Source organism: Gossypium hirsutum, chromosome D04, assembly GCF_007990345.1.
Source record: "Gossypium hirsutum isolate 1008001.06 chromosome D04, Gossypium_hirsutum_v2.1, whole genome shotgun sequence".
Taxonomy (NCBI): Eukaryota; Viridiplantae; Streptophyta; class Magnoliopsida; order Malvales; family Malvaceae; genus Gossypium; species Gossypium hirsutum.
The window spans coordinates 56,885,358-57,153,912 of record NC_053440.1 but is presented as its reverse complement, the minus strand read 5'-3'; the positions used below and the strand labels follow the sequence as shown (position 1 = coordinate 57,153,912).

Below are 268,555 nucleotides of genomic sequence, written 5' to 3'. Positions count from 1 at the left end.
GAGCACAATATCGACCATCGTTGAGGGGTTTGTCAACTCTTAACAGATGACACTTCAAAAATTTCTCTCAGAGTTAGCTCCATCTCCCCTCTTTCCCTCACCACAACAGATCAAATTTCACTCAAATTCAAACTTGAAACTTTTTACAACTCACCCAGTTACATCTTAAAATAATTAGAATAACAAAAATAAAGAGAAAAATACAGTCTCCAGTCTCTCTCAATTTCAAAATTGAGCAAATTTATCCCTCGCAAAAAAGTTAGAATAATTTAATCTCTGTCAATTTCGAAAGCGAGCAACTAAGAACAATTAACTTCGTAGTTAACGTCTTTTGTCAATTGTACATAATTTTAATTGGTATAATAACAATTTTAGCCTTTGATGTTTACATATTTTGTCATTTTAGCTTTAATTCTAAAAAGTTCAATAAATTCAACCTCAACATTTACACATTTACACAAACATTGCGGGATTAAATTATTAAATTAGGACCAAATCGATAAAATATGTAAACTTTAAAAACTAAATTTATCATTATACCGATAAAAATCATGTAATAGAAAAAATTCAACTCGTGACTAATAATTATGTTTGTTGACTTTTTAAATTGATAATAATTAAATTATTTTTATTTTTATTTTGTTGAGATTTAACAATTTAGGTACCGAAAATATCCTTTAACCTCGAAAAAGGGAAATTATTATTTATTATTTATCCTCAAAAAAGTTTATTTTCCCTTTTTCACCCTCACTTTCGTTCACTTTCCCTCGTTTTCTGACTTCAGCCTCTAATAAAAGGAGTGAGTCAGAACTCAGCTCTGCCTTTTGATTTCCTTTCCCTTTCAAGCTCTTAACTTTCCACTCATTTCCCATTTTCTTCTGATTGGTAAGTAACTGAGTTCACCTTTTTAAGTTCCTTTATTTTATTTTTCATATAATATATATAATATTAAACGCCATAAGGAACAAATAGAGTAATAATAACGGAGGTTCTGCAAATTTCTGAAAATGGTTAAACATCTCTTTGTATTAGCAGGTCAGATTAAAACCCATCTCCTTCAACACCTCCTTTCTTCTATTAATTAGTTCTTTTTGTAATTCTTCAATAGATTCCTTTTTTTTCTTTCTTGTTTTCTCGGGAAAGTGAAAGAAAATAGTTCACTTCCTTTTTATTTTCTAAGGTAGAATTTATTCAAATCTTTAAAAAGAATAACGATATGATATGATTGATAGCTAGTAAATAGCCAGGGGCCATATAATATATAGTTCATATTTATGAGTAAAATTAATAATTGCAATGATTCTTTTATGAAATTTGTCTTTGTGGGTCTCAAATTGGGACCAATTATTTTGTTTGATTGCTCTAGATGATTGAATGTGTATTATTGAAATGTTCCTTTTTTATGGTTTCTCCTTTACTTTAAATACTGTGTATTACTATTATTTGGTTCCTAGAATTATTGGTGGTTAGGGTTTTGTTACTCAGACTCGGCTATAAGACTCGAATATGGGGTATATTCAAGGATTTTCGGGAGTCCGAATATGTTTTGAACATGGGTTTTTCGAGTTAAACAAAGGGTCTGAGCAACTTTGGATAAGGATTAAATTCTTTAGGATTTTGGTGGTGGAATTTATTTAGAAAGTTTTAATATAAATTTTACTTGGGATTTAATTGGTACTCTTTATGCAGGCTTTTGATTGTATGAGCTCGAACGGATAGATCACTTTTGAACTTCAGCTAGTTCGTATTAGTCATAATGAAAGGAAGGAGGAAAGCCAGTATAGCTAATCTTATCCAGAATTTGCAAGGTCTAATCTATGATCTATTTTGATGTTGTTGTTGCTTAAGTTTTTTGTTTTAGATGGATGGAGATTGATATTTGCTTAAAACTTGTTTGGTTTAAGAAGTGATTGCTTGTTTAGTCGAACCTAATTGGTACTAGTGTAGTGGATTGGGGTGGTATCTGTTAACCTTTTTAGTGTATATTTCGGGAATGAGTGGAGAAATTATTGTTTCGTTGAAGTGGATTAACAATTTTTCTAGTTTGTTCCATGTAGATCCGAGAATGATGGTTGAAGTCCAATGCTGTGAGATTTAGAGGTCAGTTTATTTTCTTGATATGCCGGGATTCAGTTTAGTTATCTGTTCTTTCATGTGTTATGCTTTATGTTATGTGATTGAAACTTTTTTTTCCAAGCAAGCCTTGTTATATTTTCAGGATCTGGGGACTGAATTTTCCAGTTTATAAAATGATGATTGTGTGAAGTGTTCTATGAGTTTTATCTCTCTGATGGAGTGGAACGAACAGACCCCGTTGCAATGGGACTGGGAAAACCTAATGTTAAACGCAACACCAACTGAAATCCCGAGAAGGCTAAGACCCGTAGAGTGGGGTATTGATGAAGGGGAAGGAGGATTGGACTCTGTGTCTCTCAATTCTTCCAGTGTTGCTGGTGGTAGTGGTGGTTCTGGCTCGGATTTAGGCCTTGCGTCTTTGTCTAAAAATTTGAAATCGGCATCCATTGATTCTTTATCTATGGGGGAGGCAAAATTGACCAAATTTACTTTGGATGCCTATGAAGCTATCCCAGATGATATTAGCAATAAGAAAGAAGTTTCCGGGATTGAGACAACCAGTACTTCCTTGACACTCGTGGCTTCTGTTGGCTCTGGTGAGCCATTACTCAGTTTAAAGCTTGGCAAACAAACATTCTCTGAAGATTTTAGTACGGGAACCAATGCTACGGATTCATCTTATTCTGCCACTCTGAGCACATCATCTCCTTTATCTGCAAAGAGATCCAAACTGAATTGTCGAAGCACACATGTTGTGCGTTGCCAAGTCGAAGGTTGTAACCTTGACCTTTCTTCTGCTCGAGATTATCATCGGAAACACAAAGTTTGTGAAAGCCATTCAAAGAGTCCGAAGGTCATTGTAAGCGGTCTGGAACGCCGGTTCTGCCAGCAATGTAGCAGGTGAAATTTTTATTTATTTGGTTTGGGTCTATTTCGTAATGAATGTTGAAATCATAATCATGTTGTATTGTTGTTGCTGATGCTAAAGGTTCCATGCGCTGTCGGAATTTGATGTAAACAAACGAAGCTGTCGTCGGCGACTTTCCGACCACAATGCAAGACGCCGCAAACCACAAACTGAAGCTACCCACTTCAATGCTGCAAGGATTTCATCATCATATGGTACCATTTTAAACTTGACTTTTATTGTTTTTTGTTGTATGATCCTGTTACGTGAATAGATAGATCATCATGACACTCTGTTCGGTTTCTTTCCTTTTAGCTCTCAAATTATCTGCTTGAGTTGCTCGTTAACTAAATCATCATCTTCATCTTGTGGTCATGTAAATATGATAGATATCGGGATGTGAATACGTAAGGCTTTGATAAGTTATGCTTTTTGCAGATGGGAAGCAACATACGAGTTTTGTCTGGAATGAAGTCCCAATTCTTCATAATGTTAGACCCAAGAAGAAATTTGCGATGGAAGGCACGTTCTACTCCAAGTCCTCTCGAATGACAAGTTATATGCCTATGAAACTTGGAAACATCAATGAACAGGTGCAACTTCCAATCAATCAGCTGTCAAATCCCGTCATGATGCGATGTAATGATTTCAACAAATTCCTACCCTCTAAGGGTAAGCAAAACACGGCTGAGGTTCTCGATGGAGGTATGTTTTCGCTTTTCTACTAGGAAACAAGGTATATGATATGCATTTGCTTGAATGTCAATAAATGTTGCCATCTTTTACCGCTACTTTTAACACGAAATTGCATTCATTCTTGAATACCGATGCTGTTGAGACCGTTGAGGTGAAGTCTCAACGTGCTACCCTGTTATGTACTAGATTTCATTCTTGGATAAGTATTTACGGGCCAATAAACTTTCCGAAATATGATAAATGAGCGATGGAACTGATGTTACGAGCTTACAGGTTTTTTGTCAAATTTTGCAGGTGTAGAACAATCTATGGTTGCTTCAAGCACCGGCACAGCTCAAGAACTTCACCGTGCTCTCTCTCTTCTGTCAAATGATCCCCAGGTTTCAAGTGAACCAAAACACGGTTCACTTACCTACCCCATTATGCATGTCGACCCTACCAGTACATCTCAGCCAGCAATGAATGCAATCCCACAAGGTTTTCAACATGCCTTGCCAGAAAACTGGCAGATCGGACAACAAGAAGAAACAAGCACCGAGTCCCGCATGCATACTAGCGACGTCGACAACCGTTTTCGGGAGTTCCTACTGCTTAAGGCTCCATATGATGGTGGCTTTTAGTCCTGAATTGATTGCACAACCATTCAAACAACTTTCTTAGTTAATATCGCTTTGGCCGCCGATCTGAAAGAAGTATCTGGCCATTCGATGAGTTCGGTTTTTATTAGTATGATTTATGTATGACTGACTACGGGTTATATGGACTAAATAGACCCAAAAGACGAGCAAATGAGACTTTTCTCTTGGCCCAATTACTCTTGGATGGACCTAGGCTATTTTTATAATGTTTAATACTTACGGTTATAAATTTATAAATATATATAATATAGTTTCATCAGTTCTAGTGTCACACTATTGAAAGCTTATTTTACTATATTTTAATTTAAGACTCACAACTAACCTTAAGTAAGTATTATAAATTTAATTTCATATTTGACATAAAATATATAATAAATATAATACCAGTCATTATCCATGACAATGCATATCAAGATAAATAATAAGGATTAAAATTTACTTTAAGGGTATAATAATAAGATGCATTGTATTTTTATGAAGAGGAAGAGCCACAAATCCGTAAAACAAACATGAATCAGACAATGTCTCTAACACCATGTATCCATCTATGGGTATATGCAAAGATTTAATTAACTGATTAAACTTGAAGTAAACTGAATTAATTTAACCAAAATAGATTAGACCCAAATCTGACTAGGAATAGAACATCAATCTAACCAAAAAGTACATACCAACTATAGCCCCCATGCTGCTCAGTGTTCTTTGCAAGTCATCCAATTGAACATCACTAATGCTTCAGCTCTGAGAAGTTTTGGATTAAAAAACATTCATTAGAAATTTTGAACAAGCAGGCTAATATATTGAACAAAAGAGACATAAAAATGATAAGAAATTGTAATTTCTTCAAAAAAAGGTAGTGAATAGAGAACAGATTTTAATGAAATATGGATATGATCTTGTTCTTTCATCGGATCAATCAGTTTTCACCGGTCGCCCTGCAGCTTGGCCCAGTCCCTTTGGTATTTTCTTCGATCAGGCATCTTCGACGTCTTTCATTTGGTAGTAATGTGGGGCTATTTCGACCAGCCATTCCGGTTTCAGCTCAGTTACATTTCTCATGTATTCCTTGGTGGTAAGAACTACTTCATGGTATACAACCCATCTCGGGAAGTTGTCTGCTAAGCCCGACCTTGGATGTATATGGACGATCCGCGGATGCTTCACAGTTCGGTAAGAACCGTAGTTCTGCAACCTGGCCGAATGAGAGAAAAATCCAGATATAATGGCCTTCTTTATAGCCTGTAAATCATTAGGACAGCCTGTTAGTTCGATTTCGACTCTCTCTAAAAGACCCTCTAGTTGATCCCGGATGTCTCTTGCACGCCTCATGCTCCTAACCTGAACATAATTTTCGTAACACCATTGTGTCGAGTAGTTCGTTTCCCTCCAGGAATTGTAAACATTCATTAAAGCAATATGGTCACCGACGTTACTGGTATGAAAACTCATCCTCGCGTGATCAGCACGAACTTGTTCGTCTTTTGGACGGTAAAAGATCGAATTCCCAACAGAAAGCATAGCAGCAATGGAAATAACTTCATCCGAACATTTATACTTATCAGAAGCAACTATCATTTTCGATAGCATTGGATCGAGAGGGAACTCTGCCATTTGACGACCAACTTTAGTCACCTCTCCAAGTTTGTTCAATGCACCTAATGCAAACAAAAGTTCCAATGCTTTCAATAGAGCCTCATTCGATGGCGGATCCATAAAATCGAAATTCAGCAAATTCTGAATTCCGAGACTCTTCAAAGAAAGAACAACACTAGTAAGGTTGGTCCGTTGTATCTCCGATGGCGTATTATCATCCAATTTAGTTTTATAACTATCAGCAGTGTACAATCGGAAACACTTACCAGGACCTGTTCGTCCAGACCGACCAGCACGTTGATCAGCAGAAGCTTTAGAGATTGATGTTACCTGCAAAGACTCCATCCCAGTCCTCGGATTATAAGATTCCATCTTGCAAAAGCCTGGATCAATAACATAATTAATACCATCAACAGTTAATGATGCTTCTGCAATATTTGTTGCCAAGACTACCTTCCGTGAACCGATAGGAATCGGTTGAAATATTTTCGCTTGAAGCTCGGTCGGAAGGTTTGAGAATATTTTGGAGATAACAAGTTCTGGAATTTCCGACCCAAACCCACTTATCTTATGCTTCAAAATTTCTTCTGCAGACTCGATTTCTTCTTGACCCGTAAGAAACACCAAAATATCTCCGGGTGATTGTGTCACATGGATTTGAAGTACTGTAACAATTGCAGCATCCAAGTAATCCGCTACTGGTGCTTTTGTATATTGTATCTCAACAGGATACCGTCTCCCGGGAATTCGATAAATCGGAGCACAATCGAAAAAATCACTGAACTTGCTTGCATAAGGTGTAGCACTTGAAATAAGTATTTTGATATCTTTTCTAAATCGTGCTATATCCTTCAACAATCCGAAAAGAACATCGGTAGAGACAGTTCTTTCATGAGCCTCATCCACCATTATCACACCATAGCTCGCGAGATCAGGTTCGCCAAGCAATTCTCGCAACAGCTTACCATCTGTCATATATTTCAAAACAGTCTTTTCCGAGGTACAATCTTCGAAACGAATAGAATAACCAACTTCATGACCGAGCTTGACATCCATTTCTTGAGAAACACGAGCAGCAACACTTATAGCAGCAACTCTTCGAGGCTGTGTACAAGCAACCTTCCCACGTTTCGTGTAACCAGCTTCATGAAGATATTGTGGTATCTGTGTAGTCTTCCCTGAACCAGTTTCACCTACGATAACAAGAACCTGATGTTCTTCAATTGCTTTAAGCAGACTATCTCGATGTGCATAAATTGGCAACGTTCTCCGGTCTTCATGTAGCGTCTCCAATTCGGATTTTGCCTTGGAAATCTCGGGTGACTCGATTGACATCTCATCATCAACCTTCAACATGGATTCCTTGATAAACTCAATCTGGTCCTCAAACACAGCTTTTCCCAAACCGGTACCAATGCCATCTTCATTGTCGTAAGTCTTTCGCTTCCTAGGCGATACTTTCCAAGGAACATTGGAGAAGATTTCTTCAGCAAACAAATGAAGATCATCGGAAAATGCCAAGCCGTATTCTTCAAGCTTCCCTACTACATCAGCAGCCGATGTCGCTTGCTTAGCTAGTCCAATGGCATACTCAACGAACTCGGGAGTGGAAAACCCCTGCAATGCCAATAACCTATCAGAGACCCAAGTCTTCAATGCATCTTTACCTTCCCATTCTCCGGATTTTGAATCACCAGACATAGCTCCTTAACGATCAAGTTTGCAAAGCAGTAAACAAGCAACAGGATCCAAAGGAACCAATGAATCAGAAATAGCAATGTGATGCAGAGGCAGAGAGCAAATAACTCGAAAATCGAATGATTCCAATAGAAACAATCTTCGAATTCGAGTTTAGGGTTTCAAGAATTGCCTTATCTCTACTGGAACAGAGAGATGAGAGCGGCTCAGGAAATTTTTAGAGAAAAACTGTATATATATAATTTTGGGTAAACTTGGGGAGCAAGTTTCAAATATTATCGTATTTTCTTTTGTTGGACTGATTCATCCTTGTAGCATATCATGTTAGACCAGTCTCCCCTCATTCATGCCTTCCTTCTTTCCTGGAACCATCTTTGATTCTGATTGATGGGACTTCTGTCAGAAATCCATTGACCCAACCTCTCCTTGACTTGCCGCTGCCAAGTCTTCCCCAACCTCTCCTGATGTTCATGGTGAGCTAGCCTGTTATCCACCGCCCAACTGTGATGGTCCCCTTCGGCTAGTTCTTTCACAAGTGACCCCATCTTCCATCTGCTTCTTCCTCCTAATGGTTTGGTCCCCAGACTGCTTTTTCATACATATATACAACGCGTTAAATGTGACGTATTTAAAAACTTTATATATTTTTATAGGAATAAATCATTTTAAATATTGTCTACATTTTATATTTTTTATATTTACCCATTTTTTATTATGTTTGTTTTCTTTTTCAAAAAAGCTTTTTTTTATTTGCCACGTTTTCTTTTTAAAAAACATTTTCCATTATATGTTAACTTGCCCAACAATATTAAAAAATTAATAATTATAGTTAATATTTAATTATGTTTAATAAACTTATTAATATTTATCTATAAATCTTTCACTAAATTTTATTTCATTAACTAACAAGTCTAAAAATGTAAAAATTATAACTAATTATGTTGAATAAATTTATTAGTGTTTATTTACCACTATTTTTTTTATTTCATTAATGATGAGATCTGTTTACTAACTATGCTTAGGCCAAAAAATTTATTTTTATATAGATTATAAAAATTTTATTATAAGCATAAACATGTATAAGTGTTTGAGATGATTAAGTAATAAATTTATATATTATAAAAGTCATTTGTGTATTTTATAAAGTTATAACAAAAAATTATATTATTTAAATTCTAAAAATATTCTAAAGCTGGGTCAAAAACTTTATTATTTATTATAAAAATATTATAATACAGATATAACTTATTTACTATATACTATAAAAATAATTTTTTTATTCATAAAAAAATATTTTTATTAAGTTATGACAAAAAATTTATATTTTTATAAAGAATGGTATGAAATTCCTAAACAATTTAGAAAATCCTTTTTATAAATATTATTTATTATAAATTTTATAATATTTTTTTCTTAATTTAAGTATTACAAAAAAGAATAAGTCTTTCTTCAAATTAAATCTATATAATTTTTTATAATGAGATATTTGAATTGTGAACACAAATATTATAAAATCAATACTAATCATGTAAATAAAAAAAATTACACAATATCGTGAAATATGATACCGTATAGGATAATGGCGCTAAACACAAGCATCATAAACAACTTACAATTTTTTTAGTATGAGACTTTCAAGGCTTCAAAATGTAATTAAAAAAACATTTGTTATTTTATTAAGATATTTCTCATGTTAACATTATCACCTTAGTATAGCATAAAAAAAATCAAATTAAGTTGTAATTTCTATGATCCCTACTTTGAAAATTATATTTTTTTTAAATTAAAATAATTATTCAGATTCAAATTCAAATAACAATAAAAAACATACATTAAATATTATAAAAGAATTGACCCAACAAACGTACACTAGAACAATTAAATACAATGACTTATGATGTTTATTTTCTTACTATTTTATTAGTAATGCAATTATCAACCATGTTTTTAGACTAACATAATACATATGATGATTTAATTATTATTTTTATTACTTATTTACAAATTATTTTTATCATGCTGATAATTTTTTATAGTAATTAATATTTTTAAAAAATATAAATTATTTAACTGTATAATTACATTTCTTTATAATTACAAGAGTATAATTACTCTCATTAATAATCCTGTGTTGTCCAAACAAACCCTAATAATAATTAAAAACCTCATCCCATACATATGCTTATAAAAACCAAAAATATAAAACACAAAAATTAAGATACTAATTAAAACAAATGGATTTAAATGTTCATTGTTTTATTACCAATCTCGAGTCGATGTCGATTTAACTTACGACACCAACTTCATCAAACACATTATTGATATATACAACTGATAAAAACAGTAAAATGTGCATAATTAAGATTAAAATGTATAAATATATCAATATTTAACTTCAATTTAGTAGTAAAAGAGTTCAAATCCCACAATAGTGTACATAATTTTCATACTTTAACAGCTAAACTGGTGATCTAGAGGTAACATCAACTCATTTAAACATTAAAATAATAGTATATAGATACAAATATTATAATATTGATATTTCCGTTCTAATGTTTAAATTTTTTTTATTTAAATCAAAGCTCAAGACATCAACTTAATTTACTTGTAACATCGAATTAACATTATATCATTTCGATGTTAATAAATAGCCATAACAAATTTTAATTTTCATAAAAATACAATGAATATTATATTATAATATAATTTTACTTATAAATATAATAAATTAATAATTTCTATTAGAAAATATATAATTACAACGAACCCAAACCAAATCTGAACCTGAAACAAATTCAATTCATAAAAACTTTAAATCAATTCATTTCACAAGTTGATAAACCAAAATTATCCAAACAAAATTGGGTTTTTTTAATTTCTAAATATAAAAACTAAAAACGTTTACAGTACGAAAATAAAAACTTCATATTTAAATGAGTGAAAGTAACTTTAATATAAAAAAAAACAGTTCTAAAAAAATTAAAAAAATGATGAACCAAACCGATTCAAACCACTGAAAGGTTCGGTTCAATTTGATTTCAATTTGGATCTTTAAAAGCCAAAATACTGTATAATAATTGCAAATATATTCCATAATCGATCTTAACAGACAACACTCAGTAGAAAATGGAGCAAAAAAGAACTTGCAAGTATTACCACAAGAGCTGACAAGGCTTACAAACAAAAACGAAACAATCCGATTATTAACATCGATACAGGCATTCTATAGCAGCTTCCTCAGCTTTAAAATCAGACCTGCATTTTTCTAGATGCTTGTATGAGCATCGAGGGATTTATGCAACATGTAATACTGATAAGAGAACGGTTGTATTCTCGATTCAAGACAAAGACCAACATCATTCAATGACAGAATGAATAAATACTACATGCAGATTAACCCGAGTACTTTAACATCAATGCATGTGACCAACATACTCCAGTAATTTTCAAATCGGGCAATCAATTTCCAAAATATTCCAATGCAAATCTTTCAAGCATGCAATACTGATAAGAAAACAGTAGCAACCATTGAAAGACGAGAAAGGATACATACAACATGCAGCAACATTAACCAGAGTATTTTAACATCAACGCAATCATAATGTGTGCCATAGGTGGACTAAGCTTAACCTATGAGGTGACAAAATATGAGACATTGTGATTTTGTAACCAATCACACTCCGGTTATTTTCATATTGTGCCAAGTGTGATTTTTCCAAAAGGTTTTAAAGCAAATCTTTCAAAAGCACAACAATAGATCTCTCACCAGACCATGTCAAGTATGAAAACAACTGAAGAAACTAGTTAATATTTGAGGCTAAGTACTTGTTATTTCTAACAGAAGTTTCCCGTTAAAACAACGACAACTCAAAATGGACAAGTAGAAAAATTGAATGAAAAAAACAGAAATGTGCAGCCAACAGTAGTATTTTTTCCCCACTTGGCAAGTGTAGCAACATATCTAAGTCCATAGTAACATTGTCACTAGAATAAATGAGTTGATTCCAAAGTACAAAACCTAACTAACAGATAAAACCAGAATCAACATTAAAATATTTTCCAGATTAGATGGCTGACACAATGATGCATCTATGATCCATAAAGACCGGAAATACCATAGCATTAATACAACTGGACACTGATCATGAGAAGGTGAGTAACTCGACAACCGCAGCAACATGAGGACGACAAGACTGACTTTCAGACACCCATACTGAGCAACGCTGGACGACGACTCTGGACCTTCTCAACCCTCAAACATGTCCTAGTACTCACTGGAACAGTAGATAATAGAAAATCAATGGAAAGAAAGACAAAAGAGAAAGAGTAACTAAGGTAACATTCATGAGTGTGTGTAGTGTGTACTACAATTCACTGAACATAGGAATAGTTGAAAATACTTAAGTAAAATTGAGAGAAGGGATAGCTCGAACAATTCTTTAACCAAGAAGAATTTGAAGTATTGAAAACTAACTGCGTTCTTAATTTCTACAAATCTACAAATCCGGTCAACATAAACAACTTCAAGTAACAAACCAGCCAATAGAGAAAATGCATCAGACCACGAACCTGATCGCTTTCATTTGCTGTTGGTGAGGGGGACTTCTTTGACTCAGCCGGTTTTTCAGCCCCACAATTTTGTCTGTTGCACTTTGTCCTAAAAGGATAGTTAATATTGCTACATTTCTCACACTTCCAGCTTCCCTCAGGCAGTTTTTGTTCTAAAAAGCACAAAATACATATGCATTAAATTACAGAACATAAGACAATGATTTTTACAAATTTAAAAGAACTCACTTGAATTTTTATCTTGTTTTGCAGCCTGCAATTACAAGACAAAATCGTTATAAATAAAAAATTGAATCATAACACAAAAAATGGAGTGCAGTATTTTATATGTTTTTCGGTTTTCAAAATACCAAAGGCAACTTAAACAACAAAGAGTAGTTATGCTGTGTTAACATGTATATATAAAAATAAATCAACAAAAACCTGAGGTCCAGGCTTAGGTGTGTTGCATTTCCGCATGTTACAGACAGTTCTAAAAGAGAAGTTAATATTGCCACATTTAGGGCATGTCCAATCATTATCACGTGTAGCATCTACAAAAGATTAGAAGAAAAGTCAATAAAATTGTTGCACAAAATTGTTGTATTGCCCAGAAAATAACCTCTTTTACCGTAAAAAGTAGAGAAATGACATACCAGCACCCTTTTTCTGTGATTTATCATCTGGAAAAAACCCTGGCCTTGGTCCCTGTAGATGAAAATATATATTATATCATAAACTTCAATTTGCATATAAAAGACTGTTGCTCCACCAAAAGTTTAAAAATTATGGTCCAAAAAAATTAGGAAAAATCTAGAACTAATCCGCAGTATGCCTGTTGGTAATAAGACATGCTTTTACTGAAGTCTTAAATGCAGATAAATCCATCCATACTTAACACAGAATTGCCAACCATCAATACATCAAGTAAATAAAGTTTCTGATTCCAAACCCAGAAAATGTGCAATTACAGACATAGATAAGTGCTACTAAACACTAAACTAAAAATTCTTAATTTGACAGTCTTAACGAAGAGTCATTTGAAACTAGCAATAAACTTCTGAACATACCATTGGAGGGGGACCCATGGGCAAGCCCAAGCCATACCGGTCCATCAAAGGAGGCATGCCATACATCCCACCTGGAAAAGAGTAATTAACAACTTACCGATGTGATACTTTAATACATTACTTAAAGTGACCAATATATGCATGGAAATGGCTGAGCACACTTTGCAGTTAAGAATGAATCATATTCAAGTGTTCCTATGTCAAGAATTTACTAGCACGCAAGTACAAACAGGAGAGTAGAATGAGTAAAACGAAAGGAATAGCAACTACAAACTGACAAAAACAAATTACCGATACCATTTCCAATCATAGAGCCACTAGAATAAGGGGGTGGTCCAGACATATGCAACGGCTGAAAGGGACTGCCACCGGGAAGACGATTGCCATAATTGTAATGATAAGCTGATCCTCCAGAAAAAGGAGCTTCATATGGAGGAATAGAAGGACCATTGAAAAGGGAAGACCCATAAGGTGGTACACCCATATACATTGAAGATGGTGCACCAGGACCTACGTAAGGAGCAGAAGATGAGTAATTCTGTGGGGCTTGTAGAGGCTTGGCGGCAGATTTCTGCAAGGAAAAAAATACCATCTTAACCTTAGAACAATAGGAGAATAAGAAACAAAGGGGGGGGGATAACTTCAGGCGAGATAACAAACAAATTGAAAAGGGGGATTATCAACAGATTTTTTAAAGAAAATAGATTACATGGACCGACTGAAGCAAAGCATACAACTCGGTACTACACAACACACACTCTAATCTTTTTCCACTATGTCAGCACAGAACCAATTATTAAATTCATTAATACAACATGCTAGGCCACATATTCCCAAGAATACACCATGTAAAAAAATTTCAATTAACAATAATTCAATATGAGCCAAAACTACAACAATAAAAATCCACCCAATTCAAAACTTCAAACAGCTACACGATGAGGCCGAATAGCCCAATAACATCAATACTTACAGAATTATGATCAGCTGGCCTAGGTTGAGTGCAATTGCGCATATTACAAGTAGTCCTAAATGAAAAGTTGACATTCCCACAACTAGGGCATGTCCAATCATCTTCCCTACGACTACCTACAAATTTCAACAAAAAAAATCACAACAATTCCCAAAATCAAACACAAACAAAAAGCACACTAAACACAATGCATTAACATACCATCCGTTCTAGCACGCTTGGCAGCAGAAGAATTTCTATTATCAACCTGAACCCACAAAAAATCAAAACAAAGAAAAATCAAATCACCTTACACAATATCCCAAAAATCATAAAATAAGCAATAAAATCCAAAACAACCCTAGTTTTTCGCTTAACGAATTGAAAATTCAATGTAAAATTTACGTTAGATCTATTGGGATTGATGAATGGATCACAAAAAAGGGGGAAATTTAAGAGAATTGGAATGAAAAAAATACCTGAGACATTTGAGACAGCGATAAAGGGAGATATGAATTATGATTTTGAAGATTCGTGAAGGGAGAGCGAAAGAGAGAGAGAGGGAAATAGTGAAGGAAATAGGGGGAATTATTTGCCCTAAAAATAATTAAATGCGGTGACGAATAGGTAACAAAGAATAGACGGTAATAGGCAGGCCGGATCGAGGCTCGATTTAAAAAAAATTTTAAAAAAATAATCCGGAGTTCAAACCCAGCCCACCTAAAAAGCATATGCTATTATTTAAAACTAATTAAATATATTTTCATATTGATATTTATATATTTTAATGATTAAATTTAAATAAAAATATTTAAAAATTATTTTATTTAAATTCAAGTCTGACTATTGACAAAACTTTTTATCCAAGCCCGGACCAAGGCGAGTCACCCACCAATTAGAGGTGCTCATGGGTCGGGCCGGGCCTGGGGTCAAAAAAGTGGTGCTCGAGGCCCGGCCGTTTTCTAAACGAGCCTCATTTTTTTGTCCAATTCCATATTTCGGGCCTATATTTTTACCCGAACCCTCACATATTTTGGGCAGGCCGTTAGCACCTGTACCACCAATCTATGAACTACTCTTGTATAAAAGGGAGATTTTATCATTTTATTAGGGTTAATATTTATTTGGTATTTGAGTATGATTTCAATGTCCAATTTAATTTAAATAAAAAATTTTCTATTTAAACCCTTTATAATTTATAAAATTTTAAATCAGTATTGGTAAAATTATAATTTTCTCCTTAAAAAATAAAAATTTAATTTAATTTTTTAAAAATTATAAATATATAGACTATTAAAATAATGAAATTACATTTTCACTATCGTAAAAATATACAAGAACACACATATGTTTTTTTTACTAGAACACACGTATCAAACATTAAATTAACAAATTATGAATTTAGTTGATGTCCTTCAATTTGAATTTATTAATAAAAATAATATGATTTTTCTATGAATATTATGTAAAAATAACAAGTTAATTCCATGTTATACATTTAATATTATATTTATTATATATTTTTAAATATATAAATTAACATTAAATTTAACAATTTTGAAAATTTTGAAAATAAAACACAAAAACTAAAACTGATGAAATTATTTCACGATATACTAAAATTTTAATTTTAATAATATTAAAAAAATGTTTTCATAAAATCAAGTACTATTTTTAACGTAAAACGTAAAGAAATCACCATATCTATATAACTCTATATAAAAGGGCCTTCCTCGTGATACGTGTCCTTTTCTATTTTTTAAGTATAATTATAATGGTAAAATTTTAGTTTTTGATGATTTTATTATAATAACATTTGAGTTTTATTTTTTAAAAAATTTTAAATTTTAATTTATATAAATTGAATATCAAATTTTACAATAATTCAAATAATTAATATTTTATTTTGATTTAAAAAAATTACTATTCTAAACAAAATAAATTGAAATATATATTGTTTTTATTTCAGGTATATCAATATTATTATTAATGTAAAAGAATGTAGAGATATTAATATTATTATCAATACAGAAAAACGTAAATTAAATTCCAGTGTGCTGAAATAAATTTTTTTATAATTATAATTATTATTTATAAAATTTTAAAAATATATATAAAAGGATTTCCCAGGTGAAGCTGGGAAAATATACTAGTTTTAATTTAAAGGGCAAAAAGGAAAAATAAACGAAAATAATCATAATTGTCAACTCAGTCCATCTTTTTTCTGAGACTGTTTAAAAACAAAAGGACTTCAACAATAAATAAACCCCCAAATCTCGAAATCCCATGCAAAAACCCTAAACTATTGAAGCAAATCCAGCTGGGAATACAAGGAAAAACACGGCCGCTGTAGCAACCAGTAGCGCCGCCGTGGAACCGACGAAGTGGGGACCAAGCTTGGTTCCACTGGATTTGCTATCGGTTTTATCCGCCGCGGAAGACGGCGTTGCGGTGGTTGCTGAAGTACTGGGTGTCGTTGCTTTAGAGGAGGAGTTGGTGAAGATGGCGGCGTCTGGTGAGCTCGGAGATAACCCAAGAAGCTCTGAATTTTTTCATTTAATTGAAGACAAAAAGGAAAATAAGAACTTATGATTATTTTTATATTTAAATTAGTAAAAAAAAGTACAAAAGATAACAGGAAAATATTCTGAAAAAACCGGACTGATAATCAAATTAACTATAATTAATTTATCGGTTTTATCGGTTCAATTAATTCAACGGGTCAATTCGATTAAATAGATGATATGATAGGTCTAACTCTAAAATTAATCTAAGTAGGGCCAACTTTAGAAAAATCTACCCAATCATGCCATATAATTACGAAAATACCCTAAAATAATTACATTTAAAAACAATTTAATATAATAAAAATTAAAATTTTATTTTATTTTATTTTATTTTAGTGAAAAAGGTGATTTTATTTTTTAAAATTTATCGATATAAGTCTTTTTGAAAAGAAAGTGAAAACACGTCTTTTTGAAAAGAAGTACAGGCTTTTAGATCAACGATCATTTTTCATTGATTCACACTGAAAATGTGCTTTTAGGTCAACAATAACTTTTCACTGATTTGCAATGAAAACGCTTATAGGGGCAAATTTAGGGGCAGACAAGAGCCCAATCCCCTCTAAAATTTAAATTTTATTATTTTAATCTTTTAAATTTTTAAAAATTTTAAATTAATAAAAATAAAATTACACTTTAAATCCTTTAAAATAATAAAATTTTAATTTAATTTTTTTAAAATTATAAAGATATAAACCATTTTTACCTGAGACTATTTTTATTCTCTCGCATATTTCGGTAAATTTCAAAAGAAAAAAAAAGCATAAATTCTCAAAATATTTAAAAAATCGGCATATTTTGATAAATCGGCCTAGTAAAAATGTATGCATGTTATCCAAATTTAAGATCATGCAAGTGCAAAAAAAATGTTTAATTTCTCTTTTTTTTTAAGCTGGATCGGACACGAATATCGAAGAGGGATTTAAGAAAAAAAATTAAAAAATCTAACTTACTTGGGCAATCACTGACGCTAGCGTTCTTCAATTGACAAGCCGATGGTAACTGAAACAGCTTATCTTCTTGAACACCTAAGCTTTTGAGATTTTGAGCACCAGAGGTTTGTGTTTGTTGCAAAATATAACACAAACATTTGGGTTTATTCTCTTTAATCCCCGCCACTGAATTACAGCACTCCTTCGACGGCGACGCTGCTTTTCCTTGAGCAAAGCTTAAGCAAGTCATCACGCTCTGGAAATCTTTGCTGCACTCATTCGCTAACCCACTCTCGTCAGCCGCCGTAACCACCGTCGCGGCGGAAACCACCATCAAGGCCAAAACAATAAAACCCATTTTGATCATCTTTCTTCACTGCTCTTTTTTTTTCTTTTTTTTTGAGATCGAAATGCATGGCCATTGGAATTTATAGAAGAAAGATGTAAGGAAAAATAGGGTAAATTGCATCAAGGTCATTAAATTATTAGTAAATTTATATTTTTATTATTTAACTTTAAAAAATTATAAAATGGTCAAAGTATTAGAAAGTTTTCAATTAAGTCACTTGACTATCAAATTTGTTATACAGCTTTCTTTTTTACACCGCTTGAATTAATTGAAATTTCTCATTTCTCTCTTTTTTTATTGTTTAGTTTTTTTTTTATAAAACAACTTCAAACATCAGAAATCTGTAAATCAAAACTTAAATAGCTTTTTTTTGCGATCTTCGACACTGATTGTCAAATAAGTATGTTACTTGTAGCTCAATTGGTACTAATTCACTATTTCAATCGCTGAATCATCATTTGTATTTAAGTTACTAGACTATTAAGGTTTTCTAAAAAAAAATTGATCAGCGATCTCCAAGTGATGATTTAATAATTGGTATGGTGGATCAGTAACCATAAAAAAAATAAAACATATTTTAGACCCAATTCAATTTGATGGTCAGTATTAAAAATTGTAGAATAAAGTTGTTTAGATTTTAGTTAGAAAATTTATAACGTTTAAAGTTATTTGATGAAAAAAATTGAACTGTAGAAAAGAAAGAGAAAGAAAATTTTTGATCAGTCTAAATTATGCGAACATAAAAAATTATATAATAGCAATTTTAGCAACCTGATGACTTAAAATTATATCTTTTAAACAATTTTGATAATTATTTTATAACTTTTTAAAATTTAGTGATTAAAATGTAAATTTTTTAATAGAATAATGGCTTCGGATGAAATATACCCTGGCGAAATATTAAATGATTTAGAGTATCCAAAATATTAAATGATAATCAGATTGTAGTTGATGATTTTATGTGAGCCGTTGATGGGAATGTGTGTGGTCCATGATGTGGGATAGACGGTTGTGATGTTTTGATTTTAATGGAGATGGGTTCGGGCAGTTGGGCGGCTCTGAAGTAATAAGACTTGAAAAAGATTAGTTGTCGGTTTCAGAAAAAAAAATGGGGGGTTTTAAATCATGCTGAGCTGGCATGTCTACCACGTGCCTGAAGACATTCCACGTGACGGGACTTGATGGATATGTGATTGTGTGATATCTCGCTTAATTAATTACAAAATTAAATTTTACTTAAAAGTAAAAAAGAAAAATTGAAGTAAAATATAGATAATTAAATGCAAGGTAGAATCTAATCAATAAAACGCACCACAGATGAAAAATCGGATTAACCTGAAAAGAATCAGACAAAATTCACGCATATAAATATAAGACATATGACAACATGTTCATGGTAAAACTCGAAGATTTATATACTTTAATCGTGCATGATAAGTCTCAAATACTTAAGGTCTAAAACTTTTGTTTTTATTAACTGAGTTAATATCAGATTTTAATGTATTTAAGTGATTTTTTTTAAATTTAATTAGTTAGACCTAAAATTTTATTACGAATAGAATTAAATTATAATTATAATTTTATAAATATATAAATATTAATTTATAAAATAAATTTTAATATTTTATCTATTAATTTGGACTATTTGAGTTCTTAATCTATTTGTATTTAGCCTTTGACCTTTCTAAATTGAAACAAAAATTACCTTCTAAATAATAATTTTGCATTGCTAAAATTGAGCATACTGATAAATTAATTAACACTAAATAAATAATAATAAAACTAGTTAAATTTATAATAATTATATAAAAATTGATAAATTAATTTATATCAAATTAAATTATAATGAAAACACACATTTAAATAACTTTCAATTTATACATAAAATAAAAGCTCTTAACATGAATTAAAATGTTATATTAATACTATAACTTAGTTCCAATTATTGTTATACGAACCAAATCGGGTCAGTCGGTTGATCTAGAAATTATTTAGGGTATTGATTTAAAAAAAAAACTTTAAATCAGTTGAGTTGTGAATCGATATAAACCAATTTAATTGAGTTAAAAACCTGTTTTTTATTAGCATTAATAACCGTTTAGACCAATTAAATCGTTAAACCGAAAACCTAACTTCAAATTTGGTTTGATTTAACAAATGAACACAATAAATGGATTGAGACGTCCCTCAAAATGGAGACCGCACAGCTGATACATAGTTGGCCTGAATTAAATTCAACTTTCTAATACCCTATCTTTTGTTTCCATATTTATTTTATATTAAATTGGAATATTTATGTTTTCCCCCTTTAACAAATAATAATTTTATCTAACCAAATTAAATTATTAGTGAGTGTAAAATCGAGTTGATGATTTGATTCTTAGTTAGGTTTATTTTTAACCAGGTCCGTTCTTTTAATATTTTTGGAACCCTGGATAAAATAATAAAATGAGATTTTAAATTCCTTAAAAGTTTGAGAAAAAAAATTTTAGGCCATTTAAAAGTTGGTAAAAAAAATTTGGGCCCTTAAAAGCTAAAAAAAAATATTGACCCTTAAAAACTGAAAAATAATATTTTAGACCCCTTTTAGCCTTACGCCCTGAGCGGCCACACCTCCAAACAACTAAAGGTGTTCATTCGGTTAACCGACCCGAAATAACATTAACCGACATTTCAAAAATTTTAACCGTTAATCGAACCAAAATTTTTTCAAAAAATTAACCGAATCGAAATTTTTCGGTTAATTCGGTCGGTTAACCGAATTAACCGAATTAACCTAATTAACCGAAGTACCCGAATTAACCGAATTATCCGAATTAACCGAATTACCCAAATTACCCGAATTAACCGAATTGAATCATTACATAATTAAATTATTTTTAGACTTTTAGACTTTAGTTTTAGTTTTAGTTTTGGAATTTTATTTTTATTTATTAAATTATTTGTAATTTTTATTATTGGGTTGGGTTGGGTAATTGGGTTGGGTTGAATACTTGGGTTTGGATTGGGTTTAGGTGAATAGTGGGCCTATTTATATATTATAATTTTATTTATTAATTTTTTCGGTTAAACTGAAAAAATTCGGTTCTGATCGGTTTCGAACCAAATTAACCGTTAACCGAAAAATCAAAAAATAATTAACCAACCCCCGACCGAAAAAATTCGATTAACCGACCGATTAACCGAATTTTTTCGATTTTATCCTAATTTTGCACACCCTACAAACAACTCCCAAGGCCGAGCCTGTTTTTAACTAGAAGTGTAGCCAAAGGGGTAGATAGGAGTTTTGACCCATTTGTTAAATGAAAAAAAAAATAGTTTATAATCCCTCCCATCAATTAAATAAGAAAATTAAAATGGGATAATTGTGCTTTAGACCTCTCAAAGTCCATACTTTTATAAGTTAATACATTGTAAAATTATAATTTGTTTTTAAAAATAATAAATTTTTTATTTAATCTTTTTAAAAACTATAAAAATGTAAACCAGCACAATGGTGAAATTACAATCTAACTTATAAAAATATATAACTCAATCTCGACCCCTCAAAAAAAATTATAGTTTCACCTCGATTCGATTTTATGTTTGTAAACCCTTTCTCCCATTATAACGTAGTTATTTACTTGTAAAAAAAAACTTGTATAAAAACAATACAGATTGCAAACGATGTATGTCTAATGTAGTGTGAAACATCATAGGAGCTAGAAGGGCCTTGGCACCTTAGTTTTTTGGAAAATTTTAATTATGCCCTTCAAATTTATTAAATCATTTAAATTTTCACAAACTTTGTATTTTAAAAATAATTCAACCTCTTAAAATTTTTGAAATTTTTAGTTGATCTCTACATACCTTAATGGTACGTTCTAATGTTGGATTGATCGAATAGAACCACTAGAATTAACTCAATGCAAAAATACAATGAACTGAAAACTATAATATATATTTAAATTTGCACCGTAATAAATTTATATTTCAAGGAAGAACCCACACATTGATATTTGCACATAAAACTCAAATTAAAATACTTGAAATCTCGAAACCTCAACTTTTGTCTATACTACCAAAATCTCATTAATGATTTATAATTTTTTGGGGGGTTTTAAATCGTTATTTGAGTTTAATTTTTTTTAAGTTAAGCCTTAAGCTTGACAATTGTTCTTATATTGAGATATAAAATTTAGGGGTTTTAAGGAAATATTATGGACTAACTTGTATAACAAAAAGTTTACGCCCAAATGTAGGAATAATTGCGAAGTTCATGACTTAATTTGAACAAAATAATAGATTAGGCTCCAGTATGAGGACAATTGTCAAATCTAGAGTCTAATTTTAAAAAAATTTAAACACCAAATTAAAAATAATTATCAAATTTAGGGTCGAAAAATGATTTAACCCTTTAATTTTTATGTGCACAATTTCCCACGATTTGTTTCTTCCAACATCACCATATTCTAATAAAATATATGAAAGATCTCCTAACTATATGATTTTTTCCTCTAAATAAAGCATGAAATTAACATCCTATTTTGGAAGTCACACGCTGCTTTCCCATTCTCGAACTCACCTTATCTCGGCTGCCACCGCCATATCTGCCACCTTATCCGCCAATGAAAACGATAGAAATCCGGTTCACACTTTTAAAACCCTCCATATGTCTAACCTACATCTTTGTTTATTCACATTCATTCCCAATGCTTTTGTAATCTATTTAGATTGAGTCTCAATTTGATTGGTATAAATATTATTATCAATATAGGAGAAAGCGAGTTCGAGTGCATTAAAGCTCATTCCTCCTATCTGTGGGTTGAGAAGAACTATCGGCCAGAACCTATAATGAGATTATTAAAAAAAAATATTCGAACGATAAAAAGAACCATTGAATGATATTTTGCAACTTTTAATTTTTTTATGTGGGTTTTCTTTTGGACCATAATTATGTTTTGGCATAATGACTTATTTGGGGTTAAACTTTATAAAAAATATATAACATTTCATTTAATTTTTTCGTCTCTTGTACTATTTGTATATGCCACGTTAGTAAAATTAACGTTTGTTAATTTTTCTATTCATTTTGGGGTGGTTTGACAAATAACACAAATTTAAAGTCTAAAGAAGGCGAAAAATTAAATTATCAGTCAATTACACCCTACGATTTTTTTTAATAAACTACATTACAAGTCATTAAATTATGAGTGAATTTATTTTGGTCACTTAATTAATACTAAAGTATTCAAAAAAATCCATTTAAATCACTATATTGTTAAAATAGATACTAAAATGACTTTCTTTGTTCGCATTGCATGCATCAATCAAAAACTATTTTCCACATTCTCTTCTACAATTTAGTTTTTTTTTCATGAAACAACTTTGGATGTTATGAATTTACAAATCAAAATTCAGACAACTTTTTTCTTTGATATTTGACACTAACCATCAAATCGACTTGGGTATAAGGTATATTCGGTACTGATCTACTGTACCAATCATCGAATTGTCGCTTGGAACTCGTTGGCAGAACTTTTTCTAAATAAAAACATTTGAATAGTTTAGTGACTTAAATGAAAACTTTCGAATAATTCAATGACTAAATTGTAACTTATTTAGTTAAGTGATCAAAACGAAAACTTACTCATATTTTAGTAACTAACGATATAGTTTATCATTCTTTTTCATGGAAACTATCCAAATTTTTTTATTATAAACCACCTGTTGAGTTGATATAACAAGTTATTTAGGCATCAAATTATTATTTTTTAAATACTCAATAGAATATTCATTATACTAAAAAAATAAGGCAAACTATATAAACAATCACCTAATTATAAAAAAAATATTTATTTTAGACCTCAAAAAAAAATTTACAATTTAAGTATTCACGTTATATAATTCAGTTATTTTGGTTACTTTCATTAAAATCACAAACGACAAACTGATGTAATGGTTAAAAATCAATATAATAACAATTTTAGCTTTCAACTTTTACATATTATATCAATTCAGTCATAATTTTAAAAAATTAATCCTCAAATTTTACAAATGACCTCAATTTATCCTAGTTTTAAAAAATAAAAAGAAATATATAAAATAAATAATATTTTAAAAATATATAATAATAAATTTAAATTTTATATTAACAGTCATATTAATATATTAAATAAAATAAAAATCCTTTCCTTCTCTCCCACCCGTACCTCTCCTCGCCCCCACCGCCCCCCACTGTCTCCCCCGTCCCTCCCACCCCCGTCTCCATCTCCCACTCTCCCCCGCACCACACGACGGACATGGTCAAAACCATTGAGGAAGACCTTGTAGATATTCATACGGATGACACTGTATACTACACCTTGTTATCAAATATATAGGTGAGATCATCTATGAAAGGCATAGGTCTTAGGAAGGTGAGATAATTTTATTTAATATTAATATGAAATTTGTTATTATATATTTTTAAAAATATGTATTTACTTTTATATATTTTTAAATTTATTATTACGTTTTTTAAAAAAATATATATTTTATATATATTTCTTTAAATTTCTCATTGTAAATTTTAAGGATTAATTTTTTATATGATTAAATTAATATAATACGTAAAAGTTGAGATCTAAATTTATTATCATATCAATATTTTTAATTGTCACGTCAGTTTATTGTTTGTGATTTTAATGAAAATAACTAAAATAATCGAACTATATAACATAATACGTAAATACTTAAATTATAAATATTTTATTTTATGTGCCTAAAATGAAAATTTTTTATAGCGGGGTGATTATTAGTGGACTTTACCCACCACCAATTGTGCTAACTTCTCTTCAATATTCCACTCTTCTTTTCATATTCATTAATTTTTGATGTACAAAATTGATGTATAATGGTAGACTAGTCTAAGGTTATCATCAAGGCCGCCATCTAAGGACTAAATTGGACCCAAAGACAAAAAAAAAGAGAAAAAGTTACAGGTTTAATCACATTAATTTTCAGTTCAATTTATGTGTTTTCAATATTTTCGGTTTAATTTATGATTCAAAGGTATATCGTATTTCTATATTTAAATATGTTATTTATTATTATTCTCACGATGTTGCGTTTTAGTCATTTATGTTAATGCGTTGTAATATTAAAAATAATGATTAGTTTGATTCTTTTTGAAAGGTTGTTAGTCAAATTCAGATCTTTTTAGAAGGTTAAGGGCCAAATTTAGCTAAAAAGAATAATGATCAAATTGACAAAAAATTATAAATATTAAGGACTTAATTTATCATTATGCCTAAATTAATTATTCATATATATTAATATATTACAATCATAAAAATTGAACCAAATATTTTCTTGAAATCCCAACAAATGTGGAGAATAATTATAGTTAAAATGTTAAAAACTAACTCTTGATTCGAGTTTAAAGTGTTATTTGATAAACTGAAAAATTAAGTATTGAATTTAATTTATAAAATATATTTTATATATTTCGGGATTGATGAACATACTTTTTAAAATTGTAAAAGTAAAATAATTAAAAGATAATATTAAAAAAATAAAATAAAAAGAATTGAAAAAAATTCACATTAAGTGATAAGTAATTTTCCACACTTTTTTGAAAAAATCTATAAATTATTTTTTTATTTTAGATTACCAAACATACTTAAAAAATTAAATCATTAAAAATATTAACATAGTCAACAATTTCGTTTCGAATAATCTCATTATAGATTATTATCATATATGCTCTTTTTGACATAATACTTAGAACTAGACATAGTCCTTCCCCAACCTATAAATAGAAAGATAATGCGCTTTAGTGCACCGGAACCCATATCCTCCTGCATTGATAATAATAACCTTGCCAATTGAGCTAAAACCCAATCGACAACATAGTCAACAATTATATTAAAAATTTTAATGAATTATATGTTTTTTAAAATTTTCTAAATATAAAAGAAATGAACATCCAAATTTTATCAAGTGGCAAATTTTACTATTAAATAAATAAATTTAATTTATATGTTATTAAAAAAAGTCAAATAATAAGGTTAAATTGGAATAAATGTAGCATTTCCTTATTTGATTTTTAGTATAAAGTTAAATTTAACTTTAACCGTTTACATCATTTATCGGTTTGATCATTATTTTTTTGAGCTAAACTTAGTCATTAGCCTTTTAAATAGAGTCGAGTTATTGTTCTTTTAGTGAAAATACTGACTAAAATGCTAAATTTTTAAATATGGCAGCCCCACGTACTTCATTTTTTTTTTCAAATTTGATTATTTTTATAGAATTTAAATTATTTGTTGTCGTGACATATAATATTAATAATACCATGTCAACATGCAATACATGTATGTTACATGGGTTGTCACACCAATATTATTAAAAAAAATTAAAGTTTTAATCAATATTTTCGTTAGAAAAATCGATTTGACTTTTTTTAAAAATTTAATTATCAAATTTAGCACAAAATTAAAAAAATATATAAATGTTTAAAATTTTATATCCTTGATGTTTTTAATTATACAATTATTAAATTAATCTGTCTCAATCTTAGAGATTTGTCTCAATCTTGTAGAGAAAGACCCACCAATTACATTCACATAAATAATATAAAGGGCTAATATAATATTTGGTATTTAAACTGAACATTTTTTCTTAAATTGGTACCTAAGCTTTTTTTAGGTTAAATTGGTACCTAAATTTATTAAATGTTATACAAATTACGCAAAACACTAACGGTGTTAAAATTTTTTATTATGCTACAAAAATATTGTCAGCATTAGAGGAAATTCATGTTAAAAAAATATATATTGAGCTATGATTAACGAATTAATAATAAATAAGAAAATTTTTAAAACCTCATATCAAAAGAAATTCATTATTTTCAATTAATAAAATAAATAAATAAATAAAACTAAAAGTAGTGAACATATAATAAACATCATATCACCCGTCACATGTGGGTCATACATTAATTATTTTTGTTACTTCATAAAAAAATAACATTGTTAGCATATTTGAGTAGTTTTTAAAACGTTTGACAAGTTTCAAATCGAACAAAAAAAAGATTATGTACCAAATTAAGAAAAAGAGTCAAGTTCAGGTACCAAATTGGATCCTCAAAAAGTAAGTTTAAGTACCAATTTAAGAAAAAGTGTCAAATTTAAGTACCAATTTAAGAAAAAATATCAAGTTCAAGTACCTAATGTTATATTAAGCAAAAAAATAAAATTTTATTTTTAAATATAAATAATAATTTCCAAATATATTTTCAAATTCTGCCCCGTATTTCACTTCAAGCTTCTTTCTTATATATGACTAAACTGAGCTTGCTTAAACCTTAAAAACCAACAAATTCTTTTATTTAATTTCAAAAAAATGAAAAGAGAAGGGATTATTAAGAATAGGCAATTCATCGCCGATAAGAAATGGTTTCTTCCGATTACAGTCGCCGGTCTTATCGCCGGAGCTATACTTATTTCAAGCTCCATGAAAACCACCGATTACTCTCTTCTTTGCTCTCTCTCAAAATCCCGATCGGGAACTATCAACGAATTCTCCACCACGGTGGATCAACTCAAAGCTATCATCCATTACGCGACGTCACGTATCGTCCCTCAACAAAACTTCCGTGAGATCTCCGTTACATTCGACGTTCTCCAGAAACGATCTCCTTGCAATTTCCTCGTGTTCGGACTCGGTTACGACTCGCTGATGTGGACTTCACTTAACCCGGGAGGTAACACTTTGTTCCTCGAAGAAGATCCGAAATGGATCCTAACCGTTCTCAAAGACGCGCCGAGCCTCCGTGCACACGCCGTGAAGTACCGTACTCAGCTCAAACAAGCCAACTCTCTGCTCGCGCATTACAAATCGGAGCCGAACTGTCACCCTTCGAAAGCTTACTTGCGTGGCAGCCATAAGTGTAAGCTCGCCTTGACGGGGTTTCCCGATGAGTTTTACGATACGGAGTGGGATCTGATCATGATCGACGCACCGCGCGGGTATTTCCCGGAAGCGCCGGGGAGGATGGCCGCTATATACTCGGCGGCCGTTATGGCGAGGAACCGGAAAGGTTCCGGCGCGACGCACGTGTTCTTGCACGACGTTGATCGGAAAGTGGAGAAGGGTTTCGCCAGAGAATTTTTGTGCAAGAAGTACTTAGTGAAAAGCGTGGGAAGATTATGGCATTTCGAGATCCCGCCTGCTGCTAACTTGAGCAGCCATGCAGGTCATCGATTTTGCTAAAATGCACCCTCTTGTTTTAAAAATATTAAACTTATTACTATTATTATTAATTATTATTTTTATTTTCCCTTTTTTGTAAATAAAATATTTTAATATTTGATAATTTGACACGTATTATAAATAATGATACACCATATACTTTTTTAAAATAGCTTTTTTTTTATAATCATTATATATTTTAATAATAGGTGTAGGTGAAATATGATTGTGTTGTCGTGTCTGTTGGTTCCACTTAATTGTTTCAGACAATAAAAGCCTACCAGTTTTTACTTCGGTTAAATTTTGCTATTGAGTCCTTATATTATGCATAAATTATAAATTTAGTCTTTATTCTCGGGATAAAGCAACCTTTAATTTAGAGAATATAGATTAAATACACAACTTACACATAGTGCAAGACTAATAATATAATTCAACCACATAAACTTAATTACTATGTTTTGTTGAGGATTAAAATTTTAAAATTTAAAAAGTACATTAACTAAAATCGACCAATTTAAAAAATATATGGATTAAAATTAACTAAATTTGAGCACAAGGATTAAATTTATAATTTACATATAGTACAAGGAGTAGATTCAAAACCTATATATAGTATAAGGCCTAATAGTAAATTTTACCATTAACGCACATACGTAGAAGTCTCAACTTGGTTACTGACAAGTCAACGATTGTGGTCGAAAAGGAAATCTTTAATAGTAAAAAAAATTGACAATAGATTTGAGATTTATATATATAATTTTTAAAATGTGAATTAAAAATATTATTAATCTAATATTAAATATTCAAATTCAAAAAATTAAATAATATATGTGAATATTTGAATCTATTATCTGTGAATTTAAATAATAAATATATTCCATTTTCATTAATTATATTCGAAAATTTAGGATATTTGAATCCAGAAAAATCTTATAGAATATTTACCTTATATTTGATTTTGCATGGTTGACTGCCATCCCTATCAAATAGGGATTGAATGGGCCATTTGTAATTTTATTTCAATAAAAGTAATTTATTAAATACCGAAAATCTATAATATTTAATTAGTGTTTATAGATATTAATTAAACCAACTAATCTAAAACCTGCTATTAAAAGATCATTAAAACATTAAAAACTATTTTGCTTAAATAATAGTGTATCAATGGCAGGGACGGTAACGAATGAACAAACAAGAGTCTTCGCCCTATTTAATTTGGCCATATTGTTTTGTAGGTTCTTTTTGTAATTTTATAATCAATAAAATGATAAATGTTTTGTCTTAGCCTTTCAAAAATTTAAATTTAAATTTGTACAATGTCAATATTTTTAAATATTTCAGGGCCCAAAAAATAAATAACAGCAATAGAAAATAGCGAAAACTTTTTTTATAGTAATAGAGAATAGCAGCACCACATTCAAAGTTCTTATTTTTAGTCTAAAACTAAAATTATTATTTTAAAAGTTTGACGTATTAAAGGTAGTAGCTTCATCAAATAAAATAATAATTTTAATTTTAAATTAAAAAAAATCTGGCATGTTAAAGTGGTGACGCTAATCCTTATAACTACACTACTATTATTTATTTTTTGACCTCCGAAATATTTAAAAATATTTATATTAGTCACATATTTATACATGTGGCGCCAAATAAATTGACTCCATCCAAATTAATTTTTTAATCCTAGCAACTAATGATTGGCTAATGTGACAAGCAGGTGGCGCCAATCTCTTCGACTCTACCAACTTTCACTATTCATTTTTAAGTCATTTACATATATAATTAAAAAAATAGATCATTTTTGTAATTAATCAAAAATTTCGGATTATTTTGATAAAAAAGCCCCAAATTATTATTTAATTATAAAGTAGATAAATATCAATATAAAAATAAATTTTAAACTATAAATGAGCTGCCATGCAAAGCTTGTGAAAGAGGTCTACTAATTCATGCATCGAAATTACAAATATATATTTCTATTTCAAAGAAAGAATGATAAAATAATATATGCTATTAGCATACTAAAATTTAATTGATAAAATAAATAAACAAATACACTATCAAAATACAAGTTGACATGTTTTAAGCAAAGTGTTAAAATACAAATTTCATCAATGATTCTATATGCCTATATGATAGTGCCTTTTGGTTAATCAAAGAACATTAATTGACTACTTCAAAGAAACTGTAAAAAAAAAAAAAATCCAATGATGAAGAGTAAGGGCAATAACATTGGCTACTTACTTAATCAGATTACAAGAAGTATTTCATCCGATTATCTCTCCTCATAGCATTGTATACGGCTTGAACCTATATGGTGCAGCGAGTTTGATTAGAGTACGTACAATCCAACGAGTCTCGTATCTGGCTAAATGTGTGCATGTATATGAATGCCATTGTGTATGTGTATGTGTATTGCGAGAGATTGAGAGAGAAAGAGAGGGACCTGTTCGCTAGAAACGACCTGAACGGGACCGATGTTGACAGATACGTATTTCCCCCTAGATGATACCCTCCGCCTCACTCGACCCTGTTAGGAAATCTTGTCAATGTAGTATATGTATATATATAAATTTTGCGTTCTAGCTTTTGCATGGATGAATAAATGCAACTTCTTGATAAAACAAAGGAGAAAGCAGAAGACAAAATGGAAATAACAGTTCGCATATAGATGCCGATGTTATTGACCAGGAAACATTGTAGTTCAAGCATGTTCTTCCCTTGAACTCAGGCTTACAGCAAACGAATTATGTTCCTCGAAATGTAAGGTTTTTGGTTGAACTAGTGTCATCAAGCAATAAGTTAAACCGGTTTCAGCTTCAAGACAAGTCAGATAACTCTTTGTGCAAAGCAATTCCAATATATCATATCTCTATTCATGATCTAAATACTTGCCATTCCTTGAAATACCTCGTTGAACAACCCGCAACAAAGTCTTTCAGACTTATGTTGGCAGTTATTCTGTAGGACTGAGATTTTTCAAATGTCTGAGTTTGTACTTACTTTCAATGGTTGTAGCAGTTCTCATCAAAACTCCCATTTAACCCTTCAATGTTCTACTTCTATCAAAATTTCCAAATTCTTTCCTCGGTCAAAATCAGCCTGTTAGGTAATACTTGGATGATATAATGCAGATTCCCAAAGTACCAATTTATCAGGTTTAGTTCTATAGAATCCAGGACTGTGCAATACAAGAGGGCAATGCATGTACGTTTAACCGAAGCTGTGCTAGTTGAGATATTGCCTCTACATCAGCTCTGGCATACACACCTAACAAAATGGCTTCTACATAAACTAACAGTAAATGAAGTCCAGAAGAGCTCTACACTGATATTATGAGATATCGTGAATGTTTTCAACATCACAAACACCAAGGTTCATCTTACTTACATAAACTAATAACCCCAAAATCTGTTTTGTTGTCTATATTCAAATGCATAAATAACCAGATATATCAAACAATAATTGATTTTCACTATAAAAAATGAGTAAAAGTACCTCAGGAATTGGCTGTTGTAACACGGATTCCACAGCAACAACCATAGCTCGCACAAAATCATCACCTCCAGTTCCTATCGCTATAAATCCTCTAACACAAGGATATGAGTTGACCTGACAAGGTAAAAAGAAACAACATAGCAGGCAAAAGAATATCAAAGCTTTTTTCTTTCATCATCTAGAATATAATAACTTCCAAGTACCACAGACATAGTTTAAAGGCGAATGAACAGCTGTTGTCTCAAACCACTTGAGAAAACTTCGAATTAGGAGGTGATATGACATACCGTCTGATCCAAAGCAAGCCATTCATTAGTTGAATCATCGGCTACTGTACCACCAATAACCACATTTGTTGTTTGTCCAACTCTCCCTTCTGTCTTTGATAGCTCTGAAATCCAAAACCAAAAGTCTATATCAATAAATCTAATACAAATTCCTCTACAAGTAAAACACAATGACAACTAGAACCAAAGCAAAACTTTAAGCAGGCATCAAAGTCCATTTGTAAACTGATATAACTAAAGAACCATCTTATTTGCTTTTCAAGGGAGACTGGGAGAGTAGTTCCTTCCTATTTCACTCGAACTCGGGTGTATCTGGATCCAACATTGATAAGTTCAACTATTTTAAGTAATTTTATGGGTGGATGTGACTAAGAGGTCCCTCTCTTATAGAGAATTGATCAAATTAGTCTCTCTACTATTAAATGGATCAATTTAATCCTTGTACTATTAAAAAGAACCAAATAAGTCCAAATTGGAATAAAATTAATATTTACTATTTAAAAAATATCATCTACTATTTAGCAAAATTAATATTAAGTCTATTTATGGTTCTATAAATAATTTTTTTTCTTTTTATGGTCCATTTAATAATAGAGGGACTAATTTGATCCAGCCACTATTTTACCTCCCTAGTATTTGGAAAATACTTGAAAAGTCATATCCGTATCTATATACGAATGCATTAGACATTGAAGCAGCATACTAAACTTCAATATTCTTACTTAAAGTTTCTAACTTTAAAGCTGCTAAGCAGAATTGTGATTAATTAAATCACACTTCTCTTGGCTCTTTCCTGCTTAAACAATTGAAAAATGTAATCTTCATTGGCATTGCTTCAATTTATTTACTAAAAAAAGCTACATCAACCTCTTTATTAAAAAAACCAACTAAATATCTTTAATTTATCCAAATTTCTCACCAAGTAATAAAAAAAATTCATCCCAGAAAGAAAATTCAAAAAGTGAACCTGAAATTGCTTTGAGAACAGCTTCCTGAGGAGGTCCTTGATCAATCTCATCCTCCGATTTCGACGGAACTTCATTTCCAGAGCAACTCAGTTTCTGAATCCCATTCCAAAAGTGAACCTCTCGAGCCCTAACAACCATCGTACCGTAACATCCGCCGCTCCCTCTCTTCGCGGCGGCGGCGGTTGTTGTTGTTGTTGTTGTTGTTCCGAAGCTCCTCAAAGATAGTAAATCCCAGCTCCGCCGTAGAGGCCTTGACGTATCCGTCATGAAAATGGAACGTAATACCGCTCTGCACGCCATCTCCGATCCTCTTGTTTTGCTCTTTTTTCTTCTTTGAATTTATTCCAATCTTTTGGCGTTTCCTTCATATATATATATAAAGGCTTTGTTCGTTAAATTAACGCAATGCCGCTCTGCACGCCATCTCCGATCCTCTTGTTTTGCTCTTTTTTCTTCTTTGAATTTATTCCAATCTTCTGGCGTTTCCTTCATATATATATATATATATGAAGGCTTTGTTCGTTAATATTAACGATACTTTTTCTCTTTCACTGGTTTTGCTATATGGGCGCCCCAATTTTTCGCTTAGCTAGGCTTTTTAACCTGATGAAGTTACGTAATTGCCCTTTCTCTTTAACTACAACACTAACTCGGTCCTCTCAATTGGAGGGTTCGAGTTAATTTTGATTCGAATTTAATTTTGTGGGGTCAATTCAAGGTTTAAGTTCAAATTATCTTAGTGTTATTTGAACCGAATTAGATCAATCGGTTGGATTAGGAATTTGTTGGTATATCGGTGTAAATCAAAGTTGTTTGAAACGGGCTAGGAACGAATTGGGGCACGGTTTAGAGGAGAAAATTGAACTACTTGATCTGATAATTAGTATAAACTGATTAAATTGAATTTTTAATGATTTATCTAATCAAATTGGACGGATCGATTGGATCAACAAACTATTCGTTTGATTGATTTGATCCTTGATCCGATTCTGAATACCTTATTGTAAACATAAAAATAAATTGGCCTGATTTCTAACTGAATATCTCGGATTTGATAAAAAATAAATATCGGGACAAAAATTGATAATTGAACTGATTCTAAAAATTTTTTAATCTTTTTTATTTTTATGAATTTTTAATTTAATTTAATTATTATTCGACCAAGAATCAATTAAACTGAATCAGATAATTTTGTTTTTTTAGTAATTTACAATAGTAGCGAACGCACCTGATAATTTCTTTTATGTGAAAAATAAAACCGTTTGCTAAAACTTTTAATAAACCCTAATTTTGAAATCACCAGCGTACTTTTACTCTGAGTGATTCCGAGTTAACTCGCCGGCTCAGGGGAAGATGTACGGATCCGACAGAGCCGGTGACGATGCAGAGCGAACAGCTTTTAGGAAAACAGAGAAGAAGTACAAGCTTTATTACGAAAATTCGAAATCCACCAAGAAGTACGTCAAGTTTCAGCTTATATTTTGAAAAGAAACAAGTTTTCTCTTGTTTATTGATTATTTTGGTTTGAACTTCTTCAGGAAGAAGCAACCTAAACAAGTCGATTTATCAGAGGTTTTGGATTTCAAATCCATTTCAGAGTCATTCAATCAAAATGGTGAACTTCCTCCAGGAGTTGTACATGTTAATTTTGGACTTGATCGTCCGATTTTTGGCTTGGAAAATCGCCCTGGTATCTATTTTTTTTCCATTTGATTTCAATTAGTATCGAATAGAGAACAAATTGTTTTGTTTTGTTGCGAATTTGAATTTGAAATTGAAAAGATTGGATTTGGATTTTAAAAGTAGTTGAATCCATCATTATTTTCTAAATTAATGAATTTGTTCGATGTCTATCTAATAGTGAATTTGAAATTCGTTGTGATGCTTGTGAATTTAAAATTCATGGTTTTATATGCTTCAAATATATAATCATATTAAATTCCAACTAATTCATAAACTAATTCATACTTAACGTATGTATACCTTTTCAGACAATTTATATAACAAATGAAATCTGAATCCAAATTTTCAATTTCATGTTCGCAAACATAGTATTGGTTCTATTTTCGATGAATTGTTTTGAAAATGCAGGGTTCTATTTTATTCCCGGCGCATTAACCTTGGATGAACAATGTACATGGATAAGGGAAAGTTTAACTAACTTTCCGCAACCTCCAAACAGAACAAATCATAATGTTATTTATGGACCTATAAGTAACCTGTTTGTTGCGGCAAAGGAAGGTAAAGTTTTCGTTGAGGAGGAAAGGTCTGACAACGGTTTGGATTCTGAACCAAGTGCTTCTGTAAGCAATGGAGATTCTCATAGATGGAAGTTTTACGAGGAAGACATCGCACGATCAAGGGGAAAGACTTGCAAAACGGTGCCTGCTTCTGTTTTGCTGCGAAAGCTACGGTGGAGTACCCTTGGCCTTCAATTTGACTGGTCCAATGTAGGTATTCATTCATTTAGTCCTTGATCTTCTTATATCTTTTGTTGATGAGATGTTTATTGTCTAATTAGAGCCCCCATACTGATTGAATAGGATTAAAGTACTTGGGAGGTCCCTGTATTATAGGATCAAATTAGTCATTCTATTATTAAATGGATCAATTTAGTATATAGAATCAAATAAGTCCAAATTATAACAGAGTTAACATTTACGGTATAAAAAATGTTTTGAAAATTATTATTTAATTACAGTTCAATTCCAAACAAAATATTTCATTTACAAAACCATAAAAACTTTAAAAATATTAACTTTGTTAAACTATAAATGATATTTTTTTAAACATTGAATGTCAACTCTATTTCAATTTGGCCTTACTTGAATCTTTTTAATAGTACAGGGAGTAAATTGATCCATTTAATAGTTGAGGGACTAATTTTATCGAGTCCCTATAATAGAAGGATCTCTCAGGTACATTCACTGATCGAATAGCCACCTGATATAATTTGAGGGTTCTTCAATTTGATCTTGTTGATTAATTTAGATTTAGTTCTAGGATTCCAATTCCGAAACATAAGTATCACTTTCAATGTTTGTGATAGAAACTTATATCATGTAACTTCGTGAAAATGTTATAAGGCATCATTCAGGTATGACGATGTGCTAATCATACTTGTTGTCTTAGCCGATGCATGATGATATTTGTTTCCGGAACTTATATCTTGTAACTTCCTGAAAGTGTTATTAGGCATTATTCAAGTACAGTGATGTCATACTCCTGACTTAACCTGATGCATGATGATAAGTCTGTAATTACACCTTTTCTTTGAAAATTAAATTAAAGGAGATTGTTTTATGTTGAGATGACTTCTAAATTGAATTTATTTATGGTTCAGAGGAACTATGCTGTGTCTTTACCTCATAACAAAATACCAAATGCACTCTGTCGGCTGGCTAAAAGAATGGCTGAGCCTGCAATGCCTATTGGAGAAGAGTTCCGGCCAGAGGCTGCAATTGTCAACTATTTTGGGTCAGGTATTCTTTGAATACAATGATTTCATGCTTAGAAATTCTCAAGCTTCAGTAATGTACTCTTTGTTACATACCCTCACTATCATATATATATACATGTGTGTGTATATGTGATTGAGATAACTTTTGTGCTGTCCTCTACATCCCCATGTCACCTTTTTCAGCTTTGAAAACTTTTTTTATCTTTCCAGGTGATACACTCGGTGGTCACCTTGATGATATGGAAGCAGATTGGAGTAAACCTATTGTAAGCATGAGGTAACTTACTATTTCCTTATTATTTAATCCTTTGAAATTAGAAAGACAAAAGAAAGCATCCTCTTTAGTTTTGACTTTCGCGTTTCAATTTATTTTCTTTCTCAGTTTTGGTTGTAAAGCTATTTTCCTTCTCGGAGGAAAGTCTAGACAGGATGAACCATTAGCGATGTTTCTCCGAAGTGGCGATGTTGTACTTATGGCAGGAGAAGCAAGGGAATGCTTTCATGGTTAGATTTCACTTCCTAATAGCTTTCTTTTCCATGTTATGGTTTTGGAATTTTCCAAACTTGAACTCGATTGTAAATCATTCTATCCATCGGTATTGATCCAAATGCTGCAATCGAATTTGTTTGAGAAATATTTGGCATTTGCCCTCTTTGCTTCCTTAAATAACAAACAAGCTACAGATACATAATGTAAAAAAGAAACGGTAAATTATACCTAAGGTCACTAAACTATTAGTAAGTTTACGTTTTGGTCACTCAACTTCAAAAAGTTACAAAATGATCATTGAACTATTTGAAATTCTTTTATTTTTGTCCCTGGGCTATTAAACTTCTTGTTGTATGACCTTTGTTTGCACCACTTGTACCAATTGAAAGTTGTCATTCCCATTTTATTCTACAGTTCAATGTTTTTCATAAAACTTCTTTTCCGATTTTCGACATTGACTGTCAGATCGACTTGGATCTAAGGTATGTTTTTCAACTTGCCGATAGATACAGTTCAGTGATCAATTAGTAACATTTTGAAGTTGAGTGACCAAAACTTAAATTTACTAATAGTTTAGTAATCTTAAGTGTAGTTTACCCAAAAAGAAATATCCGCTGAACCTAGGCTTAGACTAGTTAGATTAGTTACCCTTAAGAGTGACATCTAGCAGGTTCAGGTTTCGAATCCCAGTATTTACAATCCCTTTTTTGTACCAAGAAGGAAAGAAACATCCGGTATAAACTTGTACGTAGAAATACTTTTAGCTTGAACATTGGCCTATCGATTGTTTTTTTCTCTAGCATCTTATATAGCCAATTAACCATCCCTAGCAACATGAAATTCTTGCAGGTGTGCCTCGCATATTCACAGACGAAGAAAATGCAGAAATCACTCCTCTTGAATTACGGTTTTCGGACGAGGATGATCGTTGTTTCTTGGACTATATAAGAACTTCAAGGATCAACATCAATATCAGGCAAGTCCTTTAATTTTATTTTGAGCAAAAAAAGGAAAGGCCATTTGATTATGCATCTCTTTTCAATTACTTTAGTGTTTCAAATTACTAGTCTATCATGTCTTATGGCTTTTTCAATCCATGCTTTAAGCTGCTTGGTTATTGATTATGTAAGTGTACGCAACAATTTTGTAGGGAAAAGAACAAGGAATTATTTAGTAAAATTTTTTGTTTCAACAATTTGTGTTTTATGATAGTTTGGTCCTTTTATTTTCACAAATTTGAAATTTCGTCATGTAGTTTTATTTTTAGGAATTTAATATTTTTACTTTCCATATTTCAAAATTTAAGTTTTTTTTTTTTGGTTAAATTGGTTGGTATGACATTTTAAAATATTAAAAATTTCAAAATACTATCATAAAGAATACTCACTTTCAGTGGGAGCCAAGGGGGGATTCGCAAAGGCCTGACTGACCTCCCTAAAATGAAAAATTTTTCATTTAGGTACTTTATAATTTATAAAATTTTAAAATAGTAATGACAAAATTGCACTTTGGCCTCTTCAAGAATAATAAAAATTCGATTTAATCATTTAAAAATTATAAAGATATAGACTATTAAAATAGTGAAATTGTATTTTTACTATCGTAAAAATAACAATTTAATTCCTCCCTTCCAAATTTTTTTTCTTTTTGGCTCCGCCACTACTCATTTTATAGCAATGTAACTCAAAAATTGATGTAATGAATTTAAATTTAGTTAAAAGTTGAATTTGAAAAATAGAAAATAGAAAATTTAAAATTTTAAAAATAAAAATATAAGATTAAATTCTAAATTTATGAATAATTTTGATCTTATCATAACTCTTCTTGCTAATTCTTATACGCAAAGCCTTCAACTTGGCAATGAATTGCTTGTACTCAAAGTGATGCTTCAAACCATTAACTTCCATTTTAAGGTTCAAAAATGATGAAATTTGAAATCTTTAAGCGATTAAAATTTGAAATTATTCAAATTCAAAATAACGTCAAATTGATTTAATATTAAATTGAATAATTTTAAACTTAATTTAATCGGACTCGAAATCAATCCGGCCTCATTAATAAGTCTATTTTGGACCAATCTGACTCAATTAAAATTATTTTTTATATTAAAATATTTTTACATATTTTAGTATTATCTATTTATATGATACATTTATTGTAAACGTGTAATATTAAGAACTATTATCATTTACATTGATGTTATATATATTAATCGTCGTTCAGCCTCGTTGATAATATTTTCAATAAATTGTACATAATTTTGATTGGTACAATAATAAATTTGGCCCTTAAAATTTACATTTTGTCAATTTAATCTTTGAATTTAACGAATTTAGCCAGTGACATTAACATTGATAAAAAAATGTATAGTTGACAAAAAAAGAAATGCTGTGATTGATTGTCCTTAACTGCTCATTTTATAAACTGATCAGGATTAAATTGCTCTATTTTTTTAGAAAAGCCAATTTACTTAATATCAAAATTAGGAGAAACCAATTTAGAGTAAACAATTACTATAACTATTTCATATCCAGGTTGAAAAAAAAAGGAATCCCCACATCTTACTCACTCGTATCCATAGGCGAATATGAGTGAGCAAGTAGTTGTCTCTTGGTCTTTATTTTCTATTTATTTTTTTATTTTATAAATTATTCATTAATTTTTTAATAAAATCATATTATAATATATCATCAACTTTTTAAATAAAATATCTTATCAAAATAAAAGTAATATCTAACAGAAATAAATGTAATATTATGGATAATTTTTTATAAATAAATTATTTTTATAATAATATTGATGATTTAATCTCATGGTGATTTATTACAAAATTAAAATATTTTAATTGATGACATATTATAAAAATATATTAAAATAATATATATTTTTATTATAGCATATTAATTCATGTTCGGGTTTATTTACTATTTTAATATATTTCTATATCAATATTATAATAAAGATAATTAATAATATTTTAATTAATAACATTATGTAATATTTAAAGATCCCTTCCGTATCTCTATTATTTATTTAAGGGCTTCCGTATGTAATAATTATTTTATTGGTCCCTAATATTCTTACATTTCTGTAAATTAAGCCTTAATTTCAAATTCCAAAATTGCACAACCTTCTCCGGACATTTTTATTTTTTCCAAATGTCAACTAATAATCCATATTTACATTTTTATAAATCACATCGTACGGGTATTCAAACTAATTTTATAAATCTGTAGTAAAATTACACTTTGACCTCATAAAAAACAATGAAATTATAAATTAAAGCATAATAAATTTATATTTTGATCTTTTGAAAATTTATAATTAAATTCCGGCTTTACCAGTGCTTACATCGACTTTTCAAACAAAAAAAATAAATTCAAAATCCATATGAATATTTAAAAAATAAAAAATCTATAATCTTTCTTAAGGGATAAATATATTAGGATAAAGATTGAAAGTATTTCGTGGACCAAATAAGATTAATTCATAGCCGTTGATAAAAGGACCGATTTGTAAATAAAAAATAAAGTTATCTCCACAAGAATCTGGAGATTTCCATCACACCAGTTTCAGACCATAAATAAGCAAGCAACGTGGTCCACACCTTGAACCGGTTAAATTCAAGTAAATAATTTTGGTTAAATTATACCATTAGACTTTGTACTATGTGTAAGTTCATTTTTAGTCCTTATATTTTTCAATTTTTTTTGAAATTTCAGTCCCGAGTGAAATGGTTGTTTCTAAATTCGTTAAGTTATTCATAGAAATTGTATGTGACAAATATGGTATCATGTGTGTAGTAGCGTGCCAATTTACGATTTTCACATAATATCATAAAATTTTAATGTTATATTAATGGATTTAACGGCAACAATTTGAGTTAAGATTGAAATTTCAAAGATTAGAAAATATAAGGACTAAAAATGATTGAATTCGAGAACATTAAATCCACAACTTATGGAATTAGTAGCAGAATTTGACCTAATGGATTTAATTGCTACCGTTTGGGTAATGACTGAAGTTTTAAAAATTGAAAAGTATCGAGACTATCATTGACTGAATAATACAATGACTAAATCCATAATTTATATATAATACAAAGATTAATAAAAAAATTTGATTAAAAATTACGTTAGTGTAATTTTTATATTCAATTTTAATTATTTTATTTAATTTTATGTTGAAAATATTTTTTTCAATAATAATGAAAAGACAATTAGGTACATAAATTACTTGAATAAGTATTAATACATTCTGTCAATTTGGTCTCGATCTTAAATATTAAGGGTTAAATTCGACGAATTTCTAATAATCAAGATCAAATGGACCGAATGTGTAAATATTGAGAGTTAAATTTGTTAGATTTTTAAAATTAAGACTAAAGTGACAGAAAATGTAAATATTGAGGAATAAATTTATTATTATATCAATTAAAAAAAAACACTCCGTGAGTATTCAATTAGGGATTTAAATTAAACCGGGAGTAACTAAAATTCGTAATTTCTCTATTGATAGGGATTAAATTGAAATTTTCTTTACAAAATGAGTGACTAAAACAATTTAACCATTTATATAATATTCTCAAAACTCTTTTTCTTTTTTTAATTAATTTATTTTTTTCCATAAAATTCACAGCCAATTATTTTAATTTTTCTCAATTAAAAAAAATCTCAAATATAGAATTTTTAATTTCTCAAATTCTATTTATTTATTCTTTGGCTGCTATTTGGTTCTTTCTTCTTCCTCTTCACTGCTCCATAACCCTCATTAAATTCCAACAAGGAAAACTTCCGATCCCATCTCCGGCGACATGTTTCCGGCCGTTTTGACTCAGGTGGCCACCGGCTTAAGCGTTTTAGCTGGTGCCGTCTTAGTCAAATCCGTCATGGATCAAAAACCCATGGCCGGTCCGTTTCAAAGATGCCCGACTTGTAACGGCACGGGTCGCATCACGTGCATTTGCACTCGTTGGTCCGATGGAGATATCGGTTGTCGGACTTGCGCCGGGTCCGGTCGAATGGCGTGTAGCAGTTGTGGTGGGTCTGGTACCGGTAGACCGATTCCGGTTCAGATTTCTGTACGTCAACCAACGAATCGGAACTCTTAATTTACCGGGTTTGGACTCTTTAAACTCTTATATATTTTTATAAATATATTTTTTGAAATTTAATTAATGTAATATAATAGTGAGAGTAAAATTAATAGTTGCTGAATTGTAATCTTTACAACGAAACTGTTTTAGATTCTTATAGCTTAATTGTTGTTTAGTTTTTGTTAAGAATTTGAAGAAATTGTTGTAAAAGATTAACAATTCATGGGTAAAAATTTGTATATTAAATTCCAAGTCAACTCTTTCTCTTCAATGATTTTTCTCTACAATTTTCTTTTTCCAAATTCCATGAAATTTGTGGACTTGGACTGTGGTGGATCTTGTGACTAAATTTTCAAAATTTTAAGAGTTTAATGAGATTTCTTAAAATTAGGGGTCTAGTTAAAATTTTTAAAATTTTTATGAAATTAATAAGAATTTTCTAAAATTTTAAAGGACATAATTAAAGTTTTCAAAGAAATTAGAAGACATAATGAAAATTTCAAAAAATTCTCCATGAACTTGGACATTCAGTATGGTTTTCGAAGTTCTGCTTCCTCAACTTTGCCAAGAACTTCAATCTCTACCTGAAGATTTATCTGATGTAGTGTGATATCATCTTATAATGATTAAAGTTAATCTCTCTTTTTATTAAAAAAAAAAGTTGATAAATGAGAGCTATGAGCACCTTGAGAGTACCTAAACATGTGAGGCTATAGCTAGCTTAAGTGATACCATTCTTTCCCATTGATGACCTATAAGCTATAGGTAAGGTGTTTGAGGGTGCAAACTCAAGACTCGCTACGTTTTCACTCCATCAAACACTTGGGTTTTCGATAAAGTTAGAGAAATAAAATCTTATTAGAGATAATACCAAACATATTGAGAGTTGTTCGATTTTGATTAGATGATGCTTTATAAACTTCTTCCTAAGTCAATGAATAGAAAAAGATGTGAATATATTTGATATGAATGAATTTTGATGCCCAATGATTAGAATAAATGAAGAACATTAGAAAATGGTTGGAAAAGATTGAAACCTTATTTTGCCCTTTGATTATGGGTTAATTATATTAGTGATCCCTTAATTATAATTCGGATTTTAAATTGACTTTAATTGATTAAATCTTTAAAAGTATTAATGAGATTCTTACGTAAAATTGAGTATTGAATATTAACTCAAATTCATTGTGATGCATATTTAAAATAGACCGTGTGAATTTATTGCATGAATAACTTAGATCTGTTAGGTTAAAAAAAACTTCAATGACTCCATTTGTTTATATAATTGGTACACGTGTTTTAAGTATGATTTATATTAAATTTGAGTTGGCATTTAACAATTAAGCTTATGGCTAGATTGGCGAAAGACCTAAATGATAGTGTACTAATGCTTAGAAGATTCGATTAAAATGTTTTGAAACTCCGGGGTTACTTTAAAATCTTCACCATACTTTAAAATCTATATATGACATTTATTTTTAAGAAATAAGATATTTCCTCGTGTGTCTAGAGTAGACATAGTCTATGTTACTCAAACTCTTGAATTCTTCCTAGTTCTATTATTCGTGTTTGACACTTATGTTTGACTTACCTTAAACATGTATCCGTACCCAACATTTAATGGATGTGAATTCGTTGTTTTTTAAAGATTAAATACTCAAATTAGAACTCAACCTTTCGGTAAATCTTTCAAAATGGTCATATAAGGATTTAACATTTATAAAAGTGCTCAAATAAAGACCAAACCATTTTGAAAATGGTCAAATAAGGGCTTCTCAAATGTCATATATCATATTTCAAATTATGTTTTGATTGCTTACTTGTCTTTTTAAGTAATATTTGATTCAGTTACCATGTGTTTTATTCTAAACACGTCGAAATTCATCTAATTTTTACTACAAACTAAACTAAAGTGCATAAAATTAATAAAGCTTAAACCTTTATACGACGATTCTAAAAAAATTGACCCCAAAATGAGCCCTAAAAAATCTAACGAGCATTTAACTTTTTTTTGTTTTTAGAAAGAAATTCTTTAACCATTTGGAACAAGGAAGAGGGTGTGATGTAAACGAGGAAATGTTTTAGCCATTAACTAATTCAAAAGTAAAACTCTCTCTTTTTATAAAAAGTAGCTTTATTATATATATATATATATATAGATAGATAGATAGATAGTCAAGTTGATACATGATCTTCTGGAAAATGGATAAAATAACAATATATTTTGTCCCAAAATCCTTAATCTGCAATCCAGCCAGGTCCCCATATTAGGTTATTAATTAAATTTTAGTAAAAATTAATGCAGATTAGCTGTTCTCAAACAGCTGATCATTAAGTCACTTTCCCATGCTTTAACCATTTCACATTTGGATTCTTAAAGACACATAAAGAAGAAAACAAATATTTAACCATGAATTTTCTTTCTCTTTTTGTTTTTTTGTTCTTAAAACAAAACTTCACAATTTAAGTTATGGTATATGTTTTGAAATTGTATATTTGTAAAAGTGTTGTGATGGAGAATTTATTTTATGTGTTCTTCCCACTATATTTTTTATGGATTATTTTTAATTATTTAATAATATTTTAATAAAAATTTTCATGTTATTGATACATAATTTTAATTTTTTTATCTCGAATCTTGATCTTAAATTTTTGAATCTTGAATCTTGAACCCCGAATCCCCTGAACACTTCATGGTTTAGGGTTCGAGGTTCAATGTTTAGAAAAAAATAACAACCAAAATTATGTATCAATGACATGGAAAAAATTTCTAAATTATCATTAAATAATTGGAAAGGGACCATGAATGATGCGGTGAGAATGGTCCATAAAATGATTTCTCGTTGTAATGTGATATTTTGAGATTGTGTCATTATCTAAAAATTTAAAAATATATATTTTAAATTTCACGTAATGATATAGCGAAATTTCAAAGTGATACATTATCACACTTATATAGAATTTAAATTCAAAGACTAAAATGAGAAAGCGAATGAAAAATATATATAGATACTTAAAGTAGACACAATTGACAAGCTTTGAAGCTAAGATTTATATTAATTTGTTTTAAAAGACATTAATAGAACAAAATATTTTGCAAAAACTTCTTCATATCACTTCGATTGCTTTTTTTTATATACGAATCTCTCTTTTTAGAGTAGATTGAAGGTCTTGCCATATTCAGTGTGAAGTCAAATCAAATTTCATAACGAGAGATCTATGGATGGCGTTTTCTCTTCAACTCTATTTTTCATACTAGCTTATGATACATCTATATTATGGGTGAAAAATATATGTAATAAATCTAAAAAATTAATATGATAATTAAATTTGACATTGAAATAGTAAAATTGATATTAAAAAAACATATTGCTTTGGATTTGATTCCCATTTATTATATGAAAAAGGTAACATAATCGTTAAAATAATATTTATTGATTTTTAAAAATAAGGGTTTTCAATAACTTTATACTAATTTAAAATTCACTTTATAAATCTTAAATATAATAAATATAGATTTAATGGATTTATAACCCAATTTCTTGAACCCAATGAGCCCATACTTTTCACAAAAATGACCCACTAGAGGTTTTAGTACTATTGAGGTTGGTCTTTCTATATTTTCTCAATCAATGGAACAATAATGGCCCAAATGGTGGGGGGTGGGGACATCTCAATATATAATTTTTTTATTAAATTATGTTATTAGTCAATGTATTATGTGAAAATTGTGAATTTAATCTCTATATTTTAATGGATCAAATTTAATATTTGTACTTTTTGATTAATTTTAGTCCCTATACTTTTTAAATTTTAAAATTTTAATATTGACTCGGATGAAAACAATTAAATCTGATTGGTTAAAATTTAGTATTAATCTTACACTATGTGTAAGGTTATAGATTTAGTTTACACAAATGAATGTAGTCAAATCAATTAATTTTTATTTTTAATAATATCTGAAAATAACAATTGACACGATATTATACATATGATAATATGTTTATTACGTCAAATTTTGAAAATAACAAAAGTTAACTTTATGAATTTAACGACTATCATTTGGTAAGAACTATAATTTTAATATTTGAAAAGTGCAATGACTAAAAAGACCAAATTATAGGAACTAAATACACAACTTATATATTATATATATTATACAAGGACAAATTACATAATTCAACCTTTTATTTAATATTGGTTTACGAAACTTTCAATAGAGATATACCATTGTGGTATGTAGTCGATACCCAAGCCTTGCTTTTGAGTTGATCTTAGACAAAGTTACATTACTCAAGGTTTTTAAAATCAGATTGATGGTCGAATCAATCAAGCCATTAGCTTATTAATCCGATTGGTTCGTTTGATTTGATTAAATAAATTATTACAAATTCATAAAAAATATTAAAAATCTAATTTAACTAGTTTTTTATTCAGTTCAATTGGTTCTTACTCGGACCAATATCCTGACTAATTCCCTATTCAATCGATTTGATCAACCCATCTGATCCGATTCAAAAAACTTGACACTACCCCAAATCTATATTACCCAAAATTAAACAAACATCAAATATGAATATGTAAGGACATGAACAATTTTTTTTTCTCTGACTCCTTGCATATATATAATTTTTTTTAACATTAATCTAGAATTTACGTATTCCTGCGTTAGCAACAATACTGAAACCAATCGAATTAAAGTTCAATCAACAATTCCTTGCATATATTTAAAACATCATATTGCAATAAACATGCCGTCTTTACGCATTCATATTGTATTTACAATATTAATTTTATATTTATTAAACAGATCGTCCTCGTACCGTGTTGAACATTATCATATAATGTTAATTTTATATACAAGCAAACACACCCAATTTACAGTGGCAAACTAGACAGTTTTCCACAATATGCCTCTCACCAACACAAATTACTAGATTTTCTATTTACAAAAACAAAAAAAATGAAATCCCTACTCTGAATCAGAACTAGAATCTGATTTATGATCATTTAAATGTTCTTTTTCCTTCGCTTTAGCTACCTTAATTGCCTCACCAAATTCATCTACAGGTATCAGTGGCAGATAACCAAAAACAATATAACCTTTGCCACTCATATCGTTAATTAAATTGTTGTACTTACCTGACCAATTAGCTGCTGTTGGAGTAACCCACTCAGCAACCGAGTGGAAAGCCGAGTTGTGATTCAGCTTGACCCATAACTTGGTTGAGTTTATGACCATGAGGTGCTTGTACTCGGCTGTGGCGTAATGCAACGCTCCTCGTGGTCCGTTAGTTCGTGCCTCGTCGACTAGTTTCCAAGCATGTTGGGCTGTCTTGTGAACCAAGTATTGGGCTTGGTTAATTGCTTGCTTAGCTTTGGCTGGAAGGTGATCATCAATTTTGTGTAAAGCCTCATCTACCTGCAGTTATTTTTAATTGATCTAAGATTTACAACTAAAAGTGTAACTGAGCCAAGTTGAACCCAGAATTTGAAGCTCGAAACTCGACTCAAGTTTCATTTCTTAAAGCTTGAATACGATTTGGAATAAATGTGAAACTATTTGAGCTCATTCGTGTAGACTCGATCAGGAGCGAATTTAGAGGGGTCCCTAAATGGAAAATTTGTTTTTTAGGTCCCTAAAAATAATAGAATTAAAAGTTACTATGTGATAAAATTGCACTTTGGCCCCCTAAAATGAAATTTTTTTTATATAGTCCTTTCAATAGTGATGAAATCATATGTCAATACAAGATAAAATTATACTTTAGCCTCACAAAAATTTATAATTCAATTTTGACCCCTTAAAAATATTTCTAGATTCGCCCCTAGGCTCGATTAAGCTTGCTTACCTTATTAAAGATAAGCTCAATTTTCTCGCCTTAACCTCGAACTCAAAATTAAAGTTAAAGTTTGAGTTTAAATTGAAAATTTTAAATACTATCTAAAAATCAAATATATATATATACTATTCAAATTCAGCTCCCTTGAACTCGAAGTTAACAATGACTAAGTCAAATTTGATCTTTTTGAACTAAACTCGAATAACTTACGAACACATATGATCATCAAATTTGTGTGAAAGGCTCATCTAACTGCAGTTTTTTTTACTTAATCTCGTTTTGAAGTTAGAAACAAATTGGTTCACATCCCTTTTATTATAGGCTAAGATTTACTACAGCATAACTAAACCAAGCCGGAGTTTCAAGAAGTTCAAGTTTAACTCAAAATTCAAAGCTCGAAGCTTAAATTGATTCGGACATAAAGGTCAAACTGCTTTTTACAACTTCTGAAGTTCTAGCTAAGATTTACTAGTAAGATTGTAATCGACCCTAGTTGAACTTAAGTTCTAAAAAGTTTTGGTTTCACTCAAAATTCGAAGCTTGAAACTCAACTCGAGCTCAATTCAAAATAAAGATCAAACTACTCAAGCTCATTTGATTAGACTTGTTTATCCGATTAAAGTAAGCTCGATTCTCAAACTCAACCTCAAACTCAATTGTTTGAGCTCAATTTTAATCTGAAAATTATGTTGATTTTAAGTTCAAGCTTGATTTGACGTACTAAAACTATAATCGAGCTAAGTTGAATTTAAGTTCTAATAAGTTTGAATTCAACTCGAGCTCAATTCAAAATAAAGATCAAACTACTCAAGCTCATTTGATTAGACTTGTTTATCCGATTAAAGTAAGCTCGATTCTCAAACTCAACCTCAAACTCAATTGTTTGAGCTCAATTTTAATCTGAAAATTATGTTGATTTTAAGTTCAAGCTTGATTTGACGTACTAAAACTATAATCGAGCTAAGTTGAATTTAAATTCTAATAAGTTTGAATTCAACTCAAAATTCAAAGCTCGAAACTTAATTTAAGCTCGATTCAACCTAAAGATCAAACTGCCCTTTACAACTTCCAAATTCAGTTTTAGCTAACAATTTACTACTAGCCATAATTGAGCCAAGTTGAACTGAAGTTCTAATAAATTTGAATTCAACTCAAAATTTGGAGCTTGAATTTTAACTAATAAAGATCAAACTGCTTTTTACAAATTCCAAATTCAGTTTTAGCTAACATTTACTACTCTAACCGTAATTGAGCCAAGTTGAACTGAAATTCTAATGAATTTGAATTTAACTCGAAATTCAACTCGAAATAAAGATCAACTGCTCTAATTCACTTGATTAAACTTATTTATCAGATTAAAGTAAAGCCATACTATTTGAATAGAACATTAAGATATTCAAATTCAGCTCATTCAAGCTCGAACTTGACTATGACCAAGCCAAATTCCAATAACTTAAAAACACATATATCTCATACTTCACTAATAAATCTAGCACTAAATTCAATCATTGATGAATTAAACAAAAAAAGTGAATTCCAGAAACTTTTTTGATCCAAACAAGGAATTATAAAAAAAAAAACGAATATACCTTCTTATCAAGAAATTGAAGAAGATGATCAGGAACATCCTTGAATTTCTCGTAGACGGGACCAACGACGGTCGTAACGGCGCCTTCGACGGTGGATCTCAACGGACCGGAGTTCTGTTTAGCGTACTCGTAGAGATTCGACACGCAAACCAAGGCGTGGATCGCAACCACCCTTACGAAGCCTAGGTGCTTCAGATCCTTGTTCTCGAACTTTACCTCCTAAAATTTAAATAACTTCAAACAAAAACTAAAGAAAATCAAAAACAGAGAAAATTAAAAGATTAAAACAAGGAAAAGAAAATGAAAATGCCTTCATCTCCATGCTTTCCATCTTCTTTATCTGTGATTCTTGCTCGAGGTTTTTCAAAAAAAAATTGAAATGTGGGCTAGTTTGGAAGTAAAAATAAAGTAAATGGAGTTCTACATTAATTTATAGAGCTAAGAACACAAATATTAATTTAAGATTTAATTCCAAATTTCATCCCTCAACTTTTTAAAACCGAGAAGTTAGTCCATCTATTTTAATTTGTCAAGTTAATAAAACCGAGGTGAAAGTATCATAGAGGTCTTCTACTAAAAAAATGGGCACGTTAGTCCCTGTACGTTAGATCAAAGGGCAAATTAGTCATTTCAGTTAAAAATTTCATCCACTTTATTGTTAAAAAATGAGTGTGGTTGATGGAATAATCAAACAGTGAAATGCAACATACCATATGCATAGAGGTGATCATGGGTTGGGCTACCCAGCCCGGCCCGACGGCCAGCCCGAAAAATGGGAGGGTTCGAATAAAAATATAGGGTCGAAATATGGGTTTGGGCAAAAAAATGAGGCCCGTTTAGAAAACAGGCTAGGCCACAGGTAAAACTTTTTTGGCCCGAGCCCGGCTTGACCCGAATTATATATTATATATATGTTTTTTTATTTTTAATCAAATATGCTTTTGGTTTATTATTAATTTGGTTATTATTTTAGTTATAATTTGTTTCAATTTTAATATAACCACTTTTTATTATATTTTCAATTTATGTATTGTTTTAAGAATTGTTTTAGTCTCATTTTTTTATTCGTTTGTTGTTTTAATATTTGTTTTAATATTTTTTTATTTAATGAAATAAGCTAAAAAAAATTAATATGAGTCGGGCCGGGCTCGGGCCTAGCAATTTTCTTTCAGGCCGGGCTTGGACAAATTTGTAAGTCTATATTTTGGGCTGGGCCATGCTTGGGCCTAAAAAATAAGCCTAAATATTATCAGAGCCCGACCCGAACCCGACCCGGGCCATGATCATCTCTACATATGTACCTCATGCTGACATAAATAGACTAATTTTTAATAGTGGAAGTGAATGAAATTTTTAATAAAAGGATCATTTCGCTCTTTAATCTAACATACAATGACTAATTTACTTATTTTTTGAGCGGACGAAACAAAAAGCAATTTGAATCCAAATATAGGAGCCTCTATAATAAACATGTAAATTTAAACAATTTTTTTTTTTACTAATTTGGTACATATAAATTGTTATACTACTGATTTTTGATAATTTTTTTTACACCGAGCTGCTAGTTTTTAAGCTAATGATTTAATGGTAAGACTTAACATTATTACCCAATTAAATTAACTTCTTAGTTGGAGCTAATTTTAATTTTCGGTAAAGTAGAGGGAAAGCATTACAAATTAAACCATTAAATAATGTGTGGTAGTTGATAGGATCCAACGGCTGCTAATGGATTTAAGGATGGGGAAAACGATGGGTCTTTGTAACAGGATTTTATTTTTTAATATTTCCTCCGAGAAAGTAGAGGTTTAGAGATCGAAACGTGGATAGAGATGACACGCTAGATAATATAAAAAGAAAAAGAAAATCATTTAAAATATTATCTTTTATTTTTTAACTTATATTATTTTAAAATATAGGGATAATATAATTGGTGGTCAATTTTGTGGTATTAGACCTGTACTTTAATTTGATCAATTTTAGTTTCTATATTTTTTGAAATTTAAAATTTTAGTCTTGACTCAATGGTAACAGCTAGATCTATTTGGTTAAATTATGTCAGTCCTGTATTATGCGTAAAGTTATAGATTTAGTCAATGTTCACAAATTGGATCATTCTTAATGACTATATATATATTTATATATATATTTAAATTTCAAAATTTTAGTCTTAATGCAAATTGCAGATGTAAAAATAATAAAATAGACATAGCATTACACATGCGATAATATGTTTGACACATTATATTTTAAAAATAGTATAACTTAAATTTAAAATCGAGGAAACATTAGTGACTAAAATAGAACATTTTAAACTTGGGTGACCCAAATAGAAACAAGTTGAAAGATGGTTGATGAATAGTATAGTTACCCAAAATATAATATGGTCAAATGTTTGTTTTAGTCCCAAAATTATATTATCCCTACTTTTATAATGTCATTATTTAGTTTAATTGTTAATTATTCTGACTAAAATAAGGACATATTTTGTTAACTAATTTGAACTAGCTAATAACATTATAAAATTAGCAATCAAATTATGTTGAATTAAAGTGCAATAACTAAAATTTAAAAATGAACATAGTAGAAGGACCAGGACCGTAATTCGATCCTTTCAAAAGTATAATTATTTTGGGGTTAATTCAACATATGTGCTCAAACTAAGACTCTTATTCTAAAGTGGTTCTCTAACTGACGTAAATCATATTTGAAATATGTGGAACAAATTGCAATCGCGTATACATACAACACAGACAACGTAGAGCTTACGTGTTAAATAAAAAAAAGAAAACAATAGTCCTATTTTTGTTTTAACTAGACAAATTCAGGTTGTCAATGTGATATGTGCACACTACACACGTATGTACGCTTTGATCCATTTATTTTAAAATTATTCCGCATCAAATTTAAAATATCATTTAACACCTAAATTAACTATCAAATTTACGAAAAAAACTTGATTAATACGATACTGATGCAATAACCCCATATACCTTTCCACTAAAAAATGATTGTGATAAACTTTAGGTTAATATATTATATCAAAGTGGGATTAATCAAACAATGGGCCTAATTTCTTTAATAACATCATCATATACCCCACACTCATCATTTTTACCCCAAGTGAATTCAATAGGTATATTTATTTACATTTTATTTATAATTCTAACTTGACTCTACTTTGTTGGCTTCAAAAAATTGTTTCAATTATTATATTTTGGTTGAGGAGAGTGGGCCATGGGTGGCAATGAGATATGTTAAAATAATCTAGTTTTCATCTTTTATTTTCTTCAATTTAATCCTTTACAATTCATTAGGAGGGAGACTTTTAAAATTTTGGATAAATTTGAAATTAGAGAGAAATTTAGGAACCTTCATTTTTAGAATTTTTTTAAAAAAATAATTTTATTTGTTTGGGTAAAAATAAAATAGATTTTAATTTTTTTATGAATTTTGAAAAGGAATTTTGAGTAACTCAAATACATTGTTAAAATTTCACTTAAAAAGTAATTTTTAAAAAATCCATATCATTTAATACATGCGGTCCATTTAATTCCAGTATATATTTTATATATTGTATTATTTAAAATATTTAAATATTTTAACAAATTAATTGAGTCTTAGTTCGATTGGCATCGATATTGGTGTCGGTGCAGAGGGACATGGGTTCGAGTGCACTGAAACGCGTTGTCCTATTTAAGTGTTGAGGAGTGACTATGAGTAATTCTAGGTATTGTATAAAGAGCAAATATGATAAAAACCTATAATGTTATAATGTGATTAATGTAACACAAAAATTCCTTATTTTAAAATGCTTGTATTTGTAATTATTTTATTTAGATATATATATAAATTTAAGCTATTGAAACTTCATAAGATAAAAAATAATTATAAGAGAAAATAATGGAATAAAAAAGGAAAAAAAACATATATGTAAGGAAAAATGCAATCCGAGTATTATTACATTTATAAAAACGTATCAATATTATTAATAATATAAATATAAAATTATTATAAAATATATTTTAACCCGACTCAAAAAAAATCCCTTTACTTACTTCTAAAGACTCTTAGAAGGGTGGGCTCTCTGAAAAACTCCATTTTTTTTTTCGATCTTCTTTCACAAAAGAACTTCTTTCTTCTACACACTCTTCAACTGGAGTTACGAACCAAATTATGTATCAAAAATCGTGCGGTGAGCATAGATCGAGCATAAATATATATTTAAAAAATTATATTTTTGTGGTTCAAGTTTTTTATTTTATAGTGATACCTTATGAATTAAATAAAGAAATATGAAGGAATTTTGAAAATCTACCTCTATAAAAATTTGAGTTGTTAAAATTTTCATATTATAAACATCAATTTTTTTCTGGTCCAAAAATCAATGTTTTGTTATAAATTCAATTTGGCCCAATTTGAATTATCAAATTTAAGAGCCCACAAAAACAATTCATTTCCAAGTAAAAACAGAAAAATGAATATACATGAAAAAAATGACATCCAAGAAAGCAACTTGGGAAAAAGGCATCCAGATGAAGACAAAAAAAAGGAAGCTACATGGAAGCAATCACGTCAAATCAATGATGAGACATTATTCTTATCAAAAAACTGTGCGAGATTCAAAGAAAATTAAATAGAGTCCATAAACTTTTACATATGTTCAGAAGAAAAAATATGTTCAAAATGAACATTTACATATGTTCAGAAGAGGAAAAGATTTTAGGTTCATTTACATATATGCGATGAAGAATGGCATATAGTACTAAACCTAAAAAGTGCAATAAAATGATTAAAACTCTTGAAGAACAAAAGTTAAAAATATGTTTAGAAGAGGAAATAAATCCCGAAGAAATATTATATAAATTAATATCAGAAACAGATTCTGATACAGATGAAGAAGAATATATATTTATGTTTAATATGAGAAGCAGTTCTAATAATCAATTAGAAGAAATTCCTAAAAAGGAACAAGATATAAAATTAGGAAATATAATAGGAGAAGAAAAAGAGTTTTCCGATGAAATGATAGAAAAAATTAATAAAAAACATATTTCTAAAGAAGAAAATTATAAAATATATAAATATAAGATATTGAGTCAATGACATATAGAAAAAATAAGCAGTAATACAGTTGCTAAAGATACTAGAGGTGAATTAACAGAAATCCCATTATTTACTAAAGATAAAATTAAGAGGATTAAAAAGAAACATCCTCAAGTTAGATATATACATTTAGGAATAATAATGATAACTATTAGAACTTTATTTAGAAAAGATCATGGTACATCAATAATAGCAGTTTTATTAGACAAAAGATTTGAAAATCCAATAAAAGCACTTATTGTAAGAATTCAATCAAATTTACATACAAGAGTAATATGATTTAAAGTTAAACCAAATTACTTTATATCTATTACTGATCCTCTGATAGAATGTTTATGTCTCAGAATTCAGACAAAAACTTCTGAAATTAATGATTTAGCACAAGATCTAGCAATAAGTTGGACTTCTATTAATCAATATACTAATACAACAGAAGTAGAAATCAAATAGATTAATAATAAAATTGTTGAGCTCTTTGAACCTAATAAATTCACTACTGAGTTACAACCAAAATTATTACATTTAAGAGATCTATCAATACCAAAAGATTGGATGATAGAAAAGATAAGTAGTACAAGTATTTCTAAACCTGTAAGTACTATAGAATATATGTCGTCTAGAGATAAATTATGTTTTAAAAATAACGCTATAACAAAAATAAATGATAATTTAGTTTTACCCTCAAATACTTAAATAGAGGAAGACGAGGAAAATCCAAGTAGAAATTCTATATCTTCAACACCAATAAGAATGAAAATAGTTAATATTCCTATCTTTCCTACAGAACCAAGTAGAAATTTTGTATCTTCTAGAAACACTAGAATGGAAGAAATACAAACTTCGATAATAATTCAACAAATGAAACTTGGAACAAGTGATGTAATTACATTTTTAAATTTCCAATCTAGGAAATATTACACATATATTGAAATTACATTTCAATTTAGAGAATATAAAACGTATACTTTACATACTTTATTAGATACTAGAGCTACAACTAGTAGTTGTAGAAAGAATGCCGTTCCATTAGAAAAATAGGAACCTATGAAACATCCAATAAAAGCCATAGGAATAGATGGTAATGAAACCATAATTCAATATAAAGCTAGAAATATACCAATCTACATAAATAATGTAAGATTTGTAATACCTAAAATATTATACTTTCCTGCATGGAGATATATTATTAGGAAATAATTTTATATACCAACATTTACCATTTTCTATTGCTAAAAATTTTATTATGTTATTTTCAGAAAAAACTTTTGTAGAAATACCATTAGTAGAAAATCATAAATTTCTTTGTGATAAAAATTTTACACCACCAAGAAAAGAATAAATTGAAATTTTGATTTAATTTTAGATTAATTAGACTAGCTTTACAAAATTGGATTTTACGCCAATTTTTTATACAATACTTAGAATAATATGTTTAAATAGGAGAATATTACGCTTCAGCTCACTTGAACCCATTAGTTTTAATTTTTTTTATAATCCCTTAGGTTTATATATTTAAATAAGTATATTTTATTTTATTTTTAAATAAGGTTAATATACTATTTGATACTCGAGTTTGATTTTAATATTCAATTTGGCATTTGAATTTTTGGCTATCCCAATTTAGTACTTAAGTATGATTTCAATGGTACCTGAGTTTTATTTTGTCCCGATTAAGCACATGAATTTGGCTTTAATGTTTAATTTGGTGTCCTGAGTTTTTTTTAATCCCGATTAAGTACCTATATTTTCTCACTAGTGCACAAGTGTCAAACATTCATTGGATCACATGATGTCGTTTGGTATGGGTACCAAAATGAACATTGAAGCCAAATTCAAACCAAATCGGGATAAGAAAACTCATATATCAAATTGAACATTGACACCATAATTAGATATTAAATAATATATTAACCTATAAAATTATTATTTATTTATAACTTGGTGATAAACCGATAGTGCATGAAACTTATACACTAACTATGCATCAAACATAAACACCTCTTTTAAATCACTATAGAAAAAAGCAAAAAACAAAAAAAAACCCTAAATGATTAATTGATAGAATCAAATAGAAGATCAACACGTCTTAAGGATTTACAATTATGTGGGAGGGCCCCTTTTCAATCAAAAATTAGATTTGTGGAGCATTAACATATTATATATATAATATTACTATATATTTAATGTCATAGAAAAGAAAAAGCTAAAGGGCTTTTTTGCCTTTGACATTATATTTTATAATTAGATTACAAAGCAAAAGAAAAAGAAAAAAAAAGTAGACATGGATATTTAAAAAGCCTATACTTTAGGGTATCTACCATGCTTAAAGTTCTTTATAATTAATTAATTAATTATTTTTAATCCATGTATCATTCATATTTTATTATTTATAAAGTTTAATGTAGGAAATTAATCTATTTAATGCAACAAACAAGTAAACAAAGTAAAATTGTAAAGATCGAATACGTAAATTTTATGTGGAAAAAAACTACTCAAAAGATGATAAAAAATCACAAGTAAAATGAGATTTCACTATAATAAAAAGAGAGTACAAAAATGGAAAACCTAAAACCCCAAAAGAAAAACCCTTCAAAATAAAGAACAGAATCATCTCAATCTAAATATTTTTGTTATCATAGTAACTAAGGCCTATTTATAGGCTGAAATTCGTAGCATATATGACTGCAACCACCCTAGGTTAACCAGAGTTTAATTGGGAAAAGAAAACCAAAAAACTTGAGGTGCATATCTTGGTGCGGAATCCAATCGTCGGGATGAGAGCTTTCTTCTTGTCGAGAGAAAAAATACTTCCTTGTTGTGACGTCACACTTTGTTTGGTCCGAAAATGTGAGGCATAACTCCACAATTAATCTTTTCTGGGGTTCGTAGTTTATCATCTTAATACTTAAATTTGAATCTAAATCATATAACCATAGACGAATAAAAGCGGCAGGCAAGGGCTTTAACCCAATAGAGATGAAAAAAATTGTAATTTAATTATTCTATAAATGATGAAATTAGAAGTTAATATATATAGTATTTTGCTCCCCAAATGAAAAAAATTGTTTAATCCCTTTAAAAATAATGAAATCATAAACTAATATATGATAAAATTATATTTTGACCTCTTAAATTTTTATAATTTAATTTTGATCCCTAAAAAATTTCGGAATTCCCCCAACGTATAAGGCTAGACTTAAAAGGAAGATGATTAGTTCAAAACTATATATATATATAAAAGGGAGGGATTCACTTTACGTTATTTTATAACTTTTTATATGATTAATATTTTAATAATTTAACCATCATATTACATGCTCAATTTTTGTAGATCATGCATATCAAATTTCGGATGAATTAAAAATTTCTAATTACTCATTTCACGTAAATAAAATTCAACCATTAAATATACATATTAATATAGATAATATTTTAGGTGGACGTGATACAAATATCAACATCGTTAAGTGGATCTCTTTATATTTTCTTTTCGAAGTACAATACCTACATTTGAAATATCTCTAATGGCTTTGCATTATTTAAAGCCATCGTGGCCTATTTTTTATTTTATTTTTGGTGGAGGTGGGGGTTACTTTCCAATATTAAAAAATATTAAATTTTTTTGTCGATAATATTAAAAAATATTATTTTATATATCAAAATTCATGCATGCAATAATAATTCTGTTTTCGAAAAGGTCTCATTGTCCGTACAAGTCAGTGGCAAAAAAATTGAGTCCTTTGCTTAGCTAAAGTAGAAAGTAGGGTTAGGATGCTTTTACTTTGACAATTACATAATTTATGTTAATATAAATTAGTGTCTTTGTATCGTATTTTTTTTATATTTTTTAGTAACTTAATATTTAATTAAAATAAAATAAGATATGTCAATTTTTTCTATCAATCTCATTATAGGTTTTGATCAAATCTGTTCTTTTTAACACAATGTATAAAACTACCCATAGCTCCTCCTCAACTCATAAATAAGAGAATAATACGCTTCAACGCACTTACATTCATGATACCTATGTCAATCAACTTAAGACTCAATCGACATATCGTAAATTTTTATACAACGAGTGTAATTGTTTTGCTAAATTCAATAATTAAATTATTGCCAACTATTAAAACGAAAGTGACTGAATTATAAAATTATTAAAATATTAATTAATATAAAAAGCTTTGATTATAATGATTTCATAAATAACTTTTCATAAATTCTTACTTGTGAAGGTTATGCTTAGTATCCTAAGCTTTAAGCTTGGTGATAATTACTGATTTACCATGGTTTTTGGTGGTAAAATGTTATTTTTTACATTTATATTATATTTGAATTTAGGGTGTAAAATAAACGAGTATAAATATATATACATCAATCTATAAATAAGAAGATAACGTGCTTCAACACATTCATACTCACGTCTTCCTGCACTAGCAACAATGCTTACGCCAATCGAATTAAGACTCAACCCGTTATTTTTTTAATTTTTATATATTTAAAAGATATATCATACTTATTTTGGAATATGCTTTAAACATAAATATTTTAAAAATACAAGTTCCTTAACTACTAACCTAAAAAGGAAGTACCCATTAAACTCAAATTAATAAACATGACTAGTTTATAAACTCTAGGGGCCTTAATTTTATATAGATAATTCATGGTTTCTTAGATTTTTCCCATGATACCACGCCCTTTCGTTTCATAATTTATTAATACTATATATTTTTTCTATTTAATTGAGTGATTGTTGTGTTACTCGGGGGATCGCTCGACATGTTAATGGCTTCTTCATTTCAAGGGAAAGCCTCAACATTTCTGATAAGTCAACTCGTTGATGCGCTACAGTTGTCGGGAGCCATTTGAAAGATTGGAGCAACCGTGCAAGCCACAGTTGCACGGTTGCTAAACCTAGTGCCTTACCAGGGCAAACCCTTCGACCTGATCCGAAAGGCGCCAGCCTAAGATCTGAGCCCATGATGGGAACGTCCTCTTTGATGAATCTTTCAGGCCTAAAGGTCCACGGATCTTTCCATATCGATGGGTCATGAGTTATTGCCCACATGTTAACCATTGCGGTCGTACCAGCTGGGATGAAGGACTTCCCGATGTGTACGTCATGGATGGCTAGACGAGCCCATGAGAGAAGTGGACCTGGTGGGTGTAGTCGAAGAACCTCTTTCACAACAGCTTGAAGGTAAGGCAAATTGGGGAGATCAGAATCTTGAACACAACGATCGTCACGATGGCTGATGCAAGCATCAATCTCTTATTGGACTTTGGCTTGAATGTCTTGATGTAATACCATCCTCGCCATGATCCATTCCAATAATATAGCCACCGTATCGGTTCCCCGAAATATCATTTCCTATATAAAAATACAATAAATTAAATGTATTTTTAATAATAATAACTCACTATAAATTAATTTAAAATAACAATAAAATAAAACCTAAATTTAATTTAACAATCATAAAATCATGCTTTGGCACTTTTTAAATATTTATTATATTTGAAAATCTATTTTAACCTAGTAATATAACAAATATATCAAATAACCTTTTGGTTTAGTGGTAAAGTGTTATGTTGTAAGCATAAGAGTTTGGGTTTGATCCCAATGAACATTATTCTCCGGGGTGAAGCAAATTTTTTTTTTTAGGGAAACGAATTAAATTGTAATTTTTACAATAGTAAAAATGTAATTTTAAAATAATTAAATTAAAACTTCATCATTTAGGGTGGCTAAAGTGTAATTTTACCTTTACTATTTAGAACTTTAAAAATTTTAAAGGGTCTAAATGAAAAGTTTTCCATTTTAGGGGAGGTCGGTGCCCCTGCCTATTTTCTTCCTCCAATTATAGAAAAAAAAAGTTTATTACTATTTACTTTTAAGATCCTTATTTTTTTAATATATATATATATAAACCCAAAATTTTAAAAATTTTCTCTCTAATACTAAATAAAATTATTACTACTTATTTTTAAGATCATTGTTATTTATCATATCTTTCTTATTAAATGAGGCATCACATTTTGGTTAAATAACCATATATAATTTTTATTCATTATGTATTAAATTTTAATTGATATAAAAATAATTATAAATTAAGTCTACCTAGCAGACGAGCAATGCATAAAATTATACACTATCTATCTATTGACCGTGACATCAAAATAAAAAATTTTAAATAAATTTTATAATGAAATGGGTAAAAGTATTATGGAGGTCATTATATTAAGAGTTGGATTGCATTTTGTCTTCTCTACACATAAAATGGGCAAATTAGTTCATATATATTAGATCAAAGAGAAAATTGGTCATTTTGTTAAAAATTTCATCTACTTCTACTGTTAAAAATTGGTCATTGTACGTCAGTATGAGGTATACATGACACCCCACGTGCCATTGTTTTGTTATTCTGTCAGTCATGCCAATTTTTAACCGTAGAAATGTATGAATTTTCACTGAAATTATTAGTTTGCTCTTTGGCCTAATGTATAGGGATTAATTTACCCATTTTTTTGAATAAGGGAGGCAAAATGCAATATGACATCTAATACGAGCACCTCATTGTATTTTTACCTAATGAAATGCTATAATTTAGAGGATCAAAATACAATTTTATCATTTCATTAACTAATAATAACTAACATTAGAAGGAATCAAGGGAACCAAAACCCTTACCTATCTCGATTAGAGGTGTTTATGTATTGGATCAGGTCGATGCCTGATTTCAAAAAAAATCAATTCTAGGCTCATTTTTGGACCAACTTAACCCGTCCAAAAAGTCCATTTCACTATTCAAAATATAATAAAATTTTAAATTTTAAATTTTAAAAAATATTTTTTTATTATTTAAATTAAAGTAAAAATCCTTATCCAACAGTAATAACTAACTACCCAACCCTTCAACAAATCTAACCCAATATCGTACCTCGATTTTTTATATTAGTTTTATGCTATTACCAATGAATTAAATCCAACTTATACACTATCAATGCAAAATAGAATATGTTTTTTTGATGATAGGAAAAGAGTTCTTACCCACAATACAGCAATCATGTCGGAATCAGACAACTGATCTTCTTTAGACAAAGTCAACAAAGCTGTAAGAAAATCATGATTTCCGCCATTGATGCTCTGTTCCAAAGCTTCTTTTCTTCTTTCTTCTACAATTCGACCCACAACAATCTTCACCTTGCTCGACAATTTATGACACCTTCTTTTAACACCATTAAAGTCTAGAAACCTTAAAGGGAAATGATCTTCCCAATTAAACATAGCGATTAATTCATACCCTTCTTTCACCATTGGCCCTAGTTCATCCGCCATTGCTGAACTTAAAAAGCTTCCAAATACAGTCTTTAAGATATTAGTTAATGACCCTTTTTGTAATATCATTCTTAGCTCAACAAACCCTTTGGCTTCCATGGCTCGTTGGGTTTGAACCACCATGTGGTTAACCACTTGTTGGCGGAGTGGCTCGAGGTTTAAGATTCTCTTAGGGGAGAACATATGGTTAGCCGCGATTCGACGTAGGTGGCGCCAGTACGCACCCGAGGGTGCGAACCCGATGGCGCGTTCAAACATCAAGGACCGAGCTGAGTCTTTGATGGGTCGGTCTGAAAACGCGGACCCGCCAAGGATGTCTTTGGCGGTATCCGGGTGACTACTGATTATCACTCTCGTTGCACCAAGGCTGAATTTCATCAGCCTCGTTGCACTAAGTGACGCGGCCGCAGCAGCTAAGTTACGATGTGCGACCGCATTCATTAGTGGTAACGTCCCGAGTAACGGCCAACCGACTGGACCGGGAACGTCCAGGGATGAATTCCGCCATGCGAAGCCGCCCGGGACGAGCCAAAAAGGTGAAAGGGACAATAACAAGAGGAAAAACAAGGCGAAAAGCCATGGAATTTGGTGCGTTGTGAGAATATAGCAAGACAGGAGCAAAGAGAGATTAATTCCCAGAATCAAAAGCTTCATTTTTATTTTTTCCTGAGAAAATTTTAGAAGGAAAATTAATGGGAATTGTGTAGAAAATCTGGGTATGTTCATGAGAGGGATTTGCAATAGGGGGTGAAGTGTATATATAGGCACGTGGAAGAGTGTAATTGTGGTTAAGGGTTTGGTTAAGTTTGCTAACCATGATTAAATGATGAAAACAATATGATAATACGACCCTATGATGATTTTTTTTTATATTTACTTCGATAAAAAGCAATAAATTTAGTTAATTCGTTCAATAAAATTAGAAATTTTTTTCGAGTCCGACAAAATTAAATTGTATATTTTTATGAAAGTTAAAATAAAAGTTTACCAGTTTATATTTTTTAAAATTTTTGAAAGACTAAATAAACTTTTTATTATTTTTAGAGTAAAAGTACAATTTCACGGGCAATTTATCAATAAAAGTCTTTTTTTTTAAAAATTACCGAAATGGACCTATTATTTTATTATTTATCGAAATAGTCTTTTTCTGGGAAATCGCGTCCACGTCAGCTCGATGTCAGTGTACGCGCCAGGACATCGCGTCCACGTCAGTGCGAGTTGCTGACGTGGACGCGATGTCGACCGCGCGTGAACACTAAATTCTAAATATGAATTTCATCTTTTTATTTAATTTTTGAATAATAAGGAATAAATTGTAAAATTTTGAAATGTTGGAAAAGGGATTTCCTTGTAAAACTATGAGAAATGGGATTTAGGACTGAACTGCAAAATAAGAACTGTAAATTCTAAATATGAATTTCATCTTTTTATTTAATTTATGAATTTCATATATTTATTTTACGAAAATTAAGAAGTGAATCTTTATGCTCTGTTAGAATATGATTATCATATTTTAAGAAAGATGAAAAGTTCATAAATGTGTTTAACATGGTTAAACCTTTTCATTAACTTGATATGAAAATCATCAGTTTAATAATTTATATGCTAAGAAATTAGTAAAAATCAAAATTCCAGTAATTTATACATAATCAATTAGCAGAAATGAGTAGTTTAAGTTCGTGTATTTGGGGCAATTTACCAATAAAAGTCCTTTTTTTTAAAAATTATCGAAATGGGCCTATTATTTTATTATTTACCAGAATGGTCATTTTTCCGCGAAATCGCGTCCACGTCAGCGCGATGTCAGAGTACGCGCCAGGACATGGACGCGATTTCACGGAAAAATGACCATTCTGGTAAATAATAAAATAATGGGCCCATTTCGATAATTTTTGAAAAAAAGGGCTTTTATTGGTAAATTGCCCCAATTTCACCCTAGTTTATATGGAAGTTGAATTATAGTTTAAAAGAAAGGGTCAAGTAAAGGGTTATTTTGCCATTTCAATATATTTCCATTATCAATATTCTTTATGATTGAACTGTAATATTGAATATAAACCCACAATTCGATCACAATCAAAAAGTGAAGGTGTCGATTCAATTGTAGTTTAAGAGGAGGGATCAAGCAACCGGTTATTTCGTCTTTCCATTATCAATATTCTTTACAATTGAACTGTGATATTGAATACGCATCCACAACCTTGAATAAACACGATCCGACCATAATCAAGAACATTCAATTGTAGATTACAAGAAGTGATATTGTCCAACGATATAATCAAGGAAAGTAAGTGGTGATCCAATTGTAGTTTGGAAGGAGGGATTAAGAAACTGGTTATTTTGTCATTTCAAAAATTTTCTTCATTATCAATACGTGATAATGAATATTACATTTGCAATCCTGACCACAATCAAGAAATTAACATGGCAATTCAATTGTGGTTTAAAAGGAAGGATCAAGCAACCCGTTATTATTGTCATTCCAGTTTCTTTCCATTATCGGCATTTTTTATGATTATTACATCTGCAATCCTAAATAAACACGACCTAACCGCAACGAAGGACAGAAAGTGATGATCTAATTGTAATTTAGAAGGGGGGTCAAGCACCAGGCTATTTTGTCATTTCAAATATTTTCATTACCAATACATGATATTGTATATGCACCCATAACCCTGGATAAACACAATCAAATCATAATTAAGGCCAGAAAGACAACACTATTCGATTTTAGTTTAAGAGGAGAGATCAAACAATCAATTATTTTTATCATTCTAGTTTATTTCCATTACAGTGTTCTTTATGATTAAACCGCGCGTGATACCATATATTCCATCTGCAATCTAGAATAAATGCCACCCAGCGCCACAAGAACAGTAAATGGTGGTCCAATTGTAATTTAAAAGGAGGCATTGAGCGGCTGGTGTGAAGCCAGGGTGGGTGGTATAGGGCCAAGCATCCCACATGGAAAAAACCAGTAAGTTGGACTAAAGCTATTTTGTGTAAGGGAGCCAAAGTACAAATAATTGCATGAAGCAACAATCAATGAGGGAATATGTGTGTATATATATATTATAGTCAAACACAAATGAATTGATATATAGATTCTGATCACTTACAATTATCATACCCCATTTCTCTTGTTTTTTTCAAAATAGAGATAAATAGGTAAAATTATCATGGACGCATCTGTATTAGAAGCCAGATTGTATTTTACTTTATCTACTAAAAAATAGACAAATTAGTCCTTGTACATTAAATCAAAGAGTAAATTAGTTCTTTCCGTTAAAATTTCATCCATTTGCAGTGTTAAAAATTAGCACGGCTAATGGAATAACCAAACAATGATACGTGACGTGCCATGTGTACCTCATACTGATGTAAAAGGACCAATTTTTAATAGTAAAAATGGATTGATTTTTTAACAAAATGACCAATTTTCTCTTTGATCTAATATACGAGGACTAGTTTGCCCATTTATGAGTAGTGGGGGCAAAATGCAATCTGACTTCTAGTACACGGGCATCCATGGTACTTTTACTAGATAAATTTCAAAACTATGCATGAACTTTAGTCTAAAGTGTAATTTTATACACGAAATTTTGATTGGGTCCAATTCTCACAAATTACTAACACAATTATTGATATAACATCATTTTTTGTTTATATATTGCATAAAAAAATTAAATTCATCCAATATAAAAATAATTTGATGTATTTATTTCTTTAAATGTGTATAATTAAATGAAAATAAAAGTTTCATTTATATATTTGAGCCACAATCAAAGTTTTATTGTATAATTTCCCTAAATCAAAGTTCATATACCAAATTACATATTAAATCAAATTTTATGTATAGTTTTGAGATTTTCCCCTTCAAAATAAATAAATAACTTATACAGATTTCAAAATTTTGAGATTTCATGTTCAAATTTTATCATACGGGAGTTATAAGAAAATTTGAATTTCTCAAATTATTTATGATAATTTGGTTTGATCCGATTCTTAATTTTTTTGTATTAATTATCTTTGTATAGAATTAAGTTCTAACTTTCAGTTTATAAATATAAACGAATTATTAATATAAGTTTTCATTTGAAATAAAAAAAGATAAAATATCAATGAGAAAAAAATTAATCAATAATCGATTCAATCGAAAACCAATCACATGTTTAATCTAACTAATATACTAAAATCAGTCATTAATTGAATTAGTGCAATTTTTTAAACATTGTTAAGCACTTTCTTTCAGAGTTTACCAATATAAATGCAATCACAAGTACAAAATAATAAAGAATCGTAATATAACTGGACAAAACCTACACATGACAATAGTCAGTAACGAAGCAAGAAAATTACTTTAGGATTAAAATGAATAATAATTTAAGGAGCAATTTGTAATTTTACCATTATTATAATATAACAAAAATGTAACATTAAAATGATATTTTAAGGTAGATTTTATTTTCCCAATATTCAAATGACATCGAAAAGAGTTGAAGCTAGCCTATGAGCCATCAAAGGAGTAGACTAAGATCAATAATTGAAGAAATCCCAATTTAATGGACCAAAACATGCTTAACCATTAGGTTAAAACTTTTTAGAATTTTAAATTTGAAAATTTGACAAAAAAATCTTACTATGTAGAATCAAATTTCACTAAATTTGAGAATCATCAATTCCTAGTTGACCACTTTAGTAGTTTTACCTTGAAATTCAAAATTAAAAAGAAAATTACCAGTTTGCAATTATATTAATTAGAGTAAATTTAAAAAAAAAATTAAAATAAAAGATTTCGATTTTTGATACATAAATTTTGGACTAAAATGTAATTTGATATATAAACTTTGATTTGGTACAACTATACACATGAAACTTAGATTGTAGTTCAAATGTATACATGAGACTTCAATTTTGATTTAAAAGTACACATTTAATGAAATAAATAAATATATTTTTATACTGAACCAATGTAGTTGTTCGTTTAAGCAATATATAAACATAAAATTATGATACGTGAATAACGTTGTTAGTAACTTATGAACTTAATCAATAAACCCAATACATTTTATTATTATATTTTTTTTGGTACAGTATACTTAAAGGGTTAGAACTCACTCATGAGGTAGAGACATACCCACACCACACACACAATATGTCCAAAGAGAGCTACCTGAATAAAGGTCAATCACTTACTCTTTCGAAGACTCAAACCCAAGTAGAATTTATGGATAAACAACCTTTATCCAAAGAGAGTTGATTTCATTATTATTCAAACCAAACCAAATTCAATAAAAACCACAAAACTAAACTAAACCTAATATTATAATATGAATTAACTTATTATTTTATCCATTTTTTTCTCAAACCCTATCACCAGGAGGATGTAGAAGCTCCTAGAGTCCTTTCATGTATCTAGGCTCAACTCTTGGGTAGTTTGGGAATACGGCCGCCCAGTCTCTAAGGCTGGAAGGGGTTTAAATTTTTTTTTCAGCTTTTAACATGGAAAAAAAACTCCTTAATTTTTAAATTTTTTGATTCACGCTTCATTACAGCAGAAAAAAGAAAAGAAAAGAAAAGGGGCCCCAATTTCTTTTAATATTTTATAATTTTTTAAAAAGGATCCTAATTTATCATTTCGCTTAGGATCTCAAAAACGTCAAAAACAAGTCTGCATGTATTATGGTTTTATAGGCAATTTTTAAAAAAAAATTGGAATATATTGAGGAGAAAATAATAAATCAAGTACTAAAATATAACAAAAGAAATTAGATTTGAAACGAGAAAACAATATACATCAAGGACTAAATCGAAAAAAATATGTCATGGCATCACATTTTTGTCAGCAAATTTTTTATTTTAAGATAGATTAAGACAAACATAATAATTCAAGTATTAAATAATATATATTAAAAATGAGAAAACAGTATAATTTAAGGACTAAATTGAAAGAAAAAAAAAGAGCATGTGAGTGGGGGTAGATAATGAAGCTTGGCAATAATGGTGGTAGCGCACCAGTCCGTACTACATGACTCATACCCCTTGCGCGGGACAATAATATTTGGTGTATAGGCACGTTGCCACTTTGTTTCCTTTATCAATGTAAAATAAAGAAAATGATGGATATGTAACTATTTGTTTAAGTTAAAAAAAGGTTAATTTAAAATTTAAAAAGATTCGATTCAAATATTAGGTTTGAAAAATGGGTTTGGAAAAAAAATAATTAAACACGCTCAAAATATAGATCAGGGCTTGAATTTAGCTTGGCTTGTTTTCTAGGTATGTTAATTTTAGGCTCATGTTTTGAGTTGTTCCAAGCTTGTATAAGCATAAAGTGTGTTAATATTATACTTAAACTTGACGCAAACTTGACCTGACACATGAAAACCTCTAATTTAATTTAATTTGTTTAACTTTTTTAATATTAAATGAATATGTATTTGGGTCGGGTAAATAACGAGCTTGGACAAAGAAATTTAAGCAATTTTGAGAGTTGTTGCAATGGTAAAATGTCGTTAGAACTAGAGGGAGCTTTGGCCTCAAAATTTTGGAAAAATTTTATTATGTTACGCATTATTATACAAAAACCGAACATGAATATCTAAATCCGAATCTATAATGTCAGACTTGTTGAATTTGTACATCTAAGGGGCAAATAATGACCAAAGGTAAGTCTAGTGCATAATGATAGCCAAAGGGGTCATAATGGGTTCCCTCACCTTGGATTTTAGAGTCATGTTTCAGATAACGATGACCAGTTTGGTGTTGAGTAAAGGTGTTTGTGAGTCGGATCTGGGTTGACCTATTTTACTGCTTAAATATAATAAAATATTAATATAAAATAATTTATGATATTTTATAATTAACTTTAAATTAAAAAAATATTATTTTTAAGCCATTTGGGTGGGTCAAGTTAGCTCTTTCTCGAGCTTGGAAATTTTATAGAATCGAGCCTAATCCAAGCTCGACTCGGCACAAGAACATTGCTACATGCACATATTTTTCAAGCTCTTCCAGCATTATTTTTTTCTTTCACAAGATTCAAATATTATATTTTACTTAAAAGAATATCTAGCTTATCACCATTCAATCCAACAGACATAAGTATTCAAAAGATTTTATGATACCTTAAAAACTTTATTCTCACTACACCAAAACAAGTCTTTAGCGGCGTTTTTTTAGGCCTTTAGCGGCACTTTTTACCGCCACTAAAGGTGTTTGTGGCGCTTCCACAAGCGCCGCAAAAAAGGCCGCTAACGAAAACGTCGCTAACGTTTGCAGCGTTTACAAACAAAAACGCCACTAAAGATCATGATCTTTGGTTTGAGAGATCAGAGATAGTTATTTATGTTTGAGTTTGAAATGCTCAATTAGGTTTGAGTGCTACTCGATCAAGCATTAGCAAACGAATTCAATTCACTAAATAATTCGAGCTTAAGTTTAACTCGATAATAATTGAGTCAAAATTTAATTATATTTAATCGAACTCAAGCGATTTGTGAGTATAGTTGTCTTGTTTGCACTTCTACTTTACACAATCTATAGGATATAGCTACCATATTATAATATTAGATTATGAAATATTTAATTCAAGGACACTAGTAAATGGACTTCACACTTGAAGAATCTATTATTATTTTTCTAAATTAAGAATATCAAAATATGTTGCTTTTATTGGTTACCCAATTTAGAACAACCACTATCTCCTACATTACTTGAATGACCTTGTATCTATTGGTGAGAAAAGGAAGTGCATAAATGTGATATGTGGACCAAAGATATTTTATTTAAATTTGAGTGTCAGAGTTTGTATTCTGAGACGTTCTTCGATACTTAAGTCAAATGAAAGATTATCATAAGCTTAGGAGAATATTCGGGCAAACTATGATTATTGTACGAGTTCACACCTTGTATTTATTGGAGGAAAAGGAAGCGCATAGACTAGATATGTGTAAGGGTGAAGCTAGAAAAAAAATTTGGGTAGGATTGAGATTAAATTATATATTTTATGAGAGCTGAAATGCAATTTCACCATTGTATTAGCTTATAACTTTATGGTTTTCAAAGAACTAAATTGAAATTCTAATATTTTTTAGGAGGTTGAACTTTAACTTTACCATATATTAACTTAAGATTTTATAAATTTTTGAGTCTAAAAAATTTTCCATTTTAGGAGAGACCATGGCTCCTACCCCTTCCCTTCACCTCTAGATATGCGGACCAAGGATGTGTGATCTGAATTCGGCTTGAAGTGATTTTGGATGGTAAATGATCAAGAACCTATAATACAAAAGGTAAGCTAAGGGGGGCATCGGGGTTTGTGTTTCGAGATGCTCTCTAATGCTTAAGATATAGTGCAATGGTGAGCTTAAGAAAATATTTGGGGTTGTTAGTTACCACCGAGGTTGTTGCTCTTAGAGTTTTGTGGTGATCAATATGTGATTAGTCGAATCTGATGTCCTTGGCCTAATACAATTGTGCCTTCAGTCATTTTATTAACCTTGCCATCTGGTCTCTATCTAAAATTGTCATTTGGACTTGATAACCATGTGTCACCCAATAATCACGTGTCATCTGTCAGTTTACTAAAGTTCGAGACTTGCAACTTTTTTATTATTGGATTTGATTTTTAGTGGTTCATGTCGAATATGGGTAAATCTTCAATACAAGTATATTCAATTTTCTCTAGTCGTATCTTTATATTCACACTCGAATATATAAAAATACAAAAATGTAAACAACAAATAATTTAATTCGAATAATTATATATATTTATATAGAGAGAGAGAGAGAGTAAACGCAAAAGTAAACCTTTGACAAAAGATAATAATATAATCTTGAATAGCAATTAGCAAAAGAACCAATTAAAGATTATATATTTGGAAGAAACAATACACAAACAAGATGTCTTAGCCGCATATTTATGTATATATATATTCAGAGGACCACACCATCATATTCATATTTTGAATATATGTCAAGAATAAAGTTTATAAAAATAAATAATAATAAAAAAATTTAGTTCCTAATGTTTACTCTGTTTTGTTATTTTGACCCTACTTTTTCGGGATTATTTTGCCCTTAATCTTTAAAGTTTAGTAAAATTATTTTTTTGATAAAAAAAACTAATTGAAATGTTAAAATCTTAACGACGCTCGCGTGATATGCAACCCACATGTACTTCATAAAAAATATTTTAAAAAATTATCTGTATCAACAATGAAGCACATATAGACTATCATACAGGTTACCACATCAATGCCATTAAAACTTAACAGTTCAATCAGCTTTTTAGTCCAAAAATCATAATTTAACCAAAATTTAAAAATTAAATGTCAAAGCGATCCCCTCAAAAAAAAAACTACGGTCAAATTGACAAAAAGAGTAAAGATTAGTGACTAAAATTATCATTATGCCAAATAATAAAAGTAAAGGCAAAACGAATCTTTCACAAAAGCCATTAATAAAATCTCTAATAGCAATTAGCAAAGAACCAATTAAAGATGATATATTTTGGACTAATAGCAAACAAACAACATATCTTTGCCACTATACATACATACATATAATGAGATTCCTTATAAGGGAATCCTCTGAGATTTAGTGAAAGTGGAAACCCAAAATTAACAAAGTGGGATGCATGCTTTATTAGCTTTGTTATTAGTTTAATATTTGATGGTTTATGATTGATAAAATCCCAACTTTCACAACCCATGAAGGAGAAACCATTGATTTGCCACAAAATTTGGGTGCAAATTAATGGCTGTAGATTTGTTTCCACTAATAGCAAGGTGTACACTACAATTTGGCCAACTTACCACCAATGGTGTTCATTCAAGAAGAAGTGGTGGGGGCTAAATTTAGCAAAGATTGATAACATTTTTAATTAGACCCCCAAATTTCATATCCTAAGACTAATATAATATGCAATCAAGTCCCCAATTTGTAAGGTTTCATTGGTTAAAACTTTAAAAACCCTATAGTGGCAAAAAAAAAAACATAGTAAAAAATTGTTAAAGTCAAATCTTTCAAATTTTGAATTTTTTTTAGATTGTTTGAATTGTTCATCATAATTCGGTTTAGCTTAGTTCGATTTTCAATTCTTTCGTATTAATTATTTCAGCTCGGTCAAAGTATTATTCATAAATATTTCTTTAAAAAAATAAATTTTCAAGAAATTTTAAATTATTTTCATTAATTTAAATATAAAATATTTATTTTTATATCATAAAAATTAAAATTAATTAGATATTAAATAAAAACAGAATTCGATTTGGTTTCGAGTAACCGCGATTTTTGAACTTACATTTCATAAATCATCCAAATACCTCGGGTCGGGTCGATTTTTTGTTTTTTTTCTCAACCCTACCCCTAGTTGCACATTTTAAGACGACAATAGTACACAACCAAATTTCTACATAAATCCCTAACCTCAAATTTATAACTTAGTTGATTCGTGCAGTAGTTTAAAAAATTATATTAAGCTTTATATTTGAATCTTTACATCTATACAAACTTTTTATATTGGAAAAAGAATATTTAGGTAAACCCCAAGTTGCACATAGTAAGACAACAATGATACCCCTAACTTGAAAGGGTTCATTGGATGAAACCTTAGAACCCATTAGTGGACAAGCCAACAACAACAAAAATTAAATCCTTTTTTTATAAACTCAATTTTATTCAATTAATTTATGTATTCATCTTAAAAAGTGACATCTAACAAGTCTAACTGTAATAAATCGTTTTTCTTATTTTTAAAACTACGAGTCTGACCCAATCAAACTTAGGTTTCATCTGATTAGTTCATACACTTCTCTCTTATTTTTCTAAACTATAATCCTCTTTTTTATATAAACGAACTCCTTTGGGGTTTAGGGTAGGGCGAATCCAAGGGTGAGTAGGCACGGGTTAATCTCGCTTTTAGCCCTTCTAAATATTTTATCATTCAAATTAAAGTTTTTAATGGAATATTCATGTCTTGGGTCTAAAAACTTTGAATTTTACAAAAATTTTCGACTTCGCTCCTGGTTTAAGGTTTGCATCATTACAACCCTATAGTCTACAAGAATAATTATCAAAGTTTTGGAGGTAGTATTCGCTTTCTCTTAAGACTTACGAGGGATACAATACTTGATAACCCTTTGAATGCTTTTAAGGTCACACAAACTGGCACACAGTGTAAAGAAGGATTAAAAGATATGGACCTTTTAAGGTAAGGACAATGAAATGCACACAAGCTAAGAAAAGTGGTCCAATGTGGGGGTCCAGAGAATGTCTCGTGGCACTTGTGGTTTGTATAAAAAATATAATATCATCAAATGCATGAGGGTGAAATTTCATGTCATTCCCCAGAAGGGAAAGAGCCTGTAATGGCCTGGATCCCACACCGAAAGAGAAGAATTTAAATATTCATATTTCCACTAATTTTTTATGCAACTTATATTGGTTATATGTTAGGTAAACTCGAAGGTTTGTTTGAAATTTGAGAAGGTTTAAATAAAATATTATATTCGAAAAATAGATTATGATAAAAAAAATTAAAACAATTTAAAATCTAGGTTAAGCTTGAATTCTAATATTCAAAGCTCGAGTTTAGCTTGACTTGGCTTAGCCTGTTTTCAAGTTTATATTATTTTATTATTATATATATTATATAGTTTGTATCATTCAGAAATTTTAATATACTATACCATATTTAAAATATATATTAAATTGTTTTTTTGCTTAGAAATTTAAAAAAAATAATGATAGTAAAAGATATATATAATTCCTAAATATTAAATAAAAGTAATTTTATTTTTTAAAATAAAAATTAATATGGACAGCTTTAAACAAGTTTTGTTTAGCCTTTGTTACGAATATATATGGTATTAATACCAAATATAAGCATAACTCGACCCATAAACAACTCTAAGTGGAATAAAATACTAGATTAGGTCATGCAAAGTTCAGAAAATTGAGCTGAGAATGACAATTTATAATTTATGAACAGTGAAAACAGGTCATCAAGTCGAGTCAAATCGAGCTGAATTTGAGTTTGGCCGTGAAATGTTTTAGCATTAGGCCTTGATTTGGCCCATAAATTGGTCTAGTGGAGTTAAAAAAAAACTCCATAAGGAGTAAAACACTGTCACGTGTCTTTAGATGATAAAAAAAGAATAATAATAAATTTAACTTTTAACGTTTTTTTTAGTAACTTTAGCCTTAATTTTTTTTAAGATTATTTTGGCCATAAACCTTCAAAATAAAGTCAATTTTCCTTTCTTTGGGTAGAAAAACTTTTTGGACAGTTAAAATTTTAATAGCAATGACAAGGTAGCCCACACGTACTTCATAAAAATTTTAAAAAATTAATAAAAAGTTCATAATATTTTTTAAAAAATTATCTATGGCAGCATTGAAGTGCATGTGGACTGTCACATGAACTAACAATTCAATGTCGTTATTAACAGTTTGATCAGTTTTTCATTTAGAAAACACAATTTAACTAATTTTTGAAGAGGGTTAAAGTGACCTAAAAAATTTATGACCAAAGTGACAAAAAATAAATGTTAAAGGGTAAATTTATTATTATACCGATTAAAAATTAAAAATTGAATCAAAACATACCGATATTATTCATTAACCTTACTTATATAGTTAAAAAAAACTCTACTTACAATAAACAAAATCATAGTAACTTTGTTATAAGACAAAGTTCAATGACTAATATAGGCGCCTACAAAGGGTTAGGCCATCACCAATTGAAAGAAGAGAGGACTCAATTTGAGGATTAGATGCTAAGAAGCTATTAAATTGAATCACATAATCCCTATTTCTCCACACAGATTCAGGCATTTTACTGTGTTTCTCGTATTCGTCTTGTTTGTAAGCGACTGACCCAAGCCATAAAGTGTTATCATAAGCTATAATTCCTCCAATTTTCACCAATTCCATCACTTTCTCGTGAAATTTCATGTAATCCTCCTTTTGGGCATCCACAAATATGAAATCGAAGCTCGATTTTTCTTCCTGCAATTGAATCAATTGATATATATATCGATGTAAAGATTCTCAGATTTGATCTGCTATGAGGTATTATCAATTTTGAAAGTGAATACCATCTTTACAATTTTATATCTTTTTAAGAAAAGATATGTTGATAAAGGAAGGATCACCATTGCTTATAATCTCACATCGACTAGCAAAACATTGGGATGTGGTTTCATAAACAAGAATCACCCTTCTTTATAGGGTCTTGTTTTCTCAAAATGACATAAAAGGTTTAATTTTGATTTTAATTCCTCTACTATGTTGAATTTTGGGATTTAATCCCTTTAATTTAATTTGACATAATTTGGTCGTCTATTATCAAAATGTTATTATTATCTCCAAATTGATAACAATATTAGTTGTCGTCATTAAACTGATAATTTCCTCAGTTGATGTTTGACAAATAATAAATTTACATACCAGTAGAACACTCATGACATTTTTATAAAAAAAATTCCACATCATCATTTTTAAAGACAACAACTATCAATGTTGTTAATTTATACCTACTAATGATATTATAAAAGTAAATAGACTAAATTTCAAATTTCAGCATAGTCAATAGACTAAACTCATAAGTAGACCAAAACGATGAATTTCACCACATGCATGTTAGAACTTAAAGTGCCCAAACTTTTATAATCATTCGATCATAACTTGAAATAACTTGACTCGAAAATTTGTTTTTCCATATAAAGTCAAAGGTTTGGATTAAGAAAATTCTATTCTAGACCCTACTCGAGTCGAGCCGACCAAACCGATTATGATCCATACCCGATTTTCTCAAATTCATGACCATTATATCGAGCTAATGTTATATACTTACACCATTGATAAGGTCATTCAAAACCAGAAAGGCATCTGATTGAATGAAGTTAATCTTATGCTCAACTCCAGCTTTTTGTATGAATGGCAATCCAGTTTCATATGCTTCAATGTCCAAATCAATTGCTGTTATCTACAAAGAACAATAATTTTTTGATGCGACAATCAGAAGTAGATCTGTTAAAGGATCGGACTCGTTGAATTTGAGGGATAAATCTTACTCTTGAAAAAAATATTGAAACTTGTAATTACCTGACCATCATCGGGCAATGCGAGGGCGGTCCCAAGAAGAGAATAACCGGTAAAAACTCCAATTTCCATTGTCTTCTTCGCATTCATGATCTTTAAAAGCATGGATAAGAACTGTGCTTCGTCAACAGGCACGTTCATGACACTCCTGCAGTTAAATCAAGTAAAATTGTTCTGAAACAACCTTTAACTATGTTGCTTCATCGACACTTGTATTTGATGCATGTCAATAGGGGTGAATGTAAAGGGGAGGAGGAAGTGGGGACAATTGCAACTTTACCCTTTATAAATTATTAAATTATAAATTTATGTGGTAAAATTGCATTCCCCCCCCAAATGAAAAAAAAAGTTGTTTAGCCCTTTTCACAAAGGATAAAATCATAAACTAATTATATACAATAAAATTATATTTTGATCTCTCAAAAATTTATAATTCAATTCTGATCCCTCCTAAAAAAGTTTCTACGTTTGCCCTTGCATGACAGGCCAACCTATTAATTGGGCAGATCAAGTTGGTTTTGGTTTAGGTCAATTTTGATTTTAATTTTTTTGTATCACTTCGGGTTTAGTTGTTGAAATTTACAAGTCGGGTTTTTTAAGTCGAGTCATCTTAGGTGTAGGTCATTTAGGTTTGTATCATTTTTAGATTTTGAATTGTTGGCTTTTTATTGTTAAATTAATTTGGGTAAAGTTCATATTTGAGCTAATCGAATCATATTTTCGGGTTTGAATCAGTATCGAGATACGGGCATATAGATATTACCTTTCAAGAACCCTCAAATTATATGAAAAAAAAAAGATTTAGAAAAATAAAACTAAACAAACCCGTGCCTACTACATAACTTTATCCTCACTCATATCTCGAATCCAAGTAACATAAATGTGAGAGATTAACATACTTTTTTTCGTACTTCTTGACAGTAATTTCTCTTAATTCCTTGAGTTGCTCATGCTCTTTTGGGTATGCATTTTCCTCTAAGATGTACTGCAACAAAAATACTCATTAGTTACACTATTTCTCTATAGGTTAAAATATGTTCTAAATCCCTATATTCTTTGTATATTTACAATTTAATCCTCTTACTTTTATTTTAAGGATTTTAATTCTATGCTTTTTAGATTTAAAAATACAAGTCTAATTATTAACACCATTAAAATTCTTCTATTAAATTCAGATTTATTATGTTTTTAACATAGCTACCAAGTGAGTTTTTTTATTTAATTTTAAAATCACATCAACAAATTTAACCGTAGAATTTTAACAATGTTAACAATTGAACTTGAATTTTGATATTTAAAAAGTAAAAAGACTAAATTCCTAAATATAAAAATAAAGGGGCTAAATTCTAAATGTATAAAGAATTCATGGATTTTGAACATTATTTATCTTCTCTATATTATTGGGTTTCGAATGCATATCGAAAGGAATAATATCAAACATAAATATTTGGGTTAATATACCATTTGGTACCTCAGTTTAACTTTAATATTCAATTTGGTACTTGAGTTTTTTACCCCAATTTAGTACCTAATTTTGAAATAACCCCAAAAAGACAATGAGTATTGTTTGAAATAACCTCTAAAATAGGGTCGTGAACGATGAGGGACTTGTGATTCAAGCTCGAGACTGCCATAGTTGAAAACAAGCATTCAAGCTCTTTTGCACGTAAGCTGTTCGATAAAATTCCAAAGCGAGACCTTTTTTTATAGCAAGCGTGGGCAACTTCTGGATCTAAATTGCCGTTATTGTCGATAAAGTAAATAGCATTTAATCAAACAAGTAATTTAATGGGGTAACTTAAAGAAATTAAACATGAATTAATTTACCTTTAAAGATAATATTGGAATTTAATTAATAATGAACCTGCTATTAATAATATTACGTGGTACAATTGAAGAAAAAAAGTGCATTTAACTTGGATTGTCGATTGAGTCTGAGCTCGATTAGCATGGACATTATTGTCAATGCAAGAAGACGTGAATTTGAGTGCGCTGAAGCGCATTATCCTCTTATGTATGGGTTAGGGAGGGGTTATAGGTAGCTCTCGGCATTGTATCGAAAATAATAGATATAATCAGAACTTATAATGAAATTGTTAAAAAGAATACATTTCTTTAATTTTCTTCTATCCTTTTTCATTCATTTTGCAATAATTTCCATTATGCTCAAATTATTTCATTGTTTTTATATAAATATACGGGTAAATTACAAGTTTAATCACTTATGTTTGCTTAAAATTATGTTTTGATCATCAAACTTTTAAAAATTACTATATTGTCGCTAACGTTACTGATTTGTTCCATTATAATCACGGTGACATTAGTTGCTGTTAATGGTATGACTGTAAGTTACTGTAGCACATTAATATATATCATCATTTTAGACAAGATTTAGGTCAGATTACACAATTAATCCACGCACTTTTTCTTTGGGAACAATTTAAAATTTTGATGATCAAAATGTAATTTTAAGCAAAAGTGATTAAACTTGTAATTACTCTAAATACATAAATTTATATAATATCATTGAGTTTTAAGACAGTACCTCGTTAATAAACATTACAAATAAGATTATTTGTGATTTTGATCCTTCTATTACGCTTAAATTTGTGATTTAACTCTTATATTTTAATTTGGCATAATTTGATCTATTTATTTTTATAAAGCCTTTAGTTAAATCAAATAATTAAACTATTAATTATTTTAGTTAAAATTTTCTAGAACAGGTTTTTATTTTAAAAAAAATTTGGAGTTGATACTTTTAACCAGAATAGTTAGTGGTGCCAAGGGGCAAAGCAAAGGCCTTGGCCCTCCTTGGTTAAATGAAATAGTTTCAATTTTAGCCTCTCTTAATAATTAATTGTTCAATTTAAGCTTTTTTAACCACTCAATTAACAATAAATTTACATTTTTAGTCCCTCCAAAAAATTAATAATTTTTAGCTTCAACCCTTCCTAAAATTTTAAAATTCTATCTCGGCCCCTTCAAAAAGTTTCTGTCTTCGCCTTTGAACAATGTTTAATTATTAGAACCAATGATAGTAATAATGGACCAAGTTATGTCAAAAAAGTAAAAGAATAACCCTCAATTTTAAGTATAATAGAGGGATCAAAATTATAATTTGACCTAAAAGTAAATCTATTTTAACCTATGGTTGTTTGGCATCATATAATTTTTTTTCCGTGTTTATATTTAAAAACGAAAAGCACGCTAAATATAAAATACTTAAATGGGAAAATATTTAGTATACTTTCAATGGAATTTTTTAAACTTCATAAGAAGGGTCAGAAGGTTGACAAGTATCTTATAGAATATAATGAATTATTAAAATAAATAAATATTTAAAAGAAAGAGACACGTGGCATTTTTTTAAGGCTGCTTGTGGAATAAAAAAAGTATATTATCAATGTAACAAATACTAACTCCACCAAGTTTGTATCTATTAAACAGTTGGTACATAAATCTAAATATTATCAGTGAATCTCATGATAGCATCTCGTTATTAAACATTAAGAATCAAGAAGAACTAGGTCTTTTTTTCCTTTTATATTCTAATAGAGACGCCTGCAGAGGGTGAGTCCATCGCCAATGGAAAGTAGTGATGACTCGACTCGAGGATCGGCTGCGATAAAGCTATTGAATTCGACCACAAAATTTCGGTACCTCTTAATGAGATCCTCCACCACTTCTATCTCTGATTGTGCAACTGATCCGTACCATAGCGTGTTGTCGTAAGCTACAATTCCTCCGACTTTTACTAATTTCAACGTCAGCTCATGGAATTTTAGGTAATCGCTTTTGTATGCATCTACAAATACGAAATCGAAGCTCCCTTCTTCACCCTACAAAGTTTGAAAAGAGTTATGCTATCTCAATTTGAGGAGAGTGGTGGATACAATATATATTTAATAGGGATATATGTAGACATTTTTCACTCAAACTCGAGAATCTAATCTAAATTACAACTCAACTCAAGCTGATTTTATTATAAAAAACCAACAATTTTGACACATCCAACTTGAAAGTTTTGATCATATCTGCTCTTTTTGACACAATGACTATAACTACCCATAATCTATTCCCAACTCATAAATAGAAGAACAACGTACTTCAGCGTGGTCAAATCCACATCTTCTTGTATTAGCAATAATGCTCGTGCCAATCAAATTAAGACTCAATCAGCAAATAATATTTTATTTTAATATATGTAAAATACGAATTATTTAAAATGTAATAAAAAAAAGTACTTACATTTTTTATAAGATCATCTAAAACTAAAAATGCATATGAGGGGATGAACTCAATCTTATGCTGCATTCCAGCTTTCTTAATAAATGGTGCCCCTACTATCAGGGTCAATTGCTATAACCTGCCAAAAAATTTTTGTTGATTTCTTATTTTTATTTTTGGTTAAATTTGTGCTTAAAAATTAATCAAATTAATTAGCTACAACATCTTTTTCACTAATAAATTAATTAAAATTGTGTTTAAAAAAACAGCATTGAGGGCATGACTCTTTTGAAAAAAGTCTTTAAAGTATCATCCGTCAGAAGTAGACATAGACCTGTTTATGGCCGGATTATAATTTAAAATTCGAACAAGTTTGGGTAAAAAAATAGATTCGTTTAAATTATGGGCCAAATTTGGGCTTGAACATTTAAGTCCCAAGCTTTGTTCGTTTTTAAGTTTATAATGTTTTATATTATGTTATTTTTATATGTTAATTTATAACATATAAAAATTAAATTTATAGTAATATATAATACTATTATAATATAAACATTAAAAAAAGTGTTAAGATGGTTATATATAAAATTTTAATAAATAAGAAATATAGAAAATTATTAAAAAATCAATGAAATATATATATAACTTTTTTTTTAAATGGACGGGTCTAAAATGAGTTTATGTTAGTCATTTATAAAGATAGGCTGGCTTGAGTAAAATTTTAAGTTCATATTTTGGGCCGGATCAGACTTGAATAAGTATGAAATGTACTAATATCATACTTAAACTTGGCCTAGCCCATGAATACTTCTAAGCATACGGACCCCTCAAGTGGTAGCAATCTTACCAAACGCATTGAGCAGTTCGTTAGTTTTAAACAGATGATACTTCGAATACTTCTCTCGAAAGAGTTGAAAATCCTTCAACAAACTGATATATATACATCATTGGAATAAGAGAAATTAAAATAAAAGCATACCTTGCCATCCTCAGGCAATGTAAGGGCAGTAGTAAGAAGGGAATAGCCTGTGAAAACCCCAATTTCCAGTGTTTTTTTTGTCATTCATCAGCTTTAAAAATGACTGCAGAAAATGCACTTTATTAAAATAACAATTTTTTTAGACATGAGCCTATTTCACAAAGGAATCCTTATCACTTCTAGGCTAAAAGCAATAAGGGTGTTCTGGACATTACTCTGAGGAAATCCTAAAAACTACAGGTATTTCTTCTGCAGTCCAGTTGTTTAGCGCCCTTCCCGGTTCGTAAGGTTGAATATCCTGCAATGTTCCTCCTCTCGTCGCTTCTTCATACACAGCATGAATACTTTCTAACTCTGTGTTAATACTTCCAACTCCTAGCATTCCCTGATAGATGAATCCTCCCGATACAAAAGTCTTGGATAGGTGAGGAAAGGTCATGGGCTCCCATTTGATGTCATCACCTGTCAAACGAGCCCTTCTTCTCTCTCGCTTCTTTTCTTGCTCTATCCTCTTCTGCCTAGCATCTGACTTGTATCCTAAGCCAAAACGGTCATGTTTTTCTTTCAACACTGGAGTCTCAACTCGGCCCTGAAGATATTTCCACAATCTTTTTCTCGGCAAAGCTCCCTTTCTAACTGTCAATTGCAAACCCACCTTTGTGGTCTTTGATATTCTCGGCATCGGGATCTTGTTTCCCTCACAGATGAATGTTGCATTTACGAACTCCAAGGAACGGAAAGAGCACTCGATTGCATCATCACTTGTTTCCAAATAAGGCGCATCGTTGGTCACAGATGCAATGATATCTTCTTCAGTATTTATCGTCATTACCCGGCCTTATGACACCAGCTTCAGTTTTTGATGTAACGATAACGGTACCGCACCTGCTGAATGAATCTATGGACTTCCTAATAAGCAACTGTAAGAAGGCTTGATGTCCATAACCAAGAAGTCTACCTCATAGATAGTTGGGCCAATTAACAAGGGTATGTCAATTCTTCCCATGACCTTCCTCTCGGTTCCATCAAACGCTCTCACCACATTCTGGCACGACTTCATATGTGAACTATCCATAGGTAACCTGTTGAACGTGGATAGAGGCAATACATTCAATGCCGACCCGTTGTCTACCAGAACTCCCGGTAATATGCACCCTTTACACCTTGTAGTGATGTGTAAAGCTCTAGTAGATCCCATACCCCCAGGTGGTATTTCATCATCGCTAAAGGAGATAAAATTATCAGCGCTTATATTCCCGACCAGTCGATCCAACTTGTTAACAGAGATATCGTCGGCCACATAAGTTTCATTTAGCACCTTCAGTAGTGCATTTCGATGCCCCTCCGAGTTCAGGAGTAAAGCTAGCACAGATATGCGAGCTGGCTGTTTGTGCAGCTGTTCCACAACGCTGTACTCACTATGCTTTATGAACTTTAAGAACTCTCTAGCTTCCTTCTCTTTGATTGGTTCATTGACCAATAATTCAGGTTCAACCGCATTCTTCTTCTTTCCAACCGAAGTTTCTTTTCTTATTGGCTCTACTCGATCTTTCATATGTTCGCAGTGCCTTCTTTCATCCTGATCCTCTTTACTGATTATATCCTCCTTCCCCGGGATTGTCACATTACAATCGTAATTCCAAGGAACCCTCCTGTTATCCTTATATGCAAACACAACCGGTTTTTGAATGATTACTTTTGGTGTTATACGTGCCCCAACCTCACTGTTCTGAGGTCGCGAAATGATGGCCACAGGATGGTTAGCCTTCATCCTGATCCGACAATGCGCTGAACCTGAACAACAGCTCAATAGCAGAAGTCTGCAGTCAATTCAAGATCAAACATCACAATTCATCACCGTATCGCTCAAAAATGAATGGTGCAGTGGAAGCGGCTAATAAAAATATAAAAAAGATTGTGGGGAAGATGACTGAGACCTACAGGGACTGGCACGAGAAACTATCGTTTGCCCTTCTTGCTTATCGAACGTCAATCAGGACCTCTACTGGGGCAACGCCTTTCTCCTTAGTTTATGGCATGGAGGCAGTCTTGCCCATCGAAGTTGAAATCCCTTCTCTCCGGGTTTTGACTGAGCTACAATTGGATTAAGCAGAATGGGTTCAATCTCGATACGATCAGTTGAACTTGATAGAGGGAAAAAGGCTAAAGGCTATTCAACATGGTCAGATGTACCAGAAAAGAATGATGCGAGCCTACAACAAAAAGGTCTGACCCAGAGAATTTCACGAGGGGGACCTGGTGTTGAGAAAAATTTTTCCTCTACAAAAAGATTTTAGGGGGAAATGGATGCCGAATTGGGAAGGTCCTTATGTCGTAAAAAAGGCCTTTTCTAGAGGAGCCCTGATCCTGCCTGAAATGGATGGAAGAAACTTGCCTAATCCAGTAAATTCAGATTCGGTCAAGAGATACTTTACTTGAAGAAAGGAAGGAACCAAGGTGAAAACCCGCAAATGGCGCTTTGATTCCAAAAAAAAAATGGAGAGGCTAGGGTGAAAACCCGTAAAGGGCACCTTAAGACCAAAGGGGTTTGAGTTGAAAACCTGAAAAGGGCGGCTCAAATTTTGATTGTCACGTGGTAGTCTTGTTGTACCTAAATTGGCAGAAAGGAAAAGACGACATCTTGGGGCATCAACAAAATACTGTGAATCTCCTAAACACGTGTTGAATTCAGAAGGGTCTTCGAAAAGTTGTATAGAGAAATTCAAGCAGAGATATCTGGGGCACCTGTTCATAGTATTTGTATTGAATTTGTTGTTTTAGAATGTTTCATTCTTTTTCAATATAAATGTCCCCAGACAATTCCTCTATCATTGACAATCCATTGTGAGCTATGCTCCCAAATTAATTTTGTTTATTTCATCGTTATGATCTTTTCGCAAGCATGTTGCATTAGAATGACGATTAATGGACTAGTAAAACTTTCACAAGGGAAGTTTTTCATATTACTCTAGAAATTTCTAAATAATACAGGAACCTGAAACAAGACAATTGTTTAGACCTCACCGTGTTAAAAGGGTGGAGATATCTAAGAAGAAAGAGGCCGGATTAAGAGTCTTTCGAGTTTTGTCGAAGCGTTGTCGTCACAAAAGAGGCCTTAAAGAATAATGGGCAATAACAATTTCGACATTAATGAATCATTTCCATGACATAGCATTCAAATGTCATTCATACATGTCTAGTTAGGAGCATTTGATTCATTCTGATCATGACATCCTAATCATTAGGCATAATTAGGCTCATAAAGTGAATCATACAGGTCATGTTCCACAGAGAATAGGTCGGTGGAATCATAAAGCCTTATCTCCCTAAACAGCAGTGGAGTAGGTTGAAAGATAACAGATCTTGCCTGCCCATACTGATGGTGAAGTAGATCGAAGAAAGCAGATCTTGTCTTCATGTACTGGCGTGAAGTAGATCAGAGATACCAGATCTTGCCTTCCTATACTGGTGGCAAAGCAGATCAAAGAAAGTAGATCTTGTCTTCATGTACTGGCGTGAAGTAGATCAAAGATAACAGATATTGCCTTCCCATACTGGTGGTGAAGCAGATCGAAGAAAGTAGATCTTGTCTTCATGTACTGGCATGAAGTAGATCAAAGATAACAGATCTTGCCTTCCCATACTGGCGGCGAAGCAGATCAAAGAAAGCAGATCTTGTCTTCACGTACTGGCGTGAAGTAGATCAAAGATACCAAATCTTGTCTCCCCATACTGGTGGTGGAGTAGATCGAAGAAAACAGATCTTGTCTTCATGTACTGGCGTGAAGTAGATCAAAGATACCAGATCTTGTCTCCCCATACTGGTGGTGGAGTAGATCGAAGAAAACAGATCTTGTCTTCATGTACTGGCGTGAAGTAGATCAAAGATACCAGATCTTGTCTCCCCATACATACACATTTTAAAATCCACACATGTTTCTAATATTTTACAATTCAAAATACATTTTTTTATATTGTACATATATATACGTTTTTTTGAGTTATTATAAATATTTTTCTTATTCTATATGTACACCGTTATTTGTGCTCATATTATATATAGGTGTTTTAATATACATATACGTTTTCATAATTTACCAATACATATACATATACATTTTTATTTTGTAAATATATACACATGTACATGCTTTTATGTTTATTTTATTTTCACGATTTTCAACTACATACATGCATTCTTATACTTTGATTGATATATTCCATTTCATCTTTTATGTGTACACTTATATGTATGCATTAAATATATGCGAACGCATGCTTGTAAATTTATTTGTATATTATACCTACTTGTATATATATTTGTAAATATTTATTCATATATGTTTGAAATTAGAGTATCCGTTTCATGTTATACCTTAACCCTTTTTAGCATCCCTTTTAAAAATATAGATTTTGATTTTCTCAAAGTATTTAAATCATCCTATTTTATAAATTCCAAAATATTTGGCATTCATGATTCTCGTGAAAGATCGTGTCCTAAATTACTGGATCGCGATTATTTTTCGATGAGTTTAGAAAGCCAAGTATTTGTTTTGCAATAAATTCACAAATTTCAAATGAAGCTTATTCTCGGGGATTCAAAATGTTGGGTCCTAACTTACTGGTCCTGATATTTTGACTTCTCGAAATAAGAATTTTCAAAAGCAAAAGGCAATATTCGGGTATTTTGGAGATTTAAAAACATTGTGCCCTAACTCACTGGGTGTGGTGTTTTATTTCTTTGAAATATGAATGTCTTACTATTTTGATTTATTCATGAAATAAAGAGTTTCCTTTTAAAATCTTTTCAAATTTTCGACACTAAGGCATTAACAAAAATTAATTTGGTACCAATTTTGGGCATTACGAGGGTGCTAATCCTTCCTCGTGCGTAACTGACTCCCGAACCTATTTTCTCAAATTTCGCAAACCAAAATTATTTTTTTACGGTGGGCCGATCACACCTTTATAAAGGATCGGTGGCGACTCCTGTTTTGTTTTTAAAGTCGACAACCAAAATTTTTGTTTTCAAAAAAGCGGTTTCGACAGCCATGATTTGGCCCATAAATAGGCCTAGTGGAGTTTTTTTTAAAAACTCCATAAGGAGAAAAACACTGTCACGTGTCTTTAGATGATCAAAAAAGAATAATAATAAATTTAACCTTTAACGTTTCTTTTTTTTTTAAACTTTAGCCTTAATTTTTTTTTAGATTATTTTGGCCATAAACCTTCAAAATAAAGTCAATTTTCCTTTCTTTGGGTAGAAAAACTATTTGGACCGCTAAAATTTTAATAGCAATGACAAGGTAGCCCACACGTACTTCATAAAAATTTTAAGAAATTAATAAAAAGTTCATAATGTTTTTAAAAAATTATCTATGGCAGCATTGAAGTGCATGTGGACTGTCACATGAACTAACAATTCAATGTCGTTATTAACAGTTTGATCAGTTTTTTCGTTTAAAAAACACAATTTAACTAATTTTTGAAGAGGGTTAAAGTGACCTAAAAAATTTATGACCAAAGTGACAAAAAATAAATGTTAAAGGGTAAATTTATTATTATATCGATTAAAAAATTAAAATTGAATCAAAACATACCGATATTATTCATTAACCTTACTTATATAGTTAAAAAAACTCCACTTACAATAAACAAAATCATAGTACCTTTGTTATAAGACAAAGTTCAATGACTAATATAGGCGCCTACAAAGGGTTAGGCCATCACCAATTGAAAGAAGAGAGGACTCAATTTGAGGATTAGATGCTAAGAAGCTATTAAATTGAATCACATAATCCCTATTTCTCCACACAGATTCAGGCATTTCACTGTGCTTCTCGTATTCGTCTTGTTTGTAAGCGACTGGCCCAAGCCATAAAGTGTTATCATAAGCTATAATTCCTCCAATTTTCACCAATTCCATCACTTTCTCGTGAAATTTCATGTAATCCTCCTTTTGGGCATCCACGAATACGAAATCAAAGCTCGATTTTTCTTCCTGCAATTGAATCAATTCATATATATATATATATCGATGCAAAGATTCTCAGATTTAATCTGCTATGAGGTATTATGAATTTTGAAAGTGAATACCATCTTTACAATTTTATATCGTTTAAGAAAAGATATGTTGATAAAGGAAGGATCACTGCTTATAATCTCACATCGACTAGCAAAACATTGGGATGTGGTTTCATAAGCAAGAATCACCCTTCTTTATAGGATCTTGTTTTCTCAAAATGACATAAAAGGTTTAATTTTGATTTTAATCCCTCTACTATGTTGAATTTTGAGATTTAATCCCTTTAATTTAATTTGACATAATTTGGTCATCTATTTTCAAAATGTTATTATTATCTCCAAACTGATAACAATATTAGTTGTCGTCATTAAACTGATAATTTTCTCAGTTGATGTTTGACAAATAATAAATTTACATACCAGTAGAACACTCATGACATTTTTATAAAAAAAATTCCACATCATCATTTTTAAAGACAACAACTATCAGTGTTGTTAATTTATACCTACTAATGACATTATAAAAGTAAATAGACTAAATTTCAAATTTCAACATAGTCAATAGACTAAACTCTTAAGTAGACCAAAACGATGAATTTCACCACATGCATGTTAGAACTTAAAGTGCCCAAACTTTTATAATCATTCGATCATAACTTGAAATAACTTGACTCGAAAATTTGTTTTTCCATATAAAGTCAAAGGTTTGGATTAAGAAAATTCTATTCTAGACCCTACTCGAGTCGGGCCGACCAAACCGATTATGATCCATACCCGATTTTCTCAAATTCATGACCATTTTATCGAGCTAATGTTATATACTTACACCATTGATAAGGTCATTCAAAACCACAAAGGCATCTGATTGAATGAAATTAATCTTATGCTCAACTCCAGCTTTTTGTATGAATGGCAATCCAGTTTCATATGCTTCAATGTCCAAATCAATTGCTGTTATCTACACAGACCAATAATTTTTTGATGCGACAATCAGAAGTAGATCTGTTAAAGGATCGGACTCGTTGAATTTGAGGGATAAATCTTACTCTTGAAAAAAAGATTGAAACTTGTAATTACCTGACCATCATCGGGCAATGCGAGGGCGGTCCCAAGAAGAGAATAACCGGTAAAAACTCCAATTTCCATTGTCTTCTTCGCATTCATGATCTTTAAAAGCATGGATAAGAACTGCGCTTCGTCAACAGGCACGTTCATGACACTTCTGCAGTTAAATCAAGTAAAATTGTTCTGAAACAACCTTTAACTATGTTGCTTCATCGACACTTGTATCTGATGCATGTCAATAGGGGTGAATGTAAAGGGGAGGAGGAAGCGGGGACAATTGCAACTTTCCCAAATGAAAAAAAAAGTTGTTTAGCCCTTTTCACAAAGGATAAAATCATAAACTAATTATATACAATAAAATTATATTTTGACCTCTCAAAAATTTATAATTCAATTCTGATCCCTCCTAAAAAAGTTTCTACGTTTGCCCTTGCATGACAGGCCAACCTATTAATTGGGCAGATCAAGTTGTTTGGTTTAGGTCAATTTTGATTTTAATTTTTTTGTATCACTTCGGGTTTAGTTGTTGAAATTTACAAGTCGGGTTTTTTAAGTCGAGTCATCTTAGGTGTAGGTCATTTAGGTTTGTATCATTTTTAGATTTTGAATTGTTGGCTTTTTATTGTTAAATTAATTTGGGTAAAGTTCATATTTGAGCTAATCGAATCATATTTTCGGGTTTGAATCAGTATCGAGATACAGACATATAGATATTACCTTTCAACCCTCAAATTATATGAAAAAAAAGATTTAGAAAAATAAAACTAAACAAACCCGTGCCTACTACATAACTTTATCCTCACTCATATCTCGAATCCAAGTAACATAAATGTGAGAGATTAACATACTTTTTTTCATACTTCTTGACAGTAATTTCTCTTAATTCCTTGAGTTGCTCATGCTCTTTTGGGTATGCATTTTCCTCTAAGATGTACTGCAACAAAAATACTCATTAGTTACACTATTTCTCTATAGGTTAAAATATGTTCTAAATCCCTATATTCTTTGTATATTTACAATTTAATCCTCTTACTTTTATTTTAAGGAATTTAATTCTATGCTTTTTAGATTTAAAAATACAAGTCTAATTATTAACACCATTAAAATTCTTCTATTAAATTCAGATTATTACGTTTTTAACATAGCTACCAAGTGAGTTTTTTTATTTAATTTTAAAATCACATCAACAAATTTAACCGTAGAATTTTAACAATGTTAACAATTGAACTTGAATTTTGATATTTAAAAAGTAAAAAGACTAAATTCCTAAATATAAAAATAAAGGGGCTAAATTCTAAATGTATAAAGAGTTCATGGATTTTGAACATTATTTATCTTCTCTATATTATTGTGTTTCGAATGCATATCGAAAGGAATAATAAACTCATTTTTTTTCCTATATCAAACATAAATATTTGGGTTAATATACCATTTGGTACCTCAGTTTAACTTTAATATTTAATTCGGTACTTGAGTTTTTTAACCCAATTTAGTACCTAATTTTGGCTTCAATGTTCAATTTGGTACCCATACCAAATGGCATTATGTGGCCCAATGAATGTTTAACATGTGTACTCTACTAAAAAAAACGTAGGTACTTAATTGGGACAAAAAAAAATTCAAGTACCAAAGTGGACGTTGAAACCAAACTAAGTATCAAATTAGGACAAAAAAAACTTGAGTACCTAATTAAACATTGAAACAAAACTCATGCACCAAATGATATATTAGTCCTAAATATTTTACAATCTTTGTAAAAAAAAGGGTTAATATGTAGTTTGCCTCTTGAATTTGTCTAAAAGTACCTAGTTGGTACCTTAACTTTTTTTCGAACCTAGTTGGTACCTGAACTTGTATTTCGTCACTTAGGTTGGTACCTCTGTGCTAACACCGTTAGTTTAGACTGACATGACACTGATAATCAATCTGTTGGTAACATGTGGCAGTATCTCAATATGCCACATGGCAAATATAATTTTTAAAAATTAAAAGTATATAAATTAATTAAAAAAAGTATAGTTTTTTTTCACATTAAGAATTAACCTCAACAAAAATTTATTCTTTTTTATTAATTTATTTATGTTTAAAAAAATTCTAAAATAATTTAAATTTATGGTCGTCACATGGCATACTGAGAAACTGCCACATGTCATCATCAGATTGACTATCAATGTCATGTCAGCACAAACTAACAGTGTTAGAGCAAAGGTACCAACCTGGGTGACAGAATACAAGTTCAGATAGCAACTAAGTACAAAAAAAAGGTTTAAATACCAACTAGTTACTTTTAGACAAGTCAGGAACAAATTACATATTAACCCTAAAAAAACAATGAGTATTGTTTGAAATAACCTCTAAAATAGGGTCGTGAACGATGAGGGACTTGTGATTCAAGCTCGAGACTGCCATAGTTGAAAACAAGCATTCAAGCTCTTTTGCACATAAGCTGTTCGATAAAATTCCAAAGCGAGACCTTTTTTTTATAGCAAGCGTGGGCAACCTCTGGATTTAAATTGCCGTTATTGTCGATAAAGTAAATAGCATTTAATCAAACAAGTAATTTAATGGGGTAACTTGAAGAAATTAAACATGAATTAATTTACCTTTAAAGATAATATTGGAATTTAATTAATAATGAACCTGCTATTAATAATATTACGTGGTACAATTGAAGAAAAAAAGTGCATTTAACTTGGATTGTCGATTGAGTCTGAGCTCGATTAGCATGGACATTATTGTCAATGCAAGAAGACGTGAATTTGAGTGCGCTGAAGCGCATTATCCTCTTATTTATGGGTTAGGGAGGAGTTATAGGTAGCTCTCGGCATTGTATCGAAAATAATAGATATAATCAGAACTTATAATGAAATTGTTAAAAAGAATACATTTCTTTAATTTTCTTCTATCCTTTTTCATTCATTTTGCAATAATTTCCATTATGCTCAAATTATTTCATTGTTTTTATATAAATATATGGGTAAATTACAAGTTTAATCACTTATGTTTGCTTAAAATTATGTTTGATCATCAAACTTTTAAAAATTACTATATTGTCGCTAACGTTACTGATTTGTTCCATTATAATCACGGTGACATTAGTTGCTGTTAATGGTATGACTGTAAGTTACTGTAGCACATTAATATATATCATCATTTTAGACAAGATTTAGGTCAGATTACACAATTAATCCACGTACTTTTTCTTTGGGAACAATTTAAAATTTTGATGATCAAAATGTAATTTTAAGCAAAAGTGATTAAACTTGTAATTACTCTAAATACATAAATTTATATAATATCATTGAGTTTTAAGACAGTACCTCGTTAATAAGCATTACAAATAAGATTATTTGTGATTTTGATCCTTCTATTACGCTTAAATTTGTGATTTAACTCTTATATTTTAATTTGGCATAATTTGATCTATTTATTTTTATAAAGCCTTTAGTTAAATCAAATAATTAAACTATTAATTATTTTAGTTAAAATTTTCTAGAACAGGTTTTTCTTTTAAAAAAAATTTGGAGTTGATACTTTTAACCAGAATAGTTAGTGGTGCCAAGGGGCAAAGCAAAGGCCTTGGCCCTCCTTGGTTAAATGAAATAGTTTCAATTTTAGCCTCTCTTAATAATTAATTGTTCAATTTAAGCTTTTTTAACCATTCAATTAACAATAAATTTACATTTTTAGTCCCTCCAAAAAATTAATAATTTTCAGCTTCAACCCTTCCTAAAATTTTAAAATTCTATCTCGGCCCCTTTAAAAAGTTTCTGTCTTCGCCTTTGAACAATGTTTAATTATTAGAACCAATGATAGTAATAATGGACCATGTCAAAAAAGTAAAAGAATAACCCTCAATTTTAAGTATAATAGAGGGATCAAAATTATAATTTGACCTAAAAGTAAATCTATTTTAACCTATGGTTGTTTGGCATCACATAATTTTTTTTCCATGTCTATATTTAAAAACGAAAAGCACGTTAAATATAAAATACTTAAATGGGAAAATATTTAGTATACTTTCAATGGAATTTTTTAAACTTCATAAGAAGGGTCAGGAGGTTGACAAGTATCTTATAGAATATAATGAATTATTAAAATAAATAAATATTTAAAAGAAAGAGACACGTGGCATTTTTTTAAGGCTGCTTGTGGAATAAAAAAAGTATATTATCAGTGTAACAAATACTAACTCCACCAAGTTTGTATCTATTAAACAGTTGGTAAATAAATCTAAATATTATCAGTGAATCTCATGATAGCATCTCGTTATTAAACATTAAGAATCAAGAAGAACTAGGTCTTTTTTTCCTTTTATATTCTAATAGAGACGCCTGCAGAGGGTGAGTCCATCGCCAATGGAAAGTAGTGATGACTCGACTCGAGGATCGGCTGCGATAAAGCTATTGAATTCGACCACAAAATTTCGGTACCTCTTAATGAGATCCTCCACCACTTCTTTCTCTGATTGCGCAACTGATCCGTACCATAGCGTGTTGTCATAAGCTACAATTCCTCCGACTTTTACTAATTTCAACGTCAGCTCATGGAATTTTAGGTAATCGGTTTTGTATGCATCTACAAATACGAAATCGAAGCTCCCTTCTTCACCCTACAAAGTTTGAAAAGAGTTATGCTATCTCAATTTGAGGAGAGTGGTGGATACAATATATATTTAATAGGGATATATATGTAGACATTTTTCACTCAAACTCGAGAATCTAATCTAAATTACAACTCAACTCAAGCTGATTTTATTATAAAAAACCAACAATTTTGACACATCCAACTTGAAAGTTTTGATCATATTTGCTCTTTTTGACACAATGACTATAACTACCCATAACCTATTCCCAACTCATAAATAGAAGAACAACGTACTTCAGCGCGCTCAAACCCACATCTTCTTGTATTAGCAATAATGCTCGTGCCAATCAAATTAAGACTCAATCAGTAAATAATATTTTATTTTAATATATGTAAAATACGAATTATTTAAAATGTAATAAAAAAAAGTACTTACATTTTTTATAAGATCATCTAAAACTAAAAAGGCATATGAGGGGATGAACTCAATCTTATGCTGCATTCCAGCTTTCTTAATAAATGGTGCCCCTACTATCAGGGTCAATTGCTATAACCTGCCAAAAAATTTTGTTGATTTCTTATTTTTATTTTTGGTTAAATTTGTGCTTAAAAATTAATCAAATTAATTAGCTACAACATCTTTTTCACTAATAAATTAATTAAAATTGTGTTTAAAAAAAAACAGCATTGAGGGCATGACTCTTTTGAAAAAGTCTTTAAAGTATCATCCGTCAGAAGTAGACATAGACCTGTTTATGGCCGGATTATAATTTAAAATTCGAACAAGTTTGGGTAAAAAAATAGATTCGTTTAAATTATGGGCCAAATTTGGGCTTGAACATTTAAGTCCCAAGCTTTGTTCGTTTTTAAGTTTATAATGTTTTATATTATGTTATTTTTATATGTTAATTTATAACATATAAAAATTAAATTTATAGTAATATATAATACTATTATAATATAAACATTAAAAAAAGTGTTAAGATGGTTATATATAAAATTTTAATAAATAAGAAATATAGAAAATTATTAAAAAATCAATGAAATATATATATAACTTTTTTTTAAATGGACGGGTCTAAAATGAGTTTATGTTAGTCATTTATAAAGATAGGCTGGCTTGAGTAAAATTTTAAGTTCATATTTTGGGCCGGATCAGACTTGAATAAGTATGAAATGTACTAATATCATACTTACACTTGGCCTAGCCCATGAATACTTCTAAGCATACGGACCCCTCAAGTGGTAGCAATCTTACCAAACGCATTGAGCAGTTCGTTAGTTTTAAACAGATGATACTTCGAATACTTCTCTCGAAAGAGTTGAAAATCCTTCAACAAACTGATATATATACATCATTGGAATAAGAGAAATTAAAATAAAAGCATACCTTGCCATCCTCAGGCAATGTAAGGGCAGTAGTAAGAAGGGAATAGCCTGTGAAAACCCCAATTTCCAGTGTTTTTTTGTCATTCATCAGCTTTAAAAGCATGGCTAAGAACTGGGCTTCGTCCACAGGAACGTTCACGACGCTCCTAAAATAAATAAATAAGAATATATAGTATTTTTTTAATGTAAAAATTTGAGGTCAAATTATTGTTTTGGTCCCTTAAATATATTCAAATTCAGGATCTAATTCATACATTTTAATTTGGCGTCCAAATAATTAGTTAATTATTTCAACCAAATGTTGACAAATTTTTCTTAAAAGACGTCATTTCCAACTCATCATATTGCATGTGAATTTTTTTTTGTTGTTGGAAATATGGACGTGCAGGGGCGACAATAGGGGGCTGATAGGGCCCGAGCCACCTAAAATGTGAAACTTTAATTTGGACCTATTTATAAAGTTTTAAATTAGTATATGGTAAAATTTCATTTTAATCTTTTAAAATGACAATTTTTAAATTTAGTCCTTTAAAAAATATAAATATATGAGGTATTCAAATGACGAAATTACATTTTAACTCTTATAAAATTAAACAACTTAATTCCGACTCTTCCAAAAAATATTTTGGCTTCACTTCTACAGACGTGTTTAAGAAAAAAATGCTAACAGTTTAATCGAAATAGTTAACACTGCTAACTATTTGGACTAACTAATGATATTATAAAAGTAGAAGGGAAAAGTACGTTAAATTAAAGTACAAGGACTAAATTTCAAATTTCAGTATAATAGAGGGACCAAAATCCAAATTTGACATTTTTTTATAATTTCTATATTAAATGTGCTAATAATTAATAGAATTTAAAATTACACAAAGGGAAAAATGAAATAATTAAGGTAAAATGCTTACAAATCATTGTACTTTTGAACAGTTGCTTCTCTTAATTCCTTCAATTGCTCGTGCTCTTTGGGATAAGCACTTGTTTCATAGATATACTGCAATTAAATTAAATAAAAATATTTTATTTTTTGGTCCTTATAAAAATTAAAATATGTTATTCAAACAGCTTGAAATCTAATCGAACTTTTTTTTAAATATATTTTAATTGGTTTTTTGAAATATCCTAATTTAAATTTGAACTCGAATTCACATAATTAAGCTTGAATTAAGATATTGAAATCGAGCTTATTTTTTATTATGTAAGCCTAATCGAGCAGCTCGATTTTTTTATCTCAAATTGGGCTCGAGCATTTATTTTTAAATTCAATCAAGTCTAAGCAAAGCTTCAAGCTTTGAACTATGAGTTGAGCTTAAAGCCTTGAATTTCAAGTTATAACACAAGCTTAGCCTTCTTACAACTTGAGCTCGGTTTGGTTTGATTACACCCCAAATCTCGAACGCATGCTAATACCTAATACTTACTCTAATCCAAAATCTAAACAATATAGGTTCATTATTATTTCATCGATGAAAACCGAGAAGTTAATAACTATTTTAATTTGTCAAATTTTGAACCTCATATTTTACAAAAATTGACAAATTAGTCCAATTATGTAATACTATTAAACATTGCTTTTAAAACATAGGTCTATAAATCAACAGTTCAATAACTTATACACTACGGGTTTGCGAAAAACTAGAAAGTCAATTTCGTGTATTACCCACAATTGGACTAACTTATCAAGTTCTTGATATAACTTTTAGTCCCTAAACTTGGCAATTAGATTCACTTTGGTACCTATACTTTTTTTGTTCATTTTAGTACCTAAACTTGGATCCCATCATGATCTGATGAGATGATGTGGTACTCTAAAATTGCCTTATCATCAAGCTTTTACATTTTGCCGAGTTCATGGGCCAAAATGAACATAATTGTTAAGTTCAAGTACCAAATAGACAAAAAAAAGAATGTACATGTACCCAAATGAACCTAAATGTCAAGTTCAGGGACTTAAAGTTATATTAACCCTTTAATAAAAATATAACTAGCAAATTCTGATAAAATCGAAGGGACAAACTTTTAAGTAACCTAGATTTTTTTTTTTAAATGGAAAAAGAAAGCAAAGAAGATAAAAATGGAAGACAAAATATCATCCGAAATGGCACAAAAAAACAGATAATTCTCTCTCTTTTTTATGAAAAAAATGCGGAAAGTTTAATGTAAAATGAAGAAAAAATACCTTTTGAAGAGCTTCGTTTCTAAGGATGGTCTTCTTAGTCCAATCCGCCATTGTTACAAAGCTCTCTGCAGATTTTGATGGAGGATTTAGGGTTTCAGCTATTTTATCTTCTTCCCTTTATATAACACCGAAAATTGCAGGCGAAGGGCAAAATAAAGTGTAAAAAATAGTGTTTTATTATTATTATATTTTATAATAAAATTTAGTTGAAAATTAGCTGCAAAGTTAGTGATATTCATGTTTTTATGTTAGTATTTCGCTTTCGATAAATCATTAGTTTTTTTTTTTGTCGTCGTCGTCGTAATTGGGTAAAATAATAGTGTATTAGTTTGGTAAGCCTACCAGATATAATATATATTAACTTTAAACAATTACAAAATAGCCATTAAACTATTTAAAAGTTTTCATTTTAGTTCGGCTGGTATCGTTGTTGTTGCAACAATCCGGTTTATAGTTTAGTGACTTAAAAAAATCATTTTTAAGTTGAATGACTAAAACGTAAACTCACCAATAGTTTAGTTACTTTAAATGTAATTTACCCTATATATATATCAATATAAGACCTTATGATTATGACAATAAATTTAATAATTTAAATTACATGATAAATCCCTTTATTATAAAAATAAACAATTTAATAACTAAAGCAAATAGGTGAAATTGTCGGTAAATGTAAAGTTGAACATTAAAATACATTTTGTGCAAGTTCGAACCCTAAAGATTATATTGTTGGGAGAGACAATCACAAACCCCAAATATTATCCACAAAACGGAAATAAAAAATAAAAAAGTGTTGAACGTTTGATTTATCGTATTTTAAAGTGATAGTAATGGTAAAAAAGTCTAACATTAAAATTATACGTAACAACAAAGTTTAAGAATTTGAATATATCGAAAGCGCATAATTTTTTCCAGTTTAAGAATTTGTGAGTAGGCAAAAATAGCTATTGTTTTAAAAAGTTGAATTTTTGAATTTCTTGTTCTTACTAAAAAGAAACACGTCGGCGACTAAACATGGGAGTAGGTTTCTTTTGTTTGTTAGTTCTTTTTTCTTTATTGAAAGAGATTGTAATTTGAATATAAAGTAACCTATAGATTAAGGGTGGGTTTGGATGGGCGATTAGGTGCGGTACGGTGCGTTTAGTTTACTTTTTGTCTCACGCTACAGTATCGCTATAGTATCTAATCTCACCGCCACCGCTATTTTTACACTAACCGTAGGTAAACGCACCGTCCATCCAAACTCACCCTAAGACTGGTTAAGTTTAAGATGGATTGAGATTAACTCAGTCGGTATTGTTATTATTGTAATAATCGAATTCTCAAGTTTAAAAAGTTGTGGATTTTGACTAAGTCTTGAGGATCTAATTAAAATTTTTAAAAAATTAAAAAGACTTAGTAGGAACTTCAAAAAAAGCTCAAGACTTAATTTGAATTTTCATAAAACTTGAGGGACTAATTAAAGTTTTTTTTAAAAACTTTCTGCGTCTAACAAAAATTTCAAAAAATTTGTGGTGGGGCAATGCCTCCCCGTTCCCAATACCATCCGTCTTCGTGGTCAACTTTTGTGTACAGGTAATAGCTTACCTCTAATTTAAGGATTCAACCTAATTTGATTCAAGATAATTATACATAAAAAAAGGTTAAATTATATGGGAGGTCTTTTTATTATAGGGATTTGATTAAATTAGTCCCTCTATTATTAAATAGATCAATTTAATCCTTACACTATTAAAAAGAATCAAATAAGCCTAAATTATATCAGAGTTAACATTTATTGTACGCAATTCAATCCTAAATAAAAGATTCCATTTATAAAACCATAAAAACTTCAAAAATACTAACTTTGTCGAACAATAAATGATATTTTTTAAACAGTAGATGTTAATTATATTTCAATTTAACTTTATTTAATTCTTTTTAATAGTAAAGGGACTAATTTGATAAACATTTATAATAGAGAAACCTCTCAAATACATTGACTAAAAAATCATAAAAATTCAAACATTCTCAAATGCAAGCAACCTGCTCCATAAAACTATTCAAAAACATTAGTTACGTAAATTCTTAAAAGCATAGTTGCTTAAAAGTATTTGTAGGCTACTATTTGGTTAGAACCTTTTGGACTTTGCTCCAATTTTTTGCAAAATTCAAAAGTTTCATACACATTTTTATAAACAAATAAATGTTATTGAATTTGGAGACCGTAATTATTTTTTATATAATTTTTTAAATTATTCATAACTTTTCGATCTTTAAAGTAAAAGATACTACACATTTAAATGTGTTGGATTTCACGACTATCTGATTATTGTAATAATAATCAATACTAATCAAACTAAAATTTATCTATTTTTTACACAATGTTTAAAATTATTAATAGCCCTTCCCCAACCCATAAATAAGAGGATAATGTGTTTTAACATGCTCGAACCCTCATCCGCCTACATTGACAACAATATTTATACCAATCAAACTAAGACTCAATTCAGTGAAAAAAAGAAAATACGTAAAATAAAATGATAGTTTGTAAAAGAGAGTGGTAATGTTTTTTTAATAAATTTAGTTATTTATTTTCAAAATAAATATTAAAATTTGATTAAAAGTATTTTTATTTAAGAAGTTATTTTTACAATATATATATAACTTACAAGTAAAAAATGCTTTTATAATATAATTTCTCCATTTATAAAGAAAATTGTTTTTTTAGTATTTTTATTTTTTGAGTTTATATCACTTGACTCGATACATTAAATAAAATAAAATATTTTATTATAGCATGGACTTTTAGCATGTTTGGTTGGGTGTATTGGCATAGCCATTACACCCCTAATCGGTGGGCCCCACTTAATCCCCTTTAATCCTTTATTTGGTTCAATGTATTGTCATTACGAGTCTAATACATTACAGACCTAATCCTCAAAATTCACAGATTTCTATATTTCTATTCCGGAAGGAAAGCTCAGTTTTGCTGCGTATTAAGTTCTCCCGATTTCTTCTACCCAGTTTTACCCTCCTACTGCTTCTTCTGATTTCTTCTGATTCCATAACTTTTTCCTTCCTCTCGGCCGCCACAACTGCTTCTTCTTCATCACTCATTAGCAGACTACTTCTTCTTCTTCATCCGCTCAGCCCTGTTGCTGTTTCATGGTGGTCTTTTGTTTCTTTCAAGATTGCTTGACTTTTTTTGATTCATTTGGATAGAGATCTCTGTTTTCATTTGTTCTTATATGTATATCTTTTGTTGGATTTGATATCAGGGGATATGCACGGTTTGTGAATATAAGAGATGGTAGGGGAGCCACTCCCTTGCACTTAACAGCACGCCGGAAGCAGCCTGAATGCGTACATATCCTGTTATACAATGGTGCTCTTGTTTGTGCATCAAGTGGTCGATATGGGTAATAATAATTCATGTTAAGTTGATAATTCATGAGTATCTGTATTTATTTTGTTTTTTTTTGTCAGATGGATAGAATGATTGCTTGGAAAAATGACTGAAAATTTGTTGCTTTTTTCAGTTTCCCAGGAAGCACTCCTCTTCATTTGGTTGCTAGAGGGGGCTCTCTTGACTGCATTTGTATGTTGTTGGCTTGGGGTGCAGATCGTCTTCAAAGAGATGCATCTGGGTATAGTTTAATTTTATTATTTAAATATATGGATATCTACATGCTTTTATATTCCCAGGCCTTGATCCTTTGTTTCATTCATTTTCTCTTACCAAGATAATTTATTATTTACATATCTGGGTATAGACTAGCCCTTCAAGCTAGGTTTTCAATGGTGCTCCTCTTGGCATCATATTAGTTGAGTCCATTACGAAATTGAGATGTAATACAAAGTCTTGAGGCTATACCAATTTACAGCATAAACTTCATACTTTATCATATCCGTTTTTGCATTGACCCTACTCTTTAGCAATCGACTGCTAGGTTTCTGTTATGCTAGTAAAATTTGAACATAGTTTCCATTTGGCAATAATGGAGTTGATATATTCACTGTGGAATTAAGCTTTGGAGGTTCCTGACTGCAAGGTTAGCTATTATAATATATTGTATACACACACACTCACACACTCAGATTTATACATACTTTGGTTCATATGATTTGCATCCCCATGCTTGTGGCGAATTTATGTCGAAACAATTCTGCCTTTTCTCTTTTAAGTTTTTCGTTGAAGTAGTAAAAGGATTTTATTAGAATTACGACTCATGCTTTCTTTTGGAAGTTGAGTAGTAGATATTGTAACCACGATTGTGTCCATTAACCTCCCTGATAATAAAAGTAATTGCTGATATTACTAAGGAAAATAGTAATACATGCATAGTTGCTTGAGCACATTAAAACTGGAGTGGTGCTATACATGTGATCTTATGTTTAACTATGTTGCTCGAAAGAGTTAAAGACATATGTTAAAGTACTTGCATTGTTATGTAATTTGATAGTTTGCTCTTTTGAATTCATCACTGAGATGAGTTGTGACTGTAGGTCTTCAAAATGGCCAAAGCACTACAACAGTTTGGCATGAAAAGAGCATTAGTTGTGCACTCAGAGGGTTTAGATGAAATGAGTCCCCTTGGTAAGCTTCATTTTATTACTCATTTCCCTCGGCTCAATCATCGGCTCATGTCGTCTTTGTTTGCTGTTCCTTATATCTAAATCATTACAATCTCACAACATATACCCATCCATACAGGGCCAGGGCGAGTCCTTGATGTCACTCTAGAAAAAATTGATAAGTTCTCATTTGATCCATGTAAGATCTTGTTTGTATTTCATGATGTTTTCTTCCTTCCTTTATTGATACCATAGATGTATTTTATTGAATGATACACAAGATTTTGAAACTGCTGTATTTATATACTGATCAAGTTGTGCTAAGAAAATACAATGTTTGGACAGTGGAATTTGGCATTCCTCGTTGTGCTCTAGATGGACAGTGGAATTTGGCAAAGTTTTAGGTTTAATTTAGAAGAAATAGAGACTGCAACTCAGTACTTTTCGGAGTCGAATTTGTTGGGAAAAAGTAACTTTGCTGCTACATATAAAGGGTTCCTTAGAGATGGATCAGCTGTTGTGATTAAAAGCATTAGCAAAACTAGTTGTAAATCAAATGATTCCGAGTTCTTGAAAGGATTGAATGTTTTAGCATCGTTGAAACACGAGAATGTAGTCTGGTTAAGAGGATTTTGTTGCTCAAAAGCACGCGGTGGGTGCTTCCTCGTTTATGATTTCATCCCTAACGGAAATTTACTACAGTATCTCAACGTAAAGGATGGTGACGGCACAGTCCTAGATTGGTCTACTAGAGTTTCCATTGTTAAAGGCATAGCCAAAGGTTGGTCTCTAGTTATGTTTTTTTGCCTTGTTTTAAGTGGTTCCTATTAGCTAACTAGACATGTTTGTTGCAACAGGGATAGCATACTTGCATGAATACAAAGTAAACAAACCGGCTCTCGTTCACCAAAACATATCAGCCGAGAAAGTGCTCATCGACCACCGGTTTAATCCCCTACTTTCAGATTTCGGCTTACACAACATCCTCACCATTGACATTGTCTTTGGTTCACTCAAAGCCAGTGCTGCCATGGGTTATCTCGCACCCGAATATGCCAACACGGGTCGTTTCACCGAGAAGAGCGACGTTAACGCGTTCGGGACACTTGTTCTCCAACTCCTTTCGGGTAAACAAAAGGTGACCAGCTCGGTACGTTTAGGAGCTGAAACTCGTAAGTACCAAGATTTCATAGACTCGAACCTTCACGGTCGGTTTTTTGAACACGAAGTGGCTAAACTAGCAAGAATAGCATGGCTTTGCACTCATGAATGTCCTATAGAAAGACCATCAATGGAGGAAGTGGTCCAAGAATTGGGTAACTGCAATGGCCGTCCTTAAATGGTGATGATGATGTTGTCACTTAACTACTCACTAATGCATGAATGGGGCATGCTTTCCTTTTGTTAAGGACTATGCTTTTGTGAATTTTGTTCATGCGAATTCAACCTCGTAAACGCTATTTTTATTTTGTTATCCAAGAATTTATTTCTAGGCTTTTTTAATTCACTCTTTTAATTTTGTGCTTGAAAGTAAGCTTTATATGTTATACTGATATTTTTTAGGGTGTAACCGAGCAGGCCTGAGTTAAACTTTAAATTTGTAGCTTGATTCTCAGTTCAAGCTCAATTAAATATCTATTGTATAAATTCATATAAGAAAATTTATTATCAAGAATTTTATGAAATTATATATCATTATTAAATTATATTTAATATTAATTATTTTAAATTGTATAAATTCATATAAGAAAATTTATTATCAAGAATTTTATGAAATTATATATTATTATTAAATTATATGTAATAATAATTATTTTAAATTATACAAATTCATATAAGATAATTTATTAGTTATAATTATTTTAAATTTTATTAAATCATATATTTTAATTAAAATATATTTAACATTAATTAGTTCAAATTATCTTTTATAGTATCATATATTATGATTTGAGTAAATTCATATAAGAATATTAATTATTAAGAATTTTATTAAATTATATATTTTAATTATAATATATTTAATAATAATTATGTTAATTTATATTTTATAGTATCATATAGTATGATTTGAGTAAATTCATATAAGAATATTGATTATTAATATTTTATTAAATTATATATTTTATTTATAATATATTTAATAATAATTATGTTAATTTATATTTTATAGTATCATATATTATGATTTGAGTAAATTCATATAAGAATATTGATTATTAAAAATTTTATTAAATTATATATTTTAATTATAATATATTTAATAATTATTATGTTTAAATATGATTAAATTATTTATTATTGATATTAATAATCTTATTAAAATTTAAATAACAATAACAATAATCATTTACCAAAACAAATTTATGGTAAGGGTATTCTAGTCATTTTAATTTTTTCCATTATGCTATTACACCTCTATTCCATTCAACCAAACACAAGATTACTATTACGCCTCTATTCCATTACATTCAACCAAACAATTGATTTGCTATTACGCCTCTAATCCATTACGCCTCTATTCCAATACAGCGAACCAAACGTGCTCTTTTAAGTAATTTCCAATGTATTAAGTAGACTGTCTTTAAAAAAGGGGGTAAGTTATGATTTTGGTTTTTCCATCGTGCTAAAACTTGAGATTTAATCTATGTAACATGATGAGTTGGACGACGCGTTTTTAAGAAAAAAAAGATGCCAACTTTCATATTCTTCCTCAACCTTTAAATCGAAGAAAAACGTGTTTAAATCCACAACCCAAATTATTAACGGTAATAACTATTTTGATTAACTAGTGAGTAAAATAACCAAATTATATCAAATAAATTATAAGCGGTAAAACTAAAATTAAAACATAATAAAGAGGCCAAAACCAGAATTTAATAAAAAATATATTCTTAAATTTATATTTTTTAACATGTAATTTCAATTCTGAAGTCAATAGATGCTTAGGGTAGATTTGGATGGGCAATTAGGTGCGGTGGGATGCATTTAGTTATTTTTTATCTCACGCTACAGTATCTAATCTCACCGCCACCGCTATTTTTACACTAACCGCAGATAAAAGCACCGCACATCCAAACTCACCCTTAGTTAACTTGCAAAATCAATTTAACCCTCCTTTAAATATAATATAAATATTATTTTTACTATACTATTTCATGTTTATTAAATATATATTTCTTTATATTATATAAAAGAATATTTGAAAGGATGAGATATGACTATCCTTTTATCTACCTAACCCCATTGCTACCTACTTCATACCCTTAGAAGTCCAAGTTTACAAGCAATCAATTATATATTACTATTAAATTTATTTTGCCTTTTTGGTCCCCGGTTAAAGGTGACAACTTTTAAAATTGGATAATAACAACTTTAACCCTCAATAATTATAAATTATGTCAATTTAGTATCGATTTTTAAAAAATTAACACTCAACATTTGCACTGTGTATTTTTTTGTGCTTTTGCTTTCTTTATGATGTAGAGGGTTAATTTGAAAAGAAAGAAAAATATGAAAATTATTATCTTGGATTTTTAGGTATTTTCATTTTTTCTATATTTTCAATCAAATTCAACTGATATATTTTTTTAGCTTTTTAGGTGAAAATATCACAAAGAAAAGTAAAACTATAAAAAAAAATCAAATGACACAATATATTAATGTTGAAAGGTTAGATTTTTTAGAATCAAGACTAAATAAACATAATGTATAAATGTTGAGGGTTAAAGTTGCTATAGTGTCAATTTTAAAAGTCGTCACCATTAGTCAACTGGTGACCAAAAAAGACAAATTTGAATAGTTGAGTGACCATTTTGTAACATTTATAGTTGGGTGATCAAAAAAGAAAATTACTAACAATTAGATAATCATTTTGTAACTTTTCATAGTTTAGTGATAATAAAGAAATTTATTACTAGTTAGATGACTATTAACGCAATTTACCCTAATAAAATAAATTCAATATTGATTGCTTGTAGCTATTAACTATTATAGATTGTTATCATATCTGCTCTTTTTGATACAATGTTTAAAACTACTTATAGTTCCTCAATCCTCCATGTAATCACTGAATTTTGCCCGGGTAGGATGTCTGGCCGGGCTGGTCTCATATGGGCCCGATGATTGGGCCCATTAGGATTAAATTTTGGGTTTGTTTTAGCTCATTTTTTATTTTTGTTTTAAATATTAATAAAATAGTAATAATAAAATTTTGAAAAAGGCAAAAAAATAAAAATTACATTTTAACCCCTATACTTTTTAAAATTTACATTTTGACCTTAAACTTTTCCAAAATTTACATTTTGACCCCAAACTTTGCTAAAATTACATTTCAACCCTTAACCTTTCTCAAAATTACACTTTAACACCTAAACTTTCAAGAAATTACATTTTGGCCCATATTTTTGCTAAAATTACACTTTTGCCCCAAAAGCTTTGCATCCTATGCAATTTAGTCCTTCTAGACTTGTCAAATCGCTGCAATCAGCAGCCGAGCGTACCCCTCCCAGCCGAGCTACTCCAGCAGCCTCCCTAGGCCATGATGGCTCCACTGCCACCTGAAAACAAAGAGAAAATGAGGAGATTAAAAGGAAGAAAGAAGGGATTTTTGAGGGGGGCAACCAAGAAAAAAAAAGCAAAGAAATTTCAAAAAAAGAGCTCTCAAATCTAGCCGATTGCCTCCACCGCCACTACGACCGTCGCGCCACCACCATTGTCATCCCACCGTCGAGTCCTAAACGCAAAAAAACAAAAACTTTGAGCAAAAAAATCAAAAAAACAGCAGCCCACCGCCGGCCGTCGCACCAACACCGCCGTACCCACCGCTGCAGCACTCCCATCGTCGACACCTAGCAAGGCAAACAAGAGCCAAAGCAAAAAAGAAAAAGTAAGCAAAGGAAAATTTTCAAAGAGAAAAAGAGAAAAAAAAGTGTCGAAAAAGAAAAAGAAAAAGAAAAGAAGAGAGGGAAGGAAGAGAGGCCGACCATCGGCGAGCCACCGGAGGAGGTGACGGCAGCAGCACGAGCAGCGGCATTGACGGCGACGAAGGAGGCCGAACAGAGAAGAAGAAGAAGAAGAAAAAAGAGTAGAAAAGAAGGAAGAAAAAGAAGAAGAAGAAAGAAAAATAAAAAAATATTTTTTTTGAATTGTCGGGTCAACCCGACCCGACTCGGTTCTGACACGACCCGATCCGGTGACCTAACCCGACCCAGCAGCAGCCCAACAGCAGCCCAGTGCGCAGGCAGCCCAACAGCAGCCAGCAGTGTGCAGGCCCAGCAGGCCCAAAAGAAGCAGGCCAGAAAAAAAAACAGAAGAAAAAAGAGATAAAAAAAGAAAAGAGAGAAAAAGAGAAAAAAAAGGGTTCAATTTGCGTAACCCCGTTTGACGAAGCTCGTGTTTCGAGATCTTTTCGGTAATTTCGTTTATTTCACTTCTAATTTAATGCTCGTATTTTTATGCCATTTCGTTTTAATATTATTATTATTTTATGCATTTTTATATTTTTATATTTTTGTAATTATATTTTTAATTTAATTCAATTTTAATTTAATGTTATTTTAAATAATTTTAATAAATAAGGCAACGAATCGATTTAACATTAAATCGTTGATTTCATCGCTATGTTGGGTGAATATCACCGGTTTATGTTAAACACGATGCGTCCTTTTAAAAATTGTAAATATTCAAAAAAAATTCAAAAAAAATTTTCGTGTTTTGAAATTTTCGTGTCTTCAGAAAAAAATTTCGTATTTCAAAAAAATATTCGTGTTTTCAAAAATAATGCAACGAATTGATTTGACACTAATTCGTTGATTTCATTGCTATGTTGAGTGAATATCACCAGTTCGTGTTAAATACGATACGTGCTTAATAAAAAAATCAAAAAAATTGTGTAAAAATAAATCTTCATGGTTTCAAAAATATTCGTGTTTTTCAAAAAAAAGCATCCGTTATTCAAAATTTTTCATGTTTTCAAAAAATTTCTGTGTTTTAAAAATTTCCGTGTTTTAAAAATTTTTCGTGTTTTCAAAAAAATAATTGTTTCAAAAATCTTTGTGTTTTAAAAAAAATCGTATTTTGATCGGATCACGATTAACTATTAGATTGAACTTGTATTTTTGAAAATTAAGACAACGCGTGTTTAACAAGATACCAATTTTGGGCGTCGCGAGGGTGCTAATACCTTCCTCGCGCGTAACCGACTCCCGAACTCTAATTTTCTCTGGATTTTCACGTAGACCTAAAATTACCTCTTTTTTAGAAAAAATTTAAAAATAAATTTTTCTTCTAAAAAGAGAATTAATTAGGTGTCCGATCACACCTAGAAAAAAGATCGGTGGCGACTCCCTTTTTAAATAAATTGAAACTCCGCTTTCAAATTTTCGATAATCACTTCAATTAGCGCCCGTGCCAAAATCTTTAGGTCGCTACAGCTGGCGACTCCGCTAGGGAGTTTTTTTTTCGAGAGTCGAGTCTAATGTTAAACGCGTGTTGTCAAAATTTTCAAAATTTCTTGTTCAAATTAAATTTTAATCATGATCCTTGATTTTTTTTAAAAAAAAAGTCATGCATTTGCATTCGGTTTTTAAATTAATAATTTTCTAACATGTTTTATTTTTCTATTTTTTTTCGCTCTAAGTTTTACGTTTTTTTAGTTTGTTTTTTTAGTAAAAAATAAAAAGGTTTGTGAGTTTCTCCTCACACACTGTGCACTTGCATTCTTGCATAACATGAGCTCACTACCCGGGCTCCGTCCGTTTAAGTGGAAGTAAATGCTACGACTTCGTGAGTTAACTCGTCCCTCCGCACAGGCTAGTGAATTACTTCCGGATTACATATGACGTATGCTTTCGTGAGTTAACTTGTCCCTCTACATAGGCATAAGTAAATGTAATCCCTCGAATTGAGCTTGCAAGCCCATGACGGGTGATAACCGAGGCTCCATACTAACCTTAGTAGGTGACAGTATGGACAATTCAAGTACCTTTCTAGAACCAAAACCACATATAGTGAACCGTACGAGCCACCCAATTAGAGTCATGCCGAACCTCTGTCCGTTTGATAGTTACCAAAATAAGTACACGGGAGAAACGCCTCTTACCTTTCATTTCTTTTACATTTACACTTATTTGCAAATGAATTGAGTCTGTTTAATAAATTGGGCCGGATAGATTGTCTGATGGTATGTGGGGTAGGTTCTTGTAAAGCATGTTGGGGCAAAAAAAATGCAGGTCCGTTCCACCAAATTGCATGATTGAATAGCTTAATTTGTTAAATTTTCCATAGTCTTTATTTTTCTTCTTTCTTCTGTTTATATATGTTGTGATCTCTAACCAAGATTATTTGTTCTTCATTTTATTTTTCATCATGCATCGTAGACATCTCATTAAGAAGGTGTTGATTAGAGATTGGTTGCCAAAAACGGGTTTCTAATGGGGGAATCAATTACACAAGTAATCGAGAAAAATGCCGTAGTCCGAGACTGGTCTTCGAGGACCCAAAAAGAAAAAGGGGATAGTTTAAAAGAAAGATATATCTCCGATCTTCCTGAGCATATGACTTCGAATGCTTTACAGAATAACCTCGAAGACTTGACTAGGATCTGGAAACAATGAGACTCAAACAGTAGGGGCATCTTCATCGATAAAACTTTTTGTAACGGACTCTTTTGATAAATGAAACGCCCAAGTATGGGGCCATTTTGGAATCAACACCTATTTTTGTATATTTACGCATGACTAGCATCCATTGGTCATTCATTCATTCATTCATTCATTGCATGTACATATCACATTAATCATTCACTGAGACTAAAACAATATAATCCATAGTTGCAACACTCCAAGTCTGGAATCACTCTCCATTCTTATAGAACGCGTTTAAGAGCTAGAGCTATGGATGTTGAATTCAATGAGAGTGATACAATTGAGGATGTTTCAATGATACGCCCTTGTCTCCAGGATATGTTTTGAACAATTGGACTGCTATGGACCTCCTTGTAGTTTCTAAGTCCTCTTCAGAGTAATGTCCAATGTTAATTCTCCATTATTTTGTATGTTCCTAAGTAATGAGATTCCTTTTGTAAGAGCTTATGTTTGGTCTTTATCATTTCAATGAACATTAATGAAGATGCATTTTGTTTGATATTGTCATGTTCTTTTCATTTCTATTAACTTCGCGACTACTCCTTCTGTTCATATCATTTTCTGGTATATGTCTCATATCATCTCATATCATTGTGTGTTGATTACAATACCTCAATGCTCTTCTATAGCCTTTTTCCATTCACCTTTCAGGTGCTCAGATATCAATGGCATGAATAATCCCGTTATGAATCTTGAAATCGATTTTGAGAACGCTTTTTGTTTAGGAGAATTCGAAGCCGAAGAAGATGCTGAAAATTGCGTCCCGCCTTCTAACTTATTGAGAATGGTTGAACAAGAGGAGAAACAGATTTTACCCCATCAAGAATCTGTTGAGACGGTGAATTTGGAGAATGAAGAAAAGAAATAAGAAGTGAAGATTAGGACTTTCAATTCAGAAAACACCAGGCGGGATTTGATCGCCTTGCTCCATGAGTATAAAGATGTATTTGTCTGGTCTTATCAGGACATGCCAGGGTTGAACGAAGATGTGGTGGTCCACAGGCTCTCATTAAAACCAGAATGTAAGCCCATTCAGCAGAAATTAAGAAGGATGAGACCGAAAATGCTATTAAAGATAAAAGAAAAAGTCAAGAAACAAATTGATGCTGGCTTCCTACAAGTCCCCAAATATCCAGAGTGGGTAGCTAACACAGTCCCGGTGTCGAAGAAAGATGGCAAGGTGCGAATGTGCGTGGATTATCGTGATTTGAATCAAGCAAGCCCCAAGGATAATTTTCCTTTGCCAGACATTGATACATTGGTAGATAACACGGTAAAACATTCATTATTTTCTTTCATGGATGGGTTCTCAGGTTATAATCAGATTAAAGATGGCTCCCGAAGATATGGAGAAAACTACATTCGTGACAATGTAGGGAACGTTCTGCTATAAAGTAATGCCATTTGGATTGAAGAATGCTGGGGAAACATATCAAAGAGCCATTGTGATGCTGTTCCATAACATGATGTACAAAGAAATAGAAGTTTATGTCGATGATATGATCGCCAAGTCCCGATGAGAAGAAGAGCATGTTGGGAACCTCAGAAAGCTGTTCGGAAGATTAAGAAAGTTCCAGTTGAAGCTTAACCCAGCCAAGTGTACATTTGGGGTTACCTCAGGAAAATTGCTATGTTTCATTGTCAGTGAGAGAGGTATTGAGGTTAATCCAGATAAGATAAAGGCCATACAAGAACTGCCACCTCCACGTACACAAAAAGAAGTCAGAGGATTATTAGGAAGATTGAATTACATTGCTCGATTTATTTCTCAACTTACCAACCAGTGTGATCCAATTTTTCGACTCCTTCGAAAATATAATCCAGGAGAATGGAATGAGGAGTGCCAAGTGGCTTTCGACAAGATAAAATAATATCTGTCTAATCCTCCGGTACTAGTACCGCCGACTTCTGGAAAACCCTTAATATTGTACCTGACTGTGTTCGAAAACTCAATGGGTTGCATACTGGGGCAACATGATGAGTCAGGGAAAAGAGAAAAAGTGATTTACTACCTCAGCAAAAAGTTCACAGAATATGAAGCAAAGTACCTGTCAATTGAAAAATTCTGTTGTGCATTAGTCTGGGTAGTTCGGAGGCTCAAACAATACATGTTGTATCATACGACATGGTTAATTTCAAAACTGGATCCAATAAAGTACATGATGGAGTCACCTGCACTCTCAGGAAGAATGGCACGATGGCAGATCTTACTGACTAAGTATGACATCGTGTATGTAAGCCAAAAATCGATAAAAGGAAGAGCGACAGCTGACTTCTTGGTAAGTCGAATAGAGAAAAAATACGAGCCTTTGATATTTGATTTCCCAGATGAAGACTTGATGTGCATTTTCGAAGGTGAATCATCAAAATATCAATAATAGAAGATGAGTTTTGATAGTGCATCGAATGCATTGGGGGCATGGGATCGGAGCAGTCTTAGTGTCACCGGAAGGAGATCATTACCCGCTCACTGCCAGATTGAACTTCTTCTGTAGTAATAATATGGCAGAGTATGAAGCTTGCATCATGGGACTTTGTGCAGCTATCGAGAAGAAAATTAAAATCTTAGAAGTACACGGGGACTCAGCATTAGTGATTTATCAAATTCGCGGAGAATGGGAAGTAAGATATTCGAAATTAGTCAAGTATCGCGATTTCGTGGCGGAATTGGTCAAAGAATTCAAAGAAGTGACTTTTCAATACTTCCCACGAGAGGAAAACCAATTGGCTGACCCCTTAGCCACCTTGGCTTCAATGTTCAAAGCAAATAGAGAAACAGAAATAATACCTCTCGAAATGAGCATATATGAGGCCTCCGCACACTGTTTTAGCATTGAAAAAGAGTCAGAGGGACGACCGTGGTTTCATGACATCTTGGAGTACATTAAAAATCAAAGGTATCCCGAGCAAGCAAACAAGAATGAAAAAAGAACAATCACAAGAATGGCGACTGGTTTTGTTCTTGACAGGGATGTCCTATACAAAAGAGGAAAGGATCAAATGCTCCTGAGATGCGTGGACAATGTTGAAGCCAGAAGAATACTTGAAGATGTCCACGAAGGAATTTGTGGAACGCATGCCAATGGGTTTACTATGGCTAGGCAGATTATGAGGCTTGGTTATTTTTGGCTGACGATGGAAAGGGATTGCATTAGCTACGCACGAAAATGCCACAAGTGTCAAATATACGGCGATAAAATTCATGCAGGTCCATCGCCCCTTCATGTCATGACTTCTCCGTGGCCTTTTTCTATGTGGGGTATGGATGTAATAGGGCCAATTTCTCCGAAAGCTTCCAATAGACATCGATTCTTCTTTGAGGTTATAGACTACTTCACAAAATGGGTAGAAGCCACTTCGTTTGCTAATGTGACGAAAACTATAGTCTGTAGGTTCTTAAAAAAAGGAGATCATATGTCGATACGGTCTACCTGAAAGAATCATTTTAGATAATGCTTTAAATTTGAACAACAAGATGATGAAAGAAGTATGTGAGCAATTTCAGACTACTTCACCCTATCGCCCGAAGATGAACGGAGCAGTAGAAGCGGCTAATAAGAACATTAAGAGGATTATCGGGAAAACAACTGAGACATATAAAGACTGGCATAAGAAGCTACCATTTGCTTTGTACGCATACCGCACCTTTGTGCGAACATCTACGGGGACAACTCATTTTTCCCTAGTCTACGGAATGGAAGCTGTTATGCCCATCTAAGTGGAGATCACATCCCTACATGTCTTGATGGAGTCAAAACTAGAAGAATCAGAGGGGTTCGAGCTCGATACGACCAGCAAAATCTTATTGAAGGGAAACGTTGAAGGCAATTTGTCACGGACAGTTGTACCAGAAAAGAATTATCGTGGCCTATGATAAAAAGGTGCGGCCAAGAGAATTCCGCGAAGGAGAACTGGTACTAAGAAAAATCCTCCCAATACAAAAAGACTTTCGAGGAAAATAGGCGCCAAATTGGGAAGGGTCATACGTTGTAAAAAAGGCATTCTCAAGAGGGGCTCTGATTCTCACTGAAATAGAGGGGAAAGAATTACCTAATCCAGTGAACTCAGATGCTGTGAAGAAATGTTATGCCTAAAAAAACAATAAAAAAAACAAAAAAACAAAAAAACAAAAAAACAAAAAAAACAAAAAAAGAAAGAAAAGAAAAAGAAAAATCAAGATGAAAACCCGAAAAGGGCGTCTTGATAAACAAAAGATTAGGATGAAAACCCGAAAAGGCGTCCTAATGAAACAAGCTCGAGCTTAAAGGAGCAAGGTGACTTGAATGGGGAGTTGAATGACGAAGTCGTAATATTTGAAGCATTCTCAGAAGTTCGAAATCTTCTACACAAGAAGCCGTGCTCGAAAAGATCCAGGATGAAGAAATGCAGAGAAGTTCATGCATTGGATATCTAGAGCATTTCTAGCCATTGAATTCGCTTTCTTTTCTTTATGACGATTCATTTGTTAAACTTTCCTTGTCAATTTTTTGCTTGTTGCTTTTGAAAAAAATGAATGTGAGGTCTTTCTTTCATGCCTACTTTGCCATTTTTCATGCATCTCGTGTTTGATTCATTTAAATGATAAATAGTAAGATGACATACTCTAAACAAAAGGAATGTTGAGCATTACCTAGATGAGAATTTGATAAATACAAGGACCCTGAAGCAAGAGCAAAGTTCAACAATGGGGCAGGAAGGTGGTATACGAAGATGTGGATTACTCACAGAACTTGAGGATGAGTACAAAACTGGAGAGAAAAGTCAAGAATTGAGGAGATGAATGCGGACCCTCACGAAAATCAAAAGTGGGGCATGTGACAAACAACCCAAGGCGCATGGCATGATCATGTAGGCATAAAGGCATTTAGGATAAACACGTGCATATCATGATAACACCATACATGACATATACAGGTATCCTAGCAGAGCCAAGAATTTTGGGAGAAAGCTGCACAGAATCAGTAAAAAAACGAGGCTTTTAGTTTTACCTGATGTTTTTTTGAAACCCTGTTTCTTTCGAGAATTATTTTTCAAATTTTTTATTTGCTGTTTTTTAAAAAATCAACTCATATTGCGAGAGGTGAGTTGAGCCTCGGGTCACACGTCGAGGTATTTTTCAATTTCTGTTTTTTTCAAAAATCAACTCATATTGCGAGAAGTGAGTTGAGCCTCGGGTGATCCTAAGGTATTTTTCATTTTCTGTTTTTCAAAAAATCAACTCATAATGCGAGAGGTGAGTTGAACCTCAGGTCATCCTGAGGTATTTTCAATTTCTGTTTTTCAAAAAAATCAACTCATAATACGAGAAGTGAGTTGAGCCTCGGGTCATCCTGAGGTATTTTCAATTTATATTTTTCAAAAAAAATCAACTCATAATGCGAGAAGTGAGTTGAGCCTCGAGTCATCCTGAGGTATTTTCAATTTATGTTTTTCAAAAAAAATCAATTCATATTGCGAGAAGTGAGTTGAGCCTCGGGTCATCCTGAGGTATTTTCAATTTATATTTTTCAAAAAAATCAACTCATAATGCGAGAGGTGAGTTGAGCCTCGGGTCACGCTGAGGTATTTTTAATTTCTGTTTTTTCAAAAAATCAACTCATAATGCGAGAGGTGAGTTGAGCCTCGGGTCACGCTGAGGTATTTTTAATTTCTGTTTTTTCAAAAAATCAACTCATAATGCGAGAGGTGAGTTGAGCCTCGGGTCACGCTGAGGTATTTTTAATTTCTGTTTTTTTCAAAAAATCAACTCATAATGCGAGAGGTGAGTTGAGCCTCGGGTCACGCTGAGGTATTTTTAATTTCTGTTTTTTCAAAAAATCAACTCATAATGCGAGAGGTGAGTTGAGCCTCGGGTCACGCTGAGGTATTTTTAATTTCTGTTTTTTTCAAAAAATCAACTCATAATGCGAGAGGTGAGTTGAGCCTCGGGTCACACATCGAGGTATTTTCAATATCTATTTTTCAAAGGTCAACTCATAATCTGAGAAGTGAGTTGAACTTTGGATCGCACACCAAGCTATTTTCAATTTCAGGCTTTCAAAAAAATATAGACAAAAATTGGACAATCGAGCAAAATTCAGTGCTTTTAAATCTTTGCTCTATCCCTGTCTCACAGAGATGAGCAAAGAGGGGCAGCTGTAATCATTGAATTTTGCCCGGGTAGGATGTCGGGCCAGGCTGGTCTCATATGGGCCTGATGATTGGGCCCATTAGGATTAAATTTTGGGTTTGTTTTAGCTCATTTTTTATTTTTGTTTTAAATATTAATAAAATAGTAATAATAAAATTTTGAAAAAGGCAAAAAAATAAAAATTACATTTTAACCCCTGTACTTTTTGAAATTTACATTTTAACCTTAAACTTTTCTAAAATTTACATTTTGACCCCAAACTTTTCTAAAATTACATTTCAACCCTTAACCTTTCTCAAAATTACACTTTAACCCCTAAACTTTCAATAAATTACATTTTGGCCCATATTTTTGCTAAAATTACACTTTTGCCCCAAAAGCTTTGCATCCTATGCAATTTAGTCCTTCTGGACTTGTCAAATTGCTGCAATCAGCAGCCGAGCGTACCCCTCCCAGCCGAGCTACTCCAGCAGCCTCCCTAGGCCATGATGGCTCCACTGCCACCTGAAAACAAAGAGAAAATGAGGAGATTAAAAGGAAGAAAGAAGGGATTTTTTAGGGGGGCAACCAAGAAAAAAAAAGCAAAGAAATTTCAAAAAAAGAGCTCTCAAATCCGGTCGATTGCCTCCACCGCCACTACGACCGTCGCGCCACCACCATTGTCATCCCACCGTCGAGTCCTAAACGCAAAAAAAAACAAAAACTTTGAGCAAAAAAATAAAAAAAAAAACAGCAGCCCACCGCCGGCCGTCGCACCAACACCGCCGTACCCACCGCTGCAGCACTCCCATCATCGACACCTAGCAAGGCAAACAAGAGCCAAAGCAAAAAAAGAAAAAGTAAGCAAAGGAAAATTTTCAAAGAGAAAAAGAGAAAAAAAAAGTGTCGAAAAAGAAAAAGAAAAAGAAAAGAAGAGAGGGGAGGGGAGGGGAGGAAGAGAGGCTGACCATTGGCGAGCCACCGGAGGAGGTGACGGCAGCAGCACCATATTAGTGAATGGCTAAGCCCACCATATTAGTGAATGGGCCTAAAGTTTTGCCTAAGCCCACCATATTAGTGAATGGCTCACCTAAGGCCATTTTAGGATCACCCATATTATTTTTAAAAAAGTAATTATATATATTTATTAAAATTTTATATATAGTGATTTTAACATTTTTTAATATTCACATTATAATAGTTTACGTGTTATAAATTACGTAATATATAAAAATAACATAATATAAAACATTACAAATTAAAAAAAGGTCGGGCCTTGAATGTTCAAACCTGAGCTCGACTCATATTTTAAGCATGCCTAATTTTTTTTGCTCAAGTTTATTGTTTAGGCCTAATGATTTTGTTTCCGACCCATTAACAAATATAGTCACAAGTCAATCTGACACTAACTCAATATTGATGGCAATACCATAATTAACAATTGCAGTGCATTTAGTATTCTCAATATGATGTATTTATGTGTTTAAATTCCATTTTACTCACAATTTTTTTATTTTAATATCATACATATTTCATATGTCATTATTAATTAGTTTTAAACCATACATTTTATTATTTATTATATGTGATAACTAAATACATAGTTTCTACATACATGCGTATGTGATAAAAATTCTAATATTGATAATATATTTTATAATTATTTTTAATACAATAAAATTTTTATTACTATATATATAATATTTATTCAAAACACCAAATCTTTAACATGTTTAGTCCCTAAAAATTAGAGGTGATCATGGGCCGGGTCGGGCCGGGCGCAGACAAAATTTTAGGACTATGTTCTAGGCCCGGGCCTGACTTGAAATATGAGCCTAAAAATTTGTCCAAACCCGGCCCGAAAAAATTTGCTAAGCCCGAGCCCGACCCGGCTCATATTAAAATTTACAACACCAAAATAGCATAAAAAAAGTTAAAACATGAAAGTTAAAAACTATATTTGATTAAAAATAAAAATATATATATTTAATATATAATTCGGGTCGGGCTGGGCCTGGCCAAAAAATGTTTTACTCGAGGCCTGACCCGTTTTCTAAACAGGCCTCATTTTTTTGTCCAAACCCATTTTCGGGCCTATATTTTTACCCAAACCCTCTCATTTTTTGGGCAGGCCATCGGGCTGAGCCGAATAGCCCAACCCATGATCACCTCTACTAAAAATACACAATTCATCCTATTTGTGACAACAAAAACATTTTAAATAATTTTAACAAAAATATTTATTCCGAAAATTAAAAAAATATGATATGTAATTACATTATTAGAAAATTTTATTCGATTTTTTAAAATTATTTTGTCATTGGAAAAATTGCGATTAATAAAAAATATTTATTCAAAACAAAGAATAATATTTTATTTTTTTATTATGAGTATTCTGAACAACGTAGTTAGTATCATACTAGTAGCAGTTCATATTGGTTGTATTGACTTGTATCAATGAGTATCGATTATTAACCAGATTTAGATATTTTAAATTATATTTAATTTTTTCGGTTATTAATTTTTTAGTAATTACATTTAAAAATAAGTTATTGAACTCAATGAATAATTTTATTTATATTTTCCATACAAACATATATAATTAAGCTATATTTACATTTTATATAATTTTTTTATTAAAAATCTTGAAACTAAATTATAATTATATATATTTAATGCAGAAAATGGTACGTAAGAAATACCGAAACATGCCTATATCAATACATATCAATATCTAATAAAAACAATATATCCATCGATACGATATTGACGGTTTCGATTAAAAATAAATTAAAATGTAAAATTTTCAAATAATTTTTCTTACTTTTTAGGTTGAAATTGGGGCCCTTTCCTTTATCACTTCCCTTAGTTATCAGTTGGGTTAACTTTGCCACTATATCCTCTTGGGATTCTCGCATCTTCTCAGACATCTCTTGTTTCATTTTGTCTAACCGCTCCTACACCTGTAGCTGAAGTCAGTCTTGCATCTCCTTCTGACACTGTTCGAGCTTTTCCAATCTCTGATCCATATCTTTCGTCTTTGCCCGAGTGTCGTATCGGTGTTGGGTTGGTTGGTTGGTTTCCAGGTTAACTGAGCAATGATTTTGACTTATTAGGATTTAATAAAGGTCTCTAATGCATATAATGCGATGCTAATGCATATGATGCGATGCATGAGATGAATTTACAAGTTGATGCATAGTGAAATTGTAATTTGATTCCTAAAAATAATAAAATTTCGATTTAATCTTTTAAAAAATTATAAAAATATAAGCTAAAATTTCATTTTAACTCCCATAAAAATATATAACATAATCCCACCCCCAGAAAAAACTTATGGCTTGGCTCTACTATCAATTTTGAACCTACTAAAAGATTATAAAACAATAGAGGATCAAATTAAAATAGAAAGATTAAATCAAGATTTCAGCATAGCAGAGGGAGTAAAGCGCAATTATTCCAAAAAGAAACCATTTAAAAACCCTAGCATCTATATATTTGCGCCATCACCCTCAATTCGCCGCTTTGATATTGCTAGGCAGACCCCCAATTGAAGCACTCTTGAGCAGCAACAGAGGCTTCATTCAGATCACATATCAGCAGCCATGGTGATCGTTTTTCCTTCAATCGCTTCCTTAATTTCAATTCTAAATCTTTTTTTTTCCCTTTTTATATTATCATTAAAAACAATATTGTTTTGAATCGTTTTGCAGGTGAAGTATTCGAAGGAACCCGATAATCCCACCAAATGTAAATGCCCATTTAATATTTTTTTTGTGCATTTCCCCCTTTTTCTAAAGAATCCCTAGTTTTTTTTTTCTTGGAAACTAATGGTGCTTGGTGTTGGTTCTATGCAGCCTGCAAGGCAAGGGGCTCTGATCTTAGGGTTCATTTCAAGGTAATATCATCAAACCCGATATAATTTTTATTTAGTTATTGATATTAAGTTATGGGTATTTGTTGGCTTGTTGTTTAGAAACCTATATCTATCATGTATTGTTGAAGATCCAGTAAATCATGTTGTGCTAATGAATGAAGAGTGAATCAGCATATATACACACACAGTATGTTTAAATCTGTTGTGTTAATCGTGTTTATTTTTTCTTTGGGTGGAACCAAATAATCTTCCATGTCCATTTTACGGTCCATGTAGATTGATATTTTCGGGTTTCGCCTTGTCCCTTCAACAATGTTATCTCTAGAATTTGAACCTGAGTTCTTTTCTTAGGAGTGCAATGTGTTGTGAATCGTGTTTATTAAACATGTCATATATGTATAATTGAATTGATCGTAGTTAATAATTGGATTAAATTATTGAATATGGTTGGGAAGGATTTTTAAATGATTTTGGATAGTCTTTTTTTAGAACTTGTTGCTTATGATTCTAGATTTTTTTTTGGGTCTAGTATTTAAGTTCTTAAACCTGATGACAAAAGCAGGGTCTTGTTGCCATTTTCGAACAAGGCTCTCGTAAACTTCAGGGAGATTACTCGCATTATTATTGGGTGAACCTCTGGATTTTCTCGGTAACTTAAGGTTCAGTAAATGATGCAACATTTTGTAATTCTTTGGGAAAGAATTTAGTTTTCGAGTTAGCTGTGATTTGAGAATGAGTTTGCTCAATTGTTTTTGCTGGCGTGTCTCGGTGTTTGGTTGGTCCACTTTGTGAACTATCAAAGTATCAGTTTTATGATATATTCCCCGTCCTTTTTTTTGGTTTATCATTCTCATTATGTGCTGTTTTAGTTTGCCGGTCATTGTCAATGAGTCTTATATCTAGTTATTGTTCTATAGAACACAAGGGAGACAGCTTTCGCCATTAGAAAGTTGCCATTGGTTAAGGCTAAAAGGTATTTGGAGGATGTTATGGCCCACAAGCAAGCCATACCGTTCCGACGCTTTTGTGGTGGTGTTGGACGTACGGCACAAGCAAAGAACAGGCATTCTAACGGACAAGGTCGCTGGCCTGTAAAATCGGCAAAGTTCATTCTAGATTTGCTGAAGAATGCTGAGAGTAATGCCGAGGTATTTCTACTCTATGGTTTCTAGTTTCATGATCAACTCCATTGCTTTCCTTTCCTAACAATTTGATATTAATTTCCCAGGTTAAGGGTTTAGACGTCGATGCACTCCATATTTCTCACATCCAGGTTAACCAGGCCCAAAAACAAAGGCGTCGTACTTACCGAGCTCATGGAAGAATCAACCGTATGTATTAGAACCATCAATATGCATATATATATTTTTAGGGTTTATTTGTTTTCATGTGTTAATAGAACTCTGAATCTTTTCATTCAGCTTACATGTCCTCTCCTTGCCACATTGAGTTGATTTTGTCCGAGAAGGAAGAACCTGTCAAAAAAGAGGTGAGTTGATTTAAACTTAAGTTTCCTAAGAGTAAACTATGTTTACTTGGACTTGGGTGTGAGTGTTAAGATACATTCTTGTATATGACACAAGTATGCTCAGACCTGTCAATTGAGCGGATCGGGTTAGTTTTGGGTCATATCATTTCTGTTCCAAAATTTGGAGTCCTTTTGGGTTTTGGATTATTTTGGATTCAAGTTACTTCAGATCTGGGTCATTTTGTGTTCAGGTCATTCCTGTCAATTGAGCTGGTCGGGTTAGTTTTGGGTCATATCACTTCTGTTTCAAAAAGATTTCGAGTCCTTTTGGGTTGTGGATTATTTTGGATTCAAGTTACTTCAGGTCTGGGTAATTTCGGATTCAAGTTATTCTAGGTTCAGATCATTTCAAGCTCAAGCCATTTTAGGTTGGGGTTGTTTTGGGTTTGTCATTCAAGATTGAAGTTTGGGTTTGGGTCGTTTGCTTTTATGGTCAAAATAGGTTATATTGGTTTTGGATTTGAGTCGATCTGGTTGGTTTTTCAGATTCAGGTCAGAATTTACAGGTCTAAGTGTACTTGAAAGTTTCTCATATTTGGAGAGTCACATCTTCATATCTATATTCGAATATGAATTATCCTCATATGCATTCGAACATTGAGTATTTGACATGGAGACTTTGAGAAAAAGTTACGAGTTAGTCGGAGCAACATAGAACAAAAATATCTCTATGGTTTTCGTATATTGTTGATAAATCATCCTCCTTTTTTGCTTTCAGCCTGAGACTCAATTGGCAGCAAGCAAGTCCAAGAAGTCCCAAGCTTCTTCTTGAGTGAACAAAGTTTGAAACTTTATCAAGTCAGTTAATGTAGTGATGTCTGGTCTTTGGATTTCATACACTATTTTTGAAGTTTTTGACATTAAGATGTGTTGGATGGTTTTTTATTTCAAAGCATGTTTTAGTCAAATGTTGTCTTGAGTTATGTTTTTCTTGGAGATTTTGTCTCAATTACAGTGTTCTATGTTATGTTTCATTTATATGACTTTTAATATAAAACAAGGTTCGTTAATTGGTAGGTTGGTTTGGTTGTAAGTTAATTTGGGTTTTAAAGTTTTTGAATTATTTTGATTTAAGCAAATTTTGAGTTTAAGGTTGTTATTAAGTTGAAATCTTTTGGACTTGAATCATTCGAGTTTTGTAGATTTGAGTAAGTTTAGATTTGTGTAGAATTAAGATCCAGTCTTCAATTGCTAATTTTATCGAGCTAATGTTATATACTTACACCATTGATATAATTTGGTCATCTATTTTCAAAATGTTATTATTATCTCCAAACTGATAACAATATTAGTTGTCGTCATTAAACTGATAATTTTCTCAGTTGATGTTTGACAAATAATAAATTTACATACCAGTAGAACACTCATGACATTTTTATAAAAAAAATTCCACATCATCATTTTTAAAGACAACAACTATCAGTGTTGTTAATTTACTACTAATGACATTATAAAAGTAAATAGACTAAATTTCAAATTTCAACATAGTCAATAGACTAAACTCTTAAGTAGACCAAAACGATGAATTTCACCACAAGCATGTTAGAACTTAAAAGTGCCCAAACTTTTATAATCATTCGATCATAACTTGAAATAACTTGACTCGAAAATTTGTTTTTCAATATAAAGTCAAAGGTTTGGATTAAGAAAATTCTATTCTAGACCCTACTCGAGTCGGGCCGACCAAACCGATTATGATCCATACCCGATTTTCTCAAATTCATGACCATTTTATCGAGCTAATGTTATATACTTACACCATTGATAAGGTCATTCAAAACCACAAAGGCATCTGATTGAATGAAATTAATCTTATGCTCAACTCCAGCTTTTTGTATGAATGGCAATCCAGTTTCATATGCTTCAATGTCTAAACCTAGTTGGTACCTGAACTTGTATTTCGTCACTTAGGTCGGTACCTCTGTGCTAACACCGTTAGTTTAGACTGACATGACACTGATAATCAATCTGTTGGTAACGTGTGGCAGTCTCTCAATATGCCACATGGCAAATATAATTTTTAAAAATTAAAAGTATATAAATTAATTAAAAAAAGTATAGTTTTTTTCACATTAAGAATCAACCTCAACAAAAATTTATTCTTTTTTATTAATTTATTTATTTTTAAAAAATTTCTAAAATAATTTAAATTTATGGTCGTCACATGGCATACTGAGAAACTGCCACATGTCATCATCAGATTGACTATTAATGTCATGTCAGCACAAACTAACAGTGTTAGAGCAAAGGTACCAACCTGGGTGACAGAATACAAGTTCAGATAGCAACTAAGTATAAAAAAAAGGTTTAAATACCAACTAGTTACTTTTAGACAAGTCAGGAACAAACTACATATTAACCCCAAAAAAACAATGAGTATGGTTTGAAATAACCTCTAAAATAGGGTCGTGAACGATGAGGGACTTGTGATTCAAGCTCGAGACTGCCATAGTTGAAAACAAGTTTTCAAGCTCTGTTGCACATAAGCTGTTCGATAAAATTCCAAAGCGAGACCTTTTTTTATAGCAAGCGTGGGCAACCTCTGGATTTAAATTGCCGTTATTGTCGATAAAGTAAATAGCATTTAATCAAACAAGTAATTTAATGGGGTAACTTGAAGAAATTAAACATGAATTAATTTACCTTTAAAGATAATATTGGAATTTAATTAATAATGAACCTGCTATTAATAATATTACGTGGTACAATTGAAGAAAAAAAGTGTATTTAACTTGGATTGTCGATTGAGTCTGAGCTCGATTAGCATGGACATTATTGTCAATGCAAGAAGACGTGAATTTGAGTGCGCTGAAGCGCATTATCCTCTTATTTATGGGTTAGGGAGGGGTTATAGGTAGCTCTCGGCATTGTATCGAAAATAATAGATATAATCAGAACTTATAATGAAATTGTTAAAAAGAATACATTTCTTTAATTTTCTTCTATCCTTTTTCATTCATTTTGCAATAATTTCCATTATGCTCAAATTATTTCTTTGTTTTTATATAAATATACGGGTAAATTACAAGTTTAATCACTTATGTTTGCTTAAAATTATGTTTTGATCTTCAAACTTTTAAAAATTACTATATTGTCGCTAACGTTATTGATTTGTTCCATTATAATCATGGTGACATTAGTTGCTGTTAATGGTGTGACTATAAGTTACTGTAGCACATTAATATATATCATCATTTTAGACAAGATTTAGGTCAGATTACACAATTAATCCATGTACTTTTTCTTTGGGAACAATTTAAAATTTTGATGATCAAAATGTAATTTTAAGCAAATATAAGTGATTAAACTTGTAATTACTCTAAATACATAAATTTATATAATATCATTGAGTTTTAAGACAGTACCTCGTTAATAAGCATTACAAATAAGATTATTGGTGATTTTGATCCTTCTATTACGCTTAAATTTGTGATTTAACTCTTATATTTTAATTTGGCATAATTTGATCTATTTATTTATATAAAGCCTTTAGTTAAATCAAATAATTAAACTATTAATTATTTTAGTTAAAATTTTCTAGAACAGGTTTTTCTTTTAAAAAAATTCGGAGTTGATACTTTTAACCAGAATAGTTAGTGGTGCCAAGGGGCAAAGCAAAGGCCTTGGCCCTCCTTGGTTAAATGAAATAGTTTCAATTTTAGCCTCTCTTAATAATTAATTGTTCAATTTAAGCTTTTTTAACCACTCAATTAACAATAAATTTACATTTTTAGTCCCCCCAAAAAATTAATAATTTTTAGCTTCAGCCCTTCCTAAAATTTTAAAATTCTATCTCGGCCCCTTCAAAAAGTTTCTGTCTTCGCCTTTGAACAATGTTTAATTATTAGAACCAATGATAGTAATAATGGATACCAAGTTATGTCAAAAAAGTAAACGAATAACCCTCAATTTTAAGTATAATAGAGGGATCAAAATTATAATTTGACCTAAAAGTAAATCTATTTTAACCTATGGTTGTATGGCATCACATAATTTTTTTTCCGTGTCTATATTTAAAAACGAAAAGCACGTTAAATATAAAATACTTAAATGGGAAAATATTTAGTATACTTTCAATGGAATTTTTTAGACTCCATAAGAAGGGTCAGGAGGTTGACAAGTATCTTATAGAATATAATGAATTATTAAAATAAATAAATATTTAAAAGAAAGAGACACGTGGCATTTTTTTAAGGCTGCTTGTGGAATAAAAAAAGTATATTATCAGTGTAACAAATACTAACTCCACAAAGTTTGTATCTATTAAACAGTTGGTACATAAATCTAAATATTATCAGTGAATCTCATGATAGCATCTCGTTATTAAACATTAAGAATCAAGAAGAACTAGGTCTTTTTTTCCTTTTATATTCTAATGGAGACGCTTGCAGAGGGTGAGTCCATCGCCAATGGAAAGTAGTGATGACTCGACTCGAGGATCGGCTGCGATAAAGCTATTGAATTCGACCACAAAATTCCGGTACCTCTTAATGAGATCATCCGCCACTTCTTTCTCTAGTTGCGCAACTGATCCGTACCATAGCGTGTTGTCGTAAGCTACAATTCCTCCGACTTTTACTAATTTCAGCGCCAGCTCATGGAATTTTAGGTAATCGCTTTTGTATGCATCTACAAATACGAAATCGAAGCTCCCTTCTTCACCCTACAAAGTTTGAAAAAGAGTTATGCCATCTCAATTTGAGGAGAGTGGTGGATACAATATATATTTAATAGGGATATATATGTAGACATTTTTCACTCAAACTCGAGAAGCTAATCTAAATTAAAACTCAGCTCAGGCTGATTTTATTATAAAAAACCAATAATTTTGACACATCCAACTTGAAAGTTCTGATCATATCTGCTCTTTTTGACACAATGCCTATAACTACCCATAACTCCTTCCCAACCTATAAATAGGAGAACAACGTACTTCAGCGCGCTCAAACCCACATCTTCTTGTATTAGCAATAATGTCCGTGTCAATCGAGTTAAGACTCAATCAGCGAATAATATTTTATTTTGATATATGTAAAATACGAATTATTTAAAATGTAATAAAAAAAAGTACTTACATTTTTTATAAGATCATCTAAAACTAAAAAGGCATCTGAGGGGATGAACTCAATCTTATGCTGCATTCCAGCTTTCTTAATAAATGGTGCCCCTACTATCAGGGTCAATTGCTATAACCTGCCAAAAAAATTTTGTTGATTTCTTATTTTTATTTTTGGTTAAATTTGTGCTTAAAAATTAATCAAATTAATTAGCTACAACATCTTTTTCACTAATAAATTAATTAAAATTGTGTTTAAAACAATAACAGCATTGAGGGCATGACTCTTTTGAAAAAAGTCTTTAAAGTATCATCCGTCAGAAGTAGACATAGACCTATTTATGGTTGGATTATCAATTTAAAATTCGAACAAGTTTGGGTAAAAAAATAGATTCGTTTAAATTATGGGCCAAATTTGGGCTTAAACATTTAAGGCCCAAGCTTTGTTCGTTTTTAAGTTCATAATGTTTTATATTATGTTATTTTTATATGTTAATTTATAACATATAAAAATTAAATTTATAGTAATATATAATACTATTATAATATAAACATTAAGAAAATTGTTAAGATGGCTATATAAAAAATTTTAATAATTAAGAAATATAGAAAATTATTAAAAAATCAATGAAATATATATAACTTTTTTTTAAATGGATGGGTCTAAAATGAGTTTATGTTAGTCATTTATAAAGATGGGCTGGCTTGAGTAAAATTTTAAGTTCATATTTTGGGCCGGATCAGATTTGAATAAGTATAAAATGTACTAATATCATGCTTAAACTCGGCCTAGCCCATGAACACTTCTAAGCATACAGACCCCTCAAGTGGTAGCAATCTTACCAAACGCATTGAGCAGTCCGTCAGTTTCGAACGGATGATATTTCAAATACTTCTCTCGAAAGAGTCGAAAATCCTTCAACAAACTGAGATATATACATCATTGGAATAAGAGAAATTAAAATAAAAGCATACCTTGCCATCCTCAGGAATGTAAGGGCAGTAGTAAGAAGGGAATAGCCTGTGAAAACCCCAATTTCCAGTGTTTTTTTGGCATTCATCAGCTTTAAAAGCATGATTAAGAACTGGGCTTCGTCCACAGAAACATTCATAACGCTCCTAAAATAAACAAATAAGAATATATAGAGTATTTTTTAATGTAAAAATTTGAGGTCAAATTATTGTTTTGGTCCCTTAAATATATTCAAATTCAGGATCTAATTCATACATTTTAATTTGGCGTCCAAATAATTAGTTAATTATTTCAACCAAATGTTGACAAATTTTTCTTAAAAGACGTCATTTCCAACTCATCATATTGCATGTGAATTTTTGTTGTTGTTGGAAATATGGACGTGCAGGGGCGACAATAGGGGGCTGATAGGGCCCGAGCCACCTAAAATGTGAAACTTTAATTTGGACCTATTTATAAAGTTTTAAATTAGTATATGGTAAAATTTCATTTTAATCTTTTAAAATGACAATTTTTAAATTTAGTCCTTTAAAAAATATAAATATATGAGGTATTCAAATGACGAAATTACATTTTAACTCTTATAAAATTAAACAACTTAATTCCGACTCTTCCAAAAAATATTTTGGCTTCACTTCTACGGACGTGTTTAAGAAAAAAAATGCTAACAGTTTAATCGAAATAGTTAACACTGCTAACTATTTGGACTAACTAATGATATTATAAAAGTAGAAGGGAAAAGTATGTTAAATTAAAGTACAAGGACTAAATTTCAAATTTCAGTATAATAGAGGGACCAAAATCCAAATTTGACATTTTTTATAATTTCTATATTAAATGTGCTAATAATTAATAGAATTTAAAATTACACAAAGGGAAAAATGAAATAATTAAGGTAAAATGCTTACAAATCATTGTACTTTTGAACAGTTGCTTCTCTTAATTCCTTCAATTGCTCGTGCTCTTTGGGATAAGCACTTGTTTCATAGATATACTGCAATTAAATTAAATAAAAATATTTTATTTTTTGGTCCTTATAAAAATTAAAATATGTTATTCAAGCAGCTTGAAAGTCTAATCGAACTTTTTTTTAAATATATTTTAATTGGTTTTTTGAAATATCCTAATTTAAATTTGAACTCGAATTCACATAATTAAGCTTGAATTAAGATATTGAAATCGAGCTTATTTTTTATTATGTAAGCCTAATCGAGCAGCTCGATTCTTTTATCTCAAATTGGGCTCGAGCATTTATTTTTAAATTCAATCAAGTCTAAGCAAAGCTTCAAGCTTTGAACTATGAGTTGAGCTTAAAGCCTTGAATTTCAAGTTATAACACAAGCTTAGCCTTCTTACAACTTGAGCTCGGTTTGGTTTGATTACACCCCAAATCTCGAACGCATGCTAATACCTAATACTGACTCTAATCCAAAATCTAAACAATATAGGTTCATTATTATTTCATCGATGAAAACCGAGAAGTTAATAACTATTTTAATTTGTCAAATTTTGAACCTCATATTTTACAAAAATTGACAAATTAGTCCAATTATGTAATACTATTAAACATTGCTTTTAAAACATAGGCCTATAAATCAACAGTTCAATAACTTATACACTACAGGTTTGCGAAAAACTAGCAAGTCAATTTCGTGTATTACCCACAATTGGACTAACTTATCAAGTTCTTGATATAACTTTTAGTCCCTAAACTTGGCAATTAGATTCACTTTGGTACCTATACTTTTTTTGTCCATTTTAGTACCTAAACTTGGATCCCATCATGATCTGATGAGATGATGTGGTACTCTAAAATTGCCTTATCATCAAGCTTTTACATTTTGCCGAGTTCATGGGCCAAAATGAACATAATTGTCAAGTTCAAGTACCAAATAGACAAAAAAAAAGAATGTACATGTACCCAAATGAACCTAAATGTCAAGTTCAGGGACTTAAAGTTATATTAACCCTTTAATAAAAATATAACTAGCAAATTCTGATAAAATCGAAGGGACAAACTTTTAAGTAACCCAGATTTTTTTTTTAAATAGAAAAAGAAAGCAAAGAAGATAAAAATGGAAGACAATATATCATCCGAAATGGCACAAAAAAGAAGAAGATAATTCTCTCTTTTTTATGAAAAAAATGCGGAAAAATTAATGTAAAATGAAGAAAAAATACCTTTTGAAGAGCTTCGTTTCTAAGGATGGTCTTCTTAGTCCAATCCGCCATTGTTACAAAGCTCTCTGCAGATTTTGATGGAGGATTTAGGGTTTCAGCTATTTTATCTTCTTCCCTTTATATAACACCGAAAATTGCAGGCGAAGGGCAAAATAAAGTGTAAAAAATAGTGTTTTATTATTATTATTATATTTTTATAATAAAATTTAGTTGAAAATTAGCTGCAAAGTTAGTGATATTCATGTTTTTATGTTAGTATTTCGCTTTCGATAAATCATTAGTTTTTTTTTTTGTCGTCGTCGTCGTAATTGGGTAAAATAATAGTGTATTAGTTTGGTAAGCCTACCAGATATAATATATATTAACTTTAAACAATTACAAAATAGCCATTAAACTATTTAAAAGTTTTCATTTTAGTTCGGCTGGTATCATTGTTGTTGCAACAATCCGGTTTATAGTTTAGTGACTTAAAAAAATCATTTTTAAGTTGAATGACTAAAACGTAAACTCACAAATAGTTTAGTTACTTTAAATGTAATTTACCCTATATATATATATCAATATAAGACCTTATGATTATGACAATAAATTTAATAATTTAAATTACATGATAAATCCCTTTATTATAAAAATAAACAATTTAATAACTAAAGCAAATAGGTGAAATTGTCGGTAAATGTAAAGTTGAACATTAAAAAGACATTTTGTGTAAGTTCGAACCCTAAAGATTATATTGTTAGGAGAGACAATCACAAACCCCAAATATTAACCATAAAACGGACATAAAAAATAAAAAAGTGTTGAACGTTTGATTTATCGTATTTTAAAGTGATAGTAATGGTAAAAGAGTTTAATATTAAAATTATAACAAGAAAGTTTAAGAATTCAAATATATCGAAAGCGCATTTTTTTTTCCAGTTTAAGAATTTGTGAGTAGGCAAAAATAGCTATTGTCTTAAAAAGTTGAATTTTTGAATTTCTTGTTCTTACTAAAAAAAAAACCACGTCGGCGACTAAACATGGGAGTAGGTTTCTTTTGTTTGTTAGTTCTTTTTTCTTTATTGAAAGAGATTGTATATATATATATAAGGTAACCTATAGATTAAGACTGGTTAAGTTTTAAGATGGATTGAGATTTAACTCAGTCGGTATTGTTATTATTGTAATAATCAAAATCTCGAGTTTCAAAAGTTGTGAATTTTGACTAAGCCTTGAGGGTCTAATTAAAAATTTCAATTAATACGAACTTCAAAAAAAAGCTCATAAAAATCGAGGGACTAATTAAAGTTTTTAAAAGAACTTTCAGGGTCTAACAAAAATTTCAAAAAATTTGTGGTGGGGCAAGGCCTCCCCGTTCCCAGTACCATCCGTCTTCGTGGTCAACCTTTGTGTACAGGTAATAGCTTACCTCTAATTTAAGGATTCAACCTAATTTGATTCAAGATAATTATACATAAAAAAAGGTTAAATTATATGGGAGGTCTTTTTATTATAGGGATTTGATTAAATTAGTCCCTCTATTATTAAATAGATCAATTTAATCCTTACACTATTAAAAAGAATCAAATAAGCCTAAATTATAACAGAGTTAACATTTATTGTACGCAATTCAATCCTAAACAAAAGATTCCATTTATAAAACCATAAAAACTTCAAAAATACTAACTTTGTCGAACGATAAATGATATTTTTTAAACAGTAGATGTTAATTATATTTCAATTTAACTTTATTTAATTCTTTTTAATAGTAAAGGGACTAATTTGATAAATATTTATAATAGAGAAACCTCTCAAATACATTGACTAAAAAACTCATAAAAATTCAAACATTCTCAAATGCAAGCAACCTGCACCATAAAACTATTCAAAAACATTAGTTACGTAAATATATTCTTAAAAGCATAGTTGCTTAAAAGTATTTGTAGGCTACTATTTGGTTAGAACCTTTTGGACTTTGCTCTAATTTTTGCAAAATTCAAAAGTTTCATACACATTTTTATAAACAAATAAATGTTATTGAATTTGGAGACCATAGTTATTTTTTATATAATTTTTTAAATTATTCATAACTTTTCGATCTTTAAAGTAAAAGATACTACACATTTAAATGTGTTAGATTTCACGACTATTTCATTATTGTAATAATAACAGTACTAATCAAATTAAAATTTATCTGCTTTTTACACAATGTTTAAAATTATCCATAGCCCCTCCCCAACCCATAAATAGAAGGATAATGTGTTTTAACATGCTCGGACCCTCGTCCGCCTACATTGACAACAATACTTATACCAATCAAACTAAGACTCAATTTAGTGAAAGAAAAAAAATACGTAAAAATAAAATGATAGTTTGTAAAAGAGAGTGGTAATGTTTTTTTAATAAAGGTAGTTATTTATTTTCAAAATAAATAGTAAATTTTGATTAAAAGTATTTTTATTTAAGAGGTTATTTTTACAATATATATATAACTTGCAAGTCAAAAATGCTTTTATAATATAATTTCTCCATTTATAAATAAAATTGTTTTTTTAGTATTTTTATTTTTTGAGTTTATATCACTTGACTCGATACATTAAATTAAATAAAATATTTTATTATAGCATAGACTTTTAAGGTTTTAAGTAATTTCCAAAGTATTAAGTAGATGGTCTTTAAAAAAGGGGGTAAGTTATGATTTCGGTTTTTCCATCGTGCTAAAACTTGAGATTTAATCTATGTAACATGATGAGTTGGACGATGCGTTTTTAAGAAAAAAAATATGCCAACTTTCATATCCTTCCTCAACCTTTAAATCGGAGAAAAACGTGTTTAAACCCACAACCCAAATTATTAACGCTAATAACTATTTTGATTAACTAGTGAGTATAATAACTAGATTATATCAAATAAATTATAGGCGGTAAAACTTAAATTAAAACATAATAAAGAGGCCAAAACTAGAAGTTAATAAAAAAATATTCTCAAATTTATATTTTTTAACATGTAATTTCAATTCTGAAGTCAATAGATGCTTAGGGTGGATTTGGATGGGCAATTGGGTGCGGTGCGATGTATTTAGTTATTTTTTATCTCACGCTACAGTATCTAATCTCACCGCCACCACTATTTTTACACTAACCGTAGATAAAAGCACCGCACATCCAAACTCACCCTTAGTTAACTTGCAAAATCAATTTAACCCTCCTTTAAATATAATATAAATATTATTTTTACTATACTATTTCATGTTTATTAAATATATATTTCATTGTATTATATAAAAGAATATTTGAAAGGATGAGATATGACTATCCTTTTATCTACCTAATCCCATTGCTACCTACTTCATACCCTTAGAAGTCCAAGTTTACAAGCAATCAATTATATATTACTATTAAATTTATTTTGCCTTTTTGGTCCCCAGTTAAAGGTGATAACTTTTAAAATTGGATAATAACAACTTTAACCTTTAATATTTATAAATTATGCCAATTTAGTATCGATTTTTAAAAAATTAATACTCAACATTTGCACTGTGTATTTTTTTGTGGTTTTGCTTTCTTTATGATGTAGAGGGTTAATTTGAAAAGAAAGAAAAATATGAAAATTATTATCTTGGATTTTTAGGTATTTTCATTTTTTCTATATTTTCAATCAAATTCAACTGATATATTTTTTTAGCTTTTTAGGTGAAAATATCACAAAGAAAAGTAAAACTATAAAAACAATCAAATGACACAATATATTAATGTCGAAGGTTAGATTTTTTAGAATCAAGACTAAATAAACATAATGTATAAATGTTGAGGGTTAAAGTTGCTATAGTGTCAATTTTAAAAGTCGTCACCATTAGTCAACTGGTGACCAAAAAAGACAAATTTGAATAGTTGAGTGACCATTTTGTAACATTTATAGTTGGGTGATCAAAAAAGAAAATTACTAATAATTAGATAATCATTTTGTAACTTTTCATAGTTTAGTGATAATAAAGATATTTATTACTAGTTAGATGACTATTAACGCAATTTACCCTAATAAAATAGATTCAATATTGATTGTTTGTAACTATTAACTATTATAGATTCTTATCATATCTGCTCTTTTTGATACCATGCTTAAAACTATTTATAGTTCCTCAATCCTCACCAACCCTTAAATACGAAAATAACGCGTCTCAGTATACTCGAACCCACGTTCTCATGCACCGACAATAATATCGATAATTTTTTTTATGCAAGTTTAGAAAGGAAATGGCAATTTCAAATATTCTACTGAACAGATTTATGGTTTTTAAATACAAATGGACTCAGTCAAATTTCTTTATTCAAAATATTTTCTCTACCTAAACAAGCATTGTACCCCATTAAATCTAAATATATTATATACTGTATTTATATTTTAATATTATATAATATTTTCTCAATTTAAATTTAAATAAAATTACAATTAATTCAAAATAATCTCGCTTATTTATTTAGTATAATGAAAAATATTTTTAATTATTCAAATTAATTAATTTATGGATATATATTCCATGTTAATAAAAATTTTCAATTTCTTTAATTATATTATAACTAAAATCCAATATTACTTTTAATTGTATCATTCAAAATACTATAATATAATATATTTAGAATATTACAAATATATTAAATTCCAATTAATATATATAATAAAATGGAATAAAAAAACCTAGTTTATATATATTATTTTTAAATTAGCACAAATATAAAAAAAATCTATTTTTTTAAAAAAGTCTATTATATTTCCTAATTTTCTAAACTTTAATTTGATTTATATTGCAAAATTAAATGCAAAATTTATCTGTTTGACACTAACAACTTTTTAGTTTTTGGTACAACGAATCCAACAACTTTGGATGTTGACATTCAAGGTGTTCTTTTGTAAAGGAAATTACCTATAGCATAGATTAAATTAAAGAGTAGATCGATTATATCCGTTAAAATTTTTATCAATTTTTATTGACAAAAACGGGTATGGTTAATAAAATAATTAAACAATTATACGTGGAGTTTCAGGTGTAACTCATGCTAGCGTACAATGACCAATTTTTAATAGTAAAAATAGATGAATTTTTTAATAAAAAGACCAATTTACTCATTTGCTCATTTTTTTTAGTAAAAGGGATAAAACGCAATTTGACTCATAATACAATAGCCTTAATAGTACTTTTATCCAATTTTATTTATAAATTTTTAGAGATTAAAATATTAATTTATGATTTCATCATTTCTTAAGAGACAAAATATTTTTTTTCATTTTTGAGGGGTTAAAGTTCAATTTTTACCATATATTAATATGTAATTTCATTATTTATAAGGGGGCTGAACTGATAATTTTTCATTTTGAGGGCCAAGACTCCTGTCTACCCCTTAAATTCGTCCCTAGACCTTGATTTTTACACTACGAAACACCCATCAATAGCCCACATAAATTCGATTCTAATTCAATTATACACCTTTAATATTGTCATTTTATTCTCTCCATAAACCATGTGTGAAAAAGACTTTTGTGATCAGAGGCAATGGATCCTTGGGCCATACTTTTTTGTTTCTCTCGTAAACGATAAATTTTTTATTTAACCCTTTAAAAATTATAAAATTATATTTTAATCATCGTAAAAATATACAATTTAATAATATCTCTTGAATTTTTTTTTAAATTTTGCCCCTCTCCGTATGGTTATATAATATAAAATTAAAATATAAAATAATAAAAACGTAATTCTAATATATGAACAATTTTGTCAATAACGTATCAAATATTGGTCCAAAAATGGTTTACTTTTGTCATTAGTGGTTGGATCGTTGAACATTACTTACGCTAGCCAATTCACAAATAAATTTTCAATGGATTTCTCCTTTTTAAAAGGGAAACTCTTGAAATTTAAAATTTTATAGGTGAAATTACAATTTGATTTTTTTTTTATTCCCTCAAGTTGAAGTAGTTGGACCAACCCAATCCCCTTTACTCCAATAATGATACTTTACATAGTCCGCATCATCATGCAAGCAAATTCACACCTACAAAACACGTGTTAATCTTAAGATATGGCACGTGTTGGCATGCATGAGGGTTTACCTAATATACCATATCCAAAAATCGTATCATATAAATAGGGAAATTAGTCTTATTGAGAGACAGATACACAAAAACACTCAACAAAGCCCCAAACAGAGTTGGTGTTATGAGTCAATTTGAGAGTACTTAATCTTTTTATTTCTTAAAAAAAGCCAATAAAAAATTACATGTGATGGGATTTGAAGCCATCTTATTTGCGCTAATAAAACATTAATTTTACTACTGAGCCAAAACTTTATTTTAACATGGTATTTATATTTTAACTGTGCTATGCATACTTTATTACTTTTATCAATTGTATATATTAATAATATTATCGATTGAGTCGGTGCCACAAGTAGAAGTGTTCATGGGTTGGGTCGAGCTGAGATCAGACACTTGCCTAAACTTAGCTATAAATATGGGCCTAAAGTTTTGCCTAAGCCCACCATATTAGTGAATGGCTAACCTAAGACCATTTTAAGATCACCCATATTATTTTTTAAAAAATAATTATATATATTTATTAAATTTTTCTATATAGTGATCTTAACATTTTTTAATATTCACATTATAATAGTTTACATGTTATAAATTACGTAATATATAAAAATAACATAATATGAAACATTACAAATTAAAAAAAGGTCGGGCCTTGAATGTTTAAACCTGAGCTCGACTCATATTTTAAACATGCCTAATTTTTTTGCTCAAGTTTATTGTTCAGCCCTAATGATTTTGCTTCCGACCCATTAACAAATCTAGTCACAAGTCAATCTGACACTAACTCAATATTGATGGCAATACCATAAACAATTGCAGTGCATTTAGTATTTTCAATATGATGTATTTATGTGTTTAAATTCCATTTTACTCACAATTTTTTTATTATTTTAATATCATACATATTTCATATGTCATTATTAATTAGTTTTAAACCCTACGTTTTATTATTTATTATATGTGTTAACAAATACATAGTTTCTACATACATGCGTATGTGATAAAAATTCTAATATTGATAATATATTTTATAATTATTTTTAATACAATAAAATTTTTATTACTATATATATAATATTTATTCAAAACACCAAATCTTTAACATGTTTAGTCCCTAAAAATTAGAGGTGATCATGGGCCAGGTCGGGCCGGGAGCAGACAAAATTTTAGGACTATTTTCTAGTCCTGGGCCCGACCCGAAATATGGGCCTAGAAATTTATCCAAGCCCGGCCCGAAATAAATTTGCTAAGCACGAGCCTGACCCGGCCCATATTAAATTTTACAACACCAAAATAGCATCAAAAAAAGTTAAAACATGAAAGTTAAAAAGTATATTTGATTAAAAATAAATATATATATTTAATATATAATTCGGGTTGGGTTGGGCCTGGGTCAAAAAAAGTTTTACCCGAGGCCTGACCCGTTTTCTAAACGGGCCTCATTTTTTTGTCCAAACCTATTTTCTGGACCTATATTTTTACCCGAACCCTCCCATTTTTTAGGCGGGCCATCAGGCCGGGCCGGATAGCCCAACCCATGATCACCTCTACTAAAAATACACAATTCATCCTATTTGTGTCAACAAAAACATTTTAAATAATTTTAACGAAAATATTTATTCCGAAAATTAAAAAATATGATATGTAATTACATTATTAGAAAATTTTATTCAATTTTTTAAAATTATTTTGTCATTGGAAAAATTGCGATTAATAAAAAATATTTATTCAAAACAAAGAATAATATTTTATTTTTTTATTATGAGAATTCTGAACAACGTAGTTAGTATCATATTGGTAGCAGTTCATATTGGTTGTATTGACTTGTATCAATGAGTATCGATTATTAACCAAATTTAGATATTTTAAATTATATTTAATTTTTTCAGGTTATTAATTTTTTCGTAATTACATTTAAAAATAAGTTATTGAAATCAATTAATAATTTTATTTGTATTTACCATATAAACATATATAATTAAGCTATATTTACATTTTATAAAATATTTTTTATTAAAAATCTTGAAACTAAATTATAATTATATATATTTAATGCAGAAAATGGTACGTAAGAAATACCGAAACATGCCTATATCAATACATATCAATATCTAATAAAAACAATATATCCATCGATACGATATTGACGGTTTCGATTAAAAATAAATTAAAATGTAAAATTTTCAAATAATTTTTCTTACTTTTTAGGTTGAAATTGGTATTGGGCCTTTACCCAATAGTAATTGGGCTGTCAAAGATCTTTTAGCATTGGATCCATAATTTTTCTAAGCTTGAAAAAGGAAAGGTTTAATTCTGGTTGTAGTCTTTCTATTACATTGAAATTTAAGTTCTAACCCCTTTATTTTAATTTAATATAATTTGGTCAATTTATTTTTATAATGTTATTAATATATTTAAATTAATAACACTACTAATTAATACCTTTAAAAGCAATATATTAATTATTTAAATGGTTTAAGCATTCGATCGGCATGCAAATGTAAATTTGTTATTGGTTGAACAAAAAATTATTAAAAATTTCAGGCCATCCTAACATATAACAAAAGAACGAAAAATGTTTTCATGTTGTCACTTCAGAAACATCAATTAACGGCTCAATGTTCAAATTAAGGCTAAATTTTTCAGGAGTTACTCATTTCAAAATAATCATATAAAGGGTTAAATATTTACGAAGGTGTTCAAATGAAGGATTTTCACGCGCTTCAGTTTAATTTGTAATAAAAATTAAATGAATTTTGACGTGTTTAAAATAAAACATTGAGCTAATAACAATTAAATCAAATATTGCTTGAAAAGAAAATAAAAATAAAAATAAATTTGAAACCTATATACAACATTTGAAAATACTTTATTTGAGCACTTACGAAAAGGTTTAGCTTTTATTTGACCATTTTAAAAGGTTTAGCCCATACACGAATAACCTTTAAGTGATTGACCCTTAATTTGAACATTTAAACATAATTAATCATGTTATCAATTTTTTTTTCTGATATCGAACTAGTTATCAAACAGGGAGGGTAGGCAGGGGCCTGCCTCCACCCCAATTGAAAATTTTTGTTTTAAACTCTAAATTTTATGAATTTACAAGTTGATCCATAATGAAATTGTAATTTGATTCCTAAAAATAATAAAATTTCGATTTAATCTTTTGAAAAACTATAAAAATATAAGCTAAGTTTTTATTTTAACTCCCATAAAAATATATAACATAATCCCACCCCCAGAAAAAAGTTATGGCTTGGCTGCTACTATCAAATTTGAATCTACTAAAAGATTATAAAAAATAGAGGATCAAATTAAAATGGAAAGATTAAATCAAGATTTCAGCATAGCAGAGGGAGTAAAGCGCAATTATTCCAAAAAGAAACCATTTAAAAACCCTAGAATCTATATATTTGCGCCATCACCCTCTATTCGCCGCTTTGATATTGCTAGGCAGACCCCCAATTGAAGCACTCTTGAGCAGCAACAGAGGCTTCATTCAGATCACATATCAGTAGCCATGGTGATCGTTTTTTCTTCAATCTCTTCCTTAATTTCAATTCTAAATCTTTTTTTTCCTTTTTATATTATCATTAAAAACAATATTGTTTTGAATCGTTTTGCAGGTGAAGTATTCGAAGGAACCCGATAATCCCACCAAATGTAAATGCCCATTTAATATTTTTTTTGTGCATTTCCCCCTCTTTCTAAAGAATCCGTAGTTTTTTTTTCTTGGAAACTAATGGTGCTTGGTGTTGGTTCTATGCAGCCTGCAAGGCAAGGGGCTCTGATCTTAGGGTTCATTTCAAGGTAATATCATCAAACCCGATATAATTTTTATTTAGTTATTGATATTAAGTTCTGGGTATTTGTTGGCTTGTTGTTTAGAAACCTATATCTATCATGTATTATTGAAGATCCAGTAAATCATATTGTGCTAATGAATGAAGAGTGAATCAGCATATATACACACACAGTTTGTTTAAATCTGTTGTGTTAATCGTGTTTATTTTTTCTTTGGGTGGAACCAAAGAATCTTCCATGTCCATTTTATGGTCCATGTAGATTGATATTTTCGTGTTTCGCCTTGTCCCTTCAACAATGTTATCTCTAGAATTTGAACCTGAGTTATTTTCTTAGGAGTGCAATGTGTTGTGAATCGTGTTTATTAAACATGTCATATGTGTATAATTGAATTGATCGTAGTTAATAATTGGATTAAATTATTGAATATGGTTGGGAAGGATTTTTAAGTGATTTTGGATAGTCTTTGTTTAGAACTTGTTGCTTATGATTGTAGATTTTTTTTTGGGTCTATTATTTAAGTTCTTAAACCTGATGACAAAAGCAGGGTCTTGTTGCCATTTTCGAACAAGGCTCTCGTAAACTTCAGGGAGATTACTCGCATTATTATTGGGTGAACCTCTGGATTTTCTCGGTAACTTAAGGTTCAGTAAATGATGCAACATTTTGTAATTCTTTGGGAAAGAATTTAGTTTTCAAGTTAGCTGTGATTTGAGAATGAGTTTGCTCAATTGTTTTTGCTGGCGTGTCTCGGTGTTTGGTTGGTCCACTTTGTGAACTATCAAAGTATCAGTTTTATGATATATTCCCCGTCCTTTTTTTTGGTTTGTCGTTCTCATTATGTGCTGTTTTAGTTTTGCCGGTCATTATCAATGAGTCTTATATCTAGTTATTGTTCTATAGAACACAAGAGAGACAGCTTTCGCCATTAGAAAGTTGCCATTGGTAAAGGCTAAAAGGTATTTGGAGGATGTTATTGCCCACAAGCAAGCCATACCGTTCCGACGCTTTTGTGGTGGTGTTGGACGTACGGCACAAGCAAAGAACAGGCATTCTAATGGACAAGGTCGCTGGCCTGTAAAATCGGCTAAGTTCATTCTAGATTTGCTGAAGAATGCTGAGAGTAATGCCGAGGTATTTCTACTCTATGGTTTCTAGTTTCATGATCAACTCCATTGCTTTCCTTTCCTAACAATTTGATATTAATTTCCCAGGTTAAGGGTTTAGACGTCGATGCACTCCATATTTCTCACATCCAGGTTAACCAGGCCCAAAAACAAAGGCGTCGTACTTACCGAGCTCATGGAAGAATCAACCGTATGTATTAGAACCATCAGTGTGCATATATTTTTTAGGGTTTATTTGTTTTCATGTGTTAATAGAACTCTGAATCTTTTCATTCAGCTTACATGTCCTCTCCTTGCCACATTGAGTTGATTTTGTCCGAGAAGGAAGAACCTGTCAAAAAAGAGGTGAGTTGATTTAAACTTAGTTTCCTAAGAGTAAACTATGTTTACTTGGACTTGGGTGTGAGTGTTAAGATACATTCTTGTATATGACACAAGTATGCTCAGACCTGTCAATTGAGTGGATCGGGTTAGTTTTGGGTCATATCATTTCTGTTCCAAAATTTGGAGTCCTTTTGGGTTTTGGATTATTTTGGATTCAAGTTACTTCAGATCTGGGTAATTTTGTATTCAAGTCATTCCTGTCAATTGAGCTGGTCGGGTTAGTTTTGGGTCATATCACTTCTGTTTCAAAAAGATTTCGAGTCCTTTTGGGTTTTGGATTATTTTGGATTCAAGTTACTTCAGGTCTGGGTAATTTCGGATTCAAGTTATTCTAGGTTCAGATCATTTCAAGCTCAAGCCATTTTAGGTTGGGGTTGTTTTGGGTTTGTCATTCAAGATTGAAGTTTGGGTTTGGGTCGTTTGCTTTTATGGTCAAATTAGGTTATATTGGTTTTGGATTTGAGTCGATCTGGTTGGTTTTTCAGATTCAGGTCAGAATTTACAGGTCTAAGTATACTTGAAAGTTTCTCATATTTGGAGAGGCATATCTTCATATCTATATTCGAATATGAATTATCCTCATATGCATTCGAACATTGAGTATTTGACATGGAGACTTTGAGAAAAAGTTACGAGTTAGTCGGAGCAACATAGAACAAAAATATCAATATGGTTTTCGTATATTGTTGATAAATCATCCTCCTTTTTTGCTTTCAGCCTGAGACTCAATTGGCAGCAAGCAAGTCCAAGAAGTCCCAAGCTTCTTCTTGAGTGAACAAAGTTTGAAACTTTATCAAGTCAGTTAATGTAGTGATTTCTGGTCTTTGGATTTCATACATTATTTTTGAAGTTTTTGACGTTAAGATGTGTTGGATGGTTTTTTATTTCAAAGCATGTTTTAGTCAAATGTTGTCTTGAGTTATGTTTTTCTTGGAGATTTTGTCTCAATTACAGTGTTCTATGTTATGTTTCATTTATATGACTTTTAATATAAAACAAGGTTCGTTAATTGGTAGGTTGGTTTGGTTGTAAGTTAATTTGGGTTTTAAAGTTTTTGAATTATTTTGATTTAAGCAAATTTTGAGTTAAGGTTGTTATTAAGTTGAAATCTTCGAATTTTCAACTCTAGTTATTAGTGAGTTTGTGCAAGCTTGAGTTTTGACTCGCAAGTTTGAGTAAGTTTAGATTTGTGTAGATTAAGGTCGAGTCTTCAATTGCTAATTTTTATAATCAAAATGAATTAAATTGGATCCAAATTATTCAAATTGAATAAAATTTGATGTCTACACAGAACTAGAAGCTTAAAAATTTAAAAATTATATTTAATATGTTTATTTCAATAAAAATATCATAAAGACATCTATACTAAAAATTTAATTCTCTATTTAAAAATTCGACAAATTATATATTATATTAAAAAATAAATTAATCTTTTTAAAAAATTTTGATCCATGTATATCAACAAAAAATACATATAACTCACCATATATTATTGTCTAGTTATTTTGTCAATTATACTAATTTTTAATAGTATCAATGAATAAAAATTTTATTGGAAATGATTTATTCTTTTATCTAAGATATTGAGATTAATTTACCTATTTTTTAAGTAAAAAAACAAAATACAATCTAACTTCTGATATAGGCACCTTCATAACACTACTGGTTTTCATTCTCTATTGCTCTAACAATTGGGTCATTTTCTAAGTCTAAGCTATCATCATCATCCTCAAGTTCATCTAATTCATCTAATAACGACTGGTTAATCCTTTTCCGCGATTGCCTTCGATGTTTCTTCGGTTCCAATCGAGGTTCAGCTTGCTGAACACCCATATCTCCCACTTTGTACCTGCAAATGGCATTTTAGATTCCAAAACCAAAAGCAAAAATATATTCACAGGTTCCTGATTCAAAAAAGAAGATATATGTTACTCGAACTCGGGTACGAATGTCAGACACATGTTGGATACAAGTACTTTAAGAAAAATGAGAAGTCGTAGCATAGCAAAATAAAAAAGTGGGTAAAAGCACTAAGAATGCCCCTATATTAGAGGTCAGATTTAGTAATTGCTTTACTAAATAGGAAAATTAATCCTATACATTAGATCAAATAACAAATTGGTCCTTCTATTAAAATTGATCCTTATATATTAGCATGAAATACTGTTTGGTTATTTTGTCAGTCACACCAGATAATGAAAATTTTAATAGAAAGAACCAATTTGCTCTTTAATCTAACATATAGGGGCTAATTTGCCCATTTTCTAGTAGGGACAAAAAACAATCCGAATCCTAATACAGGAGCCTCCATGGTACTTTTACTATAAAAAGTGCCTTTTGTTAAACTATTAACGATACTTAATGACATAAACAAAAAAGAAATGTGCATTGTAATAAAACATTGTTTAGAAGAGTAAGTTTAGAATCTAGGCATCTCACTAGACTACCATTTTCAGAAATGTAAACAACCATATTTCTCGGATTTGGATGCAAGTGTCTGAACAAGTATGCGTATGACAAGAACATGTTGAGCTTTTTTTGTAAGTTTTTTCTATGTATTTGGAGAGCCTACAAATACCTATGTCTGGATATGTGCCAAAGTCGGGTTTTAGGGATGACTAATTTAAAAAAAAAAATGAAAAATCGGAGTAACATAGTTTTAATCTTACATACCTGACATCACCTTCTCTCTTGGTCCCGAATGTCCTCAACTGAAATTCCTCTCTGATCCGGATCTCATCGAGAAGTTGGAAATAGTATGGATATCTTTCCCAATCCCCTTTCACAATGCACCCAGGTTCACCAAGATGTAAGCAATCATTGAATGAGCATTTTGCAGGTTCACTGTCTTTTAGCATTTTCCGAATCTGAAAAAGAAAAAAATCAGAACAAAGACATCGGATACCACAAAAAGCGCAAATAGAAGGTCAAGTGCAACCAAATTGTGTAAAATATCACAATTAGCAGGCAAACAACCTCGGGGAAAGCTTGTGCAAGAGATTGCTTTGTCACTTTCAACAAGCTAGGTTGATTAAACCCCGGAGTATCGGCAACATAGCCCCCTCCCAATAGTGGAAGCAACGAAACATGTCGCGTAGTGTGTTTCCCTCTGCCACTTCTTGTTGAGACCTCCCCAACCCTCTGATCTTCAAACCACTTGCTGCCTGAAATCTACAGAAATAGATGTTCTTTAAGGAAGAGAAATATACGAAACTAACAACCTCTTGGCCTTGTAGCAAGTGGCTTGTAAGGCATGAAAGTTCAAATTCAAACCCTACCAACCTGACCCCAAATTATCAATACATACATACATACATACATATATATGGCACTTATTGTTCTCAACCTAAAAGAAAAGCAAAACTACAAAAAGGACTAAATTACATAATGTGTAAATGTTAAGGGTTAAATTTTTTAGAATCAAGACTAAATTGACATATTTTATAAATGTTGAGGGTCAAAGGTGCTATTATGCCAATTTTAAAAATTGCATACAAAAAAGATAAAATTGAATAGTTAGGTAACCAAAAAAATTTTACTATAGTTGGGTGACTACCCGTGTAATTTAACCCCCCCCAACCAAAAAAAAAAAGCAATATATACATACATGTACACATATAGAGTACTCATCGCTCTTAACCGTAGCAACTCCACCCACAATTATCAATATATATAATCCACACTTAACATTCTCAACTCAAAGGAAAAACGAAAATGAAGTATTAAGGAATAAGGAAAAAAACCCACAGGATCAAACAAATTATCTCCTTCAAGGGAATCAGGAGTGCGGTGATCACTTCGGAGAACATTGATAAGGCTTGATTTCCCAACCCCACTAGGACCAACAATTACAGTTGTTTGATCCCTCAAGTAAAATGCAAGAGAATCAAGTCCGTTTTTGGTCTCAACACTGCAAAAGACCGGTTCATATCCCCAGCTTCGCAGCCTATTCTTCCATGCGAAAAGAGTCTGCAAAAGCATTTCAAAGTCCCCCAATATGCACATATGCCAAAGGAATCACACCGATGTTATTTGACAATGTAAATGTGATTCATAGATTATAAAACAGAAAATCGAGGAATTCGATGTTTCGTTGCACCAACTTTTAATTTTTTTTTGAAGTACCCTTGTACTTCAAGGACATGACCTATATCCCAACACAAATTTATACAATGGTACAAGAACACGACCCTTCAAGTACTTCACACCCATGTCCTACAGATACCGTAATTTAACACTCAAGCCTGACTCCAACTAACATAGAATATTTCATGAGATGAAGAACATCCATTTCTTTATTATAAACAAACAACTACAGAAGCTCAAATAATAGACTAGAGCTACTAGTATATATGTGTGTGTGTGTGTGTGTGTAAATTTCCATTTGATTTTCTCTTAACTAATTGCCCCTAATCTGTTGATCTAATTCCTATGTCTTATAGGATAAAAAACTTGCTAAGAACAAGTCAAATTACAATGCCATAACGAACATGTGAAATGAACAACCTATCTTGCTCCGAATTTTCATTTTTCCTAAAAGTACTCATCCAACACTCATATCAATATACATTCGAACATGGTATATGATACTTCAAAAAAAAAAAAACTTAGAAAAGGTTAGATATAACCGTATAGAATGCATACTGTACCCAACAGACCGACACTAACACTCGGCTCCAAGTAACATCGTAATTAACAATTGTCTATGCATACTCGGACACGGGGAATGAATATTGTACCCAACAGGAAAGTAACATTGCAACTAACAATTGTCAATACATACTCAGACATGGGGAATGCATATTGCACCCGACAGGCTGACACTAATACACGACTCCGAGTAACATTGCAACTAACAATCGTCAATGCATATTCAGACATGGGGAATGCATATTGTACCCGACAGGTCGACACTAACACTCGACTCCAAGTAGCATTGCAGCTAACAATTGTCAATACATACTCGATACGGGGAATGCATATTATCCCTGACAGGCCGACACTAACACTAACACTAGACTCCTAGTAACATTGCAACTAACAATTTTCAATACACATTCGGACATGGGGAATGCATATTGTACCCGACAGGCCGACACTCAACTCGGTGTAACATTACAGGCCGACACTAACGCTTGACTCCGAGTAACATTGCAACTAACAATTGTCAATAAGCTTAAAACAATTGAATATAACAATATCTTCGACTCGCCTAGTGCAAGTAACATCAGCAACTAACAGTTTATGGTAAATTACAATCAAAAGAGCGTCAAAGCTTCGAACCTCTTCATCAACGAGTTCCGTTTTGTTCAAAGCAAGCGTGAGTGGAATCCTATAAGACTCAGCTTCAACCAAGAATCTCGTAAGCATAAACGGCTCCACCGGCGGCTGTTCCATAGAGAAAAGCACGAGCAAGCGATCAACATTAGCAACCGGCGGATCAACAATCTCAGAACTCCGTTGAAACACATTCTCAATAACCCCACGCCGTTCCACCCAATCAATCGAACCAACCACCACCTTATCCCCAACCAAAACCCTCCTCTTTATCTTCTTCAAAACTGCCCTCACCACACAAAGCAACTCCAACCCAGTTTTCATACCATCCTCCGGTTCCCGTTGAACTATGACCCGCATGAAATTGGCTTGAGCAGCGGCAACGGCGCCGACGGCTTGAGAATCGGAAAGAGATGGAGTTTCATTAGGGGCAAGGACGGGAGCTAAAGAGGAGTAATCTTTGAAGGTGTGTTTAGCCTTGAGGAGGTTCTTGTTGGGTTGGGGTTTCTTGGATACGTTTTGTCTTGAATTAGAAGGGGTCTGTTTGGCGGAGAGGATAAAGAGGTGGCGGTAGGGTGGTGAGTGACGGCGGAGAACGGTGGTTATGGCGGGTAAACGGCTGCGGAACAGTGAAAAAGAAGTGATTGGCATCGGGATTCAGTGGGGAATCGATTTCGTTAAACAATTTTGATTTTTTTTTCTTTAAAAAATTTACAGTTTTGATTTGATACTTGAAAAGTAAGAATGTTCATACATTTTTTTAGTGAAAGAGGAAATGTGTGTTTACTATGTTCGGACAGTGCGCGGTTATTTATTTATTTATTTATGAGGGTTAATCCTTAGTTGCCACGTCGCACCAAAAATTTTTTCTTTTAAAAATTCATTAAAAAAAGAGAGCGAAACTTCAAGAAACTACAGGAAGAAATTAAAAAATATTACATTATTTAAAAAAAATGAAATATTGCTAAATTGAAATAATTCTCATAGTTCTTTGGGGATTAAAAGTATTAAAAAATTCAAATTTTATAATAATTTTTTTAAATAAATATTTCTGAATTTTTCAACACCTTTTTCATTTTTCTGATTTTGCCTTTTTTTAAGTTTTACATACTTTTTACAAAAGTATATTTCCATAAAATTGGAAAAATCTTAAATTTTAATTTTTTTATATTTTAGAAAAAATTTACTTTAAAAATTTATCTTATAAAAGTAAATTTGTGTCACGTGACACGTTAAAAAAACAAATTTTACCTGAATTAAGCTCGAAGAACAAACTTTACTCGAATTAAGCTTGATTCTGTTCAGGGCATAGTTAGGAGGTTGGTAGAGGCTCAATCTCCTAAAATGAAAATTTTTATATTTAAGCTTTTAAAATTTTAAAATTAGTAAAAATAAAATTACACTTTAACATTTCTTAAAAATGATAAAAATTTAATTTAATCTTTTAAAAATTATAAAACTATAAACTATTAAAATAATAAAATTATATTTTTTTATCGTAAAAGTTATAACTTAATTTCATCTCCTCGAAAAAAATTTCTAACTTCGCGTCTTATTCTGCTCATTTAACCGATAAAAGATGAACACAACTATCATGCTCAGACTCAATTATTTATACTTGATTTCGAGTTTGTATAGAAAATTTTGAATACTAACTACAAAGAAAAACTCGAGTAAGCTCGTCAACTACTCAGCTCAGGCATTAAATTACTTCAAATTTGACTCATTTGATAGCTCAAATCAAATAAACTCAAGCTCGATTCGAAACGTAACAGAACTGAATAACTTCCAAACAAGTTCCCGTTTAAACTAATTTGATTCTTTTAAGAAATTTCAACATCAACAATGACAAACTAAGTCTATCAGTGAACTGTCTTTGTAGAATCCGATGGAATCCCGTCGGCCGATCTGTGAAGGCAAACATCTTCAATTAGGTCTAGGTGAAGGACGGTCCTCTTAGGCTCCAGTTACTTCGACCATCTCCTGTTCTACCGTGCTCGGCATCACCGGATAGTATCTATAGTGAAGTTCTCCAACGTCATCGCCTGATAGCTTCTTCCAGCCATTCGGTCCCACGTAATAAACTGGTTAAGAATTATAAAAGTTTGTTAAAAGTAGGATAAGGACAAGCGTAAAACAGAACCAGAGGGAATGTTACTATAAGACTGGAGGAAGAGAGAAATACCGCTGGCGACACCACCACTGGCTCCGTCTCGGAATGTGGCATGATAAATAGCTCTTCGAGCCAACTCTGCTGCCTCTTCAACTGACATGTCATACCGATAGCTGGTACAGAGTTCACCCGAAAATAGAAATGAATGATCATGAATACATGGAGCTAAGCATAATACGAGAAAAAAACAAAAAAGAATTCTCGATTGAGGCAGTGCTATCTTACTTTTAAACACAACTGGTTTCTTGCCAACTGCTTATCATCAAACAAGTAATACATCCATAATTAGACTTGTCAATTAGGCGGGTTGGGTTAATCTACATAGGTTCATTTCGGTTTTAAGATTTTTGGAACTTCCAGTTCAGATCATTTGTTTTGGGGGGCCAAATTTTCAGGTCAGACCATTGCAGGTTCAGACCATTTCAGGTCAGGAACACTTTTAAGTTCAGATCATCTTGAATTACTTGTTTGGGTTCAGCCTGAAATGGTCTAATTCAGGTCATTGCAGCTAATTATTTCGAGTTCAAACCTGATTAGCTTAGATTTGATTTGGATTGATCGGATTAGGTTTTCAAATTCAGGTCGAAATTGACTGGTACATCCATAATATCTATTAGATGAACTTACTCTCGAATCTTAACTTTAGAAGGACCATAACACCTTTCCCGTCATTTGTTTTTGCTTAATAACAGAACAAAAATGTCTATGAAAGAAGAAAAATGCATACCCATTATCCAGCACACCGTAAGCATATGGTGAACCCGACCCAACAGAGAAACGCATTCCTTTTAACCTTCCCCCTTCATTGTCCACGTAGTATAGTCCGGGACCCTAGAATTCACATCACGCAGTATGTTAAAACATGCAGTGGTATACATCAAATGCTACTGAAAAAAAGGGGAACGGAGGAGAGAGATGAAGTAAAATTTAGCTTCAAATACCGTTTCATCCCATCCAGCAATCATGGTTCCAACTGATAGTCCCATTCCACGGTAAGAATAGAGAATGTTTGCCAACAGTTTCGATGCACCTGTAACAGAAATTCTGCGTTTGTTTGCCAATTCATGCAGCCGGCACTGTAAACGGGTAATCCATTAGCTCTTCATATAGACAATTACGAAAATAAAATGCATTAAATTCAATCACCTAACTCCTATGGAAACAGGAACCACGCATCAACTCATTTTCACGACTTTGTCCTTGGAAATTCGTTTCGGTAACAAGAAAGAGGATCAAATACTAGAAACCTAGGTTTGTTATGCTATTAACACACCATTGCATACAAATCTAGTCATAGACATTAATATCGATACCATGCATAAAAATTTGCTTCATCAGAACTCAAAATGGTTAATCTCTATGTTACATGCATCCGAAAGTGGTATATTCAACTTTTGGAAGTTTTTCATGTATATACCAACATCCGAATGTGCATAGGACAAGAGCATTGTACACTGGTACTTTAAGAAAAATGAAGAGTTCGAGCAACATTGGGTTTTAGGAAAACAATATTTGCTCGTCATTTGAAACCTCTGAGATGCTACTCGTATCATACTTGCGCTTTCAAGGTTTTAGAAAAACAGAAATGCGCAAGAACCAACAAAAAACATAAAGAAACAATGCCAATATGAAACATTCTGCATAAAAGCCATGGATATACTACTTTTTCTATACAATTCCATACAAGACAAGCAAAACAAAGCTAACACGGAAAAGGACTCGGATGGCAGGAATTCATACCTTGGTTCCCAGATTTCTGTGCCAAAACTGGCAGTCAGCAGCTCCACCAGCCATTGTTCCAAGCATGTATGGATTGATTTCAATAATTTTCTTCACTGACTGTGATGCTGCCAAAATACAGGAAAAAATGAATGATAATAACAGTTCCACTCTTAGCGTCCAAAACCAACAAAATGAAGCAGGAAAGCTATGTGTCGAACTGGATAGTTTAAGCAAAACAAAGAGCAGAAGAACTATGTTACTCAAACTCAGGTGTGAGTGAAGGGCACAAATATATGTCTAACACCAAGTATTTTCATAAATTTTTGTGCTTAGAGAGTCATACCCTAATAACTTTGTCCGAATATAACGATAACTCAAGCAAAATGAAGAGTCAGACCAACATAACAAAAGAATGCAAGCAAGACTTCTAAGAATTGCTTTAAGTTCAAAATTTAATCCAAGATTACAACTAACAAATCATTTCCCTACAAATAAATTTCTAATCAAACGATAAAATCCAAAATTCATCACACAAACCAATTTAAAATGACACTTGGACATACATATATAGCCTCCCATGCTAGCTCTAGAATCAGCAGCAACCATTACACCTTCCTTGAAAATAAAGGCAAGTGTGGTGGTTCCTTTAGCAGGTTTCACCATTTGAATAGCTTCTTTTTGAAACCCATCAAACTGCAATCCACAAGAAAACAACCAATCATAAAAGTTAAAAATTAAAACACACACACACACACACACACAAAAATCTCCCCTTTTTTTTCTAGGTTAATGTACCTAAGAGGTCCCTCTATTATAGAGATCTCATCAATTTAGTCCCTCTCTACTAATGAATCAATTTAATCCTTGTGCTATTAAAAAGAATCAAACAATACCAAATTGGAATAGAGTTAACATTTACTGTTAAAAACTAGAACTGAACTGCAGTTGAAGCAAATCTTTAGACCGTTTAACAGAGTTAAAATTGATAAAATCTTTTTGTTTGGAAATGAACTGCAATTGAAAAAAAAGAGAAGTTTCAAGATATTATTTATACCATAAATGTTACTTAATTCTTTTTAATCGTATCGGACTAAATTGATCCATTTAATAATTGAGGGACTCATTTGATCGGGTCTCTATAATACAGGAACCTCCATACTCCTTTAACCCTTTTTCTATCACAAAAAAAAAATGAGTTACTAATTAGCACAAGAATTTTAACTCACATCAGTAGTATTTGGGAGCTCGAATGACGGAGCAGCCGAAAACTCATCAACAAATTCATTATGAGAACCCCAAACCGGCGCCGCCGATTCCATACCGGTGGTGTCAAGCTTCATGTTCGTTTTTTTCTTCTTTAAACAAAACTATAGAATGCAGAGATTGAATTAGGGAATTCCAAGCGTGTTTATGGTGGTTTTCCGAGAAAACAAAAAAGGGGTTCGAGAAAATTACCTTTCAATCAGATTGCAGATGATCGGCGGGAAGAAAAAGAGAAATCAAATGAGATCCAGCAAAAATAAATATAGAAAAATGGGGGGGGGGGTTGAAAAATTTAAGTGGGAGTTTTCTTGAGCAAAGGGGCAGTGTGCTTGCTTGGGTCATCGGGCGTAGCGAATAGGCCCGAGATATGATCCGAAACCACCATTGATTGGACTTTGTAAGCCCAGATTTAGACGAATTGGACCTTACATTCATGGCTTGGATTCAGATAATATCTATAAACCCTAAACCTTAATTTGAATCCAATTCAATATAACACAATAATACACTGTTATAAAAAATTGGACCGATAATCAAGCAGGCTAAATTATCAACAGTCGGTCTAACAATAAATAATTAAAAATTTCATAAAATTTAATTAAAATTTTATAAATTTGTTCATTAGATTAAGGTTCAATCATTTTTTTTTCTAAATTTTTAGTGTTTTTACTAATTTTGAACGATTCACAATTCAATTATATTATCTAAATTGATACACCTACCAATTTTTAATCCAATTGACCATATCAATTTGGTTCTCCAATAACACTGCTGCAATTAGCTAGTTGGGTAAAAATCCCATCACATTTTAACTTACTAACTAATCAATTTATGTTTAAACCAATTTAATCAAATCAACTTAATATCTCTTAGTTCAATTAATTAAGTCTATTAAACCAAATTATACCAACCAACATCATATTTTAACTAACTAATTTGACTTAAGTCTTAACAATCTAACTGAATCAATTTAACATTAATCAATATTAATCAGTTCAATCAATTAAATCAGTATTTCTTTTACTCGTTACATTTCAAGTATGATAAATAAAAATTACATAGAAATTAATTTAAATTTTGGTTAAAACTTTTAATTTTATATAACATTTTCTAATAGATTTTAAAATTAAAATAATATATATATTAAAATTTGATTAAGTCATCAATATTCATAATCGATAATCAATTAACTTAATCTATTTTAACCACTATAAGATTTAATTAACCAATCACAATCATCAAATAGCCTGGACTAAGAGCTATCACCTAAATTAGAGGATAAATATTTAAAAAAATCTATATAAGAATTTTTATCTAATGAGATTTTGATACATTATATTTAATTTCATTAAATTATACGAATAAAACTTTAATTAAATATACCAAATTAAACTAGCATCTCAAATTTAAATATTTCATAGTGATAAGTATGAGAATAAAAGTATCATAGAGGTCCTTGTACTAAAGGTTAAATTGTAATTTGATCTTTTCATTCAAAATTTGGGAAATTAATCTAGGTATGTTAGAGCAAACAGTAAAATTGTCATTCTGTTAAGAATTTCATCAATTTTTACTATTGAGAACTAGTCTTTTTACGTTAACATGAGGTACATATAACATGTCATGTGTCACTATTTGGTTATTTGTTAATCTTGATAGTTTATGACAATAGAATGGATAAAATCTTTAACGGAAATGATCAATTTGTTATTTGATCTAATGTAAATGGATTAATTTGTCCATTTCTTAACTAAAGGAAAAAAAATACAATCTGACATCTAGTACAGTGCTACCATGATATATTTTACCTAAATTTGAGATTTATATGGATAAAAGTGTTAAGAGTCAGATTGCATTACGCCCATTTATTAAAAAATAGGTAAATTAATCTTTGTATGTTAAATAAAATAGCAAATATGTCATTTTTATTTAAAAATTTATCTATTTGTACAATAAAAAATTAATATAACTGAAAAATAACCAAACAATGATAGGTGATAAATTTACATAAATTAATTTTTAATAATGAAATACTCAAGCGCGATTATCAAAATACGATTTATATCATATTACAAAGTCAGAGAAGAATATAATAATAATATATATAATTACCAAATATGCAAGTAGGTAGGGTACAACCTTAACAGCATAATGTACAAGCATCCTATAGCCAGTTCTCAAAATCCAAAGCACAATTTCTCATGTCATCACACCATCTGGTGGAGTAACTATTAACACCTTCAGTGTCCTTAAAAAGGTAATCCTTACATTTTCTCTCTATTTATTTATTTTTTAAAAAATTCATTTTAGAAATTACAGCAGCAATTAATGTGATTACGGGAATGTCGTAATGAATTTATCATTATCAGCTACTTTTTTTTTTTAAAGATTTGATTGGAAAGTTACTGGAATTCTTAGTCAATTTAGATCAAACAGTTGAAATTTAGCTTTTCATTTTTGGGTTTTTTTAAAAAAAAAGGTTTTGGTTCTTAATAATGAAAGCAATTTAATCATTTTTGTGAAAATGATAATACATATTTGATTAGGAGTTTTTTTGGGCGGTGAAGAAACTGTTTGGGCATTGAATTTGAATGAAAGAAGTTCAATAAAGAGTTAAAACAAGAATGAAATTAACCCCAAAAGAAGTGGAGAAGCTTGGCCTTCATAATGCAGGGTACCTTGCTCAGAAGCGTCTGGCTCGCGGGCTTAGGCTCAATTATACTGAAGCTGTTGCTCTCATTGCTACTCAGGTAATTCCTATTCTTCGTAATTTTGTGTATGTGTTGATTTTACAATGTCAAATTGTGACTTAAACTTGGGGTGAGTGCTGGACGGGCGAGTTCAACTAGAAGAAAACTCGAATTCGAGTCGGTAATTACCAAGCTGAGCTCAAGCTCAAGCAGCTTGAGTTATCAATCGAGTTGAATTCGAGTACTGTAATACTCGATAAGGACGGCTTGCGAGCCTAATCGAGCCTTTTCATTTCAATATATTATATTATGAAATTACAATTTCACTCTCGTTATATAGAAAGAGCTTAAGTATGAACGAGCTTGATCCAGCTCAAGTTAAAGTTGAGTACAAAAATTGATGAACGAGCTTAATCAAGGTTGAACTCGAGTAGCTTGATTATCTAATATTCGATCAAGCTCGAGCTGAGTATCGAGCCTTGAATTTTGAGTCGAGCTCAAGTTTGAGTTTGCTACTATTTGAGCTCAGCTTGGCTCAAGTACACCCCTAGTGTTGATTACAGGTACAGTCCAATGAGGGTATGTTCAATCTAAGTTTTGTATAATATATGCATACTTTACCAATGCCAATTCGTTACCCGAACTTGGGGTGAGTATTGGATACGTGTATGAGTATATTTCTGATAAGGGTATGTTCAATGTCAGTTTTGTATAATATATGTATACATTAGGAATGCTACTTTGTTACTTGGACTTGGGGTAAGTATTGGATGCTTGTATGATTATATTCGGAGAATGTGTCAGACACCTATGGACACAAGTACTTTAAGAAAAATGAAGAGTCTAGGGATCATGGGAATGAACTCATTTTTGAAATTTATCATTTAATGCCTGCTGATCATGCTCGTTTTTCTAACCCAATGATTTATTGTTTGATTCTGCTGAGCTTTTTTTTTTCCCCATGAAAGTCTATTTGTGTAGGTTTCTCTATGAAAATTATGTGTGTTTTTATGTAATTGGTGTTCTCATGCTCCAGGATATTTAGTATCATTTTTTCTTCATAGGGTGGATTGTTAAAAAAGGACTTCACTAGAAATTCTTGATTAATCAAGTTATTGGTTTTAAGAGCTAAGTCAATTACATGCCTATAATTTGCCGTGTACCGGTTTTCCCTTTCTGATTTTTTTAAAGATGTTCAAAGAAAATGAAAATTTCAATTTCATATCCCTTTTGATATGTTTTTCCACCGTAGATTCTCGAGTTTGTTCGTGATGGTAACTGGAGTGTGGCGGAATTGATGGACATCGGTCAACGACTTCTGGGAAGGTATGAAACCATTTTGCTCAGATTATTCATTTCTCTTGAATTATTGGTGTTTGACACTTAAATTTGATACATTGTGAGATATGGATATGGAGATATGATCCTCTAATGACCCTTCAAAAATATGGAAAAAAAACTAGAAAAAAAAATTAAACCTACTCATATTGGACGCATACCCGGATTAACATCAAAATCCGAGTAATGTAGGCTTTCACTGAAGTTTTGCTTTGAATAAACAGTAATTTTAGTTAATGTTTGAGCAGGAGGCAAGTTCTTCCAGCTGTTCCACATCTATTGGATTCTGTTCAGGTAACTATGTTTTAAGTAATCATAACTGGTATTGAATTTTCCTTTGCAATTCATCAATAATATGGAGATATGACCTCTAAGGATTCTTCATAGATATGGTCAGATTTTTCTGAATTATTTCACGTGTATAGAGGATCTTTGGAGGTCATGTCCTCGTATCCATGTCTTGGACACAAGGCCAGTTATGGATACTCTAAGAATAATGAAGACTTGGAGCAATATAGGCATGAAGTGTCGTTGTTCCAGACTTTCTCAGCTTATATCATAAACTCTATTTTATTTCAAAATCAACAATGCAAGTAAACTAATTGTGATTTTAATTTAAGGTTGAAGGGACATTTCCCGATGGGACGAAGTTAATCACCGTTCACAATGTGGTGAATAGTGAAAATGGAGACCTTCACCTTGCATTATATGGTTCTTTTCTACCTGGTAGGCCATATATGTGTATATATTTTGGTATATAGGCTTCCTTGAAGAATACATGGAAAATATATCTGAGTGATCTTAGCTGTTATTTGGACCCAAGTGTGAGTGTCGGATATTGATATGTCTAACACAGGTATGTTATATTTTTTTCCAAGTTTTGTTCCATGTATCTATAGGGTATTATCCTTATAATCACATTCAAATATGCGTCGGACATGGATATTTGAAACAAAATGAAAGTCGGAAAACATTTTTTCTATGCAGATTTTTGCTAGTTTGGCCTCAAATAGAAAAATAGGGCTCAAGCTCAAACTACATTCATCTCAAGTTGCAATTCTTTCCGTTTCTTTTTGCCTCTAACCTACCTGACTTTTTGAAATCCAAACCTCATAATATATCAATAAGCTATGTTGCTCCGACTCTTCATTTTTCTTGAAGTACTCCGTTTGATGCATATATGAATACAAGTGAAAATATAATCCTCCAATGATCCTCCAGGTACACAAAAATCTGGAAAATTTTGTACTATCCATATTAGACGTATACTAATATCCGACACTTACACTTAAGCCTAAATAAAATTGTCATATAAGTCTTTTCGTACTTATTTTATATTAGAAGATTTAGTAGATTATGCAGTTTAGTTGGATTGGAATTGTTACCGCTTGAAAATGTGAAGCGTCCAAATGGGAACTAAAAGAACATTGATAATGCAGTGCCTTCCCCTGACAAATTTCCCGAAATGGAAGATAAAATGGTTCCTGGTGATTTGATCTTCAAAGATGGGATTATTAGCCTTAATTTAGGCAGGAAAACAGTAAGACTCAATGTCACTAACAGAGGAGACAGGCCAGTTCAGGTGTTGCAAACCATCTTTTTTTATTCATTTAATTTATTTTTCGTGTGGAGAGTTTGATGGTAAAAGTACCATGGAAGCCCCTATACAAATAATCAGATTACATTTTATCCCTTCTACTAAAAAAATGCGCATATTAGCCCCTGTATGTTAGATGAAAGAGCAAATTGATCCTTTCTTTTAAAAAGGTCATCCCTTCGTACATGGCTAATAGAATAACCAGACAATGACACATGGCATGCCACGTGTACCTCTTGTTGACGTACAGGGATCAGTTTTTAACAGTAAAAATGGATGGATTTTTTAATAAAAGGACCAGTTTGTTCTTTGATCTAACGTACAATGTACAATCTGACTTCTAGTGCAGGGGCCTCAGTGATACTTTTACCTAGTTTGATCAATTCCAAATCAGTTTTGGTCTATGTTATTAGGATTTGAGTGTGAGTGTCAGATACGTATATGGTTAGATTTTTCTAAGTTTGTATGAAGAATCCTTAGAGATCATATCCCCATATCTTTATGTATTGCATGAGGAGTGCCAACAACATAACTTTTGTTATCACTCTATAATTGTGTGCATACCTATGTTGCTTGGACTTCGAGTGTTTGTGTTGGATACAAAAATATGCTTTACATAGGAGCAGAGAAGTGACATACAATATTGTACCATATAGCTAACCAATACATTTTTGTTAATTGTTTTCTAAGGAAGAATTGAACAATCTTTGTGTTAATCATTCAGCAATTTTTCAGGTAGGAAGCCATTATCACTTTATTGAGGTAAATCCTTACTTGGTTTTCGATCGAAGGAGAGCATATGGTATGCGGCTAAATATACGAGCAGGAACAGCTACAAGATTTGAGGTTGAGCATTTTTAGCCTTCTTCTGTAGTGAAGTTTATTGTTTGATTCATTGATTAAGTGCAATTAATGGTTATTCATTGATCATTTGTGTCCGCAATAAAGTTGCTCAATTTTTAATCTCTTTTTTTTTTATATATATTTGGAGAATCCTACTCATTACCATGTCTGAATATGTGTTGGATACAGGTGTTTGATACTAATAGATTAAGTAAAATGAAAAGTCAAAACAGCATTGGTATAGATTAGTCCCTTTCTATTAAAAAAAAAAGTGGCACTCTCGCTTTGTTTTTTACAAGAGTGGTTCTTATTTTCATTTATTTAGGAAATTTGCCCCTGGATTTGCAAGAAATTATAGTTGTGATAGGAATCAATGACATAAAAACATGGTTTTGATGTTTTTCATGATATTGGTAGTTAATGAAACTTATGCTGGTTCGACTCTTCAACTTATCTTTATGAAGTGTTTTTATGTTTGGCATTCATGTCCAACGTATATTTAGATACAGGTATAAGATCTAATCGTACAAAGACCCTCCAAAAATATTAAAATCTTGGAAAAGGAAATTCAATATACTCGTGTGAGACACATACTCACATCTAACTCTTACATCTGAGTCCAAGTAACATAGTATAAAACTGAACTGGTAGACACTGATTTTGGAGGAAGCCTCAGAATCTAAATGATAATTTTGTTCTTTATGAAAACCGATTATTCTATTGATATATGGGGGTCATTCCTAGTGTTATTATTACATTAGCAGATATAGAGTAATGATAAAAGTTCATCCATGAAAGTGAGTTGAATTAAATTTTCCTTTGGTATATTCATGGGTTATTTGTCTAATACTGGTATATTCAATTTTTTTCTATGTATTTTGAGGATTTTTGGAAGGTCATATCTCCATACCCCTGTCTAGATATGTATTGGACAAGAGTACTTAAAAAAGGAAAATGAAGAGTCAGAATAACATATTTCGTGATTTCAAGATCAAATTTGATCTAATCCAACTCTATTATTTGACTGAAACATGTTTACCTTTTCCAGCCCGGAGAAAGTAAACCAGTTGTGCTAGTTAGCATTGGTGGTAACAAAGTGATCAGAGGAGGAAACGGAATTGTTGATGGCCCTGTTGACTACAACAATATCGAAACGGTGATGGAAACCATAAGGATTGAAGGTTATGGGAATACGGAAGATGCGGATGCTAGGTTTACAACTTCAGCTAGAAACTTAGTGTTGTCTGTTTTATTTCAATCCATTTAAAATATGGAAATTTTAATGCCACAGCTCATTTTGCAGCGAAGGCTTGACTGGAGAAGATTCTGATTTTACCACAACAGTTTCTCCTGAGGCATATGCTAACATGTATGGCCCTACTACCGGTGACAAAATCCGGCTTGGTGACACAAATTTGTATGCCGAAATAGAACAGGATTTTGCCGTATATGGTGATGAATGCGTATTTGGTGGCGGAAAAGTTATAAGAGATGGCATGGGACAATCTTGTGGGCATCTACCAGATAAATCTTTAGACATTGTTATAACAAATGCTGTAATCATCGACTACACTGGTATATTTAAGGCAGATATTGGTGTTAAAAATGGCTGTATTGTTGGACTCGGGAAAGCAGGCAACCCAGATACCATGGATGGTGTATCTGAGAACATGACCATCGGTGTAAGTTTTCTTGTATCAAGTCAGTGTCTGAGTATAATTATCTGCTGTACTAATGACTGATACCATCGACTTGCAGATTAACACCGAGGTTATTGCCGGAGAAGGATTGATCGTAACTGCAGGGGCTATTGACTGTCATGTGCATTTCATATGTCCTCAGTTGGTTCATGAAGCTATATCAAGTGGTAAGCTACATTTTCAGGCATACATTAGCTAAAAATGTTACCAAAACAGGAGCATACACAAGCAGTAAATTATGTTGTGTGCTTGTTTTTGGTTAGAGCAAGAGAGTTAAAAAAGGGATAAAGTCCATGTACTGGGGTTTTGGTGAGTGTTAGATACGGGTACGTGTTCGATATGAGTACATTTTTTTTCTAGATGTTTTCTATATATGTAGAGCATCATACCTCATATCAATGTCTGAATATGTATCGGGGCTAAGCATTGGACATGGATTAGGACAAAAGAGAATCGTACATCTTTATTAAATATTTAATATGTTATAAACTGAACTCTTCCAAATTTGTGTAGGCATCACAACATTACTTGGAGGTGGGACCGGACCAGCTGACGGAACACGTGCAACTACTTGTACGCCAGCTCCGTCGCAAATGAAAATGATGCTGCAGTCCACTGATGACTTCCCTCTAAATTTTGGCTTCACAGGGAAGGTAAGCTTAAATTTCTTTGCATAATAGTTCGGTTTGGTTTTTGAAAAGTTACTGTTAATATGTAGTATTTTGGGTTATTTTTGAAAACCGAACCAAATATCATAGATAATCCAACTGACTAGGCATTATTATTTTTTTACAGATCGAATCAGGTCATCGTTTTTTAATTAACAAACTAATTTAAAAACTAAAAAAAAAAAAGGAATCATGTTCAGTTTGAATAATTACGGTTTTTAACTCTAAATAAAACATGAATCGAACAAAATACTCAATTACTAGCTGAACCAGAACCGAATCGAACACTATGGTTTGAATAAGCTTTTATTGGCTTTTCAGCTCAGCCATAATGACTTGATTTCTATTTTTGCGGATTCTTATTTATCTTATATAGGGAAATGGTTCTAAACCTGAAGAAATACATGAAATAATCAAAGCCGGAGCAATGGGACTGAAACTGCATGAGGATTGGGGAACTACACCTGCTGCAATAGACAGTTGTTTGGCTGTTGCAGAACTATATGATATCCAAGTCAGATAAACAAGATTGCCAATTATTTCCGAGATTTTTCGTTTTCTTTTAGTTACATTTTAAACCATAAACTCATCGTTTATATCGATTGAATTTGGCAGGTTAATATTCATACTGACACCTTGAACGAATCTGGATTTGTGGAACAAACAATTAATGCATTTAAAGGAAGAACTATTCACACTTATCACAGGTATGGATTCATGTCTCCCATTCCTCAATTAATGAATAAATAAAAATCTGGAATGGAGATCAAACTAGTCAAACTTCTGATTTCTGGTTAACAAATTTCAGTCCATCCGAGTTTTTACTTGGTTAACCGGTTTTTGATTCTCAATTCTCACTGGTTTTCAGTTACATAATTATACTTGAACTGCCGGAGCTACTAGCTCTTGGTTGAACCGGCCAATCCAATTCAGTTTTTAAATCTTTGCCCCAACCCCACTGCATGCACATCAAGGTTGTTTGAACAGGGTTGGCCAGTTGGACCGGTTGGACTAGGAACCGTTCAGGGTACCGGTTTGGAGAAGGGCATTGAACCAGATTTTTAGTATTTTTATGATTTTTTAATGATTTATTTAATTAGACTGGTCGAATCAGTTGGAACAGTGAACCAGTAGCCTGACCAGTACGACCATGGGTCCGGTTCTGAAAACCTTGACACACACAAACACACATAAATAAAAAGCAGCTTGACTAGTTAGAAGAAATTGGATATATGACGTATTTGTGGGTTACTAAGTTCACTAAAGGCTATTTGGATGCTTTGTGGAAGCAAATCTTAAAATGTCTATGACTTTTACAAGTTCAATGTGTATGAATATCATTCTGTTGTTTCAGAACAAGTTAGAGTTCTGTTTGTTTCTTAATTTTCCGGTTAACCGGTCTGGTTTTAGTTCATTGATGTTCATGATCGATGTAATTTTTTGCAGTGAAGGTGCCGGTGGTGGTCATGCTCCAGATATCATCAAAGTATGCGGCGTTAAAAACGTCCTCCCTTCGTCAACAAACCCGACTCGCCCTTATACTTCCAATACTATAGATGAACATCTTGACATGCTGGTACGAAAAGGATGACAGCTCTGTTGCTTGGACTTGGGGGGTGAGTGTCGGATACGAGTATGTATCCGATACGTGTGTGCTCAATTTTTTTTCCATTCTCATGCATTTCTGTCTTAGCAGATGGTTTGCCATCACCTCAGCAAGGATATTCCTGAAGATGTAGCATTTGCAGAATCAAGGATTAGGGCGGAAACCATTGCTGCCGAAGATATATTGCATGACACAGGGGCAATCAGCATTATATCTTCAGATTCACAGGCGATGGGTCGCATTGGCGAGGTTTTTTTCTGAACTTTTGTATAATTAAATGACTATCAAAGGTGGAAACCTTGGATGGAAACTTCGGACTAGATTGGTTGGTCAAACCAGCTTTAAACTGGTTCAAACCAATAAAAAATCTTGTTCGGTTCTTTCAACATTGTTAGAAACAAGAGACATGTCTTCTTTGACTCGACCTATGTTCCTCCGACTCTTTATTTTTTATAAAGTACCTATCGGGTGAGCATTAATATTCTACTATGTTAAGTATAAGTGTCAAATACGGGCATTGGTCCTACATGGGTATATTCAATTGCTTTTATGTTTCTTCCGTGTATTTAGAGGGTTTTTGGAGGGTTAAATACATATATATATTGCATGCATTTCTCATTCTGCATGTGGTATAAAGCTGAAATAAGTTCGAATTTCTTTCCAGGTGATATGCAGAACTTGGCAAACCGCCCACAAGATGAAATCACAAAGGGGACCACTTGGTCCTGCAGACTCAGACAACGACAATCTAAGAATCAAACGTTATATAGCAAAATACACCATAAATGCAGCCATTGCTAACGGGATTGCAGAATTTGTCGGTTCGGTTGAGGTACTTTATTTATTATGTTGCTTCAACTTTTTATTTTCCTTACATGGATGTCGATTGCATTCATAACCGTTCTGAGCCTCCTCATTTGAAGCAGATCGGTTCAAAATCCATTGGCTCAAGATTTCTGATCCTAAATTTCACTTACGTCAATAATATACAAATATCTTCTTCAGGTGGGAAAGTTGGCTGATCTTGTTTTATGGAAGCCAAGCTTTTTTGGGGCAAAACCTGAAATGGTGATCAAAGGTGGTGAAGTTACTTGGGCTAATATGGGAGATGCTAATGCAAGCATTCCGACACCTGAACCGGTAACGTTTTATATTCTACGGTTCTTTTTTCTTTTTCTTTTTTTTTTCCCTTTGGAGTATTTGCATCTAACGTTTGTTTTCAACTCATATCTGGACATGAGTAGGAAATATAACTATTAAAATTCATGAATTTTTTTTTTTTTTTTAATTTGAACATATCCATATCGGTTGTAATAGGTGTTGTCAAGGCCAATGTTTGGAGCATTCGGCAAGGCTGCAAGTGCTAACTCCATTGCATTCGTCAGCAAGGCACGCTTCTCTCTCTCTGTCTCTCTCTATGTATATATACACAGACACGTATCTAGGATTGATAATGGTTCGGTTTGGTTTAATATATACATATGATTAACGTGATTTTATAAACCGAAACCAAATGTCATAGATGACCTAACTGATTTCTATTTAAACCAAATGCCGAGATAACCGAACTAGCCCAAAATGTAGTCCATTCGTTCGTATCAGTTCAGTTCATTAGTTTTAAAACTTCTAAAATTGTTATTTATAGTAGCATTTTTTTCAAGTTTCTTTCATTAATTTAGAATTAAAATGTGTACTTTTATATTATAAAAAGTAGAAATTGAATTCTGTTGAGGAAACCCAACCAAATATGTTGAATTATTATCCGACTGAAACCAAATCAAATTCAATAAAATCCGAATCAAAATCAGACCAAGCATTACAGTCAGAATCTGTTTTTGGGTTTTCCGGTTTCAGCCATACACGATGAATAAGTAGAATTTTACATCAATCCTTTGCAAACAGGCTGCTTTAGATCGCGGAGTCAAAGAGTCATATGGACTGCAGAAGAGGGTAGAAGCTGTTGGTAATACCCGAAATCTAACCAAGCTCGACATGAAGCTCAATGATGCTCTCCCAAATATCGAAGTAGATCCCGAAACGTATATCGTGAAAGCCGATGGCGAGGTTCTCACCTGTGATGCTGCAACAACAGTTCCCTTGTCTCGGAACTATTTCCTCTTCTAGTCTCAGTCGGTAATGCTCTAAAACTTTCACCGTGTATTTTTGCTTTTTGTTTTTAAACGTCGTATTGCACCATAGAAAAGGAATGTTACAATCGTCGTGAACTGTGTATCATGAGAGCCAACGGTGAGGTTCTCGCCTGTGACGCTGCAACTATGGTTCCCACGTGTCGGAACTATTTCCTCTTCTAGCCTCTGTCAGTAATGCTCTAAACTTTCCCCACTACGTTTTCGTTTTAAAAACATAATTCAGCATCATAGATTCGGAATGTTACGATGGTTTAAAGAAATAAAATATTTCACTAATTTTGGTGCCACAATTACCAGAGTTTTGATCAGATTTGGTGCATTACTACTATTATTATCCCTAGGTAGCTTGCTAAGGTTTCTCAAAATTACATTCCTGTTGCAATTGTGCTTCTCAATTTCTGGCACAGAAAAAGGATACTGTTGAGATCATCACTTGACTCAATAGAACATAATTCTAACTGCTCATTCATTGTTAGCGTTTACTCCCAAAACTTGCTACTTTTCGCATTTTGATCTCTGAATTATCAACTTTTCCTAATTTTTGTCCACGTAGTGATGTGCGCAAAGATTAAATACTGATAGGTCGTAAAATTCATTAACCTGATGGTAAATGGTCCATATGATTATTGCTAAAAATTTGGGATTTGATCATATCAAACGACCGCCACGGTTCAAATTTTAAGTTACTATTTAAACTACAAAATGATTTTATTGAATCCTCGAGATTATCCAACTTATCAAGTCCTTTCGTTATCGTAATGTCAAATTCTGTGTTTGCTTCATTGACAATTTAGATTTGATTTCAAAGATAATTTTGAAAATTTATTAAGTTTGACAATATCACCACTCAAACATGAATCGCATTTGTCTTTCTATTCAAGGATTGAAACAAATTACAGATAGTTCTTAGGTACTTTCTAAATTTTCAAAAAAAAAAATGATTTCATACAATTTAATAAAATTGATGTGTTAATATATTTATTTAAAGTTGACGTCAAAGCTAAATAATACTTTGGGTTCAAATCTCATTAAAAGCAGGTTTTTTTTTAATTTCATATAAAAATCAAATTACTATTAATTGTTTAGTTAAAATAAAATCATTTTGGCCATTTAATAATATAGTTGTAATCTGATTATCGGTCAAAACTCCCCATGCACCACAAACGTACGTTAGATCTAGGTTTTGACGTTTGAAAGCAAACAAACTTAAAATTGAAGTCATTGCTCGGGAAGTATGATGCAAGTAACCTAAAAAGTCTAAAGACACTATATCACGAAATTCACCTTCGATGTTGATGCGTTTCGACTCCGCCAAAAGTTGAAAAACATATCACACAACTACAGCCCACAATCCCACAAAGCTCTCTAAGCCAATCCCGACCAAAAACAATACCCAAGAAGGTCGTCTTCGAACAATACAACACATGGAAGACTGAACAAATTCTAACAAATGCATTAAAAGACTGAACACGATTCGACTTAATCTCAAACATGGCAGCTTTTGGAGTTGTGGGTCATATGTTTGCCATTGCAGCTTCTGCAAGTTTTTTTCTGCTAAATGGTAATCGATGATGTTCATTTCCAAAGTTCTTAATAGAACTGTAGACAGTAATGCAACTAAACTACATGGAATACAATACAAACAGGGGAAAAATCTAATTATGCTTCCAGTCCCTGTACTCATCACATATTTGATTTAATAATTAAAGTTTACACAACCAATTTAAATTCATTTAAAAAGTATCAACTTTCACTATAGTGATGAAAAACCTAGAGAAAACATTTGGTGCACTGCTACTGGAGTTTTTAACCTCTACAAGCAGGATCAGGGGTTGACAAGCATCCCATAGGAGTATAATAAATTATTAAAATATATATATAAAGGAAAAAGGGACATGTCAATTTTTTAAAGCATGAAAAAAATACACTGCCAATATACCAAATACTCACCCTAATCAAAAACCTTAACCCCATATTATACATTCTTTATGTACTTATTTAGTCTTCCACAATGTCATATTTGTCATGTAAGCAAAGTCTTTTATTCTAAAATTACCACATAATCTAATTTAATGGAAGTTCTTAGACATAGAGGGACTAAAATCCTAGGATTAAATGTTTAATGTAAAAAGAGCACAGAGACTGGGAACATAACTAGACAAAGAAACTACTAACAACATTTCAAAACATTTGAAGTGGAATGTATGAACACACGCACCTACAAAACTTGGGTTCCCTATAAAATCTCCTATCTACGCAATAATTTGGCATTTTCAACTCCATGCTAAAAACTGTCATGCAGATCAATTGGAACTATATGCATTCTAAGTCTAAAATACTAAATATTGCAATCCAAGGTAACCCAAGTGGCGCATACAGCTAAATAGAACTCTTAAGAATTACAATGATCACATCCATTCTAACTATATAGACAACCTTATCCCGACTATTCCCTAAGGTTAGATAATCTAATCATGGGCTTAGTCTCTCTACTGTGTTGAAATTTTGATTTAATCCCTTTAATTTGACATAATTTGGTTTCTGTAGGTCCAAATTAATAACACCATTAGTTGCTATTGTTAAAACGATTACATGAATTTTCTTTAAGAAAAAACCTTAAATATTCAACCAAAGTGTAAATTTATCAATGCTGGAACATGAATTACTGAATTTCCACACAGCCTTGACCGTGAACAAATAATAGTAAAAAAATCACATCATCACTTGAATAACAGCAACTAGCAGTGCTATTAATTTGGACCTACTAAAAACACTATAAAAGTGGAGAGACCAAATTATACCAATCTAGAAGGTTAAATCATAAATTTCAGCATAGAAGAGGGACTTAAACCATACTTGGATCATTAGATAAACCATAAATGGAAGATACAGAAAGGTCCATTCGTTCTCGATTCAGTTTTTTAATGTTTTCATTATAATTAAATAGAATAAAAAACACATCTCAGCAATACCATTAAATAACAAGGACAAATGCTACTTAACCAGTAGATAGGAATATTAAAATGAAAAAGTTAATCTAAGATATTGTAACAGACCAAAGTTTGCATGGTACCTCTACTGAGCCTGAAGGAACAACTAATTGGAAGTTAGATTAAATCCACAATATGCAGGTAACCTCCTCAACCTGCTTGCTTTGAGACTGCAGTTACATTCACAGATATGTCATAAAGGATTCCAAAACTAATTATAAGCTTGGATCACTTAAGGCCATAACTGAAATATAATAAAAAACAACTAGCAAATTACAAATCAATTTTCATGTCTTCAGGAGATGTTTCAATTGCGTACCAACCAAATTACACACAGCAGATAAACTAAAATAATGAGTACAAAAGAGAACCAGATAGTAAGTTAGAGAAAGTGATACGAGTCACAAAAGCCCAAATTCTTGAGGGCAAGGCCCAATAAGAAGATTCCAAGCCCAATCAAGAAATTCACCCATACTTAGTTGAAAATCAGGCCAAATTGTCAAAGTGGCCCAAGTTGTAAAGTTTTATTTTTATTTATTTATTTATTTATTTTACTTAGTTTAAATTTTTATATTCAGTCCAAAAGTCCCAAATAAAAGACCTTTGGCCGAATTTCCATATTAAAATAATTAGGAGTTTTTTTTTAGTTTTAGTTTTAGTGTTCTAATTAAATTAGGAAAACATTTGAAAGGCCTATTTATATGGCTTGGCCAGCCACCCTACATTACATTACAATTACATTGAAAATTTCAGATTTGATTTAAGTGGAAATTCTCTTTGAGTTCTTCAAGGATTTTCTCTTGAGTTTTCTTTAGAAGTTGTTTTAACAATCTTTTTGATTGTGGGAGCCATCTTCAACCTTCTTCTTGCCATTGATATTCTTTGGAGGGGAAATTAGAGCCGTTTGAAGGGAGTTGTGAGATCTTTCGGGATTTCAAGGCTTCTTAGGACTTATCTTTTAATTTCTTACTGTCAATTCTTTCTTTATTTCTGCTTGTGCCGAATCTTTATCTAATTTATTTTCTGTTCTTATTGTGTTTTCAGCCTTTTTCTATCTTAAGGAATTAGCCCAAAAATCCCCAATTTCTAGGGTTCTTGCCGATTCATCCATACTCTTTTTGGGAGAAATTAGATTGCCGAAATTTGGGGAAAACTATCTGGGTGTTCAATTGGGCAGAATCGCAATCTCTTCTAGGGTTTCAAGATTCCTTATTAACACTTATTTCTATTCTCTATTTGATTCTTTACTGTTTTGGGGATTTTATTTCAGATCTGAAAATTCAAAAATCTAATCTTTTAATTTTCTGTTTCGTTTCAGATCTAATTGTTTAGGGTTTTCGTAGGAGTTTCTCGTGACTTGGCAACTCGATCTTGGTCCGCGCGCAACCCCGTATCATTTGGTATCAGATTTTGGGCGTTTTGAGTGTTCTTGGTTGATTTCTAAACTGATCTCAATATTTTAAAGCAAAAACAGCAGTTTTACCCAGAAATATCTTTCAAAAAAAATTTATTTGAGTGGGTAAACGTTGTCAAATTGATTTGAAATTTTACATACATATTTGTGGCATTGTGATTGAATATAAAAAATTTATTCCTGCAAAAAAATCAGTCAAAAAAGTCAAAAAATCGAAAAAAAGACGAAATCCAATAAAAATTTTAAAAAAATTCAGCGGGTTGAGTTTGGTGCCCAAACTTTCCAGATCAAAAATTAAATATTTAAAGACATTCGAGATTTAATTTTGTGATTTTTTGAGATCGGGAACATCTCGAATGAAGTTGTCAAGTTACTCCACAGTTTTTCGGGTTTTCTGTTTTCAGCAATTTTTATTGATTCTTAGCTGTAGGTTTTCATTTGTTTGCTTTTTATTATCCTTTTAAAATATCTAACACCTTCTTGTTTCTTGTGTTAGTAGGATTTAAACGTGTGCACAATCCTTCCTCGGTGCAACACGAATCACTTGGTGTCTCGTCAGTTTTTGGCATCCTAGTGCAAATTAGGATTCTTTGGTAGTTTGGTTCACACTCTCTAATTGGTTGATATAAACTCTGATAAAGAACTCACAAGATTGAATTCGACCTCATTGAGAATTTGATTTTTCTTTTTGAGTGATTAATGGTGAGGTTTGCTAACTTTTATTTTTGAGTGTGAGTGTTTATTTTTTACAGGTTTTGAAGATGTCTAAAGGTGATAATAATGATGCACTTATGAAAGTCCAACAACAGTTAGACAGACATATTGCTGCAATCACACAAATAAATGCTACACTTCAAGCATTGAATACTACTTTGAATGAGGTACGAGTGAATCAAAAATATCAATATCGAGATCCAATTAAGGAAGATAGGGATAACCAGCCCCATAGGTGCAACCCTCAACGTGTCCCTAGAATGGATGATGATTGTCATGATCATGGACAATCATCTTTGGCAAAACCAAAGAGCGAGCAGCAACGAGAACATCTCTTTCATACTCGCTGCCACGTACAAGGTAAGCTTTGTAGAGTTATTATTGATGGTGAAAGTTGCTCGAACATAGCCAGCACGACGATGGTGGAAAAACTTTGCTTAACCACTACCAAGCATCCACAACCTTATCAACTACAAGGGCTTAGCAACGAAGGCCAATTTAGGGTCACTCAACAAGTGCGCATCGCCTTTTCTATCGGTAAGTATCAAGACGAAGTTGTGTGCGACGTAATGCCTATTCAAGCCTGCCATTTGTTGCTAGGAGAACCGTGGCAACTGGATCGAAAAGTCACTCACGATGGTCGTACCAATAGGTATTCTTTCAAGCATCAAGGAAAGAAACTCACCTTAGTGCCGCTCACTCTGGAACAAGTCCATGAGGACCAAATCAAACTGAAAAATTCTGTTAAAACAAGTGAGGAAAAAGAAAAAGAGAATGAAAAAGAGCAAAAAGAGATTGAGAGTGAAAAAGAAATTGAAGAAAGAAGAGAAAATGAATTAGAAAAAGAAACAAAAGAAAAAGACGTGGAAAGGGTAGTGAGGAATGTTTCCACTAACCAAGATATGAATTTTTCTTGTGTTGCTACTTTTCAGGTTCCCGAAAGATCGAAAGATAACTTTCAACTTCAATATCTCTCAAATGAAAGACGCTTTCATACGATCAACTTAAGTAAAGATGAAATCACACTACATGATCCCGAAGGTAAGCGAGGTAAGGAAATTTTAGAAACCGAGTCCAGTGCAGATTTGAAAATTATTGATAAAACTTTTGGTGACTTAGTTCTTAAAAGATCCCCTCATTTTGATCCGATTAATTGTTACTCTTCAATTGTGGTTGATAAAGTCATTACAAAAAGAAGCGTGATTTGTTATTCTCTTGATTTACCTTGTGTAAAATCCTTGAATTTGTCCAAATCTGTTTTGGAGAATAAGGTAACGAAATTTTCCAAATTTGTTTTCAATTTATATTCGTGCCTTAAACAGTTTATGTGGTTGTACATGAAGTTTGAGTTCCATTTGACAAACGTTAACTCAACAACGAAGATTCGACTACACTATGCCCCCGATGAGCGAAGGTTTGTTTTAAATGAAAAAGGTAATCGACCCTTATTCTTCTGCTTATCGAGGTAAGATGCTTGAAACCTTTGAAACACTTTTGTACTCCTCGGATAGTGATAAAGATCGTGTTGATGAACACTTAGATCGAAACGTGCTTGACTGTCCTATTTTATTTATTGATGATCTATCTGTTTTGATGGTTGATAAAAAGATTCTTGTTTTTGATAATGCATGTGTGAGTGAATCTATAGACCGTCGATTAATGCATGGTATGATTATGCAACTCTGTGAACCATGTGAATCTTTTCAAATACCTACTTGTGACGATTATGTTTACCATTTGATTTATTACTCGCAATTTATTCATGGTTTGTGGGAACAATGTGAGACGACTGAATGCCTTAAAACATGTCCATCTTTGTTTCAAATATTTGACGAGGCAGTGATGAGTAAATTAGATTGTTTGCATGGTAATCTGAATCTGTCCATTCACATGCGTTATACCTGTTCTATTATGCTTATGATTGGACTACAAGCTTATTTCCGTTGCTACTTACTATCTCATGCCTATTCTTCTCAGTGGACTCAATTGCCATTAGTCCCGTTCGATAGAGGAAAGTCGAGTTCATTTGATTTTTCAGATTCGAGGACGAATCTTTTTGAGGAAGGGGGGAATGATATGAGTCACAAAAGCCCAAATTCTTGAAGGCGAGGCCCAATAAGCAAATTTCCAGCCCAATCAAGAAATCCATCCATACTTAGTTGAAAATCAGGCCAAATTGTCAAAGTGGCCCAAGTTGTAAAGTTTTATTTTTATTTTTATTTATTTATTTACTTAGTTTAAATTTTTATGTCAATATTCAGTCCAAGAGTCCTAGATAAAATGACCTTTGACCAAATTTCCATATTAAAATAATTAGGAGTTTTTTTTATTTTAGTTTTCTAATTAGATTAGGACTAGTTATAAGGCCTATTTAAAGGCATGGCTGTCCACCTTGTTAAACACTTATCATTATTATTAAAATTTCAGATTTGTTGAAAGCAGAATTTTCTTTGAGTTTTCTTCAAGATTTCTCTCTTGAGTTTTCTTTAGAAGTTGTTTTAACAATCTTGTGATTGTGGGAGCCATCTTCAACCTTCTTCTTGCCATTGATATTCTTTGGAGGGGAGATTAGAGCCGTTTGAAGGGAGTTGTGAGATCTTTCGAGATTTCAAGGCTTCTTAGGACTTATCTTTTAATTTTTTACTGTCAATTCTTTCTTTATTTCTACTTGTGCTGAATCATTATCTAATCTATTTTCTGTTCTTATTGTGTTTTCAGCCTTTTTCTATCTTAAGGAATCAGCCCAAAAATTCCCAATTTCTAGGGTTTTTCCATACCCTTTTTGGGTGAAATTAGATTGTCGAAATTTGAAAAAAACTATCTTGGTGTTCAATTGGGCAGAATCACAATCTCCTTGAGAGTTTCAAGAACCCTAACACTTATTTCTATTCTCAATTTGATTCTTTGCTGATTTGGGAATTTTATTTCAGATCTGAAAATTCAAAAATCTAATCTTTTAATTTTCTGTTTCGTTTCAGATCTAATTGTTTAGGGTTTTCGTAGGAGTTTCTCGTGACTTGGCAACTCGATCTTGGTCCGCGCGCAACCACGTATCAGAAAGTCGTTATCATTTGTGTTAAAAATTAGACATAAAAGTACCATGATGTCCCCTATACTAAGAGTCATTGCATTTTGTCCCCTTTACTCAAAAAATGGGCAAATTAATCCCCGTACATTAGATTAAAGAGCAAATTGGTCCTTTCTATTAAAAGTTTCATAAGTTTCTAGCATTAAAAACACATGTAGTTGACAGAATAACCAAACAGCCACGTATATCTCATGTTGGCATACAAGGACTAGTAGAAATGGATGAAATTTTTAACAAAAGAATCAATTTGCGCTTTGATCTAACATACAGAGACTATTTTACCCATTTTTTAATAGAGGGAGCAAAATGCAATCCGACTCTTAATACAAGGGACTCCATGGTACTTTTACCAACAAATGACAATGTAAATCATTAACTCGTGGCCATAAACTTAGTGCTGAACTTTAGCGAATTCAAGTATTTACAAAATCCTAAATGGAATAGAACCAGCATCCCAGCAACAACCCACTTTTTCCTAGAAATCCTAAAGTCCAAGTTAGGCATCACAACAAAAACCAATCATCTGCTGGGAAGTACAAGCATAGCACTTGGTATGATCATATGAAAAGGCGTAAAATAAACTGCATGATCTTCAACTTAATCGGTGATGAATAGCTTGTTCACGGTTACAAATAAACAGTATAGAAATCAAATTAGCTGTTCAAATTGGATATCAAATCAATAAACAAAGAATTTATGAAAAAATAGTTTGGAGGCCAACTACTAATGTTTGACAAAATATAAATTGGGTTTTATACCTCTTGTCCCCATGAAAGCACAAAATCACAAAATAACAAATCTTGGACATATCAGAACAGGGAAGAATGAGAAACAGTTGCAACATCTCAGCTCTTCAGATTTTCTTTTCAACTCAAGCAAACACCATCCTAAAAAAACATATACAAGAAAAGAAAATTTTCTAAAGGCAATTTCAGGTCACAACTCTCCTCCACATCTCCAACACAGTCACAAATAATTGTTCCCACAGCAAAGGCAATCCCTCATGGATGGACAATGCATACATATGCCTATAGAACATGCCACAGATATTGAATTAATAAATTACCTTAGATACATAATGGTTACTGTCAATTTCTTCGTCAATGAAATGCAAAGAATGTCTCCTCCACTCCACACCAACCGCCTCTTGCAAACACAATGTCAATATTAAAAAAAGATGGAACTGATAGATGGAAGAAATCCAGATTTTTTTTTTTTTAATATTCAAAACCAGATATAAAAGGAAGGTTTACATCATTGTTCCAATAAAAATATGTTACAAAAGTCTCAGCTGAAACTGATGTCTAAAAGAAGAAAGGCTGATAGCCACACCTTGCAATGCAAGCAGTGTCAGATGCATTTTTATATGATGAACAAAGCTGGAAAACAATATAACCTGCAAAACATCTGGCGCACAGGAAGAGGCAACCAATATCTCCAGCTAAAACATCATCAGTGCCTGCTAAAAAACAGCAAGAATGATCTTCTGAAAACAAAGTTCGCAACTTCCGTTGAATGCATGTCTCTCACCTCAAACACGGCCCTCTAACAATAATGAGAAAATTCTAAAACATGAAGATCAAACGGCACTGATGGATGAATTTTCTCTTAGCCAAATAGACCACTAGTCCCTAGTTCCCCTTGTTGCAACTCCTTTCTACGTTGCTCTTGCAAAGGATCTGGGCTCTTCAGCATTCTTCTCATTCGCCTAACATGATGCAGAAGACCTTATTCAGAACTATAATAATAAATACAAACACAAATTTACAAGGATAAAATACATGTGAAGTCTTCTAGTTTCTGTTGCTCAATACCTGTCTTGAGCATGTTGGGCAGGGAAAGTGGGCATGAAAGCTTTGGTCTTGGGAAGAGGAACTTCACGAAACCACTCATGGTTAAGAGCAGCTTCAGCAGTTATACGCTGAAAGTGATATCAGAAGGCTCCATAAATCATCCGAAAGAAATAATGGCAAGGTAACTAAAATATACACACAAGCCAAGTTATTTACCTTCTCAGGATCATAAGTAAGGAGTTTATTCAGTAAGTCAAATCCTGCATCAGAGAGAACAGGTGTGCCAGTGAACGACGTGGCTGGAAATTTTTTGCGCAATAGATTATACCTGAAAGGAAAATACATCAGTCATTAATACAAACAGAAATGAATGCTGTGTTACTGTACTGTCACCAATGGAGGCCAGAAAGCCAGAACAGAATCACCCAAAGCTGGAAGCCTGGGAAAACAGTGGGAAAAATAAGACCACCTAAAGTTTACACTCAACTGAATCTAAAATCAAATTATATAGATCTAATACTTACTGATGCTTGACAAAATTGACCTTGACTCCAGGCAACTTCGAAAAACCAGGCCATATTGTCTCATTTGGTGTGCCCAGTGTTCTGAAAATCTGCAATAGTAAAACCCATGAAACAAATCAAAGATCATTAACCACCATGGGCACATTGAGCTATATAATACAACCAGATAGAATGACTAATAAATGCTAAGATCAACTAATTTAATTCACCTTGTCAAGTTGATCAAATTCAGTTTTCCCGTTGAAAAGTGGTTCTTTCGAAAGTAGTTCAGCCATTATACAACCCAAAGACCACATGTCAATTGCAGTGGAATATTGTCTTGCTCCCAAAAGAAGTTCTGGAGCCCTGCAAAACCAACATAAAGAACTCCTAACTACTTGAGTCCCGGAATATAAATGCTCAGATAATTGATCAACCAAACTTGGGACAATTTAACAGTGCAAAAGCAAAAGTTACAAACAATAAAACCAGTTAGCACCCTAATGCATATGGAGTTCATCTTCTCATTAACCACAAAGAGAGAAGTCCAACAAACAATTCAATCAAGCAAACTTAAGACAAATTAACAGTCCAAAAGCAAAACGTTAAGCCTAAAATGTTTACAAACAGTAAAAAAAAGGTCAGGACCATAGAGCATTAGGGATCCATACTTATCATTAACCACAAAACAGGAAGCCTAGATAACAATTCATCAATTCAAAAAGGTTTCTCCAAAGAACTGTAACCTCAAGACTTTAGATGTATTACTATTCAGCATTAAAACATATAATAATAACCAAAAAAAAAGGGACGTTTCTGTCAATAATCAACATTTGCACACCCAAATTAACAATTCAGAATAATTTTCCAAACACCCATTCACAAACAGCACCTGAAAAAATAACGATGAAGAAGAAATCTCCTATATACTTTATTTCATTGACAATTATGATCAGGAAAGTAATCAATGGCATGCATCTCACCTGTACCAAAGAGTAACAACCAAATGTGTATATGGTTTTAATGGGCTTCCATACTGACGAGCCAACCCAAAATCACAAATCTTCAGTTCACCTTGGTTATTTAAAAGCAGATTAGATGTCTTCAAATCTCGATGTAGAACCCAATTGTCATGAAGATACTTGACACCCTCCAGTAGCTGAAGCATCAAGCATTTAACCTCACTTTGGCTGAATGGTTGTCTCATTGTCTCCATCAGAGCTTTCAGATCATGTTCCATGTATTCCATAACCATAAAGATACTATCAAGGTTACTCCCTACAACTACTTCTTTAACATCTACAACCGATGGGTGATGAAATGAGAGAAGAATGTTTATTTCCCTCAAAGAGGTCAGAGGAAAACCTTCTCTTTCTTTCTCCATCTTTACCTTCTTCAATGCCACAATTTCCCCTTTCTTCTTGTCCCTAGCTCTATAAACAACACCATAAGTACCTTCATCTATCTTATTTAATCTCTCAAATTCATCTACACTTCTACATCCCTGAAGCATGTTCACACTTCTTAAAGGAGGAGCTGGAGGTTCTGGTGTACCCGGTGAGTCACTTTCATTCTCAGCATCTCTATCAGACTCGCTTGCACTACTGTCATTTCTATCATGTTCAACATCAATCTCCATGTAGTCATCCTTCTCTGAATCATTCCCACTTCCAGACCTGGAACGGGCAGCTCGTTCATCAGATTCAGATGATTTAGCTCTAACTCCCTCAGAGCCTTCCCTGTTAAGCTCCCCAAGCTCTGGAGTTGTCGACTTATTCCAAAATCTTTTATGGGCTGATTCCAGAAGAGATAACTTTTTCCTCATTTTAGGCATTTCCTCATCTTCTAAAATTTCACCCTCATCACCAGAAGAACTATCACCAGACGCCCATCTTGAGGAAGATATATGTCTGGTCGGTACATAATCTTCATCGTCAAGCTGCCCGGCATCTTGATTGTTAACCTGCTCTTTAGGTGGGGAAAAATCCAAATCGATTCGAGATTCCAAAGTGGAGTATCCAGCAATTTCAGTAGCAGCAACTGGTGAAGGAGATTGTAATTTCTGCTTTTTTCTTTCTCTAACAGGAGATGTCTGTACAGTACCACCAGAGACATTGTTAGGTGAATTGTTATAAACTTTAGGCACTGCTGGTGGAGGAGGAACAGCTGTAACTGCTGGTGAACTCCTACTTTTCGATGAATTACTTAATACCTTGTCATCTATATCCCATACTATAGGCGAAAACTTCCTTTTCTTTCCCACAGGAGATTGAGCCCCATTATCCATTGCTTTCGCAATCTCACTATTTTTAATAGTCAACTCAGACTCTATGGCATCCTCCGATCCACTTTCACTAGACAACTCACCAGGCTCCTTATCTACCACCCTACGAGAGAACTCGCATCGCTTGGGTCCCTGACTACCTCCTCCACCACCACTACTGCCACCCGAATCCCTACTCGAAGAGGACAGAGAACCACCATTTACCACTTCCCTCTCCTTAACATCCTTTTGCCTAACCCTAACGCTATCTCGCCTTTCATTATTACGGCTATCATTCCTAGAAGGCTCATAATCCTTAGAATTAGCAATTTCCCGCCTCGGCACCTCAAATTCAGAATCTCTATTCCTAAACCCATTACCATGATAACCCCCATTTCTCCCAGCAGCCATGTATAAATTTCAAAATATTCAGAAACCAACTGCTTTTCAATTCAAGAAATTCCTTCCAAGTTGTTTACTTATAAAACCCTAAACCCCGAACACAACAAGCCTAGCCAAAATTCCCCCAACTTTCAACCAAAAAAAATAAAAGCCCAAACTAGGTTAATCAATACGAAACCTTAAAATAAAAGGCAGCTAAAACAACCAAACCGAAGTATCAGATCCTCGACTATCGCTCTGTGTAGCTCGAAAAACAATCAGATCATAATAGAAATCAAGGAAAAAGACGAAGAAGATAAACCCTAGATATATCGATGAAAAATCTTCAATTTTCTCAAATCCCTCGACGAATTTAAGAGAGTAAAGGAAATTGAGAGTATCTAGGGCTTACCGATAGCGACGGAAACGGAAAAACATGGACGTAACGATGAAAGTCGGCGATCGCCGCCGGTTCGCCAGGGACAAATAGGGAATATGAAAAATAGAGAGCTTTCGACTTTCGAAATCGCGAGAAATCGCAAAATAGAAAGCGAAAGGCTAAGGGAAGATTTTGCGAACCGAAACGATGTGTTTTATTTTACTAGGGAGAACAGATATGGGTTAACTTTAAAAGACATCCTCAAATTATGGATTAGATTTTAAATTGATCCTAAAAGGTTAAAATGTTCTGATTAAGTTCTTAAAAGTATCTATTAAGCTCTTCCTTCACCAATCTAGCCTAGAGGTGTTTATGGGCCGAACTGGGCCGGATTTAAGCATGTTATTAATAAATTTTATATTTACCCAAGCTTGATTTAAAATATGAGCTTAAATTTTTACTTAAGTCTGTCAATATTTGTAAATGACTAACTCAAATCCGTTTTAAGCATGCCCATATTATTTTTTAATTTTTAAAAAATATATATTTATATTATTTTTATTTTTATATTTAATAATTTGATATATTTTCATTTATTAGAATTTTATATATAGATATCTCAACTTTTTTTTATTTACACTATAATATTATATATTACTTTAATTTAATTTTTATGTCTTATAATTTATATAAAATATAAAAATAATATGATATATATAAATAAATAAAAAATGAGTTGGGCCAGGCTTGGATCTTGAATGTTCGAGCTCGAGCTCAACTCGTATTTTAAATAAGCCTAATTTCTTTACTCAAATTTTTTTTCGAGCTTAATATTTTTGCCTAAATCCTTCTAAATTTTGGGTTAGCCTTCGAGTTTGGGCAGATAGCCTAAACCATAAAAAGGTCTAGGTGAATGTAAAATGGTAAAATTTCTTCTAAGATGCTTTGAAATTTTATAAAATTATAAAATAATATAATAATTTTACTTTTCGATTTTAATTTCAATTTTTATAATTTAATTATGCCTCTTTGTTTTTATTTTATTTTTTTTTTGCCTTCATTCTAAATCCAACAATTGGTTTAAGTGTTAAATCTAACTCAAATTTTAAATCCATCATCTTGAAAACACTTAAATCAAATTTCACACAAATATCTATTTATCATGTTGATAGCTTGGATGTTATAAAAAGGTGTAGCCTCTCATGAGTTAAATGGTATATTATCTTAGTAGCCCCTCTTAAAACTAATATTTCAATAATCTATTTTAGCCTTTTAAATTGTATGAAAATTTTGTAATTTTGTCTTATTTCGAAAGGAATAATTAATTTTAAACATTTTAATACAAATTTTTCAACTTTTAACTCTCTTTATTTTATTTTTTTATCTCAATATCCTAGATACAAATTTTCTAACTCCGTCCTTGATCTAATATGTTTAAAATAAACTAAATGGGCTTCCTGTTAACATTTTCTTTTTGTTTTTTAAAACGTTAAGTACAAAATTTCTATATAATAGAAACGTATGTGTTTTAAATTTGATTTACGTATTTTAAATATATTCATGAAATATCAAAGCTAATATTTTATGACTGAGCCGATGAAAAGTTTTGATCGATATAATAATAATACCTTCAGCCAATGACGCATTGGTTGTATTGGCAATATTGAGCGTTCAATAATAGGGGTGTGCAAAAGTGGGACCAACCCGACTAAACCGATCAAACAAGTTGATTTCGGTTTTTTTTGGTTAATTTATTTGGTTGTGAATTTAAATTATTTTGTAAAGGTTGGGTAAAATGATTTAGTCAATTCGAGTTATGTTTTGAAAAACCAAAATTGAATTAATAGAGTTTAAAATATCTAAATTCAACCCATATCCAAATTTGAAAAGGGACGAAGGTGGGAGAGGGAGCAGGGCAAGTGGGGAGAGGAGAGGGACAGGGTGGGAAGGGGGAGGGGGAGGGGGAGGGGAGGATTTTTTATTTTATTTTAATATAATTATTTTTGTTTAATATTAATATAAATATTAATATATATTTTTATTTTTAATTTATTCTCAAATTTTTAAAACAAAATTAGAACAAATATTAACAAAATAATTAAAAATATCAAAATAATATTTTATTTATATTTCAAGGACTAAATTGGTTATTAGCCCTTTAAATTAACATGTCACGTCCTTATTTTAACCAAAGGTAACGAATGAGTGGCAAAAATGTAACAATTCAATAATACTAATGGTTATTACGCAAGCAATAAAAGTTAGGTAGCCAAAACATAAACTTGACCAAAGTTTAGGGACAACTGATGTAGTTTACCCTTAATTTTTTTTTTTTTGATATAAATTGCATAATTGAATTGGATGTTAAACGTTGGAGCTTCAGCTCAATTCAAATTTTAAATAGACCTAATTTTTCTATACAAACACGTTTTTCAAGCTGCATGTTTTTATTCAAACACTGTTATAGTTCGAACAAGCCTGAAGGCTTGAATATGAAATAAAACAGATATATTACAAAGAAGAGAATGGGTTGATATTGAATTGGGCTTTGTTGGAGCTCAAACTCGTCCAATGTTATAAACAAGCTTAAATTCTTTTGTTGACGTCCATTTTTTTAGCCTTGTATTTTTATGCAAAGCTTTTCATATTTCGAGTTTTTTTCAATTTTGGTTGAATAGTCGACCTTTGAACAAATTTAAGGCCCCAAAATAATAAATTTGAAGTTAATATCTTTAAAAATTATAAAATTATAAATCGATACAATGATAAAATGACATTTTAACCCTTCAAAAAATTATTTTTCAACTATAATCTCCCAAAAAAATTTCCCCTAATTTGCCCTTAGCAAAACATACCAACAATAAAACGAGAATAAATTTGATATTATCCGTTTCCGTCCCACTCGATTGCCGTAACTTCTTGGGAATGGAAAAAAGGAAGATACTTTTATGCTGAAATTTGAAAATATCCGAATGAGCGAATATCCTATACAGCATAAAGCATAACAACGCAACTAGCGTGTCATTTATGTAATTTTACCATACACATCACATAATTTAAATTTAATTAAAAAATAATTATTTTATATAACAAATGATATTTTTTAATAAATTATTAAAGTATCGTTAATTTAATATATATAAACGGGTTAATATACAATTTGGTACTTAACTTTTTTTAGTCCCAATACGGTGCTTAAATTTGGCTTCAATATTCATCTTGGTACCTAGCGTTTTTCAAATTGATACTTGAGTTTGGTTTGTGATTGTTGGGACCAGACTAGGTCAAACTAACCAATCAAATGGGTTAGATTGAGAATCAATTAGTATATCGGTCCAGACAAAGGTTTGAATCGAAGTTTGAGCAAACCGCTTGGAACCAGCTTAAAAAAATGGTTAAACTGGTGGTTGAACCACTTTTCTCTATAATTTATATTTATGAAATGTTAATAACATATTCAATTAAAACCTCGTCATTTGATTGAATGGATCGAACCAAGAATCAAAGGTTTGATCGGTTCGATCGTCAATCAATTTTAAAAATCTTGGTTTGGCTTCAATATTTAATTTAGCAATTAAACTTTGTTTTTTTTTTCCCAAGTCCTATTTTTTAATAGAGTACACATGCCAAACATTCATTGAGTCGATTACACTAGGTATAAAATTGAAAATTGAAATCAAACTCAAGTATCAAATTGAGACAAAAAAACTCAGGTACCAAATTGATTAATTTTTTGCTTAATAGGTCTAAATTAAACATAAAAATTAAATTTAGGTACCAAATTATATATTAAACCTATTAGAAATCATATCATACTAATCATCTAATGTTAGTCACGTGCACGCACTCTCTTTCCCAAGCGTCAAGTAAACGGAAAATATCTCCCCAACATTTTCTCCATATCACCGACTAAGATACGCCCTTTAATCACCGTTTCGAGGCGTGGAAATTGTGATTTTGGTCCCTGCTAAAATTTTAAGTTTTAATGATTATATTTTAATTTAATAAATAATATGCTTTTTATAATGGTGAAAGTACTCGACATGTCCTTCTACTACAAAGCTCGGATCAATTTAGATTATGTTTGATAAACTTGAAAATTTTAAATGTTGAAAAAATAAATATTAAAAAAATAAATGCTGAATTTAAATTATAAAACTTATTTAATATATTATTTAAAATTAAATATTGAATGTAGTTATATTGTTTGATAGAGATTAATATAATTTTAAATAAAATAAAATAATTATTAAATTTATTTTTTATTAAACGATAAATAAGTTGCTATCTTCAGTAAAGGACATGATGACATGACTTTCACATTTTATAGTGTCATCAGTTAGTCTAAATAGTCAAATACAATTAATTTTCGCTTAAAATATTTTTCTAATACTGTGACATTGATTTTTATTTTTATTTTTTTAACTTTTCAAAAAATTTAAAATTAAAATTACATCTTATTTAATTTTTTCCGCATAAATTGCATTAGTAGTCACTTAAATATATATATATTTTAAAATTACTGGAATATTTATTAAAATTAAAATAAAAGGACTAAATCACAAAATCGAGTATAATAAAGGGATGACAACATAATTTGACCTCACCCTTTCCTCTCCTCGCCTCTCTTTTTAAAGCACTCAAAATTTAAAAAAAAAACAAAAAAGGTCACCTTAATTTATCCATTAAAATATCTCTCTGTATTTTGTTTTTTCGGTTCTTCTACTGTGTTTCAATGGGGATCCCCTCTTTCCAAACCCTAACTTTACCTACATTCTTCTTCTTCTTCGTCTCCAGTTACCTCTTAGCTTACTTTCGTATCTTCCATAACTGGGATCCCAAACACCGTGCTGAAGCTTCAAGCTGTTTCATCTCATTAACCCATGGTACCCCAGCTGTTTTCATGGCGATCCACGCATTAACAACCCACACCACCAAATCACCATCACCCACTTTCTCTTCACCAAACACTTTCCTCCATAACACCGTTCTCGAATTCAGCATCTCTTACTTTTCAATCGACCTTCTTCATTACTTTATATTTTTCCCTAATGATACCCTCTTTATCCTCCATCATTTAGCTACCCTTTACGTGTTCTTCACTTGTCGGTTCATTGTTCACCATGGGTCGTTTGCCCTTCTTGTTCTTCTTATCTTAGCTGAAATCACTAGCTTCTGTCAAAACGTATGGACTCTTGCTGGGTATCGTAAAGCTGATCTTCCTGTTGCGGGTAAGGTGTTCGACCTTATGTCTCTTCCGTTTTTTGCCTTTTACACTATCGTTAGGGGTATCATTGGACCTCTCTTTGTGTATAAAATGGGGGTGTTTTACATAAACCAGATGGCTGGGGATTCAATCCCGGTATGGGCTTGGGTTTCTTGGATGATTGTGATTGTTACAGCCATTTTGATTAGTATAGTTTGGGTGTTTGATCATTGGATAGATTGGTTTAAAAGAAGAAAAGCTATGAGCAAATTGGCATAGGATTTTGGGGGCTGCCTCCAATTTTTAAAGAACAATAGATTCATATGATTTGAAGATTATAATTTATAGGTGATTTCATGAGGTTCCTTGACTATTAAATTAACTAAAGTTTTTGTAGGAATTTGTACAGTAAGATTTACTGTGCCTTTACTGTAACATTTATATATACATTTCCTTATATTCGAATTCGGATCTTGAGCCTCTCAAGCTCTTCTATCGTAATGCTTATCTCTATTAGTTCCCAAACATAATCGAATTTTATTATTTATTTTTTATATATTTTTAATTATATTGAACTCGAAAAGAAATAATAAGTTTGAAATCGAGCATAATGATCAATTTTTTTTGCCGATTATAGATTAATTCGACTATAATTGGAATTTGATATTTGAATGTTACAAACCACTTAAAACTACACTATACCCGTGGATTGAGTCGAAACTCGAATGATATTGGTATTATTGCCGGTGTAGGAGGTTATAGGTTTGAATGCGCTGAAACTCATTATTTCTCTATTTACAAGTTGGGTTATAAGCATTGTATCAAAAAGAATATATATATATATATATGATAGAATAACTTATAATGAGATTAAAGTTAAAAAAAGTACACTATACCCAAGGTTAATAAACTATTAATAAGTTTATGTTTTGGTTATCAAACTTTAAAAAGTTACAAAATGATCATTGAAATTATTTGAAACTTTTCATTTTAAGTCGTTGAGTTGTTAATTGTTATTGAATGGTTTCGGTTCACATTGCTTACACAAATCGAAAGCTCTACAATTCAGTTTTTTTTTCTTAACAATTTAAATGTCACGAATCTGAAAATCGAAAATCAAATATCTTTCTTCTTCAATCTTCGAAATTGATTATTAGATCAACTTGAATTTAAAATATATTTTTCTACTCGTCAAGAGAGATTAATTCACCGTATTAATGTTGAAATTATGATTCGGAGTTCATTAATCAAATTAAAAAAAAAAAAGAAACAATTAAATTTTTGGATATATTCGATTTGATTATCACTTTAAACTTTTCTATAAAAAAATTGATTCAATTTTATAAAAAAAATTAATTAAATTATTAACCGAGCCGATGGGTGGATACTTTTGCCTTAGTTGCTTTCAGTGGGGAATTTGATTCCCCCATGTGGTAGACCAATGTCTTTTGCAGTAAAAGTCCATTTCATGGCTCATATCTCATCTACCAATAATTCAATGCACTCATCTTTTCAACATTCAGAAAGATGCCTTCATTTATCCGGGATGGTACAGATAGGGTTAAATCCAAAAACAAATAAAAAATAGGGAGTTAAAATTGAATTTTAATTTCTTAAAATCTAAATATATAGATTTTATCGTGTATTAAATTATGATTTCATAATTTTCAAAGAATTAAATAAAAATTTTCATTAGAAAGGGGCCAAAGTATAAATTTACCATATATTAATTTATAATTTCAACATTTATATGGGTTAGAATTACAATTTTCATTTTTTGGAAGGTCCACACATTGTCTACTCTCCTTGCATTCATATATTGCGGATTTAGATAATATTTATATTTTAATATTTTAATTACTATTTGCATTGAATTTAGAGCCTACGTGTATTAACTTTTGAAATATTTAGATTTAGACATTCGAATTAATTGTCCACTTTATTTAAAAAAAATATTATTTTTTAATTACAAAATTAAGATATTTAGTGAATAGTTATTTAGTTCCATTTCAACTTCGAAAAATAATACACGGATGAAATGTGGATATTAACTCTTAGATATTCAACATTCGAATCTACTTTCTTTTGGAAATAACGATTTCATGTTTTATATTCACTATCCAAATTTGTTTTACTTTTACTATCAATAATTTATTTGAGCTCGTTTGTTTTACTGAAAATGACTTCCAGAAAATTATATACTTTTTTGGAAAAGCTAGAAAAGCTAGTATTTTCTGGTGTTTAGATGAATCTGTGCAAAATATTTTCTGTTGTGTGGTAGATTTTTAAAAATATTTCAAAAAGTAATTTTCAATGAAACAAATATTTTTTCATTGTTTAATTGAATTTATTTTTATCTATAATTTTATATTTTACATTGTTTTTGCATATATTAAAAATATTATTTAAATCCAGGTTCATTACAACGTCATTTTTTAATTACATGACTATCAAGTGAGTATCTTTTATTTAAAAATGTGACATCAACAAAATTAACAAAAAAATTTAACGATGTCAACAATTTGACTTGATTTTCAAATTTGAAAGGTAAAATGACTAAGTTCTTGAAAATAAAAGTACAAAGACTAAATTGTACATATGTGAAGTGTACATAGACTTATGACATATTTTAATCTTTATACGACAAAATATTTATTATTAATATATTTATAATTGTAATAATTATTTATTATTAAAATATTAATATTTAATATTTTCAATAATATGTGAATAATATTATTTAAAATTTATTATTAAAATAAAATTGAAATATTAAATAATTTATTAAAATAATAAATTATATTTATTATATTAATATTTTATTATATGACTAAATATAAATAATTAAGAATATATGTTTAATAATATTGAAAAATATAATATTTTAATAATATTAAATATTTTTAAAAATAAAAAAAATTACTATCAATATAATAACATTAAGTTTGATTTAAGTTAATTTTTATATAAAAATAAAATTATCTATAGAGGAGCTTTTTTCTAGAAAATGATTTATAATTTTCAAAAGGGTAAGTCATTTTACAAGAAAAAAGACATATTTTACGTTGACCTGTAAGTCATTTTCCGTTGACCAAGTTATTTTCTGTGAAACAAACACAGAAAAATACATAAAATATTTTCAGTAAAATCTTTTACATGTAAACAAATGGACCATTAATTCGAATTAAAAATTAGATAATAACACTCAAATCAATGGGCTCTTAGGTTGCCCAATAAACGACATTAGTAGAAGTATCCATGAGTTTGGGTTGGGCTGGACTAAATCTTGTTCTTTCCCTTTTAGCCTCTTTATTTTAATTTATTAATAAGAATACCCCTCTTTCATGGGCCTGTTATATTACCCAAACTGACCCGACCCATGATGGTCGAGTATTTTGTTTCATTATTTAAAAAAATAAAAAATATTTATTTTATTTCTTTCGACAGAAGGTATAAGTACAATTACAGGTATAATAATAAACAATACATGTCCAATTAATTAGAACTAAAATTAACTTAATACAAAACACAATAAATTGAACAATGGATTGAAATCAAAATATATCCGAACCTAAACCAAAATAAATCTAAACAGTGCATACATGGTGGTACCTAAACCTGGAATAACCTCTCACCCGAAATAGTTTGGGAAATAATCCATACATGGCATTTGCACGTTATAAAACTTAAATATCAGGGCCTAAGGGCTCGAGACTAAATTATCCATTACTCTAAATTCCTAAAATGAAACATACACTTAAGCATGTTCAAACTCATAACTTCTAACCGAGATTCAATTAACTCCATATCGATCTTTTTTTAGCTTAAAAACTTTTATTATTTTCATTAATTATCAAATACGTTTAATATAGTAATACATCAAATTAATGATTAAATATAAACAAATATTAAATTATATAGTTACATTAAAAATCGATAAAACTGGTCTCTTTGATATGCTATTATTAATTTTTATTATACATTATTCGGAAATAGGGGCGAAGTTAGAAAATTCTTTTAGGGGTCGAAATTAAATTGTAATTTTTACGATAGTAAAAATATAATTCCATCATTTTAATAGCTTATATCTTTGTAATTTTAAAAGATTAAATCAAATTTTTATAATTTGTAGAATGGCCAAAGTGCAATTTTATTTTTACTAATTTAAAATTTTAAAAAATTTAAAGGGCTTAAATAAAAATTTTCCATTTTAGGGAGGGCTGATGCCCTGTCAGCCCCTTAACTATAGAACTATTCAGAAAGGCAATGACAAAAGTAACAAATATTGTGCATTTTGTCCCATTTAGTAAATAAATAAATAAATTAGTCCATACGTTAGATTTAAGAGCAAATCGGTCATTCCATTAAATTTTTTATCCATTTATACTATTAAAAACAGAGCCCTCTATGGTAACATGAGATACATATAGCACACCAAATATAATTATCCAACTATTCCATCGAATACGCCAATTTTTAACAATAAAAATAATAAAAATTTTAACTGAAAAAAGTAATATATTCATTAATTAATGTGCAATAATAAAATTACTCTTTTTTAAAAAAAATACAAATTGATTCCTCCAAAGAAATCTTTGAAATAAATTCTAACCGTTTGATTGGAGGGGCAATAAATGAACGGTGAGAAAAAACCAAAGGGGTGACATGAAAGTTAAGTGATTTGAAAGCCCAAAATATATAATAATGAAATGATGAAAACAGTTGGGGCAATTAATAAAAGACAGGGTTTTGTTGCTTGCTGTACTAATTTAAATGCACCTCAAAACTTTTTCATCTATTTATTTGTACTTTCAAATTCCAACTTACTCTTACGAGAGAAGTATTCGAAGTGTAATTTATCCAGATTCCAGAGTTGATGGACTCCTCAATGAATTAATATTGTCTCTGAGTTGAATAATCAAAGTTTTATCTTTTGTTTTTGTCGAGAGCTTGAGCCTAAGATAGGATTCGCAAAGTGAGAGTGCGTCGTTGAGTTCGACTGTACGTGATGCACGAGTCACCTATAGAATGGAATGTGTGCATCTCGTGCTTAGTAGGGTTTGAACTCCTAACTTATCGAGGTCTGCTCTTTCTAGAGAACTCTTCAAAATATCATTTGCTCGAAATTGATGGACCCCTCAATGGGTCAATATTGTCTTCGAGTTGAGTTGAGGCTTTGCCTCTTAATTCCTTCGAGAGCTTAAGCTTGAAGCAGAGTTCGCGGAGCGAGAGTGCCTCGTCGGGCCCAACCATGCATGATGCACAAGCCACTACCGAGGGGATGTGTGCATCCCACGCTTGATAAGGATTGAAACTCTTGACCTATAGAATATAATATAAAGTATCTTCAGGGGGAATGAGATTTAGGGTTATATCATATGGGTTAGGGGTCTAAACCCTATAAGTACAAGACACGCACATCCCTTCGATGGGTGGTATGATCTAATCTAATGAGGCGTTCTTACTCTATAAACTTTTTATCAAGCTCGAGCTCTTAAGAAGTTAGGAGATAAAAATCCCGACTCCACCCAAGAATAATATCAATCTGTTGAGAGATTCGTCAACTTTAAAACGGACTATACTTAAAATATAAAAATCGATTTAAAGCTTGATTATTTGTGTTTAATCATATGTTGAAGTTGGGTTTAAAATTCTCTAATAATAAAATTTCTTAATAATTTCAGCTATTCAAATCATTTTTATATCTTTGGGTTGTCTACAGGCGGTGGCACAACCAATAATGGAGGCATATATTAAACTAGGTACTATTATTTATTATAGCAAAACGTCATTCATGTTTTACAGGGTATGTCTTTTAATGTGAAAAAAAAATTGAAAATTTAATATTATTTGTTATGGGTGGAAATCACCTACCAAGTCCCTCTATTATAGGGACTAAATTAAATTAGTCCCTCTACTATTAAATACTTCAATTTAGTTCTTATACTATTCAGTGGCGGGTCTAGGGACTAAGTTTTAGGGGGATTTAACTAAAATTTTCAAAAATTTTGGGAGTTTAATGAGATTTTTTTTCCAAAAAAATTGTGGGTCTAATTAAAATTTTCAAATATATATAAAAGGCATAATGAAAATATTCAAAAATTTAAGGGGTCAAATTAAAATTTTCAACAAATTCAAGAGAAAAATAAAATATTCCAGATTTTTTTTGGTGGGACAACGTCGTTGGCCTGCATACAATTCGCTCCTGATACTATTAAGAAGAGTAACTGTAACAGAGTTAACATTTATTATTAAAAAATGATATGAAAATTATTATTTTTCATTTCCATTCCAACTCCGAACAAAAAAAAAATCAAAATGTCAATCATGTTAACAATAAATGACATTTTAGAAATCGATCCATTTAATATTAATTTGATTCGTTTCCTATAATAGAGGGACTTGACAAGTACATTCACCATTTGTTATATATGCAATAATAACCCTAAAATGTATTTGAAAGTTGAAACCCTAAAACTGTCTTTGAGCGAATGCATTATAAATAAGAGCGGGTGCATTGTGGCTTTAAGCCATTGAAGAGTGGAAGAACAAGAAAAGAAAAGAAAAGAAAATGGTAGATTTTGAGGGGAATGTTGGCTGGCTCGAAGCTTAAACAAATACAGCTTCGGTTTCGGTTTAAGCTTCGGACCAGGCTTCATTCCTCTCAAAAATTTACGCATGCATTTCATTCGACTCGACCCGACCCGATTTATATACTAAATCATTGCTTTCTTCTTTCTTGTACTCATAGGTTTGCTTCAATCTCTCTATACGTATGTATGAAGATACGCACGTATGTATATTTTTTAACTCTAGAATAGAGATTTTTCTTTGATTTGTTTGTTGAATTTTCTGCTTTTATTGTGAGTTACAAACATAAAGAATGTTATCATAATCGGATTGCGATAATTATCGATGATGAACACCGATAATGACTAAACCCGAAGCTACACCGTAACTCGGCTTTGTATATATATAATCTCAAGCAAAGTTTTATTAATATCTTGCTGATTCTGACTTTTTTTTCTCTCTCAATCATAGCAAAACTTGCTGCATAAAATATGAATTTTAAATATGGAAAATACATTTAAATATGGAAATAAAATATACGTAATAACCCTCTAAATATAAAAAAATTAATAATTTGAGTAGCTATAGACACGTATTATCTATATATTTCGATAATGTATATGTATATGTATATGTATATGTATATATAGAACCCTAATTAACAATGGGCATTACTTTAAATAAATATTAATCGAAAAGAAATTACAATGAGTTTATAATTTACGATTGAAATGTGTCTCGAAATTTAAAATTTGATGTTAGTTTGATTGTTCGTAGTTTTTGTATGAATTATTCAGAGTGTTGATGTCGATTTTTTTGTACTTTGAGCTCTCTTCTCTCCTCTTGTAAATAGGATGAAAAAGAATGGTGAACAAAAAAAATTGTAATTTGTCATGTACGTTTTACGGTTTATGTTCCGGGTTTGTAATTGTCTTTTCGAACAATATTGTTTTCGAAGTTCAAAATTTTGTTATTTTTTCAATGAGTACAACGTACTTAAAATTTTTGGTTCAATACTTGACACGGATTCAATCGAGTATTATTTTAAATAGTTTTAAATTAAAAAAAATAAAAATATTTAAGTGTATATATCAAGAGAAAAAAAATGTAACTTATTAAGATAATATTTTATCAAACTTGAGTAGATAGTAAGTGCAAGCATCCTTTTGCAATAATGTTAAATGAGACATCGATCCTCACAAAGTCAATTCGGTTTGATTTTAAAAAAATTTGAATTTGATTGATCGAGACGAATTCAAAATTCGTAATATCATGAAAATACATTTTTACTATATTTTTATATTATAAAATTACATTTTTACCCTTGCAGCATAGAAACAAGTTAAATATGGAGCTTAATCGATTTTGAGTACTAAAATTGATAAAAAAAAAAACAAATTTAATTGAGCTTGCGCACAAGTAGATAAATTAAGTTTGGAGCTAGACTCAAACTTATAAATTGATATTCAATTCAGCTAGAGTCGGATATCTAGTTGAGCTTGAACTTATCACCATTCAAGTTCAACTAGGTTCAATTAATACACCACTTATTAGGTCAAGTAGTAAGATTTAAGCAAAGTCTCGGAATCCAGCCTTTTTGATGAAAAAAAACATCAAGACAACTTGTTCTCCGATTAAATTCTAACTCAACTTGACTCCAGATTTAATCGAAACTCAATATAACTACTATATAAAAAAAGTAATAAATAAATAAGCATCAAAATCTAAATTTTAATATATGCCTTAAATTTTCACAACATTTGTTTGGAATAAATCTTAAAATTATACATGAACTTTTGGTATATATGAAACTTTAAATATAATTATATTTAAAGAAATAAATATAATTATATGTATGGGAGACCAAAGCTTGGTAGAATCAATTTTAGCTGATGGAACGACCAATAGTAAATTGGGTAGAGTTACGCTTAATACATAATTTTCTCAACCAAGACTAGAAAGTAAGATTTCGTCACGTTCCAAGAGCTTAAAATAAGGTTGTCAATCATATAGCCAAAATAGCTTAAATTGGATTGGGTAACATACAACTATTTGGGGAGCCTTTAGATTTAGAATGGAATACTGTTTCTCTGCGTCGTTAGTTCTTTAAAAATGTAATTGTTTTGTGCTGTTTTTTTTACTGAAAAAATATAATTATATGTGTATGCAGTATATAAACAAAATCAAAATTCATATATAAAATTACAGATTAAACCAATGTTAATGTATAATTTTGAGATCTACCCTGAAAAAAAAAAGAGAAAAAAACTGGGCAGCAATTAATTTTTGTTTTGTTTTTCTTTACTGGGATCGAAGCTTAGATCTATTTGTACAGATGAATCATGATTACGTTTTGGAGACGAAAAAAAAAAGGGTAAGAAAAGATGCTGCGTTTTCAAGTAGTTAAACTATCAGTCACCGATCTCGGCAATTCTTTGCTCCTCCGTCAGCCGTGGCAGGCAGCAGCTCAGCCCATCATCATTTTTCCTTTTACTATTACTGCTCAGTCATTGTGTAGACTGTAGAGAAAAAGTTGCACAAGATTCTCCAATATATATATGTGTGTGTATATATATATATATATGTAAATGTGCACCATGAATTCAATATTGGTTTTTTAGTTGATATGAGATAAATATCACATTAAATTTTAACTTAATTCGATTTCTCAAACCAGAGAAAATTTTTCAAAAAACTTAAACTTGAGGTCTTATTTAAAAGAATATCAAATTCCTTCAATGACAAAATTAGAAAAGTTTTTGGAGTGGGGCAAAATTAAACTGTAGATTTTATGGTAATTAAAATGTAAATTTGTCATTTTAATAGTCATATATATATTTTAATTTTTTAAAGGTAGAATAGTAAATTTAACATTTAATCTTTTTTTTGTTACCATTATTTTTTTTTGAGCTTCAATCATTTATATTTCAAAAACAGTCCAACACGTTTTTTAATGAAAATTTTGACTAAAATATCAACTTTTTAATGATGTTGGTGTGACAATCCTTATGACAATTCATGTGTACTTTATGATAACATGACACTTTTTATTTTATATCTCCATTAGCAAATAACTAAAAACTTATAAAAAAACATAAAAATTCAAAAATAAATAAAAAGATAAAAAAAATGCTTAATGTCAAATTTGGTTACTAATATCTGCATGTTTTGTTAAAATAGCCTTAATTTGTCTTTTTGAGCCTTTTTTGACCATCAACATTTGTTTTGTTTTGTATTTTTTCTTCAAACTGCTTTTTTCTAACAGATTTGATAAAAGTACCGTTAAAAAAGTTAACGGGGATGACATGGGAATTCATACTTGAAATATTTAATGAGATGTAATTTATTACTTAGATAACTCAATAACACAATTACATGTGAAAAATAATACAATAAATAAATAATACATGAAATTAAAAAATAAAAAAATAAATTTTTTTCAAAAGTTTTAATTTGTTTACTAAGAGGTCTTTTTAATAAGTCAAATTTTTTAAATAATTATATTTATTCTCTTAAAATTAAGAGTTATTTTTTTTAATTCCATGTATTGATTATTTTATTATTTTTCACATATAATTATCTTATTAGGTTATTCAAGTAATAAAATACATCTCTTTAAAAATATTTCACATCATCCGCGTTAACATTTTTAACGGTACTTTCATCAAATATATTCGAAAAAATAGTTTTAAAAAATAAACAGAAGTTAATAATAGAAAAAAGACTTAAAAATAAAAATTAAGACGATTTTAGGAAAACATAGCAACGTTAAGGACCAAATTTATAAGTCAACCATAAAAGAATAGCATAAAATACACGATCCTACACTTCGATGCTGTATGAGCAGATCATACAGTAGTACAAAACTATTTATGAAAATTTAAATTTTATTCACGTAAATAATATATATGAACAATTTCACTCATAAGGGTCACTACTAATGTAAATTACCCTGATTTGTACTTTTTACTACTTGGATATCTACTGTATTGATTCACGTTTGTAACTGCTATTTAGGTTTATACTTGTCCAAATTCAAAGTTAGGGTCTTAAATTCATATTCCACCTGAAACCGTAATGAAATAACGTACTACATATATCTTTTAACACTTGACACTGAAAATAATGAAATATTAAAGTTGACCAATACGTTGGAATTTAGTAATATTACACCCCGTCATGCCATGTCGTCATATCATATTTTAATTTCTTACCGTTATATTTGTCACAATCAAAATCTCAAAATGACCAAGTCCAAAATGCCAAAAGATCTTTTTAGCATCTCTTTTAGTCGAGAAAACCTACGAATTTTTAAGGAACTAAAGAGAGGCTTGAAATCCCAACTCCGGCAACGACGAGCGAATTGAACGGCTGCACTGCTCACCAAAAACCGACCCCATTTTTTCAAAAAAATATATATTCACGCGTACATGTGTTATATTAATATTGAGAGATCTTAAAGTCCAAAGATGATATATAGACTCCTAAATATCGAACGAAAGCAAATGATATTCTTTTCCTTTATTACTCATCTCATAATATTAGACCCAAAAATAAATTATTTTAACAAAGCAAAAGCCCCAAAGTAGTAAGTTTATGGGATATATTTGTATGCAATTCAATGTCTACTTTTGAACCAGGACCAAGTGAAGATTGTAGCATCCCCGTTATAAACAACCCGTTCAAAACTCGATCAGGAACTCGTCCCACCGTAAAATCGACATCAAAATTTGTAACTTTACAGTAATTTCGACATGAAACCCCTTTTCCCTGTTTTTTTCCTCAAGCCAAACAAACAACGGTAATTTACCGCTTACCAGCAACACAGCTCCAGTCCATTTGGTCGTGATGTTCAAGGAATTTTGAAGAGGATCTTCAGCCTTTGAACCAACCTCCATTCATCAAGGGTCAGATCATCCTAGAAGAATTTGAAGTTAAATTAGACTATCTAAGCCGATAAAAAATGGGATATGAAACTTATAATAGGGCTAAGAACAATGCGATATGTAGCTTCGGATATATAACTTACCCTATAATTAGCTTTGAGAATATCGATCGATCTTCTAGAAATATGACTAACAAGCTCATCTTCAAGCTCAAAATGCCTTCCATACATTTTCTGTTGTTCCTCGGTATTGGATCCAACTATCTGCAACAACACAAACAAAAAGAGTGAGTATCACACACACTCGTTTGTTTTTCCAAGATTTGCACACATTTAAAGATCAAATATGGGCGTCTAACGCGCCTTTTAAAAGATCATGAAAAATTGGAGCAGTATAGGCACTCGATAAAGCCATAGTTGATGAAGCGTTTGTCATCATAGCATAATTCACAGTCATCTTTTATCTTCTCTGTCATCCAATATATACCTTCCCCCTAATTTTTTTCGGATTTGAAAAGGACAAAAGGAGGGATTGGTGTAAAGAGTTGCGTTACTAATGTCTAAGAACAAGATCTCTTTCTTTTCTTCAATTCGAAGAAACATCAAAACATCTAAGTACTAGTTTAGTGCCTGAGCATTGTTTCAAAGCAAAGTATGAATGAGCTGAATGAGGCAATTTTCAAAAGAAAAATGATTTGGAGATTAAAAACTTATGAGGCAACTAAGGGTTAGCTAGATCTTCAATTCCCTATAAAGAAAATTAGTTAAAAGAACAACTTCAAATTCCATAGAATAAGAATTGCCACAATTTATGATGTCCAACTTATCGGTGTTCAATTACAAGCTCCGAATATGTTCATAGGATTGTTTGTCACATGCAACGAAGGTAGAGTTTTCTTAACTAGACAAGCAAAGTTAAAACAATCAATATATATCCTCAAGCTATATTAAAAATGATAAAAACATAAACGGGACAAAGCCTAGTTTTATAATCCCACTTGAGGAGACAGAGAGTCCACTGCTAGTATGGAAAAATGATACATGTTCGTATTGGCCCATGCTGTAAAATGTGTACTAAGTTCTCTATCAAGGAGTGACATAAGATTCATAATGTGAATTAAACCTAATCTTTGTGCATCAGTTACTTGAATAAAGTCAAGAATGAGAGTTACCTCCAAATTTAGGGGAAATAACTAAACATTTTATTGCATAATTTCTTATACTAAAAGAGGATTAGTCCAAGGACAGCTTCCATAGTTTATATTCGAAAACATGGAATCAGTCACATTTTCATATCGTCATATCCACTTAGTTAACTTAAGATTCGGAAATCAGTTACATTTAAAAGGTGATAAAATATTTAAGAGTCTGAGAAGCAACTATCATACCTTGATGGCTACCTTCTGGCCTTTCTTGGCAGAATCAACTGGTCTATGGTTATTCTCAATCGAAGCTATTCGACCAATATCAATGAATTCTCTTTGAGGAATACAAATTGGCGTCCCAACCTACACAATATAGATAGTATTAGGAAAATACAAATCGTGAATACTACATTAATAATAATACTGAATTTAACAACAATTCTACAACAGTAGCTTCAGACTCAATTTCACATAGGATACAACAGGCCAACCACACAAGTATGCTCATCAACTACGAATTGTTTGAGTCATGGCTTACTCCACCCATTAGAAAAAATATTACAAGTAGGATCTTGGAACCAGCTTTTCATACCATGCCAAGTGGACATCAGATCTACATCCTATATTGGTGAATGTACTTTAGAGGGTTCTTTTTAATAATATAGGGACCAAAATTGATCCATTTAATAAATAGAGGGACTAATTTGATCCAGTCCCTATAATACAGGGACCACCCAGGTACTTTAACCTCCTACTATCTGTCAATATTTTGGTTATTCAAAGGACTAAAAACAGTTCTCAATGCAACATCAGAAAGGTTATATGCTAGACATGTTCAAGAAACCTATTGATTGAGCACTTCCTGACTTTGTAAACACTCTAGCTAGAATACAGGTTCAAGGGTATAAAGTTGGAATAGATACTTATCCAAAAACATTCTAAAACTTCATGTAATAATTAGCATTAGCTACCAAACTTGATTTGTGAACTTTAGTAAAGCATATACTAAAAGAGCTGATAATAGTTGTACCCTTAAAATGCCTTCAAGGATATCCACCCCCAAGACAATTGGATCCTTCTTGTTGAAAATGCAGTTAGGTAAAATCTTCAAAACACAAGGGAAGACTGCTTCATCCGCTGCTTCCCTCTTTCTCTCCTCTTTAAGACCATCAATATATGCTTTGAATTGGTCGAATAAGTGATAAATGATATCAGCAATAAAATCCTCACACCCAATTCATCTGCTAGTTCTCGTGCCTCCGGGGTCACCTTGACGTCAAAAGCCAAAATAGTAGCATACTCATTTTTCTTTTCAAGCATGACACTGGCTTTCATTACATCTTTTTTGTGCACAGGGCCTAAGCCTATACCACTAACAGGAATATTTACTTCCGGAGTTTTCAGAAATTCCAGCAGCGCTTCCAAAGAGCCAAGGGTAGAAGCTTGTACGTAAACCCCTTCCCCGCTTTTGTCAATCCTACTCATGACTGACTGCATATCTTCCTTTGCTGCCTCTTTGATATCTTCCAAATCATCATCAGGACCTACAACATAGATGCTAGTGCCAGCAATAGCATGCTCAAGGCCCTGCATAATGATATAACAGAAAATTAACTCATAACTTATTTACACAGTTACCAGATATAATAGAGAAGCAAATGTATTGCTAAGTTTCACAACCTGTGCAGCAATCTTGATACCCTGTGCTGCTTTGATCTCCTTGTGCTGCAAATACGCTCCCTACAATTATAAAAACAAAAAGTCAGCATGCTGCACTTTCTACAATTATCCAAAAATAAAGGCCTCCTTGAGTAGAAAAATCCCAAATATTTTAAGTAATATGGAACTTATCAGACAACCAGACTAGAACAAAGCAATTGCCAGTCATCAACATATGAATGAGTAATTGCACCATAAAATTACAGTTACTCATGAAGGTGATACCTAGTCTTATGGTAACATTCATTCATATTCAGAGAAAACAAAGGACACCGTCAAGTAATATTAACGTCATTAAAAAGCAAAACATAGGATTCCAATATAAGAGAATTCTATTGCTTCCAGCTGGAGAATTTAAACAGATATGAGAAAAGCCCCACCAGAAAACCATACCTTCACTCGGATTTCCTTCATAGGGTGGGGTGTCAACAATGCTCTGATAGTGGTGACGATAGGGCCCTGAGAAAGGAAACTAGCACTTGAGAATTTAACATCTAGCAATCCAATAAAATCTTCAGCTAAATGAGAAGCTTAAATGCTTGCCTGCAAGCCACAAACCACAATTTGATCTCCTTCATGAAGAACACCATTAACCAACACAACATCAATAGTTGTCCCAAGCCCTTCAATGACCTTCACTTCCAAGACCGTACACTGGCACAAAATTCAATTTCCAAAATGTCTCATACTGCACAATGATGGAAGAGTAAATAATTTTAAAATAGAAAGGAGAGAATAAAACACACCTGCACTTCATCACTGAATGTAAGTTTTTCAACCATTGTTTTCTGGGTCCACTGGACCAGTAATAATAACAAATCTGGGATGCCTTCTCCACTGCAACATCAATAACAGCAAAATGTTAGGCCGGTGCTCAAAATTCAATTACCATGTAGATATGAAACTTGTAGAGCATCCATGACTAACGTGACTGCACTTGTAGGCACAATGCTGAAAGTTTCACCCATCTCCTTATTTTTGTAATACAATTCAGTATTCAACCCTTGCTCCTTGAACTGAGTTATAACCTTTAAATAAAAAGAGAACACACAATTAACAAATTTTCCCCAAAATCAGATAGAACATAGTATTAGATGAAAAGAGTTTATACGAATTTTACATGTGTAACTCTCCTATTGAATTCGGATAGAACATCTTTAGTTTGTTTCTTAAGTGTCATCCCAATTGGTGAATTGCGGCGAGCTTTCCAGTCATAAAGCCTGTCTACCTGAAATTTTTTAAAGGAAGAGAACAAAATAATAAATAAATAAATAAGCATCAAAGAAAGGTAAGGAAAACAAGTAACCAACCAATCAGAAGTTCAGACAAAGATCCCGCTTTACCTTATTCAATGCAATAATAAACTCAGTTTTCCTCATTTTCAGAAGATTGAGGGACTCTATTGTCTGTGGCTCTAAACCATGCATAATGTCGACAACCAAAATGGCAATATCACATAACCCTGATCCCCTTGACCGAAGATTTGTAAAGGATTCGTGACCAGGGGTATCAATAACTAATAAGCCCGGAACCTTCAATGTGGCATCAGCCTTCAATTCCTTTGTTCTCTCCCGTATGTTAGCAGCAGGAAAATATGTTGCACCAATCTGTTGTGTAATACCACCAGCCTCACCTTCCTGAACATTAGTGCCTCGGATGCAATCCAGCAGCTTTGTTTTACCAGTATCAACATGCCCCATAATGCAGCAAATTGGGGACCGAAGGTCTTCACTCTGCTTAGGAGAAGCATCTGATTTTGGTACCTTATTTTGCACAGCAGTATTTTTCTTCAAGTTCTTGTCTGTAGATTTAACTTCAGGCTGAGATGTATTTGGTTGGGAAGTCACCGGTTTCTTGGCCTCAACCATTGGCTTGGCAACTGCAGGAGAGGCTGCAAAACACAATAAAAAAACAAATTAACAATCATCAGGAGGAAACAAAATCAACAAGCAACGCAGATAGTAACAGTCACCTGCATTCCGTGAAGCCAGTGGAGCGCTCTTTATATCTTTCTGCACTGCAGGCTTGGGCACAGAATCAGCTTCTTCATCATCAAAGGCACCCTTGATATTAAGATTAACATCATCCCAACTCTTTTCATCCCATTCACCATCATCATCATCATCTTCTTCTTCCATTCCATTCCCTTCAGCAGCATCTGCAACTACAGAATTATCTTCTGTGTTATTTGATTCTACTTCATCAACCTTCTCATCATCCACTGACTCCAACTCGACCTTGGTTTCCGACTCTTCTTGCTCTTTTGCCTTTGATTGAATATTTTCCTCCGGCTTAGAAGAAGCAGCACCATTAGCATGATGAGCTGGTTTAGACTTCTTTGTCTGATATATAGGTCGTTTTGTAGGTGCACCTTCTTTGTCTGCAGTAGGCAAAGAAAAGCCTCCTGCATTGGCCAATATCTGGTTCCTCATTGCCTCCCGGCGGCGAGCTTCTTCCTTTTGCTTCCCAGTCAACAACTTCCCTTCCTGCTTCTTCTTTAAGAGCTTCTCCTTTTCCCTTTCCTTCTTCCTACGCTTAGCCTCCTCTGCTTGTCGCTCGAGCTCTTCTTGTCGACGTCGCTCTTCTTCTTCCTTCCTCAACCTCTCCTCTTCTTCCTTTTTCTTCCTCTCTTCCGCTTCTTTTCTCCTAGCAAGTGCCTCCTGCATCTCCCTAACATGCTTTGGTAGTTTCTTGTCAGCAGCTTTACTCTTAGCATCTTTCTTTTTGGTATCAGAGGTCTCTATTTTCGTTTCCTCTTCCTTAACCTCAGCTGCAGCAGCTGCTGCAGCTGCCTTCTTCTCCTTTTCCTTTTCCTTCTTTTTTTTCTTCTTCTTTGCTGCAGCAGACTCTGCAGGTTCATCCTCACCTTCTTTCTCACCTGTGGCATCAGCAGCTATAACTGGCTCTGGCTCTGGCTGAACCTGGGCTTTCTCCTCCTGGGGAGGGGCTGCTGTTGTGGGTTTTGTTACGGCAGGCCCCTCACCAAGTTCAGCAAGAATTTTATCCAAATCTTCCTCCTCTTGTTCAGTCCTTCCACTCTTATTCTTCTTCTTATTCTTCTTCTTGTTCTTCGAGGTTTCCACAGCCTCTTCACTCTTGTTGTTGGTTTTAGAATCAACAGCTTCAACATTACTAGTTCCTAAACTTGATAGTTCGGTTTCAACCATGTCTGAAACTTCACTTTGCTGCCCTGCCTCATCACCGAAGGCTGCAAATGCGGCACTACTTTTCTTCTTGGATGACTTCTTTTTCTTACCTGAAAATGCAACCATGGAAGTATCGTCATCATAATCATCAATAGCAGCAGCACCAGTGGATTCAGATACCGAAGCATCTCCTTCATCTTCGTCATCAAGCAATGCTGCACTGAAAGAATTACCACTCTTCTTAGAAGACTTTGATTTCGACTTCTTTTTCTTATCTGAGAAAGAAAAAGAAGCAACATCATCTTCCTCATCCTCTTTCAACTCCGAATCGCTTTCAACTTCATCAAGTGCGGCGGCACTGAATGGATTACCAACCTTCCTAGCAGACTTCGACTTCTTTTTCTTATCTGATGAAGGAAACACAGGAACATCATCTTCCACATCCTCTTTGAGGCCGCCTTCATCACCAAGCTCATCAAGTACCGTGGCAGTGAACCTACTTCCACCGCCCTTTTTTCCACCCTTGGACTTCTTTTTTCCCGCGAAAGCCTTAGCAATCAAATCATCACCATCATCATCATCAACCTCAACCTTGCTCTCTTCCTTTGAAACATCACCACCATCATCAACAACCTCCCCATCATCATCTTCAGCAGCAATTGCATCAAAAGCTGACCCTCCAATAGCTTTCCCACTCTTCTTTGTCGATTTGGATTTCTTTTTCTTATCCGAGAAAGAAATTGAAGGAACATCTTCTTCCTTGGCTTTCATCTCATCGACTTTCTCACTGAAATCCTCATCAAATTCATCAAGTGCAGCCGCTGCAAACCTATTTCCACCCTTCTTTCCCCCTTTAGACTTCTTCTTTTTGCCTTTCAAAGCTTTAGCGACCACATCCTCATCATTCACTTCCATCCGATCATCATCATCAGCAAGAGCATCAAAAGCCGACCCTCCAGCCATTCTAATACACCTCCTATGATTTCACTTTTCTGATCAGTGCCTAAAACCAAAAGCATAAACTACCTAAATGCACTAATTCGATCCTGTTTTTCGTTCAAGCAGATCAGATATATAAAAAAACAGTGGTAACCGAAAGAAAAATAAGATTTAAAAATGTAAAACCTATCCGCCTGGAATGACGTCAGTGGTGGCGGATCTCGACGGTGGAGAGAGAATTCTCCGATTCTCAAGCAAACGAACGAAAACAAAGAAGATAAAGAGGAATAATGAATCAGATGAATAAGAGAGGATTACCGGCGGAAACAACGGCGGCTGCCAACTCAAAATATGTAGAGAGAGAATAGCTGCCGCTGATGGTTTTAGTGAGAGAAAAATAGAATAAAAATTGGATTAGGTTTTCCGTTTATGATTTTATAGTGGTGAACAGAAGGATGAAACCGGGTCAAAATTAAACCGACTCGGATCCGTAGTGGACCTAGAGGCGTTTTTCGGTCGGTTAGGCTGAGGCCCGAAACTTTTTAAAATCTCTTATTTAAACTCATTCAAATAATACGGGTAAAAACATATGGGTAAACTACACACAAGGTATCTAAATTATTAGTAAGTTTACATTTTAGTTACTTACCTTCAAAAAGTTACAAAATGGTCACTGAACTATTTAAAAGTTGTCATTTAAGTGACTGGACTATTAAAGTTTTTTTTTTAAGTCCGACCAATGAGCTCCAATCGATGATTCGATAACCAATACAGCGGATCTAGGTGGAAATAATTTAAATAATTTGTTTATTTTTTAACTTAATAAAATGTCACATCAACAATTTGAGAAATTGTGCCACATGGATAATGAGATTAGTGAAATGTGAAGTTTGAACCCAAATTATAGTTTAATTTATACAAATGCACCGAATTAAAATTAATGTATAACATTATAAATTCTATCAATATTCATGTATAATTTTGATATTTGTCCCAAGAAAAAAAAAGAAAAACAAAGTAAAAAATAATAAGGTGGAAATTAGGAGAAGGGAAAGGAATATAATGTTTGGAAAATTTTCAAATTTCAAATTTATTTTTTGCAACTTTTAAAATTTTAAATAAATTTTAAATTTTTTTAATTTTTTAAATATTTCTTGAATTAAATAATAATAATCATAAAGGCCACATCATCAATGATGTGTTGTGCCATATCAACCATGTCATCCACTAAGATGTCATGCCACATAGGACAAAATTGTTCATCGTCAGTTGATTGACGGATTTTGTCAATTTTGATCTTATTTGAAGAATTTTGCAATATTGAGAGTGGGAAGAAAAAATTTAAGGACTGACATGAAAAAACTCAAAACATTAAGGGTGAATTTTGAATTATGCCATTGATATTATTGAGATCTTTCTTGTACTTGGTATAGAGCAAATTTGCTTAAAATCATTTCTTCTATCAATGAGATAACGTTGCTAGAATATACACTATTATATAAACCCCTTATCGAGTTGTTGGTACAAGTTAATCGAGCACCAATTCAGTTAGAAAAGTTACTAAAAGTATTGATTCGTAATTAAAATAAGTTATATTATTCGAGAATACTTTAATAATTTTATATTTAAAAAATAAAAATATTATGATGGGATTTGAACCTAATTAATTGCATTATTAAAATCTTAAATCGATTAGTATTTTTAGTATGATGTATATACGTGTTTAAATTTCATTTGACTCGTAATTTAATATATTTTTATTTTAATATCATACATATCTAATGTGTTATTATTAGTTAGTTTTAAACCATTTGTTTCATTATTTGTTGTATATTATTTTTAAACACATTTTTGTGTTTTAGTTACATGGTTTTCACATGCATATGCGTGTGATGAAAATTCTATTATATGTGTGTTAAATAGGTGAATGTACCTAAAAGGTCCCTCTATTATAGGGACTTGATCAAATTAGTCCATCTACTATTGAATAAATCAATTTAGTCTCTCTTCTATTAAAAAGAACCAATTAATGCCAAATTGTAATAGAGGTACCATTTACGGTTAAAAAAATATTATTTACTATTTAATAGAGTTAATAATTTTAAAGTTTTTATGGTTTTATAAATGAAACATTTTTGTAGGGACTAAACTGATTCATAGACCTCTCAAATACTTTAACCATATCAGATATCACAAATTTCATTCAATCTTTCCAGTAAAATGTTAGAAACTCTTGATAAAGGTCAAAATCAGGCCAAAACAAAAATCTCCACTGATTTCGCTGACAATCCGCCATTTTCGATCATTTTGAGCTCAATAGAATAACTAGACAGCTAATGTTAAAAATTGAAGTATCTAACATAATAACTAGACAACTACTCGTAGTGTGTCACGTGTACTTCATTCTAATGTACATAGACTAGTTTTTAACAATAGCAATAGATGAAATTATTAGCAGAATGACTATTTTGCTCTTTGATTAACTCTTAATACAAAGGTGTTTACGGTATTTTTACCCCAATTAACGGAAGTTAAAAGGAAAAATAGCAAAATAAAATAAAATCGAATATTCCATAGATGAATAACAAAAAAACTTACTAATAATTAAATGATTACTAGTGTAATTTACCTTTTTAATGTTCTTATTTAAAAATTAAAATTAAATTGATAACAAATATAAATTAACAATATTATTAGTTGATTTTAAATTTGTTTAAATCGGACCAGAGACTAAATTTCAAATGCCTGAAGAATACAGGGACCGAGGTCAAATTAGACCAAAACGAAAATCCCCGACGGTTTCTCCACCATGCCGCTATTTTCGATCATTTTGAGCTCAAACAAATCATCTCCGCAACTTCTTTTTCCCTCCATATTCAAAAACTCGATCCTCACGATTTCATGGCAGAAACCTTCGAACACGATCGACGATCTCTCGCCGTCGAGCCACGATCCGTTCATCGATTCCCCCTTTCAACATTTTTTGGGCAGTTCATATCCACCATTACCGTCGATCCTCAACATAGATCCTTAACGGTGGTGAACATTATTATTATTATTACTCTTGGGTGATGATCTTAAGAACTCAGCCACCAGCTTCGAGAACGAAGAACAACTGTCTTCGAGTAAGTTCCCGGGCTTATCGTACTCCACAATTTTCCCTGGCAATTTAAAAAACAAAAACAAAAAACATGACTTTTTTTTCTCAATCAGATAAAAAAAAAAGAACAAGCAAAAAGCAATTTTGCAAATGCTAATTTAAGCGCGAGTCTTAACTCGATTAGTATATACATTGTTGTCAATACAAAAAGATATGAGTTAACGACTATTATCATAGATATAATGTTATGCTAGCTTATTATTTTCACCTAATATATACTAATAATCCAGTTAATGAATTAACGACTATTATTTACATCAATAATGAAAATTTAGAATTCGAAAAGTATTAAGATTTAGAATGATACAGTTGAATAATATGGACCAAATTTACAATTATATGCACAAACTACTAATTGAAATTAATCAAATGGATTTAACTAATCCTATTTGAGTTAAAACTAATTTTTTTAAAAAATTTAAAAAGTACGATGACTAAAATTGATCAAAATAAAATACAAGGACTAAATTCATAACTTTTGTAAAATACAAGTACTAATAGCATAATTTAAAGTTTGCCATGAAAAACACTAAAACGGCCTATTCTGACCCGACCCAATCTCATATTATTAGACTTATATTATTAGATACAGTTCAAGGGTAAGATGGAAAAAATAAAATTAATGGTTGACAAGTGCCTTATATGAGTATAATAAAATATTTTAAAAAAATATTTTTTAAAATGAGACGTGGCAATATGTTGAGGTTGCTTGTGATATAGAAAAAATACACAATCAATGTACCAAATATTAACACTTATTTTTATACATTTCAATTATACTTTTAAATTTTATAAGTTTTTCTTATCAAATACTCTTCCATATACAAGTCAAATGAATCAATGTATCGAGCCGAATGAATCCCCAAACGAGAGTAAAACTATTTCTTCATCCACAATATTTAAACTCGAAGCCTTACTTAAGTAGTATCAAACTCTTTACTAGGATTGAGCAAGAAAACGAAAATCAATCCGAACCGAAGTGTTTGAATGGTTTATGAAATGCAAGTTAAAAAATCACAATTACCCAAAAAACGATTCGAAATCTATTTTTTGTTTAATATGTATTCAGTTTTAATTTTTATAATTTTAAAAAATATTTTATATTTAAAATAGTGAAAATAATTTGAAAAATTATAATTTTTTAGAAATATTTATGAAAAAGATTTTAAAATTTTGTCAAATAATATTGAAAAAGCCATAAAACAAAGCTAATTTAATCAAAATAAGTCTAAAAATCTAAAATCAAACAATAATATGAAAAAATTGAGAAATGAATGGAGTCAAAACGAATTATGATGGACAATTCAAAAAAATCTAAAAAAACCAACCTAACCGAACTGAAATCACTCCTACTCCTTCCCTCTCATCCAAAAAAAGGTGGGTTAAGAACAAAGACTAAATTACCAAATAAAATTATCTAAATATGCATATATATTATAATATAGGCAATATTTTTAAAATAAGGCTGATAGTTGAATTGGTCAGGTCATCGGTGGGTCAATCCGACTGATCCAATTAAAAAATATAAAAATTCAAAATAAAAAGAATGAAAAAGTCCGGTTCAACCGACCTATACCGGTTTTCGATCTAACCAGTTTAAAGCTACTTTTTGGACCGGTGGCCAGTTCTTGATCTGACTAGTCCAACCAGTCAATCTGATCCGATTCAAACAACGTTGAATATAGGCTTAGGTCACAATTTGATCCCTGAGCTATACTAATTTTCCTACTTTGGTTCTTTGTCCCAATTTACACACAATAAAAACATGACGTGGCACATTTTTATTGGACGTGAAAACTTTTGAGGGGTAAAATGGGATTAAAACGATAGTTTAGGTACTAAAGTGGGATAAAGAGAAGATACCAAAGTCGAAAAATGGAAATAGTTCCGGGACCAATTTTTAAACTTATGATAGAAAAGATTGAAACTTACCTTTATCAAGAACCAGAACCAAGTCATTGTCAATAACAGTTGGTATCCTATGTGCCACAGTGATGACAGTACATTTGCTTGTCTCTTCCCTTATTGTCTCTTGAATCACATTATCTGTTGCTGTATCAATGGAAGCTGTTGCTTCATCCAACACCAAGATTCTCCTTTTCTTTAGAAGAACCCTTGCTAAGCAAACAAGTTGCCTTTGTCCAACGCTCCAATTCTCTCCGTCTTCGGCCACTGCACGAATAACGTTATCCTGAAGCTCGTCATTTTTCTCGAAATAACTCTGCCCGACACCCGTTTTCCGATGTTATATCGGTCACGTGCGGGGATATAGATACTTCCAAACAAAGACAAAGTTAAAAAATTATTTTAGGAGGACCAAAGTACAATTTTATTGTTATACTAACATGTAATTATGTAAAAATTTAAAGGGCTAAATGGTAAATTTTCTATGGCGCCAAGGCCATCCTTGCTTCTAAACAGGAACGAAGCCAGAAAATTACTTTAGGGAGACCATAGATGATTCATAAATTATTGGGGGGCCAAAATAGAATTTTACCGTTATAGTAACATGTAATTGCATAAGATTTTAAAGGACTAAATGATAGATATACCTTTTTTTTGGCCCCCCTTGGCTTCGTCCTTGCTTCCAAGGAGCATTTTGATATACGTGAAAGAAAGAAACTTTAAAAAAGAGTATAACGTATCCGTGTCGGATGCATACTCGTATTGACACTCATGTTCGAGTTAACGTTTATACCTGGAGCATCGAGAAGCCTTTGATCCTGCCTCACTATGTCTGCAAGACGACACTTGTCAAGGACCTGTCATGAGTTTCATTTCAGTGAAACCGGATAAATTCGAGAAGAACCTTGAGTTTAGTTCGGTTGGTTTATTCAACCATCCTGATAGTCAGCAAGTTCTGGATTCGAACCTCAACATTTCTAACAATCTTTTCCTGAGTTTCTTTTGGCGAAAGCAGATAATTTGAGAGGTAAAGAGTTCGGGATTCGAATCCCAACATCTATAACCAGTTTTCTTGTATATATGTTATCAGAGAAACCAGGATATAACAGTTACCTCCCCGATATTCAGTAGGTTTGGGATTCGAATCCCAACATATGCAACCATTTTCCCTATGTCTTGATCCGTATGCTGCTGCAAAGATCAGCTGAAACCGGATAATTTGAGAAGAACTCGGAGTTAAGCTCAGTTGGTTTATTCAACCACCCCGATATGCAGCAAGTTCGGGATTCGAATCGCAACATATGCAACCATTTTCCCTATGTCTTGATCCATATGCTGCTGCAAGGATCCAATGAAACCGGATAATTTGAGAAAAGCCCGGAGTTAAGCTAAGTTGGTTTATTCAACCACCCTGATATGCAGTAGGTTCGGGATTCGAATCCCAACATCTGTAACCATTTCTCCTGTATATATCGTCAGAGAAACCAGGATTTAACATTACCTCCCAGATTTCTTGATCTGAATGCTGTTGCAAAGGATCCAGGTTGGTTCTTATGGTTCCTTGAAACAATGTTGGATCTTGTGGGATTATGCCCAATCTAGACCTCAAATCCTGCAAGCCGATGGTGGAAATATCGACTCCATCGATAATGATCCGTCCACCTGAAGGCTCGACCACCCTGAAAAGAGCTTGAATCAAAGTGGACTTTCCGCTTCCTGTTCTTCCAACAACTCCAATCTTCATTTCTCCAGGGAAAGTGCAAGTTATACCTTTAAGAACCACTGGGAGAGTTGGTTTGTATTGAACCTGAAGGTTTTCAAGTTCAATCGTTCCTTCCGTTGGCCACTCAGGTTTCGGTCTACGATCTTCGATCACTAAAGGTGCTTCGCTAGCAATGTTTGTAAATTGAAGGACTCTCTCAACAGATATCATTTTGTTTTCGACGTTACATAAGTTCCATATCACCCATGCCTGTAGTACATTTAAGTTCAAACCATAAGTGGCTGCCAATCCTGCCAAGCCTGATATACGACACGAATACACGAAACATGGTATTCAGCGTTAAGAAACTTCAAAAACAAAAAACAATAAACTATCAAGGCAGTAAGAAAGGGCTTACTGGGGTCGATAGTGGACCTCGGCAAGCTCACCAGGATGATTAACACCAGGAAGAAAACAAAATTGAAAAGAAAGTTGATTCTAACACACAGCCATTCCATTGTGCCGGAGTTATGGAATGCTACACGAGAATAATCATCGATTAAGCTCAGGTTTTTCTCTATGAACCTGTCTTCCTGGTTGAAACATCGAATTGTTCCGGCCCCTGTGATGGATTCCGAGAAATGATGCAAGATTGGAGCCTTTCTGCTTCCAACCATCCTTGCTAGCTCCCTAGCCGTTGTTATATAGTAGGTCTGCAGATATTTATGGTTATATTAGTCATTGTTTTAGCAATTTCATTGGCAACATTTCGTATTTTGAGTATATGGTACTTACCTGATACCAGAAGGAGATTCCCAGGATCACGATGAAGAGAAGGAAGATCTGCCAGGCAACATGGGACATAAGGATAATGATGCTGAACAACTGAATAAGAGCAAATGCGAGTCCGGCTAATCGGTAAGGAATGTCTGTATCTAATGTGCTTTGATCCGTTGAAGACTGTAATAACCCAAAAGAGAGTATTATGAGCTGATCATTAGGCAATATTATGAACTTTTTGTTGCAAACAAGAAACTAACCCTGTTGAGGATTCGACTTGAGGGTGTTGAGTCAAAGAACGAAATGGGTGCACGAAAAACTGATGTTATCATTCCGAGGAAGAGACGTTGAGCTGTTTCGATCGCAATAGTTGCCAACAAAACTGCCCTTCCCAGTATGAAGATAGAGCTTCCACCAGACAACATAACAAATGTGCCTATTAACTGTTCTCTTGATACCTTGTGATTTTCCTCGGTTGCCCACGCAATCCAGTAATTGCTTCCTATTTGTAGTCCCTGAAAGAGAACTTGACATAAGAGAACGACCGGAACAAGAGCTCCCTTATAAGCTGCAGTAACAAAGGTTGAGTAAACACTCCATTTGACACGACCAGTTTCCGTTTCTTCTTCTTGACTCCGTTCGAAGAGCTTGCCAAAGCAAATCGGATCTCCATATTTTTCTTCTATAACTTCAATTTGACTAATTTGACACGGTTTGGCAATCAAGGAATCGTTGTCTTGGGGCGGATTCATTTGGTCTAATGATTTCCTATGAGCATTCATTTGCCTAACAAGTTCACCATCGGAATCAGCAATCAACTCCTCGTATTTCCCTGACTGAACAATGAGACCATCTTTCATCACCTGCAAGAAAATGTGCAAAAAGGTAAAAACGAGACACTACGATCAGAGTACGAAACTACGAACTGTAAGAGCTTACCAGAACAAGGTCTGCTGCATCTAGAAATTCTAATTGGTGGGTAGCATAAATGACAGTCTTCTCGGACAACAATCCCTTTAGACATTTCTACAAACATAAGGCAACTTCATGTAAGAGTATGAATCTATGAACACCAAGTATGTTGCTTGAATAACAAGTAACAGTTCGAAAAAATAGAGTTAGAGATGTTTATTACCTTGAACAAATGCGTTCCTGTATGAGCATCAACTGCACTAAAAGGGTCATCTAGGATATAAATATCGGAATCACTGTAAACAGCCCTTGCCAATTGAATCCTCTGCTTTTGGCCTCCACTTAAGTTCATTCCCCGTTCTCCGACAACACTCATATCTTTATTATCCCACATCTCAATATCTTGGTTCAAGGCACATGCTTCAAGAACACGTTCATAGAAAGCATCATCCATATCCTTCCCGAATAATATATTCTCTCTAATAGTGCCTGTTTGAACCCAAGGTCTTTGAGGAACATAAGCCTTTTTCCCATAAACCTTAATAACTGCACCAGAAATCCTAGGGATCTCACCTAGTATGCTACAAAGCAGGCTCGATTTACCTGAGCCAACGGAGCCACAAATGGCTATCTTGTAACCTTTCATTATCTTCATCTTCTCTGTGATTTTGATGGTTGGGTTCTTTAAGCTTTGGCTACTTGAGTCCCAAGCATATTCCCCTGCCTTGATTTCGACTGCAACACCGGATTCTTTTGGACCAGAGCTAGTAATGAACTTCCTTTGATCTTCTTCTCCAAGGAACTCTTGAATTCGATCGAATGAGACTTTTGTCTGAGCAATCATGGAAATTAGCTCCGGAAGGTTGTATATAGGTTCTTGTAGAATCCGAAAAGTTGCTAGAGCTGAAAGTACTGTCCCTGATGTTAATGGAGTTTCCAACAAAATGCAGACACCAAACGTGATGACTGACACGAGAGTCGGTGATGCCCAAAACAGAAACGCAACAGCCGAGCACGTATATAAGTACTTCTTAAGCCAGTTCCTCTCTGTTTCCCTAAGTTGAAGAAGCTTATTCAAGAACGTAGGCTCCCATGAATGAAGTTTCAAGACTCTCATGCTTTTTAGAGTCTCCGAAGTCACTTTTATCCTCGAATCCTTAGCTTCCATGATCTTGGAATGAAGCCTTTCCTGCCTATTAGCCAACGGAGTGTTGCTCACCATCACCAAAATCGTAGCAAAAACGGCAGCAACAGAAGGAGCCGCCCCGAGATTCCAGTAAAGTATTACCAAGGCTAGAAAGACTTGTATAGGTAACAACCAAACTCCATGAATGTACCAACAAAAGTCTCCAATCCTCTCAGCATCTACATTGATGAGATTAATGACTTTTCCATTGCTTGGACCAACAAACTTAGTTGATAAAGACTTTTTGTAAATCAACACCGTGAGAGCCGCACGAACCCTTATTCCGATCCTATGAGCACCGAAGTACCACAGCCGTTGAGTCAACGATTCCACGGTCTTCGAAAAGAAGAAGATAAATGCAAGAACCAGTCCATAGTGGTAGCTTGAACTATCATCCTTTTGTGTTAAGAAATTCACAAAGTTGCTTATAAGGAAAGGTCCAATATATGAAGCAATTGTATTAAGCCCTACAAAAAACAGTAAAATATAAGCATTACAATATGCTGTTGCATATACAGTATATGCAAAGGATTTAAGAAGGGAAAATACCTGCAAAAACTGCATTTATAGCCAGAGACTTCCATACGGTACCAGTTATTGCTTTTGGCAATGAAGTGGATTTCGTTTTCTGTTTTCGAATCGATTCTTCAAGCAACAACGAAGCATTGTCTGCAGTTTCAGATTCTGGAACTGAAGGAATATGGTGCAATTCAAGTTTCTCGATTCGACCCTTTTCAAACAAAGGGTTTAGCCATTGAAATGTGAGTTGGCTCCATATACTAGCATTATTGAAACTACTATCATCATCATTCTCCTTACGAAGCAATAACGGACGTTCGAGTTCACCGTGAGACAAAGGACGACAACAACAACGACAACAAAACAAAACCAACAAAGGCAAGGAAACAACATCGACAATGTCGGGTTCCGGCAACCGGTAAGGCAATTCTCTGAACCCCAACAAGCGAACAACATAAACAAGTACCGAAAACGAAACCAAACCGAACGAAAACACCCACCATAGTATCAAAACCAAAGGAGGCCGTGGTTTAAGTTCACTAAAACCTCTGTCCATCCAATATATTAACACTAAACTAGCTACAAACCAAGTGATAGCTAAACAAACACTTTTGGTAGGGACAATTCCATAATTCCAATAAGTATAAAACCCAAAACCCAAATATAAAACAAAGATTATAATACTAAACACAACAGTGACAACATTAAAAACTCTTAAATATCCCCTTATTTTACCTTTTACATCATCATCATTATTACTATCATTTTCATGTCCTCTGCGTTTCAATATATCTATAATAATCCATGCTAGTAAAGCAATAGCAAATGGTACATTTACAACTTCTAAAGAAACCTCCATTAAAGCTTTAAAACAATACTATAATCCCCCCTACCCCCACCCCTTTACCACCCCAAACAAGAACCAATTTTAAAAAGAAAAAATAACCAATGCTTATAACCCAAAACTGATTCACTCACTGACATTAATGGCTGAAGATTTTGAAGAAAGCAGAGCACAGCATTGGGGGGCAAAAGGTGCTTTTGAAAGGACTGAAAATCAATAATAACGTGGCTGCTTTCAAATGGGGTTGGCGAATATGAGGAGGCTTTTTTTTTAGTGCTTTACATATATAGTGGGATTCATTGTTTCAGTTGCATTTTTTTTTTATTTTTTAAAAATATATATAAATACAGAAAAACAACAAAAGAAAGCAGTCACCATCTGGCAATGGAATCTCCCCTTATCCCAACCTTTTTGTTAAAACAAATCCCAACTTTATTATTAAAATATTTATCGGTATAAAAATATATTCATTTAGTAACAATGTAATTAGGGTGAGTTTAGATGGACAGTGCATTTATCTGTTCTTAGTGTAAAAATAGCGGTGACGGTGAGATTAGATATTGTAACGATACTATAACGTGAGATAAAAAGTAAGTTAAACACACCGCACTCTAATGCTCATCCAAACTCACCCTTAAAAAATGATTGTTGTAATGAATTTGAATTTAATAAATAATATTAGTTGTGTTAATATCAACAGAACATATAATAAGATTTTAAATTTAAGATAATAAAAATAATCAGATTAAAATCTTATTTTTAGATTTTACATAAAAACATAAAAAGCAAATAAAATAAAATAAAAATACAATCCAAAACAATATTTAAATTAAACTCAATTGATAGATTAAATTTTTAATTAATAAAATTGATTAATTATTATTAAATCTAAATCAAACCTAATTCAGTTAAAATTACAATAAGACCAACTTAAATACTACAATTCAAATGTTGATTGAGTCTTAACTCGATTTGCACGAGCATTATTGCCAATACAGGAGGATGTGAGTTCGAGTACGTTGAAACACATTATCCTCCTATTTATGGGTTGGGAGAGTTATAGGTAATTTTACGTGTTGTATCAAAAAAGCAGATATGATCATAACCTATAATGAGATTGCTAAAAATAATTAAATATTACAAATTCAAATCGATCTTTTTCCGGATATTTATAAAAGAGTGTCTGCAAATTATTTTATTACACTTGAGAACGAATATTTTCTTGGGACCAATAACTTTATATGGAAATTTTGGACCAACATATTTGAAAACAAGGTTTTTTAGTAGTTAAACCTAAGTCTTCGTGAAATTATGTCTTATTCGTGTTAAAAATTCTATTTTGTTGGCTAATGGAATGCCTGAAATTATGTCGACATTTCTAATTTTGTCTCTATCACCTACTAATTTTCACTAATTTTCACTTGGTCAATTTTAATTAATTTTAGGGGTAATATCGAATTTAACCCTTAATGCTTATATATTTTATCAGTTTAGCTCTCAATCTTTTAAACATAGTTAAATTTGACCATAAAAAAGTTAAATTGTTATTTTTTTAACGGAAATTTTGTCTAAAACGTTAAAATTTTAAACATGGCAATCCACATTTACTTCATGCTTTTTTTATAGACTTTTTATATTTTTTATTTTTGAATATTTTATAATTTTAAAATTATTTATTGATATGACATATAAAACGAATAGTATTGTGTTAGCATGAAATACATATGAGCTGTCACACGGGTTGCTATGCAAACATCGTTATAAAAATAATGTTTTAGTAAAGTTTTCGTTTAGAAAAAATTATTTGACTCTTTATGAAATGTTAATAGGCAAATTTAACTAAAAAATCAAGGGTCAATTTGAAAAAAAAATGTAAATTTTGAGGGTTATATTTGACATTATGCTTTAATTTTATATATAGCATGAAAGAGTCTTAAAAAATAGAATAGAATATCAATGATAACTGTCCAGAATTAAATGTCATCGGTTCAATTTGGATATGTAAATATAAAAGATTGAGTTTAGCAACGTTTCATGCAGTGATCGTGCAGAAAGTTGTGATAAGTAGGAGAAAGAAGGTGAGAGAGGTAGTTGATCAAAGTATCGATGGGTATCCACACTCTTTGCATTGAGTTTTTAAACCACGTATATACCCCTAGTGACGAAGCTAAAAATTTTGTTTAAAATGGATGACATAAAATTATAAAAAATTTTGGGGTCAAATATAAAAATATTGTGTTAAAAATGTCTATTTTGAATTTTTTATTATTCATAAGACAAAAATAGCAAGTTTCTCATTTAATTAAAGGTTAAAAAAGCTTAAATTTATTTTTTTATAATTTAGAGGTCCTAAAACTCAATTTTACCATTTTACGATCTAGTCTTGAGGATCGAGACCCATGCCTTTCTCTATGGCTACACCCGTTGGTTGTTGTTCTCTAAATAGTAGATTTTGGTGAGTCACAGTGAGATTCGAACACATGCCTTTAGGGGTGTTCATAATTCAATGAAAGTCGAATTAATTGATCGAATTGATCTAATTCGATTAATTGGTCGAAAGCCATTTAATGATTTATTGAAAAGGACTAAACGTTATTTCTTGAGCACATGTTTAGATTCGACCTCAATGGGAAAATAAAATGGAATACCTAACAACATATCTTCAAAAACCAAGAATTACAAGATCGCCTTTTTCATTCTGGGGTGACGAAGGGATCATACCATTCAAGCCTTTTTTTTCATGCTTTTCCTGATGGTTTGTAGAAAGCTGCAATCAATAGGATTTTCCTAATCCTTCCTTCCCGAAAGGAAGAACGTGAAATTCTTTTTCCTTTCTGCAGGGACTAGGAGATTAGATCTAGCCTTAAGAAGAATGCTTGGCTGATAAATAATTCACTTCTTGGTCTTCGACCTCCTTAGTCACTACAAACGCCCCCGATCAGTGCAATGGGATGTGTCTATTTGTCTATCTCTTGACTTGAAATGGGAGCAGGTTTGAAAAAGGATCTTATTGTATTTACGGTTGAGCCAAGAGAGTCTCTTAACACCCTTTTTTTTTTGCTTCCCACCAGAGTTATTTCTTATTTCACAAATACTTGCCATGATAAGGAATAAGGGGGGGGGGAACAAGCACATTTGGAGAGTGCAGTGCAACTGAGAGTTGGATACTGTGTTCGGGAAGGATGAATCGACTAGCCCTAAAATGAAAAGTTGACCCTTTAGTCCTTCGAGTATTTGTAACATTTTAGTTAATTTAATGGTAAAATTATATTCCATCCGCTCCTAAGATTAAAAATTCAATTATGCCCTCTCCTAAAACAAAAACTTTATAGTTTAATCCATGAAATTTGTAAATATTATATTTATTCAATTACAATTTTACATTTTTAACTCTATCAAAAAATTATAATTTCAATTTGACCCCAAAAAAATTCTCGAATAATTTTAATTTAAACCCGAACCAAACCAAACATTATAATCTGAATCGATTTTCAATTTTTTTTTCAAAATTCTTTTACCTACATGATTGTTTTGAAAATTCAAAGTTGAACTGATTTAGAAAGTTAGAATTAGAAACGTGTTGGAAAGTTTTGATTTGCTTTATTAATTTAAGCAAAAACAAGTTTAACTTGCCTACCATTATTGAATACACTGTAAAGGGCACATTAACTTTTTCCACGTTTTCTATTTCATAACTTTCCTATTCTCGTATAAAAAAAGTTAAAATTTGACATTAGTACCTATACTCTTCCTAATTTTTCAATTTAATCCTTATACTTTTATTTCTAGAAATTTAGTCTCTTTACTTTTTAGATTTCAAAATTCATGTTTAATTATTACAGCTATTATATGTCACAACGACAAATTTAACAAAAAAAAAAAAGATGTTAACAATTTGACCTGAATTTTGAATTTTGAAAGTAAAAAAACTAAATTCTTAAAAATAAAAGAACAGGGACTAACTTCCGAAATTGAGAAGAGTATAATAGAATATACTTTAAAACAACTTCTGCAAGTACAAAATTTGCTGAAAAACAAAGAGTATTTATTTATGATTACTAAAAAATAATATATCTATAGTAATGTTTTAAAAATTGGACCGAGAATCAATTAAATCACTATTTTACGGTCAATCGAACCAACATGAAAAATAAAAAATAAAAAGACTAGCTTTAAATCAATTTAACTGACTTTTTGTTGATTTATCTTTGTTTTTTTTGTGATACCGATAGAGTAATCGATTTTCGATTTAGCTAATCGATCTAATTTATTATTTTTAAAATCGGACTAGGGTAGTCAATCGGATCAGTTGAATCAAAAATCAATTGAGATATCGTTTGAAATAAAGGTTAGATTGATTGGCTCATAAACCGATCAAACTTATTAAACTTCTTACTATTTCTTAATATGTAAACTTTTTAATATTTTTCAAATGAATCATACCAACCGATTAAATTAATCAGATTATATCAAAAATTGGTGACCTATCTGAAGGCACTGATCTAATCCAATTCTAACATGGCCCACTGAGCATAGATTCCTGACGCCCACTGATAAGAGGGTACAGCGCATGCATGTGGCGACATAAAATCAACAAATAATGGGTACCTTTTTCGCTCCATCAAAGGATTTTTTGGCCGTTTGATCTTTTTCAACCACTGGGGACCACATTTTGAGCCCACAAAAAAAGGATTAGGGACCACCACATCAGATTCAGTCTCTCTCAAGCTCAATCTCGGTCTCGAGAGGAATTTGATAATATTAAAAAAAAAAAACGAACACATAAAAGATTTAATTTTGTATAATATAAGTTATTTATTTAACAAAATTAATATAAATATAAAATATTTTTAAATAAGATTAAATTAACTAAATATATCAAAAAAACATTAATTGACAAATAGGTCGGCTTTTTTTAAATTTAAGTAAATAAATTATTTTTTGTAGAGAAAATGTAAAAGCACGTTCAGTTGAATAAGTTTTCTTGTTAACATATCAAGAAAAATATATTTTTCGATAATTATAATAAAAGTAGACATGCTTTCACACTACTTGTGTAAATACTGCGTTTAACTAGACGCATTTTCACATATTTTCTCTAAAAATAATAATACTCGAAAATATACATGTTTTTCGACGTATTCAACTAATTTAGCGCAATAATAATATCCGAAAATATACATGTTTTTGACACGTGAACGTTTCTTTTGATTACAATTTATATATTTTCCTGTCATATTAATATTTTAATAATTTTGTCGTCAAACATTATCATTTACACGTCAGCTTTATTTTTAAAGGTTATGTCACGTCACTATAGTTGGATGATTTATGTTATTGTTTTCAGGGACTAGCTCGAATCTTCCGAAAATTTTGTTTTATTATTTAAAAAATATATTATATTATATTAATATAAAATATTTTTAATTTTTATTATTTAAAATAGTAAATCAAATGGATATAAGAAAATAAATTTAAACCCTACCCAAAAGATACTCTATTCAAGAGTAAAGGGACATAATTATTCTACTCTTTTATATTTTTGTTTAAATCAGTGTTGAGATCTTAAATTTGACATTTGTTATCGTATTGAGGTTTAATTTTTTTATCCAAGTTAGGCTTTGAATTTGGTAAATTCACATTGGGATTTGAACTTTTTTTTAAAGTTAGTCCCTGATATTTCCTTAAAAACTCTAATGTTCAAGCCCCAATGTAAAAACAATTATCGAGTTTAGAGACTGACATAGACAAAATTCAAGCCCTAATGTGGTAACAATTGCTAAATCAAGTTTAGGGCCTAACTTGGACAAAAAAAAAGTTCAAGTCCCAATGTAGGAATAATTACCAAGTTTAAGTCTTAAATAGTAATTTAACCCTTATATTTTTATTAATATTGTCTGAACCGAACTGGATTAGCCAATTAGACTACGAATTGACTGGGATACCGATTTAGAAAGAGACAAAAAATCGATTGGCCCATGAACCAAATCAAGCCATTTGTACTGAAAATCAACAAACCATATCTCTACAGTTCCAAGTTTGAAAAAGAAAGGTTAAAATGTAGTCCCTATACATATAAAAAAAATTAGGAATTTAGTTCACGTACTTGTATTTCCAAGAATTTAGTTCTTTTATTTTTTTATATTTTAAAATTCAGGTCCAACTGTTAATATTATTATTTTGTTAAATTCAAGTTAACTACAATATCTTTTTTATAATTATATAACTACCAAGTAAGTGGGTTTTTTTTTAAATTCAAAATGTTACAACAATCAATTTAACAAATAAAAAAATATTAATAGTTAGACATGAATTTTGGAACCTAAAAAGTAGAAAGATTAAGCTCCTAGGAATACAAATATAGGGACTAAAATCCTAAAATTTGAAAATACAGGGACTATAGGCACATTTTAACCAAAAAAGTGAGAGTGAGGTTGGAGAGAATGGCAGACATTTGCCTAATGGCAAAGGGAACATAACACATGGAGCCAAAGCAAAGGGAGTGTGGAGCTGTGTGTGTATTTCGTGGTTACCATGTGTTTTAAAATCGTTAATAGCTGGACTCTCCTTCTTATATTTTTATTTATTTATATATACAAATGGCATTAGTTTTCACTTTTTCTTTAGAAAAAAAAAACTTTTTTGATAAGATTCATGAATTTCTTCACAATTGCAGATTTCTTTTTCCAACAACGTGACAAATGATTGGCTCTCTATTTCCGGTATTCAGATTCGAGTTTCATCTATAACATGAATTTAACTGTTAATTTTTTTTCTTAATTTTGTTATTGTGATATTTTCAAGAAAAAAAAACTACTCGTAATTAAAAAATAATGTTGTAAATAACTTAAATTTAACTCAAAAAAATAGTATTAACAGTTAAACTTGAATTTTGAAATCTAAAAAATAGAGGGATAAATTTTCTGAAAATATAAGTACAATGACTAAATTCCTAATTTTCAGAAAATACAGGGGTATAATCATATTTTAACCAATTTTATAAGTGTTTAAATTCAATTTCACCATTATATTAATTTATCTCTTTATAGATTTTAAAAGGAGTAAATAAATTTTTTGTCATTTTAGAGAGAGTAAACTGCAATTTTACCATAAATTAATTTATAATTCCATCGATTTTAAAAGGGTCTAAAAAGCATTATTTAATTTTTTTAGGGCTAAACCCCTGCTGCCCTTCCTAAATTTAAATATCTGGACTACATCCAAATTTATTCTGATTTAAACTCGAATATATTTCAATTATTTTACAAATGAAGTTGATTCTAATTGATTCCAACTCTTATAAAGGAATCTAAATAAAGGTACAAAGCATATTTTTATATTTTATATAAACATTTTGAAAAAAAATTGAAATAACTGAAAAATGAATTTTTTTTAAAGGTTTAATGACAAATTTGACCATTAACGTTTGCGTGTTCTGTCAAAATAGCCCTGATTGTATTTTTGAGTCTTTTTTGGTCATTAACCTCTGTTCTTTTTTTTTTCTCAATCTGCTTTTTTTAACAGATTTAATGAAAGTATCATTAAAAAATTTAATGGGGATGATGTAGAATTTCATATGTGGAATATTTTTAATGAGATATAATTTATTACTTAGATAACTCAATAAGATAATTAAATGTGAAAAGTAATAAAATAAATACACAATACATTAAATTAAAAAAAATAACTCTTAATTTAAAGAAAATAAACTTAGTTATTTAAAAAAATTTAACTAAGTAGAAAATTTTCTCAGCAAACAAACGTATGAAATATTGAAACCTTGGTAGAGGTTTTGAAATAAAAAATTACTCACTCGATAGCCATGTAACTGAAAAAAATACATTGTAAATTTCTAAATTTAAAAAGTAGAGGGATTAAATTCTGACTTATGAATATTTTTTCCTTTTTAAAAATATTATTTTACTTTTGTATCTTTAAATATTGAAAAACAACCGATTGACTTTTAGCTTGATTGACATTGACATTGTTTCCAGTGCAAGAGGATGTGGGTTCAAGTACACTAAAGCGTATTACCCTCCTATTTAAGGGTTGGGGAGGGGCTAATGAGATTAATGTTAATATATATATATTCAAATACATAAGAATGTATCAATATATTTTATAATAAATATTAAAATATTTAAGTGAGATTTTCATAAATAATTCTTCAATTATATTAACATTTGTGAAATTTATAATAATTTTTTAAATTACAACATAAATTTGTTTTGATTATTTAATATTCAAAATTGTTTTTTATATTTAAAAATTATCACAATAAAAATATTGTTAATTAAAAAAATTTCAGCTCATTATACATATTTGGATTCATAAGGTACTCACTTATCCATTGAATAGTTTCTAATTTTTTTAATTAATTATTTATTTGTTCACTTTCTCACCGACAAAATTTTTGTCCATATCAAAGTTAATAATTCAACTCTTTTTTTATTAATATAATTAGTTAATTAATTAATTAATTAAACTCATTGATGGTGATGAAGGTTTTGTTTTTTTTCTAATTTAAAATTATGGCTTTAAAATAATTAAAATGGCCAAGTGGCTTCACTTTTTATATACTAATTTTTTAGATCATTGAAGTTTAATATTCCCAAAGGCATAAATGTTCAAAACGACAAATATCCATTACTAGATCTTTTAATTTAAATATTTATATCATGATGTCGATTGAGGATTAATTCGATTGACATGTGTATTATTATCAATGCAAGAGGACACGGGTTCGAGTGCGCTGAAGTTTATTATTCCCGTATTTATGGTTTGAGAATGGATTATGGGTAGTTTTTAGTTTTGCATAAAAAAAAAAGAGTTTATAATGAGATTGTTCAAAAAATATTTATATTGTGTTTATGATATTTTATATTTACTTAAAATTTAAAATATTCCGTAATTTTGAGATGGTTCCTGTTCTTTTATAAAATGTTTAATGTAGTACTTGAATAATCAATTTACGTATTATCTGGTACATGTACTTTCATAAAGTCTCCAATGTGATACTTATAATTTAAAAAATGTTCAAATTGGTGCCTAAACTATCAATATGTGTATTATTATGGAACTTGGAATTAATACCCTTAGTAAATACTAAACCAACCAATGAAAATATGACACATGGATTTTTTTCCAGATTACCAATTTTATATGGATGGTATAACATTATTTGAAAAGATAAATAAAGCAATAAATTAAATTAAAATAAAAAAAACAACATTATATACTAATTGAGATTTAAATATACTATTAATAACATTAATTAATGAGATTTAGATAGTATTTTAAATAAAATTTATTTTATTAAACATTATTTTCATTTATTATTAATAAAATTTTTATGTAAAATTGTAATAATTTATTTAAATTATATCTTAACTAAAATTTATGATTTTTATTTCACTTCAGAATAGAATTAAATTTCGAGACAAAAAACTGTTATAAAGAACTATTAAATAAAAATATACTTTATTATTTATAATCATTGTAAAATATAAAAACAAAACATTAAAAAAATCTATAATAAATATTATTATAAAATAATTGTTATAATTTTTAATAAACTAATTATAGATTTTAAAAAATAAAAAAAATATATATGAAAATGGATGAACACACAATGTCGACACACTAGCACTGTGAAAGATATATATATATATACAATGAACTGTAATTTTCACCATTTGTAAATCTTGAGATTCACTCATTCATGACAGAACAGGACCACTGCTTTCATAAACTACTCTACTTTCTGTTTCACACATTACATCAATGTGCATTTAGGGTTAAATCATTATTTTCACATTACGATTTAAATTTTTTATTATCTAAGTTTGGCTTTAAACTAAATAATTGTTCCTACATTAATGTTTAAATTAGGCAGCTATCATCACATTGGGGCTCGAATTTTTCTTGTTCAAGTTAGTCATTGAACTTAACAATCGTTCTCACATTAGGCCTAACTTGGACAAAAAATGTTTAAGCCCTAATAAGTGAACAACTGTCAAGCTTAGAGCTTAACTTGGCAGAAAAAATTAAACCCTAATGTGAGAAAAATTATCAAAATTTAGGCCCAAAAAATGACTTAAGCCTTAGAATTACCCACACGTGTTTTGGAAATGCCAATGTTGTCCTTTCGAGCTTTCCAATTCATTCTGTGTTTTTTTTAGGGTAAACTATACTAATAATCACCCGACTATTAGTAATTTTTTTAGTCATCTAACTATTCAATTATCTATTTTGGTCACTAGCTGGCTAATGCTGACGACTTGACATAATAGCAATTTTAACCCTTAACATCTATACATTATATCAATTTAATATTAGTTCTAAAAAAATCTAACCCTCAGCTTCTACACATTGTGTTGCAGTTTTAATTTTCTTTTTATCCTTTCACTTAAAAAACTGAAATAAATTTGATTGAAAATATACAAAAATAAAAACACCTGTATAATTAAACTACACAATATGTAAATAGTGAGAGTTAGTTTTATTTTGAATTAAGATCAAATCGATATAATCTATAAGTACTAAAGGTTAAAATTGTTATTATGTCAATTTTAGAAGCTGCCACCATTAATTTACTGTGAAAAATAACAAAACTGAATAATTAAATGATCATTTTGTAATTTGGATTGAACGAGTGATTTGTCATCTCTGATAATTAAATGATAAAAAGTAATTATGTAATTACCGGTTGACTTCACCCTTAAGTTATATTAATTAGATATATTACTCGTAACTGATCTTATTCTTGTTATCATTGAATCTGTTAATTTGAAATATTAAAAAAAATCATTTTAGTTTTTTCACGTGGAAATAAATTAAAAAAACTAATGTTTACGTGGCATACATGTCACCAACAAATAAGACAAAAGTTCACAGAACTCAATTCTACAGTGTACGCCTTGCGAAAGTCTAAAATAAGTTCAGTTGCCCAATTTGAAAACAAACGGCGTTGATTTTGGTGGGTCATCAGTTTGACTGCTTAATTGGTTGATTTCGTGAATCAAAATTGAATTTCTTTTCTTAATTATAAGAGGAGATAAATAAAAAAATAAAAAATCGACAACACGAGAGATAACCCACAATAAAAATCAAAAATCAAAAATCGAGAGATAAATGATTCAACAAGTAACTTTATTTTGGCAAAAAACTAATTTCTCTCCTTCTTATTGATTTTAAAGGTAAACAATTAATTATACAATTTTAATTAATAAAATAATTATCTCATAATATTTATGTAAACATATAAATGTTGGCTATGTAAATATTATATAATCAAACGAAAAACATTAATGGCATCATTAATTATCTCACTTATAAAATTAAGGCTGAAAAAATATTTTTTATTATTTTTTATAGAACCCAATCAGACCACTGATCCAAACCATAGGCCTAGGGAATAGGCAAAGTTTCTTAATAAAAGAAAACAAACATAATAATCAATGGACGAATCACTTAGATTGATAATTTTGGATTTTCAATAAAAAGGTCAATAACTTGATTAAATGATTATATTTTATTTTTTAATGCAATTATAAAAAATAAATAAAATCTCATATCAGTACACCGATTTAGACCAAAACTAAATGTAGTTAATGGTAGAGCCGTCACCAAAATATTAATTTCTCCATTTTAACCCCTATGATCAACCAATTTATAGACCAGTAAAGCTGGTACCGTAGCAGTACCAAATTATTAATCCCTCTATTAACCTCAAATTATAACAGAGTTAAGTATAAAAAATATGTTTTAATTGCAGTTTAATTCTAAACTTTAAACAGTAATGACATTCAATTTGGCCACTAATATGATACAGTCCCTATTCCTTTGGCACTTCCAACTCTGGTTTCTAACATCCTTAACACCTTTCAATAGTACTATACATGACTATTATCTGCAAAAGGGTTCAAGCTTCCTCTAAAGTCTGGACTTATAAAATGTTAAAACATCGTATTCTAATCATATGTCGAAAGCTAGCATCACGTACAAATTAAATATAAAATCCAATTACTAGGGAACCAATAGAACAGATATTGTATTTCCCGAGTTCAGTGAACAAAGATTTCAATAAACAGAGACTAAAGAAAATCACATTAAGATAATAATTAAAAAGCGACTTGCCTTGCAAAAGTGATGGTGGCCAGAAATATTCTCGTTTAACGATATGAATAGATGAGTGCTTCCTTGGGGAATCTATTTTCATGTCGGCAAATTCATGATTTCCACCTTATTCTTGGCAGCATTGACGTGTCAATCGAAAACCAACCAAACAAGATTATTTCTCTTGGACAATGCGTGCAGCAAAAGATTTTATTGTCTTTTCAGCTCTCCTGTGGGAATGTGACTGAACCTTTGGCTCCGAGGACCCAAGATGGTTGACACTATTAGCAGATTAAAAGGTAAAAGAAAAGATATGAGAGATAACACGACACCTTAACTGGGAGTAGAGAACAGAAAATGTGAAATATTTCAATCTAGCCATGAAGATGAAAGCTGCCAGTTTCAGGTAAACTGGACGAGCCAATCATCCTATCTGGCCTGTCGTGGGATTTTGCTGGTTCTTGCTTACAACAATCTGAGCAAAGATATTCCAGACTAAACGTTTCTTCGTACTCGCTGTCATTGATGCACCGACCACACTGAAGACACCGTAATATGCAAAGACTGCATGCCCTGCATAATTGAGCAGTATGCACTTTTTGCCGGCAGCGCTCTGCGGGACAATCGTAGAGAAGCATCATATTCTGGCATCTTGGGCACATTTCAATATCAATGGCACGATCATCTTCGCTAGAGATATACAAATTTCTTCGGTTATAAAAATGCGGCTTCTGCACAATCTGCTGAATCTGGTTGTCTATGCCCAACAGGAACTTCAACTCTTCAAAATGTTTCAGTGTCACACCAAAAAGCCCACCGATCCTCAAATGCTTCACCCCTTGTGTGCCCATAGACTTCAAAGCCTTTAGGCTATTCAAAACACCCTCGATGCTTAGTCTTGTACATCCAGGTACACTCAGCTACAAGGAGGAAATATTTAGTATCTTACAGTTATATATATTGATTCAAATTGTAGAAAGATATATTGAACTAAACAAAACCATCACAGCAAATAAAATTAAAAGCCAGACTCCCAAAGAAACAAGAGACAGCTTTTATGTTTCCCAATTAATTTTGAAAAAATGCTTCAAAAGCTACTGCTCCACATCACCACTGATGTGTTTTTTCTTTCCAAACTTAGATTTTCCATGCAATGAAAAATGGCCCTCGAAACAAATTTCCTATGCCTATCATTACATTAAGATGCAAAGATCTAATTTTAATTTATGTTAGACAACAAGGCAGGATAGCCAAGCAGAAGCTAAAAACATTCAAACCTAAAAAAGCTGACAGTAATATTGGACCAGTTCAGTAAATGAATTAAACCTCCATATATATGTTGCTCCCGGGGGGGGTGGGGGGTGTGGGCAGAGGACAGCACATTCAAACTAACTCATACTAGAGAAACTAGTTCTTTGTTCAATATAGTCAAAAACCGTCAGGGTACACACTTTTACCTTCTTGTGTATGAGTCTAAAGGCTATTATGAATTTGACTTTAACTGAGTTCATAATTTATTTTCAAAAGAAATCTACCGAAAACAAACAGCATCGGTACAATAAAACAAAAAGCGTAGATAGCAACACCAATCAACCAAAATATAACAACATTAAGCATACTACAACATGAAAACATCTTCAATCACATTCCATAAAATAAATTCTTCTACATGATACTGTTAACTCACATACAGCTTATCAACCAAAAGTGCATGAACAAGTACACCTACAACTTAGCACACCAATACAATGCAAGGTATAGAAACCAACACGAGAATCAAAATCTCAAAGCAACAAACTAACCTTGATTAGCTTTGGATTATTTTCAACCACGCGCATAAGACCCTCATCACTAATACTTTTGCAATCAACCAGGCTCAAGCATTGCAAGCTACCCTGAGCCCTATTAGTTATTCGTAAAAGAACATCGTCAGTAAGCTTCTCGTTTAGCGGCTGATCAATGTGAATACTCCTCCATAGAAGAGGATCATTTAGAACAACATTCCTCAGAGATGTGCAAACGCTTTCAACCACAAGAAGATCCCGCACACACAGATAACCAAGGGCCAAAATCAGAGCTTCATGAGGAGCTCCTTCGGGTCCATCTGAAGAAACCTTGCAATCCTGAATTTTTTCTTTTTCAAGGTCAACAGAAATCATATCTTCATTCCCAGAACACAATGTGTCAACTACATTACAGTCCAATCCAAGACCATCACGATGAGAAACATCCCCTGTTTCCTGCACCTGCGAACATCCACCACCGAACTGATCCAATGCACTACCTTTACACTCGAACCCCATACTTCCAGGGAACGTTTGGAACCACATTGCATTGTTCCAAATTAAGTTCAATCCAGCAAACTGATAACTCCTATCACCAGTCCCCACCTCATCCCTCACATAGTGACTATAATCGAATTCCAAGGCCTCAAGCCAACCGGAAATTGCGGTGAAAGTACTAGTGATATCCATTCCAAAAGGATCCGACGGCAAAAGATCAATAATATCATTAGAAACAGACTCCTGAGAACCACATCGATCACCACCACCCTTATCCCTTCCATAATCAAAGCAATCTTCCATTGCATGATCCGAATGACAAGGTTTCATACACCCATCTCCATTCTTCTCTGCTACACCTTCAACAAGGTATCCATTCGCGATTCTCATAGGAGACAGCAGATTATCTTCAGTCAAATTAGCAGGAAAGACCGGCCGATGGGAAAAATTCAAAGCCATTGTTCTATTTACAACCAAATTATCCGATCTTTCCTTCCTCGATCTTAATTTAAACAAAAAACCCTAATTTTTTTCAATGCAAACCCTAAAAATCTCTCGTCTTACTATTTTTCTCCCTCTTTTTTGCCCGGGGGGGAGTTGTGAGAACAGCTAAAATTAAATGAAACAAAAATAAAAACCCGCGATTTTGGATGGTAAACTAAAACAACGCACCAAAAATTTCAGAGTTTTTCCTTAAGAAAACCTAAATATCAACTAAAAATTTCTAAAAGAGGAAACAAAAAAAAATAGTGGCATAATCTAACTTCTGTACCTATACACAAAAAAGAATCAATGAAATTTCTAAATCACAATTTTTTTATTTTTTGAATCCCTCAAAAAAAACTAAACCTAATAAAAAACTAGGGTTTGCGACGAACCAAGCAGGTCAAATAAACTATTTTTCAATTTTTTTCAATAAAAAATATAGATCAAAGTAGAAAACCTGGTTTGAGAAATAATCAAATCCACATTAAGGTTAAAAGATTACCAACAAAAAGATTCCCTAATTTCACTCCCGCGAAACGCAATCGACAGAGATTTTGCCAAATTTGGCGAATTTGGCAAAAAAATCGATTTTTTTCTTCGGATTGATGGCGGTTGAGAAACTGGGGAAACTCGAACCAATTCAAACAATCAACGATGAAAAAAGATTTATTTGGTTTTGTTTTTCTGTCGAGAGCGAGAAAACGCGAGAAAATAAAATAGAAAATAGCAAACGAACGATAACAGAGAGAGAAGGGAATGTTTTTTAGGGGAAAGAAATATAAGGTAAACGGTGAATTATAATTGGTAAATAGACACGTGCCAGTAGTAAAAAAAGATTAAAAAAATATTTAGGGTAAACTATACCCAAGGTCTCAAAACTATTAGCATGTTGACGTTTTGATCACTCGATTTCAAAAAGTTATAAAATTGTCATTTAATTAACCGGAAGTTTGTCCTTTTAAGTCATTGGGTTGTTAAGTTCTTTTATTTTTCAGCTAGCAAGCACCAAGCTACGATTCGATGATCAGTAAGGTAAATTAATACTCATCGATGAGTAGATTCGTGATGTTCAAAATTGTTTCATGAAAAAAAAATATTAACTATAAAAGAGAAGAAAACGAAAACTTTTGATTAGTTTAGGTAATGTAAATAGATAAATCCATACAAGAGTGATTTTAATCGTCCAATGATTTAACTGAAAACTTTTGAATAGTACAACACCATTTTATAATTTTTTTAGGTTGAGTGACCAAAACATAAACTTACTAATAGTTTAGTAAACTTTGGTATAGTTTATCCAAATGTTTAATTTAACTATCGAGCCTTTTTAACGAAATTCCCTTAACTTTATCTCAGATTCTAAATTGACCCCTAAAAAATATTGTTGTTATATTAATCAAGTTGCTTGTTAATTAAATAGTCAATGGGTATTATATGTATATTCTAAATATATTTCATGTCAGAATCGAGCTGATATTTAACACCAGAGTTAATGACTAAGCAAATGAAAAATACTTAATCAATATGATATTTTATATCATATGCAAGTAGGCGCGAAATGCAAAATGGTTTAGTCCTTACTTGATCGATTTGAAAGATTTGATCCTAATGTGAGCAAGGCCTCAAAGTTTTAAGTTAAATCCAGCATTTGGTTGTATTTTGATTAACTCAACATTTTGATGTTCGAGACTAAATTAAAATTTTAGTTATAGTTTGAGGGTGTTTAGTAAATTAATTATTTTTTTATTGCATATTTTGGTAAGTCAACGTTTTGAAGTTTGAGACTAAATTAAGAATTTTAGTTATAATTTAGGGGTGTCTAATGCAAATAATTATTTTTCATTGCATATTCACTTTTTTATAAGGGATGTAGCGAGAGAGTGAGATGTTCTGACTGTTAGATTTTAATCGGACGGTCAGAAGGTACGTGTCTTTAAACTTTGTATGACGTGTCAGGTCGGGATCTTCGTATGACCACATAGAAAACGCGTGGATCGTTTAGTATTGGGTTAATTTTACTAGAACACCCTCAAATCATGACAAATTTTAGATTTATCTCAAAACATCGAAATATTTCAATTGGAGTCCCCAAAATCACAAAATCATATCAATCAAGGCCTTTTGTCAGTCTCGATATTAGTTTAAGCATTAAATGCCAACTGAAACTGGGCATGGAGCATATTTAAAACATAAATGTCTTATTGCAAACATGCATGCAGCATGCACTTACTGTATGAATTCCTTGAATTTGAAGTTTAAATCTTTTGTTAATTAAGTCTTTATTACATTTTTTTAGCTACATTTCCCCTTAACATTTAAAAAATAGCTGAATTTGGCCATCAACTTTTCGAAAAAAAAAAGAAGAAGTCAAATTATTAATTTTTTAACTGAAATGCTGACCAAAACATTAAATTTTTAAATATGGCAAGACACATCATAATCTTCATATACTTCATGTTAATTTTATTGAATTTTTATGAGTTTTTTTATCTGAGTTTTTATTTTTTTAATATTTATAATTTTAATGACAATTTAGCATTTTTTTCTATGTCATTGACACATAATTTTGATAATTTTTTTATCCTAAACCCCACCCCAAACCTAAGTTCATGGTTTAGGAATATAAGTTATGAGTTAAGGGTTTGTGGTTCGAGATTTAGAATAAAAAATTACCAAAATTATGTATCAATGACATGGACAATTTAATGAAATATCATTAAATAATTGAAAATGGACCATGGATGATGTGGTGAGAAGGGTTTATAAAATAATTTCTCCTAATCTCCATTTCCTTTAAAATGCAAATTGACTTTTTTTTAAGGTTAATAGTCAAATTTAATTAAAAAAAGAGTCAGATTGATAAAAGATGTAAATGTTGCGGGCTAAATTTAACATTATGTCTTTTTAAATTTTAATGACAATGTATGTTCTTTTATTGTGTCAAATTCAAGTTATCTATACAATAAGTATACACGTATTTATAATTCTATCCACATGTTTTAAAATACTTTACATTATAACTGAACTGACATTTAACACTATGAAAAAAAAATGATTTTAACTTTTCATTTAATTTCTACTTGCATTGTTTGTTAAATCACCAAAAAATGGTTAACAATTAATTAATTTTTAAAAATTAAAAAAAATTTAAACTTTTAAACTTTTTATTTTTTTATGATTTATATATATATTATTTTTGAAAATTAATTAATTGTCGACATGGCATCCACGACATCCCCGTGTATGTCACAACAACAAAGTTAATAGACGTTAATTTTTATTTATTTATTTTGGGGTGATCTGAAAAATAACATAAGTTTAAAGGTTAAAAGTGTTGAAAATTAAATAAAGGGCTAAAATAACATTTTTTTTAATTTATATTATTCATTATATTATTAATTATGCTATTATAACTTCTATATATGTTTTAAAGATTTTAGTTAGTTAATTTTATTTTAAATATTGTTGTTTTATTCTAAAATTTATTTTTATGAATTGTTAAAAGCATTGCGAAAATTGATATCAACTAAAAACAATTCTCTAAGGAATTATTAAACAAGACTTAAATTTAACACTGATTTAAATTGAGACACTCACTCTGTGTGGATGAAAAATAATAAATAATTAAACTGTGACACAATTATGATATCTATAAAAATTCTTAAAAATTTAATTTTCTTACTTGTGCGATGCACGAGTGTGCATAAATTAATTATAATCTTGCGAGTTAAAGGACCTGTCAATTAATAAGTAAATTTAAATAATTTAATGCATACATGTAGTAATATTAATTATAATTTAAATAATTTACACATAATAAAATTTTGAACTTAAAATCATAATAAATAAATAAATGAAAAACCCTAAAAGCATTACATATTTATAATTTTTAAAATTTAATAATTCATAAATAAGTAAAAAAATACAAATATTGCAAGCATTGTTTTTTTTTTAATAAATTTTTTGTAAAATCAAATAATCATATATGAAAATTTAAGAAATTTTAAATAGAGAAAAAAAAAGTGAACCTATTATTTAAAAAAAAAGGGGTAAATGTTAATGTCAGTGTTGGAAAATTTTGGATGCCTTCCCTTAATGTAAATATAAGACATGAGAGTGTTTTCTTTACGTAGATTTATGAATTATGATACTTTTCTTTAAAGAAATAAAATGATTTTTTGAAATTTATTGTTACCGTATAAATACAACCACCTCCTAAAATAAATCAAATTATATAAATATAAAAAATATAAATATTGTTTTCTAGTTCATATAGGTTCCGATCATATTTATTTTTTTTGATACAATATCTAGAATTATCCATAACCTTTCTTCAGCACACTCGAACTCACGCCCTCCTGCATTAGCAATAATGTCCATGCCAGTCGAGGTAAGACTCAATTGACAACAATGTACTTTTTTTATTCCATAAGAAATCTAAAAAATTTGATATGTGTATATTTAAAATTTTTTTAATAATTTATTATAACTCTATAGAACATTTCTCAACTCCTGAACTTACTTGTAAAGTCTAAAAATTCCACTAACAGTGTACCAAATAATTTTAATGTGTTTAGTATATCATTAGTATAATTTATTACGATACTAACCGATTTCGGTTAATGTTAATAATGATATATATATTATGTTTAATATTATTAATTATAGTATAGTATAATTTATTAGGATATTAACTTATTTCTGTTAAGATTAATATTAATGATGATATAATTAATTAATTATTTTTATACAATGTCTAGAATTATTCAAAATCCATTCGAAACTCTTTTAGGATTCATACACCACGCTTGAGCTTACGAAACAATAATATCATTTATATATACACAATCATATCGACTTGTATTTTTATAAATTGGTTTAATAACATCGTTTTAAGAATTTAGCTCAGGGAAATAGTGAATAAATGGCCTCTAGTCAATGTGAGATTTACAATATAATAATTGAAATAGAGAATATCACATAACAAAAAGAGTGAGTATATTTAAAAATATTTATATTAGGTTTAAATTTTTATGGATTTTAAATAAAAAATAAAATTATTCTCTTAATAATATTTTTTATTTTTACTAAAATAAATCATTTTTCAATTTAATTGATGTGTATTTAATTTGTGATACAAAATTAATCGAGAACCCTAAAGTCAAATATAGTACAAATAGATGTAAAAAATATGAATTTTTTTTATTGTAAAATCATTAAAAATATGAGAATGTTTTAGTTAGTACAAAAGTTTATTTCTTTTTCTTAAAAGGTTGTTTTTTTTAAATAATATAAAATTATTATTTATATTTCGTTTTAGTTTGTTTTTATTATTTATAATTTAAGTGATAAATAAAATATTTTAATGTAATAGAGATATATTATTTTTAGAGTTAATATATTATATTAATTTTGTATTTGAATTTAGTTTTAATATTTAATTGGGGTTTTGAGTTTTTTTTTTAAATTGTATATTTGATTATGATTTCAATGTTTAATTTTGTACCAAAGATTATTTTTAGTAAGAAGAATATAAGCAGTTAATTTGGATAAAAAAAAACCTTAGGTACCAAATTGATCATTGAGAGCCTTAACTCGGGTGCTTAATTGAGACAAAGAAAACACTCAAGAATCAAATTGAAAAAAAAAAGCAGGTACCAATTTGAATATTAAAGCCAAACATAGGTACTAAATTGGAAAAGAAAAACTCAGATGCCAAATTGAACATTGAAACTAAATTCAGGTAGCAAATTCTATATAACCCTATTTTTATATTTAAATATTTTAACATGTAGAATTTTAGTATAATGATAAATTTATCTCTAACATTTACCTCACTTGTTACTTTGGTCCTAATTCTTTTTTTATCACTTTGATATTCAACCTTCAAAATTTTATAAAATTACTTCAACCCTACACGACACTGACGTGACAACTGAAGTGATAGCTCATGCGTACTTTATAAAAATTAAAAAAAAAAATAAAAATTAACAAATTAAAAAATTAAAAAATTTCATGTTAGTAATGGATTACACATAATCTTTCACAAGGTTGCTATTACAACAATGCCATTAAAATCTTAACATTTTAGTCAACTTTTTTTTTTCAAAACAAAACAAATTTGACTAATTTTGAAGGTTGGATTGAAGTGATAAAAAAAAGTAATTAAGGGCAAAGTGGCAAAGTTGGTAACTGGTAGGGGCTAAATTTATCATTATACCTAAAATTTTAATAAAAATTTAAAAGAGATGATATAATTTCGATTAGGTTCACTTTGGTACATGTGCTTTTCATTGTCCAGTTTGGTCATTGAACTTGGCAATTAAATTCATTTTCGTCCATTAATTTAGATTCTGTCTAAATTTGATGATGTAACTAGTGTTTCTAGAACATAACCGAATTAGATAGGCCCAGAGCTCATCGATAATCGGTTAACTAAAAAATGTTTAAAAATAGAAAAAAAAATAAATGGGACAAAAATCAATAATTGAATAGGTTGAACCGATTTAATATTTTTTAATTTTTTAGTCTTTTATGAATTGATTAATTATTATTGGTTAGACTATCGAACTAATTGGACTGGTTGAATCATGAATCGATGGTTTGATCTATTAAACAATGAACGTGACACTTTGATTGTATCACATCACTTGAAAATTATGTGACACAATCTCAGAATGTCGTATCATATAACTTTTATATCTTTCAAATTCAAAGACAAAAAAATGATTTAATTATCAAGTTTAAGTGTCAAAATAGAAAAAAAAATACAGGCATCAAAGTAAACCTAGTTACTAAATTTAGGGACAAAAATTATATTATACCATTTTAAATTTATTTTAACCAAAAAAAAGAAAAAGAAATTGTCCTAACGACGTCGTTGCCACACACCGGGTTTGTTGATTTTTCTGGTTCCTATTTTGGATTTGAAACTTTTGACCATGAAGAAAGAACTAAGTCCGTCCCAGAAAAAAAAAGAAGTGTTGAAAAAAATTGACAAAAAAAAAGCACACACACACACACACACACACACACAAAACCAGAGATTTAACTATTCATCGAAGAAAAAAATATGACTGAAAAAATTATTTAAATAAAGAAGAAGAAAAAAACCATAGTCAACAAACAACAACGAGCAAGCCAAGATGGAAAGTTTTTGAAAATTGCTTCTCTCTGTAAGTGTTTCAGCAGCCCATCTTTTTATCACTTTCTAAATTTTTTTTTAATTTCTAAATTTTTAACTCTGGTTTTTATTGCATTTTTTCCCTTTAATTCGTGTTAAGGAGAAACGGGAATCTCGATTATTTACTGAAATTTACTTAATTTCTTTGTTTTTTTTTTCAACTTTTTTTGTTCTTTTTTGTGTGGCTGATCTTTTTCTTTTTCTTTTGGTTTGAGTGAGTTTACGATTCTGGGTTTTGCCTTTTAGGCTTAATAGTTTGAAATATTTGCAATTGGGTACTGTTTTTTAGAGAAATTTGCTGGTTGATTTTCAGATAAGAGGCTTGAAGTTGAATAGGGGTTTATTTATGAAATTTTGTAGTTTAGATTATTTTCTCTCGTTTTAGTAGTTTGAATTTTCGTTGTTCTGAGGGTATTTTGTTCCATTTTTTAATTTTTTTGTTCGGGTTTTATTTTTCGAAGGAGAGTTTTGTTTATTGATGGATTGCTGATAGTTATTAGAATATTTCTAGGTGTTTTCGGCTTAATTTTTCGGATTCGGCATTGTGGGATTGAAGGGGAGTGAATCATGCTCAAACAGATTCTAAGTAAGCTTCCTCGGAAATCGTCAAAATCTGCTAATAATCGCGAACACGGTGGACACCATAATGCTTATTATTCTAGTGTTTCGGGTGGTGGTTCAAGGACCAGTGATTTCGGGACTGGTAAGTCTGCAAATTTGAGTGTTTCATCTTTCGCCGTATCTAGTCCTACGACAGATGTTGGATGGAAAAGTGCGGATTTAAAGCAGAATGGGAACCATATGTTGTCTTCTTACGAAGCAATGCCTGCTTTCAAAGATGTCCCGGCTTCTGAGAGACAGAACTTATTTGTAAAGAAGCTTAACTTGTGTTGCGTCATATTTGATTTCACCGATCCAACAAAGAACCTCAAAGAAAAAGAGATAAAACGGCAGACATTATTAGAGCTTGTAGAGTATGTGACTTCCGCGAATGGGAAATTTTCAGATGTTGTGTTACAAGAAATTGTTAAAATGGTTTCGGCGAACTTGTTTAGGAGCTTTAATCCGCAACCACGTGAGAATAAAGTCATAGAAGGTGTCGATTTAGAAGAGGAAGAACCTTCAATGGATCCTGCTTGGCCACACTTGCAAATTGTTTATGAGTTTCTTTTGAGGTTTATAGCTTCACCCGAGACCGATGCAAAATTAGCCAAAAGATATGTCGATCAACCCTTCATCTTGAAATTACTTGACTTGTTTGATTCTGAAGATCCTAGAGAAAGAGAATATTTGAAAACAATTCTTCATCGCATCTACGGCAAATTCATGGTTCATCGACCATTCATTCGGAAAGCTATAAACAACATTTTTTTCCGTTTTATTTTTGAGACCGAGAAACACAACGGAATTGCTGAACTTTTGGAAATTTTGGGCAGTATTATTAATGGGTTTGCGTTGCCACTAAAAGAAGAACATAAAGTATTCCTTGTTCGGGCGTTGATTCCGTTGCATAAACCGAAATGTTTAGCCATGTATCATCAGCAGTTATCTTACTGTATTACGCAGTTTGTCGAGAAAGACTGCAAGCTTGCCGATACTGTTATTAGGGGGTTATTAAAGTACTGGCCTATCACTAATAGTTCGAAGGAAGTCATGTTCCTAAATGAATTGGAAGAAGTTTTAGAAGCAACTCAGCCACCCGAGTTTCAACGCTGCATGATGCCATTATTTCGCCAAATTGCTCGATGTTTGAACAGTCTGCACTTTCAGGTGAGAAAATTATGCAAATTACGTATATTTTATGCATCTTTTAATTCGAAATGGATGATGCTTTATATCTGTTTATTTTGTATCTCAACTTGGAGACCTTATTGTCTTTACTCAAATATTGAATGCCTGATATATGCCTGATCCCCCCCCCCTCCACGGGTCAATGTCTTGTCCTTCATTATCACAACATTTTCCGAGATTATTTGAGCTCATCAAGCAAGGTAGTTTGTACTACCAGTGAGAATACTATTTTTGTCCTGGTACGTGCCAGCAGTGGTGTGTTTCATTTTACTGTTTCAGGTTTATTGATATTCTTAAATATTTTTTACATATATATATCTATTGTTTGATTTTTAGTTTCTAAATGAATTATATGTTATATATACATGCAAATAAAAAATTGTACTATCTGGTACATGCCGGTACAAGTTGGTATATGGGTTGCAACACACTGTAATATTAACCAAAACAGAATCTAGAGTATTTGGTACTGGTTGAGGACTGAAACGGTACCGTCTACCATGTCATCAAGTTGTGCAGAAGGCTGTTGGTGATTCGAATTCAAGTCCAGGGCCTGCTAAATTTTTAATATCGAAAAACTTGAGTTTCATTACTCTTTCCTTGAAATGATCTCATTGTTGTGTAAAATGTATAATAAAAGGTAGGTAAAGAAAATGTTATAGGACAATACGAGCCGATTGATTTTGCGGTCAGTTTAAGTGGTGGTTTGAATTTGTCTAATGATGTTAGAACAGCTTGAAGTTGACTATTTCATCTTCATTGCAATTTGTACGTATAGTGTCATTCCCTTTGGTGGTGTTTAGATTAGAACCTGATTGCAGAGTCGGGAAATGGTTGAGCAGTTGCCAAAATGGGATTGGCTAATATCAAGGCCCTACGAAATGTTATTTTCTAGAGGTTCCACTGGTGAAATTAACAAATAGGTGTACTGTTATGAACAGGAATAGCTCGGGAAGTTTAAAATGTCGATAACTGAAACACCTTTTCCTTGGGAAATTATTTTGTAGTTAGGCGGTATTCTTGGTCTTATTTTCATGTTGATTGTTATGATAAAGGCAGGGTAGAGCTATGTTGCTCGGACTTGGGTGTGAATGTGGGATATGAGAATGTCCTATATGGGTTTGTTTATGTTATTTTTTCCCTCTAATGGTCATATATATACCCATGTCCGAATATGCTTCAGGTACGGGTGTCCGACACATATTCTTCTAGAGAAATGGGTGTCTGACACATACTGTATTTTATAACATTTCAATATCCAGAAATTCGTTTGCCAGGTAAATTCGAAACAAGATTACCCTCCGAAGTGGTGTTTTTGAATTCATTAACATTCTATCAGTAGTAATTTAGCATTCATCTTCATTCGTGTAAGAGTCCTTTATTTATGTTGTTTCGATACTTTATTTTAGTTATCTTAGTCCGACACATAAATTTCTTGCTAATAACTGCTATGTTACTCAGACTCCGGTGTAAGTGTCAGATATGATTGTGCTCGATTAGGGTATATATCCCATACACAGGTTTGAGATGTGCCAGTCATAGATACTTCAAGAAAAATAAAGTCGGAATAACATAGAATAACTTTAGGGACAAAGCTAGAGGGGAATGAAAATTGCCCCTTTAGTCCCTTGAGTATTTGCAAGTTTTAAGTTAATTTAATGGTAAAATTGTATTTTGGCCTCTATTAAATTTTAAAATTCAATTATGCTCTTTCCAAAAACAAAAGGTTTATAGTTTAATCCCTTGAAAATTGTAAAATATTACATTAATACAATGACGAAATTATATTTTTAACCCTCTAAAAAATTTATAATTCAAATTCGGCCCCTAAAAAAATTCTAGCTTCTCCCCTGAATAGCTTCATGGTGATACACATTTTCTTTTCATTTTGATTAGGAATGGATGTAAAAACAACGATAAAATCTGGAGATTTTGCTGATAAGTTCTGGATTCTTCTTTCTGTTTGGTGATATTGTATATTTTGAGCATACTTTCATTGAAAAAACTCTCCATGTTGAGCATGCACTCTGCTGGAAATCGTTCCTTGATTCTGTATGATGTCGTATGAATTTTACTTCATTTCACTTATGAATTCATTTTTATGTTGTTTGATCGTTCTCATGTATATCCGGACATGTATACTATGATATGATCTTCTTAGGATCCTTGTCTGATACTTATATCCGAATTTGAGTAACTTAGGGTCAAGGTTGTTTAAACCGGACCGGCCGGTACCCAGAGAGGGGCATTGAACCGGGAATTGGTGTTGAACTGGATAGACCGGTCGGACCAGTTGAACTGGGGAATTTGATTATTGGCCCAGTTCCGAAAACCTTGCTTAGGGTTGTACCATTTTGATCATTCGTGGAACTTATAATTTTTATCCTTGTGTTTTCCTTTTCTCAGGTAGCCGAGCGGGCTTTGTTTTTGTGGAACAACGATCACATCGAGAACTTAATCATTCAAAACCGCAAAGTCATACTTCCGATCATTTTCCCGGCCTTGGAGAAAAACGCGAGAAATCACTGGAACCAAGCCGTACATAGCTTGACACTAAACGTCCGCAAAATCTTCAACGATCTTGACCCGGAGCTGTTCAAGGAATGCTTACTCAAGTTCCAGGAAGACGAATCGAAAGAAGACGAGACCGAAGCAAAACGGGAAAATACATGGAAACGCTTGGAAGAACTTGCGGAAAAGAAAGCTTTCCATAGTGAAGCAACGGTCGAGACCAGTGAATCGATGGCTAATGGCTCCTCGGGTTAGATATAGATAAAATAGATTTTACTGGTAATTTTTATGATTATATCAGATTTTATATTGGGATGAAACTAAAATATATATATTTTTCAATTTCTTGCACATTACTATATGAGATTATTCTGTATTTTAGGGTTCCAGCTTATATTAGTGAAGCTTAATAAACATTTTTGTTAATTTAAATCGGATTATTCTTGAATTTCTGTTAATTCGGTTCGATTAATTTGCAAATTGATCTTTCCTTCTATCAGGTTTGGAAATTTGCTTTTGTTCTTTTTTTTTTTCGTAGTGCATATGGAATCCTTACATCTCTAACTCGGATTCGGTTCGACTTAACTGGTTTAAAAATATTTTAATTTAAGTTTTGTTGATAAAATAAAATTTATCAATTCGATTAACTTAACTTTTTTCACTAGACCGAACAGTATTGATACTGTGGGAAAAAGGTGAGACTTCGCGGTGGTTAGTGAGGAGGACAAGGGAATCGAAACTGTTCTTGGCGTTTGCCACCATTTGTGGCGTCGTTTCGGGTGTCATTGGCTACGGTGTCATGCAACTTACCAGCTCCCGCAACCCTCAGTTGGTGGCCCAGCGGCGCCAAAACGCCTGCCCCGAATCCTTCGTAAGCACCCCACTTGACTCTTGACTTCCAACCATGGTTAATTCATCGATTCATTGAATGTTTTACATAATTTATATCATGATTCCCTGCTTGATTCGTTGAAGCATCATAAACTACGGGTTCCTACCTTTTTCTTATTATTATTAGATGATGGGGAAAGTGAACCAAGAGCGATTAGCGGAATACCTTGGGGAGCTCCAGTGGAAAGATGATCCGAGTGATCGATAGTGCAGCTGCTTTGAGGGGGGAGACATTGACTAGGACTCCTTATCAGAGAATTCAGCCTGTTCCAAAGCAAAACGCCGAAAAGAAGAAGAACAACAGCAACGACAAGGCTTAGCCATGTAGTTTGGTTGCACTAGTTAAAGCGGGTAAAAGTACTATAGAGGACCTTGTACTAAGAATAGTTTTCTGCAGTTTAGTACTAACATGCCTGTGTGGTGAACTAACTACATTGGGAAGCAACAAATATGCCCCCCAATCACGCTGCCTATGTGAACAAATTTAAAAACTTTGCATAACCAGCTTAATTAAGTAGAAAAACCTAATCGATAGTTGTTAGGATGAATCACACGTGGGAGAGATATGAAATCTTGCAAGATTTCACAGCTATATAAAACGCTTCTTTTTCAGTGATCGTATAGTAAAGTATAGTATTTCGCCTAAAGTTTAAAGTAAGTTCGTAGGCGGTATAGAGTCAAGTATCAATATCATATTCGAAGCTGTTGTTAACTAAAGAAAAGTGTTCTAGCCACTTTCTGGGATGGATGGTAGCTCTAGCCGCCGAAATTTGAGTAAATGAAGTAAGATTCTACTTTCGCGACGGTAGGTGTAGAGGAGCGATCCGTTAACTGGTCTCAGACGGGCCCTTCCCTTCACAGATTTCTTGAATAGATATCCTCTCCAATTAAGAGAATAACAGAGACCATTTGGTCAATCGACCTGATAACATTGGTCTTTTCATTAAAAACTTGAGAGGGTCTGCTCTTGAGATTAAATTGTATTTTACCATCTCTACTTAAAAAAGTGAGCAAATTAGTCTATATACATTAGGCCAAAGAGCAGATTGGTCATTCTGTTAAAAATTCTATCCATTTATACCGTTAAAAATTGGTCCCTATACATCAACATGAGGCACACGTGGCATGCCATGTGTCAATTTCTGGTTATTCCGTCAATTAAGCCAGTTTGTAATGGTACAAATGGATAAAAATTTTAATAGAAAGGATCAATTTACTCTTTGATTTAACATACATGGATTAATAAACTTAATTTTTGAGTAAAGGAGGCAAAATGCAATTTAATTCCTAATATAGGGGCCTCGATGGAACTTTTACGATTAAAGTGAGTAGCTAAGACCTTAAACAAATCCGGGTTAATGTTTTTGAAATACTGTAAGGGTTCTTTGAGTACACTGATTTATGTTTATGTTCGCTTCTTAATAATAAGGTTATTTGAAAAACATTAAGGACCAATCTGAAAATTAATATATAGTTTAGAGACCATTTTACAATAAACCTAAATTCTATGGAAAATTACGAAACAACAAAACCCCGCATTATTTCATCGTTTTCAAATGTACCCATTTCTTCTTCTTTTAAGCTAATCCAAGCTTCGATCCCATCCCCATTTATAGGATCCATGAAAACAACGAGGTTCTTAAAAGTCAACCCGGCCGAACCGACCCAAGCCGGCTTTCCCCACCCGAAATCGACTTCGTAAATTGGGAAATTACATAAACTTGTAACATTGAACGTGATCATCTCGCCTTTCATGAAGCTTTTCGTGCCCTCCTTCATAAATTCTAAGTATCGACCTGATCCATCTCGAAGTCGTTTTATGTTCTCAGCGTCAATTTTCCGTATCGATTCTCCAATTTGGTTGACGAGGTTGCGGCAATCTTGTTGGGAATTTTTGGTTGGGATTGTCATTGCGATCTGGTACAAGTTCCCAAAACTATGGTCCGGTAATGGCGGGTTGAATCGCTTACGTAAGTTCACTGCATGGACAATGGCATAGAAACGGTTGTCTTCGCCTTCGTGTGTGGCGTCTGCTTGTGTTGTAGCGATAAAACGAGTCCATATGAAAGCTGATAAAGCCGCGATGCGCGACGAGTACGTCGTGTCTCCGATGTTCGCTTTGATTTCTTGTATTTTCAAGGCGGTAAAAACAAATCTTTTCGTCACGATTTTGTCAGTCGATATGCCGCTTCTTGGTTCGAACCCTAGTGTTGTCTTTGGAGGAAAGAGTTCAGCTGATACGAATTCGGGAAATGCTATCGAACCCCGTGGATCTCCGCGACAAACAGCGGCCCAAGTTTTCAAAAATGTGAAAAAGGACAATGCGTCCGCGATTTTATGAGAAATACAAACTCCAATAGCGAACCCTCCGCAACCGAACACATTGAATTGAACCCCAAAGGGAACTTCGTCGGCATCATCGAGCACAAAAAGAAGCAACTTGTTGAGTTCATCTGGCACGGGATTGTCTAAAACATCCGAAATTTTACATTGAACTCGAGTTTCCCTGAAAGGTACTCCTTCGTCGTTACAGTTTAGGAACATGTTATCTTTAATCCGACCAGCAAGTGGATAGAAATAGGTTAAAACATCAGACAAGGATTGTTTAAGGTGGTCGATGATCTTGATTTTGTCATCAGTTTTGATATTGCCTTCGGTGATATTCAATCGATAGAATAGAATGAGAGGATTATAAACCGGAGGTGATATCTGATCAAGAAACGAGAGTCGATAACGACGAAATTGATCAGAGGTCGGGATTGATGGCTTGATAATGTCCTTGGACATTACTTCAACATTGAGCTTCATTTTTACACTGAACCAAACTTTGTGAACAAAGCACATATACTTCTTGATGAAAATCCTGTTTCATACCTATATTTATAGTGATGTTAATGAGAGAGAGAGAAAAAAGTAACACATAATAATAAAATTAACCCTTTGACCTTTTTTTTTTACGTGTCACTATTTTATCTTCTAAAATTTACATAAAAAGTTCTTCATAATTTTTGGAAATTATAATTTTTATTTTTAAAAAATAAATTATTTGTAGACGGGACATAAAGACAAAATAGAGTTACGTTGATAACGAAAGGTTGAGAGTCAATCTACTCAAATAAAAGAGTAGAGGCCAAATTGAATAAAAATATAAAAATTAAGGGATAATTTGTTATTATGCCAAAAAAATAGTTTTAAGAATTTGTATTTGATACATTTTAGGATGATTTTTTATTAAGAATTTATTTACAAAGATTTTTGAAGTTCTAAAATGATTTTTCTTCTGTTTGGAAAAATATAAATTAATATTTTGGAATTTGAAAAACAACAAAACTTTAGATGTCTCAATTTGCACAATATTTATTTTGACCATATTAGCATTTTTACAAATTATAACTACAAAATATTTTTACTCTATTTTTATGTTACTATTAATCTAAGTATTTTTATAAATCCTTTGAAAATTTTAAAGGTATAATATTAAATTTAACCCTTATTTTTTATTTATTTTATCACTTTAGCCCTTATTTTTTTTCCTAAATCACTTTTGTTATCAACAATGACATCACAACCCATGTGGTGTTTCCGTATACTTTATTGTTGACATGATTTTTTTTTAAAAATTAAACTTTATTGAAATTGTTGAATATTAAAATTAATTTTCAAGTACACATGAACTACCACACAAGTTGCCACATAAATGCTATTACAATTTTAATAGACTGATATTTTTTTTCATTTAAAAAACGTAATTTAACTAAAATTTGAAGGTTTAGGGATAAAGAGATAAAAAAAGGGACCAAAATGATAAAATAGATAAATGTTAAGGACTAAATTTATATTACACCACTAGAAACTCCAACTTGTATTTTCAAAATATTTTTATATAAAAAAATTCCATGAAAAAGTCAAAAAGCTTGTGAGAGAAGGTTAATTTTCTCACCAAACACAAATATATAGACTTAAAATTTGTGCTTTCGTGCGTGCATCAAAATTAACCTTTTGATTCTTCAATTGCGTAGCAAATTTTTATTTTCCCAGAAAATCCTTGAATTTTCTACGTTTCTTTTTCATTTTCTTGGAAAACAAGGGATCGAATTGTAGATTATTATTTTATATTTTTCTTTTCTTCAAAGAAAAGACATTGGACGCAATTGGATTATGCATTAATTGGATTAAATCGATTTAATTTTACCAATCAAATAGATTAACTTTAGTTAATTAGATTTGTTAATTCAATTTTAAAATTAATTCGATTATATATGAAAATTTATGTACGAATTGTTCGGTTTTATTCAGGTGCGAGGTTAGGAGAGAGTATGCAAGGACCCTGATCCCTCTAAAATAGAAAAATTATGCTTTAGTCTCTTTAAAATTTGAAAAAAATTATAAGTTAATGAATGATAAGTTTATTTTTGACCCCTCATAAAATGATGAATTTATAATTTAGTCCTAAAACTTGTAAAGTTATAATCTTACGATAAAAAAAGAAATTACATTTTTACTCTTATAAAAATTTATAATTTAATTTCAACACCTAAAAAATAAATTTTCCCCAATTTTATTTTATTTTTATTTTTAAATAGAAGATAAGTAATGTTTTAACCATTCTGACACTATAATGGGTTGAAAGGATTCTGTGCTGAGTATTATCGAGAGCTTGTAAGACATAGAATAAACTCAATAATTGGTCATCTAAAACCTAATAATTGGTCATCTAAAACCTAAGGCAAGGAGGTCTGCAAAGGCTTTGCCCCAAAATGGTAAAATTTATTCTAAAAGTCCCTTGAAAAATTATAAAAATATAAATTTGTCTTTTAACTCTTAAGAATTTATAAATTTGTCCCTTGATATGATCTGCCTCGTCATTTCATCTCTATCAAAGGTTGTTGTATAGTTTCATGGTGTCCAATTACCTCGTGTCATTTTTCAACTTGCCAAAGTTTGAGCTATGGAATTTGTTAAATTAATGGCTAATCCAGGGAGGTTGACAAGAGTCCCACCCCTAATATGAAAAAAATTATATTTAGGCCCCTTTATAGTTTATAAAATTTTAAATTAATAATGGTAAAATTATACTTTGACCCTCCTAAAAATGATAAAAATTTGATTTAATTCTTTAAAAAATTTTCTACCCCAATTTTTTTTTTGACTTCACCCTATATTAAACTATGTATTATATATAAATACGTATTATTTTATATTTTTTAACATTGATCTTATTATAGATTCTTATTATATTTGTTTTTTTAATACAATGCCTAAAAATAATTATAGTCCCGTCCCCAACTCTTAAATAAAAAGATAATCCGTTTCAGCACACTTCAAGCCACGTCCTCCTATCCTAGCAATAATAGCGATATCAGTCGAACTAAAATACGTATTATTTTGTTAAAAAACTAAAAAAAAAAATTATGGACCCACAATTTATTTTGTTTTATTACTAAAACTACTTCAATAATCCAATTTACAAATAAAATATTGGATTTTGAAACGCATTCGAATATTGTCAAAATCTATCTCATACACGTATTCATAAAAGAGTTTTTAAGTAAGTTAGACATATATTTTTTAACTTTAAATATCTCAATCAATGATCTTATTTCGTCACGTAATGTTAATTGTTTAAAACAAAGGGTTATAACAACATTCAATTCCTAAATTTGGTAAAAAAAATTCAATTTAGTCCTTAATTTTTTTTTGGTCCACATTTGTCCAAGAATTTGGCAACCTTTTTCCAATTTACGACATGACACTCTAATATTGTACTACATCATCACTTAAGAGTTTATAATTTTTAATTAAAAAATTGCTGAATTCATGAACTAATATGGATAAAAAAAGTTTAGGGATCAAATTGAAAAAATTCTAAATTCAAAGACTAAACCATAAGGGGATGTTTCCCACACAATCATACCAATTAGCTGGTCTACATATAGGTTATAAATAGTGATGTTCAACGGGTTAAATTACACGTACCATACATAGTCGACTAAATTTGACTTAAAATATGAATTTCAAACTTTTCTAAACTCCTTTATATTTATAAATGACTAATCAAAGCACAGTTAGGTGGTTAATTATTTCAAAGTAGTGGATAATTTTAAAAATTTAAAATACCTAATTATACCTATTTTAATTTTTAAATATTCTTTATTTTATTATAATTTTATCAATTAAGTATGTGTCACTTAATTTGTATAAATAATTGCGTGTATTTATACTTTTTTTTACTGTCGTTATATATATTGTTTTATTAAAATTTTAAACAAAATTTAACATATTTTAAAATAGCCGATTGAGTTTTAGTTCGAATGGCATAAAAATTGTTGTTAATATAGAAAGATATGGGTTCGAGGGACTATAGGTAATTTTAGACATCATGTAAAAAAGAGCAGATATTATCAGAACTTATGATGAGATTATTAAAAAAAGACATGTTTTAAAATAGTTTATTAGAATATACCATATTAATTTTGATATGCTAGGAATTACTTAATATATAAAAAATGATAAATTACACTCAAGATCATTAAACTATTAGAAAGTTCACGTTTTGGTCATTTGACTTCAAAAAGTCACAAAATATCCTTAAGCCATTTGAAATCTTTCGTTTAAGTCACTGAACTATTTGAAAGTTTTATTTAAGTCATTGGACTGTTAAGTTTCTTTTTAAGTTTGGATAGCGAGCTCCAAGCGATGATTCGACAATCTTTACAGTGTATCAGTACTCATGGATGGGTAAAAGAACATACCTTATATCCAAGTCGATTTGATAGTCAGTGTTGAAGATCGAACAATTCATGATGTTCAAAGTTGTTTCATAAAAAAACAACTGAACTGTAGAAAAGAATGAGAAGAAGAGCTTTCAATTGGTGTAGATAGTACGAACGAAGAAGGCCATACAACAACGATTTTAACAGTCTGGTGACTTAGATGAAAACTTTCGAATAATTCAATAGCCAAAACATAAATATACTAATAATTTAGTGACCTTAGGTGTAATTTCTCCTAAAATTAATATTTTCAAATGGGTCAGCCCGTTAAAAAGTTAGGGGTGGACGTTGTTAGGCTAACAATGTTAGCGGGATAAAACGCAGAGTTTCAAGAAAGAACTCTCATGCGTGCGACCCAAAATTCTTTCAACCAGTTAAACGGTGAACCGCCACGTGTCTGGCGGATATTCATTTTTATATTTTCCTCAGAAATTCTCAGAACGTGGATAAGATCCCTTCCACAAATGTAATCTCATCTCTTCTCTTCTTTTTATTTAGCATTTTACAACGAACAAAAAAGCAGTTTCATTTTCGAAAAGAATGGAGGTGGGAATGTCACTAAATGCACTTGTGAGGCTTCCTTTATCGAGTACTTCAAGAGCCCATCACGAACCTGTCGACGGGATGGTTAAACACTGGTTATTCAGCTCCAGAACGACGCCGTTGCGGTTGCCTCAGCTGACCCGGAGACGGCAACATGGAGGAGGGATGTTGGTGGTTGAAGCTAAAGGGAAGAAAGGAATGGCGGCTCGTCAATTCCAAAGGCCTCCACCTCCTCCTTTGCCTAAGATTGAAGACGATGGCAACCCTCGGTTTGTTATCTTCATACGCATGGCAAATGTTTGTTTCTTTTCCTTACTGAAAAAAGTTCAGTTTTCTATTTTTTGTGTTTTTTTTTCCTTTCATGGATTCTTGAAGTTACTGTGTTATTATGTTATTGTGTGTTAGCAAATTGACAAGCTAGACTAGATAGAACTATATAGTTGGTGCTAGGAGTGAACTAGATACTTATATTTACTTATTGAGGTTCAACTCTGTTCAATCATTATGGAGCTGAGCTCAAGCTCAAGTAGCTCGAGCTGTTGAACTGGTCGAATTTGAGTATTTAATACTTTATTTGAGTAGCTTATCAGTTTAATGCAGCTTTTTTCTATTCTACGAGTTCGAGTTTGAGCACTAATCATTGAGCTGGAAATCGAGCATGAGAGTTTAGCTTTAAACATGGAACTCGATTGAGCTTCTGTTGAGTTTCAGGCTTCGAGTTTCAAGTCAAACTTGAGCTCAAGCTTCTTATGGCTTGAGCTGTTGAACTGGTCGAATTTGAGTATACTAATACTTTATTTGTGTAGCTTATCAGCTTAGTCCAGCTTTTTTCTATGTTTAATGAGTATTGAGAAACTTCAATTTTGAACATTTAAACACGAGTTCAAGTTAAAGCACTAATAATTGAAATTGAAATCGAGCATGAGAGTTGAGCTTTAAATGTGGAACTCGATTGAGCTTCTGTTGAGTTTCAAGCTTTGATTTTCAAGTCAAACTTGAGCTCAAGCTTCTTAGGGCTTGAGCTGTTGAAGTGGTCAAATTTGAGTATACTAATACTTTATCTGAGTACGTTATCAGCTTAATCCAGCTTTTTTCTATATTTAATGAGTATTGAAAAACTTCAATGTAAACATTTAAACACTGAATTCTAGCTCCAGTACTAATAATTGAGCTTGAAATTGAGCATGAGAGTTAAGCTTTAAAAGTGGAACTCAATTGAGCTTCTGTTGAGTTTCAACTTTCAAGCTTTGAATTTCAAATCAAACTTGATCTCGAGCTTAGCTTGGGTAGAATACACCCTTAGTTGGGGCCCAATATGGTTATGGTAAAATGATATATTTTAGCTTCTATGATAGTTGTAACTTGTAAGCCAGCTTTTGGTAGCTCAAAGTTTTAAACTCAAATTCATTATGATCTGCTAATCATATTGTGCTTTGGCATTGATTTTCCCAAGTCGGGACAAAAACAATCCAACGATATTTGTCTTGATGGTATGCATTGCTTTAATCTAAATTATAGCATAGCTACATTTTTCTTGACAAGTGAGACTGTTTGTGCAGGTTAATCTTTGGTACCCACTTAGTCTTATAACTGGTGGCACCACTGCTAAAATCATGGTTGCAGCAAAGGACAATTTCCTTGGAAAATACATCTACAAAGATACAATTGCTAGAAATCTCGCAGCAGTTATTTACAGAGTAAATTCTCTCTACCCTAACATTATCTCTTAATATCATTATTTTTTCCAAGAATTGAGAGTTGTTTAGTCTTTAGCTATCATTTTTTGGTTTCATTTGGAGTACTTGCCTTCTATACATTCTTTTGCTTTTATAAGTTCGAATTTTAGATGGTTTTCTTTAGTTTTTTCGGGGCTAATGAATTTGTTCTACTTTCTACAGTACTTTATAGGAACGGAGAATGCTATTGTGTGTTGTGATCTTTAACTCTTTCAAGACAATTGCTATGCTTTTTTCGAATGTGTAGATAATGATATCCACTGTCACAAATGAAGACACTATGTTACTGCAGTATAAGTAAAGATTACTAAACTCGAGTTGAGAATGTTAGTATTAAAAAAATGTCATGGACTCATTGAACCTGAACTTACAGGTTTTTCAAAAGTTCTAATTTTGGCCCTTGTATTTGGCTACGCTGTAGGAAAAGAATTTAGTTCAGGGGCAGAGCCAGTGTGGTTGGCAGGGGCCCTGCCCCCCCTCCACAAAGGAAAAATTTCATTAAAATGGTGAAATTGTATTTTTACTATCGTAAAAATATACATCTTAATTTCGCCCTCCCCCTCCCCCCCAAAAAAAAAATATTTTTTTTCGCTTCGCTCCTAACTTAGTTTCACACCTTGATTTTAATGCTGAGCAATGAGCATTTATTACAGATTTGAAGTTTTTCTCATGTTAATGTTAATAGAATTCCAGCCAGTTTTAGCAGTAACGAATAACATGTATAAACTATGTTACTTGGATTAGGGTGTGATTGTGGAGAACAGGTATATATCTGACATGAATATATTCAATTTTTCCAAGATTTCCATTTTTATGGAGAGTCCTGGAGGATCATAATTCTATATGCATGTTTAGATATACATCAGAAATGAAAAGTGAAAACTCGAAGCACCGTAGCAGATGCATGTTTCATTTTACTTACCAAATATAACTTTCACATTTTGACTTTTTCTTAGTTAATTACTTTGCATTATTTTCAATCCAAGTTCTCAGGTTTTATTGATTACCTGCTCTTTTTTGCAAATAGGATGAGAAGGAGATACAAAAGACAGCATTTAAACAATTCCGGGTTTTGCAATCTGCTACTGAATTCAGATATGGCTACAAACTTGTTGTAATGTTCCTTTTCCCTTGTCTTATACCATATAAGATTTAGTTCAGATTTGGTTTCTCACTTTATTATCTTCAACTATGTTCATTTTTCTTTTTAAAGTTTCCATGTATTTGGAGCATCATTGGAAGGCCATATTCTCATACTCATGGATACTTGAACAAAAATGAAGAGTTGGAGTAGCATAGATTGTCAAAACTATTTGTTTGTGCCTCCTTATGATGAATATATTCATCTATGCTACTCTGACTCTTTATTTTTCTTAAGGGTAAACTATACTAGTAGTCATTCAATTGTTAGTAAATTTCTTTTTTGGTCACCCAACCATTCAATTTTGTCTGTTTTGATCACCAGCTGGCTAGTGGTGGCAGCTTTTAAAAGTGGAATAATAACAACTTTAACCCTTAACATTTATACATTATGTCAATTTAGTCTTGATTCTAAAAAATCTAACCCTCAACATTTGTAATTTGAGTGACCAAAAACGACAATTGAATAGTTGGGCGATCATTTTTTTATTTTTCATAATTAGGTGACAAAAAAAAATACTAATAATTTGGTGACTACTAGTATAGTTTACCTTTTTCTTAAAATACATATGTTCGATACCAATGTCGGACACATATCTAGACGTTGGTAGGAGGATACGACCTTCTAGAAACATGCCAAATACTTGAAAAGAATTGAACATACCCATGCCTCACACTCAAGTCCGAGTAACATAGTAATTCACTGCTTCATTTTCTTGATCGTTTGCTGAAAATGTGCAGGAAAACGGTAATGTGAAATCTGCACTTTCTACCAATGATGTTATTGAGGTAAGCATATGAATTCCTTTTGGATCTATAATTCTAACTTATCAGTCTCTGTACTATATTGTATCATAATGATACTCCATGTAGGTGGCAGCCTATCCATGACCGGTTCAGGCTGTGGCTTGATTTGTTTTGTCCTCTTACCCAAACCGGTCTGAGAGCTTGTTTAACTGTCAAACAAGAATTAAATATTTGAAAATATTTATATATTTTATAATTAAATGTTCATGTCTGACATTCATATCCAATGCTTATCAGTCATGGATGTGGAGGGTGAAAGTATTATGGAGGCTCTTATACTAAAAATCGGATTGCACTTAATAATAAAAATGGCTGAAATTTTTAACAAAAATGACTAATTTTGCTCTTTGATCTAATGTATAGAGATTAATTTTCCCATTTTTGGAGTTAAGGGGACAAAATGCAATCTAGTTCGTAATACAAGGGCTTCTTAGAGATATGATTCTCCAAAGATAACTCAAACTACATGGAAATTTTGAAAATGAAAATTTAAACAATCTCGTATTAGAAACATACTAATGTCTGACACTTGCTGATTCCGAGTAAGATATCCCTTATCTACTTCTAACATATATATTTATGTTCCAAATGGAATTCAGCTTCCAACGCAAGACCAGCTTAAAACAGTCGTTGATAAAGTGAAAGACTTCTTTGGTGATGCAAAAGAGTCTTTTGGGAAGATAACATCACTAAGTTCTGCCACACCTGAATCAGAGGAAAAATCTACAGAAAAGGCCTAGTAAGTTTTCTCCATATTAGTACTTGGTATTAATCTTGCTTATGATTTCATTACCATTCTTATTGACCATGTTGTTCCGGCTCTGTTCTTTTTTTTTTTGGTGAAGTTTCCATGTTTGATATCTATGTCCAACACATTTTCAGACTATGGGTATTTAGGTGTATTCGACACGGATATATATTTATTGGGTTAAATCACTATTTCGGGTCTGAACTTGGCAACAATCTCTTTCACTAGGGCTTGAACTATTTTCTGGTCTAAGTTAGTCTTTGAACTTGGTAATTGTTCTCATATTGGAGCTTAAACTAGATAATTGTTGTTAAACTGGGGTTTGAACTCTTTTGTGTTCAAGTTAGTCCCTGAACTTTATGATTGTTCTCACATTCGGGTTTGAATAAGCAAAATGATTAGTTCCCAATGTGGGAACAATTGTTAAGTTCAGGGACTAATTTGGACAAAAAGAATTTAGGCTCTAATGTGGGAACAGTTGCCTAGTTCAGGTACTAACTTGGACTAAAAAGAGTTCAGGTCCTAATGTTGGGAACAATTGTCAAATTCAGTGATTTAACCCATATGTATTCAAAAAGTATTTTTTATGCATTTGAAAGGTCATATTCTCATACTCCTAGAATTTACTGATGTTCGAATGCGTTGGCCATTGAGTGTCGCTGCACATTGATACTTCAAAGCAAAATGAGAAGTCATAGCTATATAAATTACTAGGATATGATATTTAAAAATACCCTCCAAAGAATATTCGTATTTGACATCCACACTTTAATTTTTTATGGAATCTTTGTTATTATATCTTGCACTTGATTCATTTAGGGGTTTGAATATTTTTTATCGAACTTTTTATTTTCATTTACTAGGGTTGAAGGTTGAGGAAAAGCTAGCCATTGGATTTGGAGGCTTCATGTTTCAAAGCAAAAGTGATATTTAACACTCAAAATTTCTGCTCCAAAGTTTTGTTCATGGTTTTATATATGCTGTTTTTTATGGTGCACAATTCTTAACTTCAGAAGTGCCCAATAGTTTATTTTGCACATATTTTATGTATTTGTAGTGAATTACCACTATATATGGAATGAAATATCTAGTGGCCCATGCAAAACATTACATTGTGAGATGTTCTTCTTTAGGAGATCCATACCCAATTTACAACACATTACATTCAAAAATTTTAAATTCAAATTTTATTTTTATTTTTGAAATTTTTCAATAGAATTAAAATGTTAATATAAATTTTGAATTAATAGAATTAAATTATTATATGATAATCAAGTACAAAGATGTCTAAATTTATGAGTTGGTTTGGGTCAAGTTTTGTTAAAATTTTAAGCTTGCTTAGTCTGGAAAATGTCTTTAAAATTTTGTTCATTCCTAGTCCAGATAAAAAGTTAAAATTCGGGTCTGGTTTGTTCCATTGGGACTATTATTTTTATATTATTTTTTATAAAAAATTTAAAAATATAATATATCAAAAATGCTAAAAATATTAAAATAAATTTTTTTTAACAAATTAAGAATAAATTTTAAAAAATACTTATATTTAAATAACATTAAGATAAGCGTAACTTGACCAGTAAACGTCTTTAAAATAGTAACAAAATTAATTATAAAATAAAATATATACAATATCCAAATAAAAACACAACGAATGTTTGCAAAACAGTGAAAAAAATAAGAAAATAGTAGTAAAACAACAAGAAAACAACAAGAAAATAGTAGATCTTTTATCTTTTTGCTAATTCGGCCTGGCTCTAGTAAAAAAACATTACCTGAGGTTCGATCTATTTTTAAATAGGTCATATATTTTTGTCCAAATTTATTTTTCGAGTCTAAATTCTTATTCAAATTCTCTCCCTTTTTAAATAGGCCTTTAGATTGGGTTAGATGCCCAATCAATAAACAAATATAGGGCTTCTTCTGTAGTGCTTAAAAAAAGCACTTCTAGCTCCAAAAATACTTTTGAAAGAAAAACTTTGCTAAACACGTTGATTTTGGCTTAAATTTTTAGCTTTTTAAAATTGCTTTTCAAAAGCATTTCTGAAGAGCAGAAACTAAAATTTTTAGCTTTTCCTCTCCCAAAAACATTTTTAGTGCTTAATTACTTTTTCACCCCTCCAATAACATAGTACTTTCACTTTTTTCTTTTTGTTGCTTAATTACAAATATGTTAAAATTATTAATTAAAAATAAAAAATATTTTTTAAAATACTAATTACAAATATTTAATGGTTATATTTAAATATTTAAAATATAGTTTATATATTCTAATTAAATTTTATAAATAATTAATATTTATTGCTTAAAAATATTTAAATCTATATTTTATATATTAAAATATTAACAAGTTATAATAATTTTTTTTATATTCTTACTAAAATATAATAATATTAACTAATTTAAATATTATCTAAATACATATTTGTTACTTAATAATAACATGTCTAATATAGACATTTTATTTCTTCAAAATACTTTTTAACAACAATGCTAAATACTTAAATTTTAAACCAAACTTTTTAAAAACACTTTTCAAAAACATTTTTCCAGAACACTTTTGAAATCCATTTATTGGCTTCAATATAATTAAAAATTAAGAAAAATATATTTTCATAAAAAAGTTCTGGACATACTCTCCCTTTGATAATAACCAGTGAAAACCTTATCCAACATGCGATTTCTGGAGAAATCTAGAAATATGAAACCCATTCCACCCTCCAAATCCTTCTCCAGAAATTTCCACTCTTCTCTTTAAAAATGGATTGAAATTCTGATCGAACCTCAAATTTTCTCGCGTAATTTCTCCTCCAACCAAACAAAGCCCAAAAGAGAAAGTAAAACAGCGACACTTTCCAAGTGAAAATGGCTCAAGCTTTTTCAAATCTAAGCGTCTCTATCCCTTTTCCTTCATCTAATAGAGCCAGCAGCAATGCTTGTCGTCTTCTTCCCCGGATATGTTTCGGTTGTAAGAGAAACAGCATCACGGCCATGGCGGCAGCGGGGGAGGGCAGAGACAACCTTGATCACTTGCAGAGAGTTACTAAAGAAGATCGTAGCTCCCAATATAACAGGAAAAGGGTTGGCCCTGTTGCACCAGTAGGTATGTTAGCTCTGAGTTTTGATTTAAAATTAAACAAAAAAGTCATGAAAAATCAAACTCAATTTCACTGCTTGAGTTTTTCGAAATTATTTGTTTGTATAATTATTTTAAATATTTTTTAATTTTTTTAAAATAAAATATTTATTTTAATATAATAAAAATAAAAACTAATTAAAAATCATATAAAAAATTGATTTTAGGTTTGAGTTTCCCCAATTGAAAGTAGTAATTTATTTTATTAAACTATTGATATATTTTTATTATTAATTTATTTTTTATTAAAATTAAGAATTTTTAATACTAATTTATGAGCACTAATTCATTTTACTGATTTTTTTTTCTTATAATACAAAATCAGGCTTATGGGACAGGTTCCCAACAGCAAGAACAGTACAACAAATGATGGAAACAATGGAGAGAATAATGGAAGACCCTTTCGCATACTCCGGCACTTGGCCATCGCCATTACCGACCGAAACCGACGGCTATAGCCGAGGCCGAACACCGTGGGAGATCAAAGAAGGAGACGGTGAGTACAAAATGCGGTTCGACATGCCGGGGATGACCAGAGACGACGTTAAAGTTTGGGTCGAAGATAAAATGTTGGTCGTAAAAGCCGAGAAAAAGTTGAATAAGAAGAACGCTAATGGCGGAATTGGCCGTGGCGGCGAATACGAAGATGATGAATGGTCCGCAAAAAGCTATGGGAAATATAGTAGTAGGATTGCATTGCCTGAAAATGTTGTGTTTGAGAAAATTACAGCTGAGGTAAAAGATGGGGTCCTGTATATAAATATCCCAAAAGGTGATAATAACGGTAGGGTTTTGGATATTAATGTAGAATGATTTTATAAATATAATTTTCCACAATTAGATTTATTTTGGTATTTATTTTTTATTTTTGTACTTAAATTTAATAATTAAAAACTTAATTTTCAAATTATGGCATTTAAAAATTAAAAAAATTATATAAATTTTCAGGTGATAATATGGTTTAATCTCGGAATATCATATTTAATATTTTAATAACTAAATTGACGATTAAATAGGTCAAACTATCGATTTTTAATTTAATTAGTTTGATCGTTGGACCAATAATAGTTAAATAAATAATTAAAATTCATTAAAGATAAAAAAATTTATTAAATCAATTTAATTTGTTCGATTGTTGATTTTTGTCTCGATTTTTTTTATTTTTATCAACTTCAAGTAGTTTATGAGGTAATTGGTTCAACTCCTTTATTTGGATTGTTATATCGATTAATTCTCGATTTGTCTAATCCGATCTTGTTTCAATAACACCGGTCAAATAATTAAATCTTAACAGAATTCTAGTTTATGGACCAAAAGGGACATGAAAAAGTACAAATACAAAAAATAAACCCATATTCAAGCGTGAAAAATTATATTATCCTAAATTATTTTAGGTTTATAAAATTTTAAGATCGAAAGGGGTTCAAAATACTATTTTCTAGTTTTTAAGGGGTCCAAAAATTTTTTTTTTAACTTTTAAAAGTAAAAAAAGAAATACCAACTTTTAAGCGTCTAAATTTTTTTTTACCAACTTTTAAGGGACTTAAAATTTTTTTTCTCTAACTCTTAAGAAACCTAATACCTCATTTTATTGTTTTGCTTAAGGCCCAAAAATGTCAAAAACGGGCTGGTTGGCATTGGCATTGTTGTCAGTACAAAAGGACGTATATTCAAATGCGCTGAAACGTAGTATCCTCTTATTTAAGAGTTGGAGAAGGGCTATTGATAGTTTTAAACATTATATTAGAATACAAAAAGATCAAAAATTGTAATGCTACACTCATATGAAAAGAGTAAATCAATATGTATATATATATGTATACCAACAAGTATATAAGCATACAATCATTTGCTTGGTGTAAAAGTATAACAAAATTGAGACACTGCAGAATCTTAACTTACAACCTTGGATTCATTGTTTTCTAACAATCCAAGTAAACAATTATATGCTCGAAATTACCATATATTTTATTTACATATAAATAAATATAATTGAGGTATATTTGTATGTATGTATATTACAAGGGCGAAGTTAGGAAATTTAGGGACCAAAAATGAATAAAAGATTAGGGGTAAAATGTAATTTCACCATTATACTAACTTGTGATTTTCTAAAAATTAAAAGAAGTATATAAAGAATTTTTCATTTTTGGGCTAAAATCACTGTCTAACCCCTTCCTTCACGCCTGGTATAATATATATGAGTTTTTTTTTTTTTTTAAATATCGAAAAATCTAAAACGATACATCCATCAAATACGGTATTAACTTAAATACATAACAAATTCATTTTCGAGAATGATTCCATAGTATACGTCAATATAATCCTCTAAAAACTTTTTAAATACACGAAAAAACTTTAAAAAATTAAATATATTCGTGTCAAGTACAAACTAGAATCTGAATACTCAAACCCGAACCCGAGTCCAAATAACATAATAGGACTTCATTGATGAGGCATAAATTTCAATGTAATAATTATATAGCTCTATATTTTTTCCATTACAACACTCAGGTTCCAAAAAACAACTGAGTTGAATGCCAATAATACCCTTTTATTTTCAAATTTTCATATATTTCATCCTCTATATAAATATTTCAGGTTGTTCTATATAGACTAACCTGCTTGCTTGTTCCGAAACCCTCGAGACCCAAGATCGGTATCTAAGAACTATATACAGCAGCCGTTGAATAGACCGTCGAGAAAGTTCCGATCAATAAGCTCGGACCTCTTCCCTCCTACTGGATTGTATGTACAATGGGCGGACGATGGCATTTTTTTACGTTTTCGATGGTTCGATACGCTTTCCTTTTCGTAGTTAGATCATGTAATCGGATACATATGGTTGTGTCTCGGGCATTACGAGAGGAAGCTTTTCGATGTAGATGTATAGGCGCCACAAGTTCTCTTTCGCGAGCGTAACCATGTCGATTACATCATTGCAACTCGTTAGTACCCAAAGATCTTTCGAACTCACTCTCTTTAAACTACCACGGCAAAAAGGGCACGATTGCGAACGTCTGTTCCTGCTAGTCCTATTTAACCGTAAGTAATCTCGAAATAGAACGAACTCAAATTAGCTAAAGTGGGAGAAACCGGGGAATACCATTCGTGGAAGCAATCAACGCACAAGGCGTGACCACAATCAGGAAGAACCATTTTCGTACAATTCTCCATGCATATGCCACATTCGTCGTCTCTCTCTGAATCTTTATCGGGAATCCTCTTGTGGTCTTCAAGTTTCTTCCGGCTCGAAACTTCCGTGCATCGGCCTTTCTTGTTATCTTCAGATTCGATAAATTCGTCTCCGAGTTGTCTTAGCAAAGGATAAATAACAGCTGCAAATGATGTTCCAATAAGCACATTGAAAAATTAAGTTGCTTAAAATATGCTAGAAGCCCATATACTTTTATTTTTAAGAATTTAGCCATTTTACTTTTCGAATTTCAAAATTTAAGTCCAACGGTTAACGCTATTAAAATTATTTTGTTAAATTCAAGTTGATTATAATGTAATTTTTTTAATTACATGACTACTAAGTGAATATTTTTTTAATTTCAAAATGTTACATCAACAAATTTAACAAAAAAACTTTAACGGTGTCAACAACTGGACTTGAATTTTGAAATATGAAAAGTAGAGGGACTAAATTCCTAAAAATAAAAGCACAGTGACTAAATTCTAGATTTATAAAAAGTATAGGGACTTATAGCATATATTAACCAATTAACTAAAAAAGAGAAAACAGCTGAGTAAAAACATACCATAAAATTCCCTTAGAGTTGCTTTTTTATCTTTGGAGGATAAAGCTGGCATTCCATCAACATATGCCTAGCAAATAACACAAATCGAAAAAAAAAACCGATTTAATCGACCAATCCTATATTTTAATCGACTAACCAATCGATCTAAACTGAATTGACTTAACATCGGTTGGTTATGTTTATTAAACCCATTTTCTCGGTTTAGTTAGAAAATGGACCAAATGATTTGATTGACCAATCTCATACTTTAATCGAGTAACTGATTAACTCAAGTCTTAATCGATTTAACCGAACCAACTTAATATTGGTCATTTCTTTTTTCTTTTTAAAAATATTAATTTCGAGGTTTTAAAACTTTTACAGAAGCTTTATTGTCCTCTCTGTTTTCAATATTATTTTACTTTAATTTTTACTTTTAAAAGTTATAAAACAACATTCTAATTATTTAATTTTTTTTTTAAATTTAGTTATATAGGATTTGACGTGTCATTTAACAGTTAAGTTAATGAGTTTAATAATGAAAGGACCTGATTGATATAATTAAAACATTTTAAAATTTAGAGATCAATATAGTATGTGAACAATAGTTTAAGGATGTCCGGTGTAATTAACTCATAAAAACACGATTAAGCCAGTTGCTTGGGTTATGAAGAACCGTAAGTGCTTACGAGAAACCAAGTTAACTACCACAACCAACTTAACCAAACCGACTCGACCCATGGCTATCTATTGCTCACCCCTAACCATACCATCACGAATATTTCAAGAAAAACGAAGAATTTCGTAAAAACTCACCTTGTATACAAGGATGTGGAGAAGGCCTAAATAACTGGGAAGGGTATCGGTACAACTATAATCCATCCATTCAATCAAAAACAAGATGAAAGGTGCAAAAGGACTATAAGATAGTCTCATCTGGTAGCAACTCCCACCATAATCTCTTGGTAGAGCAGCTGCCCTGCAAATTTCAACCCCACAAAAAAATCTCAACCAAATTAAAATTCAAAAAACCCTAATTATGAGGGGTGAATCTAGAAAAAAAAATTATTGGGGAAATTATAATTTTTTTTGTGAAATTAAAGTGTAATTTTATCTTGCATTAACTTATGATTTCATCGCTTTTGAGGGGACTAAAAGACAATTTTATACATAGTAACTTGTGATTTCATAACTTTTTTTTTTTGGAGAGTCGTATACATAGTAACTTTTAATTTTGTTATTTATTAGGGACTAAAAGATAATTTTTCCATTTGAGGGGGTCAAGGCACCTGTCTGCCCCTTTAAATTTCATCTAGTCCTAAACAATCATTTTACTTAGATCAAATTAAGGTTCGATCAAAATTAAATAATCAAATTACGTCAAATTAAAATAGAAAACTAAATTCCAAAATTAAGTATAATAGAAGGACTAAAATCATAAATTTTCCTTTTCATTTCCAGTGGAACAATCCAACAGTTCAGAAAAATCTATATAAATGTTTTAACCAAAATAGTTAATTACGACTAAACAGTTCATAATTCTCCTTTGGTCAAATTATGGTTTTAGTCCACATTTTAATTTAGCATAATTTGGTCCTTGTAAAATTTTTTCTAGACGTCAATTCTAAGTCGTCCCGGGTATTTTAAGAAAAATCAAAGTCAAACATTTTAACAATAAGAGTTAACTCGGTATTAATTATTTGAACGAATTAATTAATGTTATTATAAAATTAAAGGACCAAATTATGTCAAATAAAAATACAGAACTAAATTCCAAATTTGAGTATAATAGAAGGACTAAAATCAAAATATGACCTTTTCATTTCCAAAAATCAACTAGGTCAGAGAAATCCATGTAAAATTACGTCAACTATTTCGACTAGTAAATTACCAAATTCCAGTTTAAATTCCAATTTTGAGCATAATAACAAAAGGACCAAAATCACAATTTGACCCTTTTCTTTTCTAATGAAAAAGGAAATCAAAAGAGTTCATAAAAGAAACCCAATCTCCAGAAAAACAAGAACTGATATAAAAACGAGTCCATTGATAAATAAACATAAAGCAAACCAAACCAATGAAAATCAAATGCCCAGAAACAGAAAATTTCAGAACAAAGCAAGAATGAAAATGGGTTCTAAAAAAAAATCATATTCATGAACCATAAAAATTTATAAAAATTACCAAAAAAAAATTAAGAAAACTTACAAGCTATTAGCATGCTGTATATCAGCTTCAAGAGCTTTAAGAGATTCTCTAAAAGAAGACTTATTTGCCTGATTTTGCAACATTTTTTTTTTATGTTTAGCACAAAAAGAAGGATGATGAAAAAAAAAAAACAAAAGCGATGGGGTCTTAATGGGGTTTGAAGGGAATAATGGAATTTGGTGGACTTTTTAAAAAAGGAAAGGAAGAGAGAGATTGCTTAGTGATGAAACCTTTTGATATTTGAAGAAAAAGAAAGGGATATATCTTTATGTACTGAAAAATCCTTTCTTTGCCTTCATTATTTTCCTTAATTGCAAACTTTTGGGGGAGGTCTTTCCCATTTATGGTGAGTTTGGATGAGCAGTACGTTTAATTACGGTTAGTGTAAAAACAGCGGTGGCGGTAAGATTAGATACTGTAGCGATATTGTAGCGTGAGACAAAAACTAAGCTAAACGCACCACACCGCACCGCACCTAATTGCCCGTCCAAACCCACCCTTTGCATTGAGTTGATAGTTCTATTTTATTAAAATTTTAAATCGAGTCAACGAAATTGTTTAAGTTAACTTAAAATTTTAAGCATGTCAAATTAAAATTTTGATATAGTATAACTAATTACATATTGGAACACATAAATTTGAAATTATATATATTTAAAAACTTTTTCAAAGCAAAATAATAATAAATAAAATATTTTAATATGATAAACTTGAATAATTAATTAACTTATTTAGTCCCAAAATTGTTATTTTATGAAATTTTAAAAATTTTAATTTTTTTATATTTTCTTTAGAATTTTTTAATTTTTTTAAATATAAATTTTGGAATTTTTATAAATATTTTTTATTTTAAATATTATTTTGAATTATTTTGTAATTTTTATTGAGAAAGACCAATTTGTTCATTTTTTAAATTGACTGAGTCCAAAGGGGTATTTTCACCAATCTATTATTCGAATTGTAAAGTTCAACTCGACTTGAACTCGAAACTCAAATTACTTATTCGAGTTGACTCGAATTACTCAAAATTCGAAAAAGAAAATTTAATTTTTTCGAATCGAATCGAGTTTTGCTCGCCTCTAAGTAGAGGTGTCTACGATGGGGTTAGATTATAAATATCATAAATACTTTATCTAAATTTAGACTATGTAGTAAATATATTTATGCATGAGGATGTGGATTCATGTATGCTTAAGTGAGTTTTATTCTCCTATTTAAAGGTTGGAAGGAAATTACGAGTAATTTTAAGTTTTGTATATAAAAATAAATAAATAGCTTTATTAAAAGTTTATGTAAGAGATGAGTTAAGCTTTTTGTTAAAGTGGAGGAAAAGCATCAATAGAACTCATATTGCATATTGCCTTTTTTATTCAAAAATATGAGTAAATTAATTCTCTAGAATAGATTAAAGAGTAATTTGATCATTTCTGTCAAAAGTTTATCTATTTTTATTTTTAAAAATCGGTATGACTAATAAAATAATCACATAGTAATACATGACATGGCACGTGTACCTTATGTTGATGTATAGTGACCAATTTTTAATGGTAGAAATTGATGGAAATTTTATTGAAAGGACAAATTTGCTCATTGGTCAAATATAGAATGACTAAATTGCCTTTGTTTTAGTAGAATAGGCAAAATGTAATTTAACACCTAGTACAATGGTCTTCATGGTAAAACTCGAATTGTTCAATGAATTCAATGGATTTCAAATTGATCAGCTCTGAATTGAATGGATTTTTTGTTGTTGAAAAAAAACGGATGTAGGCGGAGCAAATAGATTTTGTCTTTTGGACAGTGGATACGGGATGGTAATGATAATTACTTATCTCATTCACTATATCATTTACCATTTTATCTTTATATATATAACATGTCATGGAAAATTGGTATAATTTGATGTTTAAATGTTCTTAAAAGAATTATATTTAAATATTTACTTTTTTTAAAAAAATATTGAAAATATTAAATACGGGTAATAAAAATTAAATTGAAGCGGAGGAGGGTGGATGGAAATGAAGATGGATGCATCTAACTTCTATGAATGTGATAGTGGTTTTCAAAGTTACAAATCCATAGTGAAGCAGGGCGGGTGATGGAGTAGAGCGTGTCAATTGTAAAGCAGTGATGGATTTAGCGCTATCCACCCTTGCCCTCACCACCACCCCGTTATGTTACCATCCCTGATGATGGGGTTAGACTATAAATATCACACATATTTTATTTAAATTTAGATTATTGAATAAATATATTTATTAAAAGTTTATGTACGAGATGAATTAAGCTTATGGTCACCCAATTATTGGAAAATTTCTTTTTTGGTCATCCAATTATGAAAAGTTACAAAATGGTCTCCCAATTATTCGATTTTTTTGTCACCGATCATTAAATGGCTGACATTCACACATTGTGTAATTTGTTTTTTTTTTTTCCCAATGTTTCTTTTCTTTATGACCCTTCACCTAAAAAGCTAAGAAAAACACAAATCTATCAACTAAATTTGTTGGGAAGTATACAAAAAATGGAAACACCAAAAACTCTAAGATCATAATTTTTATATTTTCTCGTTCTTTTAAAATTAACCCACAATATCACAAACAAAATAAAAACTGCAAAAAGAAAAGACCAAATTACACAATGTGTAAATGTTGAGAGTTAATGTTTTCGGAGTCAAGATTAAATTGACACAATATATAAATGTTGAGCGTTGAAGTTGTTATTATATCAATTTTACAAGTTATCATGTTATATTTCCTTTGGTAATTTAATGATGGATAACCAAAAAAGAAATATTTAAATAGTTGAATAACGAAAAAAAAATACTAATAGTTAAGTGACCACTAATGTAATTTACCCAAAACAGTAAATTTGTCAATTATAAAAATTAACATTGATTTAATTCATCAATCTAAATAATCCGTAAGTGATCTTAAATCATAAATAGTATTGGTATTATTGTCAGTGCAAGAAGATATGAGTTCGTGTACGTTAAAACACATTATACTCCTATTTAAGGGTTATGGGTAGTTCTAGGCTTTATATATATATATATATATATAAAACACTTTTTTTAGTATACTACACCTAAGACGTCCCCTATTATAAGGATATAATCAAATTAGTCCATCTATTATTAAATTGATCAATTTAGTCTTTATACTATTAAAAAGAATCAAATAAGGTCAAATTAGAATCTAGTTAATATTTATTGTATAAAAAATATCATTTATTGTTTAACATAGTTAATATATTTAAAGTTTTTTTTTATGGTTTTGTAAATAAAATCATTTGTTTGGAATTGAACTATAATTGATAGAAACAATTTTCAATACATTTTTTATACATTAAATGTTAAATCTGTTACAATTTGGACTTATTTAATTCTTTTTAATAGTACAGGGACTAAATTGATACATTTAATAATAGAGAGACTAATTTAATAGTCCTTAAAATAGAGGGATTTCTCAACTACTTTAACAATTTTTTTATATATAGTATTTATCTTATTTCTTATATTATAATTATATTTAAAACTTTATGTATTTATATATTTTATATGAGGATAGTTTTAAACGATAAATCGGGATTGAATTGTCAATTTTTGAAAGATTAAATAATAATTTTATCAATATTTAAAATACGTGCTCGAGGAAAGGAAGATCCAAAGCCCTAGCTTGCACCCTATCACTGGCAAACCGTAGAGGTGGCCATGAGTGCCTCGGCCCCAAAAAATTTAAAAAAAATTCTTAAAATTTATTGAAATTTTAATATCTCCCTCAAATTTTTTTCGAAAATTTTCACTATATCTTTTAATTTCTTCGAATATGGGTAATTTTTCGGCGGTTTGCCAGCGCGTAGATCTCGAAAATTTATTCGAAATAAAAAAAATCGTCTCAATCGGACAACCGAGCCAAAAGTTATGACCTTTCAAAGTTTTCCAAGCTAAAAAACATAAACTGTTCATGCCACGTCAGCAAATCGCGTCCTCGAGGGCGCGATTTCCTTCCACGTCAGCAAGTCGCGCTGACGTGGACGCGATTTCCTAGCGTGTAACCTGACATCGCGCTGACGTGGACGCGATTTCGCGGAAAATGGGCCATTCCGGTAAATAATTAAATAGTTGGCCCATTTCGATAAATTTTGAAAAAAAGAGCTTTTATTGGTAAATTACCCAAAATTTTAATTAAGCTATTTTAATTTTTTTTTTCTAAAATTCTCATTAATTTCACAAAAATTTTAATTAGAACCTCATATTTTTAAAAAAAATCTCATTGAACTCCTAAATTTTTTGAAAAATTTAATTAGACACTCCAAAACTTAATCCCAAAAGCTGCTACTGCAACTGACATATATTTATATTTTTTATGATAAATAGTTAAGTTCAATTTTAACTTTGAAAAATTGGGTTAATAAATTATTATGGTTTTAAAAATTAACCCAAATCTCAATTAAAATTTCATATATTCCGATTGGTTTGGCTCATGGATTTTTTTATATTAAAATAAATAATATATTTTATTTTTAATTTCATTATAGGTTCGTATTTTTGATATAATGCCTAAAACTACTCATAGTCCCTTCACAACCTTTAAATAAGAGGGTAATGCGCTTCAGTATACTCGAACCTACGTCTTCTTGCACTGATAATAATATCGATGCCAATCGAACTAAGACTCTATCAATATATTTTTTATTTATTTGTCACTCATTTAAAAATTAGATTTATTTTTATATAAAAAACAGAATTAAAAAAAATAATTATTGCTGAGTTGGTTTTGCTCTGGAAATGAAAATGACATAATTGATATTATACAGATTAACTGGTTTTAATTTAGACAATTGGGACTTCCGTGGCCGCCATGATTTCACCTAATCACTTGCCCTTCGCCATAAGCCCATAAATACTCCCTTGACATTCATCTTTGTAAAATAATGGTTTTATTTGTAAATTGGTGCCTGAACTATAACCCAATTTTCGAATTGGTATTTGAAGGCTTCTTTTAGTCAGAAATGATAATTAAACTATTAATTTCACCTAGAAAGTATACTTTGCGTTGTAGTTGGTGCTTAAATGTTGAGGCTAAATTTGTTTAATTTTTTAGAATTAAGACTAAATTTACAAAATATGTAAACATCGAGTGCTAAGTTTGTTATTATACCAATCAAAATTATGTACAATTGACAAAAGGCATTAACATTGTGGTTAATTATCCTTTGTCGGTCACTTTAAAAATTGACAAAGATTAAATTACTACATTTTTTTGAAAAAAATCAATTTGCTTAATTTCGAAATTAAAAAATACTATAAAATTTTGTTACCTTAAACTTTCAATTTTTACTTTTTAACACTTAATTTTTAAATTTATCCCAGCTAAATAAGCATAATCTTAACTAAAACCTATTTTAGGAATTAATGAAGTGGGTGTATTTCTTATGTATATTTAGATTCCTTTTTAAGTATTGCAATTTGCGTTGTTTGAGTCTTAAGCTCGATTAGTATGGGCATTGTTGTCAATGCAGGAGGACGTGAGTTCGAGTGTATTGAAGCACATTATCCTCCTATTTATGGGTTGGAGGGAGACTATAAATAATTCTAGACATTGTATCAAAAAGAGCAGGTATGATTATAAAATAAAATAAAACAAAATATTGCATATGGTCCATTAGCTTGATGCTAATTGGCATAGAGTGGATAATTTTGCCAAACAAAAACAACTCCATGACCACAAAAACAACTCTGTTACAGTTTGGATTTATATAATTCTTTTTAATAGTATAAGGATGAAATTGATCTATTTAATAATAGAGAGATTAATTTGATTTAATCTCTATGATATAAGGACCTCTCAGGTGCTTTAACTAATTTAAATTGTATATAAAATCAAATTAATCGAGTTTTAACTTAGTTGATATTTTTGCTATTGCATCAATTTAGAAGTCATTAGTTTGAATGTACTTAAGTTCGTAATTTCCTTATTTATTTTTTAATAGTTGTCTATTGTACTATAACTTTTTTTTATTAGTATCCCGATTCAAATTATAATAATAAAACAAATTAGGCATACTCAAAGTTGCCCCCAGTTATCAATTTGGTACTTAAAGTTTCTAAACGTGATACTCGTTATCACAATAGTTAACAACGTTACACAAAAAAAAAAAAGAGCTGACTTGGCACTCTCACAACGTGCCACATCATACAATTTTTTACCCACTAAGCTTTTAAAATTTTCTAGTATTCATCTTTATTTTTTTTATTTTTTTTTTCAAAATTAAAGTTACAATCAAAGCCAAACATTATTTATAATTTATAAGTATTGAACCAAATAAGTAACCCAACCTTAAACTAACTAATTATAACTCGAATAAATATGAAGGAGAACCACGTGTTTTTATAAAACTTAATATATATTTTATTTATTTTCTTTTAAATATTAATTAAAAAAATGAAGCAATTTCTTAATTGAATTTAATAAAAAATTGTCAATATATTAAGGGTAAACTATCAAAATAGTCACTTTTGTTTTCCTCAGATTACATTTTAGTAATTTCTATTTAAAATGTTACGTTTTAGCCACAATATCGTGTTGTAACATTTTAGTGACTGAGTGTTAATTGCCATTAATGGTATAACGGTAAGCTAACGTGGCATGTTAAATCATCATTTCAAATGAAAATTTTAGGTTAAATTATACAATTGGTCCCTATATTTTTTTTGTTTTGAGCATTTTGATTTCTTTATTTTACGTTAAAAGAGATGGAGAAGGGAGGAAAATAGAGGGAAGAGTAGAAGAGAATGAAAAGAAAAAAATTTAAAAGAACATAAAAGAAAAAAAATTGCTCCAAATGAAAAAAACATGGGGACTAATTGTATAATTTAACCTAAAATTTTTGTTTAAAATGATGATTTAACATGTTACGTCAGCTTACCGTTACACTGTTAACGACAATTAACGGCGTAGTGACTAAAATATTACAACACGTTAACATAAGAGACTAAAATGTAATCTGAGGGAAACAAAAGTGACTATTTTGATAATTTACCCATATATTAAATAATTATCATAATATATACCATATATATCTATCTAAGATAATTATTACATATTCTGGGAGTGAAAATTTTTTGATTCCACAAATTAGTTCAAAATAAATTAATTATATCCTTATATTTAAAAAATAAAAATAAATAAATGACACATTTTTTAAACTCACTTAGGAAGTCAAGAGCTGCCAAATGAAAATCCCAAAAATAAATACACATCAAAATTTATGCTCTGGAAATTAGAGATGACATTGGGTTATTTTAGTAACATTAAAATATTTAAATAAAATTATCATTGAATACTTATTATTGAAAATCCAAGTAAGTGAAATTTATTTTATAGAATTTGTATTTTATAAACAAGGGGACAATGGATGTGAATTTAGATTTAATTAATTTTATGGTTTTCAAAATAAAAATAAATTTAAAATTTTGAATTCATTATCTGCATAAATAGGAGCGGAGTTAAAAAATTTTCTGAGGGAGACCGGAATAAAGTTGTATATTTTTATGATAGCAAAAGTGAAATTTCACCATTTTAATAGCCTATATCTTTTATAATTTTTAAAAATTTAAATTAATTTTTTTAATTTTTAAGATAAAATATAATTTTATGATATACTAAATTAAAACTTTTAAAATTACAAAAAAAAAATTAAAAGTGAAAATTTCTATTTCAAGGTAGCTCCACCCTGTGTATAAATAATCAATATTCACATCCATTATAATATTTAAATTTAATTATTCAAATTTTCAGTATTATAGATAATGATTAAAGGCCCATAAAATAAAGTTGGGTATCAAAAATTTTCATCGTATAATTTTATATAACTAATATTTTAATGATTCAATTATTATATTTAATAATTTTATTTATAATTTTTTGTCAAATTTAATGTAAATTAAAAAAAATTAATTATTTGTTTTATATAAAAATTTAGAATAATTTAATAAATATTTATATGTATAGTATTTTAGATCACTACGATAGAGATATAAGATCGGCTCAAAATTTTATATGTATGACAAGTACAATTATATTTAAAAATAGAACGGTTAGATCATTAAAATATTAATCGTAAAAAGACGAAAAGGTGAATCTCTCTCCATAATATTAATACCGGTGTACAATTAATATTTTAACGATTTGTTAGATTTATCAATATAAATGTACTTATCATACATGTAAATTTTGTAACATATAGACCTAAAAAAGTGTATATATTGATATTTATTGAACGTTGAAAGTTTTTTTTACATAAAACAAATATTTAGAAATATTTAATTTATGTCAAATTTGACATACATAATATATACTAAAAATCGTATCACACTTATGCGTGTGGAAGCTACAAATTTAAAATACAAATGTCTATTTAAAAATAACATATAATAAGTAATGAAACTTAAAATTTGAAACTAATTAATAATAACATATGAAATATGTACGTTATTAAAACAAAAAAAATTATATTAAATTACTTATTACGGTGTTGTCATCAGTCTTGAGTCGGTGTCGAATTAACTCGTGACAACAACTCAACCAAATGCATTATTAATATATATAATTGATGGAGGTAATAAAATATGCATAATAAAATTAAAATATATAAAAATATTAAAACAAAACTTAAGTTTAATAAAGTAAAGATTTTACTAATGCAATTAGCATGGATTCAAATCTCACAATATACATATTTTTATTGGTTTTTCTTAAAGTGAAAATACTAAAATACTCTTAAATAATATTATTTATTTTAATTACAGAAGGATATTGTCGTAACTTTCTAACTAAAACAAAAATAACCTCAAATAATATTACTTATTTTAATTACGGTGAAGCATTACCGTAAATTATTAACCGAGTTGAGCGACTTGATTAAGTGTGACACAAATATAATCGATAATAATAATTACAATAATAAACAACAAATTTGTGTATCGTTTTAAGATAAAAAAAAATTTCTGCAAATCAAACAAGAAATTACTTACCAAAAAGAAACAAAAAATTCAAAACCCTTGTTTAATGTTCTTCTTCGTCTTACGAAAAACAACCTCAGTATCCAACCCGAACCCGTCAACTTTCCTGACCCGAACCAGTTTCGATCTACGAAATAGCTTAACCAACGGTTTAACACTATACAAATCGTTGGCCGAGTACTTATCTCCTCGCCTCGATAACGACACGTGTAAAACGGCGACACCGTCGGACTTCAACGTCCGTTCGATCTCGGCGACGAATTTTTCCGGACGGAGCGCGTGATCGAACACGTTAGAGAATTCGAAATCGAACGTCTCGTCGTCGAAAGGCTGGTTATGGAAATCACCTTTGATAACGAGTGGCGGGAAAGGTACGAGATCGATACCGATCGAATCGGCGACTCCGACGCGTTTCAATGCCTCAACTTCTTGACCGACGCGAGCGCCGACGCAGAGGCACTTGGATGAATCGGCGAGGAATTTTTCGGATT

General features: G+C 31.1%; 31 protein-coding genes, 2 non-coding genes and 3 pseudogenes across 44 annotated transcripts in view; 16 read left to right on the top strand and 20 right to left on the bottom strand.

Annotated features, from left to right (window-relative positions):
* The first annotated feature begins 2,241 nt into the window (after positions 1-2,241).
* On the top strand, positions 2,242-4,576 carry LOC107898614 (squamosa promoter-binding-like protein 2). Of its 2 annotated transcripts, none has more exon segments than NM_001326855.1 (4): positions 2,242-2,976; positions 3,065-3,198; positions 3,422-3,688; positions 3,974-4,344. In NM_001326855.1, coding segments are annotated over 4 exon segments (1,437 nt in total). In that variant the 5' UTR covers positions 2,242-2,272; the 3' UTR covers positions 4,306-4,344.
* On the bottom strand, positions 3,912-7,611 carry LOC107898615 (pre-mRNA-splicing factor ATP-dependent RNA helicase DEAH1). The gene is made up of 5 exons (XM_041091054.1): positions 6,364-7,611; positions 6,177-6,293; positions 5,656-5,972; positions 4,989-5,556; positions 3,912-4,301 (listed from the first exon to the last, which is right to left on the bottom strand). Exons 1-2 carry the CDS (start codon positions 7,609-7,611, stop codon positions 6,237-6,239), a joined length of 1,305 nt encoding a protein of 434 aa, XP_040946988.1. The 3' UTR covers positions 3,912-4,301; positions 4,989-5,556; positions 5,656-5,972; positions 6,177-6,236.
* Positions 7,612-8,022: 411 nt separating this feature from the next.
* LOC107898617 (ranBP2-type zinc finger protein At1g67325) lies at positions 8,023-14,831 on the bottom strand. Of its 4 annotated transcripts, none has more exons than XM_016824122.2 (10): positions 14,658-14,831; positions 14,401-14,446; positions 14,200-14,315; positions 13,518-13,797; positions 13,227-13,297; positions 12,813-12,864; positions 12,601-12,710; positions 12,406-12,430; positions 12,178-12,329; positions 8,023-8,193 (listed from the first exon to the last, which is right to left on the bottom strand). In XM_016824122.2, the coding sequence occupies exons 1-10, from the start codon at positions 14,664-14,666 to the stop codon at positions 8,095-8,097; spliced, it is 960 nt and encodes a 319-aa protein (XP_016679611.1). In that variant the 5' UTR covers positions 14,667-14,831; the 3' UTR covers positions 8,023-8,094. The 4 variants fall into 4 exon arrangements, with proteins under 4 accessions (XP_016679611.1, XP_016679612.1, XP_016679613.1 ...); XM_016824123.2 differs by having other exon boundaries at positions 13,524-13,797; XM_016824124.2 differs by lacking the exon at positions 8,023-8,193 and adding an exon at positions 11,503-11,882.
* A 1,405-nt stretch (positions 14,832-16,236) lies between these two features.
* Positions 16,237-18,082, bottom strand: LOC107898619 (non-specific lipid transfer protein GPI-anchored 1). The gene is made up of 2 exons (XM_016824128.2): positions 17,696-18,082; positions 16,237-16,720 (listed from the first exon to the last, which is right to left on the bottom strand). The coding sequence occupies exons 1-2, from the start codon at positions 18,039-18,041 to the stop codon at positions 16,476-16,478; spliced, it is 591 nt and encodes a 196-aa protein (XP_016679617.1). The 5' UTR covers positions 18,042-18,082; the 3' UTR covers positions 16,237-16,475.
* A 9,254-nt stretch (positions 18,083-27,336) lies between these two features.
* On the top strand, positions 27,337-28,393 carry LOC107898620 (probable methyltransferase At1g27930). Its single transcript, XM_016824129.2, has one exon. The coding sequence runs from the start codon at positions 27,390-27,392 to the stop codon at positions 28,257-28,259; it is 870 nt and encodes a 289-aa protein (XP_016679618.1). The 5' UTR covers positions 27,337-27,389; the 3' UTR covers positions 28,260-28,393.
* A 1,844-nt stretch (positions 28,394-30,237) lies between these two features.
* On the bottom strand, positions 30,238-33,553 carry LOC107898621 (uncharacterized). Its single transcript, XM_016824130.2, has 5 exons — positions 32,994-33,553; positions 32,027-32,130; positions 31,740-31,853; positions 30,688-30,771; positions 30,238-30,551 (listed from the first exon to the last, which is right to left on the bottom strand). Exons 1-5 carry the CDS (start codon positions 33,292-33,294, stop codon positions 30,495-30,497), a joined length of 660 nt encoding a protein of 219 aa, XP_016679619.1. The 5' UTR covers positions 33,295-33,553; the 3' UTR covers positions 30,238-30,494.
* Positions 33,554-34,198: 645 nt separating this feature from the next.
* On the top strand, positions 34,199-38,179 carry LOC107898622 (alpha-ketoglutarate-dependent dioxygenase alkB). Its single transcript, XM_016824131.2, has 7 exons — positions 34,199-34,451; positions 34,533-34,684; positions 35,086-35,444; positions 36,338-36,476; positions 36,665-36,731; positions 36,837-36,958; positions 37,794-38,179. The coding sequence occupies exons 1-7, from the start codon at positions 34,348-34,350 to the stop codon at positions 37,931-37,933; spliced, it is 1,083 nt and encodes a 360-aa protein (XP_016679620.2). The 5' UTR covers positions 34,199-34,347; the 3' UTR covers positions 37,934-38,179.
* Positions 38,180-41,670: 3,491 nt separating this feature from the next.
* Positions 41,671-42,279, top strand: LOC107898623 (uncharacterized). Its single transcript, XM_016824132.2, has one exon. The coding sequence runs from the start codon at positions 41,758-41,760 to the stop codon at positions 42,052-42,054; it is 297 nt and encodes a 98-aa protein (XP_016679621.2). The 5' UTR covers positions 41,671-41,757; the 3' UTR covers positions 42,055-42,279.
* Positions 42,280-46,853: 4,574 nt separating this feature from the next.
* LOC107898624 (REF/SRPP-like protein At1g67360) lies at positions 46,854-49,870 on the bottom strand. The gene is made up of 3 exons (XM_016824134.2): positions 49,782-49,870; positions 49,472-49,690; positions 46,854-47,461 (listed from the first exon to the last, which is right to left on the bottom strand). Exons 1-3 carry the CDS (start codon positions 49,800-49,802, stop codon positions 47,012-47,014), a joined length of 690 nt encoding a protein of 229 aa, XP_016679623.1. The 5' UTR covers positions 49,803-49,870; the 3' UTR covers positions 46,854-47,011.
* Positions 49,871-59,046: 9,176 nt separating this feature from the next.
* LOC107898625 (cytochrome P450 78A5-like) lies at positions 59,047-62,647 on the bottom strand (annotated as a pseudogene).
* Positions 62,648-74,524: 11,877 nt separating this feature from the next.
* LOC107898325 (flavonoid 3',5'-methyltransferase) lies at positions 74,525-76,159 on the bottom strand. The gene is made up of 3 exons (XM_016823841.2): positions 76,020-76,159; positions 75,769-75,900; positions 74,525-74,921 (listed from the first exon to the last, which is right to left on the bottom strand). The coding sequence occupies exons 1-3, from the start codon at positions 76,155-76,157 to the stop codon at positions 74,616-74,618; spliced, it is 576 nt and encodes a 191-aa protein (XP_016679330.1). The 5' UTR covers positions 76,158-76,159; the 3' UTR covers positions 74,525-74,615.
* Positions 76,160-79,450: 3,291 nt separating this feature from the next.
* LOC107898627 (flavonoid 3',5'-methyltransferase-like) lies at positions 79,451-81,312 on the bottom strand. 2 transcript variants are annotated; one of them, XM_041091052.1, is made up of 2 exons: positions 81,223-81,312; positions 79,451-79,858 (listed from the first exon to the last, which is right to left on the bottom strand). In XM_041091052.1, the coding sequence occupies exons 1-2, from the start codon at positions 81,304-81,306 to the stop codon at positions 79,568-79,570; spliced, it is 375 nt and encodes a 124-aa protein (XP_040946986.1). In that variant the 5' UTR covers positions 81,307-81,312; the 3' UTR covers positions 79,451-79,567. The 2 variants fall into 2 exon arrangements, 1 of the variants encoding a protein (XP_040946986.1); XR_005911971.1 differs by lacking the exon at positions 79,451-79,858 and adding an exon at positions 80,301-80,385.
* Positions 81,313-86,800: 5,488 nt separating this feature from the next.
* On the bottom strand, positions 86,801-88,601 carry LOC107898327 (flavonoid 3',5'-methyltransferase). The gene is made up of 3 exons (XM_016823842.2): positions 88,324-88,601; positions 88,073-88,204; positions 86,801-87,223 (listed from the first exon to the last, which is right to left on the bottom strand). Exons 1-3 carry the CDS (start codon positions 88,459-88,461, stop codon positions 86,918-86,920), a joined length of 576 nt encoding a protein of 191 aa, XP_016679331.2. The 5' UTR covers positions 88,462-88,601; the 3' UTR covers positions 86,801-86,917.
* A 3,858-nt stretch (positions 88,602-92,459) lies between these two features.
* LOC107898025 (flavonoid 3',5'-methyltransferase-like) lies at positions 92,460-96,640 on the bottom strand (annotated as a pseudogene).
* Positions 96,641-97,988: 1,348 nt separating this feature from the next.
* LOC107898630 (putative E3 ubiquitin-protein ligase XBAT31) lies at positions 97,989-100,994 on the top strand. Its single transcript, XM_041091463.1, has 5 exons — positions 97,989-98,041; positions 99,473-99,616; positions 99,727-99,867; positions 99,988-100,095; positions 100,955-100,994. Exons 1-5 carry the CDS (start codon positions 97,989-97,991, stop codon positions 100,992-100,994), a joined length of 486 nt encoding a protein of 161 aa, XP_040947397.1.
* Positions 100,937-102,550, top strand: LOC107898026 (cold-responsive protein kinase 1). Its single transcript, XM_041091051.1, has 3 exons — positions 100,937-101,045; positions 101,163-101,804; positions 101,881-102,550. Exons 2-3 carry the CDS (start codon positions 101,399-101,401, stop codon positions 102,360-102,362), a joined length of 888 nt encoding a protein of 295 aa, XP_040946985.1. The 5' UTR covers positions 100,937-101,045; positions 101,163-101,398; the 3' UTR covers positions 102,363-102,550.
* An 8,525-nt stretch (positions 102,551-111,075) lies between these two features.
* LOC121216147 (uncharacterized) lies at positions 111,076-112,224 on the top strand. Its single transcript, XM_041091462.1, has 3 exons — positions 111,076-111,787; positions 111,944-112,057; positions 112,175-112,224. The coding sequence occupies exons 1-3, from the start codon at positions 111,076-111,078 to the stop codon at positions 112,222-112,224; spliced, it is 876 nt and encodes a 291-aa protein (XP_040947396.1).
* A 5,965-nt stretch (positions 112,225-118,189) lies between these two features.
* Positions 118,190-121,193, top strand: LOC107898628 (60S ribosomal protein L17-2). Its single transcript, XM_016824135.2, has 7 exons — positions 118,190-118,386; positions 118,492-118,528; positions 118,636-118,676; positions 119,573-119,803; positions 119,884-119,986; positions 120,077-120,144; positions 120,902-121,193. The coding sequence occupies exons 1-7, from the start codon at positions 118,384-118,386 to the stop codon at positions 120,953-120,955; spliced, it is 537 nt and encodes a 178-aa protein (XP_016679624.1). The 5' UTR covers positions 118,190-118,383; the 3' UTR covers positions 120,956-121,193.
* On the top strand, positions 119,208-119,337 carry LOC121216666 (small nucleolar RNA snoR74). Its single transcript, XR_005912845.1, has one exon. It is a non-coding gene; the product is annotated as a small nucleolar RNA snoR74 (small nucleolar RNA).
* Positions 121,194-124,386: 3,193 nt separating the features above from the next.
* On the bottom strand, positions 124,387-128,580 carry LOC107898626 (flavonoid 3',5'-methyltransferase-like; annotated as a pseudogene).
* A 9,256-nt stretch (positions 128,581-137,836) lies between these two features.
* On the top strand, positions 137,837-140,786 carry LOC107898629 (60S ribosomal protein L17-2). The gene is made up of 7 exons (XM_041091050.1): positions 137,837-137,985; positions 138,089-138,125; positions 138,232-138,272; positions 139,170-139,400; positions 139,481-139,583; positions 139,671-139,738; positions 140,495-140,786. Exons 1-7 carry the CDS (start codon positions 137,983-137,985, stop codon positions 140,546-140,548), a joined length of 537 nt encoding a protein of 178 aa, XP_040946984.1. The 5' UTR covers positions 137,837-137,982; the 3' UTR covers positions 140,549-140,786.
* On the top strand, positions 138,804-138,933 carry LOC121216665 (small nucleolar RNA snoR74). Its single transcript, XR_005912844.1, has one exon. It is a non-coding gene; the product is annotated as a small nucleolar RNA snoR74 (small nucleolar RNA).
* Positions 140,787-141,360: 574 nt separating the features above from the next.
* Positions 141,361-145,859, bottom strand: LOC107898631 (small ribosomal subunit biogenesis GTPase RsgA 1, mitochondrial). 2 transcript variants are annotated; one of them, XM_016824138.2, is made up of 5 exons: positions 145,061-145,852; positions 143,525-143,746; positions 142,754-142,948; positions 142,451-142,644; positions 141,361-141,626 (listed from the first exon to the last, which is right to left on the bottom strand). In XM_016824138.2, exons 1-5 carry the CDS (start codon positions 145,703-145,705, stop codon positions 141,437-141,439), a joined length of 1,446 nt encoding a protein of 481 aa, XP_016679627.1. In that variant the 5' UTR covers positions 145,706-145,852; the 3' UTR covers positions 141,361-141,436. The 2 variants fall into 2 exon arrangements, with proteins under 2 accessions (XP_016679627.1, XP_016679628.1); XM_016824139.2 differs by lacking the exon at positions 143,525-143,746 and having other exon boundaries at positions 145,061-145,859.
* Positions 145,860-146,761: 902 nt separating this feature from the next.
* Positions 146,762-150,677, bottom strand: LOC107898632 (proteasome subunit beta type-5). The gene is made up of 8 exons (XM_016824140.2): positions 150,405-150,677; positions 150,176-150,316; positions 149,513-149,642; positions 148,968-149,074; positions 148,169-148,303; positions 147,955-148,058; positions 147,240-147,340; positions 146,762-147,138 (listed from the first exon to the last, which is right to left on the bottom strand). The coding sequence occupies exons 2-8, from the start codon at positions 150,287-150,289 to the stop codon at positions 147,011-147,013; spliced, it is 819 nt and encodes a 272-aa protein (XP_016679629.1). The 5' UTR covers positions 150,290-150,316; positions 150,405-150,677; the 3' UTR covers positions 146,762-147,010.
* Positions 150,678-152,331: 1,654 nt separating this feature from the next.
* On the top strand, positions 152,332-163,094 carry LOC107898633 (urease). The gene is made up of 19 exons (XM_016824141.2): positions 152,332-152,469; positions 152,759-152,962; positions 154,155-154,228; positions 154,489-154,534; positions 154,861-154,966; positions 155,680-155,822; positions 156,573-156,683; positions 157,729-157,892; positions 157,984-158,362; positions 158,439-158,547; positions 158,894-159,033; positions 159,425-159,562; positions 159,664-159,755; positions 160,495-160,624; positions 160,745-160,903; positions 161,319-161,486; positions 161,660-161,794; positions 161,972-162,043; positions 162,557-163,094. Exons 2-19 carry the CDS (start codon positions 152,837-152,839, stop codon positions 162,776-162,778), a joined length of 2,514 nt encoding a protein of 837 aa, XP_016679630.1. The 5' UTR covers positions 152,332-152,469; positions 152,759-152,836; the 3' UTR covers positions 162,779-163,094.
* Positions 163,095-172,201: 9,107 nt separating this feature from the next.
* LOC107898634 (cyclin-dependent kinase G-2) lies at positions 172,202-176,530 on the bottom strand. 4 transcript variants are annotated; one of them, XR_005911968.1, is made up of 7 exons: positions 174,290-176,530; positions 173,537-173,672; positions 173,328-173,416; positions 173,020-173,131; positions 172,825-172,931; positions 172,541-172,718; positions 172,202-172,469 (listed from the first exon to the last, which is right to left on the bottom strand). XR_005911968.1 is itself a non-coding variant. In XM_016824143.2 (6 exons), the coding sequence occupies exons 1-6, from the start codon at positions 175,978-175,980 to the stop codon at positions 172,619-172,621; spliced, it is 2,235 nt and encodes a 744-aa protein (XP_016679632.2). In that variant the 5' UTR covers positions 175,981-176,530; the 3' UTR covers positions 172,202-172,618. The 4 variants fall into 4 exon arrangements, 1 of the variants encoding a protein (XP_016679632.2); XR_005911969.1 differs by lacking the exon at positions 172,202-172,469 and adding an exon at positions 173,229-173,242; XM_016824143.2 differs by having other exon boundaries at positions 172,202-172,718.
* Positions 176,531-180,851: 4,321 nt separating this feature from the next.
* LOC107898637 (TLC domain-containing protein At5g14285) lies at positions 180,852-182,036 on the top strand. The gene has a single exon (XM_016824147.2). It carries the CDS (start codon positions 181,065-181,067, stop codon positions 181,812-181,814), a length of 750 nt encoding a protein of 249 aa, XP_016679636.1. The 5' UTR covers positions 180,852-181,064; the 3' UTR covers positions 181,815-182,036.
* Positions 182,037-192,596: 10,560 nt separating this feature from the next.
* LOC107898638 (eukaryotic translation initiation factor 5B) lies at positions 192,597-200,344 on the bottom strand. Its single transcript, XM_041091049.1, is given in 14 exon segments — positions 192,597-193,023; positions 193,135-193,254; positions 194,379-194,498; positions 195,166-195,359; positions 195,362-195,722; positions 195,816-195,875; positions 196,248-196,313; positions 196,398-196,508; positions 196,601-196,691; positions 196,782-196,882; positions 196,975-197,082; positions 197,198-197,745; positions 197,827-199,976; positions 200,258-200,344. Coding segments are annotated over 13 exon segments (4,083 nt in total). The 5' UTR covers positions 199,964-199,976; positions 200,258-200,344; the 3' UTR covers positions 192,597-192,957.
* A 2,429-nt stretch (positions 200,345-202,773) lies between these two features.
* On the bottom strand, positions 202,774-211,225 carry LOC107898639 (putative ABC transporter C family member 15). 2 transcript variants are annotated; one of them, XM_016824151.2, is made up of 10 exons: positions 210,134-211,223; positions 208,622-210,051; positions 208,426-208,512; positions 207,747-208,349; positions 207,502-207,666; positions 207,125-207,419; positions 206,506-207,026; positions 205,798-205,861; positions 205,032-205,271; positions 202,774-203,100 (listed from the first exon to the last, which is right to left on the bottom strand). In XM_016824151.2, the coding sequence occupies exons 1-10, from the start codon at positions 210,960-210,962 to the stop codon at positions 202,970-202,972; spliced, it is 4,365 nt and encodes a 1,454-aa protein (XP_016679640.1). In that variant the 5' UTR covers positions 210,963-211,223; the 3' UTR covers positions 202,774-202,969. The 2 variants fall into 2 exon arrangements, with proteins under 2 accessions (XP_016679640.1, XP_040946982.1); XM_041091048.1 differs by lacking the exon at positions 202,774-203,100 and adding an exon at positions 205,652-205,721 and having other exon boundaries at positions 205,037-205,271; positions 210,134-211,225.
* Positions 211,226-222,902: 11,677 nt separating this feature from the next.
* On the bottom strand, positions 222,903-226,612 carry LOC107898640 (F-box protein SKIP14). Its single transcript, XM_016824152.2, has 2 exons — positions 224,867-226,612; positions 222,903-223,984 (listed from the first exon to the last, which is right to left on the bottom strand). The coding sequence occupies exons 1-2, from the start codon at positions 225,803-225,805 to the stop codon at positions 223,439-223,441; spliced, it is 1,485 nt and encodes a 494-aa protein (XP_016679641.1). The 5' UTR covers positions 225,806-226,612; the 3' UTR covers positions 222,903-223,438.
* A 6,143-nt stretch (positions 226,613-232,755) lies between these two features.
* On the top strand, positions 232,756-238,820 carry LOC107898641 (serine/threonine protein phosphatase 2A 57 kDa regulatory subunit B' theta isoform). Its single transcript, XM_041091047.1, is given in 6 exon segments — positions 232,756-233,007; positions 233,527-234,785; positions 237,213-237,567; positions 237,983-238,188; positions 238,336-238,413; positions 238,415-238,820. Coding segments are annotated over 5 exon segments (1,956 nt in total). The 5' UTR covers positions 232,756-233,007; positions 233,527-233,582; the 3' UTR covers positions 238,529-238,820.
* Positions 238,821-239,723: 903 nt separating this feature from the next.
* Positions 239,724-241,016, bottom strand: LOC107898027 (stemmadenine O-acetyltransferase). The gene has a single exon (XM_016823586.1). It carries the CDS (start codon positions 241,014-241,016, stop codon positions 239,724-239,726), a length of 1,293 nt encoding a protein of 430 aa, XP_016679075.1.
* A 4,373-nt stretch (positions 241,017-245,389) lies between these two features.
* LOC107898643 (protein HHL1, chloroplastic) lies at positions 245,390-249,947 on the top strand. Its single transcript, XM_016824154.2, has 5 exons — positions 245,390-245,821; positions 247,084-247,221; positions 248,288-248,374; positions 249,142-249,189; positions 249,807-249,947. The coding sequence occupies exons 1-5, from the start codon at positions 245,522-245,524 to the stop codon at positions 249,945-249,947; spliced, it is 714 nt and encodes a 237-aa protein (XP_016679643.2). The 5' UTR covers positions 245,390-245,521.
* Positions 249,948-250,817: 870 nt separating this feature from the next.
* LOC107898644 (small heat shock protein, chloroplastic) lies at positions 250,818-253,934 on the top strand. Its single transcript, XM_016824155.2, has 2 exons — positions 250,818-253,055; positions 253,414-253,934. The coding sequence occupies exons 1-2, from the start codon at positions 252,818-252,820 to the stop codon at positions 253,899-253,901; spliced, it is 726 nt and encodes a 241-aa protein (XP_016679644.2). The 5' UTR covers positions 250,818-252,817; the 3' UTR covers positions 253,902-253,934.
* Positions 253,935-255,401: 1,467 nt separating this feature from the next.
* LOC107898645 (E3 ubiquitin-protein ligase AIRP2) lies at positions 255,402-259,392 on the bottom strand. 2 transcript variants are annotated; one of them, XM_016824156.2, is made up of 5 exons: positions 259,040-259,392; positions 257,648-257,810; positions 256,853-256,919; positions 256,195-256,426; positions 255,402-256,123 (listed from the first exon to the last, which is right to left on the bottom strand). In XM_016824156.2, exons 1-5 carry the CDS (start codon positions 259,120-259,122, stop codon positions 255,907-255,909), a joined length of 762 nt encoding a protein of 253 aa, XP_016679645.1. In that variant the 5' UTR covers positions 259,123-259,392; the 3' UTR covers positions 255,402-255,906. The 2 variants fall into 2 exon arrangements, with proteins under 2 accessions (XP_016679645.1, XP_016679646.1); XM_016824157.2 differs by having other exon boundaries at positions 255,402-256,114.
* An 8,483-nt stretch (positions 259,393-267,875) lies between these two features.
* The window catches only part of LOC107898328 (uncharacterized), a 1,083-nt gene continuing 403 nt past the window's right edge, over positions 267,876-268,555 (bottom strand). The window contains exon 1 of the mRNA XM_016823843.2: positions 267,876-268,555. This exon is cut by the window's right edge and continues 403 nt beyond it. Within this exon, the coding sequence (XP_016679332.1) occupies positions 268,095-268,555 (461 nt within the window). The 3' untranslated portion in view covers positions 267,876-268,094.

Bases quoted from the DNA above. Each gene is read 5' to 3' on its own strand.
- LOC107898614 (XM_016824119.2), top strand. From the start codon at position 2,273: ATGAGTTTTATCTCTCTGATGGAGTGGAACGAACAGACCCCGTTGCAA. The intron at 2,977-3,064 runs GTGAAATTTTTA...CTGATGCTAAAG, and splicing joins TTCTGCCAGCAATGTAGCAG to GTTCCATGCGCTGTCGGAAT. The intron at 3,199-3,421 runs GTACCATTTTAA...TGCTTTTTGCAG, and splicing joins AAGGATTTCATCATCATATG to ATGGGAAGCAACATACGAGT.
- LOC107898615 (XM_041091054.1), bottom strand. From the start codon at position 7,611: ATGTCTGGTGATTCAAAATCCGGAGAATGGGAAGGTAAAGATGCATTG. The intron at 6,294-6,363 runs GTAGTCTTGGCA...TTATTGATCCAG, and splicing joins TTCCTATCGGTTCACGGAAG to GCTTTTGCAAGATGGAATCT.
- LOC107898617 (XM_016824122.2), bottom strand. The intron at 13,298-13,517 runs GTAATTTGTTTT...ACTCTTTTCCAG, and splicing joins TATGATTGGAAATGGTATCG to GTGGGATGTATGGCATGCCT. The intron at 8,194-12,177 runs GTTCGTGGTCTG...ATGAAAAAGCAG, and splicing joins CAGCAAATGAAAGCGATCAG to TCTGGGGACCAAACCATTAG.
- LOC107898619 (XM_016824128.2), bottom strand. From the start codon at position 18,041: ATGATCAAAATGGGTTTTATTGTTTTGGCCTTGATGGTGGTTTCCGCC. The intron at 16,721-17,695 runs GTAAGTTAGATT...GAAAAAATTCAG, and splicing joins TAGCGTCAGTGATTGCCCAA to AGCTTCTTGGGTTATCTCCG.
- LOC107898620 (XM_016824129.2), top strand. From the start codon at position 27,390: ATGAAAAGAGAAGGGATTATTAAGAATAGGCAATTCATCGCCGATAAG.
- LOC107898621 (XM_016824130.2), bottom strand. From the start codon at position 33,294: ATGGCGTGCAGAGCGGTATTACGTTCCATTTTCATGACGGATACGTCA. The intron at 32,131-32,993 runs GTTCACTTTTTG...TTTGGATTTCAG, and splicing joins TGTTCTCAAAGCAATTTCAG to AGCTATCAAAGACAGAAGGG. The intron at 31,854-32,026 runs GTATGTCATATC...TTACCTTGTCAG, and splicing joins GGCTTGCTTTGGATCAGACG to GTCAACTCATATCCTTGTGT.
- LOC107898622 (XM_016824131.2), top strand. From the start codon at position 34,348: ATGTACGGATCCGACAGAGCCGGTGACGATGCAGAGCGAACAGCTTTT. The intron at 35,445-36,337 runs GTAGGTATTCAT...TTTATGGTTCAG, and splicing joins TTCAATTTGACTGGTCCAAT to AGGAACTATGCTGTGTCTTT. The intron at 36,959-37,793 runs GTTAGATTTCAC...AAATTCTTGCAG, and splicing joins AGCAAGGGAATGCTTTCATG to GTGTGCCTCGCATATTCACA.
- LOC107898623 (XM_016824132.2), top strand. From the start codon at position 41,758: ATGTTTCCGGCCGTTTTGACTCAGGTGGCCACCGGCTTAAGCGTTTTA.
- LOC107898624 (XM_016824134.2), bottom strand. From the start codon at position 49,802: ATGGAAAGCATGGAGATGAAG. The intron at 49,691-49,781 runs GCATTTTCATTT...TTTAAATTTTAG, and splicing joins TGGAAAGCATGGAGATGAAG to GAGGTAAAGTTCGAGAACAA. The intron at 47,462-49,471 runs GTATATTCGTTT...AAATAACTGCAG, and splicing joins TTCAATTTCTTGATAAGAAG to GTAGATGAGGCTTTACACAA.
- LOC107898325 (XM_016823841.2), bottom strand. From the start codon at position 76,157: ATGAACGTGCCTGTTGACGAAGCACAGTTCTTATCCATGCTTTTAAAG. The intron at 75,901-76,019 runs GTAATTACAAGT...TGTTCTTTGTAG, and splicing joins CATTGCCCGATGATGGTCAG to ATAACAGCAATTGATTTGGA. The intron at 74,922-75,768 runs GTAAGTATATAA...ATTCAATTGCAG, and splicing joins TGAATGACCTTATCAATGGT to GAAGAAAAATCGAGCTTCGA.
- LOC107898627 (XM_041091052.1), bottom strand. From the start codon at position 81,306: ATGACAAAAAAAACACTGGAAATTGGGGTTTTCACAGGCTATTCCCTT. The intron at 79,859-81,222 runs GTATGCTTTTAT...CAAACTTTGTAG, and splicing joins CATTGCCTGAGGATGGCAAG to GGTGAAGAAGGGAGCTTCGA.
- LOC107898327 (XM_016823842.2), bottom strand. From the start codon at position 88,461: ATGAACGTGCCTGTTGACGAAGCGCAGTTCTTATCCATGCTTTTAAAG. The intron at 88,205-88,323 runs GTAATTACAAGT...TGGTCTGTGTAG, and splicing joins CATTGCCCGATGATGGTCAG to ATAACAGCAATTGATTTGGA. The intron at 87,224-88,072 runs GTAAGTATATAA...ATTCAATTGCAG, and splicing joins TGAATGACCTTATCAATGGT to GAAGAAAAATCGAGCTTTGA.
- LOC107898630 (XM_041091463.1), top strand. From the start codon at position 97,989: ATGCCTCCCCGTTCCCAATACCATCCGTCTTCGTGGTCAACTTTTGTG. The intron at 98,042-99,472 runs GTAATAGCTTAC...TCTTCTACCCAG, and splicing joins TGGTCAACTTTTGTGTACAG to TTTTACCCTCCTACTGCTTC. The intron at 99,868-99,987 runs GTAATAATAATT...TGCTTTTTTCAG, and splicing joins GCATCAAGTGGTCGATATGG to TTTCCCAGGAAGCACTCCTC.
- LOC107898026 (XM_041091051.1), top strand. From the start codon at position 101,399: ATGGACAGTGGAATTTGGCAAAGTTTTAGGTTTAATTTAGAAGAAATA. The intron at 101,805-101,880 runs GTTGGTCTCTAG...TTGTTGCAACAG, and splicing joins TGTTAAAGGCATAGCCAAAG to GGATAGCATACTTGCATGAA.
- LOC121216147 (XM_041091462.1), top strand. From the start codon at position 111,076: ATGCATTGGGGGCATGGGATCGGAGCAGTCTTAGTGTCACCGGAAGGA. The intron at 111,788-111,943 runs GTTATTTTTGGC...TGGATGTAATAG, and splicing joins TAGGCAGATTATGAGGCTTG to GGCCAATTTCTCCGAAAGCT. The intron at 112,058-112,174 runs GTAGGTTCTTAA...GAGCAATTTCAG, and splicing joins TGTGACGAAAACTATAGTCT to ACTACTTCACCCTATCGCCC.
- LOC107898628 (XM_016824135.2), top strand. The intron at 119,804-119,883 runs GTATTTCTACTC...TTAATTTCCCAG, and splicing joins ATGCTGAGAGTAATGCCGAG to GTTAAGGGTTTAGACGTCGA. The intron at 120,145-120,901 runs GTGAGTTGATTT...TTTTGCTTTCAG, and splicing joins AAGAACCTGTCAAAAAAGAG to CCTGAGACTCAATTGGCAGC.
- LOC107898629 (XM_041091050.1), top strand. The intron at 138,273-139,169 runs GTAATATCATCA...ATTGTTCTATAG, and splicing joins ATCTTAGGGTTCATTTCAAG to AACACAAGAGAGACAGCTTT. The intron at 139,584-139,670 runs GTATGTATTAGA...CTTTTCATTCAG, and splicing joins AGCTCATGGAAGAATCAACC to CTTACATGTCCTCTCCTTGC.
- LOC107898631 (XM_016824138.2), bottom strand. From the start codon at position 145,705: ATGCCAATCACTTCTTTTTCACTGTTCCGCAGCCGTTTACCCGCCATA. The intron at 143,747-145,060 runs GTTCGAAGCTTT...ATGCTTTTGCAG, and splicing joins CGGAACTCGTTGATGAAGAG to ACTCTTTTCGCATGGAAGAA. The intron at 142,645-142,753 runs GTTGTTTGCCTG...TTTCTTTTTCAG, and splicing joins TTGCACAAGCTTTCCCCGAG to ATTCGGAAAATGCTAAAAGA.
- LOC107898632 (XM_016824140.2), bottom strand. From the start codon at position 150,289: ATGAAGCTTGACACCACCGGTATGGAATCGGCGGCGCCGGTTTGGGGT. The intron at 149,643-150,175 runs GTGAGTTAAAAT...TGTGGATTGCAG, and splicing joins AGCTCCCAAATACTACTGAT to TTTGATGGGTTTCAAAAAGA. The intron at 148,304-148,967 runs GTATGAATTCCT...ACCCGTTTACAG, and splicing joins ACAGAAATCTGGGAACCAAG to TGCCGGCTGCATGAATTGGC.
- LOC107898633 (XM_016824141.2), top strand. From the start codon at position 152,837: ATGAAATTAACCCCAAAAGAAGTGGAGAAGCTTGGCCTTCATAATGCA. The intron at 154,229-154,488 runs GTATGAAACCAT...ATGTTTGAGCAG, and splicing joins GGTCAACGACTTCTGGGAAG to GAGGCAAGTTCTTCCAGCTG. The intron at 159,563-159,663 runs GTCAGATAAACA...TGAATTTGGCAG, and splicing joins CAGAACTATATGATATCCAA to GTTAATATTCATACTGACAC.
- LOC107898634 (XM_016824143.2), bottom strand. From the start codon at position 175,980: ATGGCTGCTGGGAGAAATGGGGGTTATCATGGTAATGGGTTTAGGAAT. The intron at 173,673-174,289 runs GTGAGATGCATG...TTGGTTTTGCAG, and splicing joins GTTGTTACTCTTTGGTACAG to GGCTCCAGAACTTCTTTTGG. The intron at 172,932-173,019 runs GTAAATAACTTG...TATCACTTTCAG, and splicing joins TTACTTATGATCCTGAGAAG to CGTATAACTGCTGAAGCTGC.
- LOC107898637 (XM_016824147.2), top strand. From the start codon at position 181,065: ATGGGGATCCCCTCTTTCCAAACCCTAACTTTACCTACATTCTTCTTC.
- LOC107898639 (XM_016824151.2), bottom strand. From the start codon at position 210,962: ATGGAGGTTTCTTTAGAAGTTGTAAATGTACCATTTGCTATTGCTTTA. The intron at 205,272-205,797 runs GTATAAACGTTA...TTATTCGTGCAG, and splicing joins AAGGCTTCTCGATGCTCCAG to TGGCCGAAGACGGAGAGAAT. The intron at 203,101-205,031 runs GTAAGTTTCAAT...TTAAATTGCCAG, and splicing joins GGTTCTGGTTCTTGATAAAG to GGAAAATTGTGGAGTACGAT.
- LOC107898640 (XM_016824152.2), bottom strand. From the start codon at position 225,805: ATGGCTTTGAATTTTTCCCATCGGCCGGTCTTTCCTGCTAATTTGACT. The intron at 223,985-224,866 runs GTTAGTTTGTTG...TCCTCCTTGTAG, and splicing joins ATAATCCAAAGCTAATCAAG to CTGAGTGTACCTGGATGTAC.
- LOC107898027 (XM_016823586.1), bottom strand. From the start codon at position 241,016: ATGAAGCTCAATGTTGAAGTAATGTCCAAGGACATTATCAAGCCATCA.
- LOC107898643 (XM_016824154.2), top strand. From the start codon at position 245,522: ATGGAGGTGGGAATGTCACTAAATGCACTTGTGAGGCTTCCTTTATCG. The intron at 247,222-248,287 runs GTAAATTCTCTC...TTTTGCAAATAG, and splicing joins TCGCAGCAGTTATTTACAGA to GATGAGAAGGAGATACAAAA. The intron at 249,190-249,806 runs GTAAGCATATGA...AATGGAATTCAG, and splicing joins CTACCAATGATGTTATTGAG to CTTCCAACGCAAGACCAGCT.
- LOC107898644 (XM_016824155.2), top strand. From the start codon at position 252,818: ATGGCTCAAGCTTTTTCAAATCTAAGCGTCTCTATCCCTTTTCCTTCA. The intron at 253,056-253,413 runs GTATGTTAGCTC...ATACAAAATCAG, and splicing joins TGGCCCTGTTGCACCAGTAG to GCTTATGGGACAGGTTCCCA.
- LOC107898645 (XM_016824156.2), bottom strand. From the start codon at position 259,122: ATGTTGCAAAATCAGGCAAATAAGTCTTCTTTTAGAGAATCTCTTAAA. The intron at 256,920-257,647 runs GTGAGTTTTTAC...GTTATTTGCTAG, and splicing joins TCCACATCCTTGTATACAAG to GCATATGTTGATGGAATGCC. The intron at 256,124-256,194 runs GTATTCCCCGGT...ACGGTTAAATAG, and splicing joins GTTGATTGCTTCCACGAATG to GACTAGCAGGAACAGACGTT.